The sequence below is a fragment of the Drosophila subobscura genome, chromosome E (genome assembly GCF_008121235.1).
Source record: "Drosophila subobscura isolate 14011-0131.10 chromosome E, UCBerk_Dsub_1.0, whole genome shotgun sequence".
Taxonomy (NCBI): domain Eukaryota; kingdom Metazoa; phylum Arthropoda; class Insecta; order Diptera; family Drosophilidae; genus Drosophila; species Drosophila subobscura.
In genome coordinates, this window is record NC_048531.1 from 15,757,648 (window position 1) to 16,001,440 (window position 243,793).

General features: G+C 47.6%; 44 protein-coding genes across 58 annotated transcripts; 28 read left to right on the forward strand and 16 right to left on the reverse strand.

Annotated features, from left to right (window-relative positions):
* Positions 1-15,765: 15,765 nt before the first annotated feature.
* On the reverse strand, positions 15,766-18,102 carry LOC117891206 (protein ORD). Its single transcript, XM_034796544.1, is given in 8 exon segments — positions 15,766-16,291; positions 16,356-16,616; positions 16,679-16,756; positions 16,821-16,997; positions 17,061-17,310; positions 17,376-17,943; positions 17,946-17,991; positions 18,046-18,102. Coding segments are annotated over 7 exon segments (1,401 nt in total). The 5' UTR covers positions 18,088-18,102; the 3' UTR covers positions 15,766-16,291; positions 16,356-16,376.
* Positions 18,103-27,027: 8,925 nt separating this feature from the next.
* LOC117891207 (transcriptional regulator of filamentous growth FLO8) lies at positions 27,028-28,502 on the reverse strand. The gene is made up of 4 exons (XM_034796546.1): positions 28,343-28,502; positions 27,450-28,246; positions 27,332-27,387; positions 27,028-27,243 (listed from the first exon to the last, which is right to left on the reverse strand). Exons 1-4 carry the CDS (start codon positions 28,400-28,402, stop codon positions 27,215-27,217), a joined length of 942 nt encoding a protein of 313 aa, XP_034652437.1. The 5' UTR covers positions 28,403-28,502; the 3' UTR covers positions 27,028-27,214.
* A 21,345-nt stretch (positions 28,503-49,847) lies between these two features.
* LOC117889799 (odorant receptor 65a-like) lies at positions 49,848-51,427 on the forward strand. The gene is made up of 6 exons (XM_034794275.1): positions 49,848-49,999; positions 50,055-50,226; positions 50,285-50,805; positions 50,873-51,236; positions 51,297-51,374; positions 51,408-51,427. The coding sequence occupies exons 1-5, from the start codon at positions 49,848-49,850 to the stop codon at positions 51,348-51,350; spliced, it is 1,263 nt and encodes a 420-aa protein (XP_034650166.1). The 3' UTR covers positions 51,351-51,374; positions 51,408-51,427.
* A 683-nt stretch (positions 51,428-52,110) lies between these two features.
* On the forward strand, positions 52,111-53,601 carry LOC117890837 (putative odorant receptor 65c). The gene is made up of 5 exons (XM_034795920.1): positions 52,111-52,262; positions 52,322-52,493; positions 52,551-53,071; positions 53,132-53,495; positions 53,548-53,601. Exons 1-5 carry the CDS (start codon positions 52,111-52,113, stop codon positions 53,599-53,601), a joined length of 1,263 nt encoding a protein of 420 aa, XP_034651811.1.
* Positions 53,602-54,020: 419 nt separating this feature from the next.
* LOC117890888 (putative odorant receptor 65c) lies at positions 54,021-55,566 on the forward strand. Its single transcript, XM_034795981.1, has 5 exons — positions 54,021-54,214; positions 54,276-54,447; positions 54,507-55,027; positions 55,085-55,448; positions 55,513-55,566. The coding sequence occupies exons 1-5, from the start codon at positions 54,063-54,065 to the stop codon at positions 55,564-55,566; spliced, it is 1,263 nt and encodes a 420-aa protein (XP_034651872.1). The 5' UTR covers positions 54,021-54,062.
* A 3,061-nt stretch (positions 55,567-58,627) lies between these two features.
* On the reverse strand, positions 58,628-59,713 carry LOC117890229 (proteasome subunit beta type-5). The gene is made up of 2 exons (XM_034794967.1): positions 59,536-59,713; positions 58,628-59,477 (listed from the first exon to the last, which is right to left on the reverse strand). Exons 1-2 carry the CDS (start codon positions 59,683-59,685, stop codon positions 58,668-58,670), a joined length of 960 nt encoding a protein of 319 aa, XP_034650858.1. The 5' UTR covers positions 59,686-59,713; the 3' UTR covers positions 58,628-58,667.
* An 8,300-nt stretch (positions 59,714-68,013) lies between these two features.
* LOC117890966 lies at positions 68,014-69,031 on the reverse strand. Its single transcript, XM_034796105.1, has one exon. It carries the CDS (start codon positions 68,951-68,953, stop codon positions 68,048-68,050), a length of 906 nt encoding a protein of 301 aa, XP_034651996.1. The 5' UTR covers positions 68,954-69,031; the 3' UTR covers positions 68,014-68,047.
* A 2,371-nt stretch (positions 69,032-71,402) lies between these two features.
* LOC117890965 lies at positions 71,403-73,823 on the reverse strand. The gene is made up of 3 exons (XM_034796104.1): positions 72,776-73,823; positions 72,287-72,616; positions 71,403-72,241 (listed from the first exon to the last, which is right to left on the reverse strand). Exons 1-3 carry the CDS (start codon positions 73,683-73,685, stop codon positions 71,511-71,513), a joined length of 1,971 nt encoding a protein of 656 aa, XP_034651995.1. The 5' UTR covers positions 73,686-73,823; the 3' UTR covers positions 71,403-71,510.
* Positions 73,824-73,940: 117 nt separating this feature from the next.
* LOC117890964 lies at positions 73,941-76,470 on the forward strand. Its single transcript, XM_034796103.1, has 2 exons — positions 73,941-76,167; positions 76,223-76,470. Exons 1-2 carry the CDS (start codon positions 73,999-74,001, stop codon positions 76,442-76,444), a joined length of 2,391 nt encoding a protein of 796 aa, XP_034651994.1. The 5' UTR covers positions 73,941-73,998; the 3' UTR covers positions 76,445-76,470.
* On the reverse strand, positions 76,456-77,347 carry LOC117889800 (bromodomain testis-specific protein). The gene has a single exon (XM_034794276.1). It carries the CDS (start codon positions 77,236-77,238, stop codon positions 76,456-76,458), a length of 783 nt encoding a protein of 260 aa, XP_034650167.1. The 5' UTR covers positions 77,239-77,347.
* An 86-nt stretch (positions 77,348-77,433) lies between these two features.
* LOC117889801 lies at positions 77,434-78,189 on the reverse strand. Its single transcript, XM_034794278.1, has one exon. It carries the CDS (start codon positions 78,187-78,189, stop codon positions 77,434-77,436), a length of 756 nt encoding a protein of 251 aa, XP_034650169.1.
* Positions 78,190-93,362: 15,173 nt separating this feature from the next.
* Positions 93,363-97,382, reverse strand: LOC117891176 (aminopeptidase N). The gene is made up of 6 exons (XM_034796500.1): positions 97,315-97,382; positions 95,904-96,374; positions 95,693-95,848; positions 94,228-95,638; positions 93,673-94,169; positions 93,363-93,614 (listed from the first exon to the last, which is right to left on the reverse strand). The coding sequence occupies exons 2-6, from the start codon at positions 96,365-96,367 to the stop codon at positions 93,398-93,400; spliced, it is 2,745 nt and encodes a 914-aa protein (XP_034652391.1). The 5' UTR covers positions 96,368-96,374; positions 97,315-97,382; the 3' UTR covers positions 93,363-93,397.
* On the forward strand, positions 96,561-97,167 carry LOC117889802. Its single transcript, XM_034794279.1, has 2 exons — positions 96,561-96,809; positions 96,880-97,167. The coding sequence occupies exons 1-2, from the start codon at positions 96,561-96,563 to the stop codon at positions 97,165-97,167; spliced, it is 537 nt and encodes a 178-aa protein (XP_034650170.1).
* A 3,264-nt stretch (positions 97,383-100,646) lies between the features above and the next one.
* On the forward strand, positions 100,647-101,189 carry LOC117891177. Its single transcript, XM_034796501.1, has 2 exons — positions 100,647-100,693; positions 100,753-101,189. The coding sequence occupies exons 1-2, from the start codon at positions 100,680-100,682 to the stop codon at positions 101,009-101,011; spliced, it is 273 nt and encodes a 90-aa protein (XP_034652392.1). The 5' UTR covers positions 100,647-100,679; the 3' UTR covers positions 101,012-101,189.
* A 2,158-nt stretch (positions 101,190-103,347) lies between these two features.
* LOC117892094 lies at positions 103,348-104,988 on the forward strand. 2 transcript variants are annotated; one of them, XM_034798090.1, is made up of 2 exons: positions 103,348-103,486; positions 103,543-104,988. In XM_034798090.1, the coding sequence occupies exon 2, from the start codon at positions 104,599-104,601 to the stop codon at positions 104,986-104,988; it is 390 nt and encodes a 129-aa protein (XP_034653981.1). In that variant the 5' UTR covers positions 103,348-103,486; positions 103,543-104,598. The 2 variants fall into 2 exon arrangements, with proteins under 2 accessions (XP_034653981.1, XP_034653980.1); XM_034798089.1 differs by having other exon boundaries at positions 103,543-104,593.
* LOC117892096 lies at positions 104,929-105,554 on the forward strand. The gene has a single exon (XM_034798092.1). It carries the CDS (start codon positions 105,048-105,050, stop codon positions 105,534-105,536), a length of 489 nt encoding a protein of 162 aa, XP_034653983.1. The 5' UTR covers positions 104,929-105,047; the 3' UTR covers positions 105,537-105,554.
* A 161-nt stretch (positions 105,555-105,715) lies between these two features.
* LOC117892093 (ribose-5-phosphate isomerase) lies at positions 105,716-115,498 on the forward strand. Of its 3 annotated transcripts, none has more exons than XM_034798087.1 (2): positions 105,716-106,087; positions 114,825-115,498. In XM_034798087.1, exons 1-2 carry the CDS (start codon positions 105,821-105,823, stop codon positions 115,398-115,400), a joined length of 843 nt encoding a protein of 280 aa, XP_034653978.1. In that variant the 5' UTR covers positions 105,716-105,820; the 3' UTR covers positions 115,401-115,498. The 3 variants fall into 3 exon arrangements, with proteins under 3 accessions (XP_034653978.1, XP_034653977.1, XP_034653976.1); XM_034798086.1 differs by lacking the exon at positions 105,716-106,087 and adding an exon at positions 110,088-110,459; XM_034798085.1 differs by lacking the exon at positions 105,716-106,087 and having other exon boundaries at positions 114,458-115,498.
* On the forward strand, positions 112,061-113,677 carry LOC117892088. The gene is made up of 2 exons (XM_034798079.1): positions 112,061-112,227; positions 112,284-113,677. The coding sequence occupies exon 2, from the start codon at positions 112,294-112,296 to the stop codon at positions 113,542-113,544; it is 1,251 nt and encodes a 416-aa protein (XP_034653970.1). The 5' UTR covers positions 112,061-112,227; positions 112,284-112,293; the 3' UTR covers positions 113,545-113,677.
* On the reverse strand, positions 115,478-116,436 carry LOC117892095 (protein TEX261). Its single transcript, XM_034798091.1, has 3 exons — positions 116,283-116,436; positions 115,915-116,216; positions 115,478-115,852 (listed from the first exon to the last, which is right to left on the reverse strand). Exons 1-3 carry the CDS (start codon positions 116,350-116,352, stop codon positions 115,631-115,633), a joined length of 594 nt encoding a protein of 197 aa, XP_034653982.1. The 5' UTR covers positions 116,353-116,436; the 3' UTR covers positions 115,478-115,630.
* Positions 116,437-116,585: 149 nt separating this feature from the next.
* LOC117892082 (protein mahjong) lies at positions 116,586-122,765 on the forward strand. Of its 2 annotated transcripts, XM_034798068.1 has the most exons (11): positions 116,587-117,118; positions 117,170-117,320; positions 117,385-118,197; positions 118,267-118,539; positions 118,605-120,731; positions 120,809-120,929; positions 120,992-121,089; positions 121,151-121,513; positions 121,971-122,031; positions 122,091-122,321; positions 122,382-122,765. In XM_034798068.1, the coding sequence occupies exons 1-11, from the start codon at positions 116,721-116,723 to the stop codon at positions 122,384-122,386; spliced, it is 4,641 nt and encodes a 1,546-aa protein (XP_034653959.1). In that variant the 5' UTR covers positions 116,587-116,720; the 3' UTR covers positions 122,387-122,765. The 2 variants fall into 2 exon arrangements, 1 of the variants encoding a protein (XP_034653959.1); XR_004648680.1 differs by lacking the exon at positions 122,382-122,765 and having other exon boundaries at positions 116,586-117,118; positions 121,151-122,031; positions 122,091-122,178.
* A 256-nt stretch (positions 122,766-123,021) lies between these two features.
* Positions 123,022-125,294, forward strand: LOC117892087. Its single transcript, XM_034798078.1, has 3 exons — positions 123,022-123,480; positions 123,845-124,189; positions 124,251-125,294. Exons 1-3 carry the CDS (start codon positions 123,292-123,294, stop codon positions 125,046-125,048), a joined length of 1,332 nt encoding a protein of 443 aa, XP_034653969.1. The 5' UTR covers positions 123,022-123,291; the 3' UTR covers positions 125,049-125,294.
* Positions 125,295-125,904: 610 nt separating this feature from the next.
* On the forward strand, positions 125,905-129,573 carry LOC117892085 (transcriptional repressor CTCF). 2 transcript variants are annotated; one of them, XM_034798075.1, is made up of 2 exons: positions 125,905-126,207; positions 126,712-129,573. In XM_034798075.1, the coding sequence occupies exon 2, from the start codon at positions 126,743-126,745 to the stop codon at positions 129,302-129,304; it is 2,562 nt and encodes an 853-aa protein (XP_034653966.1). In that variant the 5' UTR covers positions 125,905-126,207; positions 126,712-126,742; the 3' UTR covers positions 129,305-129,573. The 2 variants fall into 2 exon arrangements, with proteins under 2 accessions (XP_034653966.1, XP_034653967.1); XM_034798076.1 differs by lacking the exon at positions 125,905-126,207 and adding an exon at positions 126,624-126,648.
* A 7,822-nt stretch (positions 129,574-137,395) lies between these two features.
* On the forward strand, positions 137,396-148,037 carry LOC117892084. Of its 2 annotated transcripts, XM_034798073.1 has the most exons (8): positions 137,396-137,674; positions 140,934-141,714; positions 143,167-143,293; positions 145,598-145,730; positions 145,791-145,867; positions 145,928-146,309; positions 146,369-147,096; positions 147,162-148,037. In XM_034798073.1, the coding sequence occupies exons 2-8, from the start codon at positions 141,049-141,051 to the stop codon at positions 147,914-147,916; spliced, it is 2,868 nt and encodes a 955-aa protein (XP_034653964.1). In that variant the 5' UTR covers positions 137,396-137,674; positions 140,934-141,048; the 3' UTR covers positions 147,917-148,037. The 2 variants fall into 2 exon arrangements, with proteins under 2 accessions (XP_034653964.1, XP_034653965.1); XM_034798074.1 differs by lacking the exons at positions 137,396-137,674; positions 140,934-141,714; positions 143,167-143,293 and adding an exon at positions 144,611-144,866.
* LOC117892083 (maternal effect protein staufen) lies at positions 141,293-171,044 on the forward strand. 3 transcript variants are annotated; one of them, XM_034798071.1, is made up of 6 exons: positions 141,293-141,362; positions 157,643-157,646; positions 166,567-168,620; positions 168,694-168,906; positions 168,971-169,254; positions 169,313-171,044. In XM_034798071.1, the coding sequence occupies exons 3-6, from the start codon at positions 166,598-166,600 to the stop codon at positions 169,493-169,495; spliced, it is 2,703 nt and encodes a 900-aa protein (XP_034653962.1). In that variant the 5' UTR covers positions 141,293-141,362; positions 157,643-157,646; positions 166,567-166,597; the 3' UTR covers positions 169,496-171,044. The 3 variants fall into 3 exon arrangements, with proteins under 3 accessions (XP_034653962.1, XP_034653960.1, XP_034653961.1); XM_034798069.1 differs by lacking the exons at positions 141,293-141,362; positions 157,643-157,646 and adding exons at positions 163,700-163,995; positions 164,708-164,959 and having other exon boundaries at positions 166,456-168,620; XM_034798070.1 differs by lacking the exons at positions 141,293-141,362; positions 157,643-157,646 and adding exons at positions 163,700-163,954; positions 164,708-164,959 and having other exon boundaries at positions 166,456-168,620.
* Positions 141,756-142,744, reverse strand: LOC117892092 (protein Aster-B). The gene has a single exon (XM_034798084.1). The coding sequence runs from the start codon at positions 142,672-142,674 to the stop codon at positions 141,763-141,765; it is 912 nt and encodes a 303-aa protein (XP_034653975.1). The 5' UTR covers positions 142,675-142,744; the 3' UTR covers positions 141,756-141,762.
* Positions 148,999-149,686, forward strand: LOC117892099 (NADH dehydrogenase [ubiquinone] 1 beta subcomplex subunit 3). Of its 2 annotated transcripts, none has more exons than XM_034798098.1 (3): positions 148,999-149,016; positions 149,253-149,397; positions 149,467-149,686. In XM_034798098.1, exons 2-3 carry the CDS (start codon positions 149,270-149,272, stop codon positions 149,654-149,656), a joined length of 318 nt encoding a protein of 105 aa, XP_034653989.1. In that variant the 5' UTR covers positions 148,999-149,016; positions 149,253-149,269; the 3' UTR covers positions 149,657-149,686. The 2 variants fall into 2 exon arrangements, with proteins under 2 accessions (XP_034653989.1, XP_034653987.1); XM_034798096.1 differs by lacking the exon at positions 148,999-149,016 and adding an exon at positions 149,096-149,143.
* Positions 149,683-150,937, reverse strand: LOC117892090 (mRNA export factor). The gene is made up of 2 exons (XM_034798082.1): positions 150,448-150,937; positions 149,683-150,386 (listed from the first exon to the last, which is right to left on the reverse strand). Exons 1-2 carry the CDS (start codon positions 150,853-150,855, stop codon positions 149,754-149,756), a joined length of 1,041 nt encoding a protein of 346 aa, XP_034653973.1. The 5' UTR covers positions 150,856-150,937; the 3' UTR covers positions 149,683-149,753.
* Positions 151,048-151,729, forward strand: LOC117892098 (39S ribosomal protein L52, mitochondrial). Of its 2 annotated transcripts, none has more exons than XM_034798094.1 (3): positions 151,048-151,183; positions 151,245-151,399; positions 151,463-151,729. In XM_034798094.1, the coding sequence occupies exons 1-3, from the start codon at positions 151,135-151,137 to the stop codon at positions 151,649-151,651; spliced, it is 393 nt and encodes a 130-aa protein (XP_034653985.1). In that variant the 5' UTR covers positions 151,048-151,134; the 3' UTR covers positions 151,652-151,729. The 2 variants fall into 2 exon arrangements, with proteins under 2 accessions (XP_034653985.1, XP_034653986.1); XM_034798095.1 differs by having other exon boundaries at positions 151,070-151,183; positions 151,251-151,399.
* Positions 154,778-155,625, forward strand: LOC117892097. Its single transcript, XM_034798093.1, has 2 exons — positions 154,778-154,926; positions 155,015-155,625. The coding sequence occupies exons 1-2, from the start codon at positions 154,915-154,917 to the stop codon at positions 155,399-155,401; spliced, it is 399 nt and encodes a 132-aa protein (XP_034653984.1). The 5' UTR covers positions 154,778-154,914; the 3' UTR covers positions 155,402-155,625.
* On the forward strand, positions 157,559-159,358 carry LOC117892086 (dynactin subunit 4). Its single transcript, XM_034798077.1, has one exon. It carries the CDS (start codon positions 157,623-157,625, stop codon positions 159,180-159,182), a length of 1,560 nt encoding a protein of 519 aa, XP_034653968.1. The 5' UTR covers positions 157,559-157,622; the 3' UTR covers positions 159,183-159,358.
* On the reverse strand, positions 159,249-160,778 carry LOC117892091 (retinol dehydrogenase 13-like). Its single transcript, XM_034798083.1, has 5 exons — positions 160,573-160,778; positions 160,172-160,435; positions 159,959-160,115; positions 159,638-159,897; positions 159,249-159,581 (listed from the first exon to the last, which is right to left on the reverse strand). The coding sequence occupies exons 1-5, from the start codon at positions 160,650-160,652 to the stop codon at positions 159,359-159,361; spliced, it is 984 nt and encodes a 327-aa protein (XP_034653974.1). The 5' UTR covers positions 160,653-160,778; the 3' UTR covers positions 159,249-159,358.
* On the forward strand, positions 161,317-163,251 carry LOC117892089 (serine protease inhibitor 42Dd). Its single transcript, XM_034798081.1, has 3 exons — positions 161,317-161,574; positions 161,644-162,539; positions 162,906-163,251. The coding sequence occupies exons 2-3, from the start codon at positions 161,682-161,684 to the stop codon at positions 163,176-163,178; spliced, it is 1,131 nt and encodes a 376-aa protein (XP_034653972.1). The 5' UTR covers positions 161,317-161,574; positions 161,644-161,681; the 3' UTR covers positions 163,179-163,251.
* A 3,754-nt stretch (positions 171,045-174,798) lies between the features above and the next one.
* LOC117892100 lies at positions 174,799-175,122 on the reverse strand. The gene has a single exon (XM_034798099.1). The coding sequence runs from the start codon at positions 175,116-175,118 to the stop codon at positions 174,888-174,890; it is 231 nt and encodes a 76-aa protein (XP_034653990.1). The 5' UTR covers positions 175,119-175,122; the 3' UTR covers positions 174,799-174,887.
* Positions 175,123-176,447: 1,325 nt separating this feature from the next.
* On the forward strand, positions 176,448-183,833 carry LOC117892101 (mucin-4). Its single transcript, XM_034798100.1, has 6 exons — positions 176,448-176,667; positions 179,657-179,880; positions 179,948-180,231; positions 180,295-180,939; positions 181,163-182,765; positions 182,832-183,833. The coding sequence occupies exons 2-6, from the start codon at positions 179,658-179,660 to the stop codon at positions 183,803-183,805; spliced, it is 3,729 nt and encodes a 1,242-aa protein (XP_034653991.1). The 5' UTR covers positions 176,448-176,667; position 179,657; the 3' UTR covers positions 183,806-183,833.
* A 277-nt stretch (positions 183,834-184,110) lies between these two features.
* Positions 184,111-205,875, reverse strand: LOC117892581 (uncharacterized protein CG5098). Of its 5 annotated transcripts, XM_034798915.1 has the most exons (7): positions 205,862-205,875; positions 189,368-189,536; positions 189,141-189,296; positions 188,690-188,892; positions 188,231-188,634; positions 185,458-188,171; positions 184,111-185,397 (listed from the first exon to the last, which is right to left on the reverse strand). In XM_034798915.1, exons 2-7 carry the CDS (start codon positions 189,437-189,439, stop codon positions 184,855-184,857), a joined length of 4,092 nt encoding a protein of 1,363 aa, XP_034654806.1. In that variant the 5' UTR covers positions 189,440-189,536; positions 205,862-205,875; the 3' UTR covers positions 184,111-184,854. The 5 variants fall into 5 exon arrangements, with proteins under 5 accessions (XP_034654806.1, XP_034654805.1, XP_034654809.1 ...); XM_034798914.1 differs by lacking the exon at positions 205,862-205,875 and having other exon boundaries at positions 189,368-190,355; XM_034798916.1 differs by lacking the exon at positions 205,862-205,875 and having other exon boundaries at positions 184,112-185,397; positions 188,231-188,631; positions 189,368-190,354.
* On the forward strand, positions 190,654-191,584 carry LOC117892585 (thymidylate kinase). The gene is made up of 3 exons (XM_034798923.1): positions 190,654-190,804; positions 190,866-191,232; positions 191,291-191,584. The coding sequence occupies exons 1-3, from the start codon at positions 190,723-190,725 to the stop codon at positions 191,475-191,477; spliced, it is 636 nt and encodes a 211-aa protein (XP_034654814.1). The 5' UTR covers positions 190,654-190,722; the 3' UTR covers positions 191,478-191,584.
* Positions 191,810-216,576, reverse strand: LOC117892582. The gene is made up of 7 exons (XM_034798920.1): positions 216,300-216,576; positions 195,091-195,259; positions 194,812-195,054; positions 194,583-194,733; positions 192,700-192,958; positions 192,434-192,634; positions 191,810-192,370 (listed from the first exon to the last, which is right to left on the reverse strand). Exons 1-7 carry the CDS (start codon positions 216,315-216,317, stop codon positions 192,041-192,043), a joined length of 1,371 nt encoding a protein of 456 aa, XP_034654811.1. The 5' UTR covers positions 216,318-216,576; the 3' UTR covers positions 191,810-192,040.
* A 4,453-nt stretch (positions 216,577-221,029) lies between these two features.
* On the forward strand, positions 221,030-221,881 carry LOC117889803 (protein TsetseEP). The gene is made up of 3 exons (XM_034794280.1): positions 221,030-221,474; positions 221,535-221,781; positions 221,826-221,881. The coding sequence occupies exons 1-3, from the start codon at positions 221,085-221,087 to the stop codon at positions 221,879-221,881; spliced, it is 693 nt and encodes a 230-aa protein (XP_034650171.1). The 5' UTR covers positions 221,030-221,084.
* A 2,420-nt stretch (positions 221,882-224,301) lies between these two features.
* LOC117892583 (mucin-5AC) lies at positions 224,302-225,615 on the forward strand. Its single transcript, XM_034798921.1, has 2 exons — positions 224,302-224,749; positions 224,816-225,615. Exons 1-2 carry the CDS (start codon positions 224,378-224,380, stop codon positions 225,548-225,550), a joined length of 1,107 nt encoding a protein of 368 aa, XP_034654812.1. The 5' UTR covers positions 224,302-224,377; the 3' UTR covers positions 225,551-225,615.
* Positions 225,616-226,436: 821 nt separating this feature from the next.
* LOC117889808 (salivary glue protein Sgs-3) lies at positions 226,437-227,946 on the forward strand. Its single transcript, XM_034794287.1, has 2 exons — positions 226,437-226,873; positions 226,942-227,946. Exons 1-2 carry the CDS (start codon positions 226,475-226,477, stop codon positions 227,944-227,946), a joined length of 1,404 nt encoding a protein of 467 aa, XP_034650178.1. The 5' UTR covers positions 226,437-226,474.
* A 595-nt stretch (positions 227,947-228,541) lies between these two features.
* Positions 228,542-229,250, forward strand: LOC117892586. Its single transcript, XM_034798924.1, has 2 exons — positions 228,542-228,948; positions 229,006-229,250. Exons 1-2 carry the CDS (start codon positions 228,574-228,576, stop codon positions 229,207-229,209), a joined length of 579 nt encoding a protein of 192 aa, XP_034654815.1. The 5' UTR covers positions 228,542-228,573; the 3' UTR covers positions 229,210-229,250.
* Positions 229,224-235,313, reverse strand: LOC117892587. Its single transcript, XM_034798926.1, has 4 exons — positions 235,227-235,313; positions 229,870-230,061; positions 229,498-229,800; positions 229,224-229,439 (listed from the first exon to the last, which is right to left on the reverse strand). Exons 2-4 carry the CDS (start codon positions 229,927-229,929, stop codon positions 229,242-229,244), a joined length of 561 nt encoding a protein of 186 aa, XP_034654817.1. The 5' UTR covers positions 229,930-230,061; positions 235,227-235,313; the 3' UTR covers positions 229,224-229,241.
* On the forward strand, positions 230,660-231,685 carry LOC117892584 (cell wall integrity and stress response component 4). The gene is made up of 3 exons (XM_034798922.1): positions 230,660-230,810; positions 230,867-231,199; positions 231,265-231,685. Exons 1-3 carry the CDS (start codon positions 230,760-230,762, stop codon positions 231,646-231,648), a joined length of 768 nt encoding a protein of 255 aa, XP_034654813.1. The 5' UTR covers positions 230,660-230,759; the 3' UTR covers positions 231,649-231,685.
* LOC117892588 lies at positions 232,087-232,757 on the forward strand. Its single transcript, XM_034798927.1, has 2 exons — positions 232,087-232,243; positions 232,329-232,757. Exons 1-2 carry the CDS (start codon positions 232,127-232,129, stop codon positions 232,638-232,640), a joined length of 429 nt encoding a protein of 142 aa, XP_034654818.1. The 5' UTR covers positions 232,087-232,126; the 3' UTR covers positions 232,641-232,757.
* Positions 235,314-243,793: the final 8,480 nt, after the last annotated feature.

The following is a 243,793-nucleotide window of genomic DNA, read 5'->3' on the forward strand; positions in this document are numbered from 1 at the left end:
ACTCTCCATAGACCATCCTTTGCACTGCCAATGTGAACTTAGCGCTTCCTTCCTGTCACTGTCACGGCAACGCATCTGTCCAAAGGTCCATTCTGTTAAATCTGCTGTGCTAATATGACACACAGCAGCTTTTTGTCATTCTGCCCCTCTGCCGTGTGTCTCCGCCTCGCACTTTTCCACCTTCCCCTTCCTGTTGCGTTGCAGCTTTCCTGCCGTTACGTTCCGTTCCGATCCGCTCGCATGTTTTGGTTTTAATCTGCGACACAGCATTAACTTTCCAACACCTAAATTGCTTCAGAGTTCGTGCTGCTGCTGCTGCTGCTGCCACTGCAGACCCGAGGCCATGACGATGATGTTGCAACTAGGCGAGGTCCCTTCCTGACTGCCTGACTGCCGGACTGCCTGCCTGCCACTTTTCTCCTTTGAGCTCTGAGCTGGTAATGCCCACTGACAGGGGCTTAGGGTCCTAGTTCTCTGCCGATGTTCTGGGGGCTACATTTTATGAGCATTTTTTTTGTGCACATGTCTGCTGGCCATATTGAGGATTGGCAGAGGATGGGGCCAGATGCTACTTATGTGGCCATGTGGCAAAAGTTTAAACCCATTTTGGTGACAGAGCACAAAACTCTGTCCGAGCCCCTGCAACACTGTGCAACAGGACTGTGCATTAAAGGTGGCGCTATCGATGGATGTGCAGCCACAGACAGCTTCAATTTTGTTGCACAGTGTTTGCAATCTGCAAGTAAATTTGACTTTGTATGCCACACACATGCCCTGCCACACACACCAACAAAATAAACCAGAGCATGCGGACAGCAGTAAATGGCAGCAGCAGCAGCAGCCGAAGCAGCTTTTTAATGCCCCCAAAAATGGACTTTGGAGCTCTCATTTATTTCGGTACTTGCTAAACTTTCTGACTGGCAAAACACTGGTGGCACCTCAATAAAACAATTTAAAAGTCATCGTCGTCAACATTTGGCTGGAAACACCCCATGGATCCTTCTGGCTTCTGGCTGCCACACTGACTCGCTGCCCTTCTCCTGCTCTGGCCGAGTAAGCTGTCAGTCTGTCCATTTATTTTGTTGCACATTAACTGCAGATAGAGAGCTGAAGAGCTCTCCGCTCCAAGAGGTTCAGGTCCAGAGTGGCAGTCGGGATCCTGCAAGTGGCAGTCAGTGTGGGTGTCAGATTTGGTGGTCAAGCCCCAGACAGACAGACACATGTGGTCCCTCATCTTGCCGCATGACGTTTCATTTAAAAGCTATCTATGTTCAAATTTTGGGTCTTAGTTTTTGGCATTACGTTGGGCTACACATCTGGAGGCGTCACTACTCTGCTGGGAGGCAATTTGGCCCATCAAATAGTTGGCTAAAAGGTAAATTGATGAAGGCTGGAAGAAAATATGATGAAGAGAAGAGGCAGAAACAGAGAGGGAAGAGGGAAGAGTGAATGGTAGGGACAGGCCACCACTAAGTTTGATGTTTGTTTTGTTTGTGTTTTAATGTTCAATGAGATAATTTCTTCCTGGGAATCCTGCACACAAAAATGCAAAAATTCAATGATGTTTTTCGTTTTATGATTACAAAATGCTCTAAGAAATGTTTGCAAAAGAAACTGCAGCTGTCATGAATGGCTAATGAATGCACTCACTACTCACACACTCACTCACGCATTCACTCACCTAAGTGCCAGATGAAATGCCCCCCAAAAAAAAACAGAAAAAAACTTGCCATAGCTTGGAGCTGCCAGCAGCAGCAGAGCCAAACAGCAGCAGAGCCAAACAGCAGCCAGGGACCAGATTTCAGATATCAGCTTTGGGATTCCGTTTGCCAAAAGTCTGGGGCAATTAGAGGAGTACTCCAAGAGCGGCACTCGCTGACCCCACGCTAGAGTGGGGTTAGCAGTGAGTTGGTACCCACTCGGAGAGGCGCTAAAAAACACATTAAAATTAATTATGAGAAACACTCGACGCCATTTGCAACAGTTTTCTTTTCTCTCTTTTTTTTTTAGGTGAAAAACCATCCACCAGCCCCGCAAACCTTTTCTTTTTTGGTCTGTTTTGGCAGCAGGCGAAACTGAATCCATATGTGCAATGTTTTTTATGGCCCAAACCTCTTGCCCTGTCTCTTTCTACTACGTTCTCTCTCTCTTTTGCTCTCTTTTGCTCTCTTTATCACTTCAAAGTTAATTATGTTGACATAGTCAGTTTCCAGTAATTTCTTTCGCTTCTGCAACCCTTTTATTAAAATGAAGAAGGGTTCATGCCCTCCCGCGTTTGCCCGCTCTTCCTCCTGCTCCTCCTGCTCCTCCTCTCTCTTCTTTCCCATTTTTTTTGTGGGGGGCAGTTATTAAGAATTCATGCCACACCCAGAGTTCCACAAAGACGCCCAGAGGGGCGGACAGAAGCAGCAGCAGCAGCAGCGGCAGTAGCGGCAGGAGCAGATCGGACGACTGCCAAGTTACTCAAATTAATTAAGTTTCGCCTTTTGCCAACATCGAGCATACGCCCGATTGCGCGGCAGTACACCCACAGCCACCCTTTAACCACCCCTCCATATACCCCTCATGACTGCGGGGTATGCGGTGCTTTTAAAATTTCACAAGTGACATTCTGCCAGACGATATTGGTGGCTCCACACCGCCCTGTCCCGCCCTGCCCCGCCCTGCCATGTCTCATATTTTCTAACCGCAAATGCATTGAGGGGGTTGGGGCTGGGTGTATGTGGGTCTGTATGAAGCTCATTTTAAAATGTAAAATTAATTGCTTTGGCGCAATTTTAATTATTAAAAAAACTAACTATTGACGGTAACCCCTGAAGTTGAGTGAGGGACAAGCAATAGGGAGAGAAGCCACACAACAAAAAAAAAATCCCTCCAACACATTAACGTGGAGAGGAAAAAACTTTTCTACTTAGCTGTCGGTAAAGTGCAGCCACTGTACAGTGTGTACACACCCCTTTATGCACTCACCACACCCCCTTATTCTATCTATAGAAAGTTTTAATTTTAAAAAGTTTGCTTTCATCGATATTTTCAGCAGAGCCTTTGACTTTGATGCTGGCTGGTGGCTTTGTTGTGTGGCACGGCGGCACGTTCTGTCTGTCTCTGGCGTCAATTAGTGCGGGAAAATAAGAAGGAAATTTGGATAGAGGATGCCACATTTGGCCAAATTAGCCGCTAAACACAGCAAAAAAGGCCAACATCATCAAGTCAGTTAATTGCCGCAGCAGCCGGCCAAAACACCCAGGCCTAGGCTAGGCCGTAGGAACAACAAAACAGAGAGCCCTGTCCATATAAGTGGACGGCAATTATACATAGGTCAGGGTGGCAAAGGGGGGGATGTGGATAATGGTGCTCTGTGTGTGTGTTTGAGTGTGCTGCACGTGCGGCACCATGAGGCAGCGGAGGCAGCTGCAAATTTCAATTTTGGCTATGCACAACAAAAAAAATTAGCAGCAATTTCCACAAAATACATGAGGAGGGTGATAAGCAACAGGAGAGAAACGATGGTCTGGCTGATCGATGCATTGGATATCCTGGAAGAGTTTTCAAGAGAGATCTTAAGAGATAATTCGACACTTCAGTCGTTTAATTCTTGTAATTCAATTAATTTCTGGCCGTTCCCATTGGGGAGTTCTCGGGCTAAATGGTTCCCTCTATGGCTAGTGCACATCTCTGTTGAAACCCCGTTATACCTGCACTGCCATAGGGTAGCAGTGCGAACAAACCCAACCAAAAACGAGCACGCAATATAATTGAGTGGATGCATAAAGTGTGGTGGGGTTGCCAATTGCTGTAAGGGAGCTTCGTAGCGTGGCAGCAAGGAGTGCGGGAGGACCCACGAGTGGCAGCAAGCAACGGGCGTAGATACAACTCCGAGAAGTGTGTGGCAGATAGCAGGAGAGTGGAAGACAAAGACACCGAAAGGAGTGTGTGACGGCACGCGCTTTTGTATAGCCGAGGAAGCATGGGTCTCAGGCTTTGGTGGATTTGCCGCCACTTTGCTGGATTTCCAGCCTCTCAGCTTGGCTGTTCCTATGCCGTGTGGATGCTCTTTCGATTACATGTAAATGGTAAATGCAAATGATAAGTCTTAATATATCTAGATATGGCTTACGACAGCAACAGCCTTTCCGACTCGCATTCTGTAGCTGTAGGAGCTTTTCGATCTTCTTGACAGTCTCTAGAATGCTAAAACATGTTGTGCAGGGTATACCTTTGGTCGGTCTTCCACCATTCATTCACTCATTTGTTTATTTCGTTTGGTTCCATTCCATTGGCATGCAATTCATGCCATGAATTCAGTGCAAATTTCAATTTTTGTTGCGCTTTTGTTTTACATTTTGTTGTTGCTGCAATTTGGAACATTTGTTAACGAATTTGTTTGCTTGTTGAACATTTTGAGCGTTCGTTCCGTTTCGCTCTTTTGGCATTGTTCATTGTTTGTTTATGCTGCCCCGTGCCCGTTGCCCGTTGCCCATTGTTGCCAATGACGTGGCAGACCCCATGGCCAGCCGCCGCTTTGGTCTGGCACGCACATCACCCACTTGGCCCACTCTTTGCGCCACTTTTGTGCCGCCTTTCGGCCGCAGCATCGGCCGGCCCACTCGTTGCCCCAACACTGTGGCAGCAACCACGCCATACCCTGCCCCCTCTGTTGGCCAGCCTACGTGCCTCGTTGAATATGCGACGCGTTTAAAAAACAATCAATTTTAATTTCAATTTAAATTAGTTGCTGCCGCTGTTGTTGCCAACCACCCAGCACCACCAACCCCACCAACCCCGCTCTTGTGGCAAGCGGAGAGGGCTCTGTTCTGCGTTTGCAACTTAACGCCGCTGCAATGTTGCCATACAATTATTTTCGCAGGCCCTTTGCTGTAAATGCAATTTAGCTACCACTGCTGCAGCTGCTGTCCCACTCCACCCTTTCTCCCTCTCTCCCTCTCTCCCTCTCGCTCATTGTTGTGCCTTCTCTTTCGTTTAATTTCATTTAATGCAAAGTTACGGCAATTGTTATGAAAATCGCCATAAATTATACCTAAAAAAATTATGTGATATTTGTTGTGGCACAGTGCGTTTCAGCAGTGCAAGTCTTAGAAGAAAAAGAGTTGAAAGAAGTCTGAAAGGTTTTATCTTCTGTAGCGAAGGAAAACTCCTGAGAGAAAGTTCTTTCTATGCATTTGTCGTCTCAGCCCCAACTGCAGCTCTACACTACTGAAACGCACTGTTGTTTGGGTTAGCAATCTAGAAATTTGTGTGGACATTGTGTGCATTCGAAATTGGATTCCGATTTCGCTTCTAAATATTTTTCACCTTTCGAACTGTTTAACGCAAAAATACATTTGGAAAATAACTAAATATCCGATCAGGGAATTAAAATTGCAAAAGCCATTGTTTATTGTGTGTGTGAGTGTGTGTTTGTGTGTGCGTGTGTATTAACAATTAAAATTGGCAGCCATAGAAATGGTTGCAACAATGGAAACCGGCTGTGTGCGTGTGTGTGTGTGGAAAATAATGAAAGTGGAAATTTAATTCGAGGATTAAAAGGTTAAGCTCCGACTCCGGAATCAAATGCAATTTTCTTTTGTTGTGCAATAATTGTATTTGAAGGGGAAAGTTTTTGTGCGGGGGGGAAATGTATTGTGGGAATTTTTCAAACCTCCACCTTCTCCACCAACTTTTATCCTTTAGCTGAGTTCTTGGGCATATATAATTTAGTTTGTGGCTAAAATAAAATTGATTTGTACTTTTGGCCAATTGGGGGATCAAGTGTTGAGCTCTTGCGCTGTTCTGTAGCCTCTGGGGGTCTTAAGCCCAAGACCTAAATCAATCACGGCAGGCAGCATGCAAGGGGACACGCACACACGCACTTATGGGGGAGCAACTTGCAGATACATTTGTATCGGGTACTGCCCGCTGGCGCTAAACTACTTAGCCAGGCAACATTTTCATCGTAATTCACGTCTTAACCAACAGAACAGAGCAGAACAGATGGCATTCCGAGGCAGAGCTGGGTGTATCCCAGGGATATGCTGGGGATATCGCATCCAGCGGATACACACACAGCATTCTACCCGTTTGACATTCGGCCACAAACATGTGTTCGTTCCCTTACGTAGGAGACGGCAGCAGAACAACTTTTGGCCACGAAACAACTGGAGGCGGATACGGGTATAAATTATAGGGTGTGCCCCCCAGTTCCCCCCTGTCTGTCTCCCTTGAGTGTACCTCAAACACACACATACGCACGTCCCAACATTTGCGTATCTGCGGTCGGGCGTGGTATTTAGCTTGTAGCCGAATCAAAGCATTTAATGGCGCTTTTAATCTTGTTAATCGACCCTCACCCCACACTCCCTGCCACACTTCCACACTGCCGCACTGCCGCACTGAGATTCTCAGATAGTTTTCGACCGTTCCTGCCACTTGCCGCTGCTGCTGCTGCCGCTTCTGTTGTTTATGTATCCTGGGAGGGCGAAAGAAGCCTGTACCCGAATGGGCGTGGCCATGGCATAGAGTGGAGAGTGGATTGCCATGGATTTTGTATGCACAGATAAATGGTTAAGTGAATTGTTGCATACTTGGAGGCGTCTTTAAAGCAGCTTTAACCCCCATCCCAAAACAACTTCAGAGATAATTCCGCTTGGGAGATAAAACGGAATCATTTTTACCCACTTTAGCGTCCGTCAAGGACAATTTTGACATGTTCAAATCCCTTTTTCTCTCCCTCCACACACACACAGACAATGAATATTATTTCTTTATGCAAATTTGATGCCACAGAGTTTTCTCTGCCACTTGTTGGGCTCTGTTGTGGCAGCCACCAGCCACCAGTCTCCCTCTGCCTCTGCCTCTGTCGGTGCTCCTCTTGGCCACCATTTGCGTTATATTTTGTTGAGCAAGACAAATGATTTCCATTTAATTTATTTTCAGTGTTTCATCGCTCTCTCCCCTCCACTCCCACCAGCACCAAGTTTTCTTTCCTTTTCTTGTGGCTCATGGCGGCAAAAGGATTTAGCTGAATAAATTATAGCTCGAAATTGTTACATCTTTCGCGTAGCGTGGGGGGAGGGGAGCCACTATCTGTAGACAAGTGCAAATGGAATAAGAAGGGGCCCAACACAGCTGACAAATGTTGCCCCAAAGAGCTGCAGAACGAAAGATACGCAGACTCGTATCATTGCTATCTATTGCTATTTTATTGTGTCTAAAGATCTCTTTTTCTGTGGCATGCCTTGCAGGTGGGGTTCCTCTTTAATCCAGCAGAAGTTTCCCTCTGCCTCGCGCTTCACTCTTCACTCTTTGGGACTGCCTTAATTAGTTCCATTGCCCTTTTGGTTCATTGCTTTTGACCAGGCTCTCGTATTTGGGCAGCTTATGCAAACACGAAGCTGCTCCAGCTGCTCCTCCACACGTGTGTGTGATTACCCTTCCATTTCACTCACTCTCCCTCCCTCTCTCCCTCACCCTCTCTCTCTCTCTGTGCTTGTGCTCACTGAAATTTCACACTTTGTCGCTTTGCATATGGTGCGGGGCACGTAAGTGGCAGAGGAGCGGGCAACTGTAGCGATTACAAACGCGCCGACTTGCAAATGGTGGAGCTGCTGCTGCTGTCGGCACTGGTTCTGGCCTTCTGTCTATGGCTCCGACTCTCGGCCTGGCAGAAAAGAAACCACTCTGGCAGACTCTGGGTACCGTACCGCATGCCATCGCGTGCCATTTTCGCGATAATGAAACCGAAAGGCAATGTGCACCAAAGCCAGTCGGCAATCCATGAGCTTCCAGCTCCCTCGGCTGCCTGCCAGCAGTAGGTGCAGACACTAGTATTTGCGGGGCATTCTCGAAACCCGAAATCAAAGTGGAAATCACTTCGCTAACCAGATGTTTGACTATATTTAAGTTCCAATTAAAACTTATTTAGTTTCGAAATCAAGTCTGAGTTTAGGTTCAGTTTTTATCTAAAGAGTATATTTAACCAGTCTTCAAACCTTCGAAATACCCGAAAGCAAATGTATTTATGCCTTCATATGATTTAAAACTCCAAAATGAAAACCAAAGAGCACTGAAATAGAACCATAAGTGGAAACTAAACAGAATGGGAATGGCAATCGCAATCAGTTTTCCCTTTCAACCAAGCAACTAATCAGTGGCGAATCCTTGGGATGCTTGGGACGAAGTAAACTCCTTTTTGGCATGCTGCCTGGGTTGCCTCACTGCCAGAAGAAGCCACCGATGCGTGTAACTTTTTCAATTAATTTGGCTAAGCTCGAAAGAAGTTCTGAGTTGAGTTGAGTTCCCGATGCTGTTGCTCCACACTCCGCGCACTCCGTTCCACTCCACACTTCCGATCTCTGTCATACTCCCCGACACACTCCACTGTTTACGGCTGAGTTATTTCAAAAATGTTTTGCATATCAGATTGGGTCTGAAGCCTTGGCATGGAAGCTCCGGGGCGGCACTTAAACGCCTTCGTTTTTAATTTAATAAGAGCCTTGCTGCAACGCAGCAGCAGAGCGACTGCTCTGCATCCCAAATGAATGGAGAGGAGAGAATACAGAGAATACAGAGAATAAGAGACTAGAGACGCCGCGGAAAATGCTGCAAATGCACCTCCGACTGCTGTTGAATCCGCTGCATGTCAAATTTGAATTTAGCTGCATTTTTACAACTGTTGCAAAGAGTCTCCGCACTGCTCTCCGTATCTCTCGCTTGCTGCAGGCAACAGTGGCTGTGTGGCAGTGTGGCTGTGTTTGTCTGTTTGTCTGCTTCTCTGTGCGGCAGCAATCGCATGTGAGCCAAAGTCAGACAGTTGGCAATTTGCATAAATTTAGATTAGTGACATCTGACGTGAGTCTCTGATATGCACAGGCAAAGGCAAAGCTATAGCCAACGAATAGTGTGGGCTGAGTGGGAATGGGGGGCGGGGGCGGGGGCGGTATCAGTGGCATGCTGCAGAAGCAGCATTAAGTAGGCAACTATGCAACGATTGCCACCTCCTAATACTCGGAGAAGATTAGACTTCTGCGAAGTGCCGTGGCCCCCGTCTATGACAATGGAATATGATTTATGAAGCTCGCTCTCTCTCTCTCTTGAGACGAAGACTGGAGCTGCCTGAAGCCTGAAGCCTTTGGAGCTGTGTGAAAATCAACCGCTCATGTGGAAAATTAATCGCATGCAAGCTCATTATGTGTATTAGTCGACTGTTGGCTAATTGTTGTGGTTGTTCGCAGGAGGAACAGCAACAGGAACAGCACCCCAAACCAAAGCTGCATGCCAAATTGAGAGCCATATTTCAATCAGTCTTGTCGTGCCGCTTGCCTTAAGCTGAACGAAATGAGCTGCAGAGTTCTGTGTTTAGTTGAATGGAACAATAATTCAGATATGTACCCACTTTTATTTAAGGATATTCTGTGCTGTGTGATTGCCATGTTTCAGTCAATTCTTCACTCATAAATCCCTCTTCATTGTGTTCCAGCAGGAACGCAAGCAAATATCTGGCTTTTTCAGTGCATCCGCGTGTGCGTGCCCCTTGGCCCAGTCATGGCCCAACGCATAGGCGAATGTCTCTCCGTCGCCACTTGGTGATCGGCTGATCCTTTGAGGCGCTTGTGTATATCTTTTTGTGCTTCTGTTGCCCTCTCCGTTCCAGCTGACATCTAGCAGCGGGGCAGTCAGCTTCTGCTTACACTTGGGCGTTGCGTTTTCTCGTATCTTATTCAAATCCCAGATGCGGACAGTGTGATCCCAGCTGGCGGCACACAGACCATTTCAGGGCGCTCTCTTCGTACTGAACTCGAGGCCAGAAATCGAATCGCAAGGTGGATTGCCAGCTTTAAATATCATTTTCTGTCGATATAGGAGCACATATTATATCCAATAGTTTTAAATCTCTCACGATTTTAGTTGTGGACACTTGAGAGAACTTATAAGATTAGCAGAGCACAGCCTGCAGTTTGGAATAGAATTTGGGCACGTACAGTTCTGTGCAAATGTGCAATTATATTATATAAAAATTGTTCGCGAACAGCTTTAGTCCTTGACACCACATAGCGTTCAAAGGAACTGGAACAGAAACAGGAACGTAACCGAACTCATGGCTGCTGTTTTTTCGTGAACATAATTTTAGTACTTTTATGTGCAAAGTCTTCGTCTCCAGTCGGTTGCCAAGAGGAGGGACGAGTGCTAAGGCGAGGTTCTCGGGTGCTTAGTCACCCTTAAGACATACCCTGATACCCTGTACAATATCTCCATGTTTCCAGCTTAAATTTGAGCATTTTCTTTCATCTCACGCGTCGTCTCGTGTGCAATATTCCAAAATTTGTTTCCTTTGTAAGTAGTACATGAGGTGTAGTGCGCGTGTGTGTGTTTGTGTACTCCTCCTTATTCTGCCACACTCTTGGGCCAGAGTTTATTGGCTTTCGGAGCATACTTGGATATTTACCGAGTTTCTCGTGTAATGCCTCGCTATATTGAAATTAATTACAAACAAAGGATGCTCCAGCGACGTGCGCGCCGCCCCGGAGGAGCAAAAACACGCATACACATACATACATATATGCTCTCTGTCTCGCTCGCTATCTCTTTCTGTTAGCCGACGTCTATAGCTTTTCCCTCCCAACAAGACACACTTTTCCACTGACTATTTTTGGTGGAAGCTGCTGAAGTGAATATTTCTAATTTCTGATGTTTGTGTCTCGGCTTCAATGGGCAAAAAGAAAGCTACAAATAAAAAATGTTTAAGCTTAAGGACAAACCTTCTATTGGTCTTCCCTTGAGCGATCCCAAAGCGAAAATTACTGTGTAGTCAATGAAATTGTATATACTTAGGTACATAGCTGCTCATAGGTACACATTTAATACAAATGTGAATTTTTTCATATTTTACTTACAGTTTAATTATATTTATTTTATTTTATTATTTTTTGGCTTAAATACCCTTCCCTGTTACGAAGGTGTTGGAAGTTCAAAGGTTTCGACTGTTTTTTTTATTGTTTTTTATTTTCGCGTAGTTTACGCTAAACTTATTTAACTCATTTGGCTTTAATTGTTTTTTGTGGTTTTTAATGGCATTTTGCTCGAATTGTGCTCTGTTTTTTTATGCCATTTTGCTCATGTTTTTTCATGGGCTTTCAAAGGAAAAACAAATACCTCGATAATTAAATTCTCAAATGTACATAATAATAATTCAGTCCGATCTTATTTACACTTAATAAATATTATATGCAGAATTATGTTGTTATAAAAAAAAACAAAGGAAATGAAAAACATTTGCCAGCTAATGAGAATGCAAGTTGTAAAAATTAATGTGAACATTTAAGTATTTATGGAATTTAAATGTGTGAGAATGGGCGCTTTTGTTTAAAATTATTTTCTAAGTCGGAATTTCTATGTACCCTTTAAGTGGGCGGTGTGATTTCCAACAGGTTCATGCACATAAAAGATATTTGGGAAAAGATTGGTCGAATATCGAAAAGGCTTTTACGAACACGTAATATGTGAATTTTTATTTTATATTTTGTATTGTATGTGAGGAAAGAGTATCTATAGCTTCGATATACTCATATTTGCTGCCTACCTTAATCCCCATATTGACATAATCGTTGAAACTCTGAATATTTTGTTTCCCTTTTTGCAGAAAACATTTGGCATGGCAAAGACAATGCTTTTCCATTTACGAGTGTTCATGTATCCGTGTACTAATGAAATCAAAATATTTATTGACTTTCTGGTTGCTGTGTTGTTTACCTTTAAGAGAAAATCCCACAAAGTGCAGGGGAAAATCAATTACTTTCCAAACCGAAAAACTAATTAAAAATATATATTTCTAAGCAGAGAAACAAAACCAAACGAAATGAAATAAAAGAAACGAGAATTTGTTTATTTGTGCAAATAATTTTCGGGAAAATGTTCCCGTTTCTAACATAATTTTCTCTACATTTGTACTTTCTTTAACAGAAAGATAATTGCATAAGCGCAAATGAAATGCACGCGTTTGGCCCAACTTTGAAGAAGTTCAACAAGAAAACAAGTCTCAAGTCTCTAAGGGAGAAAAGTGTCCGTTTCCTATCCCACGATCCGAAAACCAACACAAAATGTTACGAATCAACAAGGAAAATGTGAGAAAAACAATTTGCGCGTATTTACACATCACAAATATGAGAGAAGACAAGACAATTACAATTTTCCGTCGAGTAAATTCAGAGAGGAATTTTCATTATATTTTTTGTTTCCTTTCAACTCAAACATGAGTCACGCCTCTTTTATTAGCAAACATTTAGCACAAAATTTGATTTTGGCTCAGACAGCAGAGGATGGTAGCGAAGGGATGCTCCATTCTGTATCCCTCTTCTTTTCGGCGCTTTTTGTTGGCCTCTCGTTGATGTCTAGCTCTTTGTTGGGTTCTCTACGATGTCTAGCCTGCGATGCTAATGAAATTTAAGCCGTTTATGGCACTGAAAATTGTCCTGCCGCAGGGATAAGAAGACGATCAGACAAGAAGACAGCAAGCAGGCGGTGACAAGCGATAACTGAAACACAACATGAGATTCAATTTAATGCTGCAACAACAAATGAAGAGGAGCAGTGGCTCCACAGACTGAAATCAATCGATTAGGGATGCGCTTGGTTTAGGCAGAGAAAAACTAAGAACGCTAAGAACCATTTTTAAGTAATTTTTGGACTAAAGTTGAAACAAAAGATTCTTCTCAAAATTGCATGAAAGAATAATTTCTCACCAATATGTACTAATATTTCGTTATTTTCTTTCTTATTTCAGGTGATGTTTTGTGTCTAATCTAAGCACAGATTCTACATTCAATAACTGTGAGTAAAATACTTGAATTTTTATGGGGAATACTTTGCAATTTGGAATTTTATTAGATTTTTCTTATTATTGGGTTAAATTTAAGCTTATTGCCTTAATCCCAATTTTCGATTGCAATCCATTTTATTCCAATCCTGTTGGCATAATTCTTTCGATTCGAACCATCACGCTGCCATCTCTAGGCACAAAATGCATTGGTGTCAAGCGGCGGCTGGCGAAGGGCGGAACTGCGGTTGAAATTAAAAAGGAATTTAAGCAAATTGCTATTGAAGCCGCGTGAAAAAGGGTGTGGGCGTGGGAGGCGGCTGGAGAGAGTAGAAGTGAAGCGTTTGCGTGGCTTTTGCTTTTGCGGTTTATTTGGGCAAAGTGCCAGACCACAGGCCAAAGAGCAGGCCAGAAACGGGACGCTGAACTGGACAAGGATACAGAGAGGGAGGGTGTAAGCGCGCTGGGCAAACAGTTACTTCCTCAATCAGTAGGCAAAATGGCGTTGGGATGAGAGAGAGAGAGACTGCGGCAGGGGGCAGGTGGGGAATCTCTCTTGTCGTCTGGTGTGGCCGGGCGACAGTTTAATTGGGTTAGCAACGTCAACGGCCTCTCTGTCCACTGCACTGCATCATTGGCACTGTGGTGGGCGTGAATCCGCCAATTCGTCAGACTCACACACACGCTCACCCCATCTCCCTCTGCCAGTACATGCGACTATAGGCTCCAATGAAATCGATTTCCATGTGCATTTCGCTCTACCCATAGCTTTGGAATATTTTCCATCTGTTCCAGCAATACTTTCCACCCACTCTAATCCTCCCTACCCGCTGTTCATCAAATTAAGTGGCTACTCCGCCTTCTCATCTGGTGGATATTGTTGTTTGTTCTGTGCTGTGGCCAGCATCGACTGTTGCCTCTCCTCTAATTAATGACACTTGAATGGATGATTTCACCTGTCTACCCCACCTAGCACAACGCCTACTATTTCGCCCACACCTATTCCCAATCCACATAGGAAATACTTTCAGATCGGCAATGTTTTTTGTTTACTTCATTTGGGAGTGTAATTGAATAAATTCATTGCGAAAGTCTTGAATTAATTAGAGAGGTTTTCTGTTGAAAGTCACAGATTAACGCTTTCAGTCTGCAAGATTCTGAAGTTTGAGTACCATCCTCTGCCATACAAAAAAAGTTTTTCTTTTAACATTTTAAATTTCCTGTCCACTTGTGGACTCCCACCCATCGAAACCTTGATTTTTCTCCGTAATTATTATGTTTTCAGACACGCAAATTGGTTGGGTGGCTGTTGGAAAAACATTTCGCTCAATTTAAGGGAGAACTTTGCCCCAGTACCTGCAGAACCCACGTGCACGGCTCGTCCTCGAGGGGACGGGTAAGTGCTATTATTTGTTATTTGGTAAATGCAACAAACGCAACACGAGCACACACATCCCCACCAGCAAGGGACTCTGCATGTGTGTGCGTCGTCCATAGACACCCGCAGAACCACAATGACAACAACAAATTGCAATAGCCAGCCAGGACGCAGGACACGGGACCCTGCAGGTTCAGGCGTGGCATCATAATTAATTCAAATTTAAATTTCCTTTTGGCGCATTTTTGCACGCGCCATTTTACATAAACAGAGAACGAAGTGTTGGCGGTGAGGGCTGTGCGGGGCATGCCACGCCCACATGTGTGTTTTCCCCTCGCTATCGTATTGGGTTGGGGTGGAGGTTCAGGGATAATAAACTGTTTAAATATTTAGTTGAAACGAGTTTTTAATATTCGTTTTTGCGCATTTAACAGCTGCCAGATCGGTCACCGCGAAGGGAAAGGGATTAAGGGGAGGCGACTAAAAGTCCCCAAAAAGATGGGGAAAAGTGTAGCGGGAGAGAGGAAACGAAACAACAAGGGACGCTTCTGGGAGTGAACTTTTGGATAATTACAGACGCTGATGGCGATCCCTTGCTGAGGCGAAAGGAGAAGGAGGTGTCCTAGACCGACTATTAATTTTTAATTATATCATAAAGCGGTTTATCCATTTTACTTGAGGAGAAAGTGTTTTTTGGATAGGAAAGTCATTAATTAATATGCAGTAAAACTATGGTGATTCACTTCAAATCATACAAATAACACGCCTATACATAGGTATACACATAATTCACATAATATCAGCATCTCATTTTCCGATATTTATTATCTATATTTTAAATTTCGTGTTCACTGTCTTCTGCTCTTGGTTTTGTATTTCGTGTTCACTTTCCAATTGCAGAAAAGAGGCCAAAAACTATAGGCACAACCAAAAAAACAAACGAAAATAGCCTTCGAATGTAAGATACCCCAGAGGAAAACATTCATTAGTTGGTAGATAATATCTTGGAGGACATGTACAAGTTCTACCTCCTACATCCACTTTTATTAGTAGCCTCTACTATTACAGGGTACACCAAGCCATAGTCAGAATTTACATGTTTTTCCTAGCGCAATTAATGTAGCGGTCAGTGGAGTTGGGGGTTTCTGGGGAGGCCTGCCTGTCATTTGGCTGAGTGCTGGGGCATGAAATCTCCTGCAGCATCCCATGCATGGACGAGGTGCGAAATGTGGCACGCATCGTGTGTCTGAAACCTGTCTAGACGTAGTCGCATTCGCAGTGCCCCGTAGCCTAATGCATTTTCTTTACATATTTATGATCTGCGTAGACGAACAGCTGCGTGTTTGACCCCGCGGCCACAATTTCCACTAATAAATTACAAATTGCATAAGCTGAGGAGCCGTAGGCCGAAGAGAAACTTATTTCTCTGTCCAAAGAGAGGTCCATCTACAAGTCTGTTTGATAGAAATGATTATTAAATGGATTTATCCATAGATTTATTTATATATTCTTTTCTATAAACTCAGTGTTGATATTTTTGAAATGATTGTGTCGAAGGCACTTAATTTCGATAGTTCTACGGCCCTCTGTTCGTTCGTCTTGGCCCTACCAATATTAATTATATTATGAAGATACATTCTAAAATCTAATATCTGGCGCCGAAAAGTTGCGCAAACAACCGCCAATCAGTCAAGTCAAGTCAGCCAGATAGTTGCTCCTTCCAGCAGCGTTCCAGCGTTCCTTGACATGCCAACCAGCTGTAACTCCCGGCCCTGGTCCTGGTCTTCTAACTGGGTCGAGAGCGGTTGTTGTTGTGCGTTGGGTTTTAGCTTAAAATGCTTTTAGGTTTACGTAGAATGCATTTCGCCAGCAAATGACGCGCGCCTTTGACTGACTGCCACTGTAGTTGTAGTTGTTGCGGCAGCCAGGATGCGGATGCCGAGGAGGATACGGATGAGAATGGTGATGGCGATGGCGATGGCTTGCTGGCTGTGCGGCAAACAGCCGACTGACAGCCCACAAAACCCTAATTGAAATTGTGCTGAAGAATGGAGTTGCAGGCAGTGTAATTACAAGACGGAGCAATGGAATACATATTTGGAAAGCTGAAATTGAATGAGCGTTTGATAAATGCCATCTCCTTAGACAGTCGTGCGTTGTGCGGCTCACCTATATGAGGGGAATCCTTGTCTAGGAACTGCTAATGTTCATGTTGATGGCCGCCTTTAAGGGTTCCAAGCAGGACTCGGATTTGTCGGCTTCCTCAACGCACACATTCCAGGACTCATCGTCCGCGCTCTTCTTGCACTTAATCACTTGGCGCTCATCGGAGAGCAGGCTAAGGAAGCTGGGATATTCAATAAGCACAATAGTGCCATGACACTGGGCGACTTCCACAATACGTTGCAAGTAGCGCATGCAGACCCATTTCTGCAAGAGTGAAGAGCATAAGTGGATCACATAGGTCGTGGATTAGTTGTACAGGGTCTTACGGAATCTGTGGGTTTACGTGCATAGATGTCGTTCATGTAGGAAGCAGTGACAAACTGCCAGCACACGAACTCGGCCAGCTATCAGGGATATACATATTTATTAGATAAACATAAATGGAATCTGGAATAACTCAATGCAAACCCTTTTCAAATGGCTGATAATCAGCACCGACTGTTTGGCCCTGTAGCTCAGCGCCAATTGGAAGGATATAATGAGCAAGTCCTGGATATTGTGATCGGATTGGCTCCAGTAAATGTTCCTGTCATCGCCAGCCATACGGATGGATGTGCGCACGTTACGCAAATCGAAGTCAAACTCCTGACAAAGGCAAGAATCAATGAAAATTGAAGTAAATACCTGCTAGAAAACTCTTTCGCGTACCCCATCTGGCAGAATTTGGTCTCCTTGGCGGCCTGGCACTAGGAACCACACCGTGTACTTATTCATGGTTATGTACTCGAATGTGCTGCGCACTTGGTTAAAGACTTGCAACACGAATTCACGCTCCGAACGTCGCACAGCCTCGGTTAGGGTCACACAGGATCGTGCCAATTGGCATATGACATTCCCTTCGTCCAGGACCTGGCGTTCGAAGAGCTTGGCAAAGGTCTCGAACGGATTGTCAGGGGTCCTAAAAAGGAATCGAAAATGCATTTGCTAATGAATGAAATGAATTCCGTGTGATTCGATACCCACTGGAAGTTTTGGTAGCTATTGGCGTCTGCCTGGATGATTTGCAGCCAATTTCCGGAACACTTGTGCTCCAAATCCCACAGATGGATGGTCGAGTACTGGGCCACCTCAAAGAACTGGCCGTGAAACTCTTCCAAACGGCATGTAAGACTCTTGCCGCTATTCACCGAATAGCTGACCCACTCCAGCGCTGTGGGCTTATCGAAGCGTCGCTTGACCTTCACTTCCGTCCCTTTCTTTTGCATTTTGTCCCTTTTGCGTGCCTCGCGGCGCAACTTTTGAGCCCCGAGCCGCCTGGCTGCCTCCGCTGAGGTGCATGGCGTCGTGTCCAAATCGCTTTCGGGGTCCTCCTCCTCCTCATCCACAATGCGCGACAGCTGGAAGCGCAGGGACACGCTGCCGCGTCCCACCTTCAGCAGCGGCAGCTCGCTTAAGGTCTTCTCGTCCGGAAAGGCCAGAGTGCACAATAGCTGTATGGCCTGGGCCACAGGTGTCTCGGCGACAGTTATGCCACCGGCCTGATCCGCATCTTCAGCACTGTACAGTATCACATGCACGTTGTTGGATTGGGGAACGACACGCTCACATCTTTGCAGCCCAGGCAGTCTTTGATGTGCAGCTTCGGGGAGGCAAAATTGTCAGCAAATATTTGCGTGGAAGTACTCCCACTTACCGATAGAAAGCGCAGCACATTATTGACGTTACCATTGTCCATGTTCTAACTCAGAAATCAAAGAACAATTGCAACAAAATAATATATCAAAGTGTTGAGTTAGCTTCAGTCCAAGGTGTTGGTAAACCGCCGTTGGATGCGTGACTTTGTGTATCGATAGTGCGTGCAGACTATCCATGGCCTTTCGATAGTTTCAACAATTGTTTTTAGTGTGGGAAAGCGTGGCCTGTAGAGTTTATTGCGCATGTGCGATCTTTATTTACTTTATGATCTTTCCCCTCCTACTGCTGCTTCCCTTTTTTTTTTCTTGTTCACATTCTCCGTTCTTTTGCTTGTGGTTGATTGTGGTTCCGCCACCAACCTAAAATTATGAATCAGATCAGCAAAAAGCTGCAAAGATTATGACAACGAACCAGTTGCAGGCGCTGAGAGGTGAACCATTAAATTGGCTTTTCGGACTAGTACATAAAATTAGGATTAACGGCATTCCAAGTGCCATCAAAATTGGTCTCCTCTCCCCTCTCCACAGGAACCCCTTTCCCATTACACCGAAAAAAAGCAACAATTAGTTCGAAAATTTGCCATAAAAGTGGAGGCAACTTTTTGTTGTTGTTGAGAATAAAAGCCAGAAAATTGTGATTTTTCTTATAAATTTTTACGACACTGTCCGCAGACTTTTTCGACCGACTTTTTTACGACTCTTCGAAAAGGGGAAGGGCGAGAAAAGAGGCAAGAAAAAGCAAAGGCGAACCGTTGAACATGAAGAGAATAAGTAATGGTGGAGAAGGAGGAGAAAAGGGGAAACGGAACATTTCTTATCGCTGCTTTTGATGATGTCCCTGCTGCTTGCCTCCGCCCATGCCTTTGCCGCATTTCTGGTACGTTTTCTCTTTTCTTTACTGATTTTATGCACTCTTTGCATTTTTTAATGATGATTGCCATTTTTTGTGGCTGTTGTAATGCATTTTAGTCGGTTCTTTCTGGGGGATTTATGATCTCTGATTCGTGGGACCACACGTCACGTCACATTGCGCATTTAATGGCGATTTAATAACCGAAATGATCGCCAAATATATTATGAATGATCAGTGCAGTGCGTAAGAGACAGTGTTTAAGCCTAATGTGGAATACATAGATGTGGAGATGTGGATGCCTGGCAGGCCAGAGATTCTCTGGCAGCTCGTAAAGCTAACGAAATTATGGCAATTTAACGGACGATTGCGATCCATCCGGCAATCCATGGTCCATGGAAATGGTCAGCAATTAGATGGCAGCGACAGAATGGCCTTGGGCCAGGGCAGGCAGCTGTGCAGAGGCAGAGCTCATCCACGTCCTGGGTCCGGTGCAGTAGTCGTTGAGACTTTTATCGCTTACATAAATTTCCACAGATAAAAGCGCGAAGAAATGCACTGAGCTCCATGCACCATGGCTGGTTACATGTCCACACAAACTACACACACACACACACACACACAGAGCGGCGGTAGAGCCTGGGGAATGTCCAGAAATTATAGCAATTTGCTTGTCAAATTGTTGCCGACTTGGCCAATAAATCGTGGGCTTTATGGGCCGCATTGGCGTCGACCGGTGATCGCGATAGAGTTGTTTTAGAAATAAATTCCCCAAAAGGTGTACTCCCTCCCTGAAGAGGGGCATCCTCTGGCTCTCACTCTGACTCTGATTCTCTTTAGTGGTTCGTAAACTTGTAAAATGTGCAATTTTGTCGGCCGGCTTTTACTTAAGTCGATCGCATTTGTTGTTCGCTTTATTTCTGTTGCTAATTTAATGGTCCTTTACCATCGAGCGGTTACCAATTGAATAGTTGAAAGGAGGTTCGTGTCTGTGGGGGATCTACGGATGGCAGCCACGATACAAACTGATTGAACTATAGTTATTGTGATTTATGATGCGATGGAAGGTAATTTGTTTAAGGTTTATCGATTGATGATGTTGGGAGGATGCTCTTGTGGCATTCCACCAAATCTAGAAACTACATGAAGACTTTCTTGCTCATTTAAGCTAGAAATTGTTTCTACTTGTGTAATTTAAAGCGAAATGCAGCAGAATGAGCCGATGCTCCATTAATGGAATGCTTGCCAATCCCAGCAAAGGATTCCCCTTCGATGCGTACCTCTAATTCCAGCAAAGGATGCAGTTGTGCAGCAAACATTATGCCAGCGATTTTGCTCCCTCCGCCACCCATTAGCATGCAACCCATCTAACCGTTGTCTACCGCTGCTTGCTGCCGTTAGGAGCCGTGCATTCGAACACGAATTCTGGCCATGCCTCGCATCTGCAATTACCAAACATTTTTATTGTCTCGCTGCTGTGGTGCCTTGGCCAGCACCTGCTGTACTGTTGTTGCTCCCACTGTTGCCCCTGCTTCCTGGATGGCCTCACCTCCTGCCAGAAGCTCTTCCAGCTCCTACGGCGGGGCATGTCAGTAGCTTCGCCAAGCTGCCGAATCTCTCTCTGGCTCGTAATTCGAAATGTTTACGGTACATTTAATTTCATTTGGATTATTACAATATGCTTTAGGAGGCGCCAGGCGCCTCGATTCGACTGCTTTGTTGGGACTGCCACTCTCTACGCTCCATTTGCCAAGCCAAACAATGAGCCATGAAAGGTGTGGGGGCGGGCTGCTATCGTGTGCCCGTGCCACCGCTTCGGGGCAGGTGTACCGTACAGCATGCGGACATATTTCATTGTTGTTGCCCAAAGTGTAATTGCGAATTCCAGACAAATGTGAAATTTGAATTTACAAGTTTAACTTTTCCTGTGGATCCATTTGTTTGGATGGTAACTCTCTCTACAGCCCCCCCTCTCTCTCTCCTCCTCTCGTTCTTCTACTCGTACGACTTGCTGTTGTTGCTGTGGCTGTAGCTGCTGTTCCCTTTGTGTGGCTCCTACGACTCAAGTGTGCAGTTGGCAATTCTCGACTTAGTTCATTTGTTCCATTTCAACGCTTGCCTACCAGGGGGTGTGTGTTTGGGCGGAGTATGCCTGCATCTTACATCTTGCTGGAGCACATAAACAAATGTACTCGTGTCGGTGGGGGCAACTCTCTCTCTCTCTCTCTCTCTCTCTCGCTTTCTCTCTGTCTCAATATCAATGTTACGTTCATTTCGTCGTAGCCAGCACACACAATGGCAACCGTTGCCATATTTCCGGCATTTGTATACCCAGGAACTTGCAGGAGCACAAAAGGGTAGCTCGGTATCTGGGGAAATTTACTTTTATTATATGCAGAAGCCTGCATTAAGCCAGAAAAATGATGTAAAAGCGCAACAAAATGCACCTTGTCTGACTAAACATTTCCTTAAAGCAGTACAGGATATCCCCAAGTCGAAATACTTTCAATCCCCGTACTTGTTTTGTGTATTGCCTACATCTCTTCTGCTGCTTTGTTATTGCAACATCACGGGGTCTTCAGCTGCTTTTGCTTTTGTGGGATGCGCGTGGCATCTTTGAGTCGGGTTTTGCAGGGATTTTGGCTCATAAGATTCCACATACTGCCAGCGAGCACTGTACCAGAACATTTGGGCTGAAGTTTGCCATCAAGTGAGTGCCCGTTCCCCATTTCTGTGGCTAGGATATACGAGATTCGTGGGTATTGCGTGGCTGGTGTAGCCTGTGTATCTTTTTTTGCACTCGTCGTTCGCCGCATTCTTGTTTGGCTTTTGTACACTGGCTTGGCTTTTTGTAAGCTCCGTGGGGAGGCTGTTCGGGTGCTCCTCTGGTGCTCCTTTTGTGCTCGAGCGTTGTGCCGAAAGTTGCATTTCACGTCTTGTTGGACATCGGACTGGCAATCGCAAATGCTCTGGGCTAGGGTCGGGTCGGAGTCGGGGTCCCGGGTCCTGTTTTGTGCTGTTCTGGGGCCTCAAGGAGTCTCTCAATTCTTCCGTTTTGCTTGGCTTCATCATATTTTCCACCAACTGCTCTTCAGCCGGCACAAGTGTGGACAAAGTGGTGCGTTCCGGTTTGCCGCATAAAACACAGTGCCACGCCCACGGCGCCTACACACACATACAGACGCACACGCACACGCACACAAATACAATTAGAGACTTGGTTTGTTGGTTCAACTTGTTTGCTTACATTCAACTTTATTTCACTTCTGCTGCGATAGTTCCTTTCTTCCAGCTCGGCCCCCCTTCATCCCCTGCCGCTCCTGCTCCACATTCAGATGTGTAAAGTTTTTGGCCAACTTCTCTGCTTCTCGCTGGAGTCATCGTCATTGTGTTTCTTGAGGGGGGGACATGTGGCATGCAATAGTCCTGGCTGAAGGCTGAAGGCTGACGGCGGAGGAGGAGGCGCCTTAACTTAATTCTGCTTGGATTTCTATGCATCTCTCCTTGCGATGGCACATTCAACCAGTGTTCGTATGTTTGCTTAAATGTTGTACAATTCACTGATTTCTCTGTGGTTTTATATCCATTGTTGAATTTTTGTTGATGCTGCAGCAGCTTCTGGTGGCTGTTGCATCTGCGAGTACTGCCACTGCTGCGGCAAGACTTGTGTGATTATGTTGTACTATATGAGGCATTGTTCATTTGGCAATCCTTTGCGGTAAGTCCTTGAGTGCAAGTCTTAAATTGAATAATTAGAGAGATTACAAATGAACAGAGCTGGGAGTTGGGCGTGGGAGAGAAAGTTTCGTAAAACAAATAAAACAAATAAAGGTAAAAGTTGTGTGGGCTGCCTGTGAGGCTAGTTCTAGCAGTGATGAATGAATATTAAGGGATTTGTGTATTATTGAAACGTTTTCTACATTCCAAAAAAACATTTATGCTCACTTAATCTTCATAGAATTACCATCTACAGATACTTGTGGCTCGAAGTAAAAGTCTTTTCTCGCCAAAGCTTTGTTTTACTTCCCTTTTCAAGGCATTTTGCTTTCCTTTCCAAGTTCAGTTCCCTCCAGAGATCCCCAATGGCTCAAGACTTCTCAGATCTGCTTCAGTTCTTTGGTAAATGGCAATAAAATAACCCAAAATACATTGCCCAAGCCCTCAAGATCCAGATCCCATTTTCCATGTTCCCGGAGCGAAATGTAAGGAAAAATCCATAAGGTACGGGGGAACATGGAATGAACATTGTAAATTGTTGTCCGAAAATTTATTGGCAGCACTTATCAGATTCACTCATAAATCTGCTGAAAAAAGCCCCGTCGCCGAAATCCATGCTCCCACTCTCTCCCTCTCCCTCTCGCTCTGTTCCTCTCTCGTTCACACTCGCTCTCGCGCTGGAAGGCAGGAAGGCCAATGGCCAAATGCGTGGGTGAACTGCTGTCTCTTTTTTGGATGGGTGGCATGTGCGAGACATTTATTTGCATGCTCTCGCTCTCCCTCTCGCTCTCTCCTTCTCTCTTCCTCTCTGCTTGTGCTGCTCCATTTCGGTCGCACAATCCACAAATGAACATGACATTTTTACAAGCCCAAACATGTGTACACATGGGCCCTGGATGTGAGCCCCAAACCACTCGAACCACTCGAAATTAATAGCCAGCAAAGCAGCAGGCAAATGTAAGCTCATTGAATGACCATACGGTCAGACAGGAGGGGGACACACGGACAGCCAACACACGAACGTACAGTTATGGACGTGGCCAAAAAAGTCAAACATTTGAACAGGTCCGACAGAGAGAGAGTGAGAGTGAGAGACGGGGGGCGAACAGTTTGGCATTTTATGCATCCATAAATTTAATTACTCAAAGGCTCAAAAATGTGCAAAACAAAAAGCCATTAGCCATGGCATCATCCGAGGGCCCCTACCTAGGCTCATCCTACCATACCCGTGCTCCATGTGGACACCAGGCGATTGTTGTGGGTGGGTGCTGTGAATGTTCGATAATCTGGGCCAAGTGATGTGCATACTCGAACGACAATCAAGTTGCAGCAGGTCCTTTTCATTGACAGCAGACGAGTCTATGAAGGCCCAAGGAGTAGAGGAAAAATCATGACAAAACATTTGCCCAACGAGTTTTCATTTTCTTTGTTTCCTTGTCGTCTCGTTTTTATTTTCTTGTTTTTTGGTTTGGTTTTGGTTTCGGTTCGGTTTTGGGTTCCACTTGAATGAGAATGACGAGAATGAGAATGTCATGACGATGATGAAGTTATCAGCAAAAACAAGCCCAAAGTTGGCACAGTTTCAAAAAGTTGGCCCACATTCAGAATAGAACAGAGCAGGACTCAGAGAGAGAGAGAGGGAGAGAGAGTGCGACAGACACACAGGATCACAGGGGCCACTATCGGGCGCCTAACAATCCAAAAAGCAGTCGGCAAATTCTAAAACAAGGCAAAAACTTGGTTCAAGAGACATTTCTAAATAGAGAAGGACTCTCGCCCTGTGTGTGGACCCACTGTCAATATTGGGGGTGGAGTGACAGTGCAAAAACAATTGACAAATGCAACAAACGACAAGTTAAAACTCATGTTCATTGTGCTAACTTGCCACACGAAGCGGGGCAGGGAGAAGCCTCATGAAGTAACGCAATGAGGAGATAAATGTAACTAGTATGTAGATGCCACAAGTTGGCCTTTTTTGAGGTTCCCAAACACAACATCTCTTGATGTCCAACACAGTAATTTAGGGAGAGGCATGTCCATGTGCATAAATCAATTTGAATTAACATTCGGTAACCTCAGCATGTGGAAATACACACAAAAGACACAAGAAAAGACATGAAAGTAATTGATAGATAATTTTGAAAAGGCTAAATGAATACTAAATACATCTAAATAGTCACTAAAAGGAGCTGAGCAAGTCAAAAACAAGTCAATATTAATATTGAATGAAAAATTGTATGGCAATACGTACTCGTATACTGATTACTTGTAAAAATGAAATGATAAAATATCATACAGTATCAAGTATTTTCCATTTTCCATCTAATTAAAATCCCAGACAGCTTTTAGCATATTTTACCGGTCGAATAGAGGCAGATGGAAAGTGTTTCTGGCACCTCCACCCGACTGAAGGACAGAGGACAGATGGAGTGACGGAGTGCATGAGTGAAGGCTTTCACTCGCTTTGCTCGTTTCCGGAATTGGACAATAATATGACGTATGCACGTTGAGGCCACAAAATAACAGAATAACTAAGAAATTGGTGCATATTGTAGAGAATATTTCCAAAAATGTGGAGCGACTGTCTGGGCGGCAGCGTGCAGCATGTTGGTGGCAGTGTGTTGGTGCAACCTTTCAAGCGTAAATTGCATATTTTGCAGAAAGTGTTCCCAAGGGAAAGGATTTACATATGGGTACGGTGGGGTTGGGTTAGGACAAGGATGGTATGTCGGAATGCCATGAAATGGGACGAGACTGGACGTGGTATGGCGTATAAAAGGAATTAGGAATGCAATTTGAGGTTATGTTGGCAATATGCACCCCGGTGGGGGGAGGGGGGGAGGATCGTACACCAAAACACTACCCAAACCCATGACCACATCTGCACGAGCATTTCCATGTGTTTGTGTCTGTGTGTGTGTGTGTGTGTGTGTGTCAGTTAGACCAGCAGACAGTTGGACTGACAGTTGGACAGTTGCTGGCGCTGGGCTCCTCCACATAGTCTCTGGAAGTTGGACCCGGCCAGGGACCCTGACAGTTGCTTTGGAGTTGGAGTCCGGGCCCAGGACCTGCGCCCTTACTCATCCATCCCCTTTTTGCCAAGATATTAATAGACGAAATTTGAGTATTGCTTCCGTCATGAATAAAATTTGTGCATTGGTATAACCCCCCCTCTGCCCCCAGCCGACCATCAAAACTTGCCCGGAAAACTTCTCGTCATCTCCCACCAGCCTGGCCTGGCCTGGCCTGGCCTGGCCTCATTGTCCTGTGCGCTGCTTCAGTCTTCAGTCTGCTTCTTCTTCGTTGTGCTGGGAAAACTTTTCAGAATGTCCGAATCGCCGAGCATTCAACGTCCATTCAACTGTCTGTCTGTTTTTGTGGCTTGGGTTTTTCTCTATTTGTTCATCTTTTAATTTTAATGATGCCTTCTGCAAAAATGTAAAATGCTTTCGCTTGCTGCAGACCAAAACAACATTTTGGGGCATGTGCATGGCTCTGAATGGTAGCCAGGAGGAATGCTCTGTAATGAGATTTATTCGAAAGGAAATGAAAGGATAGAAGAAACCACAGAAATACAATTCCGAAAAATGCTTTGCTTTGTAGACGGAAAATTCTAATCAAGAAAATCGAAATATTAATCGAAATTGAAATTTTAACGGAAGCTCAATCATTAGGGAAGCACCTCAACGAAGTACAGTTTGCCACATCAAAGGGAAACACTGATCAACACTGGAATTGCAATTTGCGCAAAATGAAACGAGGGCATCAGGGGCAGGGAAGGGGGAACGCAGTGAAACGGAACGAAACCACAAAACGAAATGCGGTAAAACGCAAAAACTTTTCCAGAATCAACTACTAAAAGATTTATGGTATCAAAATAGTGCCACATAAAATATTCACACCTTCGCCTCGACTGCCAGAATCTAACGACTTCAGCTCTTTGGCTTCATGGGTGTGGTGTGGCACCAGGGGGGGAATGGGGAAAGGAAAGCCAAGCCAGCACACTGCGGACTGTGGGGCGCAACCAACTGATGCCAGTGGCTCGATAAAGCCATTGTTTATACACGCAGCATGGGCAGACGGAACTGAGGCAGGGAATTGCATTTTGGGCCATAAGTTGGCAACATTTTTTTATTTTATGCGTTCATCATGCGGTCAGCATAAATTTTTTATCGTCTTTGGCGCTGATTCGTCGGTACCCTGCCCCTGTCCCGACTGTTTCAGTTGCCAATTTTGATGTCTGAATGCCATAAATCAATGCGCTTAAAGTCGCAAAATGAAAGCCCTCTCGCTAGGCCAAGAGGAAAAACCGGAATGAATGAAAACGTTGACTTGTTGATGATGAATCTTGCTTTGATCAAGACATATAAACCATTTATTCCAATGCATTGTTATCCTCTTGGTACATAGTACCATGTGTGTGTGTGGTTGGTTGTTGTTCCTTGTATTTGTTTAAGTGTGCTTGTTGTTTAAGTTATTGTTGTTAATGCTTGCGGAGGGGACTGTACAAGACAGGATGTGTGTACATTGCATCCACTGATGTTCCAATCATTCGAAATGTTACAAAAAAGTGTGGATTGGGGGATCAAAACAATGTTTCATCAACGCCAGACCTTATTCATTGATTTGCCTGCAAAGCAACCAGAAAGGTATGGGAATAGGATTAGAAAAGTAAGCTAGCAATTTGCCTTTGCTTTGGAGCTGTCACAAAAACTCACCAGAATTAAATGAATTGTTGCCCTTGGTATCCCGAAGTGAAAACATGTTTGGCGAGCTATGGAAAATATGTCAAAAAATGAATATCTTGAATTGTTTTTAGTTATTTTCTCAACTCACTTTAGGCCATTGCGCACATCCCGGTAGTTGTTGTTCATCATTTCGTATTGCGATTTCATGCGCTGATGATTCTGAGCCTGCTGCTGGGCCAGCTGTTGTTGCTGCACCTGCACCTGCTGTTGTTGTTGGGAGGGACACCCGCCATACTGCCACATATTGTTGCTCATCATGGGTTGACTGTTGCCATGGCTGCAGCTCCAATTTCCAGGGTTTTGGCTGCAATTGGAGGCTAAGCCACCCCCACCGCCGCCGCTGCCGCCCCCTGTGAGACGTCCTTGATGTTGCATTTGCGGCATTTGGGTAAACGGCTGCATCGGTGGCATCTGCGACAACTGAGGTATTTGGGACATCTGAGGCATGCCACCCATCTGCGACATGCCACCCATCTGGGGCATGGAGGACATCTGCTGCATACTCGACATGGGCTGAAGATCCGATATGACCGCGTTCACGCCCGGGGCATCGATGGTGCCCATCGAATTGCCCATCATCGGCACCATGGTCATGCTGTTCAGCGGCGTCACGGCGCCAATGGGCAGGTGCGAGGACATGGTGCCCAAGGGGGTCATGCCATTGCCCGGCGGCATCATGCCCAAGGGCAGAGACTGCATGCCGCTGCCCTGCATCGGATAGGACATCTGACCGGTGGACATGGGCGGCATCTGCATCGGGGGTAGGTTCATCTGGGGCTGGTTCATTGGCCCCATGGACATGGGCATGCCACCAGCCCCTTGGCCCTGGCCCTGGCCCTGACCACCATTCTGTTGCATGCCCATTTGAGCGGACATGTTCATCATCTGCAACGTAGAAGGCAGACGGTAAACAGCTTGCAACACACCCACACTTTCGGCTTTTAACTTTTAACACTTGCAACACGCGGTGGCAGCCCGTACCTTATTGGCTTCTGCATTCATGCCGAAATCAGCTTCGTAGGGAACCGAACAAAAATTCATTTCGAAATTTCTTTCACAATAATATCAAAATTATAAACTGAAATAACAATTTTCACAGGAAAAATTTAGAAAACAAAAATAAAAAAAATTACTTTTTTAAATAATTTTTGTTGTTTGAGAGAGAGAGATCTGAATCTAACGATGAACTGCCTACGACTGAGGATTTGATAATTTCTGGGTTGGCCCCAACGACAGTCCCAAACAAACGGCCTCCTATGATCGGGCGAAACTCTTGAAATTTGAGTGAATTTTCCATTTGAGTATTGCTTTCTGTGGGAATGGCAGTAGGCGATGATAGAATGCTCTCTTCCGTTCCCTGTCCCCGGGGGTGAAGCGTGATCAGGCCACGCCCACATGGTTGGCCTCCACTTGCACTTGGCTCCATGCCAGCCAGAGGCCGCCCCAGAACAATTAATTTTATCCCTGGCTTGTCATTTTATTGTTTGTGTATCTACATAAATACGGGAGGGACACGAAGGTGGATGGCTAGTGCCCATGCCCTCAGCTGTCGTGTCATTTATTCGCCCAGCTGCCAGCTAGGACACAGTCTGCCCTGCCATGCCATCCTGGGAGCTGTCTTTGGACATATCCTTTTGGCCATGGCGGTGTCGTGGCGGCGTCGCTGGTGCAGTTGCCACACCATTTATGCCATTAAGTCATTAGCTTTGTTTAACAAATAACAAACTGTCAATGAGTTGATTAACGATGTTTTTCGCATGAACTGCAATTAGCCGTCTCCAGCGCTGTGGCAACTCCAGCTCTTGGTCTCTTGGTCTCTCTCTACCGTCTGCTTGTTCCCCCCACTGATAAATGGGTGTGATTTGGGCTCCCAGCATGGCAGAGAGCCAGGGGTCTTGACTTGGCGTATTCCTAATGCGGCACTGAAGGGAGTGTGGAGTGTGGAGCACTCGTTATTGATGCGCCGCCAGTCCCCTGCTAAACTGCCGTCACTTGGCAATTATTGTGTATTGTGCTTCAAGTCAATGGCATTTGCAAATGCCAAAGCCACAGCCACAGCTACAGCTACAGCTCCAGCTATAGCCACGGGTTGGAACACTTCATCACACCCGTAGTCGTAGGAGCAGCATGAGACAGCGCCTGTGATGGCAGTGGAGAGTCATCGTTAACGCAATTACACCCGTTGACAAGTGTAATGTCAGCCAACTGTGGCCGACATTCACCCATTCCTCCCATTCTGTTCCCATTGGCAGCCCATCCGATATGGCCATGCCATCATCATCATCATCATCATCATCCTGCCAGTTGCCTGACGCTGACGCTGTCGACATGACGCGCTCCCATCACTCACGCGACACGGCTATGTTCCGTTTTCCCCCACTTGGTAACTCATTTTAGCCATTTGATGACGCCTCGTCGTGGCTCATTTTGATCTTTGCACCAGGAGCGCAGCATTTTGTGATAAGAATGTAGAAGGTTTAAGCATATCTGTGGCATCTAATACCATAACTATTGCTTAAGCTAAAGATTTACTGATATTTATTACTAGTTTTGCACTAGGAACACCTTGGCGTTGAGTCCGCTCCTGTTTTTAAATATTTACACTGCAATTATTATGCAAAATGCACTTTACTCCATTATTTACGATATGGTGGCACTTCGTGAGCAGCGTTCTGAATAAGTGCTTGGACCAGGGGCCGTGGGGAGGACATTAGAAGTACTAAATACTGTATATTCAAATGGAACCTCTATACATACTTATGTACACACTTATCTCCTAAGGGCACGCGGAGTATTTGTGTGTCCGCAAATTATAAATTAGTTTGTTTGTGTGTGCGGTCGCTAATTGGCTTTCCCAGAAGTTAATTACGATGAAAATGTTGAAAATTGGACTTGTCAAAAACATTTTTGACATTTCCCGCCAGACCCACTCCACTCCACACCACTCCCCACTCCCCACTCCGCAGCTTCCATCCACGCAATCATTCGCAGGAAATTAGTTTACAAACTTTTCCCGGTTTTTGCATTTCGCTAAAATTTGGAATTTATTTTTGACGCCTAACCCTCATTATTATTATTATTATTATTATTGCGAGTTTTGCGAGTACATAGTATTATTACTGCGAAAATAAATGAGGTAATGCCATTAATCAAGTGACATGAACTGCGTGGCTGTGGCATTTGTGTGACAATTACACGACCCAGCGGCCATTTTCCAAAACCAAATTAAGTGCCCAGAGTGTTAATGAATGTGTTGCAATTGCCAAAATAATTATTTAAAAGTTTTGCCATTGAAGTGAATCAAATAATTGCAAAATCCTCAATTTTGTTAGTTTTGTTCTGCAAATGATATTTGTGAAAGTATTTGATTTGATTATAGTTGATTGCAATTGATTTTTATTGCATAGCTAAGCTAGATTTATTCTATGCTGAAATTGGGTTAAAATTAAAAATGATCTAATAATTTTTTCCACGTAAAATATTCTTTGATTGGACTACATTTGGGCATAAACCTCTCGCGAGCCTCTCGCAGAAATGAGGTACAAGAAAGCAATCTTTTAACTTGTTAGAACTTTCCTGTAGCTGTACTCGTACCCTGCTTGAAGGAGGCGACGACTCCGTTGCTCATTAGGCATCCACGGAACCGGGGGCAGCCGGGGCAAAGTCTTTGATTTAACACCTAAAACAGAGCTGCAGAACAAAGGGGCCTCATTAATTAGGGATGTTAAGATGATGGAAACTAATCTGCTAAAAGCACTAGGTAGCAGCGTGCCTCTCTATCCAGCTTTGGCTTCCTTCGGGCAAGTAATTTGTCTGTCAGGATCAACGGCAAGCACTGTGCAGAGGCGGCGTTTTGGGGCGTGCCATTGTTTGGCACTGGTTCACATGCGCTTAATGCACTCGGCTTCACCTCCGACAATGTTGCACACACCGAAATGGCGAAGAGGGAGGGAGGAGGGGAGAACACGGTTGCAACAAAATAAACCAGGATGCTGAGAGAATAAGAGCCCAGAACAGACTAGCAGCTAGCTAGGTCCTGGCAAGGACTTCAAGCTGAAATCTGTGCAAATCAGAAAATTGGAAAAACTAGAGAGCAGGCAGCGGGGCGATGGCAAAAGGGGCAGAAGGTAGTAGATGTTGCAAGCAGACTGCTTGCTGGCAGCTAAATGCCCAGCGAAGTAGAAGCTGGAATCAGAATCGAGTCCTCCATTAGAGTCGGCCATAAAATAAGCATCGGTTGTATCGGTAGATGCAGCAATAGCAGCTCCCAATGGCCTGCCTGCTGACTGCCGAATGCTGCATGCCTCCTGCTAGCTGCCTTAAGCCCATGCATGACGCTTGGCTGAGTGCAAATTCAATTAACTTGTTACAACACAATCTCAGGATCAGCTTTGGCATCGGCTTCGGCCTCAGTCTCAGTCTCAGCCTCAGATCCAACATCAGCGTCTGCCCAGACGGGGATTGGGATTTGTCAGTGCATGAAGGATATGGAGTGTGTATGAGTGTGTGTGTGTGTGTGTGTGTGTGTCTGGGTGTGCATTGGAAACTGAATACTACTCGGAATGTTTATGCAACATTTCTTAGCTCCTGCATTGGTCCTTGGCCAACTTTTTGTTTATTTTATTTCGCATTTTAATTCCCAATCAAATTGGTTTTTGCGGTGAGCGCGAGAATACACACTCGTACACTCGTACATTTATTCGATTTAAGCCCGGTTAGTAAATGTATTTTTGCCTCATTCAATTAATAAAAGATTGCAAACGGCTTCAGGGCCTTTGGCAGCGATGGCAAACATCCATAACCAATTGACATTTACATTGGCCCAGATACACGGAGCGAACGAGTGTCTACTCGGGGATGCATGGCAGAGCATTCGATGGATAGACAGATGCACAGAAACGACTGAGGATGCGCATGGATGGTGCGGGGGTTGGGGATGCCTGGGTGAAAGTCATGCCATTGGACATGCATTTTCAAGCAGATTCGAATTGAAATTAATAATCAAATGTCAATTACTCGCTGGATTAGCATATGCACTAGCCAAAGCGTAAATAGACGAAGAGCTAACATCAGAGGCAGAAAGCTCCTGAAACAACTCTGGCAAATAGAAATGGGTGAAGGCTTAGCAGGCTTATAACAGACAGAATACTCATAAAATTCCTATCTTTAATACAAAATTCATGATAATCTCAGGTGAGAAATCGCCTGGCAACTTTCACTTCAAGTAACAACACCACCCACCCCCCCACAGCCACAGCAGAAGCCACACCCAACCTTTACCCTATTCTGCTGCTACTTTCTGGAGACAATTTTGCCCCCAAGGAAATTATTCAGTATGCTCCCGGACCGTTTCTTTTCGGTTTTTTTTGCAACTGAATCTTAAAAATACATCTACATTGCCCCTTGGTCCATAATTTTTGACCTGTTCCAGTGCCCGTTTCCATTATGAATTCATTAGCACCTGAGGGCTAACCCAAACAAAAAAAGAAAAAGAGAGAAATTCTCGGCTTGACGATGCGAATAAAGGCATTTAAAAAGACAGCAAGGGGAACAAAAAAAAAAGGGAAAGCGCCACAAAGGCAGAGTTCAGCGGGGGCCATTGTCAAAAGGTTTAAAATTAAAGCCAAAACGCCCACGCTCCCCCCGGACACTCCCTAGCGGGGCAAGCGTGGGTTGGGTGGGGTCAAAGGTCTTCAAATTAGTCTGACTTTTTGTGGGTTTCGCTGCCCCGTCGCTTGGCTCTTTAATGGGCACGGCACGATTCGGCACGGACTATCCTGGTGCTTGCCAGTCTCCCAGTTCTTTGCATATCACGGATTGTTATATCAAAGCCAACAGAGAGCGAAAAACGCTGCACAAACGATGCGATCCGTGTGGGACGTGGTGGGACGCTTCTGGCCACAAATCGATGGCGTAAGGCCACAGACCCCCACCCCAACCATTAGCCAATGCGCCTCACGTGCGCGCCGAGACTGCTGCAGTCTCAGCTGGCTGCATTTGCAATTAGTTTGGGGACTGGAGTGCAGGGCTTGCAGGACGCAGGCGGCCGGACTCGGGACTTGCGCTAGTCAAGGATTTGCAGTGATTTTGCGGCGCTAAGCAGCTAAATGGCCGTGACAGCTGCTGCCCAGCGGAGGGAAATCGAAGCCAGCCAAAAGACAGGGAGGGAGCAGCCGTCCAGTCAAAATCTTGCGACATTTTATGACATCCTTCTGTCTGCTGCAGCAGCCGCAGCAGCAGTCCTCGTCTGCTCGTCTACATCTTGTTTGCTTTATCCTTGGGAAATGTCACCTTTAAGGCGTTGCCAGCAAATCAACGTCACGTCCGACAATTCGTGAACAGAAACAAGAACAACAACCATAAAAATGTCGGACGAGCGAATGAAGCTCCTTCGCCGCACGACTTGACGAATAGTTTTGCTGACTATTTGCAAAAGTATCCCCAGCAGCCCCTCGTCTGCTCCTCCGATAGTTGCCTTCCGTAAACCAGAGCCCTGCTGTGGAGGGGTGTGTGTGTGTGTGTGAGTCTACGTGCCCTGATCTGCTTACAAGTTCAAAGTGGTTTGGCCATAGGCAAGGTCGAGGGGTTCCAGACAGAGGGATAGAGATTTGTCGCTACTGATAAATTGATACGAATTGAATGAGAAATGTGTGACCTGTAGGCGATAGAATGCAATGCAAATCTGTTAGAAGAGTCGATTAATGCAGAGACTACATACCTACGTACCTATTGTAATTTCTGAAAGAACATTTGCAGCTTGAAGCTTCTCTTTCATTTGTGCTCAACAGCACATCGATTTCCCTTCTGCACCTTTTGCCATTCACCCTTCGACGGTGTAAATGTCAAAAGTCCTCCCCGGCCGCCTGCATTTCCGTTTGAACTTTAAAGTTGGAACTAAACGCTGGGAAATGTAGATGCTGTTGGACCATTCAATAAGTCAGAGTTCGGCATTTGTCCTGTGTGTGTCTCTCTCCGTCTCTCTGTCTGCCTGTCTCTGTCCGTCTCTAATACAGATTCTGTGTCTGTTCACTTCCTGGGGCTTTGCTAATGTCGTTTCACATTTAAGTCCACGTGTTCATCGTGTGTATCCACATTTGCCAGTGCAGGAAAAGCCACTCTGTGCTTGGGCTACGAGTATGGTATGCTAGCTGCTTCCTCCCGCTGCCCAGGTCCCGGGGTCCATGCTTGTCGGTGTGTTTGTTGGTTTGTTTCCATTCAATCAGTTGTCGGTTGACTGCTTTCGTTAAGTGCCATCTTTGCATGTCTCTGCCGCCTACCGCCTGCCGCCTGCCTGTCACATGAGGATATCACGCAATGCAATCCACAACTCCTCGACTCTTACTCCTCCCATCCGCCCTGACTCGGACTCTGCCTCGGACACTGGTTCAGACTCGGACTCTGACATCGTTGCGTTCCTCTGGCCACATTGCAAATTATTTGGGTCTGTCACAGCCGTGATTTGGTCTTTTGATTACTTGATTACGTTTGCAATGCGTTTCCTCTCTGGCACTGGCACAGGCCCATTGGCCACTCGATGTTGCTTTCCGTTGCCATCTGTCCTCGTTTAGTCTGTGGCTCTTGGCCCTCTGGCTGTGGCTCCGACAAACGCCATCAATGGTCACGGCTGGACTGCTCTCGTCAATGATTTAAATGGAGGTCAAGTGAAGTTCTCTTTGATTGACACAGCAAATCGAACTGCTGCGACCCCTTCCTACGCCCTGCGTGCTTGAGTCAGTCTGCGTCAATCTTTTAGCCAAGATGTAATTTGCACATTGATTACACGAAGATAAAATGAGTTACGCTGCAATTTAGTGCCGCAAATGAAGTGAAACCGATCTCGGATATTTGTTGATGGGTTTTGTCAGCTGAGCAGGGATGGTGGCTGAGAATTGAATGATTGGAAAAGGTTGTGGGATTGTCAGGAATTTATTTAAGTTTAAGGAAAGTTAACCGTTGCCAAAGTTCTTTTATAGTTCCCGCTTTAGCCTGGCATGATTAAAACCTTTCCTAACATTAAATTGGCATATCAATAAACACCTTACTGCGCCAACGTGCCTCGTATTTGACATAAACCAACAGAAACTGGCTATTAGAGGCCTACTCACATGGCCCCGGGACAGGTGTTCAATCCTGCGGCAAGCCCATTATCATGTATAAATCAGTCAACACCCCGTCGCTCAATTTTCAACACTTGACTATTACAAAGTTTTGCGAATTTAGTGTGGCCAGGGCAGGCCGTTGGATGGTGCAGTGTCCAGTGGCAAGTGGCAAGTGGAAAGCCGACGATTGGACAGCCTCGAGGCGCCATGCGGGACCGGGACCCCTGCAAGTGGAGTTAATTGCTCTCGCTTCCATGTTGTTTATTCTTGGTATTTTAAAGAAAATAATTCATAAATTAATTTGGACAGCGAGTAATATTATATGGAGGTACAACCAGAAATGTGCGTTGAGTGCTGAGAAAACGTTTTTATGAAAAATCACCTCATAAATTTACAACTACGTGAACACACAGCAATTATGCTGAGCAGGAGAGGGGTCTGGAGGGAGGAAGGTAGAGAGAGATGGTTGTGTGGTAGCACCCGAGGGTGCTGGTGGCACTGTGGTGTGGGGGCATGTCGATTTTTATACGACGCTTACGTGACCAGGTCGAAGGACTGAATCAACATCAAGTTTTATTTACTCAACAATTTGGCAACCTTTTTGTTAACAACTTATCAAAAATTATGACAAAATTGCACCAGCAGCAGTAGCAGCAGCAGCAGCAGTGGAAACAGCGCAGAGCATGTGCAGCATGGGTTAAGGTTAACCCATGTCCTGGCCAGGGCGCCGCTGATTGGCATTCAAGCACTTCATTACAGCAATTGCCCCATTGAAGCCCGCTCCCTGTACGAGGAATTGAAATTTCACGCAACTTAAGCATAAAGGTAGTGGCAGGGGCAAGCGGGGCACTGCCACATGCAGCAAAGCAATTTAAATGTCGGCCATCGCCTGAGTGCGAAAAGGGTTCCCTTTTCCACATCCATTCAACGATGGATAGAGGGTATCGCATCGTATGGTATGGGTATGGGTAGGGGACATGCTCCCGTTTTATGCATTGTTGGTCGCTGAGTGATGCAGGTTGTGGCAGCCGACTTGCCCCACTCATCCTCTTACCCGTCCACGTCCACGTTCACTCCCTTTGGGCTTGTTTGAGCTCCTCGCGTTTTTCGCGCCGCGCAAGCCGATAATTTATTAAAGGCGATTATTATGGCCTGGTTCGAACGAGTTTGCACTCGTCTGGGACCTGGGACGCGGGACCCTGGGACTTGCCTCTCAGACTGTGCATGGGGCCTTGCGTGTTGTGGTAATTTACTACCAAGGGGAGGAGTACCAAGGAATAATGTAGGGGGAGAGCCACTCCATTGGGAACAGAACCCTACTTTTGTTGCTGTACTTTGAGGTATTTACATATGAAATGTGTTAAATTGAGCTCTTTTTTAGCGTAAGTTTGTTTTAGCGAACAAATTGCTGACCCCACCACACCCCCCCACACTCTTGGGTTTTGCATCACGGAATTATAGTTTCAGCATTCCAGCAACTCAGTTGAGGGGCCACCCCCCCCCCACCCGTCCATAATCGGCCGACGATTTGATTAAAAAATCGCACAATCATCGCAATGAGGCGGAGAGCCACAAAAAGGAAGGCAAAGCCCAAGGGGCACTCCACATGGACGTCGTAGTCGTTCGAGGAGGGGGTTGAGTAGAGTTTCTCCTTCAACTAATGAAAAATTTGAATATGCCCCACAGTGCCCCCTCCAACATGGATATCCTCTTACTTTTACTCATCGCAAAGCAGCGCAAAGTTGAAAGTTTAGTTGTTGTTTTTTTTTTGGATTTTTTTTGGCAGGGGGCGTGGCATCGTAAAGTGCATTCAACTGAGAGCTTTTTAACAGCACATTTGTTGCCGCCAGCTTGTGGTGGCAAATTCATGAGATTAGTCAGTGGAAAGGAATGGAAATGGACTGCAATGCAACAACAAAATGGAACATGCAAAATATGGTTTCCTGTTGCATTGCATTGAAGGAATAAAACAGAAGTGAGGAATGAGTGATAATGGGGTAAAATGTATGCATACTTTCACATCTCAATCAACTAATACTTTCACAACAAAAATCACCCAAAATATGGCATAAGTATCCATAGTTTCTGCAAGTCCCTAGCCACCCAACTAATGGATAGCAATGGAGATAATAGATAATGTCCTAGGCAAAATAGAATAAACTTTCTGCCATTAGGCACAGGGCCTAAGTAACACACTCAAATCAGGATTGACGGGGCAATCAACCCACCACGATCCTGTCCAGTGGTCCCTCAGCTCCTGCCGCCAGTTGATTTTGGCCGTTTTTATGGGCCGCAAAACTTTGCGCAAAGCTTCCGTTTCCATTTTGGTCTGCTTTTGTCCTTTTGGCCTCTCGCCGGTCGGTGTCGTCCCAAAGGAAATGTCCAATTTGACAGCCGAGACGCACAAATTGAAGACATGTGCTGAATTTTATGGCTTTTAAATAAGAAACCATAAAAGACAACAAAACGGAGAGCAAAAGGGAGCAAAAAAGACAACAAACAAGAGCAAAAAGGGAACCAAATAAAATAAGAAAGAGTCAACAAACCGGAAATTGTCAAAGGAATCAAACTAAACGCAAAACGAAAGCGAAAGCCAGGGCATTTCATAGCAGGATTTGTATTTAAAAATAGACTGACACAATTGTATGCGCATTTCTCGCACCGAAAAGGAAAGTGCTGCAGGGGGAAAGAGGATGCAGTGCAGAGGAAGATGGGGAGGGAGAACGGAAAGGCGAGTACTCCATAATGAATGAACAAAGTGCCGACGCCTCGCTGGTTGGTTCGCTGGTTGGTTGGTTAATATTACAATTCCCGCTGGGGGATTCCCTTACTTCGTTAACTTGGTCACAATCACCCACGGGTCACGGTTCGGGTCAGGTCGCTGCGGGTTCCTGGTTTCTGGTTCCGGGGTCAGCATGGGTGCGGATCGTACGGGTGCGGGTCATGGGTGCGAAAGGAAGGCCCTGGAAACGTGGGGGTACGAAAGTTCATGTAATGAAAGCAAACGAAACGCGACAAAAACGAAACGCACTGCAATGTCAAATTGTTTTCCTCTCCCTCCATTTCCCTCTCTCTGCATCTCTGTGTTGAAGGACCCCCGTCGAATCTCTGTCTTTCTCTGTGTTAAAGGGATAAAGGACCAAACGCCCGTAACCTCCATGGGGTACCCCCTGAGTGTCCGAGCAGCACATGCTATTTGCACAGCACAAAAAATACTCCCACAAAGAAAGAAACTAAACAAAAGGAGTATAGGAGTTGAAAACAGGAGAGAAATGAGTTGAAAAATGGTAAAAACGAAATAAAGAAGTGGAAAAAAGAAGATAAACGATGTAAAGCAGCTGAGTAAAAGCGAGTAAAGCTGTAAAGGTGCTGAAGAAAAGGGAGATAGGGCATCCATGGAGTCCAAACGAAGCGCTGGAGAAGTAAGGCGAAAATATTTCACGATTCTAGCAAGTTAAACGCGACAAGTCCAGTGATAATGACGAAGAGGGTCGGGTCGAAACTGGCAGGAGGGGCAAGGGTTTTGTGAAACTGCAAATTGGTGGTTCTGGGGGAGCCAGAAAACTGCTGAAACAGTAAAAAGCCAACAGTTGGAAGTAAAAGCATTTAGATTTCACTTAAAAGAAAAACTTAAAAATGCTAAACGAGCGCCAAAGTCCTCCCGAACACCCACTAGCCCCCGGTAAAGCGATGACGGAAGGAAATCAACTACCAAAGGTGCTACAAAAGGTAAAGAGAAGGAGAGACAGAGAGAGAGAGAGTGGGAGAGACACCACAGTACAGCAATGATTGGGGTTTGTGTTTTTGGAGAGGGGTGTTCAAGTGCTTGCGGCATATTTCCCCCCAGGAACGCAATGCCACAATGGAAAAGTGAAACTAAAAGCTTTGCAATCGTTGCTAATTGCTGCTGAGGAGGGGAACTGCAACTCCTCCTCATGGCATTTTAGTTTCTTTTTTATATGTAGCACCCCAATTAGGGGAAAAACTCGTTAATGACTTCGAACAATGAGGGAGTAAAAGTTAAATGATTTAAGTGCCAAGAAATGCCTTTATAAAAAGTCTGCTGGAAAACCAAAAGAATGACTGTGAAGTGAACTACGATTTAAGTTGCACATCAATCTCCCATTGATTTTGTACACATTCTAACTCTCTTTGTGTTCCATTTCTATCTTCAATTTGTGTGTCCCGTTGTGTTCTCTTCCTATCTCCATTCTGTGTTCCATTTCTATTAAATGCCTACGATATGTGAACCCTTATCAAAGCCGCTTATCCAACCCCAGCCGATTCCCCTGCTTATCCAACGATATAGCCGATAATAGTTAGGCATAAGCCGAGCACAAATCACTATCCTCATGGTGCTCCTCCAGCTGCTCTCTCGCCAGCTTGCTCGTTCTTCTGTTTCCATCTTTTTCTGGCACTCTTTTGTTTCTCTTTCGTTTTGTGTTTCATTTCTTTAGTTCCGTGGGGCATAGTGTGACAAAATCGCTTGAGCCGGGCTTAACGAGGCTTGTAATTGAATTATGCGATTTCATTGTGATTATTCTCAAAGCTCTCGCTGTCTCCCACTGTCTCAGTGCCTGACTGCCTCCCTCTTCATTCCGCCCAGAGTGGGTGCAGGGGCTGTATCAAGGGGGTGTCGGTGCCTTGTCACTTCTGAGTAATGAGATACATAAAAGTTATTTAAACTTTTAAATCCGCGTCGCTGCCTTTTACTTTCGCCTTTCCACCCATTTCTCCTCACAGCTCACCCTCTAGACAAAACCATTGGAAACGATACCCTTACTCTCGCCATTACATTCCACTCCGCGCCAGTCGTTTCCATCGTTTCAGCTTCAGCGCCTGTTCGTGTGCCATGGTTTTTGCTTCCTTTGGGGTAGGGTTGGGTAGGGTAGGGTGAGTCCTGCAGCAGGGGAATTGCAGGCTAGTTAAACGTTTGAAAAGTTTCCCAACTGAATCGTTGAAATGATTTGGAAAATTACAACAACTACATGAAAGCAAAACCAACCAAAAGGAGTCCTGAAAGAACTGCTAAGTGTATCGACGGTACTGATACCCATAATGCAGAACAGAGTAGAACATTCTTTAGAGTATCAGAAATACTCACTCGAAGTGGGTGTACCCTCTGCAAAAGGGTATGACATAATGACAGATCAGAGCAGAGAGTGAAAAGCAGCGCAGAGCGTAACAGATACAAATGAGTCGACATTTTACGGCCTTCGCACACCCGCAACCCTCACGCCCTGCAGAAGAACGCTGCTGTTGACAGTCGCTGCTCAAAGCCAAAGCTCCACTGCCCCTGCCCCTGCCACCGTAGCACTGTGTCGTGCATATTCCACATGCCACATGGCAAAGAAGGAAAGGGTTGATTGGCATTTCTCGCAGAGTAAGCAAAAGTTTTTCACCCATCCGCACTACCCCCAATCCACTCTGCTACCCTCAGTCTTCTCTTTGCACTTGTTCTTCTTTTTTGACTCTTCTTTGTTTCGGTGTGTGAGTGAGTGTGCCAACACCTACCAGCCACACACACACAAACACACACACACATAAGAAAGTGTTTCATTTTTTGGCTGATTGCGATGCTCCTCTCTCTCTGTCTCTCTGCGCTCTCAATCTTCACCTTGCACCCCCTCGCACTCATTGTCTTTTGTGGATGCTTATTTGAGGAGGATTGGTGGGGGGGTCTCTGGCGAGACGCCTCCGACAGAATGCCGAAAATTCATTTGTATTTCAAAATCCCTTTTTGATGAACTCAACGTTTCAGTGTCCATGCGCTCTCTCTCTCTCGCTCTGCCTCTCCCTCTGCTGTTTGTCTGCAGTTTTGTTTGGGTGGCACCCTTGGTACCCGAGGGGTACTCTAGTCTTGGCCCAAACATTACCCGTAGAAAGGAAGGGTATGGGCCAAGGTATTGCCTGCCAAGAAAAGGGTATTTGTGGCTTCTGCCTCATTGCTTTTGCTCCCTCTGCGAGGCCAGCATATCGTTGCTCTCGTTTTCTGTCTCTATTTCTCTGTGAGTGTGTCTGTGTCTGGGTCTGGATCCTGCTCCATCAAGTCGTTCCCTTGCGCCTGTCGTAATACGATTGCTAAATATATTTCACTTTACCGTGTACTTTTGGCTGCCGCCTGTCCCTGCCGTGCTCTGGCATTTGTGTATGTTCCGGAATTTGTGTTCCATTTGATTAGTTCTCTGGAAAAAGACTTCAAGTTCAAATGGGAATTATATCATTCACCAAGGGAATGCATGCACGTGGGGAGGGGTTCCTCCAGCGAGAGGCTCTGGCATGACCTTCCGCCCACAGACAGGACGCAGCCTGCAACTCCTTTCGCACACAGACATGGCACAGAAGCTCCACCGCCTGCAACTCCTTCTGTCATTGTGTAACCCCCGAATACTGGGCCATAAATTATCATTGTAATGTAGATTTGGGCGCCAGACGCCAGAAGGGTTCTGTGCTCTGCACTCCAAAAGCCATGGCCAAGACCAGCCTCAATTACCTTTTGTCATTGGTTTGGGGTTTCTGGGCTGCTGTGGGGTGTGGGGGGAAAAACCAAAGGGATATACTCGTTGAATCATAATTGCAGTTGCGGATGGCCCTTGAAAAGCTTTAATTGCTTCTTGTGGATGGTTGGGCTTGATGGGCTCCTCCGACCGCTCCTTAAACCGATTTATTTGATTTATGGGCTGTTGCCTGTAGGTGCTTAGTGTGTCCACCTCCCGCGCCATTGTGGAACATAAGTGTGGCAACTCCACCTGCCGCACAGAACATAACTGTAGTGTTTCCCCCCAATCGAATCAATAAAGGCTGCATATAGCCCATCAGAAGGCAGAGGCAGAAGCAGACAAAAAAATAAAAGGAAAACTTTTGTGATTATAATTTATTGTGTTTTCCCCGCCAACAGTTTTTCACTTGCAATTAATGTCAGACACACAGAAGGAGGGGAGTGGCGGAGGAGGAGTAGAGAGTGGAGTGGAGAGAACAGTGGAGAGTGAGTGCGAGCTGAAGAGGAGTAAAAAACAATAAAAGCGAATTACATTAAAATTACACAATCAGCAAAAAGCAGCAGGAGAACCAGCAGCAGCAGCAGCGGCAGTGGTAGCAGTCGCAGCAGGAAAAGGGGTGCGGGGGAGGGGAAATGTAGTAATGGAAACCTTGTTACGTTGCACGAAAGGATAAAAAAAAGCTTCTCAATGACGGCTGACGGTGAGTGGAGAGGGGAAAGATGGTGAATGGTGGATGAGAGGAGCGCGACAGACTGATTTCAGCAGGGAGTCTTGGCAACAAGTTCTTCAAGCACACCCCAACCCCAACCCCAACCCCAACCCGTCCCATCGAGCGCAATTGAAATTGTTGTTAAACGAGTTTTAATTAGATGGGGAAGTGGAGCGGTGGAAGCTGCGCAACAATGGATTAGAGTAGGGAGACTGGGAGGGTGAGTCCAGAGAGAAGCCAAGTAATCAGGTAATTCCAAAGAAAGAGAGCAGAGAGAGGGGAGGGGAGGGGACTCCAATGATATCCTAATTTGATGATAGTCCGTCGAGTCAATGCGAATGATGTGCAAAAAGTTCCACTCTCCACCACCCCCACAGAGTCGTGGCTAAAAGCGCATCAGAATCCAATTGGAAGTGCAGCCAAAAGAAGTTGGCTTAATTACGTTCTTTGGCAAATTAGCTGTACGGGAAATGCGGAGATGATGGCCGACAAGGGAAGAGAAAAGCGAGAGAGGGAGAGGGAGAGGGAGAGGCAAAGAGGAAACTCTAATCACTGCTGCAGGATGGAGACTGCTAATGGAGTGATTTGCCGAGAGCCATACCACCGACAAGACATCAAACTAAAGGCCTCAAGGACTTGCCTCTTAGGCCAAAGGCTGCACCAAGTATTCAAGTGTTTTGGCAGTTTTCTAGGAGTTCTCTTTAAATTAGTGGCAAACTTTTAGCTTCCTTTTCGCTCAACTTTAATAATCGCACGAAAAACGTCGGCACTTAATTAAAGCAAATGAAGTAATTATCATGAATAAATCATGGGCATGGGCTGCTAAATGAAATGAATGAAGCCATAAGCAATGCGACATTCAGGTGAACGCCAGACAATTCCCTCGCCAACGCCCTGTCCAGGTGGGGTCTGTGCTGTCCAGATGCTTCGCCTCCTCCTCCAGTGGCACACAAATGGTGACGGGAGACGGTCGACGGGAGACGGACATTTGTCGCTTGGCGAGATTGATTGAGCGTAACCTCGACGCGTTTCTCATTGTCGGGTGAATTGCTGAAATTTCTTGGCGTTTCGCTGTGTTAAATTGCTGAAATTGCTCTGACAAGAACTCTCAGAGAGCAGAGCAGAGCAGAGCCAACCACGGCCACAGCCAAAGCTGGCCACCGATGCATGCCCATCCATCTCATGACTGGGGCTTGGGTTTGTCCAGCAAAGTTGGGTTTTTTTTTGGTTTCTTTCCCCCTGCTGTCGACTGACAACGGAATTGATTTAATGCTTTTTTGTCTCGCTCAATGCAGCAGGCCACATCCAACATCCACTAGCCACCAGCCGCCAGCCGCCAGGCACTAGCCACAGGTGGAGTCGCGTCCCGTATGAGTCGATTCGAGTCTCTTAATTGGCCTCACTTTGACTCTTGGCGGTGCTTATTCATGCGTTGTGGTTCTACCACTTTTTGTGCCTCTTTTTTTGCTTGGCAGAAAACATTTTAATTATTGCCGAGTGATAGGCACAATCGTACCAAAGAGAGTGAGAGCAAGTGGAGCAAGAGCAAGAGACGGTGACAGGGACAGGAGAAGCATTGATAAGCGCATAATTGCCTTCAATTAAGTTGCCCCACGGCGGTTGCAGTGGCAAAAAGTGGACACCACGCCTTTTGGGGGGACGAGACACCTTGGGGCTTCACTTAATTGAGTTTGCTCCAGTTATCTGCTTGTTGGTTATAGTGGAAATCGACAAATGCCTGTTGGGAGTACTCCTTAAAGTGCTATTAATGGGGCCAGGCCAGTGGCATTTTTGTCTAACAATGGGGAAGTGGAAATTCCACAAGAGCGGTCTTTAAGGAAACCCATTACTAATACACAAGGAAGACCAACTATAAAGACTATAGTTACTGGTATTTACTTTTGTTTAGTCGTAAAAATATTAGTTTGAATCGAAAACCTACGAGTGACGCAGTCTGTTCTGCTATCTGCTTCTGCGTTTTAGTAACTCAAATGGCTGTCTGACAGATGCAACCCTCTGCCTGTCAGATATGTTTATTTATGTAGTATCTACCGGCATCTGTACAACTTTTTTATCGCTACAAAAGCAAAATTCCGGTGTCAGAATGCGCCCATTGAAGTGCTTTTCCATTCAGTGACAAGCACACAAATCTTTGGGCATTAATTATCTCAATCGCATTTATGTTTTAGCCCTAAGTGAACAGTGACATGACGTCCAAGTGCCCACCCTTAAATGGGAAATGCAATATGCTTCGCTTTACTGTGCAATTTTAAATTTCCCGAATAACAAAACAAAGCGAACCCGAGAAAAAAGCCCGAGATGGCACGAGACAAAAGGCATTTGCATTTTTCACGCATTTTAATACCCTGCAGAAGGGCATAGCTGATGGTGCACTATGCTGATTCGCCCAGCTTGAAGTTTCCTAGAGCATAATTTGTGTTCCCATTTTGTTGCTGAACACTGGAACTGCACCTGGAATCTACTCTACTCGCATCTCTCCTCAAGCGTATATAATCTTCGGCACTGGCTTATTTTGGAAATTGAATCATTTATCTATAAACAAGACCGTGGTGTACCGTGTCGAGGGGATCGCAGAAATCGATAAATGAAACGAGCAGAAAAAATGTGCAGCAGCAACAAAAAGGTCCCGAAACATCAGAACTGAAACGGCATTTCAATCAGCAAACAAAAGTGTTGCATTGAAAATGGAAACGTAGAATGGGGCTAGGGTTGGGGAACGAAATGAGTATTGGAATCGTGTACGGGTATAACAAGGGGAACTGTGTAGAATGGGAATGGAATGGTTTGGTTGCAAAGCCCTGGATTCTGGTTGTGCCTCTGGAATCGATTCGGCTTCGGATTCTGATTCTGGTTGAGCTTTTGTGGGTTTTGTTTCTGTTTTATTTCGAAATTTTATTCTTTCTTTTTTTTGGTAGTTGTTGCTGTTGGCCAACAAAATGTTTTCACACCAAGTTGGCCCGTTGAGGGGTTTTTTTCTGGGCATTTAGCTCTCTGTTTTGTGATTTATTCGATGCCTGATGTCGGTTGGCTGCCGGAGAGTGGAATTCACTTGATATTTGGGTTCTATTTGCTTTTTGTTTTAATTAAAAAACTCAACTTTAATCAATCGGCAGAGTCCGGTAACGGAAATTGACAAAATTCAACTCAATACTCGTAGTAGATGTTGGCCCTTTAAAAGATGGAAGGACGGAAGGGGGAAGGGGGTTGGGAGGATGGCAGAATGCATTTAAATGCATTTTAAGATGAACAACTGCATGGACATTCGATAGTCGTTGGTCGTCAATGGCCGATAGTTGGGTTGGGAGCTCGTGTCCACAATTGGTTTTCCATCAAACAAATTGAAACACTCACTCACTGGCCTGCCCTGGCCTGGCCTGGCCGTCTGGGCACCGTCTCTCTCCGGACTGCACTTAACTTAAAAACGTTTCATTTTATACGACCCCCCCAATACCCAATGCTCTCCCACCTCCTATATGGTTTTTGTTTCGTCCCCTTTGGGACTTTGGTCATGGGTTGCGGTTCTGGTGGTGGCTCTGGTGTTGGTGGTGTTTTCGGTGATGGCGGGGGGTGGCCAGCGTGGGTTGCGGATGGCTGGCCATAAAGTATGCAACTTCATTGATAACATTTATTTCAAATGCACTCAAAAACCACTCAATAGTATGAAATTTGTTGCAGTTTATGTACCTGGAGCACACACACACACGAGACACATGAGAGCTCCATTCAGTTATGGGCCCCATCCCTGGGGAGGTTTCGGGAGCGTGCTCGTATCGCATGTCGCCTCGCCAGCCCTGGCAAATGAGCATACACATGGATAGAGGTGTGTGGCAGGTGTGTGTTTGCTATGCATTCGTGCAACTGGAAGGAAACGAAGTGCGAACACCTCGTAGATTCAAGGATTTGAACTTATGGATACCAACTTTTAATCCAATAATCTCCAATTGGTAAGTGCAAATATTTCTATTTATTCTTCAAAATTACATATTATTCTATTTATGGGATCTTGTGGAATACTTTCTTCTCTCTTGCCTAAAACTTTTTTCCTTGATCTCTTGGGCTGTTGTGACAGCTGTGGATACCCCAGCAATCAATGGTCGTTAGTCGCTGTATAAATAGTTCTTTATTATATTTCCCATATGCTTTGCATGTCTGTCTGGCTGCCAGGTTGCCCTATCGATGGATGTCCTCTGTGCCCTCTCCCCACTTGTAAAGGATGTAACAATATATTCTGCTTTTGTGTTACATAAATTTCATTGAAGTGCTCCCATTCATGGCCCCATCGATGCGCCTGTGCGTGTGTGTGTGTGGGAGTGCATATAGAACTCTATAAATATTCCACAGGGGAGATCAGAGAGCGAGAGAGGCAGAGGCAAACGGAAGCAAGAGCAGACTCAAGGATGTATAGGATGTACGACGGGAGAGAAGCAGCAGCCGGCAGCCCAGCTGCCACGTGCCTACTCGGTTGACATTCAATTAAACTAAACCTGGTGCAAGTCCCAGGAGACTGCCACAAGCTCTGCACTAACCTTGGAGTCACTCCTCCAATGGTCTCTCCACCACATTTTAGCCTTCGCCTGCCTCTTGAAATTCTTTTCCCTGCTCACTTGTGTATCTCTTTGGCCACACAAATTCTACATTCTTGTTTAATTGCGAGCATTTGCCCTTACACACATATTTATGCTGCCTTTTTACTCTTGCCTCTGGCTCACTCTTTTCATTAATGGCGCTCTCTGGTATTTTATTGAAAAACGCTTCACAGAATGTTCTTTGTTCGATTATTTAATTGAAATATGCAAAACCTATAAGGGAATTGTTTCTTTCAATTACAGCATAAATGTGGCAATGAGATAACTTGATCTTAAGTCTTTAAACTGAAGGTTTGCTAATCTGATTTGATCTATTTTTGTTTTTAATTTGTTTTCATCATATAATACTCACGTTGATAATTTTCAATATCTCCTACTAATCTGAGCTATTCCCTGCCAGCACTGCCAATTAATGTTAGTTTTGTGCACTTTAAAGCTGATTATATTTTTAGCTTTTTGTTTGATTTTCCCAACCATATTACGCCGAAGCAGGATAATGCAGCCTGGCATTATTTGTATTATAAATTATTGTCTTTCTAATTGAATGAACCATTCCATGCCCTTGTGGGGTTGCCTGAAAGTCCTTGCCGCTGGCAAAAGTCTATTCATTAGCACACAATATGCCAGTTATTGCACATTGATATAGGGAATATATGTACATAAATTCGTAGCTATTTGGTATGAATAGTTATGTCGGCTGCTAGCCTGCCTTTGGCCATGTTTATGTGGCAATATTGTGTATTGTCTGGGCTGAATACCTAAAATATGGCCATTCCACCTTGACAGGGTCGAATTTTGCATAAATTAAAGGGCCTGAAGTGTGCTGAGGGAGGGGGTGGGAATTCTATGCACAAATGTTTTGCAAACTAAAATAAATGTATGTGTACTCGTCTGATTACCAGTCCAACAATAATAAAGATAGAGAAATGCTGAAAATCTGACCTACATTGGGCACAGATTGCGACACATGCAAAAGAGCAATTTCATTAAATATCCAAAAGCCAAAAACAGTGGGAGTGAGTGCACAGATAACAAATTACTTGCTATGAATAATAATAGAGTGCAATGTTCCCTTACAATACTGCCCCTCTTGCCGCTCTCCACCGCTCTCCACCGCTCTTAGTAATGCCCAATCTTCTTATGGCATAACTGTAATGAATATCAGATGATGATGGCAGAACGACGACTGAGGAGGAGGAGGTGGAGACGTTGACGTTGACGATGACAATGTTGACAAGCCGATGAGCATAAAAGATATTTATATTGCCATGGGTACTCGTATTCGTATCTCCGGGAAGGTCCGTTCTGGAAAGCTAATTCTTAAGACTCGTCTCAGATATACAAAACAGTTCTAGGATCTGTTCGTGGGACCGTAATATTTATATGGAAAAATCTCTCATTAATTTCCCAAGAATTGCCAAAGAAATCTGCACAGATTGTCAGTTCCAGAATCGTTTGCAAAAAATAAAAAAGGAAAGCTGAAAATAGCCAAAGCCAAACGGGGAAACAATGGGTAAAATTTCATTACCGGACGATGGGTGGATGTGGATCCACTCTCCGCTCTGCAGCTCCATTGCAAAGATGAGGACGCTGATGATTGGATAGACAGGAGAAGGAGGAGTTTCTGCAATCTTGACGGGAATTGAAATTGAAAAGAAAATGAATGAACTGCGCCACGGAGGGAGGCCATGGTACATGGACTACAGGAATTGGGAGTACGGCTTACTCGGCTCTGAGCTCAGTGCAGTCGTTGCACAGGACAGTCGTCCTTGTCGTCCTGGTCCCACTCATTGCCATGTTGGCTGTCAACGCGACTATCTTGTACCTCCACTCCCCCTGACTATCAAGGCCCCTCTCTCTCTCCCCCTCTCTGTCTTTTGTCGTCCCCTGGTTACATCCATTAAAAAATATTATTCATTGAAATCGCAAGGATTGGCACAAAAATGCCAGCGATGAGCTCTTGTAGCTACATGAAATGCAAGTGTCAAGAAAATCACTCAATGGGCTGAGAGACGTGGATGCAGAAAAGTAGGGGATGGGAGTCTCTTTGTGTCCAATGGGTTTAGAAATTAACTTCAAATCAAGTCATCCCTCTAAAGCAGAGACCAACTTTAAAGTTTTGTTTGATTGCGACAATTTCAAAAGTTCAAAAAGGCTTTGATTTAATGGAAATTAATGAGGAATAAATGATTTATCATCTTAAGTCCCCACGTATGTAAGAGTATATGCGTAAAAAACGCTGGACAGACCTTTGCCATTTAATGCCAGACCAGACTAGAATGAAAATTGGAATGGAAACGGTCCAAGGCAATGAAGGAAAAATTGCACATGGCACTGCAGCCGCGCTTGATAATCACTTCACGCATTTCTCCCAACCCCTAAGTGGAATATTCGCCAATAATTGCAATAATAGCAAATTCTTCGACCCTAAGCAGCCGAGCAGCTGTGAAATTCTCGCCAATCCAGTGGAAACATTACTGCCAGTCCTTATCCTATAAGACTTCCATACAATCCCTCCAAAGCTCATTCGTTCTGAACTGTTTGTATTGTAAGGTTTAGACGTACTTAGAAATGCTCGAACAGCCTAGCGTACGGGGTGGATTTGGCCTCATCGAGTCGTGGAACACTTTTATGAAGGGTATTCTCGAATTCCCGACGATTTATAGGTGTGAGGATGCCTGTCCTGAGCACACAGTGCCATACTTCAGTCGACAACAGCTAAAGTCAGTGTAAAATCGAATTGTGGCAGCATTAATAATTCCCATATTCGCTTTTTAGAGCCATGGGATACTACCCAAACTCGGAGGAAAGACGGAGTCCTGGTCTGAGAACCTGGCATCTGATTGTTGTGACTAGAGTGACGATATTTTTCTGTTCACTATGTTACGCTGTCTTCGAATCTTTGGAGGACATTGTGGAATTGGGTCGGGATCTCGCATTCATAATAGCGGTACGAATGGACAGTTTTCTAATAACATACACATCACCTCAACGGCATTCATTTTTAGACATTTTTTATACTCTTCAAGGTGATATATTTCCTCCTGTACGCCGATGAGGTGGACGAGGTAATCGATGGACTACAGGAGTGCTATCGTTGGGAGAGAAAGGGTCCAGCCGCTGCAGGAGTGAGATCTGTAAAGCGTTTGCATTACCTGCTTTTTATGGGATTGCAAATTGTTTGGATGGTTTTCATTGTCGTATTTATCATTCTTTTGATCTCGACACCTTTATGGACACAACAGAACTTGCCCTTCCATGCTTCGTTCCCGTTCCATTTGCACGATCCATCGAGGCATCCGACAACACACATTTTCATCTACTTATCACAATGCTTCGACATTATCTACTTCCTCATGTGGCTTATCTCTACAGAAGGCTTGTCCGTCGCCATTTACTCTCAGCTTACGATTGCTCTCAGTGTCTTGTGTGTTGAGTTTCGGCACCTCCAACAACTCTGCAATGGGGACGAGGATCTCCTACGCAGAGAGCTCCACAGTTTGGTCAGGTTTCATCAGAAAATAATCAGGTATGTGTGTGAATTAAGTGTGTGAAGAACTGAAGTTGTATTTTTTAATATTTGTTCAATATTTCAGTCTGGTTGATCGATGCAATGAGGTATTCCACGCACCCTTGATCATGCAAATGATTGTCAACTTCTTGCTCGTCTCCCTGTCGGTCTTTGAGGCAATGATGGCCAGGCATGACCCCAAAGTGGCAGGTCAGTTTATAGTTCTGATGATTCTGGCCTTGGGTCACCTTTCGATGTGGTCGAAATTCGGGGACATGATGTCGCAGCAGTCGCTTGAGGTGGCAGAGGCGGCCTACGCAGCGTATGACCCAAATGTTGGGTCCAAGGGAAGCCATAAGGATATCCGTCTTGTCATTCTGCGAGCTCAACAACCCCTAATTATGAGAGCAAGTTCCTTTCCTGCTTTCAACATGATCAACTACATGGCCGTGAGTTTGCTGGAACAACTGGATAGTTCCGCATAGTAAAAATGCTTAAATTTCTTTAAGATACTCAACCAGTGCTATGGAATACTCACGCTTTTGCTGAATACTATGGAATAGATTCAACCCAATCCGAAAGCTAATGTTATACTTAATAATCACATGAAATGTATTCAGATGCACTTTTAGAGACTTTGCACTTGGCTTCTAAACCGTTTTGAAATGCACTTGTACTTAATCGATTCCCATATTAAACATTCCCATCTCCGGCAATTTCTTATGATGCATTATTTGTCCTTGTACACCTTGAGAAAACTTAATTTCGGAAGTAAAGATTGAATAATATAACCTGGAAGGCCTTCTTTCAAATTACCCGATACTCAGTACTTATCCATGAAATGTGAAAGGTTTCTACATACATGCAGGAATATGTGTTGACTCTTTTAGACTAAGCCACACAAGAAGTGAGAGAGTGACACAAGAGACCATTAGAGGTGCTCTCGTATCCACACCATATCGAATTGTTCTGGCATTAAAAGTTTATGCAAATCAAGTCTCATGATTCAGGCTCCCGGTGGCGCAAAGCATGAAATTTTCTCCTCGTCTCAAGTCTCAACTCTTCTGTGATTTTCTTAGTAGAATTTTCTATTTGCCGCCTCCCACAGAGAAACACTCCGAAACCCATATCCGCTGTATATTGCTGTGCTATATTTTATAAATATGAAAGTGGCTTTAAGTGGCCTGTAAATGGCCTTATTACCTTATTGTGTATTCCTGTTCCCCAATAAACAGCTGGGAAATTCTCGCCAGCCAAATGCTTGTCCCTAAGAACTTTACAATCGCATTCGTTTGGCACATCTTGAACGCTACGGACTTGCAGATGGTCGAACAACCAAGCGAACGGGTCGGACTTGGCCTAAGCGAATTATGGAAGAATTTCATAGAGGTTTTTTTCGAATTCGCGATGATTTATAAGAGTGAGGATGAGTGTCCCAAGCACACAGTGCCGTACTTCAACCGACAACAGCTAAAGTCTGTATAAAATAGAATAGTGATTTAATTTGTGTATGACATCCATACTCGCTTTATAGAGCCATGGGATTCTACCCAAACTCGGAGGAAAGAAGGATGCCTGGCCGCAGAACATGGCATCAGGTTGCTTTGATTAAAGCGATGATATTTTTCTATTCAACTTGTTACGCCGTCTTCGAATCCTTGGACGACATTGTGGAATTAGGACGAGATCTTGCATTCATAATAGCGGTTCGAAAGGAGAGTTTTCTATTTACCTACACATCACCCAATCGTCCATCATTTCAGGCTTTTTTTATAATTTTCAAGTTAATTTATTTCCTCCTGTATGCCGATAAAGTGGACGAGGTAATCGATGGCCTTGAGGAGTGCTATCGTTGGGAGAGAAAGGGTCCAGCTGCTGCAGGAGTGAGATCCGAAAAACGTTTGCATTTTCTATATAATATCGGAATGCAATCAATTTGGGTGATTTTCATGGTCGTCTTTATCATTCTCTTGATTTCTACACCCTTATTGACACAGCAGGACCTGCCCTTCCATGCTTCCTACCCGTTCCACTTGCACGATCCATCGAGCCATCCGACAACACACATTCTTATCTACTTATCACAATGCTTCGACATTGTGTACTTCCTCGTGTGGCTAGTATCTACCGAGGGCATGTCCGTCGCCATTTATTCTCAGCTTACGGCTGCTCTCAGTGTCTTGTGTGTTGAGTTTCGGCACCTCCAACAAGTCTGCAATGGCGACGAGGATCTCCTACGCAGAGAGATCACCCGTCTGGTCAGGTTTCATCAGAAAATAATCAGGTACGGTTCTGTTAATCGTGTGAAGGACTGAAGTTTTTTAATATTTGTTCAATATTTCAGTCTGGTTGATCGATGCAATGAGGTATTCCACGCACCCTTGATCATGCAAATGATTGTCAACTTCTTGCTCGTCTCCCTGTCAGTCTTTGAGGCAATGATGGCCAGGCATGACCCCAAAGTGGCAGGTCAGTTTATAGTTCTGATGATTCTGGCCTTGGGTCACCTTTCGATGTGGTCGAAATTCGGGGATATGATGTCGCAAGAGTCACTGGAAGTGGCAGAGGCGGCCTACGCAGCGTATGACCCGAATGTTGGGTCCAAGGGAAGCCATAAGGATATCCGTCTTGTCATTCTGCGGTCTCAAGAGCCCCTAATTATGAGAGCAAGCCCCTTTCCTGCTTTCAACATGATCAATTACATGGCCGTGAGTTTGGTGGAACAACTGTACAAAACTACCTTAATTTATATTATTTTAGATACTCAACCAGTGCTATGGAATCCTCACGCTTTTGCTGAATACTATGGAATAGATTCAACACAATTCTAGAGCTGGGGTTATGTTAAGCACATGAAGTGTATCTAGATGCACTTTTAGAGACTTTGCACTTGGCTTTAAATCCATTTTTAATTCACTTGTAATGAACCGATTCCCATATTGAACAATCCCCTGGCCTGCTAATACACCTTTCCATCTACCAACACAAATATGGGTGTGAGTGTTTAGCACGTGGCTCATTATTTCAATCACCAAGGAGAAGCTAAGTAAAAAGTACGTTTTTCTTTACGCCAATAATTGTGTTTAAAGAACGTTTTTTCCCAGGCCCTTACAAACAGCTGGCCAATTCTCGCCAATCGGTTGCCAGAGGGAACTTTTTGAACAGCCCATTAGCATGCCTTGACGCATCTTGCCGTTTAAATACTCGACGAATCCCTTTTCTTGGCTCATTCATTCTGCACACCTAGTACTAGTGAGGCAGAAACGCACTCGAAGATGTTAGAACTGCCTAGTGAACGGGTCGGACTTGGTCTGGGAGAGAAGTGGAGGAGTTTCATGACACCGTATGTCAGATTCATGTATATTTATAAGCGTCCGGAGCAGTGTCCCGCGCACACAGTGCCATACCTAGACAGAGAACCGCTAAAGTCGGTATAAAATATAATTGCGGAGGTGGAAGTACACGTAATAACTAGATTCGGATTACAGAGCAATGGGATACTACCCAAACTCCAAGGAAAGCAGCATCAGTGGCCGCAGGACCTGGCATCTCTTTCTATTCATTAAGGGCACAATATTTTTCTGTTCAATATTGTACGCCGCATTCGAATCTTTGGACAATGCCGTAGAACTGGGTCGAGATCTCGCCTTTATAATAGCGGTTAGAGTGGATCGTTTTTCTGCCCTTATACGCAACCATTTATGGCTCTTTCTTTTCAGTCGTTTTTCATATATTTCAAGTTGATTTACTTCCTCCTTTGTGCTGATAAGGTGGACGAGGTAATCGATGGCCTGGAGGAGTGTTATCGTTGGGAGAGAACGGGTCCAGCTGCTGCGGGAGTGAGATCTGCTAAACGTTTGCACTACCTGATTATTATGGGAATGCAGATGATTTGGATGGTTTCAATGTTCGTCTTTATCGTGCTTTTGATGTCAACACCTTTATGGACACAGCAGGACCTGCCATTCCATGCTTCGTACCCGTTCCACTTGCAGGACCCATCGAGGCATCCGAGAACACACATTCTCATCTACTTATCACAATGTTTCGACATTTGTTACTTCCTCACGTGGCTCACCTGCACCGAATGCCTCTCCGTGTCCATTTATTCTGAGCTTACGGCTGCCCTGAGGGTCCTGTGTGTTGAGCTTCGGCACCTGCACCAGTTCTGCAATGGTGACGAGGATCTCCTCCGAAGTGAGTCCCATCGTCTGGTCAGGTTTCATCAGAAGATAATCCGGTACGAATATGTGCAACAACTGAAGTTTACTTTCCACTACAATGTTCAATATTTCAGGCTGGTTGATCGATGCAATGAGGTATTCCACGCACCCTTGATCATGCAAATGATTGTCAACTTCTTGCTCGTCTCCCTGTCGGTCTTTGAGGCAATGATGGCCAGGCATGATCCCAAAGTGGCTGCCGAGTTTATACTACTGATGTTTCTGGCCTTGGGTCACCTTTCGATGTGGACTAAATTCGGGGACATGATGTCGCAGCAGTCGATTGAGGTGGCAGAGGCAGCCTACGAGGCTTATAACCCAAGCGTTGGCACCAAGGAAATCTATTTTAATATTCGCTTCATAATTATGCGTGCACAGAAACCATTGATAATGAGAGCCATACCCTTTCCAACCTTCAATATGATCAACTATAAGGCAGTGAGTTTGAGCTAGTTTGACCATCTGAATGTTAGCACTTTCTGTCTCCTAACTATTCTTTCAGATACTCAACCAGTGCTATGGAATCCTCACGCTTTTGTTGAATACTTTGGATTAGATTGGACTCGATTTTATGACATTTTGATATATATAGCTGCACTTTTAGGTACCTGACAGCAGGACCTGACTTTAGATTCAAGTTGCAAATCCCTTATTAAACGCATCTCTCTCCCCACCCCTCAAATGCCTCGTTCTGGTGATTTCCACAGCTCTGACGGCACCGGTTGCCATACTGTAATTAACCAGCTTTTGTTAACCGATTGCCATAATTGCTTTCTGTTAGTCTTTTGCCGGCGCACACAAATTTCCGTATATTTGCGTCTAATGTGCAACAGCCGCCAAAGATGGGGCAATGAATGGGGGAACACACGGCGGCAGCTCATGTTGCTCATGTTGCAGGGAGTGGCTGAGGCCCAGAGCTGATAAATTGGAAGTGCATTTGACGCTGGAGCTCCACTGGCTGCCGCCTGCCGGAGAAGATGTTACTCGTGGCACGTTGGTGTTGCTGTTGGTGTTGCTGTTGCTCTTGCTCCTAATATGGCTTCTGCTGCTGATGTTTGCTGTTTGTGTCTGCTGCATTTGCATTTGTTTCTGCTGCAGCTTGTTGCAGTTGCCGTTGCCGTTGTCATCTTTCTGCTGCCACATTGCCGCGACTCTCTGTTAATGAAAATGCCAGAGCAGGCAATGCTGCTGCCACATCCGTTCGTTGTCTCATAAGCATGCCTCTCAATGGGCGGTGCCGTGGCCAAGTGTGTCCCTGGGCTTGCCTGCCCCTGCCCCTGCCCCTGCCACTGTCGTTTCTTCTGTCATGAGCGATGCCTTGGCCAAGTGTTGCTGCCGCACCGTGCCGGTGACAGCCGGAGAAGCAGCAGCAGCAGCAACATCATCATCATCATCTGCATCTATACTGTGACTCGTACATGCAACAACAGCAGTTGCATCTCCTTGACGCTCCCGCCGCAACAGTCACGCTTGCTTGTCAAACACTCTCTGCCAGACTCTTACGAACGTTGCACCTCTCTGGGCTGGGCTCCCTTGCCTCTTGCGCGTTCAATTCGCCTGGCAAAATCCATTTGCATATTTTCATCCTTATGCCTCGACAGTTAATGGCCCTGCCCCATGCCCCATGCCGCATGCCGCATGCATCGCGTACTCCTGTCTCCCTCCACCACTCTCTGGGCCTACCTTTGGCTGCAGCGGCGCGCTTTCAACGACAAAGTGTGAAATTTCATTGAATTTGAGCTCGTTGACAAAAGTGGAATGGCAACAGAAACACACGTAGAAACAGCGCCAACAATCGCTGGAGTGCACTGAAAGAAAGAAGGGGGATAATAGAGATACAAGAGATCATTAGATATTTATTTTTTAACATTTTTCTAACAATTTTTGTTTTCTCATTTGTGTCTTGAGCATTTCTTACCTTTTGTTTGGGCACTTTGGCTGTCAGATTTTTCTCTCTGTGCATCAATGTTGCAGGTGTTGTAATATCTTGTTGTTGTTGTTGTTGCACTTGTTGTTTTACAAATTAATTTAAATTATAGTTTTCTCCCTGTTTTGTTATCGCACATTAGCTGGTTAGGTGGAGGTTTTCTCATTTGAGCAGGGGGAAAGGCGGAGGTATCATGGTTCGATGGCTGGGCATATTACATGCATTTCTATTTAACTAGCTAATTTAGTAGAAACTGATAGCCGCAATTAATATGCCATTGATGTTGCCACGACAGGAGCGATGTTGATGCTGTTTTACATACATTTTATGCACATTGTTGTCGCATTATTTTATGCAAATATCTAGAGACTAATGGAGCAGGGAGAAATGAATGCCTTCAAATGGAATGAAAAATGTGGCACAGTGGGTTCATTTCCGCAGAGATATGGATACAAATTCACTGAATTATAGAGCATAGATTAGCATTATAGAATCTTATTTTCTAGCAGAAAGTACCCCAAAATTACATTATTTTAGGCACCTTTTGAGCCCCTGTAATCGGTGACTACCCTCTGCACCTTTTACCAATCCACTTGGCGAATGGCTCTAGAAATTCTCCGAGCATTCGCACAGTTCTCGGCATGCCGACTGCCGCTGCACGACTTTGGCTTCGGCTTTAAGTAATTTTCTAATGACACCACAGAGGAAAAATGACTGTCGGTGCCTTTGGGGTTACCTTACCCGCACTATACCACTCCCCCTGTCCCCTCTCTTCTGTCCCTGACTATTCTGCTGGCAACGTTCATTAGATTAAAAGCAATTTACAGTAAAACTTTTGCCCACAAAACGCCTTCTGTCCCGCCCGACTGTTGTTCCGCCTTCTGCGTATCCTCCTGCTCATCCTTTTGCATGTGGTGCCACTGCTCCTTCTGCTGCTCCACACACGCTCACACACACACACACACACACACACACGTGCTGCAGCAGTTGGTGACACTCACATGTTCCCCAAACGCCGTGCAAATGTTCCCATCCCCCGTCGTTCTCGCTGCTCCAACCAACCTCCTCTTTCGGAGTCATTTGGCGCCTCTTTGGTTTTATTTTTTGGAATTTCACAAATTTGCGGATTTGGTTTGTAATTTATTAAATTTATCGCATGCTGAGAGCGCCTTAACAGGCTTCCGTCCAAGGGGGGGCATGACCTAGCATTCCACTTCCACTTCCCCGAACCCAACCCCACCGCAGCGTCCCCTCATTCGCCTGCTAATGTCTGCGGTGTCGCCTCTGCCGGGTGGTAGAGTAGAGTCCTTCTGCTTTCAGCATCTGCAACATTTGTTGATGACAACCAAAAGACACAAAGTGCAACATTTCGTTCACTCTCTCACTCTCTCTCTCTCTCATCTGTGTGTGTTTGTGTGTGTGTGGAACGCCCATTTAGGGGAAGTCATTCGGAGCTTAGAAGTTATTATTTTGATTTATAGAAAAAGTTGGTTTAGCGAGCGAAAGTTTATCTTATATACAGCCAGAAAGACGGAGAGGATGAGGCGATAAAATTAGGAGAAAAATGGGCCAACAGAGGGACAGCATCCACATCCTGCCACGACACTCCGCTCCATGAAACGGAAAACGTTTCAAGAACAGAGCACATAGATCCGTGGAACCGACCATTTGTGGCACACACAATTCTAATCAAGCGCTCAAAAAGCTCTCAGACACGTGCAAATTTGGCATTAGTTTCCCTCCTGGGTGACGGCTGCCACCTGCGCAAGGACCTCATTCTCGGGCAGCGCCTTTGGCCGCTGTGAACCACTCGAACAGGGCAGTTCGTTGGGACAGCCACCCGAAGTGCCTGCACTGTCGCACGAGTTATCGTCCTTGCAGTAGACATCGTGGAGCTCCGAGCAGTCCGTGTTGGAGATGTTCCGCCAGCCCTCGGCATTGATGTGGTACAGCCGGACAATGCCACCCGAGTAGGCGTCCTTGCTGGTGGCATGGTAGATGGCGCGCCTGGCCAGATCGTAGGCCTCCTGGTCGGTCATCATAAAGCGGTGTCCCGTGTCGAGCACGCCCAGGGCATAGGGCGAGCCGCTGCCCACGGAGAAAACATTGCCGTGGCAGCGCACACCCTCCGAGTCCACGTAGATGAGCTTCGGTCCCTCATCGTCGTAGCCGGCCAGCATCATGCCCATGACCAGGCCCATGCCCTTGTACTCTGCGGATATGTTGACAATCATCCGCGCCGCTGCATCCACGGACATGCGACGCTTGAAGCGCAGCTCGTGCAGCCGGCAATCCCGCGCGAGCACTCGATCCCAGTAGACACAGTCGGCCGCCCCTCCCGCCAGTGTGCCCAGCATGTAGTCGTTCAGCTCGACGATCTTCCTCATCGTCTGCGAGCCGATGTACTGTCCCGAAGTGGCCCTCGAGTCCGCGCAGAGCACCACTCCGCCCTGGTACTTGAAACCCAAGGTGGTTGTGCCATGCGCGAAGTCCATTCGAATGCCACAATGGTCCACAATTTTGGATAGATTCAACGCTGGCTGGAGGGTTGTACATAAAGGGATAGCACATGTAGAACTTGCAGATGGGTGGGCTTACATTTTCGAAAGGTGGAGCCATCAGGGCGTAGGGATTCTCAAAGTTGCTGGTGCCATCGCGCAGCTGCTCCAGCTGCCACTCGGTCTGGACATGATCGAAGCGCCGCATGAAGGGCCAGCGACTGACGCCGCAAATACTTTCTAGTGCCATGGATAAGGAATACAAATGTAGACGAAAATTTGAGCAAACTGACTAAAAATCTGTGAAAATAAGTGTTTGAAATTATTTTAAAAGGATTTGACAGATTCCAAAGGTTTCTAGGAATTTTAGCTAGTTAGTGTCAAGGTCTATTCCGTTTTCAAACCAATCTTATGCACATCCTCATCTATGCCGAGGCCATTGAATGTTCCGCTCTAATGAGCAATCAGCAGTTGCAATTCCAATCATATTACCATTTCACACGGCGAAGCAGAGGCATTGGCATTGGACTGCCCAAGCGGTGTCCGGTTCAACTGCAGCGTGGCGCCACCACAGCGAGATACACGACATTTTAATTGGACTTTTACCAGAGTCCAGAGCTTCGTCTCCGCCCCCAGCATCAGAGCAACGGTAATGGCAAACGGCAACGGCATTGGCACCTGTGGAGGTGCACGCAAATCAACCCAAAAGCGGAATGAAGAAAGAAAGAGAAAGGTGCATGGGGGCAGGCAGGGACACGCCTACGCCATGGCTGTGGCAAGCGGATTAGCCGCTAATTAAACGCCAATTGGAAATGTTTGCTAAACTGTTTGAGTCCCCAGGTCGGTGGTTGGGGATCGACTGCGGGGGAGGGGAACTCCATCTCGATGGATACCTTTACAAAGTACTTGCAATGCTTTCTTTCTCTCCCTACTGCCGGCTCCCGGCTCCCTATTTCTATCTCTCGGCCGCTGCCATGTGTCACTGATCTAAATTTATGCAAATTGCCAGCTGCAAGTGGCCTTCGGGGTTGCCACAGCCCCATCGGTCGGTTGCCCCATGCCACTGCCATCGCAGCTCAGCCTCGCATTTGCACGCGCCTCCATTCGCGCCTGCACTTTTCTATTCTCTGCCCTTTTAATAACAGCAGCAAGAGAGAGATAGCGAAGGGAAGGGAAGAGAGAGCCAATCATTTGAGTAAAACACACCCAGAAGGGATACCCTTCCAATCAGCTGCATCAGCAGAGCAGAGCGAAGCTCAACCTTTGCTATGAGTTGTAGCCACATCCATGCCACACCTCATTGCAGTCATAGAAAGAGTATTCCGAATTTCAATGCTACCAAAAGTGACCTTCTTTTAGTATAGTTGCTGGTGCTGGGATAGTTTGTGCTTCCTGCGCTGATTATTAAATCACAAGGCAGGGCTCCAAACTGGAGCCGGGAGCAGCAATCTGATATGCAAAATCTCGTCTAGCTGAGACTCGTGGAATGGGAATGGGATGGGATGGGAATGCTCCTCCAGCAGCTGCTCTCTTCCATCATCTGTCCTGCGTTAATTACAGCCCAGTCTCAGTGCTGTGCTCTCTGGCAACAACTTGTTAAAAATGTCCGTTGCCAGTTTATTAGAGGGCAACTAAAGCAGCATCCACGCTCGCTTGGTCGCCCCTTCGCTGGCTGGTGGCTGGCTGGCTGGTGGCTGGCTCGCTGTCCTCCAGTGGAGTGGCGGGTAAAATTGCTTGAGAGCTTAGCGTGAACCTGTTTTAATGACTAAGATGACGCCCAGTCAAGGGCGGCGAGTAAGAGATTTTTGGGCACACTGCAGCGGCACCGTCACCGGCACCGGCACAAACTTGAGCTTGTTGATTGGGGGCTGGAGGTGATTAAATTTAATTTGGAGACATAATCAGGGGGTTCTGCTTGCAACGCGGTTACACAAAGGATGCTTAAAGTTGCGCCAGCAATGAAATAATAAACATAAAAACTAAACCATTTTGTAAACATGCTGTAGAATGGCAGGTACCCCCCTCTGGAAAAGTTTCCTAAGCTTCCATTTGAAGGAATACTGTATTCCGCTTGCGTTTTATTCACTTGTGCCGGCTCGGTATTATTGTTTTAAAATCCGTTTCAAATCCGTTGTTTTACTGCTTATTGTCTGCTCTCAACTTTTTCTGTTGCGAAGACAACTTTTAAGCTCTGCTTAAGGCGGCCCAAGGAGCAGCCCAAGACGGCCCATCCAACTCTCCCCAGCATTAGGGCAAACTTTTGTCATGCACCACGTCGTGGATCGAGCTTCATCGCAGTTCATCATCTGTCTGTCTCGAACCCGTCGCAGACCCCTCAAATCCGTACGCGGAATTTTGACGGGGCACCTAATTGACGGTGCCGTGTCTCCACGAAAACTGTTTTGACATTTGCGACCGCGCGCGCGCTCGCTGCATTTAATTAATTTTAATTGAAAAAGGCCCGCAAAACGGATTAGCTTGTCTTGCTGCCAGACAGGGGACACACCACTGGACCTCGACCTGGGCCCAAACAAAGTTCAAAGTTTAGGCTGCAGAACGAAAAACTGAGAAACTTTTTGCGCCCGACTTGCCTATGGGGTCAAGTTGTTGTTGCCGCTGACAGCCACTCCGCGGCGCTGGCAAATCCTCAAGAATCAAAGTCAAACACAAGCAGGGGGACGGGGGAGAGGCAATGGCAATGGCAACTCCAACTATTTTCACAGCCAACAAATTCTGATATTTTTACGATGATGATGCATTAGATAAAAAACTTTGTCCGTCAAAACACACACAAAGAGATATGGGGGCGGGCGGGGGAGGGATGCTGCCAATACATGAGAATGTGGGTCTAGTGTAATGGCTGCTTATTTATAGGCCAGATTAAAATTTCTTTAAATGGAAAGTAATTCCACTCCCCCCAAAGTACAGTCATAAAACAAAAGTTATCCATCTTCAGATTTAGGAGCAAACTTCTGCATCAGGAGCAACTTTTTTGTAGGATTTTAACGACTTTACTTTGCATTGCAAGCTGCGACTTTCTCGCAGGGAAGGACACCTCCACCCACTAGACATATAGCTACATGTAAGAGTCTAGTCCCCGATTCGGTTTTAATGGTTGACACAACATATTCGCTCGCATTCCATTGCCGACGGCACATCTCCCCACATACGGGTTTAGGTATTCCGGCTAATTGTTGCGCCTTCGATTTTATGGCACTTGGAAAGCCATTAATCCGTATTTGATATCCGTCTAATTAGTTTTCCCGCCTTCCTTCCGGCCGCCGCCCTTCTGCTCCGTCGAGCATTTTATGGCCAACACACTTTGGGGCCGGTTCTCGTAAATTTTGATGATCAATACACTCGTATCTGTGCGGCAAAAAAGAAGAAAGAGATATTGTCAGTTACAAGACGCTCGTAAAACAATGGCGAATAGTGGTTTTGACACATCGTTGCCGAGTGGGAGGAGAGCTCTGGCATAAGAATTCAATTTAGTGGCCAGTCCAACGGGTAGCTTCGACTGGACCACCGCCTGGTTAATTTCCTTGAACTTGCCGGGGAGCATAAATGGTCTTCCTTTGACCATGGAATTACCCAGACCCAAATCGAAGGTTCAGTGTGACAGGCAGGAAAAGTTGAGAGGATTAGCAGCTGAAACGGAACGTTGCGGGACGTGATGCCGCATTGGCATTGGACGGCAAACAATGGGAAATGTGCTTTGATTGTTGGCCAAACACGACAAGAGACGCACCAGGCACGCGCCCCAAACAAGAGACCCATGCAGAGTGAGGGCAGGGAGTGGCTGAGGGATGAGTAACATTGCAAACAACACAAAAAGTCGTAATGACCAGTGAAACTGCTAATGTGTCTGACTGCTGCCCCACTGCCGTACGCCCCAACCCGGCTGCTGGCTTCTGCTGTTGCAAGCGTAACGTGGCCGCTGCCGGCATTTTGTTGCCGCTTTGTGCACGCACTGCTTGGCCAAGGCTTTTTGCCAATTTGCTGCACAAAGCGCGGGTGAATTTGTTTCGGCCACATGGCCAGGGCCTTTGTGCATCGCTGATGAGCAGCGAGCGTCCGAGCCATGCGGCACTAATCAGAAGCTTCTAGCAGTCGTAGTAGTCGCCTCAATTACAGATGCCGCATTTCACCGCGTGATGTGAGAATCAACGAAAAGCATACTAGAGCGGGAAGTAGGAGTGCTGTGGGGTACTGTACTCATCCCAAGTGATGCGTGAAATATCACGTTGGTAAACATGTTTTGGCATTGCAGTGGTTATATTTTTTGTATCAATTACCACCAACTGTCGCACCTGCGGCCAATTACCTCGCAGAAACGTTGTGAGCAAACAAGCAAAGCGGAAAAAAGAAAACACACACACACACAGAGCGGGAAAAGACGGAAAAAACATTTTAATTAATTGAATTGTGTGTGTGCGCGGCCCTATAGGCAGCGCTACTGAAAAGCATCCCTGCACAAATATTCCAATTGCATTAATGAACCAAAAACGTTGCAATTAATTGACTTTTCCCTCCTTGAATTAATTGTGTTTTTTCTCTGAGAATGTTGCTATTAAATTACTCTGTGTTTTTGCCAAAGGATGCCAAGCATTTAACGCTCAAATTAGGTCGATGTTTATTGCTCTCATGTCTACCAATTAATCAAATTGTATTGCGGAATTTATTAAAACTCGCATGGCTGTGGTCGCCGATGCTTTCCCATTCACTTTGTGCACTCCAAAAATTGTGTGCCTTTAATTTGCCCCTAAAATGTTACAGAAAAGTTAGCACGGCGGGCATATTCTTTCCTGCCACCATTTTGCTTTATTGTCTGCGCTAAGGGAAGGGTCGAGGGGGATCGCACAGGGCCAGGCAGTGGTTGGACAGTTTCGCTTGGCCACGAAGTGTCGTGGAATTCTTTTTAATAATGCAAGTTTGCACATTTTTAATTGTAGCGCCGACAGCTGCAAGAGCCCGGCTGCTCACTTGACCCACAAAGGTGCGGCAAGCGTTTTTCTTAGTCGGAGAAAACAAACTACTCTTGGCACCTACGCTGCCACGCCCAGCCCCCTTCGCCAGCCCCCTACATACACATCCCACGCTCCATAAAGGGACGCGACAAGGACATTACGACTAAATGTAAACAGCTTAATTAAAAAATAAAACTCCGCTCGGCACGTACACGTACACGGTGCACACAAAAAAAAGGAGAAAAGGGAAAAAAATGCCACCGCATGCATGCTGTGCCCCCAGCTTTTCCACTATGCGAAGGTGTGCGTGCTCGTGTGTGTGTGCGTAGGTGTGTGTGTGTGCGTGTAGGTGTGTGTGTTCGCTCTCTTTATTTGCTTAAATGCACGAAAGTGTTTTTAATTTAATTTTTCGTCTTTTTGCACTCTTTTGCTAGCTCTTCCTCGTACTTTGCTCTTTGAGGCAGTTCCTAATTAAAATGAAAGTAATTTTTCATCAGCCACTGTGGGGAAAAGTAAAATAATTTTCTTCTCCGCTCCCCACCGCCGAAGTGCTCATTAAAAATTGTTTCAAAACGTTGCAGTTTTTGAAATGCACTCGCACTTCTTCTTCTTCTTCTAATAAAATATATAAAAACAAAAAAAAGCCACACACTGAAATGTTAGCAATGTTTTTAACGAGAAAATTGAAAATTATTTACCCCAGAGTCTGGCGCCAGTTCCTTGTCCTCGTCCCCGTCCTCGTCCTCGTCCTGCTCCTGTTACAGTTCCTGCTCCAGCTGTTCGAGTGTTTTTCCAAGTCGAAACTTTTCTTTTAAATATTTTCCATACTTATCCCAGAACGAAGAGCGGCAAAAGTTTTATGCATACGCATTGATGGGTGAGCGGGAGAGAGGAGTTGCGTGTGGGATTCCCTTATGGATGGTCCATTGCATAAAGAAGATGACGTCAGCGGGGTGTAATTATTAAGTTCCCACCGTGGGTGTAACTTTTCTTTTAAGAAATTGTCAATGGGGAGTGCCTAAGTCTCGATGGGAAACTCAAATAAATTGCCAGAAAATCTCCTGTGCTGTCCCCTCGCATAAATTTGCATATGTGATTGAAATGCTCTCTGGATGGAGCAACCCTCGCTCTAGATTCCACTCTCCCTTCTGCACTCGCACTCGCATGTTTTCCCCAATTTGCATCCCAAATTGTTTACTTCTGGCATTCAAATGCACTTTATCAATTCAAATTGAGTTGAGCTGCCTCGCATGATGACGACTTGGGAAATTAGTTTCCGGCAAAATTTCTAGCAAACAAGCAGCATGAAAAACGTGTGTGTGTGTGTTGCCCTACAGATAAGATATGCATACACCGAGTCTTGTGTGCAAGCGATGCCAGGGATAAGGTCTGGCAGTATCTCTCAACTATCTGGAGGGAGAGTGCAAAAGTTAACCTTCCTTTGGGAGAGTTATCCACCAGCCAAATGGCGCCACCAAAGCCAGCGAATGACTTTTTAATTGTGTCTGCAAGGATGTCGATGGTGTCTCTACGTTGCCCAGATGGCGGCAGCATCAAATGCACTGTTGCCGAGGGGGACACACGTTAACTGACACCGCAACCGCCCAGCCAACAGTCAATGCTGGAGTTGGAGTCGCGGAGTCGCGGAGTCGTGGAGTCGCGTAGTCACAGCTGGGGCAGAGTCTGCGGTGTGGTTGCCACACCTGCAATTTGAGAAGCCTCGCGGATGCAGGGGTCGCGGTGTGTGCACTGCGTGGGGGTGCCAGGCAGCCTGGCAGAGGGACTCAAATGAAGTCATAAAGTCTGATTTCGCCTGTTCATACTCATTATCACGTGACGTCGCCGTGTTATCGTGACGCCTGTGGCTGCCGCTGATGTTAATGATCATCATCAAGTGGCACTGCACTTTCTCTCTGTAAAGGAATCCTTTGCCCACCATCTATGTGGAGGAGCAGCTGGTGTGACGCTAGTAAAACTTTCTGACCAAAACTGACACTTTTGTGAAACAATTTAAAAAGTCATTGTCATCGGCATGCGAATCCTCCTTCCTTCTTCTATGTGGCAGTCCCATTTTTTCTCTCCTAGCAGCACCCATGAGTGTGTCCTGTCAATGGCGGCGTCATTTGTTTTGTTGCCCATTACAGCGGCGGTCAGTGTCCCGCAATGTCGGAGTCGAGAACAAAATTGTCATTGCAGCAAGTGCTTTGCTGTAGCTGAAGTGCGAGGTGCCAGAGGACAAGCCAAAGGAATCTCCTCCAACACACCAGACAACACCCTAGCCAGAATTTTGTGCTCCCCCTTCGGTTGTTCTCCTCGGAAAGTGTGTCTTAACTTCGTTGCCTCAGCCATCCTGCCTGCTCTCACATCCTTGTTGGTTGGGTTTTGTTTGTGTCATGAAACTTTTAACTATGGCTTACTGGCAGGAGCCAGGGAGGGGGCTACGGGTGGTGCCGCCTTTGTTTTCGCTGCTTACGTGACAGGGCAATTTCGAAAATATTTCCAAGTCTTCGAGCGAACACGCGCCGCAGTAATTGTTGTTGCATTCCAAACTAAAGGAAAACTATCACTCAAAGGGAAACGTTTTCCCGTAACACCATAAAAATAGACCATCGATAGGGAAATGCGAGGATCGATCAGCCAAGGTTTGTGCGTACTTTCCGAGCAAGAATCTCACAGAGGGAGAGCGAGTGAAAGCCCCATAAAAGACTCGGTAATTTATATTAAAAGTGAAAATGTTATGCTCCCTCAACGGGGGATTCATTTCACGATTATCAAAAGTCTTTGGAGGCGGCACCCACCCCCCAGCAGTCCCCGTGGCAGCGCCTTTTTGATTAAGGGACAATAACCTTGCAGCAAATGTTGCTGAAATTCATTATTGCATCGTAATGAGGGTAAGTGGTGGAAGGCAATGGGCAACGGGCAATGGGCAATGGCTCCCAACAGTGTAATTTGTGCAGGCGAAAGCCACAGGATTTTATTGAGCGGAAAATTAAAAGCATAAAGTTGCACGCTTTAAATTTAAATGCAAGGCGTCGGTGGCAGTGGCAGTGGCAGTGGCAGGGGTAACACAAGCACCCACAAAAGTTCACGTCCAAGATGGTCTGCAATCTGTAGACTTGGACTTGGACTCACGCGCATACTAAATTCAACTTATTGACAGGCTGCACATGGCGGAACGTGTTCCGATAAGCGGCACAGCGGCAGGGCATCGCTGGAGGCAACCAGTTGACAAATTGCGCCAGCAAGAGGAAACCAAGTTAATTGGTTGAATTATGATCACATTTTGAGTGAGAAATATTTCAATATCTGCGCACGGGGTTATCAGCATGCACAGCAGTTTTCCATTTTCCCCCAGACTGCCACTCGCATTAGATATTCATGAGTTGCAAACTAAGCAAAGAGAAGGAGCAGGAGCAGGAGCAGCAGCAGAAGCCCCCCCTAAGGACTGCACAGGAAGGAGTGCAAAAGGGAAACAACAGACCTCACTGCCCCTTGAACTCGACTGCATCCGCATAGGACCAGCCTCATTATCGTTGCAGATTATGACAGCGTCTTCATCAGAGCTGTGAAAGCGCAGCCAGGTGGAGGATTCAGGAGGACCCTTTTGAGCAACTTAAAGCCAAGCTTTTCTCGCAGCAAACAGTTTTATTGAGTGGCGAGATGAGTCTCTGGAATATTGAACTGCGAGTGTTGGTCGAGGAGATCGAACTGGAGAATCTTGTAGGTGGACACCAGCCACTGGCCCATGCAGCGACTGTTCTCCCGCACATTGCCCATGGGAGTGGGTCTGGTGGAATAGTCCCGCCGATAGCGGACAAATATCTCGGCAAAGATGAGTGGATGCTCCACAGTCACTGGCGAACTATTCCCATGCATCCGCATCAGACGCTGCACCTCGTCGACATCCTTGGGCGAAGTAAAGTCGTTGCTGCGACGTAGCGCCACGTAGACCACGTCTATGAAGGCAAACTTGTGGCCGTAGTGGCGCAGGAGTTGCACCTTCAGCGGGATGGCCCGATAGATGTGATGCCGCTCGAAGCGCATCATGTGCAGCCGCCAGTCGTGGGCGCCGTCTATGAGGTCGTGACAGATCTGCTTGTAGCCCATGGGCGTGGAACATCGCTCGACATTGCGGGACCGCTGGCGCCGTATGAAGTCGGTGATGATGAGTGCCGCCTGTTTCGAGTTATCCAGGAACTTCTCCTCCGAGAAGCCCCAGTCCCACAGCAGCTTGAGCTTGAGCAGGCTCAGCTTGCTGGTCAGCATGCTCCACGGACTGTGGAAGTAGATCATGGCCGGCAGCGACACCTCCCTCGGCCTGTCCACGCTGCGCGCAACCTCCACCTGTATATTGAGGCGACTCGTCTCCGTGCTGCCCTGCACAGCCGGCCTTGGAGGCAGCAAAGTGTGACGGGCACAAACCGGGGTCTGTGTCCACAGCAAACGGAGCATCGCTCTCCCCTCCCGGCCGTGATGCGGTGTCCGATTGCACCGAAATACCCGGGGGAGCATCAGTGGAAGGTCGAGTCTCATCTTCGGGCGGGCCCTCATGTTTCCATTGTTGAATTTGGATCAAACCTGCCTAGATGTTAGCCGAAACATATCACACACGAGTCTGAGTTCCATTTCCCAGATGACGCGTTAGTCAAAGGCTGCTCGGAATTCAAGGGGAAACCTCACCCACAGACACGACACGGCAACGTGGCGATGCAATTAGGTAACCCCCCCATGGATCTATTGTTTGTTTGCATTTCATAAACTTTGACAAATCAAATTTCGCACATTGACGGCAACAATGAGCTCTAATTGCGCAAACATGGAGGAGAATCGACTCCACGTGGGACCGGGGATCTGGCACACCGGCATCATCCGGTGGCATCCCGCAGGAGTTTTGCAGACATTGATGCACAACCAAACATCATCACTGATGTGTGCGGCACATCATGCAATTATCGGAGTGCATTAGCAAATGCGAAACGCGTCCAATCGCCCTGCCCCTGCACCCTGCCCTGCCCCGCCCTGCCCTGCCTTCTCTTCCTTTGTTTGTTTTGTCTTGCGAGTGAGTGGGTGTGCGTTTGGCCCTCATCTGAAGGGCACGCACACAGACAATAGGCAACCGTAGGAGACGACAACTCAACTCAAATATGCAGCATGCCAGCGAGCATTGGCAGGCGTGTCCCAAAACTTAATTGAAATCAATTTAATTGCTTGACAATTGTTTGCGGTTCACTGCAATTTGTGCAGAGATAATTGAAGGGATAATTTAATTCAAAAAGAATTCTCTGCCAAACGTTTACAAGTTTAAGAACTGGATGCCAAAGGGATACCAACCAAAGGTAGATTTTGCTTCATTTGAAAACCTTTCTGGTGCCCTGGAATGCAAATCCCCACAATGTAAAGCCTTCCAACCCGATGCCCACCAAAACTCTTTAACTATTCAGGGGAGGGGGTGGACAGACACGCACAAATCCTAAAACCATTCATGTTTCATGCTGGAGATTTATCAAACGAAATATGAAATGAAACGTAACGAAAAGGACAACAATCAAGCCAATGAATAAATGCACAAAAATGGTCGAGAACAAGTGGAAAAGCACCGAGGGATTGTGACTGCGAATCGAGTTGATGCCGAAATGGAAATGCGAGTCGAGTCGAGTCGTGTCGAGTGGACCATTCAGAGTGTACGAGTATTTGGGCACAGCACACAAAATCCCCATGTAATCCCACCGGCAAAAGCGGAGCGGACACCGAGCCCATCATCATCATCATCATACAGACAGAGAGAGCAAAGTATTTGCAATAAAATATGTTAAGTAAATACGGAAAGAGTGTGTGTGTGTGTGTGTGTGTGGCGGAGATGAAGGGGGGGAGGAGGAAAAACTAAACAATAAGCCAGAAAGTACGCTTGATTAAGTTTAACTTCCGGTCCGTTATAAATTGAGCATTTATGTGGGATTTGTTTGCGAAAAGCGTATCTACTTTGTGGAGCAAAACAAATGCTTGTGTCCTACTCCCCGCTCAGCTTCCAAAAATCAAACCAGCCATCCATCCATCCATCCAAACTCGTCTCTCGTTCGTCCACACACACACACCCTCTCGTATGTCTATTTCCGCCGGAAGTGGTGAATAAAACATGAAACGAAATAAAACGACTGCCGCCCCAAGGCACAGGCGGCAGTGGTAGGCAGAGCTTGAGGTAACAACCAAATAAAATAACAGAAAGAAAGAAAACTTTTAGTGGCCTAAAGTGAACATCCGTTGGCTTGGGTTGGCTCTAGATTTTGTGTTGTTTGCTTTGGCGCAAATGGCAAAATTATTCGCAACCCGGCCCAATCGAAGGGTCAACAAAAATTAAATGGCAAACATTTCGTTGATAAACTCTCAAGCACGGCAGCAATGGAATTCACAGACAGAGCTCTGGGGCAGGGGGACAGAAATGTAGCCAGAGAAGTTGGGCATTTAATATCCGTAAATAAAATATTCAATTTCCCCCCCCAAGCTGACACAGCTAGGAAATGGCCAAGAGACAGAATACGAGTGCATAAATATTTACCTGCTTGCAGAAATCAGAAATCAGATACGTTCGAGTATGGAAATAATACCTCTGCGATGGACTTCCCTTCAACAACTTCACTGACAACTTTGACTTGGAAATTATCAATGAATCCGCCTCAGATATTGGGGCCAGCATAATATTATAATTCTATTTGAAATGGTAATTATCATTATGGCCCTGGCCCGGGGCACTCAAGTGACCAATATATTGCATTTCGGAATGCCATAAGCTGCAGTTCAGAGCCAAATCTCATTTGGTAGAGTGCTGTGGCCGCCTGGTCAAGGACTTTGCTAATCGTCTGCATCATTAACGATCCTGTGGTTAGATTGGCCGCAAATTATTTTACCAGCATATCCACATGGCAAATGGAAAAGGAATAAACCCCAAAACTAAACATAAGCCAAAAGCCAAAGCCAAAGCCATTCGAAGGCACACATTTGTGTATTTTGTTGTTTGTTGGGCGGTATATTTATTGAGGGAACTAGCAGATGATTATATTAATATTATGTTGGGCTATTGAATGTATCGAATGTATTTAGCTAGAGGAGGTTCTTAGGGACAATAGGGACTCATGCAGCAGCCGTAGGAGTTCGAGTAGCAGGACGAATCACAGCAGCACCCACGGAAGCAGCAGCTGCAGCAGCAGTTGTAGTCACAGCAACGGACGCAGTCGTATCCTTTTTTCACCATATGTCGTATCAAATCGTCTGAAGGGTATTTGTTCTTGGTGTCAGTTCTTGGACGCTTAATCTTCTTTGGCTCTGGCGCTGGCTCTGGTTCTGGGGGTCTAATTCTAAACTCATCGGTTCTCACCTCAAGAACCTCGAGAGCCTTCTCTTTGCCCTCAGTGTCGGGTACTCTTTCTTCCGTCTCTGACCTTTGCACTGTCTTGATATGCAGCACGGACATACCACCCAAACTATCGTTGTCTGGGTCAGTACTTCCTCCAGGCCAATACGAATGTACGTCACTTCGGAGTAACTTGCCCGCAAAACCCGGAGTCACATTTCCTCCCGAGGGTACATTACTCTTGTGGCTACCTGCTTCCAAGGTTACATTACTCTGGTACTCCGATGGGTATAGCGTACTGAATTTAGAGATCTGTTCCGTTATGTCTGCATTTTGGACGACTTCCGACTCAATGGGTAAGTGTTGCACCGTCTCAACAGTCTCCTTGTACACAAGGACACTTGGCTCCGATTCGAAATATTGCCTACTGGAAATGGGTTCAGACGCGGAAATAGATCTCCCCAGTCGCATTCCCGATCGCATATTTTCAAGATCTTTGTTGAGCTTTTGTCCATCTTCCAATCTTCCATTTTTGGTATCTTCTCGGTTGCTGCTTTGTAGTCGGTTTGATCCAGTTGATTGTCCTTCACTTTGATGTCCTGGTGACTTTTTTCTGGGAACACTTGACGCTTGACTATCCTCCTGTTGCAGTCTTCTATCACCTGACTCTAGACGTTTCACGGACAAGTTTTTTTGATCATCTGAGGGTTTTGGTCCTATCGATCGTTGCCCCGATGATATCTGATCACTGTGAGCGTTCTTTGACTCAGGTCTTCGATCACCAGTCGCTATGAGATCCTTTTCCTCTTGCTTTCGTTCACTTTGAGGGTTCTTTGACTCGATTTTTCGTGACTCGTGTTTCCGATCACTTGATTCATTACTTTGATCAATTTTAGCGTCCTTTGACTCGTGCCGTAGCTCGCTTGCAGATACTTGACCCTTTGGCTCGTGTCCTCGAACACTCTGACGATCCTTTGACTCGTGTTTCTTATCACGTTGAGCGGCCTTCGATTCGTGTCTTGGATCACTTTTAGCGGCCTTCGATTCGTATCTTCCATCAATTTTGGCGTCCTTTGACACGTGTCGTAGCTCGCTTGACGATACTTGACCCTTTGGCTCGTGGCCTCGATCACCCCGACGATCCTTTGGCTCGTTTTTCTGTTCATTTTTAGCGCCCTTCGTTTCGTGTCTTAGAACACTTTGTGGGTCCTTTGGCTCGTGCCTAAGATCACTTTGAAAAGTGTGGGTAAACTGTTCGACAGTTTCTGTTACATCATTAAAATCGGTCACCGACTGCCGGGTCTCTGTGGCCTCTGCGGAAATATCACCAAACTGCGTAACGGACATCCGCTTGTTAATCTTCGTCGTTTCCACCATCGGCTTGGAGCCATCGTCTGGGAATTTGGTCACCGACTGACGAACGGTCAGCACGTACTCCGTTTCGCCTGTGCGGTGAGTCAGCTCCGCCTCCTCCTCAAAGACGTTAGTAACGGTCACGTACCCAGGCTCCTCCGCCTCCGCCTCCTCCTCCTGCTCGGTCTCGGCCTCGGCCTCGGGCGTTTGTGAGCACGAGTCCACGGAACCTAGGCAAGTGTCGTAGGAGATGTCTGTCTGGATGCAGCAGTCCTGACATTGGCAGCAATGACAGTTCCTTTGCCTATTCCTTCTTCGCCGGCACCTGCCCGTCTGACTGATCTCCTCGTTCTGCATCTCGAGTTCCCCCTGGCAGCCGCAAGCGCACACGCATGGAGGGTACTGCTGGGCATCCACAATCTCCCGATTGCACCGCAAACAGAAGACATTGAGACCGGGCACACACTCCTCGACTCGCTGGGCCATCTGCATAGCCTTCCACTGGGCAGCACACTGGCAGCGCCGGGAGTGGGAGGACTCATGGCAACTGCCTGCCGGGCATCCGTGGCAACAACGGCGATGCATCTTGGATGGGACGAGTCGCACGGAACACAGTTTTCAGAATGTTCTGGAAGCAGCGAGCACATTGAACACGAAATGTATGAAATTTTGGGCACCCAACAAACAGAATTTTACAACATTCAACACGCAGGATTCTAGTGAATGTGAATTCAATGGAGGATATTTACAAAGCTATACAATCAACCTTTCACACACGTACGTTTTGTTGATGTACCGATCGAGTATTCATCAGTTTTCAGTGGAAATATCCTTCATTATTCGTTAGATTTTCATTAGATTTAAATTGAATGTGTGAGAGAAATTTATTCGCGTAGAAATGAGCAACGATTTGGGCGATTTCTTCGAGAAGCTCGACCTGACCAAGTGGTACACTGGCATCTCCGACTATCAGCTAAAGGCCATTGCCGGCATATCCTCCGGACTGCTGGATGACTTTGAGCAGGGCACCAGCTTCCGTGTGGAGGAGTGCCTGAAAATGCTCGGCGTACATCCGCTGATTGGCAGGCGGAAGATCCACACCATGGTGCAGCTCAGTCGGGGCAACGATCTGGCCTTCCTCTTCTTCATCCTCGAGGGATACTACAAGACATGCCACAAGCATGGAGTGTACAGCATCAACGAGAAGCTGCTCATGATCGCCATAGCCAAGATCGATCTGCTGCCGACGCTGAAGGAGTTGGATCGGATCCTGCCAGCGCCGCAGCTGAGTCGCTGGGATGTCCAGCACAAGCATCCGGATAGAGAGCAGCCCAAGAGCAGCTGCGCCCCTGCACCAGCCACATCCCAGCCGCTGGCCGCCCAGAAATCAACCAGAAATCCGTACAAGCAGCGTCTGCGACGGCCTGTGGTCAAGCCCACGAACTTCCTCTGCAAGGGAGAAGCCAATTTTGTGGTTAACTTCCCCTTTTGGGCTAAGGATTGTGCGCCCAACTATGGAAAATCCCGCGATCCCCCGTGGTTTTCCCTCTACAAACTGGATCCGGTGAAGCGGATTGTGAAGCGCTCCCTGGATGAGGCCATCGACAAGTACTTTGAGCTGAAGGAGCTGAAGGGAGAGTCGGCCAAGCAGCAGAAGATGTTCAACGAGGAGCCAAACCTGTGCATGCACCATCAGGCGATGCTCGCCCAGGCACAGCAGCTGAAGGATGAGCTCACGGTGAAGGCGCGGGATCGCTGCCTGGAGATGCTGGACCCCAGCCAGCCGCACAGCGGAGTGCGGCGGAAGCGCATCATCGATCAGCTGGAGTACGACATCGAAGCTTCGCTGGAGCGGCTGCGCCAGGCCATGCACACCCATCAGGTGAAGGTGCTGGCCCTCAGGGATCACAGCTGTGTGGTCTGCCAGGAGGCGCTCGTGAAGATAAGCTGGCCCGAGCCTGGCCAGAAGATGGGCAGGGCACTGGTGGGCGAGCACTGCGGCCTGGCGCACACCTTCACCGCCAAGGAGGGATTCACGGGAAGAAGGTTGAGCGGCGGCGGACTCAACAGCGAGCCCGAAGAGCTGAAGGAGGCATCCTCCAGGCTGTTGGGCGGTGGCCTGCACATGGACAAAATCGACTTCAACATGGAGCCGGAGCAAAAGTCGCCGATGGAGCTGGACGAGTGCGAAGGTCACACGGAGACGCGCAAGTCCCGCATCACGTTCCTCTTGGATGGGAACGAGATCAAGGCCCAGGCCAAGCCCGTGAATTCTGCTGGCTGCGAGTACCACAGTGCCGTCAAGCACACCAGGAAGAGCTTCTTCCGGGCACCCGATGCCCACAGGCCGTACCATTTCCGGTACCATCGAGTGCTGCAGTCGGGCCAGCCAAAGCCCTACGACCTGGCCAAAATCGTGACAAAGTCGATTGTCAAGGCGCTCGAAAAGTCGCAGAACGATGAAGTAATTGGCGACTCGTGCCCATTGCTAGAGCCTCACAGAAAGCAGGTGCCAGAGCAAGCTCCCTTTGACTGTTCATCCGACACCACAGAATCCATGGACGAGTCGAGCAATCACAGCAGTCGCAGTCACGTGGATCACAAGGCGGACATCGTGAACGCTGTGGTGCGCTGTGCCAAGGTCGTTTGGACCAAGAAGGCGGCCATCAAGCGGGCCGAAATGGATCGCAACGAACGGCCGCCCTCCGAGCACTCGCTCAGACCCGAGGTGCTGCACTACGACATGGAATACTTTGATCCGGATGATAATGAGCTCATGGATCGCCTGCTGGCCGATGGCATGAAGGAGCTGCGCAAGAGCCATCGCTTTGTGTTGGCCACCCTGCCGGATGCCCACAAGATACCCGTGCTCCGGCAGTGGATCAAACGTCGCTACGGCAAGGCCTACTCGCAGCGGGAGCTGCAAGACAACCTCAAGGAATCGCTGAAGGTCTTCGAGACGGTGACAAAGCTGCAGAACGATCCACCCAATCCGGACAGGATGGGGCTGACGCATACTCCCGAATCGCAGCAGAATTATGCATACCACAAAGCGGCCATGGCAGAGGTAACAATGCGATGCGCAGCCACTAGACATTTACTCATCCTCATCCCACCTGCAGGCGGAACGAGTGAAGACCGCTTACTACACGCGACTGAATAATGCGTTCTTGGATCAGATGACCGCCTGCTGGTATGCCATGGGGAATTACCTCAGTCCGGGCGGACCGCCGCGGAAGACCTTCTACGCGTACATGGCCTCCAATCACCAGGATATCGTGCGGGCCAAAGTGTGGAACGGAGAGTACAAGGACCGCAGGCATTTGGCAAAAACAAACAAATAAATCTTAGTTATTTATTTTCCCCGGAACTTGTGACCCATTTCGTACAAGTAGCTGGCAATGGTCCGCTTCGTTACGCTCTGCAGCGTGGCCACATCGAAGTTCAGCTCACATTTGACGATCGGCAGCTTCTCCATGTATTTGATTATGTGCATAACCCGCAGCAAGGCTTCTCCCCTGAGTTTACGAAGCCTTTTGGCCAGTTTCTTATCAGCCTTTTCACTCCACGGACGCTCGTCATCCTCACTCTCCCACTCTGATTCGCTGGAAATCGTCAGACTAAGGGATTTATCCTCTTCCAGCTCCTCCTCCGGTGGTGTGAGTGTGTCAGGAATCGCTGCGCGCATTCCCTTCGCGCTCTCAGTGAACGGACTCATGGCAGCCTCGCTTGTGGTGTCGCTCCTTGGGGTGGCCGAAATCTCCGAAAACATTTTGTCAAAGATGCGCTCCAGTTTCTTGGCCATTTGGTGGCACACATGGTTGGGCGGCGTGTACAGATACGTGTTGTTGAATATCTGTCGCATGTCCCGCTCAAAGTCTCCAGCATTTGTATAGTTTCCCTTGTTGAGGCGATTCCTGATGAATTTCAGATGTATGGGCTCGTGGACAATTCTATGGTAGTCGTGCAGTCCCAAAAATTCAGCCTCTATCGGGTCGTAGAACACCCAAGCCAGTGGCTTGTATTCGCTGGAGAACAGCTTTCTGATGATGGCCTTGCAAACGTTGGCCCCCTGGAAGATCTCGGGATTGTGTTGGCGAAGGCGCCTGCGGTGGCGCTCGCGGTTGTACTCAGCCATTTTGCAATTGGCAATAAGAACTGAAATATTTAATTAAGCAAAACACACGTCACGCTTTTCACACGGAAATCGAATGAGTTGGCAGCGCTGCGGCGGTGGAATGAGTCGCAGGGTTGCTCTGACTGCCGAAACTAGTTCATAGTTCATAAGGTTCATTGGGCTAAAGTTTAATCGCAAATTAAAATATTATAAATATTATTGTCGTAGTGGCGGCGCTGTGAAAACGTGGAACTTGCAAATCTTGTACTTGGTGACGATCCAGCGGTTGGGTTCGTCGATTTGCTCCTCGGCGGACATCAATTGAGGCTGGGAATAGTTGCGGCGGAAGCGCAGAAAGAGCTCGATGAATACGTGCGGCATCGGGTGATCGGGTTTGTAGAGCTGCTCCTCGAAGCGTGAATCCATCTGGATCAGAGCCCGCTTCATGGACTCGAGATCCGACTGCGTCTCAGAGCTGGCGACGTCGCGCAGGCCCACCATGGCCACATCGACGACTGCATAGCGCAGCCCGTAAATGTTGTACATCTCCACATTGACGGGCAACGCCTGCTGTATGTCCTGGCGGCGGAAGCGCATCAGATCCGCACAGCACTCGTGGGGCAGCTTGGTGGCCTCGCTGGCCATCTGGAAGGTCACATTCGATGTGTAAAAGTCATCGGCCGTCTTGGCGTTGTCCCGCAGCTTCACAATGTCCGTCAGCTTGACCGCCAGCTCCTTGGTGTGCTCCAGAAAGGCGTCCTGCCGGAAGTCGCGGTCCCAGGTCCAGCGCAGCTTCCACAGCTGCAGCTTGCTCAGGTAGTACTTGAGGGGATTGTAGGAGAGTCTCAGATGCGGCACGAAAGTCTCCCTCACAATCGTTTTATTCGGATCCTTAAAGAGGTTCGGCATCATGCCAAAGTATTTCCCATTGAGGCAATGGGCCAACAATTGCTTCGTCTGCGGTTTGGCCATTGGACTCGAATTATTTATAACTTTATGCAACATCTCTCTCTGGGCTCGTAGGAATTATACTTGAACGAATTTTGTACTGTGAAATCTCAAATCTCTCAGCTACTGCGATGCCCAAGGCCACCCACATTTGAGGCTGTGCCAGCGGCCAACATATTCTTCGCATAGTTAATTATTCAAGTGCTTCCAAGTTGTCCACGAATGGTGGGCGCTGGTCTGGCACTGTCCCGTCCCTTTCTGCCGCCCAGAAGTTAATCCAATTCAGGGCCAATGTCAACAGTCCCTTTTCAGACTGAAGACAGGACCGCAAATATAAATGTATTGAAGCAAACACCGAAGGGAGGGGGAAGCGGCATGCCCGCCAGTTATCCCACAGAGATTGCGATTTTGGCCCCAAAAATTTCATCGGTCAACCGCTGACGTCAGTTATTTTAGGCTCTCTGTTAGTTTTGCGAGGCAGCAACAAATATACGCACATATACACTTATGTTTGCTATAGTTTGCACATTATTTTGTGTAGTTTATATTAATAACAACCTTTCAGTTGGTATTCTAGTTTTTTATAAAGATTTCAGCTAGCTTTTGCGATGGAACTTTATTCAAAAGTAACTTTTTTGCAGTTTTAGCGAGACAGGTTCTGGCAGGTTATAAGGTTATCATTTCGTCTTCCATTAGTCAAAAGACCCACTAAAACAGTCAACAAGTAAGCCTCTGTTGCCATAAAATCCCCTGTTAACATAATGCCTGAGCTGAGAGCCAGACGAATTTCCCATTCGACATAAATTCCCAACACAAGATGTCTTCCACAATGCGTTGCTTTCCCCTGCTGTTGGCTTGGATCCACAATGCTTTGCCCCTCCCCTACTGCTAACTTGACTTCCACATTCCACATCTGTTAGCTGGCAATCCACAAATGCAAACTTACTCTCTTCACCTGTAGACTTGCATGCCACAAAGAGCGCAACTGTTGGCTTACGTTCCGCATTGCTACGCCAAATACTCCCCCCAGTTCTTAGTCGTCATATCTTGTGGCAACACCTTTTCAGTCTTGGGGCATGGGGCAGATTCCTGCTTATCGTGTGGCAATTACACTCGAACTCTAACGACTGACCCACTTGCGGCTGAATGGGAGTTCCCCAGAGAACGGGCTGGGTCTGTGCCTTGTGCATGTGCCTGTGCATGGTGCTGCTGCTGCTGCTGCTGTTGCTGCTGCTGTTGCTGCTGCTGCTGACCTTTGGCACGCACTTAAATGCATCGCTCTGTAAGTTTAAGTGACGACAACGCACCCTAAAGAGGAGCCGCGATATGCAAAGCGGGTTTAAGGCGCGCGCAGCTCCAATTAAAATCGAGTTACCATTTCCTTTACGCTGCTGCTTCGACTCCTGTTTCTGTTTGCGCTCCTCCTTCTGTGCCACCAATTGAAAATTATGCATGCAGAGGCAATCCACAACATAACAGACAATTGGAGAGCATATAAAAACGACAGCGAGAGAGAGAGAGAGAGAGAGAACTCAAAGTGGAGGTTAAAAACGCCGGAATTACTTGTGCTCCAACATGGGATTCCTTTTAAACCTGTCGATTCATTGATAGCTGCTTGTCTGGGAGATGTCTGGAACCTGTTCTTGCCAGCGATCAAGATGATGCAATTTCCCTTTTCCTTTCTGCACTGTTCTCTGCCAGCATTGTCAGTGGTTTCTAGATAAAAACTCCCTGCCTAGCCCCGGAGGCAAATCGGCAAATCAGTTGACAGATGAAATTATACACCTCGAGCCTCTCGGGCAGGTGCTAAAAGGATCGCCACGGGGACAGACCCCGTCACACATAACACACCAACCGGCCAAAGGCGAAAAAAAAAAGGTGTGAGACTGTCAGAAAGAGGCCCCCATACACTACTGGTACCTGTGCCCGCATCTCATTGGAATCGGGCGATAGTCCATGCATAAGAAAGAGCAGGCAGGAGTTTGCACAAAAAGCGGCAATATGAAAGCACGGCACAAGGAAAAAATTGAAGAGACAGCAGTAGAAGGCGAAGGCTTCGCTCCGCACAGCACAGCACAGCACAGAAATGAGAAGATATGAGAAATGTACATTTGGACAGGCTACACACGGAGCACAGAGACAGCGAGTGAGGGAAAGAGAGAGCGAGAGAGTGAGAGAGGAGAGGTACAGATAGAAAGACAGACAGAGCGACAGTCACATGTCAAACATTCTTTTGACACTTTGTCATAGCATCTCCCAGTGACACTTGTCAGCAGTCGGATTTCGCATTTCGGTGGATTCTGCTGCGGATGTGCCGCAGTTGATTTATACCAATACATTTATACATTTACTTAACGCTTACATATGTACATATGTACATCTCCGTGTCCCTATGGCATTCACTTATGAATCGCTTTGAATTCAATTTTGCTAATGTATGACGAATGCCTGCGACACACCGCATCGTCAATCGTTGTACCTTTTTCGTGGGTACAAACTGAGAGCTGTCGCTGGCTTCTGGGAGTAGCTCTTTGGTGAGTTTTTAGCTAGCTGAGATATATGCAGAAGATTTGAAGAAGCCACCAAAGATCTAACGAAAGTAAATTTAAGAAGATATTCTTTTCGTTTATTTCAAGGCCCCAAGGCTGTGCCCATTTAGCGCTCATAAATTCTATAATAACATTTGTGTAGACCAAACAATATTTGCTTTAAGGTTAAAGTACAATTTAGCCTCTTAGAATGCCTTTTCCTTTCCAAAACTCAATTTGGTTGCCACATTCAACTTTTTTGCTTTTCCACTGGCCTGAACATTAAACTTTTCAAGCAGAAAATATGATAATCAGTCTTAAGAGCAACTTTCGTTCGTTCCCAGTCGTTCCGCGGTGGGGGGGTTGTTGTCCATTCTCGGTGCAGGGGTTGAACTAACCCAATTAGCCGCGGCCGCTGGGGCCTCTGGGCCGCCGAATTGAGTGAACGAACAGTTTTGCTATTTAACTAGCGATGAGATGAGATGAGATGAGATGGCGGCCATTTATCAGGGCATCTAATCTAATCCTTTCAGTGGTCAAATAAATTAAAATGGAAAGCCTTTTTCGCCAGCCACTAAATTACACCAAAGATAATTAACCAACCTGTGGGCGGTAGGTCTGTCTCCTGCTCCGACTCTGAGAGGGAGCCCCCACCCCCCCGGATGTGCCTTTATTAGGTCTACGGCCCGGCGCACTCGGCGGAAGTGGAAGTTGGTCGAGGCGAAGGAGGAGGAGGAGCTGTCGTGCTAGGAGCAAACTGAAATTATAAAATGGTGTAAAATTATAGAAGGACGCGGCCAGACGAGACAGCGACAGCGACAGCCATCGTCCTTGGTGTCCTCATTCGCGTTGTCCTCACTGGCTATTTCCGTTGGAAGCCTGAATTTTTCCCGAATGAAGTTTGCAAGTAATCAAGAAAAAGTTAATTTAATAACAGCAAAATCGAGAAACATGAAACTTATTTACGGCCTTAAATTGCCTGTGAACGAGGCACATGAAAAATCACCAACGCGGGAAAGTAGTCCCGGGTGGAGCTGGAATAATCCAGAATTCAGGGCGGGGTCGAGTTCGGTGCGGGTCAGGGCTGAAGCTTTGAAGTTCAAGGTTAAACACATTTCACGTTTCGAGGGGAACACTTTTGGGCATTTGGGGTCCAGCCAGCTGTAATAATAGACCCGCTCAAGAAGAAAGGATAAGCAGTCCAGTCCGAGCAAGCAGTTCGACATGTCCGGCAAGGCAGGACTGGCCCGACCTGAATGGACACAAGAATCGAGCAACTGCTGACACACAACGGGTGGGGTTGGGTTGGGGTTGCCCCTGCCACCACACTCGACCGCACGTATGACAAAACAATTTGGAAGCTTATTTATTCTACATATTTTTTGTATTTTTGCCCCCACACCACACCGCACACACACACACACTTCACCCTGAAACTGTGCTTGGCCTGTGTCCAAGCGCTGGAAATATGCTGCCACAAAATGTTGCAAGGCCAAGAGCTGCAGCAAATATTGCTAAAAATTCTAAAGGACAACATGTTAAAGTTTAAGCAAATATGTTTGGCCACTGAGCAGAGTCCGGTCGGGTCCTTTCATTTCGTTTTTGCTGGACATCCTTGCATTCCTCAGGGCTGCAGCATGACATTCTATCTCTCTCACTCTCTCTCTCTCTCTCTCTCTGTCTTACTCAGCCACTGTTGAAGATGCGAATCCAAATCAAAGTATTTAAGCAGGAATTTCCACATACTCGAGTGGGTATGTGGCGTTCGTTTCTGTCCTTTTGCATTATTTAAAAGTTGCTTTAATGCCATTTTACGTTTCGGCATGCCACACAGAAAAACTGGAGCAGCCATGGTCGTCCCCAGCTGCAGACGATGGCTATGGGGGAATGGGGAAAGTTTTCTTGCCTACGCAAATGAGACCCAATTTCGAGAGGAGCAACTTCGAGGAGTAGGTCACGCGAGCCATCAAGAAAAGAGGCGAAGCAGAAGCGGAGAAGCGAAGCGAAACGAAGCTTAAAGAGAGTGAACGCCGGCAGTTTATTTGGCCCAAGACTTGTTGGTAATTGAGTGCAAAATAGTTGCCAACAGCTGCTGCTGCTTATTGTCTTTAGTTGCATCGATAAATTCAAATAAATTCCCCACCGGCAACTACCTAAACTTTGAGCTCGAAGCAATTGACTGTCTTTTCTTTCCATTTGCATATGTTTTGATACAAATTTGATAGAAGTTAACACATAGCCCCGGGATATGTTTCCACAGCATTCGCAGCTGGTTAAGCCTCCATTTATGTGCTCCACTCACCCAAACCAGGCGGCGCATAATCTGAAACAGAAATGTTAAAATCCATTTTAATTTCTATTATGCAAATTTGCTCAAGAGCCATGTGTCGGGTAGCTGTCCGGGTGCCGTCACATTTAAGCCCACTCCAAAGGCCGTGGAGAGGTCTGTGCCAACCATCGCACACTCAGACACTGACACACATGCCTGGAGGATGCGGCGAGTGGCAGAGTCTAGTCGCCGGATTCGCCTTGCCCCGAATGCATAATAATATCATTATGTGGCAGAGACTTCCCCCCAATTTCGGGCTGGGGGGGTCAAGACTGGACACCACCACAAAAATAAATATATGTAATAAAAGAACGGTTGCTCTGGTTCTGGTTCTCAGTGCTAATCCTGGTCTCGAACACATTTCGCCATTTGCCATATGTGCAGAGAAACTTTTTGCCAAAAAGTAATTTTTGGACACAAAATTTGAATGCAGAAATTCCCGTGGCGTAGCTGCTGCTGCTGCTGCTGCTGATTCCGCTGCAGCCCTTCATTTTTGACATGGCCAATTCAATTTATGAAAATACTGCACAAGGCGACCAACAAAACAAGGCAAACTCCGCACTCCACACGCTCTGGCATGGCATGGCCATATGTAGGGCACGGAGAAGCCCAATTTAAATGCTTGCCGAGTGACACATGCCGGGAAGCCGGACGGGGTCGGGGTCTGGGACAGGAGATGGAGCTGCGACAGCAGAGGGAATCAGAAGAGGATTCAGCAGACGGTTCTGGGGACAGCAGTGGGATCAGGAGCAGCAGCAGCAGCAGCAGCAGGAGACAGGACAGGAGCAACATTGCTGACGACAAAGCAAAGTGGGTCAAAAATAGAGAAAAAATGCGAGGCATTTCTCGCGGGTGTCACACACAGACACAAACACACACAGAAACACATGCACACCTCTGTGTCTCCCCGTGCCACCCCCCCGCACATGTTAAACATCCTTGCGCCCCCACCACCACTCACGGTCACTCCCACTCTCACTTGCCACAAAGGCCCAGCGGTGTCAGCGGCGGCACTTTGACATTTTTGGAGCAATGTGCCCTGCGGCTGGAAGCAAGGCGAGTTGGGCGCAGGGCACTGGGTCTGGAGCAGGCGCTGAAGCTCTGACTGAGGCAGGGGCAGGGGCAGGGGACTAGGGCATGCTCTCCGTCTCTTGCCGCTTGGGTGAAAGGCAAATCATGTGCGGCACCAGTGGCAGAAGCAGCAGCAAGCACAGTAGCAACAAATGGAACAAACAACAAAAATTTAAGTTCTTTTTGATCCCCAACGAAGCTGGGATACTCTTGCATCGCTAGAAGATGGAAAAAAATAGATCTTCGAGCGAAAAGTAATATCTAAAGTGTGTCAGAAGAAAGTTCTCTCAAGTTGCTTAGCTCTTCCCACTACCTCCCTTCTCCTTTCTATCCATCCAGCGATAGCCCAGCTGGAAATTAGCTCTGTGGCAGACACGCAAAAGCAGCAAAGTGGCCCCGCTCCTGGGCAGAGTATAACAATGCAACATGCAAATAGAATAAATGGAGCAGGACCGGCGAAATGGGGAATTCTGAATGGGGGGAATGGCAGAAGTAAAGAAACAGAAATGTGGATGGGGTGCCAGGGGTTGGTTGGGGGATGAGTAAGCGAGGGAACCGCGACATTGATTTCGCATTTGGCATTCGGCATTCGGCATTGTGCTTGGGCTCGGGCTCGGGGGCTGCCCCCAGAGAGAGGCGCGAATCAGTTTACGTATGTCAATGGCGTTCGTTTCCTTTTGCAATAAAATTTTATGAGCCGCCGTCGCCTCGGCATTGTCAATTTTTATTGTTATTGTTTCGGCAACATAAACTTGAAATCGATTAGAGGGAGGGAGAGGCAGCATCGACTGCTGTAAGCAGAGCGCAAGAGACAGCAAGAGAGCGGAACCACAACTTTCGCAAGTCAAAAAGCTCAAGTGACAAAGTTTTCGCTTTTGATTTATGGCCCGGAATCAGGAGAATGCATAGAACGCGAGAAGGATCCAGCTGCTCCCAGCCAAAGTCAGTGACTTCCCAGAGTTAATCCTCCTCTCTCTCTCTCTCTGTGTGCCAAGAAATCAAAAGTCATCGTCGTCATTCGGCCAGATAAGTAAAAGCCAAAAAATAAAGGCAAGCAAAGTCAGAAAGTTGGCCCACAGGCTGAACAAATAAATCACACAAATTAAACACAGAGCCAGCGACCAATGCAATTGGATGTCGGAAAGTTGCAAACTTCTTCTTCTGCACGACTCCACTCGTCCTGCCTGGGTTCAAGGAGGGGTGTACGGCTCGCTGGAGTGGAGTCCGAGCCCGAGTCCGAGTCCCAGAACTGAAGACGAAGCAGATTGCGCTGGCCGCTTTTATGATGCGGCCAGCAAAAGTTCACTTCTAGCCGGGGCTTATTTGCGCCTCGGTTGACTCTGCAGCTCCTTTCGTCCTTTGTCTTTCCTTTTTTTATGCATTTTCCTTAATTGCATCATACTGAGGGGGCTGTGGTTTGTATTGTTTGGCTAGGGAATTGACCAACTAAATTGCTGTAGCGATATGATTTTATTGGCAGATTTTATAGAAAAAAGCAAACAAAGTCAGCTATTTGAGATTCAGCTAAATGCAATAAAAGCAATGAATAAGCGAAGATTATAAAGATCAGCTGAATGTGTCACTCTCCACTCTCCACACTCCACAACTTTAATAAATATTTCTTATAATTACACCACAGAAGTGTAAATACACTCAGAACACACACATACTTAATCAACAATCTTCCAATTGCAGGCCAATCGTCTCGTTTTATCAAACTCCCATTAACAATCGATAACTTCAGGACGAGCAGAACTCCTCGGCCGTTATCTTCGAGTTCCAATTGTCGCCGTCGCCACCCCGCAGCCACTCATGAGCTGATTGCTCGACGCATTCACACGTAAGTCGTTTGTAATTTAGTCGAGTTCATAATCGTAATAATTATGGGTATGGTTGGTTGGCATGGGCCAATTTGGGGGTAGCTTACGCCCGAGGAGAGTACTTCCATTCCAGCGAGTTCTTTGGGCTTTTATTTGCCTGCTTTTTTTTGTGCGGGATTCTTGTCCTGCCATTTGCGAGTGCGAGTGCGAGTGGGTCCATAACATGCGCAAATAACATAATTTCTGGCATTAAAATCAATTTTCATCTTTCCCCAGACGCCGTCAATTGTAACAGCTGCTCCTCGGCTTTGCTTTTCTCTCCCCCATTTACTTCTACCCTGCTGGAATCGCTTCCGTTCTATTTGCCATGAATTGGCCGTGGCATTGTCGTGAAAATAATGCAAATAGTAATTTCTGGAATTGCCTTTTGGCTGCCATGGAGCCACAGTCATGGCCATGGCAGAGACAGAGTTGGAGCCAAAGCCAGAGTCCGATTCAGATTCAGAGTCAGAGCCACAGATTTCTGGGCGAGAAGGCCTGCTACTCTAATGACAATGGCCATCATTTTCATTCCCATTCCCAATTTATACGCCATGTCGTGGCCGTTGTCTGCGCCCCAAATGGCGCCCAGCAACAATGTTCCCTAAAATTGTCGACCAGACAATATTTTCCACACGACAATCATACTCGTAATGGCAACGGACGGACAGGGACAGTGACAGGGACAGCATCTCCATGGGGAAATGGCCAGCAGCACTTTAATCTTTAAGTTTCGTCGCACGGGGAAAAAAACGAAGCGAAAGGAAAACCCACTTGGCGGAGAGTCAATTCCTTAAAGGCTTGAGCGAGAGTGTCAGGATGGGGAGGAGGAGACCCACAGAGTGTGCCCCAAGTGGGTTCTCCGAGTGAAATAAACATTGCAGAATAATATAAATGCGAAATATATGGGTTGCGTAGCCCTTGCCACCCAATGGGTGATGGCAAGGGGTGGCTCTGAATGTGTGAAAAATGAAGGGAAATGCCGCGACGCTGAGGCGGAAATGAAAAATGCACGAGTAAGAAGGAACGGAAATGCTACCAGCAGCGATAAGAATGCTTTACGCTACCAGAACAAGCAGAAAGCAAGGAGCAAATGAAGACGAAGACGAAGAAGTAAACAAACAATGAAAGAATGCTAAAAAAAAAGGAGTAATACACTTAAAAGTACACAAAAGCATTAAGAAACGAGCATATAAACGCGGCAGTAGTCGAGTGCTGCAGCAGGGAGTGACAGGAGAACAACAACGCCGGGGAACAGTTGAGAGTTTTAAGTCAAATATTGCATTAATGAATGAGTGCAAGAAATTATGCACCACAATAGCTGCTGCATTCAACAGTTTTAATTGGCGCAAACCCAACAGAGAGCAGGAGGCAACAGCCTCTCGAAATACATAAGGGAAAGTACACAGATTCTTGATCAGATTTGATCTCGACACTTTCCATTCATATCTGCTTAGCTTTGGACATTAGTCTCGCTGCTGTTGACTCCATTGCCAGAAATTGCGAACATGTGTCATTGAATTGCATGTTGAGTGCTAAATTGAGGGGCCCCAGGAGCACCATCGGGCATCGCATGATTTGCGCTAATTGCGAGTGCAAACGTCTGTGAATGTGTCGCATCGGAGCGCGTCGCGCGTCGCGTCGCGTCGAGTGGTGCACCGGAGTCCACTTCCACTTGCTCCATTCACACTACAAACTCCACGCTGCACTCAAAAGAAATCAGAACGTGCCATTTGGCCAGATACTCGTACTCGGCACACTCTCAGACTCTCAGACACACACACCCAGTCAGCCAGTCAGTCAGTCTCCTCTTTTGATTTTTTTCAGGGTTCCAAATAATTTGCTGCGTGTTTGTTTGGCTTTTCACACCAACAACTTGTCCGCTTCCGCGACGAGACGATGTCTGTGAGCGACACAAAAGGCTCTTCGAGGGCTTGGGCTGGGTCTTCAGACAAGAAATGAGTCATTAGGCAATAAACAAAGCCCTCGAAGGCAATAAGAACTGGCACGTTGAATGTTTGCAGGCGAAGTCGAAGCCTCAGATACTCTGCAGCTTGCCTTCATGCACCATTCATTATTGAAGTTTGATTCTATCTTGCTGGATCGATCGCTTCTGTGGAGTTTCACAACTTTTCCATTCCGACTTGCATCATTTTCTGCGCTTCATTCTCTTGGCTAATATCTTGATACCCTCTGAGAGGGTACCGCAAAAAGGGAAAGGCACGAAATTTGCACACGCGCTATCAATTTGAAGCTCAACAACGGGACACTTTAGCCCTTCTTTTCTGTTGTGTCGTCCTTTATTATTGTCAGAAGCGTGCCGGCAATCAAAAATAATAAACACCCCTAATTTTGAGAGACTAGAAAGAAAAATTGGTGGCGTTACCCTGTCTCAGATCCCTGCTCCCTGCTCCCTGCTCCTTGTCTGCCTGCTCTGTCTCCTCATTAAAACCAACACCCGACGCGTCGCATTCAACGATGATATTTCAGACTTCGTCATCGTCATTAATATTTGGCGCTTAGGCAAATGCAGCCGCATGAATTGTGACCAAAAACCTCCACTCCGCCACGCCACACTCCACGCTCCAACATCCTGTTCGTGTATGGAAAATGGAGTTGGGTATATGGACCACCCGTTGCGTTAAGCACAATGCCAGGATGACGCGTTGTTTTTTCCCAGTGGCAGTCGCAGTCCCAGTCCCATGTGCAGCAGCAGCAGCAGCAGCAGCAGCACTCGGAGAAGGTGCCAGCCAACAGAGATTTGTATCTTTTGGTCTATTGTTTGCAGCATCGAAATAATGCCGTTTCATGCATATGCATTCACGTATGGATTTTGCACTGAGTTTGGGGACTCTCTGCTAAAGTACGGGCGGGGCTGCTGGAAAGCCGTGTTGGATGGATGGCTGGTGTAGAGTGGAATGGGTCGAAGGGGGATGCGCTGTGCAGTGCAGACAATCAAATTTCATGTCAGAATGTGCCGGCGAATAAAAGCGCTCTGCTTAATATGCATATATGTACATACATATGTATGTATGTATGTATGTACGTACGAGTGTGTGTATGTATGCATTACGGTTTCAGTTTGCATGTTATTCAGTTCAGTTCTCTCCCCGGCTTCCAAAAACTGTTCGTCTATTCTCTGGCAGCCCGGCAACGCCTCTGCAACATCCATTTGGGGCCATCCATTTGCCAAAGCGCATCAAAATAATGAGCAGCCGCCCGTAAATATGCTTTAAAATTTTATGAGATGTCATCATGGATTAATGAATATGAGGGAAAAGTGCGGGCTCTGGTACAGGGTTTGAATAATTGCCACCGCACATGATGTGGCTTCCCGCTTAAATGCAGCAAAGAACAATTTGCTGGGAATTTGCTGTTTGTAGCTACTGACAGAGAGAGAGGAAACTTTTCAGTATTGAAGCTTGAGAGGAGCGAAATTCAACTGAAAGTTTATGCCACTCATTTATTGCAACGGATGAGAAATAGTCAAGAGAGCTCTTCATGAAATCTTAGCTGTTTCCTCTCGTTCCCAGGTTTAGCCAGAAATTAGCTGGAATGCTAAACTCTTTGGTGTTAGGTCAAGTCCAAGCTTGTCATTGAAGTGAAGTATTGCTCTATTGGTTTTCCTCCTCAATGCGTGCTAAAAGTGTTTTTCTTTTTGGGGCTTTTCTCCGCCAGTGCAAACACAATTAACAACAGCAGCAACAACTACAAGGAGCACTTCAAAGAAACACGAAGTAAGTGGTGGAAAACCCCAACAAGAAAATTGCCTGGCAGCGAACTGAATTTGCATTAGCATCAAGTGCTTGACACTCTCAATATTTATAGAGGTGTCGAGGAATGCCATTTTGATGATTGCTTATCGATTTAGTGGCTATCCAATGTAATTAACCACTCGATTGGATGAAAGTTATGCAGGGTGCTCTCTACTCTTTAAGATAAATCACAACAAGATCCTGTTGGAGGAGGGTCAATCAAATGCCCCAAAAACTTCAATCGATTTGGTGCCATTCACGCGTGTAAAAGCCTTCCACAATTTAACTTTAACAAGCGCCACGAAAACTATTTTAAATTCCACTTTTTTATCTGTGGAAAGTCTCTTTAAAACCCACACACGTACATGCCCACGCACACGCACACGCACACACTGCAATTGCAACTGTGCAGCTGGTGGTGGCTTGGGTTGGTGGTTGGGGTGGGGCACTGCCCACCCATATGTTGCCACACAAAATTTAAGGTCTACACGGAGAAATGCTGTTGCAACAATAAAATATTTGCAATTTAATTAAACGAAATTAAACAATCTTGCCAGCATTTGTGCAAACATGTGTGGCAATTGTGTTCGCTCGTAATCTAAATTTGTAAGTTGCCATCTCTCTGGGAAATCCAGGCAGAGCCCCCGCACCACCCGTTCACGCTGCAATTGCCGGACAAGTGGAAGTTTTAGGGTTTCTGGCTGCTCGGGCTCTTGTGTTGGTGTTGCAGCAGCAGCATCCACTTTTGTGGCTATTTCTGAGAAGTTTTCTTGAATGTCTCCCCCTGCCTGGCGGCAACCAGCAGCAGCAGCAGCAACAGCAGGAAAAGTGTAGACCAAGAAGTAGTTTTCACGTTCTATTTCGGTTTCATAAAATTCAAAGAAAAGGCAGGGGAGCTGCCTGTGAGGGAAGGAAGTAATAAATGTAAAGTATGGCAAAGTTTTCCCCTCTGATTATGACAAAGGATAGAAGGCCGCAGGACACTCGAGATACACTCATTTGGTCAGCAAAATGCACAAATCGATTCGATTCGATTCGGTTCGGTTCGGGATGAATATGTAGTCGTAACATGTGCAGCTATTGCAGAAATAACTCACACAAAACTTGTCTAAATGTTTGCACACGTAACCGCACATTCCCCATACGCAAACATCCAGCTGGAAAGTCAATAAAAGAGGATTTTTGCATTGGCCAAAAGTTTTTAATGAATTTATTCTCTCTTTTTGGCCGGCATTAAAACACTGAACAAAGAACATTTTCCTAGCCCTAATTTATGGCACAAACAAAATGTAATGCACAAGTTAGACAATAATAAAAAGCATCGACATCCAATCGAAGGGCAGAGAAGGGCAGAAAAACCACAGCAACAGGAGGCAGGAATGCCTGGAGCTCTGCTCGTAATTGAAATATATCGGAAGTCCCGGGAAAGTAATACAGAGGTACATAAAGCCGATGATGAGCAGAGGGCATAATATTCATGAAGATTTATGAATGCAGATGTGTTCAAGCAGATGTTTAAAGTTTGATCCTGGATATGTGTGATGGATACCATGGGGGGGGGTCTTCTAAGATGCAAAAGCAGCACAAAGTACGAGTGGGCCTTGCTTTGGTTTGCTCAAGCACTGACAGCATAATCGACAATCGTCGGAAGGAATTGATAATCTAAACACTGCAATTGAATTGCAATCGAAGCTACAGACAAATAATTGGCTCCACTTAAAGAGCGGGTGCGAGGGGGGGCAGACGACTAAGGACTACGGACTCAACATGTCGTATTCAATTACGGATAATTAGACCATTTTCCAATGGACTGCTGCTCCCCATGTTATGATGGTGAATGCATTTGTGCCACGTGCACAGAAAGCCAAGTCCGCCCACCCACATATGCAGATACAGATACACCCACACAGCTGCAGCTATCCACGAGGCACGCAGCTAGAAATTCAATTTTAATGCGGCTATTACATAATTTGATCCTTGTTCTTGCCCCGACACTGAATGCATATTAATTAAGCTACGAAATTTGATTGTGAGCCCAACTGCAGCAACAAACTGTTGTAGCAAGTGGCAAGTAGGATCAAAGGAGCTGCAAGTCTCCGCCTCTGTCCTATATTCCTTAGACAATGAAAAGGGCTAACCAAGCATAAAACTTTGCCCGCAAATCACTTACATGACCTGAGAAGGGGCAGGGAAGGGACTGTGACTGGAACTGGAACTGGAACTGGGACTGAGGCTAAGCAGGGCCAATGAAAATATATCGATTGTTAATGGAAGCTCTTTCTACTTCCAAAGGAGTTGTGTCCTGTGGCTTGCAGGTGACCTTTGGCCACTTTTCGATGACTTTTTCCATTACAATTTGCGTGGCTGTCTGTCTGTTGTCTGTGGCAACTAATTTGACAGGTGAACGTTCTTAAACTGCCACTCCCAGCGGCTCCAATTCAATTAATTTGTGATGAATAAATATGCAAAAAGTAGCCCTAAAAATGCCCAATGTTGAGCATACATATTTAAATCGTATTCGATATTTATTTCTTTGCAGTGTACACACACGCACACACACACACACACACACACACACCCAACTGACATCACATTTAATTAATTTAATAACCGCTTTTAACAAGCATTAATAGCATTAATTTATCTGACAGGACCACTTTTCATTTACATTTTTTTGTTCACTTATGTATAAAAGTGATGAACCAACTATGCATACATAATCGTACATACATATGTACATACATACATACATATGTATGTACATAGTAGAGTACCTGAATTTTTATTGGCTTTACATTTGCACAGCACATTCTCTTTGTGGTTTCAATTATGGATCATCATCGATGCATTTTTGCATGGCCCATGGACAGTGGATGACCCTTCCTACAGTCAGCCATCCCGTCCATCCTCTTGCTTCGTTTACTCGAGTGAATTACTCCAAATGGCAGCTAGTCGAAGTTGGATACAGGATTGCATGATGCCATCATAATAGTGGAAATGGACAGATACTTTTGTCTGCTTGATGCCTCGTATCCATCAATCCACTTATCCCTTTGGCACATCAATAACAAACGATTAATTTGACTAATTGGCAGCCGTCGTTGGGGCGAGAGATGACAGCCACTCGAAGCTTCAAGCTAAACAAAAGGGATAACTAAATGGCGGGGACATCTTTTCCATGCCCAATCGCCACATCAGTCTCCATCTACTGCCATTGCCACTACCATCACCATTTCGATTGCGATTTCCACCCAGGAGAGAGGAGAGGACAGGACAGGACATGTTATGACGTACCCGTGTAAACGTCAGATGCCAGAACGTCTGTTGTGTTTGTGTTCCGAGGGAGAGGCGATAAACAAAGGGTCTAGCTGCTGCTGTGGGTGAATGGATGGATGGATAGTGTCGGTGTGTGTCCCGTGTCAAGCAATTTACAAGTCAAAGCCATGCCATGTCAAGACCCGTTTCTGACAGCCCGTGAGGCCGTCTACTCCTCCTCCTCCTTTCAATGCTAGTTCCAAGATTTCATCACCATTGCCTTAATTAATACCAAGAACAACGGGGCTGACAGGGCCCCGTGCCTGATCCTGAGACTCAATTTGACTTGACGCGTGTCGCTATGCGGCATGGACTCTGTTCCTTCCCGTTATAACTTGACTTGAGAGAGGATTTTCCCGTTTATTGGACTATTTCTTAGATATACTTTGCCAGAGCCTGACTGAAATCAGCGGAGCAATCCCTTTGCCATTGTTGGTTCACCTTGACCAGCTCGAGCGCTTTCTGCAGTGGCTCCTCGAACTGCTTCAGGTCCTTCAATTGCTCCCTGAGTCTCTCCGAATCTTCTGGCTTGTGTAGACTTCCAGCCAGGGTCTGCAGCAGGCTCGTCAGCTGGCGTTTCTTGAACTTTTCGCTGCGAAAAAGTCATCAATTATTCGTTGGGAGTGGGAATTACTTTTGGGTCAACTTACTTGAGTCTCTTGGCATGGGAGAGGATGTGGTCGGCAGCCTCGACTACCAAATGCTCACGTGTCAGTGTGGTCTGCACCGCCAGCAAGTAGCAATCGCTGGTTTCCTTCTTCTCCGACTCGAGAGTGTAGTCCAGGAACTGCCTCAGCAGACTGATGTTGCGGCTGCAGCCGAGAGCCGAGGCCCACATACCCTGCTGTGAGGCGTGCGACGAGTTCCTGAAGAGCTGCCACACATGCTGGAACTCCACTTCGCCGCCCTGCTCGATGGTGGTGCAGTAGGCCACCTCCTGGAGGTCGGCGGGTAGCTCCAGGGTATTCAAGTGCCGCATAATGAGCAGCTTTGCCTGTTCGTTGCAGTCGTCCACGCGGTAGCGACAGGCCTGCGTGTAGGTCAACCGCGTTAGCGACATGTTCCTGGCGGTTGAGGACATGCTCGTGAGGGCGCCCAGCTTGGGCAGGCGTCTGTACAGCACAGTGAGGAGCTTTGCCATGTAAACCTAGATAATGAAGTTGGTGATGTAAAAGTGTCTTTTAGGGAATCATCACAGCACCCACCTTGAACTCTTTTGCCTGTTGCCCACTCAGCAGCATCCCAATGCGATTCAAGAGGCCCAAACTCCTGTCCCAGGGCAGGAAGTGCTCCTCCCGCTGCAGATACTCAAAGAGATCGAAGGCCCAGTCGTAGCTGCGAAGTTGTGCCCCACCCAAGGCCATCAGATCATCCATTAGCTGGACTCTGTTGAGCACGTGAATGCCCCCAAAGTTGGGATCATTCCTCAGGCTGTTGATGATCATCCGCCAGTTTTGCTCGTCATAATTCACCCGATAAAAGGCGCTGACCTGCGGATTCAGAATGAGCCACTCATCGCGAGAGGCTGCCCTGGGCAGTTCCACTGTCTGTCTGGGACACTCTAGCCAAAACTGGGGACGGGTTTGCTCAAAGTCGGGCTGCCTCTGGGAGACAAAACTCAGCGGCACCCACCAGCAGTGGTCGGCAGTGGCGGCGGCTTCCCTCAGGCCCTTCTCCAGGTAAAATCTCGTTTGATTGAGGCTCACCCTGCCCGTTTCGTAGTCTCGAACAGCGGTGACCAGTGGATAGCCACCCTGCAGGGTCCACGTGTCCATGGCTGGAGCAAGCTGGAAGTCAGCGGGCAGCACCTTCAGCTCCACGGCGGCCTGCTGCATGGACTGCCACAGATCCGCCTGCGCCACATTCCCAAAGGAGTGCTGAGCGAGATAGGAGCGAATGGCCAGGAAGAAGGCCTCCTCGCCGAGCAGCTTGTGCAGCATTCGCACCATCAGCGCTCCCTTCTCATAGACGTACTCGGAGAACTGCCCGAGGATCTGTGCAGGATCCTTCACCTCCCTGGAAATCGCTCGCACCGAGCCGGCCGAATCCTGGCGAAAGAAGCGCGCCAAATCCATGCCTACAAATCGCTCGCCCCGACCCCAAGCGGGCTGCAGGGCATCCAGTGCCAGGTAGGCAAAATACGTGGACGGACCCTCCTTCAGCCAGAGGTCGTTCCACCATTTCATGGTCACAATGTTGCCGAACCACTGGTGGGCGTACTCGTGGGCCAGTGTCCTGGCCTTGCTGTCCTCTGCCTCCTGCAGATCCACGCCCGGAATGTGCACGAATTTGTCCTCCTTGAAGGTGACCAAACCCCAGTTCTCCATGGCCGAGAACCTGTGCGTGGGCGCCGCAAACTGATCGATCTTGCGCAGCGGAAAGTCCAACTGGAAGAGATCCTCAAAGTAGCCGAGCACCTTGGGGGCCATTTCGATGGACACGTTGCCCTGATCCACCGCCTTGGGCTGCAGCCAGTTGCGGAAGATCACCCCGTGCTTGGTGTCGCTCGGCACGGTGGCCGCGTTGGTCAGATCGTGGACCGCAAAGGCCACCAGGTAGGTGGATGTCCGCAGGAGTTGTTCGTGCTCGCACCACACATAGTTGTGGAGGCTTTCGCTGCAACGATTGCAGCGATAAAGAGAGAGAACTGAGAGTTGATTGTGTACCTACTGCTTGTGGCAGCTGCGAGTGGGCATATTGCTGAGACCCGTGTAGCTTTTGTGGTAGCCGAGGGTCACGTTGAAGGTGGCCTTCCACGAGGGTTCATCGAAGCAGGGGAATGCCTGGCGGGCGAACGTAGGCGAGAACTGTGTGACTGCCATGTAACTAGCGAGAGGAAAGGGATAAAGGGGAGTCTGTCCAGGAGCCACAGGATACTCACTGTTTCTCTTGGGTCGCTGCATCCGTGTAGGAGCTGTTGTAGTAGCCCGATTCTGTTGCATTCAGCAATGACTCAAAGTGCAGCGTCAGCTGATAGATCTCACCCAACTCCAGCTCCCTGCGCAGATGCAGGATGTAGTAGTCGTAGAGCTCATTCAGCTCGATCTGAATCTCCTCTGTGGCCGTGATTGCATTACCAGTTAGGGAAATGCGAGACTCATTTATCCGTAGGTTCCGCGCATGCAATGTGATGTTCCGGGTTGATTGCAGCACACGCAGATCGATGCTCACCGCACCCTCGAAGCGCAGATCGGTGGCATTCAGATGGGTGAGGATGCGCAGATCATAGTGCAGTGGTTCCAGCGAGGTGGGCAGTCGATAGTGATCGTAGACAGCCAGACTGGCAGAAGGCAGCAGCAGCAGCAGCAACCAACTGAGGCAGCAAATGCCAGTAGATCCCAGCATGCTGTGGCTATGAAACAGAGCAAAAACACAACTCTACCCATTACAATTTCGATTCAATGTACTGCCAAACATGCTTCTAAATATTCTGCGGTCTCCCAACAAAATTATTCGTGCCGGTATGCAGCTGCCACATGGCAGCTGCCCCCCCTCTGCCCCACCGTGCTGCCGACAGCTCAGTCTCGAACCCACGCAAATGGTGAGCCAGCTGAGGAGCCAGCTTAAGGAGACGCGGATCTACCTGCAGGAGCGGTACTTCATGTGGAAGCTGCGCTACCTGCTGGGGCCGGACTTCAGCAAGGAGGAGTTCCTGGAGGGAACGTGTCAGGCCACCGCCGCGATGCTGGAGGCAGTGCGTCGCGTCGACTGGCGGAGCATTCGAAACTTTTGCACGGAGGAGTTCGCCCTGGCCATGTACAGCATTGCCCAGCGGGAGAGTGATGAGGTTACAGGCCGGCGACGTAGAAGTATCACAGCCCGTGACATTCAAGAGGAGCAAGGGCCTCAATGGTCAGAGTTTTGTGTACGTGGATCTGGGGATTGTGGGAATGCGCTTGGTGCGCGTCAAGCCGGATGAGCTGATGGAGATTTCGGGCATGCCGCTGACGGTGCCGTCCCACCAGCAGATTCTCTTGGGCACCTACAAAATCGCATTCCGCAAGGAGCTGTCCGGCCCAGACGGTAGCTGCCCCAAAGATGAGGCGTGGCTCTTCAACGCCTTCAAGCTGCGCGACATGTCACTGATGGGCTTCTGCCCCCAAAGTGGCGAATGCTGGTTCATTCGGGCCGTCAAACCGTATTAGACATTCGATTTGTGTCTCGGGTGTTACCGGTTTTCTTTTTGTTCTCGTTTTTGTTAAGCAAAACTGCAGTCACGTGCCGGTTCAACGATCGCCCGAACTGTCGACAACAACTTGGAAATAATCAACGTTAGCCGCTCGAAATTGTACCTGCAATCACGTAGGTTCTTAACTCTCAACTGAACTGAAACTGAGAGCTGACAGTGCTCAGTTCTGCGCTCTTCAATGATCACAAACGAACTAAACGCATTCCGGGGCAACGCGCTTCATTTATGGCATTCCGTGCGCAGCCAAAGAATATTTGTCTCAGGCGTAATCGGTAAACAGAAATGTTTCAAATTGTTGTACATTTCTACGTTACATTGTAAAGTGTAAAGAGAGTATACCAAAACCTTCCAAGATATGCAAGAGTCCGCCAATCCATATGATTAATGGCTGTACGATAGGGGAAATGTAAAGCAAAGTTTTCCTACCGAATACAAGCTGAAGTCAAACTTGCCTGCAAGTTTCAGTCTTTAATTGTCTAAAAGACTCAGCGAGCTAAACGAAATAAAGAATTTTAATTAAGGCTCTCTTTTGGTGTGACTTTTTGTCAAATTTGTCAAGCTCTCTCTCTCTCTCTCTTTCTCTTACTCTTACTCTTTACTATTGCCTTCAGCAAACGCACTCACGCACATTAACAATCCAGATTCTGTTGCACTTTGGTAAAGTAAAGCTCCCCCCTGCCTGGAATGGGTGGAATCACGGCATGTCGCTTTCGAATGGAACATAAAAAATTGAGGGCTTAATTAAAAAGCAAAAATGTGCTGCGATTTTCCGCTTTTTTAACGCCAACAGCAGCAGAAACTTCGCTACCTCCCAAAAAAAAAAGCAAAAGAAACCCTTGTTGATGGCCAGGGACGTGGCACACACACATACACACATACACACACACACACAGAAGCGTGCATGGGGGCACAAAAAGTGAAGAGAAACTACTTGGTGGCGACTTTTTGCGCACTCCTTGGCAGCCACTCCACTCCACTGCCCGCCACTGCCCGCCACTGCCATGCGAAATGGCGCTGCTGGTCGGTCGCTGGTCTCATGTGTCTTTTTATTTCATCTCTCTCCTTTGTTTCTCCGCTTTCCTTGTGCACAAATTAAGGTTTTTCCCATCAGGTTTAGCTCTCCTACTCTCCTTTTGTGCACCTCCCGGGGACCATGACTTTTGTTGTTAATTAAAGTTAGGCTAAAAACGGGCAGGACCTCTCGTTCTCTCTCTCTCTCTCTCGTGTGCTCATTAAAATTGAAATGTGACTGCAGTCAACAAATTGTGTTGTCCCACAGCATCCCCTGCCACCAGATGCAGAAAGTAGAACGGGGTTTTCCATGTGATTTTCTTTGAATCAATGCAGTTGCAGCTTTTCAATTCGATATTTGTTAGGTATAAACTCGAGTTCTTTTTTTTTGACAAGAAGTTTGCCGCAAAATGGAATTTGTATGCAGTTTGCCCTGGCCCAAACATTTCTTTCCAACTTCAATCAGTGTGGCAGTTTATGCAATTTCCGAACAATTTCAAATTTGAATTTGTAAAACAAACTAAAACTCTTTTTGCTGCCAATGTCATTTGTTGTCCTGCACAACAGGATCTGTTCGCTCGCCCCGAATCGGGGGCAATTGCAGTGTGCTTTAAAGTGCAACATGGCAGGCCACATAAATAAATGTTTGCACATTTACTTTACCGCCCGTTGGTGTTGCCCCCTGCAAGAGCTCGTGCCCATCGTCTTCGGAGGCAACCTCCTCGATGTTCCGAGTGTTTACGGTATACGCTTCGGTTCCGGCTCCCAGCACGTCCATAACTCAACTCTGGCGTGGGAGGTGCTACTGCTGTTTGCCCAGACGCTTTATTTACTTGCAATTTGAAACGGACTCCACTGCACAATCCCCACACAAATCCCGAATCCCGAGCAACTTCTTCGCTCTGATTCTGCAGTGTTCCGGCCGTGATTTCCGTCTCTGGAGAGACATTGCCATAACTTTGTATATTTTAATGGCAATGCAATTGGGTAAACTTTGGCAGCACAACAGTTCGATGAACTGCACACATCACCGGGGATGGAGAACACTTAGTGCACAGCATTGAGTGGCCCAAACAAGGGCAACAGACAAGAAAATTCTTAGTCAAATCCAATACTGAATCTCACCGCTGCTCGCATTAGCCTCTCTCGGCAGATCTTTTTCATTTAGCGCTAACAAAATGCATTGAAATAATCAATGCGATGCGACTGACAGACCGCTGTGTGTAGACGATACATTTGGCATCGCTGACGAGCAGCCGCAGTCGCAGCTGGAGAGGATTATGCCATGACAATGGACAAAGTACGGCAGCGGCTCCATTCTCTCCATTTTCGGGGCAGTTAGCAAAATGTCACGTAGCAAATGCGACAGCGTGGTCAACATAATGAATGGGGGCCTGCCACCCATAGCGATGAGTGCAGCAGCAGCCGGAGAGGCACAGAGAGCAGGTGCATGGGTCGAAGCCGTGGCCATGCCCATGCCCATGCCCGTGCCCGTGCCAGCACATGCAACCGGGGAGTTCATGTCTGGCGTCCATTGATTGCTTTGGCGGGGACTATTGCAATAACCTTTCTTCATGTCCGGGTTCAGCCCAAACTGGCGCTGTGCTCGACCAAATGTCACGACATCTCTGCACGGTCTCTGCTCGGTCTGGCCCGGCCGGCAATGCCAGTGGGCACAAAGGAACACAGGGAGACAGTAGTTGCCTCCAAAAAATGTGTCGATGCACGTGACATTTTCAGTTGCAATTTGCAATTTGATTTTGTTCCCCAAAACGGACTGCAATGCTGCCACCCCCCAGCAGCGGCGGCAGTGCTTGAAGCCAAGTTTCAGTTTGCTGGCTGCATAAGTTCAAGGATCAAATTGATTCCCTCGGCTGGCAGAAGGTGCTGCCGCCGGAGACCGAGTGTGGCCAGGCGAGGCGTCTTTACATTGTTACACTTGACCAATTCGGATTGCAATTACACACCTGACTGTCTCCTTCCCCCCTGCTCCTCATCCATTCCTATCCGAACCTGACTTTGACAGTGTCTCGGTGTAGCTGGATGCCCCAACGTTTTGTGTTGGCCTTTCGTCGTTTTCCAATTTTGTCCGTGTGTTCCTCACACTCGGGATTATTAGAGGGTGGTACTCTGGCTTTTGGCCACTTTGCAAAGGGAGTTGTGTGGCCGAATTTGGCTGGGAATATTTATTAGTATCTTTTCCATCTTCATTAACATCTGTGCTTTGGCTTGGACCTACATATATCTTACCTACTTATCCACTTATCCCCCATCCTGTAGCTGTTCCTCTTAATTAGCTCATTTGATGGACCACCACTAGAGTGTTAAATGCTGTCCGAGTGTCAATCCGGCACTTCACTTGGCTAAGCTGGCTTCCTTCAACCAGTCAATAGATCCCTTCAAGCAGCCTTAGATAAGCTTGTCTGAACAATTAGCCATTGAGTAAAAGTATTCAAGATGCCTGCTGATTTGTGAGTGCCTGATTGGGGGATTAGCCTTTATTAGCTGTCTAAATCCTCTTCCTGCACAGTCTGTCGCTGCTCAACAGCCGCGATTCGTCGCTGATCTCCTCAAACAATCCCATCATCAATGATCTGGTAAAGCCCATGAGCCTGGAGCTGAGCACCGCCGTGAAGTTGATCGCAAAGACACGACGCCAGCGCATGGAGGAGCTGTTCGCCCAGGAGCGCGAGTGGGAGAAGGAGGAACTGTCGCGCCTCGGGCTGAGCCGCATCGATGACTCCTACAAATGCTGCACACCCGATGGATTGCGCAAGGTCAAGCTATAGGCCAGCTATTTCTGCTCTTCCAAATTCCAAAATTTGTTCGTCTGATCTTGCTGCAGAATGAAATTTATTTTATTCGTCATACATGGATTCCCCTCCCGTAAGCCTTCCGCTTTTGTTTCACTTTCTCAGTTTTTGCTGCGGTCAACTGTCGGCCGTATAATAAATTGATTTCGTCGGCTTTGTTTGCGGCCATTAATCTATCTATGGTGGAGGCAGCGCCACGACCACGCCCCCCCAGCTCGGATTTGTTGTTCATTGTTTAATGAATGGCAGGCAAATTTCGCCGCTTTTGTGTCTGCCTCTGTGTCCTGTCCTGTGTCCGCTGTGTCTGTGGTCGGGTAAAAACCCTTTAGAACGGTGGAGATTTGTGAATGGTTTTTTTGCGCAGTTGCCTCAGTTATTTGTCTCTTGTTTTTCCCGGCATCCTCGTTCCGTTGGACAAAACACAACTGATAATCAGGAGCCTACAAGGCCTAGGCTCAATAAAAGAGCTCCTTGCCCGAATTAATTGAAAGCCAAAAGCGAGAGAACTTTTGGTCCTCCAGTCCTCTGGTCCTCTGGTCCTCCAGTCTTTTGGTCCTCTGCTCCATCATCATTTGTCATTGTCAGCCAACGGAGTGTGATGGCCCGCTCCATTTTGCATTGGGCCGCCCGCCTCTAAGTAGATGAGATAAGGACCGAGAACGGTGCCCGATTCTGATTTGGATTCTGTGCCGATTTCCGCTCTCATCTCTCGCCTCCATCTCCATCTCGCGCTGAGTGCACTCGGCTGCACTTCCCGTTTGACTTTTGAGCGCGATTCGACGCGACCATCCTCCTCCAGCCCTTCCCTCTCCTTCGTTTCTGTGTGCATTCAGCGATGCGCTAATCAAATTATAAATCGCACCCATTGGAAAGTCGTTCGGTGCAGTTCCCAACATTGTCATCATCAGCCGAGAGAATCATAATTCTCACAAAAGAAGCAGCGAGACCCTGTCCAGCCCTCTGGTCCTGCCTTCCATGTCTATGCTTTTTTTGTTCCCTATTTCCCTCCTCCCCATTTGAGTTGCTGTGGGGCTGCTCTAATGGATGTCAGTGTAGGGCTGCAACTGGGTCGCTGCAGGTCCATTTGCCCCTTTGCTTTTTGCCAAATTTTTTTGTCGTCGGCTCCGGCGAGGGTTGTGCCGTTCAGGTGTTGGCCCGGAACATGCCACATGGGGCGCATTAAACAATGCCATTTCTTTAATTAACAATTTGCATTTGCCGTTTTTCGCTCCTCCCCTGCCCCTGATATACATACGAGTAGTACGAGATTGTTTTGTATTCTCTTCTGTTTGCCCTCGGTCGGCCTTTTGTTTCGCTTAATTGCTGTTTACTTTGGGCAACTATTTCATGCTCACATGCCGAAACTAGAGCTGCATTTACTGCGGGAGAGGAATGATAGGCATTTGCAGATCTTTTGGGCTGGGAAACGTAATCAGCTCTGCTTTAAGCTCTGCCTCACGCCCAAGTGGGCTATTTCATTGGATTCCTTCCCAGCTACGGGCTGCTCCTTTGCTAATGAATCAAAATCCTATCCAATCATGCAAACTGCATGGAAATCTGTTTGCGGTGGTTCTTCCACTTGGCAGCCACTGGTTGGCTGGCTGGCTTCCTTCCTTCCTTCGGACCTGAGATAGTAATTTATTTCTTAAAAAGTGAAATCCATTAACACGAGTTTTCCCATCTTTCCCTCTATCTCACTCGCCTCCGTTCTGCTCCCACTTGGAAAGAGAGAAATTGCAATCACCTTTGTAATTGTGCTCTGCTGCTTTTCAGCTTTATCGCAATGGCAATGCCCAACAGCTTTGCTTTGTGCACTAAAAGTATTAAATTTCCTCAAATATTCCGGGCATACATACATACATAAGCCAGAACGCAACAACAGCGCCACCAACCTTTTGTGGGGATTCCCCTTTATGGCTTTCGTTTGGTCGCCTTCGTCGTCGTCGTAGTCGTCCTGCAGTAAGTCACAACTAAATGCTTTCCATTCCTTTTGCTGCCATTTTCTGGCTTTATCGTGGCCAGCGCTTAACTTTAAAAATAGTTCTGTATTGTTGCTATTCGCTTTGTTAATGCTTTTGGAAAATGAAATCGCACGAGTGCGCCCAAGAATCCATTTAGTGCTGTAAAGAGAATGTTAGCTACAGGAATGTGGGATAACAGGCCACGCAAAATGGAACGGATCCCGCAAATGTACTCATACATACATATGTAAGTTGAAGATATAACATACATATATAATATATAATGCGTACACATGAGCATACATACATACATATATTGTATATTTATGTATATCGATCGAGATCACAAAGCCTCTCTCTCCAGACTCATTCTTGTAGCGCAAAACTGAGCAGTGCGCTCTTTCGGTGGCATAAACATAAATTCGCTTCTCTGCTTTTATTTTCCTCGTTTTATAACATAAACATTTGCGACGGATGCCAATAAACTTGAGTAAGCTAGAGCCACAATAATCTGCTGAATTTCATTTAATTTATCTCCTTTCAAAGCGGTTACACGATGCGCCTCAAACTTTTTATGGTGTTTGCCACCATTCTATTGATCCCCTCCGCCCGCGGCGTAATTAACGAGGCCATGGAGGTTATAGAGATGATCAGAGTTGTGAACAGCGCGATATTGAAGACCTGGGATGTGGTAGAGTCCCTGCCGGCTAACGGCATCCATGACAAGCAGCAACAACTGATGAACCGCATCGAGGAGGTGGACGACCACATCCGTAGTTTGGAGCAAATGGAATCCCTTCGCGCTGCCCTGACCATCGAAACCCTGATTCGGGAGTTTCACCAGCAGTCTGCACTGCTGCACAAGCTGAACGTGGTCAAAGACCTAACCACAATCGTGAAAACCCGCTACACACAGTTGAGTGACTATGTCCAGCACAAGGGATGCTCTGGAGGCCGGCACGCTGCTGAAATTCGCCGAATGGAACGTGGACCCGGGCACCAGTTCATTGGCTTTCCAGCTGGACCTCCTGCATGTGAGTCTGTTTGGGGATGAGGAGCAGGCGGACAATAACAGCGACTCATCCAACACACTGCTGTCCCAACTGACGATCAACTACGAGGAGTCACCGGACCAGATGTGCGTGGCCAAACACTCGGCCCAGCAGTTCGCTTTTCAGCTCTTCACAAAGGCAGCGCTCACCGAACTCAAGGCGTACAGCATTATGGAGTTCTCCTGGATGACCCAAAGGGACCTCGGGCAAGGCAACTTCACACAGGAGATAGCTCTGATGCGCCAAAACTACCAACGGCGCATGAACGCCTCCGTGAGGGTTCTTAGTCAGGTGATGGCTGGCAGCGGACGTGTCTACTGGCGCTGTGATCCCGGCAAGAAAAAAGCACGTGTCCGGGGAGACCTACGATCGGGTTACGCGACTCCTCCAGGGCTACGTGGAGAACGAGGCCAACTTGGGCGAGGACCAGTCATGCTGGGGCACCTGTGGCGACTATCAGGAGACTCGCTCCAATGGCTGCTACAAGGGTGATGAGCAGCTCTGCGGCAAGCTGCCGAAGTGCAACGGAAAACTCTACAACTGCGGCGGCATGGACTCGGAGCTTCAGGTCTGCCCGTCCGGGGGGAACTCCTCGCGACGCTACGATTACATTCAGCCCGATGGCCCGATTCTCGGCCGGAAGAGCTCCAGCGGAAAGTGCGAGACGGCCACTGAAACGGCCTCTTCCTCGTCTCACTATCTCTTCTGGCGCTGCTCAAACTGCTTCTGCCTGTGCGACGAGCCGGGACCGCTCTCTGATCGCTTCTTTAACCTGCGCGACTCGCTGTCGGACTTCATGGCGAACAAGGTGGTAACAGGTGTGCGCTTCGTGAAGATTAATCGCGTCTTCCACTTGCAGCTGCAGCAGGGCGAGCTCATGCCCCGCGGGCCATCAACGTGTCCTCGCTGGAGTGGCTGGCAGTGGACGCGTACCACCTGACCGATGTGGATGTGCGCAACGACTACGACTATCACACTCTTACCATCGACAGCCGCGCCATGGACCTGGACGAGATAACTTCCGGCTCGAATCTGTCTCTTGTGGTGACCGGTGCCCGCTTCCGTGTCTGGGGCAAGCACCTCAACCTGGAGGTTCGGTTCAGCTATTTCGACTTGCCCACCGGACGCCTGGTGGAGCCGAAGCGCAACAGCGTCTGGCTGGACAACAGCAACACGGAGACAACCGGCGAGAAGCCACGACAAGCGCTTGACCTCACGGAGCCTGACGTATCCACTGCCTCGGAGCAGACCTCGATGCCACTGTCCACATCGAATCAATTTATGAAGTTCACCAGCTCCAGCAAGATGAAGGACGCAGCCCAGAGCACTGTACCATTCATTGATATGCAGGAGGTTGTGCCACATCCAGCAGTGCCCCTGGCCGGCCTGGGCATCTATCACAAGGGTCGTCCTGGTTTCGGTGGCTTCTTTGCCCCCAAGGTGGTTACCTATGACTACTCCCAGTATCTCAAGGAACTTCAAAACTAAGTGAAAGCCAATTAAAATTTGTATCCATATCTATGTAGTCATTCTTTTCTAGGTATGCCAAAAGTGAACAAATATATATTATCACATGTTCATAAATTCTTAACTTTCGCGAAAAATTTCAAATTGCGACAGCTAACAGTGCCGTACAGCGCATTAACAGACCTGCCGCTGTTAAGCAGAAATACCCTAACGCGTATTAAAATCCAGATCTGCTTTTGACTTGACATTGAAGTTTTTAAACTTTCAACCGGAGGGGACGCCAGTGTAACGACAAACACCACCACATGTTATTGGGCCTACTTCGTCGAGGTTTTTCGCGACCACATTTCAATCAGCATCATCTGAACGGGCAGCAGCTTTTCTTGGGTGCAGCTATACTCTGTGGACAGACAAGGAACATGGCCGACGAGATTTCATTGGACGAGGCCAAGAAGAAGGCCGCACGCACCGCCGTCGACGAGTGGGTGACAGAGGGCACCAAGATCCTGGGGATTGGCAGTGGCTCGACGGTGGTGTTCGCTGTGCAGCGCATTGCGGAGCGTGTGTGGAAGGAGGGCGATTCAGGGCATTCAGATCCAGGGATTGATTTGAACATCGAAAAACGCCGATCTTTTCAGATGAAACCCAATTTCCCCACCCAGTTGGCGAGCTTTCTTGAGTATTTAGGATCATTATCTTGTTGAAAGCTCCTTTTCAAAGGTTTTTTTCAACTGGAATATGAATGTAATGTATGAAAAAGCATGCTGGCCCACACAATTTTGTAAAATGCTCCAACTAGGAGGCTAGGAAGTACCACTTCATGTGGACTGGAGCTCATAAGGATCAGCCCAACATGCCCAATACCGTTTTTTTCAAGAATTTGAACACTAATCTGATGTCTGTGAACGCCAAACTTATTCTTTTTGTTATTTCTGACCATATTATTCAACTTTACACTCATCAGTCAAAAGTATTTTTTTGTCACTACGACACAGCTCAGCCACATGCGTTCTTGCGAACTTTAGCTGTATACCCCTATACTCTCAGAGACAAACGCGTAGCTTTCTGGGACTTCTTGCAATTAAATAATATGAAGTCATTCGTCAACGAGCTGTCATAACACTTACAGTGTGATATAAAATTGTTTTCATAATTTTTGAGGATATTGAAGACCTTGACCTTGCCTTCGACCATCTTCGACCATCTACTAAAAGACAATTTTTTTTTCGCATAAAAATCATTTTTCAAGGTGCTTTTTTTAGTTTCAACTATTAAATATAACAGTAAAAGCACATTCAAATTAGTTTTGAATTCCATTATACCTCCTGATTTTAGTTTTTAGTCTAATTCTAAAGTCTCCCATATTGGACCGTTCAATGATTACTTCTACGCTCCAAAAACAAAAGTAGCGCTATATTCAAACATTTCTTTCATCAAAATATTCAATATATAAACTAAGCTTACTGATGGTAACTCTTTTGAATTGATTTAATTTGTTTTTTAACTTTTTTTTAATACTTGCACCCAGCACTACTATTTTATTGAACAGCAGTTTTCATGGGTATTTTTATAAATTCATGTAAAACAAGAAGATGGAATACAAATGGAATAAGATTTCATCGGGTTTATAATGCTTACGTTCCAATCTTTTCAAAAAGGTATAAATTGTTTAATTTGAAAGACTGGAAGGGTCTCAAAAATAGTTGTGAAAGTGATGGGGTGCGGCACTACTATTTCATTGAACACAACTGTACATAAGCCAGAACGCAACAACAGCGCCACCAACCTTTTGTGGGGATTCCCCTTTATGGCTTTCGTTTGGTCGCCTTCGTCGTCGTCGTAGTCGTCCTGCAGTAAGTCACAACTAAATGCTTTCCATTCCTTTTGCTGCCATTTTCTGGCTTTATCGTGGCCAGCGCTTAACTTTAAAAATAGTTCTGTATTGTTGCTATTCGCTTTGTTAATGCTTTTGGAAAATGAAATCGCACGAGTGCGCCCAAGAATCCATTTAGTGCTGTAAAGAGAATGTTAGCTACAGGAATGTGGGATAACAGGCCACGCAAAATGGAACGGATCCCGCAAATGTACTCATACATACATATGTAAGTTGAAGATATAACATACATATGTATATAATATATAATGCGTACACATGAGCATACATACATACATATATTGTATATTTATATCGATCGAGATCACAAAGCCTCTCTCTCCAGACTCATTCTTGTAGCGCAAAACTGAGCAGTGCGCTCTTTCGGTGGCATAAACATAAATTCGCTTCTCTGCTTTTATTTTCCTCGTTTTATAACATAAACATTTGCGACGGATGCCAATAAACTTGAGTAAGCTAGAGCCACAATAATCTGCTGAATTTCATTTAATTTATCTCCTTTCAAAGCGGTTACACGATGCGCCTCAAAGTTTTATGGTGTTTGCCACCATTCTATTGATCCCCTCCGCCCGCGGCGTAATTAACGAGGCCATGGAGGTTATAGAGATGATCAGAGTTGTGACCAGCGCGATATTGAAGACCTGGGATGTGGTAGAGTCCCTGCCGGCTAACGGCATCCATGACAAGCAGCAACAACTGATGAACCGCATCGAGGAGGTGGATGACCACATCCGTAGTTTGGAGCAAATGGAATCCCTTCGCGCTGCCCTGACCATCGAAACCCTGATTCGGGAGTTTCACCAGCAGTCTGCACTGCTGCACAAGCTGAACGTGGTCAAAGACCTAACCACAATCGTGAAAACCCGCTACACACAGTTGAGTGACTATGTCCAGCACAAGGATGCTCTGGAGGCCGGCACGCTGCTGAAATTCGCCGAATGGAACGTGGACCCGGGCACCAGTTCATTGGCTTTCCAGCTGGACCTCCTGCATGTGAGTCTGTTTGGGGATGAGGAGCAGGCGGACAATAACAGCGACTCATCCAACACACTGCTGTCCCAACTGACGATCAACTACGAGGAGTCACCGGACCAGATGTGCGTGGCCAAACACTCGGCCCAGCAGTTCGCTTTTCAGCTCTTCACAAAGGCAGCGCTCACCGAACTCAAGGCGTACAGCATTATGGAGTTCTCCTGGATGACCCAAAGGGACCTCGGGCAAGGCAACTTCACACAGGAGATAGCTCTGATGCGCCAAAACTACCAACGGCGCATGAACGCCTCCGTGAGGGTTCTTAGTCAGGTGATGGCTGGCAGCGGACGTGTCTACTGGCGCTGTGATCCCGGCAAGAAAAAGCACGTGTCCGGGGAGACCTACGATCGGGTTACGCGACTCCTCCAGGGCTACGTGGAGAACGAGGCCAACTTGGGCGAGGACCAGTCATGCTGGGGCACCTGTGGCGACTATCAGGAGACTCGCTCCAATGGCTGCTACAAGGGTGATGAGCAGCTCTGCGGCAAGCTGCCGAAGTGCAACGGAAAACTCTACAACTGCGGCGGCATGGACTCGGAGCTTCAGGTCTGCCCGTCCGGGGGGAACTCCTCGCGACGCTACGATTACATTCAGCCCGATGGCCCGATTCTCGGCCGGAAGAGCTCCAGCGGAAAATGCGAGACGGCCACTGAAACGGCCTCTTCCTCGTCTCACTATCTCTTCTGGCGCTGCTCAAACTGCTTCTGCCTGTGCGACGAGCCGGGACCGCTCTCTGATCGCTTCTTTAACCTGCGCGACTCGCTGTCGGACTTCATGGCGAACAAGGTGGTAACAGGTGTGCGCTTCGTGAAGATTAATCGCGTCTTCCACTTGCAGCTGCAGCAGGGCGAGCTCATGCCCCGCGGGGCCATCAACGTGTCCTCGCTGGAGTGGCTGGCAGTGGACGCGTACCACCTGACCGATGTGGATGTGCGCAACGACTACGACTATCACACTCTTACCATCGACAGCCGCGCCATGGACCTGGACGAGATAACTTCCGGCTCGAATCTGTCTCTTGTGGTGACCGGTGCCCGCTTCCGTGTCTGGGGCAAGCACCTCAACCTGGAGGTTCGGTTCAGCTATTTCGACTTGCCCACCGGACGCCTGGTGGAGCCGAAGCGCAACAGCGTCTGGCTGGACAACAGCAACACGGAGACAACCGGCGAGAAGCCACGACAAGCGCTTGACCTCACGGAGCCTGACGTATCCACTGCCTCGGAGCAGACCTCGATGCCACTGTCCAAATCGAATCAATTTATGAAGTTCACCAGCTCCAGCAAGATGAAGGACGCAGCCCAGAGCACTGTACCATTCATTGATATGCAGGAGGTTGTGCCACATCCAGCTGTGCCTCTGGCCGGCCTGGGCATCTATCACAAGGGTCGCCCTGGTTTCGGTGGCTTCTTTGCCCCCAAGGTGGTTACCTATGACTACTCCCAGTATCTCAAGGAACTTCAAAACTAAGTGAAAGCCAATTAAAATTTGTATCCATATCTATGTACTCATTCTTTTCTAGGTATGCCAAAAGTGAACAAATATATATTAACACATGTTCATAAATTCTTAACTTTCGCGCAAAATTTCAAATTGCGACAGCTAACAGTGCCGTACAGCGCATTAACAGACCTGCCGCTGTTAAGCAGAAATACCCTAACGCGTATTAAAATCCAGATCTGCTTTTGACTTGACATTGAAGTTTTTAAACTTTCAACCGGAGGGGACGCCAGTGTAACGACAAACACCACCACATGTTATTGGGCCTACTTCGTCGAGGTTTTTCGCGACCACATTTCAATCAGCATCATCTGAACGGGCAGCAGCTTTTCTTGGGTGCAGCTATACTCTGTGGACAGACAAGGAACATGGCCGACGAGATTTCATTGGACGAGGCCAAGAAGAAGGCCGCACGCACCGCCGTCGACGAGTGGGTGACAGAGGGCACCAAGATCCTGGGGATTGGCAGTGGCTCGACGGTGGTGTTCGCTGTGCAGCGCATTGCGGAGCGTGTGTGGAAGGAAGGAGGGCGATTCAGGGCATTCAGATCCAGGGATTGATTTGAACATCGAAAAACGCCGATCTTTTCAGATGAAACCCAATTTCCCCACCCAGTTGGCGAGCTTTCTTGAGTATTTAGGATCATTATCTTGTTGAAAGCTCCTTTTCAAAGGTTTTTTTCAACTGGAATATGAATGTAATGTATGAAAAAAAAGCATGCTGGCCCACACAATTTTGTAAAATGCTCCAACTAGGAGGCTAGGAAGTACCACTTCATGTGGACTGGAGCTCATAAGGATCAGCCCAACATGCCCAATACCGTTTTTTTCAAGAATTTGAACACTAATCTGATGTCTGTGAACGCCAAACTTATTCTTTTTGTTATTTCTGACCATATTATTCAACTTTACACTCATCAGTCAAAAGTATTTTTTTGTCACTACGACACAGCTCAGCCACATGCGTTCTTGCGAACTTTAGCTGTATACCCCTATACTCTCAGAGACAAACGCGTAGCTTTCTGGGACTTCTTGCAATTAAATAATATGAAGTCATTCGTCAACGAGCTGTCATAACACTTACAGTGTGATATAAAATTGTTTTCATAATTTTTGAGGATATTGAAGACCTTGACCTTGCCTTCGACCATCTTCGACCATCTACTAAAAGACAATTTTTTCGCATAAAAAATCATTTTTCAAGGTGCTTTTTTTAGTTTCAACTATTAAATATAACAGTAAAAGCACATTCAAATTAGTTTTGAATTCCATTATACCTCCTGATTTTAGTTTTTAGTCTAATTCTAAAGTCTCCCATATTGGACCGTTCAATGATTACTTCTACGCTCCAAAAACAAAAGTAGCGCTATATTCAAACATTTCTTTCATCAAAATATTCAATATATAAACTAAGCTTACTGATGGTAACTCTTTTGAATTGATTTAATTTGTTTTTTAACTTTTTTTTAATACTTGCACCCAGCACTACTATTTTATTGAACAGCAGTTTTCATGGGTATTTTTATAAATTCATGTAAAACAAGAAGATGGAATACAAATGGAATAAGATTTCATCGGGTTTATAATGCTTACGTTCCAATCTTTTCAAAAAGGTATAAATTGTTTAATTTGAAAGACTGGAAGGGTCTCAAAAATAGTTGTGAAAGTGATGGGGTGCGGCACTACTATTTCATTGAACACAACTGTACATAAGCCAGAACGCAACAACAGCGCCACCAACCTTTTGTGGGGATTCCCCTTTATGGCTTTCGTTTGGTCGCCTTCGTCGTCGTCGTCCTGCAGTAAGTCACAACTAAATGCTTTCCATTCCTTTTGCTGCCATTTTCTGGCTTTATCGTGGCCAGCGCTTAACTTTAAAAATAGTTCTGTATTGTTGCTATTCGCTTTGTTAATGCTTTTGGAAAATGAAATCGCACGAGTGCGCCCAAGAATCCATTTAGTGCTGTAAAGAGAATGTTAGCTACAGGAATGTGGGATAACAGGCCACGCAAAATGGAACGGATCCCGCAAATGTACTCATACATACATATGTAAGTTGAAGATATAACATACATATATAATATATAATGCGTACACATGAGCATACATACATACATATATTGTATATTTATATCGATCGAGATCACAAAGCCTCTCTCTCCAGACTCATTCTTGTAGCGCAAAACTGAGCAGTGCGCTCTTTCGGTGGCATAAACATAAATTCGCTTCTCTGCTTTTATTTTCCTCGTTTTATAACATAAACATTTGCGACGGATGCCAATAAACTTGAGTAAGCTAGAGCCACAATAATCTGCTGAATTTCATTTAATTTATCTCCTTTCAAAGCGGTTACACGATGCGCCTCAAAGTTTTTATGGTGTTTGCCACCATTCTATTGATCCCCTCCGCCCGCGGCGTAATTAACGAGGCCATGGAGGTTATAGAGATGATCAGAGTTGTGACCAGCGCGATATTGAAGACCTGGGATGTGGTAGAGTCCCTGCCGGCTAACGGCATCCATGACAAGCAGCAACAACTGATGAACCGCATCGAGGAGGTGGATGACCACATCCGTAGTTTGGAGCAAATGGAATCCCTTCGCGCTGCCCTGACCATCGAAACCCTGATTCGGGAGTTTCACCAGCAGTCTGCACTGCTGCACAAGCTGAACGTGGTCAAAGACCTAACCACAATCGTGAAAACCCGCTACACACAGTTGAGTGACTATGTCCAGCACAAGGATGCTCTGGAGGCCGGCACGCTGCTGAAATTCGCCGAATGGAACGTGGACCCGGGCACCAGTTCATTGGCTTTCCAGCTGGACCTCCTGCATGTGAGTCTGTTTGGGGATGAGGAGCAGGCGGACAATAACAGCGACTCATCCAACACACTGCTGTCCCAACTGACGATCAACTACGAGGAGTCACCGGACCAGATGTGCGTGGCCAAACACTCGGCCCAGCAGTTCGCTTTTCAGCTCTTCACAAAGGCAGCGCTCACCGAACTCAAGGCGTACAGCATTATGGAGTTCTCCTGGATGACCCAAAGGGACCTCGGGCAAGGCAACTTCACACAGGAGATAGCTCTGATGCGCCAAAACTACCAACGGCGCATGAACGCCTCCGTGAGGGTTCTTAGTCAGGTGATGGCTGGCAGCGGACGTGTCTACTGGCGCTGTGATCCCGGCAAGAAAAAGCACGTGTCCGGGGAGACCTACGATCGGGTTACGCGACTCCTCCAGGGCTACGTGGAGAACGAGGCCAACTTGGGCGAGGACCAGTCATGCTGGGGCACCTGTGGCGACTATCAGGAGACTCGCTCAATGGCTGCTACAAGGGCGATGAGCAGCTCTGCGGCAAGCTGCCGAAGTGCAACGGAAAACTCTACAACTGCGGCGGCATGGACTCGGAGCTTCAGGTCTGCCCGTCCGGGGGGAACTCCTCGCGACGCTACGATTACATTCAGCCCGATGGCCCGATTCTCGGCCGGAAGAGCTCCAGCGGAAAGTGCGAGACGGCCACTGAAACGGCTCTTCCTCGTCTCACTATCTCTTCTGGCGCTGCTCAAACTGCTTCTGCCTGTGCGACGAGCCGGGACCGCTCTCTGATCGCTTCTTTAACCTGCGCGACTCGCTGTCGGACTTCATGGCGAACAAGGTGGTAACAGGTGTGCGCTTCGTGAAGATTAATCGCGTCTTCCACTTGCAGCTGCAGCAGGGCGAGCTCATGCGCCGCGGGGCCATCAACGTGTCCTCTCTGGAGTGGCTGGCAGTGGACGCGTACCACCTGACCGATGTGGATGTGCGCAACGACTACGACTATCACACTCTTACCATCGACAGCCGCGCCATGGACCTGGACGAGATAACTTCCGGCTCGAATCTGTCTCTTGTGGTGACCGGTGCCCGCTTCCGTGTCTGGGGCAAGCACCTCAACCTGGAGGTTCGGTTCAGCTATTTCGACTTGCCCACCGGACGCCTGGTGGAGCCGAAGCGCAACAGCGTCTGGCTGGACAACAGCAACACGGAGACAACCGGCGAGAAGCCACGACAAGCGCTTGACCTCACGGAGCCTGACGTATCCACTGCCTCGGAGCAGACCTCGATGCCACTGTCCAAATCGAATCAATTTATGAAGTTCACCAGCTCCAGCAAGATGAAGGACGCAGCCCAGAGCACTGTACCATTCATTGATATGCAGGAGGTTGTGCCACATCCAGCTGTGCCTCTGGCCGGCCTGGGCATCTATCACAAGGGTCGCCCTGGTTTCGGTGGCTTCTTTGCCCCAAGGTGGTTACCTATGACTACTCCCAGTATCTCAAGGAACTTCAAAACTAAGTGAAAGCCAATTAAAATTTGTATCCATATCTATGTACTCATTCTTTTCTAGGTATGCCAAAAGTGAACAAATATATATTAACACATGTTCATAAATTCTTAACTTTCGCGCAAAATTTCAAATTGCGACAGCTAACAGTGCCGTACAGCGCATTAACAGACCTGCCGCTGTTAAGCAGAAATACCCTAACGCGTATTAAAATCCAGATCTGCTTTTGACTTGACATTGAAGTTTTTAAACTTTCAACCGGAGGGGACGCCAGTGTAACGACAAACACCACCACATGTTATTGGGCCTACTTCGTCGAGGTTTTTCGCGACCACATTTCAATCAGCATCATCTGAACGGGCAGCAGCTTTTCTTGGGTGCAGCTATACTCTGTGGACAGACAAGGAACATGGCCGACGAGATTTCATTGGACGAGGCCAAGAAGAAGGCCGCACGCACCGCCGTCGACGAGTGGGTGACAGAGGGCACCAAGATCCTGGGGATTGGCAGTGGCTCGACGGTGGTGTTCGCTGTGCAGCGCATTGCGGAGCGTGTGTGGAAGGAGGGCGAGCTGACCGACCTGATCTGTGTGCCCTCGTCCTACCAGGCACAGCATCTCATACTGGACTACAATCTCAACTTGGGCTCGCTGGATCGTAATCCCAACATCGATGTGGCCATCGACGGAGCCGATGAGGTGGACGGCCACATGGTGTGCATCAAGGGCGGCGGTGGCTGCCTGCTGCAGGAGAAGGTAGTGGCGTCCTGTGCCAAAAAGTTCATTGTGGTGGCCGACTACACGAAGCAATCGACGCGCCTGGGCGAGCAGTGGTGCCGCGGTGTACCCATTGAAGTTGCGCCGATGGCCTATGTTCCCATCAAGCTGCAGATCGAGGCAATGTTTGGAGGCGAGGTGTCGCTGCGCATGGCCAAGGTGAAGGCTGGACCCATTATAACGGACAATGGCAACTTTCTGCTCGACTGGAAGTTCGTTGCCAAACGGGAATACAACTGGGATGAGGTGAATCGCGGCATCACCATGATCCCAGGCGTCCTGGAGACGGGCCTCTTCGTAAACATGGCCCACAAGTGCTATTTCGGCATGGCCGATGGCAATGTTAAGGCGCAGACCAAGTAAATCTCGCCCACTACTACTGTTCACAGGGATTAGATTAATATTAAGCAGAGTTGGCCATAAATAAAGCTATTTGCACCTTGCATTTATCTACACATGGATGTATACTTGTTTGTCTGTCTGGTTTCTACATAGGTACAAAAAATAAATAACCAAAGGAACTACGCTAGATTTTAGACCATTCCACACTCCACAATCTGCACACACATATATGTATGTATCCTATGTATATTCTAAAACGCCTTCTTGCTCCGCGCGGGCAGCAGCTGCTCCTTCATATAGTTGAAAAGGGAGAGCAGCCCCTGCTTCTTGTTGCGCGAGAAGTAATTGCTGACCACGTCCGGACTCCGCCGGCTCTGCTCATTCACCGTGGGCAGGACGCTGTCGTTGGCACTGAGCGAGACGAACAGTGCAAAGGGCACGATCCACATGCAAATGGTAAAGTAGGCAAGCACCTAAAACCGATATTAATAATGATTAGTGTTTCAATTCAAGCCAACGCCGAGACGGCACTCACCTGCGTGAAAGGCACATAAACGGTGGTAAAATACTGAAATGCTAGCAAGTGATTGACCACCAGCATGACTAGGGAGCCCAGGAAGGGCACCGACAGCAGCCGTATGAACGGGAAGCCACCCATTATCGATAGGTGGAAGCCCTGCGCCACGAAGCCGCACAGCAGCATGCTCCAGGGCAAGTCCTCAAACACCATCAGCATGATGTACACAAAGATGGTGAAGCTGATCATGAAAAGAATGCATCGCCGTGCCTGTGTCGTGTACTCTTCCGCTAGTTCCGCCAAGTAATAAAGTCCAGCCACTGGAAGAACATTGCAAACGTCAACATAAACGAACAATGGGCGTCACACCAGTTAGAGCAGCTCACCTATGGACAGGGTGAGGAACGTTATCTGTATGCCAAGGGATATCCATCCCAGTATGTACAGGAAACCCATTACATAAACAACACTATATAAATTGGTAAATAAATATAGTACCGATGGGACACCGCCAAAACAAAACAATAGGATTTGTTGATATTATATCGATTTGGATGACACAATACGATAGTATCGTTTAAAGGGACAGTTGACGGTCACTTTTCTATATATTTTGATGTCCAAATTCAGTGAAGGTATATTATTTCGGTATATTTTACAGTGTCACACGGTATATTTGTTCGATAAATTCGCGGCAACACTGGTTCGAGCGCGTGGTATGCCGCACGCTTTATTTTCGCAAGTAAACTAAATTGTAAATTTGCGAGTGCTGTGAATCTGTTGGTGCGCGTTGAACGTATTTTCACAACTTGTCCAGTTTGACTATGTCAGAGGGCGGTGAAAACGGTAACGAGGCGCTGCCTGGGGCGGCGCAAGAGGCCGTTGATGGGGAAGCCGAGACGGAGGCTGAGGCCGCTCTGATGGCCGAAGCTGTGGCAATTGCATACCAGAGCGAAGACGACGAAGATGAGGAGGCAGCAGCGGAAGGGGCAGATGCCGAGGAGGATGCCATGAGTGCAGGTGAGGCAGAAGCCGCAGATGAAAACGAAAACGAAAATGAAAGCGACAGCAACCCCGCCGCCGAAGATGCCTCTGCGAATCAAGAGGAAGACACAGCCGCCGATAGGCGATCGTCCACCAAGAAAGAGCTGACGCAAATCATCGACCGGTGGGAGCAGCAGCAGACACAAAGTGGCTACGATCCCGTGCCCACACTGAAGAGGTAAGCCAGTAAATAAACAAATCTCCATAAATATTAATGAACAAATTGCAGTCTGGCGGAGATATTTGAGCGCGAAAAGGACGCCTATATGCGCAAGGATCCGGATCCCTTGGACTCGAGGCACCCATATCGCGCCGATCCCAGCTGCCAGTATGGGCTGCTCCTCAAGCTGCTTTTTCGCAAAGATGTCTTCATGGGAAAGGTGAGAAAAGCAATTAATTAAAATTTGGCATTATATTTATATCCTTGTGCTATCTACAAATCAGTTGCTCAACGATTATCTGCGCGAGAACTACTTCAGTCGACAGACCATAAGTCGCAGCTCGCTGGAGCTTAACATCCTGGCGTGTCGGCTTATTCTGGAGATTATGCCAGGTCTGGAGACAACTGCAGTGTTCCAGACAGCCAACGACGATGGCACCATCAATCGCATCTACAGCTGGGCCGAGGACAGCATCGAACCGCTCCAGAGCTACGCCACCGGACTGCTGGCCGAGGCGATGGAGGTCAGCGACATTGCCATCAACTATCGCGATCAGAACATGCGCCTGGTACCCAAGATGATCAAGCGTCTGCACATGCTGCTTGCCATAAGCAAAAGCGCCACTGCGGACCATCCATCGGCGCTCAACTATTCTGCAGAGAGCAGCGCTTCCGGCGGATTGCTCTGCTGGATGGCCTGCGGCAACGGGGCCTCAGCTCCGCAGTCGCCGCAGCACAACGGAAGCGGCATTGCGAGCTCCAACCATGGGGATGCCTCCAACATGTCGATTCTGTTCGAGAACAGCCGCGATGCTTTCTCGCAGTCGCGCTACTACAAGCGGATGTACATACCGCTGCACCCACCAACGGCGGATGCCAGCCAAAAGCTGATCATGCGCTTCCTCACCAGCCTCGGCGAGTACCAGGAGTTCCTGGCCATGGCCTTCGAGAATAATGTGATGCAGCTGATATTTGGCTACCTGGAGAACCTGGATCGCCGCGACACCTGCCTCGCCTACGAGGTGCTCAAGTACTTGGCCTCCTTGCTGTGCCACAAGAAATTCGCTCTAGAGTTTATATCCCACGGCGGCCTGGAGGTAAGTGAATCTAGCCTGAGGCTCTTGGACAATATCTAATAGATATTTATCGATCTTTATACCATCTAGCTGCTGCTGAAAGTGCCACGTCCTAGCCTGGCCACCACGGGCGTTTCGATTGCCATTTACTATCTGGCGTATTGCGAGGATGCCATGGAGAGGATATGCAGCATGCAGCGGCCCCTCATCTCGGAGCTGGTACGTTACGCACTGTGGATATTGGGTCGCTGCCACGACTCCTCCAAGTGCCATGCCACCATGTTCTTCAGTCTGAGCTTCCAGTTCAAGGTGATACTGGACGAGTTCGATGCCCAGGATGGCCTGCGTAAGCTCTACAATGTTGTAAGTAGCTTTCAAATCTCTCTCATGGGGCATGCTGATTGACTGAGTCTCTTTTTATATTGCAGATATCCGTGCTGAAGATACTCGATCCCAGCCAGAATGACAGCGACAACGATTCGGATATCAACGATGATGTGGAGTGCGCCTCCCGCCAAATGGTGCGACATGTTTGTGTGGCCCTCAAGCGCTATATGGAGGCGCATTTCTTCTTCAAGTACAACAGCTTCCTGTCGCAGCACTATGCGACCTCCTCCTCGCCCTCGTCGTCGCACTACTTCAACCAGAATCCCACTGTGGCGGCCAAACTCACCTTTGACCAGTTGCACGAGCAGATTCGAACGCTGCAGGAGCACACATCGATCCGCGGACACTGGCAGCCCGTCGACCAGCTGATGAAGCTGGGCGGGATCTCAATGCTGCTGCGAATCATAGCCTTCAGCTACGACTGGGTGAACAGCGGTCGCTCGGAAACGGTTCGCTCCGCCTTGGATGCGCTCAGCGTGTGCTGTGTGATTCCCCGCGTCTATGTGGTGCTCTGTGAGCGCATACAGATGCTGGACAAGACGACCACCTCGGGATTCTGTTCGGTGCTGGGAGCGGCCGCTGGAGAAATCACCTCGGACGCCGAAGTGCTAAAGTCTGCTCTGGCCGTGCTCTGCCACTGCGTCTGCTCGCCAATAATACGCAAGGACAGCGGCAACAGCCTGATCAAGTTTGGCAACTCCTCCAGGAAGAACAAGGCCAACCACAAGTATGCCGAGGAGCTGATCGAGAAGGTGTGGGAGTCTGTGTGCTCCAACAATGGGATTGTGGTGCTGCTATCGCTGATGCAGACCAAGGGACCCATCACAGACGCCGATTGCATCCGAGGAATGGCCTGCCGAGCTCTGGCCGGTCTGGCCAGATCAGACCGTGTTAGGCAGATTGTCAGCAAGCTTCCCCTGTTCGCCGGCGGTCAGCTGCAGTGCCTGATGCGGGATCCCATTCTGCAGGAGAAGAGAGCCGAGCATGTGATCTTCCAGAAGTATGCCCTCGAGCTGCTCGAGCGGGTGTCGGGCAAGAACAAGGCGCTGAACAATCCGCTGGATCCGTCGCTCTCCAACATGCACAAGGCGAACGTTATTGCCCAGACCCGCATTCAGTACAACGAGCAGCAGCTCTACCAGCTGATCTTCGAGCACCTGGAGAGTAAGGGCCTCTCGCAGACGGCCCAGATGCTGCAGCGGGAGGTGGGACTGCCGCTGCAGACCCCCACCACGAGGAGCTTCCATCAGTCGCCGTTCGACTACAAAGCTCTCTCCAGCGGCAGCTCCATTTCCAGGAGTCGCCTGAGGAGCCGCATGCAGGACGTGAATGCTGCCATCATGTCAAACGGCGAGTTGAATCGAAGTTTCGGCGACGACTCGCCCTACGGCGGGGCCAGCACCTCCACCGCCAGCATACCCAACTTTAGTAGCCTCAACTCCGTTCAGACGCCAATCAAGATACGACGGACTGAACGCTCCATCAGCTCTGTGAGCCGATCCATACAGAAACAGATTGCCGAGCCCGGAGGTAGCGCTGTAGGTCTGCCGGAAGACTTTGCCTCCTCGGTGCCCCTATACCCGAAGCGGGTGACCCTCAACACGATCGTGACGGAGTATCTAACCAACCAGCATTCGCTGTGCAACAACCCGGTGACGACGTGTCCACAGTTCGATCTGTACGAGCCGCACAAGTGCCCCGATCCACGGCCCAGCCGCCTGCTCAGCTCCAACTACAATCTGACGAGTCGACACTTCCGCACCCAGGCAGGCTTCACCACGGGACGCTTCGATCGACGGTATGTGCACACGCACTTCTCCCCCTGGCGCACCATACGCTCGGCCGAGTACGAGGATCTGGAGTTCACCTGCTGCGACCTCGTGGGCAAGTACATCATTGTGGGCACCCAGCAGGGCGATGGTCGGGTCTTCAACATGAACGATGGCGTCGAGCAGTTCTACTCAAACTGTCACAACTTCAGCGTGGATGCGATAAAGGCGAATCGAGCTGGGGATTTGGTCATCACATCGAGCTTCTGGCGCACTCCCACCAGCATCCTGTGGTCCATTGCGGACAATGAGTTCAAGTCAAAGCTGACCCTATCCGATGTCACCTACTGCGAGTTCAGTCAGACGGCGCAGGATCGTCTCTTGGGTACTCAGAATGAGGTGAGTAAAGTCAAAGCCCCAACCCCCAACCCAAAACTAAATTAAAAACCAACTCTGACTCTCCTTTCTCTTTGCAGTGTGCCACGCTCTTCGATATCAATACGGGCTCTAAGCTGTCCACCTTCACCCCCACCATACCCAACCAGTATACCAAGAATCGAGCGACGCTTTGCCGCACCGACGAACTGGTTTTGTCGGGTGAGTGCTAGGAGAGCCCTTGCTTGAGTTCCAAATTCAATTGATTCGTCTTTCTGTTTCAGATGGTGTGCTCTGGGATGTGCGTTCCGGCAAGGAGATCCACAAGTTCGACAAATTCAATCAGTGCATATCTGGAGTGTTCCATCCAAACTGCCTGGAGGTAGCGTAACAAACCCACTCAACTCGCATTGATGCTCACGATATGATATTCGTTTCCACAGATTATATCCAACACTGAGGTGTGGGACCTGCGAACGTTCCATCTGCTGCAAACGGTGCCGGTGCTGGATCAGCGGAATTGCACGTTTTCGCCCATGCATGTGATTTATGGGGCCAGCCTGGGATCGGACAGGGACCACGACATGGAGACTACCACCTATGATACGAGCTTCAACGTGCTCGACGCCTACGACTACTCGAGCATAGCCACCGTAGACGTGAAGCGGAACATCAATGACCTGAGCGTCAGTGCGAACGGGAGCCTGATTGCCGTGGTCGAGGACTATAGCGGCTACGAGTCGAAGCAGGAGACTTATGTGAAGATCTATGCGGTTGGCGTGAAAAAGAACGAGCGGTCGGAAGAGGTGCGTGCGGTTAAGGATCTAGCCAACGAGGTGGGCGGACGCAACAGCGCCGAGGCGGAGGCACCAGCACATGCCCCACGTGCCCATGGCGATGCTGGCGAAGCTCTACTTCGTGTCTTTGATGATGTGTCGCGCCCACCTGCCGGTGGCGGTGGCGGTGCGCCAGAAAGTGCATTGCTTCGTGCCAACAACGAATTGGAGAACAACCCGCGGCCACACCGGGACAGTCCCGCCTCGAACGCAAGTCCGAATCTTTCTCGCCAGCATGCACCCAACAGCTCAATTGTTGGAGTGCGACGGCGAGCACGTACACTGGGTGGCAATAGCAATGGCAATGGCAATGGCAATGCCAACGGAGTTGGAGTTGGTGGTGGCGGCGTCAACGCTGCCATCGATCTCAGAGCTCTAATGCGGCGTATGGATGATATTGAATTAAATATTATGTCTATGCTTGCAGGAAGATGATGAGGAGGTGCCCGAATCTGATGAGGACGGCTCCGATACGGGCTCCGAAAACAGTGAGTTCTCTTTATAGATCTTGTTTTCGATACTACAAGTCTGTCTCTCACTCATTCAGCATTTGCTCTAGGTCCGAATTTTATGGAATTTCCGATGCTTCGCAATTTTAACTCTTCGAGCAACGATGAAGATGGGGATGATGGGGATAATGATGGATATGATATAGTCGATCTTTTCGACTCTGATGACGATGATGATGAGGACGATGATGGCGATGGTGATGGTGATGGCGATGACGATATCGATATGGAGCTCGGCGATAGCGTCTTCGACGATGGCAGCAGTGATGGTAATAACTCGTACTCTCTAGATTCTGTTCGTATAAGGCTTGTCTTTTCTCCATCCTTAGATTGAGTATAACCACCCAAGAACCTGCTCCTCCTCCCTCTGTCCCGTCTCGTCTCGTGTCGTGTGCCGTCGCTTCTTTCCCCAATCTTAACGCAGCGTGCACGAAATGAACAGGAATAGGAACATCCAAATCTTCAGTAGTCTTAATCCTAGTGTGTAGAATGTTAACTTTAAACTATGTTGTGTTTGAAAACTGTACAAAAAAGCATAAGAAAACGAGCGTTAAAGAAGCCCTCACTTTCAATTGTAATCGAAAATCTGCTTCACAAAACCGTCTGTGAGAAACAAATCTATAAATTGTAAGCAAACGAATATTGTTCAACAATTTCAACTGTACAAAGCTATAAATGATGTATAATTTTTCTATTAAACGCATTCGTGTGTAGTCTTCTAAGCTAGCATTAAGCATACCCCCAGTGAACCCCGCGCTGGAGCATAACCATACATAGAATGTGACAGCAACAGATACGCGTCCCCCTATCAGAGCTATCCACATATACTTGCATCGCGACGCGTTTATCTTATCGCCGATGGTGGGGCTCCAAGTTTGGGAAATGAACTCCCCTTCGGTCGGGCCGTGGCATGCCTTGCTCACTTTTCATTGGCATTGGTGTGACGCTAATCAACTGTGTTTCGTTCGACGTTTGCTGCGCGTTCAACTCTGGCACCACCAAAAATCGTAGTGAATCTCGGCCAAATCCTTCATCAGTAGATAAATATGGTTATATTCGGACGATCGGCTAGCCGTTTATCGTGGCTGCTGATGTTTTGCGGTCAAGTTGAATGTGTTGTGCTCGAATAGTCGTCCATCGCAAAGCTGTCAATTTAAAATTGCAAATTTAGTTACGATTTGCCAGCCATAGAGAGCGTTTCGATCGATTGCAAGAACTCTCGCCAACGGAACAGCGGAAATGTTTATTCAAACAATAATCGTTCTCTTGACCTCGCTGACGCTTTGCACGGCGTACGAGGAGCACCCCCATTTCTGCATAGAGACGCAGCCCTTGCTGCTCGCCGATATTGATCGCCATGTGGTCATACCCACCGAAAGGGATCTAAAGTGCCACATTAGGGCCACAACGTTGACGTCCAAAGAAAAGGTGAGCCATTTATCCATGGGAGTACCAATTGAACTAGAGGTTAAGGTTCAGATGTATAGTTGGGGTTCTGTGTGTAAGCTTCACACTTTTTCCCTGCCATAAATTGTGAATCCATCAAGCGATGATCGATGAATGATTGGTAGAAACGGGTTTGACTTTGCTACATCCTTAAATGACTATTTCAATGCCAATATGAGTAATAGATCATTCGTCGTGCGCCAACTTCAAGTACCGCGAGAGTCTGCCAAATTGAGTTAGCTCGACGATAAGAAGATAATGGCGAATAGGCTAGATAAGGGCAACTTATTGACGAACATTCATGTGTTGCCTCTTCACCACTTTATCTTTGCTTGCTAATCCGCAGGAGAGCTTCATCGATACCATGTGCACAGACCACGGCTCCACGACAGTGAAGAGGGACAATCATCACTTTTTCAAGCTGCACAATGGCGAGCTGAGCGGCCGTGGCGCCCAGGACGAAATATGCAGCAATGATGCCAGCTCCGTGCTCGCCTGGGTGCCTTACACCATGATGCTCAAGTTCTATGCCCCCGAACTGAATCCCAAGGAGCGTCTCACCTACATAGCCAAGGCTACGAATGTGGAGCGTGAGAAGACGGAGCTGTGCCACTTCCGACACACGGATCTGGTCAACGCCGTCTCCGATAATCTCTTCACCTGTGTCGTCATGATATTCGGCGATAACTTTGTAAGTGCCACCAGCAATCGTGCTCAATCCGCTTCTAAGCTGTTTCCTATGCATCTTGCAGTATGGCCTGGAGGACAACATCAACGTGCTGGTTGAGTTGGAGCCTCTGATGTACCAACTGAGGAACATTACCTACATGCCCTGGCGCAATATTACCAACAGCTACAAGATGCGTCTGGGCGACAGCGTGCTGAAGAATCCCAGTGGCGAGCGCAAGCCCATCTATGGGAGCATCAACTACGCCTTTGTGGAGAAGATCCACCTGAACACGAGCAGCATTTACCAGGATGAGCACCTCACGAAGCTCCCTCTGTTGTTCGAGCATCGTGGTTCCGTCCTGGAGCTTGATGCCGACGGTGTTGGCGGCCTGGACGTGGAGCAGAAGGCATACTTCGGCCGCAGCATGGATCCCAGGAGCGAAGTGAAGGTGCAGGTGATTGGTCAATGGGTGGATCAACACCGTGAGTTCAGTGCGGACATCTACGAGTACTATGGAAACGGTTTGCGGCGCTACCGACAGCCAATAAGCGGGGCTAGGCTCACCTTTGTGCGAATTGACAACACGGAGCCCGCCTTTGAGGCTCCCGAGTCGAACAATCTCGTGAAGGCTTCACTATTCCGGGACCAGCATCTGTCTAGACTCAGTCTGAATGAATCTGGAACCAATTTCACCGAATGGGACAACGCAACAGAGGACAACGAGGATGAGCCGAGCTTCTACAGCTGGTTTGTGGTCACCTGCCTTCTGCTGGCCGTGGCTGTGATCATCGCCGTGTACCTCATCGTTCGCACCCAAAGCAGAAAGAACAAAAAGAGGCAGAAGTACGATCTGGCCAACACAAGCCCGCCACCAGCCTGAACTAATTAATTGTAATGTAAGCTCATTTCCACAGGTTTTCCCGAAATTTATTTTCAATGTCAATTGAAACAAACGAGCTGGCAACCCCAGCAGCCATATCCTTGGCACTGCTCTATATTCCTTCCCAATCATTATTTAATTGTATTTGTATTTGTGCTGCTGTTAGTGAGAGAGGTGAGGTGCTTTACATGGTCCGCGCTGTGCTCTGGTTCGACGAAAGAATGAATAAAACACGAATATAAATTGTTCAGAGGTGCATTGGGCTGAAAGTGCAAGAAAAGGTAAGTGGACTTATTTAACAAGATAGGTTCAATCAAGTCTGAAAAATCCAACTATTTTAGCAAATGTAGTTGTAGTGTAGTTAGCATGTAAGAAAAACCTTGACCTTTCATGCTTAAATTGTATTTTCTAAAAAGTCCAGCAAAAGGGAGTCCTTTAAGTCAGCACATCTTCTATAAAATTGATTCTTCTGTATGATTAAACTGCATGTTCAGTGCTGAGAGTTCCAGGCAGCTATTAATGTTAAGCCGAAGATCAAAATGGAGAATTATGATTTTCGGACATGGCCAGAGAATGATTAACCCATTCTCGACCATCAGTAAATACCCATTCAAAGGCGCTCGAGTTTTCAGGTGAAAGATATCGTGGTCATTTGTTTTTGCAAGCAAGGGGGAAGGATATATCTACAATAAGAACTTACAGGCCGAATTCTTTTCTGCGGTTTTAGTCAAGGTGTGTTCACCTGTTTAAATACAGGGGGCTAAGTGGGTTAGTGCGTTTCTAACTTGGTATGTTTACGGTATTTTCTGAACATGAGACGGTATACTTCGGTATTTTTCTGCGAGTGCCTATCGTCTCACTCACACACAGAGAAAGACAGAGACATTTAGGTTGGGTAGTAAGAAATAGGAAATTCATTCATTAAATTTGTATTAAATCCATACCCCGCCTGGATATACAGTTATTTGATTAACTTTCCCTAGAATAATCCTGTGGTGTGGCAATATTTTGATACGGTGTGCTGTGAGTGCAAAACAGAAAAACTAAACTAAACAGCAATGTGTGAACTATATGCAGAAATTGTGTGACGCGGCCATATTTGAGGAATTGTTAGATTGAATGTCGTGCGAGCCACGAAAATTATATAAATAAAACGCTGGTAAGTGCATCAAAACAACAATTTACGCGTGTGTAAATCTCCAGTGGAGTGTGCATCGTGTACGGGAGCAGGTGAATGAAAGCGCTGCTTAGATATTTCTTGAATTTGGGCCCCAAAACCAAAGATTATGTATTTGTTTCGCTTTTGTGCCTGAAAATAGGATTTTTCGCTCACACCAACACCAAGATGGTAAATTGTGTATAACAGTATGGCTGTCTCTGTCTCGCTCCAGTTGCGGCCGCAGGGCTACCAGACCACTAATAAACGGCACTTAACAGTGCTGTTGTTTCCTAACAGCTGCCCAACAGTGGCAGGAATTCGCAGCTGATCATTGATTACATTTTTAATTAATGAAATTTGGCGCGAAAAGTGATACACAGACGGCAATAGCAATGACCAGGGACAATATAAAACAGATTGGGCTGCCCACACCCGTACTCGGTGCCACTTTCAAATGATTCACACAGTTTGTAGGCGTTTTTTCACATCTATCTCTTCTTGCAGAATCCCTCTGTAGACTCAATTGCTTTAATCAATGATGGACCGCAAGAAAGCCCTGGAGTTGGACAAAATATGTCGCCTGTGCATTTCTGAGCGAAAGGAAATGCGGCCACTGTTCAGCGAGAAGGTGCCAGAGATGCTGATGGACTGCACCAGCGTGCGGATAGTGCCCACGGAGGGCTGGCCCGACAAGATCTGTGTGCAGTGCGTCCACTCTGTGAGCCGGAACCACGCCTTCAAGACGCTCGTCGAGCGCAGCGACAAGGAGCTGCGTGAATACATCACAGGCCTCACAGTGCGCATGGCGATGGAGGAGCAGTCGGCGGCCAATGCGAAGCACCAGCAGCAGCAAGAGCGCAAGCAGCAGAAGCTCTTGCAGAAGCAGCTGAAGCAGCAGCAGAATCTAGACGATCACTTCCAGCAGCAAATGGCCCAGCAACAGCAGCAGCCCCAGCAACAACAGCACCAGCACATCCAAAGCAAGCCCAAGCTGAAGCCATTGCTGAAGAAAGGCTCGCGACAGATCAAGCTGCGGCACCTGGAGGCAGCCACAGCGTCACCTCCTGCCCAGGTGCAGCTCATGCCAGAGCCAGCACCAATCCAGCCACAGCAACCCACGCTGCAGCAGCAACTTCAGCAAATCCAACTGCCAACACTCCAGCAAGCCCCCACCCACAACCTCATTTCGACCACATCCGGCGGGGCGATGCCCCAGCAGATCCTGCTGCCCAACGGCCAGTTCATCACAACTGCACAGATCGTGGCCCCCCAGCTGGCGCAGATCATCAGCACTGCGCCGCACGGAGCGGCCAATGGAAATGGGGGCCCCCAGCAAGCACAGTTCCTGCCACATCTCCTCCAGGCGCCCAACGGACAGACCCTGCAGATAGTCCAGCAGCCGAACGGCACGCAAACGCTGCAGCTAGTCCAGCTGGTGCCGCAGAGGAGTATGGCGCCGACGGGCGTGACAACAGTGACCACAACCACATCCCCGGTGAACATGGGCAACGGACCCGGCTCGCTGCAAGATGCCGATGTGCATCTCCTGGAGGACGGCTGCGATGTGGAAGACGAGGAATTCGAGGAGGTCTATGAGAGCATGGATGGCAAGGGTCAATCGTTCGAGACGATCGTCCTGGATGAGGACCAGCATCAGGAATTCCTGAAGGACCACCAGCATCAGGTACTAATGGACGACGACCTGACCCAAAGTGAGGGCCAGGAGCCCGAATACTTCGATGAGCTGGACCAGCAGCAGCTAGAGGACAGCGACTTGAAGACCGAGGAGGATGAGGACAGATTCATCATAGAGGAAATCCAGCTGGAAGAGGAGGACCTGATGGAGGAGGCCGACGAGACCATAACGCCCGACTGTGAGTACATCACAGACGAAGCGGACCAGCATAATCTGAGCGGGGATATGGACGATGAGCTGCACTACGCCATCATGGAGCCACCAGACGGCGATGCCAGTGGGGACCTCGAGCAGGCGTTCCTGGAACCAACAGATGGCGAGGGCAGTGCGGACATGGAGCAAGCCTTCATGGATGCGGATGACGTAGAGCTGCACCAGCACCACCAGGACGACATGGAGGGGATGGAGCTGCAAAGCATATCCCTGGAGAACGCAGTGGTCGAGTTCAGTCAGGCGACGACAGACGACAATATGGGGACGCCCACCCTGAGCGTCAGCTCCCCGAGTCCCACGCCCAAGCGGGCCAAGCGAGGCAACCAGTCCACGTCCACATCGGCATCCGGCGTCACGCTGGAGGTGTGCAATCATCAGAGCAGTCCGCCTGCCATCAGCAGCAAGCTGGCGGCCGCCAATTCCCGACAGCTGGTACAGACAGCCAGCGTCATAGCCGCTGCCGGAGCGGACGACAACTACGAGATCGATGCCAATCTGGTGACGGAGTTTATCAAGCAGCACACCTCCCCGCTGGGCTCGGGGCGGTATGTCTGCCACCTGTGCAGCACGGAGTTCCGGCAGTTCAAGGGACTGCAGAACCACATGCATTCGCACACCAACTGGATTCGGGCCAACTGCAAGAAGCAGCCGCAGTGCCAGATCTGTTTGAAGAGCTTCAAGGGTCCCGGCATGCTGCGCATGCACATGAAGACCCACGACGCCGAGACCAACACCCCCGTCTGCACCATCTGCAATCGCACGTTCAAGTCGAAGGCCATCCTCTACCGGCACCGGCAGACGCACCAGCAGCGAGCCTACTGCTGCGGCGTCTCCAACTGCCGCAAGAACTTCTCGTCGGCCGCTAACCTGCGCTGGCACGTGGAGCGCAAGCATCCCGACGTGATCGATCCCTTCTACAAGTGTGGGGAGTGCTCCACCCTCTACGACAGCATCGACGGGCTCCAGCAGCACGTGGAGAACACAGACCACAGCGAGGCGCAGATCAGCGACACCACCAGCAATAGCAACGCTGCCTTCAGTGGCGCGGTCAGCATCGTTAGCAATGGCACCGACATGTCCAACATGATTGCCGCTGCCCCCGGGGGCCTCGGCACCGGCGCCCCCGGGGACACACATGCTGTTGTTGTCGGCTCCTCCGGCGAGGTTTATTTCGTGACGCAGGCGTAGCCCGCGGAGTATGCCGCAGTAGGCATGTCCGAATGCCTGCTCGGCCTCTAGACCATATAGATTATGCATATACCTATACATATATATATTTTTGTACTATCCACATTAGTTGTCGTACTAGTATATAGCACTCCACACCCAGCCCCTGCCCCTGCCCCCACACATATTGCAATCCTAGATTTCTATGGTAGAACTTGTTTACATCGTAGCCCTTAAGCACAACTCGAATTTTGTAAGCGAAAACAAAACAAAACAAAAGTTTAGGTAAGCAGAACAGAAAGATCCCACAGCCCACACATATCCAAGCATCCCATCCCACGTCCCTTCTTTTCCATAATGCCGTATGGAAACTACTTGGATGTAAAGGTCACTTATCGTAGGCAAATTCTCTTCTCTATCTATCAAAGCAAACTGAATGTACATACACATATGTACAAGGCAGATCCTGAATGAATTTTAAAGGCAAAATATGGTCCACATCCGGATGAAAGCTTACTCTACCTGTAGGTCCTCCCCTCCGATCCCACTAATTCCAAACTCCTGCACGAAAGCTAACTGAATGTAAAGGTCAATTTTGGGACTGTGTCAGTTGATTTGTTTTTAATCTTATTTGTATTATTATTATTTTGTTTTCCCGGGAATATCAGACTGGCATTTTAGGCTAGAACTTTGTCGGCTATTGGTTTTAATTGTTGGGCATTAATCGAACACGGATAAGAGAAAGTGGTTTTAACAAACCCCATAACAAATAAATTAACAACTTGTGTAAAAAAGAAACGTTTTTACTATTCTATCTCTTTTGAAATCGTAACGCGTTAATGTAAGAGTTATTTTTGTTTAAATTTGTAATCCTCTTGTTGGTGTATTGAGTCTTGTTTTGCTCGTTTGCTATGCCATTCCCGGAAAAAACAGACTCAGTAGCAAAACAAAACAAAACCGATCAAAAGAGAATCACAATCAAGTCAAGGTCCATGGTATATTGATTCCAAAGTGCCACGTGCCACGTGCGAGTGTCTGGTAGGGCTGTAGATTGTATCGGCAATTAGCACAACATATCAGGCAGAGCTATGCAAACCGATGAGACGCAATTGAAGCCGAAACCAGGTCGGAGACTGGAGCTGCAGAAACCCAAACCGAGTCGCAAATTGGGGGTTCAGGTTTCCCTTTTGTGCGTCATCTAATGCGCAGTACTCGGCGCTTCCGGAGCTCTAGTCGAAACTTCAGAGGCAGTATGGATTTTCTCGACTAATTGGTTATCCCAGTGCAATCTCAAGTCTCTGGCTGTCATATAAAATTGATATTTAATTAGCAAATAAGCTCGCAAGTGTCATAAATCGGTATAGCAGCCGGACAGTGAAAATCGCCTTCCAGGCAATTCATTTTATTCATTCAGATTACTTATGGCAGCCCCGCCGCCGAGTGTCGAGTGATAAGATAGCCTCTACTGCTCAGCTGCTACATGATTCGATTTTTCCACTGGCGGAAAATCCCTGCCCCCCCTGCCGCACACTTTGGCACGTAGTAATTATGGCGAGAGAGTAAATATTGATTTTTCGTAATAATTTAAATTTAAACTCATGCCACAGTTTTAGATCTATGTATGCAAATGGGATTTTATTTCCCCCAAAACTACTTCCTACATTATTTGGTTGTTGTGTGACTTGAGCAGCTGCTGCCATCCTCGACTGGAGGCGTCCTTGAACTTTGAAGCGTCTCTGGCAGAGGGAAAACTTGGCCACGGACCAAAAAACGAACAGGGGGAATTGTATGGATTCTGTCGGGTAGAGCATTCTCGTCAGCACTAGAGTGGGGTACATAGAAACACAAGTATTTTGAATATAAATTATTTTGCAACCACAAAATAAACAGTTGCCAAATGATATCAAATTTAATTGATTTGACTCTTTCTCTCGCTCTCTCTAGGGGTATTTGAAATAATTGCATAGAATGTTGAATATACACACATTTTTGTCCTATAAATAATTCATAAATACAGGGGCGACACGAACCATTCTGGGTGCCAGAGCTCCCACGACGTCACGTCACCTGCGACATTAGTCACGCTACGGCTGAGTTTTTAACAGAAAATTAATTTCATTTTTACTGATGTGATATTTACGGGAATCGTAACCTCTGGGAATTATTGCTCTTTCCAATCCTTTTGCCGTGGGGCGCTCGAAATTAGAACGCAATTAGGCAAATTCTGTAAAGCCAGCGGGCAATGAGTGCCTGGGAGAAAATTCCACAATTATTCGATTGAATTATGGTTCTCAGCAGCGTTGGCTGTTTATAATGCTCGGAATATTCCCGCTGATTTGCCAGAATTCAACCCATGCTGAAGGCTAGGACTGCCATGGATCCACTTCAAAGAACATTCCCTCTGCACGCTCCGAACTTGGTTTCCCCGTTTACAATTCTCAGTTTGTGTCATTAAACCGACTTGGAGTAAACAAACAACAGAGAGGTAAATACATCAGAAATAATACGTATTCAGCGTTCGTCTGCCGGAAGAAACCGAAAGCGAAAAACGTCTGACTTGACGGGGAAACGCTTCTGACCGTACAGTTTTTGTTTACCGATCCGATCGTAGATTATGATCGATGCAATTTGTTGCCCCAAGTGCTGGCACGGCCCAGACATTAGACCGGACAACGACCACACAGTTATGGGCAGACAGAGCGCCAGACGGGCGGACAGGGCCAAGTAAGGCAGGCAAACACTTGTTGTCGACACCCCGCACCTGGCCGGCCCATTGACGCAATTGAAAAGAATAACAATATTGTTTATTTTTTGTTGTCTGACTCTCTGCAAATAATGCCCATATCTAGCTACCTTAACTCGCGAATTTCGAGTCAAATACTCTTTTTCAAAGGGTAGATATGCTATAACTTTCTTCATTTCTATCGATTCCTATCTATTTCCTAACAGTTTGAATTTGTTCAGTTTTTATTAATGGTGCTTCCCCCTACAATCTGGTTACGAGTATCTCCAGTGATTCATTTTATCATACTTTCATTTTTTCAGGCTTTAATCAATATTGTGACTTGTTTACATGGAAAGGGACTCCCCAGACCACCCGATATTCCGCTCTCATTAGTAGGGCATGCCGAATTCTGCTATTCCCAGTCCCAGTCGTTGTCATTCCATTTGTTTGGCTTTGGAAACATCATGAATCTGCAATTCACACGTCGCGCAACGCATTTTGTATTTATTTCTCGACACATTTGTGCAAAGAGTTTGATTGAACTTTGGGGGGTACATGCCCTATAGTAACCCGCTTGTGGAATTCATGTAGTTGTGGATCATCTGCAGGTTAGGGAATTCCCACTTCGTCATTTCTGGTCCATTGTATTTCTGTAAGCGCTTTCGCTTATCTTTGGCATTAAATTAAACTTGATCTACATATCCCCCAGCGACAAATGCTAGTATGTACATATTTACATGCATTTGTACATATGTATTTACATATATGTACACAGCCGGCGGGAGGCGGAGGCACACACATAAATCCGTGCAAATGCTAATGCTATTCAAATATTTATATAATTCGTACAATTATAGATTGGCTACGGACCGAGGCAATATTTATAGCAGGAGACCGAATTTCTTTTTCTGCTTGCGGCGCAATTTCATTTAATTTCCGATACCAAGGCTCGAAAAAAGAGAATTTCATTTAAAAAAAAAGCCATCTATATACTATATACAGACTGTATGTATTTACAATGTATGTATATACTTTAATTTGGGGCACACGATCTCTGAGTGGATTCTGCCACTTCTTCGACTGCAGTCTTCAGCATCTGCCACATTGACATTGGACAAGCCGTTCGCCTGGTCATGACTTTCTCTGGCGCGTGCTGGCTGAACGAACGGTTACAAGGATGTCCAATAAACTGGGTTAAGGATAGAATAATGGATTACCCTTGCTACATGTTGCACACTTGATGGGCTAAACCGATGAGTAAACGGGCAATTCCCAAAGGGTCTTCACTCTTTCCGCCGGGGCAGGCATGAAGGCAGCGATGGCATTTTTCATTTTGCCGGCATTTTTGATTTGGCAACGGCCCAAAATATTTGAACCCACCCACAGCCCACATCCCACATCCCCGCTAGATGGCAACAGCTGGGAATCGGGGCACACATTTTGGCGTGGTCAGTGCTGGCCGCAGACCCGTTTGGAACACTGACGGCATGTGGGTACGTGGTCAGTGGCCACTTCGATTGCCCCTGAAAAGTTCCCAGCAAACTTTTGTCTTTGTCAGGGGCAAACATTCCTTGGCTCGCCTTGACGACCGATTAAATCCGCCCAGACCCACCCACCGATGCGGAAACGTATTTTTAGATTCGGTCATCAGAGCGCCAGCTCTGATCACGGCGAGGGCTCGTGGCCATTGTTCCGGTAACCGGTAACCGGTGACGTCTCGTCTTCCCCACAAAAAAAGAGAAGAGCGCACCCGTAAATACTCAAAGCATCTCGAATCTAGATAAATCGGATAAATTGGAATCCCGCCGAGTGGCGCATGCCTGGCATAGTCCGAGTACTACGAAAAAGTAAAATTTATAGCATTGGGGGAATTCGCTGCTAGAGCAACAAATGCAATACTTTTTGTTGGCTTTCTATATGCGGACTTCAATGTCAGGGTCGTGTAGCTCGTGCTCGCTTAAGAATTACAAGCTGCATCTCGCACCTTCTCTCACACGTAGGCAATGCCCCAAAATATTGTAGGCATGTCTACTTATTCCTTTGATGATGCATGTCAACGGCTTAATGCTAAAAATACATATAAATGTTTGATTTCAGAAAAGAAATTAAATAAATTCACTTTTTTGGCATGGCAGAAAATTCAGATAATTCTTTTGGCATGCCTTCGGTTGTATAATGTACTAGAATGATGTTGAATGAATTTCAGCTTTTATATTCTGTGTTCTTATGAAGGAGAACAAGTGGAAATGCTCCCAGACAGTCATTATTGCATCATTATCTTTTATCGATCCATTCGCATATCAAAAGGTATCCTGAGATTGCTTCATTCATCTTTAATCGAAACATGTTTGAGTCCACTATTTGCCATAGGCATCTCCATCTACAATTTAGTTCAATTATTTGGATTTCTGACTAATGAAAATCAGCTGATAAACTCTGTTTGTTCATCATAGGTAACTGGGGGAAAATGATGAATAACTTATTTGATTGTTATTGTACATTTTCAATTGCCTAACTGCTGTTGCCTCAGCCGTTCTCTTTGAGTCTTTTCAATTAAGCTGGAATCACACGAGCGGCAGGCGCGTGTTTTCAATAATAGTTATCAATAATGCAGCAGACAACCAGGCTCAGACTGGAACTACTATACAAATAACTACTTAGACATAGGTACGAAAATATCTGCATACGAATACCGAATGAGAATTGAGTGGAGGTGAGCTGGTGACTAGAAAACTGTCTCCTTGCACGCATAGCTTTTCGCTTCACCCTCTCTTGTTGTGGCTCCGCAGGAGTGGGCTAATTTTCTAATGCAAGCTCAATGGCAGAGACACAGAGACAGAACAACTACCATGTCCTTGTGCAGGAAAATCGATAATGATACAAGTTTTAGGTGCAGCGCATGTCCATGGCAAAGCGGATGCGAATGCGACAGCCTCCCGCTCAAGGTCGTCTCTCATCCATCACTATTCGAGGATACTTACATACATATCTACTTCCGTTTTGATTGTCGGCTTGCCAATTATTCATAATCTGATTAAACATCTAGCAGTTCCTGTAAATGATTGACGACATCATCATCACACATGGGGCTGAGTGACAGCTTCCCTTGCTGGCTTCTTGCTGCTGTCAGCCCAATTGGCCCACTAGAAGCCTCTGCCTGGTGAGTAATCCCTCATCATCGGGCACCATCTGACTTGTGTTTACCCCGCCTGACAGCGGAACAGGCCCCAAAAACCCACACACACATAAAATGTGGAATAGTCATACATATTTGCCGAGTAGCCAAAAACATTTGCTGAGAACATAATCGTACGTATTTATATTTATTTAAGAGCGTTCCACAGTCAATTAAATATTCGAATATTATAATTCAGGAGGCTGTAAGGGGATCACATTAGTCAGATTTCCGGCCAGGCATGAGTGAGGCACGTGCAGAAGGTAAACTTAATCTGGGACTACGCTGTAAGCTATTGTAAAGCCCGTTCTGACCTGCATTCTGGATGCCCCATGGAAGGAACATTAAAATCTGCATTTATACATATGTACATATATGAACTCAACAAAGGAAAGGACGGGCCAGGGCTCGCTCGACTGCAGTCAAAGTCAATGTCAAGGATGGCAGCTCGACGAACAATGGAAGCGTCAAGCGGTGTGGCGCCCACTTACTGCCCCAGAGCCTTGACAATGAATGGCCTTGCCTCCTCCCATACTCATCCTCGTCCTCTTCCAGCTGGGCAGAGCTTAAAGCGCTTTGAATAAATTATTTATGGGACGCCTCAGGGTCTCTGGGCTGGCACCACTCCGAGCCGAGTTAGAACAATGGATGGGAATGGGTTCTAGGCCGTTCTCAGTGGATGGGGGACAGAACAGCTCTTATCGGTTATGAGTGGGGCACGACACAGCTGACGAGTATCTCGACATGGCTGCCCTTTCTGTTGCTATCTATTTTGCTTGTGTTTGGTGTAAAAATATCCGGGTGTTGCGTCACTTTTGCCATTTTCCAAGCTGAATGAAACCTTTTGAGTTTTATTTTCGGATGTGCCAAATGGAGACGCCGCCACGGAATCTCACGCGATGATTTTCATTTCATTTGCTGCTGTGTGCTGTGTGTTCTCTATTCTACAGAACCCGTACCCGTAAACACTTTCGATAATAGCCTTAGGCAATTGCAATTCCCGTACGTGGTACGGCTACGGTGTAAATATACGAGAATTTCCCGACATTTTGACAGGCGATGGCAAGGGGTTAGGTTCCGTACTCAAATTGATGAAGGATTATATGGAAATAATTGATAGCCGCTGTCATCGCTCAACTTTTAAATGGTATCGTGCGATCCAGCGATCGATCGCTCCACTTGAATGGCTGAAATCCCCATGATCCACAGCTGATTCTTTGTCAAGTGTTTCCAGGCAATGAGTATCAATATATCATCCGTCGCGCTCCTCACCTGCCGATCGTGCCATAGATTGCCGATGCCTAATGGAATATTCTGCGATAAGATGTGAACGATAATGGCAAATGTCGAGTCGTTTGTCAACAAAAGAGCAGCTGTTCCCGTCGTGTTTTTGGTCCCCGTAATTTAATTAGGGCGCGTAAGACCCATCCGGAAACCAGGGAGGTGCCATAGAGGTGCTGCCCGCCCGGCTCTTGGCCCCCAGTGGCTTCCGTCAACAAATATTTGCGGTGGAATTTTTATTGGACAAACAATGGCCCGGAGATTAACGGAAAAAACAGTTTGCCAAAGAGATTTCCCATTGTTTATTGTTTTTTGTCACAATTAGTCCGAAATAGAATTTATTTCTGCGAATCTTGGTCAGCGCTCTGGGTGGCTGGAAAGATTAGATCTGGATTGGCAATCCTCTGGCAAATGTTGACCCACTAATTGGCCATTCCTGCAAGGGATCTGGTGCGTGCCCCTGGATGATTTGTCAAAGGAGTCACTCACGTGGCCATAGAGCGTGTTGGATATTCTCCATGGAAATCTGGTTTTACCTGGATATGACAGGTGATGGGTTGAAGAGGAGAAACCAATGTACTATGGGGCATTTGACCAGTTTTAGTGGCAAAAATGTATAACTTCCAAACGACACAATATTTTTTGATTTAGTTTTTTGATTTTAGTTCCTAATAGTGAGAGGAATAAACTATGAAAAAATGGGCGTGTCACCGCCTTTTCTTTTATACTATAATTTTTGTTAACTCAGGGACCTAATTTGTACGCAGTTATGAGCGCTCACCCGAAATAGGAGAGAATTGCCCAGACCGTTGACACACAGTAGAGAATTTCCCCGACCGTTTACACACAAGAGAGAATTTCCCCAACAATTTCCCCGACAGAAATATCCCATCCGCCGCGCGCAGCAAAATCCAAAATAACATATTTAACCTTTTTTAATATAAATTTTAGCAGTTGGACCAGTCGGACGTGTGTGCGCGCTTAAAAGTATCGTGGTGGAAAAAGTGTGTGTGATAAAGTGCAAAATAAGCTAAAACGCGCATGTGAGAAATCAAATTTAATTGAGAAGCATAAAACCGTATACATACAAGTGCTTGTGCGTGTGTTTGTGAGATTTTCACTGTGGAAAATGCAAACTGAATGAAAATTAAGCCTACAAATTGGAAAAATTAACAACCAATTGGGGACAACCGTAGTTGTCTCGAAAAAGGTAAATTGGTTTAAACGAAACGGAGCCAAGAAAACGATTAGCAATTTTAGCCCCGAGTTGGGTGTGTGTGAGTGTGTTTGTGAGATTCGTACATATGTGTGCGTGTGTATTTTACTTAACTTTTTTTTTCGTGTATACTGTAAAAATAGCTAGAGAGACTCTTGCCTGCTCTCCCTCTCTCTCTCTCTCTCTCTCTCTGCCTGTTCGCGACGTCATCGTTTTTTTGTTGAAGTGGCGTTTCTTTCTTTTCTTCTTGCTTCCTTGCTTCTTCTTTGGCTATCTCTTTTGTGTTAATCTTTTGTTTTGAAAACGTTTTATCTCTACGCCTGCTTTGGTGTGAATGTGTGTGTGCGTGTGTGCTAGCGAGATGGCGTAGTGTCCGCCTCTTTCCTCCCGTCATCGTATATTTGGCACGTAATTCGCTTAGATATCGACTTCACAGCTGCTTTTTGTTTTGATATGTGAAATATTGTAATCAACCTGCCCCAAAAACTGGTATAATCAAAAAATACTCGTATGCCCATAAGTATATAAAATCCCCGTGCAAAACTGGTAAAGTTTTCCATTGAAACTGCTAGTGCCTCCTGTGGTTCATACGTGCATGACTAATTGCCGTTTAAATTGCACAAAATCTCCATTGTACTTGTCCAGTTTGAAGTGCTCTTTGCCGTTTGTATTTATCGCCTTTGCTTGTCGCAAGATTTGGCTTTCGTTTTGCCGACGAACGGTCACAAAGATAACTGTTGTTGCTGTTCCCTCTCGCTGTCCCAGCTCTCGTTTTGTCATAGTCCCTTTCAGCGCTAATCGCAGGGCTTTCTTTTTGAATTGCTTTTCATTTAATGCTCTTTTGTTGTTGCTAAGTGTTCGCCAAATTCCGTTTAATCTGCCTTTCGTTATCAGTACAGTGGGCCATAGTTCGGGTCCACAGCGATTGTAGAGGAAGGGGGCTACAGGTCTGGCCAGGCAGGCCTCCTTTTTTTCATTTGCATGCGGGTCAGGTTTACGAATTCGATTCGTTTTGCAGTTACTATTCCATTTACAAAATATCAGGTGCTCCGCTTCTCCCTACCTGGTCTTTGTTTTGTTGCCAATAAATACAGAACATACTCGAACTTCCCTAGAATGTTTTGTATTTCATTTAATCAACACTGTATGCCTGGTGTGTCTATCAAAGTCTGAAATTTCAATAAACACATGCATACATACATATGTGCATATGCATGTGTGTGTGTGAGAATGTTTTCAAATTGATATCAATACGTGTTTGTTTAGCTTTCAATTTGCACTTTTCATTTGTTTTCTGGTGTCGCAGACAATGCCACGCCACATTCATCGAATCAGTGCCCAGACCTTTTCGAATACTCTAACTTTAGTCGCATTACGTAGCCAGAATGTTGCGGAAATTCCGAAAGCTAATCTATTCGTAAATGGGGGAATGATTGTATTGTTTCGCTTTGTTGTCATGGCTATCGTCGACATCGGCTCCATTCTGCTTCCTTCTCTGATTTGCTAATTAAATTTGCTTTCGGGGGAGCAATATCTTCCAATAGAGCGCTCCTCGGAAATATGTTTGCCTGGCTGGCGGCTGGCCTCCGCGTCGCAATTGCAGCTGTTTTGGGTCTCGCTGTTACAGCGGCGGTCTCTCTGTCTGCGTTGACCCACTTTCAGGCACCTTTACATACATATGTATGTGTGTATGTATGTACATACACTCAGAATGTGGAGCATACCCTGGGGACTGACTGAGGGAGTTCCATGCATAGTTTTTACGTCGCAATATACACACATATCAATTGTTTGTATGTATGGATTTCCTCCTCCTTTTCCTTTGTTTATTTCGGTCTCTGTTTGATTGCCATTTTTCCATTCCATTTCATTCCCCAACAGATTCCACATTTTTTTCCACTGTCTGATAAGGTCAGATTTTGCTGAATCAGCTTGATCTTTATAGCGCTGCCTCAACTTGATCTTCAATCTTCGATCTTTAATCGCATGCAATTAATTGGCCGCCCGATTAGCCAGCCATACTCGTATAATAGCTAAATATGTGAGAGAGCGAGCGAAGTGTGTCTGTGTGCTGGCTTCCGTGCTGCAATCAATTTTCTTGTCTTTAGCCTGACATTTTCCCTCGAAACTTTGTGGATAATGACAAAAAAAAAGCAAGTAAATATATGCGTTATTTTAAGGCTTTCGTTAAAAATAACTTCTTGTGCGAATAGCCTTAGCTCTTAGCGATAATATTTCTCCGTATTGTTTTCGCGTAGACAAGACAATGCCCGCCGGGCAGCGGTGGCGGCGGCGGCATGAATCACTCAAGTTAATGAACCTCATCATCGCCACTTGAACCTAACAGCGCAGCGTCGTAGTCGTAGCTGTTTTTAATCGCTTTGAGGTTCCTAGAAGTCAGGCTACGGTTCGTTCCGCACAGTAGTTACTATCTGATCTGTGGCCTTATCTAAGTTTCCCTTTATCGCTAAGGTCTGGGGCCCTACAAACCAGGTAAACAAGAGCCAGGTACTAATTGCAAGCAAATGTGCACTGGAATACGCATCTGGGGAGATTCTGTTATCTTTATGACGTCTGCAGTTCCATATTTGCATTTCCGATTAGAATTCGAATTGGAACTGGAACTGGAGACTGGTGGAACCTGTCTGCAACGCAATTTCGCCTCCGAACCTATTCGTGATCTATAGACGCACGTGCCACACGCTTGACTCAGTCCAATCTCAGTCCTCGTCCGCGTCTCCGTTCCCCTCCCAATTGTGTTCCATTATAAGTACGCTTCATTAAGCGATTTAATTGCTATTGTCGGAGAGATAGTAGAGAGGGATCGAACGATTCAGTCACCCACAGAGCGAATGTTCTCAGCTGACTTGCAATTCGATCTGTGGTGAGGTGTTCATGATTATTACATCTGGGTTAGTGATCTTCCCTATGCTTATCCAGTAGATCTCCCCGCCTAAACCGGAACAGAACCGCCGATCGCATGTAGCATGAATCGAAACCGTATAAGTACATGTACGTGTCCGCAGTGTGCGTGTTCCGTGGCGGAAATGACATTGAACCCGGCTTGTCGCCTGCACTTGTTCCGATCACACCGGAGATCCCGAGGTACCTGGGGGCAGGGCAGTGTCGGAACCGGTTCAGTGGACGATCAAAACGATTAACCGATCAGGAGGGTCACATTGTGGGGGATTCCATGGGGAATTACGGTGAACATGGCCCATTTAGTAATGGAATTTATGATCTATCTTTGCAGACAGAAGAACAAAGCCGCATCAGAGTGAACGCCGAGCGTCGAGCGGTAAAAGCAGCAACAGAAGCCACAAGGAGAAGATCCACAGAGCTCGTTACACTGATTCGCGCGGCAGGGAATGGTATATTTCTTGGGGGATTGGGGCATGGGAGATTCTGACTTGTCGTCATATCAGCAGCATGTTCCAAATATACAGCAGCAACAGCGCATTCATGGACGTGATCTACATCAGCAGCAGCAGGCGCAGCAGCAGCAACAGCAGCAACAACAGCAACAGCAGCAGCAACAGCAGCAGCAGGAACTGGTTGCCCAAATCTCCACCAGCCTAAGCCAGTTGCAGTCTCAGCTGCAGTTTGCCAGCGGCTCCAGCTTCCTCCAGCAGCCAGGCTCCCCGGCAACGTCAGTCTCTCCCTCAACACCCCATCACCATCAGCACCATGTTGCTGGCTCAAGGAGCAGTTGCACCAGCACAAGCAGCAGCCTGGTAACCGCCAATCTCCAGCAACTGTCGGTGAGCAACAGCCACCCCAGCAGTTCCAGCAGCACTGGCAGTGGCACCAACAACAACATCAACATCAACAGACAGCAACAGCAGCCATTGCTGGACGCAGCTGCTGCTCCAGACGTAGCATCTGGCATATCCAGTGGTGCCAAGGGCCATCCGGCGTGGCTAAGGCAGTGCTCGGAGGCGTCAGTCGACGGCAGGTCAAAGACCCCCTCTCTGCTGGGCAAGGATCTCCTGGACAACGAAGATGAAGTGGCACTGCATCCGCTCTCCAATCAGGTTAGTACCTCCCCCCAAAGCAAACTCAACGAAATGCAACTGTCCGCTCTAATAAGTGGAACCGCTGGCAGGCAACATTGTGGTCCTCCTCTGATCCTTGACCAGTGCACTGTAGAGGGACTGAAAGAACTCCTCGACTCCGGCAAATGTGTTCTTTTCGATGAACGACTGGACCACGGCCCACACTGGCTTGATTATCTTGACTTGGGCCATGACCAGGACTTTGGTGTGACCCTCGGGGGTGCCGCGCAGGCACAGGTGCATGTCGACCAGGAAGGAGTCCGCATAGGGAATCTCCGCATTGACGCTGGTCGCGTCGATGGAGTACATCTGGCCGGGGTGTGTGCAGGCGCGCAGTGTCTGGGTCTCGGTGACTTTCGATACCTTGGGCCCGACGTTGCCCTTCAGGGCGACAGTGACCGTGATGACGCGCTCGTTCTGACCTGCGGCATTCTTCCGCCACGCGCCCAACTTCAGATCCGTCGACTTGCGCATCTCGTGGAATTTTTGGAAGAAGGGCGACGTGGCGGAGAACAGCATATGAAACAGAGCATCCACATGGACGCGCAGTTTCTCCTGAAGCACCTTGCGGCCCTCGTGTGGCGCATCACAGTTGTATTTGCCTTCAAGCGAGTCCCTAATTGGCACGATCAGCTCCACCACGGTCATGCCTCGTTTCGTGATGGTGGGCTCCACGGTCGACATCCTTGCGCTGGATGCCCTCGACGCTCTTTTCTTTGCCTTGCCACCAGTCACCGTGTACTTATTGTGGTCGAAGGCCACGGCTTTGGTGTGTCTGGTGGTACGCCGCCTGGACATCGAAACTGTCGACGCGGTCGTATGTCGAGAGATGGACCTGCTGCTGATCGTGGTGGTGGACCTGCCGTCCGCTTTCGACGCCCCGGGTCGGGGTCTCTTGGTGCCCGCCCACTTCCCAAACTGTTTCCGCAGTGCATCCATGGCGGCCAGTCTCTAGCAAATCCTGTCGTCGGGCATTGCCCACTACAGAGACACATATAATTTTGCTGTCAATGAATTGAAACAAATGGCATTTGAAAACGAATGACTGATTGCTGAGTCGTTTCCCCCTTATCTGGAGACAGTGTCTCGACGGTGATATGAATGTGTGTTTGCCCAGCGCAGTAATATTTGTTCCTTTCTTTTTTATGTTTCCCCGACTTCTCGATAAGCTGTGGCATTCGCTCGGAGCTTCAATGTACTTTTCGCACTTTCGCTGTCCAAGCACTTGAGCTTCCACAGATTAAAACCAAGAAATGACGTAGGAGGCGATAAGATGTCTTTGGTTGTGGTTTTGGCCACGCGTCAGAGCGTTAGAATAGCTCAAAAATTACCCCAATTCGCATGATAAAGATTATTATAATATCAGGCAGTGGATGTTTACCATTTATTGATGGAATTTACGCTAACTATGTTCTACTTTTGTACTTACAGGTCGGAGGACACACTCGCCTGTTGCTGCTCAACCAGTCGACGGTGATTAAGCCCCTGAACTTGCGGGAATTGGACTTTTACCAGAACATTCCGCAGGACATACTGAAGTTTGTGCCCAAATACAAAGGTAAGATACCGGCCTTTATTGCCACCACACCACACCCTTCAAATATCAGATCACAGCGATCTCACACGTTCAAGAACATTAACTTGTCGATTCAATCGAAGCGCTTCATTTGATCTTTCGTTTCGAAACAACTAATCGTTCTACTCTATATAAACAAATATTAATAAATGAATCAGAAAATGAATGAATGAAGAGCGAATCTGAATACAGCTTAAAGTTGCCATCTTTCTATAAACATACATATAAACACATTTACCAACAAACATGCATATATCGTAGAATGTATCGAACTTTTGTTTGCTGTACTAACTCGCAACAACAAAACAAAGAACCAATGATGAAATCAACAAACAAACAAACAAACAAAATGCGTTTGCTCCTCTTGTATCGTCCTTAGATAAAGCCAAAGTCGCATTCGAATATCATTTATTATTTTAAGTATTTATTTTCTCTAACAAATAAACATCTCAAATATGTGATATCTATTTATCTGTAGTCTGTAAGTTTTTTATTGAAATGGAATTACAATAAAACAGAGCACAAAAAAGAAAACTAAAAAATAAAAACAAAAAACAAAAAAACAATAAAGAAAAAAAAGAAAAGAAAAACTGACGAAAAGACTGAACCATTTACATACATTTAAATATGTTGCTAAAATTATAGCTTTAACGATTTGTAATACGAAAAGTGAGATACGAAAATAAAAGAGAAAACAAAAAATTTGTATCTGCCACAACCAGAGCCAGAACCATCCCAGAACCAGGGAACATTATGATCGATAAACAAATATCAAAACCTTTTAGTTAGTAACCGAACAAAACAGACAGCATCGGGTAAGTCGCAAAATAATAAAAAATAAACAAACAGCCAAACAGAAACTCCAAGAGAAATCACCACTCCAAAGTAGAGTAAAAGTAAAGTAAACCTACAAACTGTGAATCCTCCCTACTTACTGAGGTTGTACAATTTTTGATTGCAAAAATTCTACAATCATTGAAATTGAACGGCCAGGACACAACCTCGATTCCGGCACTCTACGGAGGCCTGGATCGGGGGACGTGGATCGGCCCCCTGCCACTACATATACGCTCTATGCTCGTATTATCCAAAGGTTCGAGGTGCCTGACTGACAGAACCGCTCTTGAGATCTGCCGCTGGCTGCCCCAAGCAATATCCAAGCAGAACCAAACCGAACCGAACTGATCCGAACCGGAGAGAGAGTAACACACCATAAAATATCTTTAAATCAAAAACCAAAAACAAATTGCAATTTTTCCAATTTATTTTCCGAAATGCAACAAACAAAATCGAGTTTTATTTTATGTGTTTGTTCAGAACGCACATCGTGCTCGTGCTCGTGCTGCCCCCCTCAAACGTTGTTGTTGTCGCCGTCGTCTCCGTCTTCGTATCCGGTCTCCCTAACGATCCCAACCGAACCGATCGGCTCGGATCTCTGCTCTGTCTGTCTCCTGACCTCCACGTCTCGAAGACTCTCACAGCCGATTAGAAATGCAAGCGAGCCAAGCCAAGCCAAGCCAAAGGCAATGCCAAAGCAAGACAATGGCCGAAAAGGGTTTGTATGAATAAAACTCTCTATCTACTATCTATTTTACATACTACCTACATATACTATGTTAATTACCAATCTACAATCTACAATCTGCAATACAATTACAATTACAATACGATTATGTTAGCTAAGATGTTCCATTTCCTTTAAGTTAAAGTTACACTTAAGCTTAGGGCACCCAAAAACCATCACCCACCGAAGATCAATTTGAATGAAATTCATTTTTGTAAACCAAAACTCCTCCTCCTGTATCTCCTACTCCTACTCCTGCACCTGTTCTTGTTCTTGCGTCGGCTCGTTAAGTCTCTCACTGATTGCACCCACTTGGACTTAGATATTAGGTCTACAATTGGATACTATTTTTTTTGTTTTTGTTATATTAATACTACGATACATAACCATACGAATGTCTGTGGGAACCCCTCTGATTCCGTCTGATTTTTCATACAGATCATTCCACCAATGTTGGAATTATCCGTCGGAAATGCTTGTTGTCTGTCCCGCGATTCACTCTATCGATCTGTCTGCTAACTATCGTGCATAAGTAAGGGACCGCTGCCTCCGCATCCATTTAACACATTTGACCGCCTAAACGTAACCCCTAACCCCGACCCCAAATTGTCGTGTCGATTCGATGCTAAACTACATACAACTACAAGATCAAGATCAAGAGACAGAAAATCAGAAACAATCCACTAATCTCTGTACCGGTCCCGACTCTATTTCTATTCCAGGCGTCATGCAAGCCACCAGCATGGGAGGCGTCAAGCTGGACAAGCGATATTCGCCCAGTTTCCGGGACGATGCTGCCGCCGTGCCCGTCCGCAAGATGAGCGCCTCCAAGAGGAAGCGGGACGAAGTGCTGAGGTAAGTGAACCCGTCAAACAGCCAAGAATGAGAACCAGCTATACGTGTATACATTTTCAGAATGAAGGTCCACAAGAATGGCAACGCAGCCGATGTCATCAAGAGCATCTCCCAACTTGACAACTCCAATAAGCAATGTGAGTAATCCATTCCAAGTAATCCATACCCCAACCTAACCATAACCCTTGCCCTTGCAGACTTCCTTATGCTCGAGAACATCACATCGCAGTTCCGCAATCCTTGCATTCTCGATCTGAAGATGGGCACCCGCCAGCATGGGGACGATGCCTCGGCGGAGAAGCGCTCCAAGCAGATGGCCAAGTGCGCAGCCAGCACCTCGGGCTCGCTTGGCGTGCGCCTCTGTGGCATGCAGACCTACCAGGCCGATCTCGAGCAGTATGCCAAGCGCGACAAGTACTGGGGCCGCGAGCTCAACGAGGACGGCTTCAAGAAGGCCCTACATGACTTCTTCTACAACGGCTTCCGGCTGAGGATCCGCGTGATTCGCAAGATCCTGCAGCGACTGCTTCAGATGCGCAGAGTGATTGAGAAGCAGTCCAGCTACAGATTCTACTCCTGGTAATATCGAGGAACTCCTGAGATCCTGACTTGCGACTTACTTTCCATGTCTCCATCAGCTCCCTGCTCATTGTCTACGAGGGCTTCGAGGAGAATCCGATGGCCTACCCACCATCGATTAGCGTAGATGAGTGGCCGGAGGCCCCCAAGTCGGCAACCATGTCGACAACAGCCTTCGACTATCATCCGGAGAACAGCATAGACGACGACGACATCGAAGACGAGGACGAGGCGGGCCATGAGGCTGGCGACGAGCTGGAGCCCCATGACACGGACGATGACCTGCACTTGGTGGCTGCTGACAGCGGCAATGCCTCGGCCACCAATAGCAGCACGGGCGGAGAGGGCTGCAACTACGATGCGGATGCATCGAATGATTCCAGCTCGCTGCTGAATCTGGCCACGCGTCGACACCTGCACAAGCGAGGCTTTGGGGAGGCAGCGGCACGCGGAGTCAAGCATTCGTCGGCCAGCATCACCACCACCGACGAGGAAGAGGATGAGGATCAGGCGCACCCGGCCGCCATGCCACCGCCACGCAGCTGTGGCGTCACGGCTGCCAAATCGGCGGGCGCTAAGGGCCAGAGCGGCAGTGCACAGCCCGCACCCGCATTCATTCCAATTTCCGAAGAGACAGTATTCCTGGATCCAGAGCCAGCTTTGCCCAACGTGGCGACCTCATCGCCACATTCCGGTGACTCCTGGATGAACTACAGCAGCAACAGCAGCGACGACTTCTCCGGCCTGTCCGAGCAGATCAAGGCCGTTGCCAGCGGTCGACAGACATGTAAGAATGCGACAATATTCCGATCTTGTGTTCCGATCTCAATCAGTTAATTTCTTTTTTAACAGGCAATAACAGCTCCGACGATGCCAGTTCCGACTTCGAGGGCAGCGTAATTGGACCCACAGAGGCCATGTTCAAGCGCTACAAATCGTTCGATGCGGCATCCCCAGGTACAGGGACTGAGCCAACCTCTCCTCCACACACTGCCGGCAACTCGAGTGTCTCCAACAGCGGCACCGTCAAGTCTCTGGTTTCACCCCCCTCCTCCAGCGCCTCGTCCCTCAAATCGGTCAAGGGTGCTGTCAAGCGTCTGCGCTGCAAAGACGACGACGAACACTATGCTGCCCACGATGACTGCGACTCGAGGGAGGCCAAAAAGTCTACAATCATCTCGACACCCGTCTCCACCGTCTCATCGCCCGCAAAGACAGCTCCGCAGCGCAGCTGCGAGAACATAGCCAACTCCATGCTGGCAGGCATACTCCTGGACTCGCTGGAGCGTCGCTCCAGTGCCAGTACCAGTGCTGAGGGGGAGAACAACAACAGCGGTGGCATTGAGCCGCAGCAGCGTAACTCTGCACTGCTGCAGCATGGCTCCAAGTCGCTGGACATGTCAGCGCCACCCACAGACGACTCACAGTGCTTTGTGGACGTGCGTCTCATTGACTTTGCACACACGGCCTTTGTGCCACGCAATGGCAGCATGCTGCCCACTCCGCCCGTGGCTCCTGTTCACCATGGACCCGACGGCGGCTTTCTGACCGGCCTGGACAGCCTCAATCGACTGCTCAACGAGATCCTGGCCGAGGACAGGATCTAGACAGAGACAGGGAAAAGAAACAGGGAGTGGAAACTAGAGCGGAGAAAGGAACACAAGTTAAAAGTACAATTTGATTTCAAAATACCTAAATTGTTGTAGCAACATGTGTTAAATTATGAAACAAAATCAACTAATCTTTAGAAATTCGAAATGTGATTCAACAGAAACCTATTTAACCCAGATATAGCCCCAACCCCCAACCTTACAGCCACTAAATGAATGGAAACCTTTTAACTTTTAACCAAGCGTAACCTTAAGTGCAGAGCAGAGAATGAAGAAGCTGGTCCCGTCCCTTGATTGTCTCGAAGCATTTGCAAGCAGAGAACCCAAACACACAAAACACAGAAATATTGTAAAATTTAGTTGAGAAAAAGTCGCTTCCAAGAGTAGATGAAATGTTTATAGATTAATGGATTGATTGAATGAATGTACGTGCTTTCCGCATTTCCAGATCAGAAATAAGCTTAAAAGTGGGTTCGATGGAACTGAATATGATTTAACCGATTGTGAGAATTCTTTATGAATATACACCTATATATGTATTGTATTTTAAGAGTGAGGGGCATGCGGAACATGCGTTTTTGTAACTAGCTTTTACAATACAATGCAAAATGACAAAACCATCAAGAGTGTAAGGAAGGAACAGTATTTTGTTATACGAGTATAAATGTATCTATTGTATGCTTTAAAACGATTTCCTTTTTCCAATTGTAGTGACAGTGTTTTAGAGTGAAGAAGTTCATATATTAATATAACCACAAACACACAATATATAAGTTAATTAAAAAAGTATCGCTATTAATATATATAAAATCCTGCAAATATTACTATTACTTATTGTGTAACTAGTGTAATTCTAATGGAAAGTAATTCATGTATATTTTCACTTAAGCACGTTTACAAATTACAAATGTTCTACGGATTTACGTTTAAATAATAAAGAAATATTCAAAAATTAAGATTGGCAAATGTTCATTTGAAATGTCGATAGACGCTTTCGTGTGCACACTCCCTTTGGCATTTTTTAGGCCCTTTACCCGATATATCGATAAATCAGCTGGTAAAACTTATCGTCCATTGATCATCTCCAGCTCTCAACAGTGTGTATTTTATTAATTTTAGCTTTCAATATTTTTTGTGTAATTTACATAAACGAAGCGTGTTGCCACAGTTGCAATAGCATTCAGAGCATATTCTACTTAATTGCTAGTAATTTTAGTTGGCCCAGTAGGCCGGAAAAACTTTCAAAACATAAACATTCTTATGTAATTGTTCAGCGATAGGTTAAACATTGCAAATAACACAGAGAACCTAATTGATTTGTTTAATATTGCAGCAAAGGAATAGCACACAATGGGCGGACATCACGGAGAACCCTACAAGGTGCCACATCCTTCGATCTACAAGGTGGAAAATGTGCCACAGCTGTTGGAAGTGAAAGAAGCTCTGGGCCGCCAGGGATTGAGTGATCCGTGGCTAAGGTAATTGTATTCAATTGCTAAGTACATACTTTCCATTCTGTTTGAATACCATTGTTCGCATTCTTCCAGGAATGAAGCCTGGCGCTACGAGAAGAAGGCCTTCGGCACCCACAGATCTCGTCTGAACACCTTCATGTTCCGCGGTCTCGGCGTTGGCTTCTGCGCCTTTCTTGCGACCATTGCCGTCGAGTACGGACTGGGTATTGGCAAGGGCCAGGGTGACCATGGACACGGTCACGACGACAAGGGCCACCATTAGTGAAATTGATTAAAAATCTATAAACATTCAGAGTGTTGATTTAATTTTATTCGCAGTTCATACTGTCGATTAACTCCAAACTGAAGCAAGCCTCCAATCAGTTGATCCGAGGCTTTAATTCCTCGTAGCACGAGCGCAAGAAAATTTGAGGCTTCTTTCCTGGATTGAAGTATTCATGGCCCTTCGACCAATCGTATCCGACCGCGTATGCGAATATTTGGCCATTCGAATTGAATCCGCACTTGGTTATAGACTGGTCCATGGCATCGCTAGACTTGAGCTTAGTACGAGCGTCCTTGTCCCAGAAGCTGAATGTGCCATCAGAGCCGACAGTGACCAAAGTGCCGTGCACCGGATGGAATGCGATGTCGTTAACGGCGTAAATGTCCTGAAAGCCAGAGCTGCCCGTGGAGCGATGACACTTGAACGTAAAATTATCTTTGGGATTAGCAGGGTTCACATATTGGATGGCCACGCGGCCCTCAATACTGCCCAGAGCGTATCCAGTGGGCTCTTTTTTCTTATCCCTAAAAATCGATATGGTGCGATGCTGATATTTCAATGGGCTCTCCTGCCGCTTGTACTCGCTGGGAGTGTTCTGCAGAGAGTATATGATAAGTCCCCGTGAAGCAGTGCCCACAACGGCCATGGGATACTCCACATCCGCACAGTAGCAGCGTTCTGGCAGATTAATTGCCATCATTGGGTTGGGTGAGCGGGTATCCCAAAACTATTTAACAAAGAAATGTGGAGTCAGTTAATTGGAGCTGATAAAATTGCCAGGGGCTCACCTTTAATGTTTTGTCCCATGATCCTGTCATCAAACACGTGTAGTTCGGCCCCTTCACCATGTGACATGTTTTTACCGGCCCATCGTGAGCCGCCACTTGCATCACTTGGTCCGAGCCCAAGTCCCAGAGTTTCACTTGCTTGTCGCAGGATGCCATAAACACTTTTGTCCCATCGTCAGACCAGCACACATCGAGCACTGGGCCGCCCATTGATTTGATGGATTTTGGTACTGTTGCTCCATTTTGTTCCACCTCCCAACAACGTACGCTGCTGTCCCAGCTGCCGGCAATCAGGAAGTTCTTCTGCAATGTGTTTGGGCTGAACTCCAAGGCCGAAACAGAATCGTCAGGCGGCGATGCCACCTCGAAATCGTTCATGCGATTCGATGATTGTGTGGCCCCAAACATGATTTTATTCTTGAAATGTCGCAAAATTTTTGGTTTTGTTTTTGTTGTCGCGCGAATGTGTTGTGTATTGCTTAGAGATGACAGTTGTGTTAAATAGTTATTGATTAATCAATATATTCGTAGGCAATTAAAATTAAACCATTTCTATCGATATATCTGTGGGATAAATACAACTGTCTTGTCAGTCGGTATATTTTTTCGATAAATTCGCGGTGGGTCACACTGTTGGTTATGTCAAAATTGCGTTTTTTTTAGCCGCTGATAACCCACAATCAAATAATGCTACAAATCACCAAGCTGTGCCTTGCCACCTCAAGTGGAGTCACTGGTGAGTACCGTACCGGAAAACCTTCTTCTGTTCCATAATAATTCAACAACTGTGTTTCCAGGGATAGCCCAGCGGCATTTCGCTACCACCGCCGCTCGTGCCATTGACCAGAAGTGGCGAGCGGACAAGGGGCTCCCAGAGAATCCAAATGCATTTGGGCCACTCACCAATTTGCCCGACTACACGTTCCTTGATGGCAGACCGACGCCACTGGGTGTATGTACCATATATTATGCACTTCCACAACCGAATTGCTAACTAATGTGATTGTTGTTTCAGTCCAACCAGAAAAAGCGCCTGCTGAAGCAACAAGAGATCGCCACCAAAATCGTGGAGCTAAGCGGCGAGCTGGAGTTTGCGAAGCAGCGGTACGAACGCAACAAAGTGGCAGCCGCCACGGAGAAGCAGCGAATCATCGAGAACAAATTGAAGCCCAAGGGTCATCTGCTGCTGCAGCAGAAAAAGTAGCATCAAAATATTTTGTTTCCGCATTTTACTTGTTTTAAGCTATACTAAGTTGATTAGTGAATGGAGCAGTCAAAACTATACGATTGGTCTTGTGATGTGGGAACACATGTTTGCCGAAAACACGTTTATAAAACGTTCCTCAAACTGTATTAAGCGTGGCGCAGTCGTCAGTTCATTAGACACACTGCTAATCGGGATTTAATTGCAACTAATAGCAGAGACGCATCTCGGCGCTGAGGAATACGTTGGCTTGATGGGAATATCTCGATAATGAAGTGTTAAACCGCCAGTGACGCACTTGAGCCAACGTGTCCTGACATTTAGTTGAGATGAAAGAGTCGCTGGCTTTTCCGACTGGCATGCTGCTCATACAAGCGTGGCCCAACCCTTGCGCCGAGAATAGTCTTGACTGTGCGTGAGGGCATGCTTAATCGGAAGCGATTCACACATAAGCCGCTAATAAATGGCTTACGCCATCACATTTGTACCGCTCCTCAAACTATTTTTGTCAACAAGGAAGTAAATCCGTTGATTTGTAAGCTCTTCTCGAAGGTCGTTTACAAGGTAGCAACGAATGCTTCGATCACACTTCCGACGTAAGCCACCTGGAGCTCTCAATAGATCGTGCTCCAAGAGTTAACCGGGCATAACAAAAACATTATTCTCATAAATAAACATAAATATGTGTGGATCTACATGCGTATGCTTAAGCGATTACCAGCTTAATATTTGCAGAGCTCTGCCAGAGGCTCCCTTGTTTTCGTGGCTGTTTGACTAATCGGTTAGGATATCAGGAATTTTGCACTCCCTGGCAATGTGTTTGCCTTGGTTGCGGTCAAGAACGACTTACACAGAAACGTGCTCCACTTAACTTGCGCTGCTGCAGCAGACGTTCCATGAGGGTTAGGAAAAGTAATAGCTTCAAATGATATTACTCTTGGCATCCAGCAGTCAGCTTTGATATATTTCCATGACAGAGAGATGCTTACTTCCTAGTTGCAAACACTGAGTTGATTTAGCGTAGGTCAAAACGCCGAGATCCATTGATCCCTCAGGTGGCAGACATGAAACTTTCCATAGTTCATTGTAATTCAAATTCACACCAGTCGTAAGGCGGTAAAAGCAGCAGTTGAATAGGCGAAAATCGTGCGAAAGTAAATATTATATTACTGGAAGGCGGCAAATTTAGATATTTACCTTCCCACATGAACTCAACAAATTAAATCCAACCAAGAAGTCAAGTCCGAGGAAACTTACCGAGCAGCTGGAGTGCAAATGATCGGGGACTGGCTGCAAAATGATTGTCGTACGTCGTGCATAAATTAGCCAAGGCGTCTGATATTTTGCACCAACCTCCAAGAATCTGTGGGGGTGTGACACAAAAGCGTGCTGAAAGAAACGTGCTCCCCTGGCAGACCGCTTCGGTCTGAGTGCAGGCAGCCAATCGTGCGTATACGTAATGCAAGCTGAACTCGATTCAGTTGCTTATGTTTTCCTTTTGCTCTGGCGACTTTTCGCACCTTTCTGCTGTTGTCGATGCTGTTGGAGTTGGCAATAATATTTACTCAGTGGAGCGGGCTTTTGTGTGGAAAAGATGAGATGTTGTGGAAAACAACGAACATGTTGTTATGACTGGGCGGGGAAGGGACAGGACGGGACTTACGCTGGGGAATTATATTTATATCAATTGCTTATAAATTTATTGAATTAGCAGGTTTATATTTACCGTCTCGAGCTAAATCTTCTAAACATCTGAGGATAATTAAGTGCGAATTCGTTTATGTCCAAGCCCGAGTCTCTTTCGGGATTAATTCCATCTGCTTAACGATGGTTTACAGAAGACTAATCAAATTAATTGCAGCTCTCTTCGAAATTCCTCGCCGTTCGTGATTCATTTATGACTTCCGTCCCCCCAGTTATGAAGTCATGCCCCTTTTTTGGCAGCTGCGACTCAGACCCAGAGCCAGACCCAAGCCCAGGCCCCTTCCACAGATTAAACAAATTTGCTAATTTTTTAGAGTCTGCCATCATCATACGATATGTTTGTATTTTTCCAGAAAATTGTGGATTTCTCACTTCCTGAGTCAGCCACATTTTCACGCCGAAGCGGCATGTACCATTGCGGTTGGATATTTTTAAGTTCGTGGATTATTTTCGGCAGGCGCCAACTCTATTTGCGTCTCCGTGCTGATTTATAATAAAAAAAAGCCCCGAGCCTCTCGACATTACAACGCTATGGGAGTCCGTATTTAGATTTAGCGAGTGACCACACAGAAATTACCACTCCCGACCGCAGAGCCTGGTACACACATTCCTCAGACGCCACTTGCCACGAACCACCCAATGCTCTGCCAGCTGAAACTACATAATTAATTTCGTCTGAGCCTCGTTCATCCTAGACATTAACTTGATGGAAAAGTAGGTGGCCAAACAAACAATAAATTAATTAAATCATGTCAAGAAATATTGGAATTATTGCTGATTGTATCTTTCCGCACGGTCTTTCGCTCACGCCTTTGCTTTGACGTCACTTTACTTTGACAAACAACAAATTATTAATATAACTCATTAATATAATATATTAAGAAACTCCGTCAGGTGTCCGTATCTTTCCGAACTCGACTCGATAGACATTTGGAAAGCATTTAATTAATATGTTTGTTTGAACAGCAGAGCCAGACAGTGGGGGAATTTTGGGCTTCGCTTCGTATCTTTCCGCATTGTAAAAAGTTTTCCGAATCAAACTGGACCCATTGCCTGCTAACCGAAACATTGCAACCGGCAATTAGAGCCTTTCGTTCAAATGAATCACATAGTGATAGGACAACAGCCCACCACCACCACCGCCACACACCACACCACAACGATCCCAACGACTCGTATCGAATTGAAGTCACTGCCGCGGCGCATGCGCAAATGCCAGAAGACGGATGGCGTCAATGGAAGAGAGTTGAGATGTCGGGAGTCGGCGGGTGTCGGTTTGCTGATTGTCGATTGTCGATTTGTCGCAGCCGCCAAGCGTTTCCTCCGGACTTGCGTCATAGCTGGAGCATCGGCTCTGCCCGAGGGCAAAATTTTCACATTTGGGTGCGAACAGGGCAGCATATTCGTATATAAAGGAAGCGTTCTTCACAGCCAAGCACACAGAACTCGACAGACGTTCAGAGCACTCACAGCAAAAGCCACCAGCAACCCCAAACACCCAAAGGATAACACTCAATTTTGGATTGCTAAAGATAATCAATACCAGATCAAACCACAAAATGGATCTAAAGGTAAGCATCCGCTACCCCGCCACGGCTATACCCCGTCAGCCCAACTAACTCCCAACTTTTCCCCTCTTCTCTTTCTCTCTCTCTATAGCAACTGTACACATGGGCCTGTCTCCTGCTGAGCATCATTGCCTGCAAACTGTCGCAGTGCAGCGCCAAGCCCACATACTATGATCTGGATAGCTACGAGAACTATGACACCGATCGCTATGACCGGGACAGCGGCAACTCGTACGCCTTTACCTACGGCAAGCCTCTGACGGAGAACCGCCTGAAGAAGCTCAACCCGGGCTACTACTACGTGGATGATGGCTACATTGCGCCCGTCTCCACCGGCACCAGAACCAACACCCGTCGCCAAGACGCCAGCCTACAGGACGCCCCTCTGCCCTCTAATGTGAAGTTCACTCCACTCGTTCGCGTTAGAGAGACCCGCACCAAGCGCAAGAAGCTCTTCGTGCCCAACTTCTTTGGCTAGACGGTGATGCTCCTAACCGGATGTGAGAGTACAGACTGACGATGATCGTTATGCATTAGAATAGGGAATAATTAGAATTGCATTAGTCGAGTGGCAAGCCAAAAAGTACCTTATACTGTTAAATATTTTATACGTGTCTAAATATATACCCCCCATAAATTATATTTATATCTGAAATACCCCCAAATCTCCATCAATAAATGGTTCACCAAATTGATTATAAATAATGTCGCCACACTAAATATCGAGCACACGAAGTGGAATCGTGAAACCTCAATTAAAATTCATTTATTTATAGAAAGGAAGTTGAGACACGGTCACCTGGCATGTAATTTACAGCTCGACCATAAATAATGTTTTAAAAAAATGGAGAGCCGCCTAAGTATATTTATTGGATGATCGAAATATTTCAAGTAGTTGCTAGGTAAGTTTAATGCTCAGGTATTTACACATGTTTTTCATAAGAGGAAATGATTTTGATGATTGACTGCCCTACACTTTCTATTGAAATAATTCTATGATCCATCAAATGTTTAGCGAATGTGGCAGTCTGGTGCTAATTGACCACTTAGGAGGCGCCTCAATAAATCTACATTAATGAATTATCAATTTATTACAAAGATCAGTGGATGACATAAATATTTAAGTAATGTAGTGCATACATATGTATGTACATACATACAAAAATAAACAAACGAGAAGTGCCGTGTGAGACATCTACATCTACAACGCTTCTCACACGCTCCTTTAAAAATATTGAACCTTGAAGTATGCTACATCATATTTTTACGACAAAAATATTAAACCTTGAAGTAGGCTTCAAAAATGTTCTAAATTTCACCAAAAATTCTGTTGCATACTTCAAGGTTCAATAATTTTAAGAAAAACAATTGAACCTTGAAGTAGGCTTCAAAATTTTTCAGAAAATTATGTTGCATACTTCAAGGCTCAACGAGAAGGGACGTGTGAGACGCTTCTTACAACTTTTATACCCGGCACACTACTCACGCCAACACGCTCCTTTAGCTCGCCACCCTCCCCTAGAAACACACGCTGCAGAGTCAGGGCAGAGTCGCGGCAGAGGCAGCGGCAGAGCCAGCGGCAGACGGCCAGTGTGCGGCCACTGCGCGAAGCAGAGTGTGAATGAGAGAACTTTCAAAAAACCAATATAAGCTGCGGGACGGGGTGGGTTTAGCCACTGAAAATTTCTTCATTGTGGCTATAATAATGATCCAATCGGATCCCAATTTGGTTATCTGATAGATATGGTCATTCCCTACGGAATGGCGTTTTTAGTTTTCTGTTATCTTCAAAATTGTAGATTTGGGAGGTTTTCGCCCTTTTGCGGAGGCGGAAGGGGGCGGGGCTCATTTTTGAAATACACTGGTTTCAGTGTGAGCATACAGCAGTCTGGTGCCAAAATTTGGTGGCTCTAGCTCTTATTGTCTCTGAGAGCTAGCCGAAAAACAAGACGGACGGACGGACGGACGGACAGACGGACAGACAGACATGGCTCAATCGACTCGGCTATTGATGCTGATCAAGAATATAATATACTTTATGGGATCGGAAACGTTTCCTTCTGTGCGTTACATACAACCGTTATCCGCACAAATACAATATACCCTATTTACTCTTCGAGTACCGGGTATAAATATTTTTGACTAACGATTTTGTTGCAACACTTTAAAATCAAGGGTGTAGAACTTCCAGGAACATCCTATTATAGTGAAAAAAATAACTTACAAGTTCTAATTTAAATCAGCGCCAAATCTAAATTCACTTCAGTAGTTCGATTGCACAAGTACAATTTACTATTTCAATCATCGATAGCTCTATCCACCTCATCTACGTAATTGTATGTAATTGACATGTAGCAAAATAGTAGTTCAGTTCATGTATAGTTTATGCAAATTTTGTTGGTGGATATTTTCAACTTGATTCTTATTTTGTAAGCAATACAATAAAAAAAGTGTCACGAAAACTAACGTATCTTTTGGAGAATTGATTAATAAATCGGATAAAATAATAGTTTTAGCGCGGAGTCTCCTAACTAGCTGGTAATTTCAAATAGAACATCAAAGTCCAGGAAAATTATTTAAGATTACGGTATATTTACAGTATATTCTGTAAATTTTTCGGTATATTTTATCGATAATTCGTCATTCGTGGAAGAAGATTGCAAAATTTATAAATAAAGAAACAAATATTAGCGAAGAAAATGAGTTTCATGCAACCGAGTCCCGTAAAGTACGCGTGCTCCTGCGGCATACTGAACCCCATCAACAAGTTGTTTTTCTGCCGGCACTGCCCAAAGTTGAGATGCGGATATTGCGTGTGCACTGAAATCGAGTCGCACTTCTGCTCCAATTGCCTGGAGAATATCCCTTCCTCGGAGGCGCGACACAAGAAGAACTGCTGTGCCAACTGCTTCGACTGTCCATGCTGCCAGCACACGCTCTCCGCCCGTGCCGCCACCGTTCCAGTGGTGCGCAAGTCGGAGGAGACCAAGGAGGGTGAAAGTAAGGAGTCACCAGCGGCAGCAGCCACACCCCCAGCTACCACTAGCAGCAAGCCGTCAGCCATACCCACAACCAAGAAGATATACTATTTGTCATGTCTCTCATGCCGCTGGACAACGCGAGACGTCGGCATACCAGATCAGGGTGTGGCTTCCGGCACCTGGCCCGAGAACGAGTGCCTGTACCAGGCTCGCTTCAACACACTCGTAGACTACTACCAGTCGATAGTGCTGCAGGAGAAGCAGGAAAAACTGGAGTTCATGCGCCGCAAAGCGCCTAAACAGCACAAGTTCCCAAGCCTGACCGATCGCACTGGCCTCACTGTGTCCCTGATTCGCCGACAGATCGGGTGGCACGAAAAAAGCATTCCCAAGGCAAAGGCAATCAGCATTCCGCCGGCCGAGGCCACTGCAGATGTGGGTGGCCTTCCAGACGACATCTTTACGGAGCCTCTGAATCTACGAAACATAACAACGATTGCTCAGCGCCACGGCCAGCCGGGGGATCAGCCGACTGCTGTCAGCAACCTTTATCCGCAGCGACGCTCGCTCTGGATCAAGCGTTCTCTGCGCTGCCGCCAGTGCGAGCATAATTTGATTAAGCCCGAGTATCATCCGACATCGATCAAGTATCGCATTCAGCTGTTCGCCAGCTATCATGTTCCCGAGGTGCTGATGGTGCGCTGCGAACAGCCGTTGCAGCCGGGCAAGGCCAATGCCATACTCTTGAAGCTCTCGAATCCAACCATGTACGACATGACCATACGGATTTTGAGTGCACTTCCACCGGAGGAGGCGCTTATTTCTCCTGAGGCCTTCCAGCAGGCCTGCAAGATTAAGGAGGAGGTGGTCACATCATCTCCGCTGGTGCGGGGCATCGGACTAACCCTGTCGAGGCAAAATTCGACCCGTGAAGTGAAGCGTGAAGTGGAAGACGTGAGTAATGCTGTGATTGTGCCGCTCGAGAGCGAGTTTGTGCTCAGCCAACGCGACGATTCCAAGGAGTTCGATGAGGACGTGCAGCTGCCGACCGAAGAGCCCAAGTTTATTGTTTGGCGCAAGGGCAACAAGGTCCTCATTAGACTGCAGTTCACACCAGCAGATGAGCTGCCACCAAGCACTGACGTCATGCTTGGCTTCTTTATGCAGTACACGTACGTGAACACAGTGTCTAATGCGTCCGACAAGAAGGAGCCCACAACTCACGCCCTTCACTCCCGCATATTCATTAATGCGGGCGCCATTGAAAAGGCAAACTGAAATTAATTACAATATGTGTATCTATATATAGTTATCGAACTTATCTGCACTAACACGCGTTAAGAATGCTGAGCAAATCCGTATTTATTGAACTAATATAATCTTTGGAAGTGCAACTAGTATTACAGTTTGCAAATACTGTGCGTGAACCGTGAAATAAACCGCTTCTTCAAATCTTACTTGGTCGACACTAGACCCGTCCATTTCTCGCTCTCTTCCCACAGGAATTTTCCAGTCTTGTCGTCCTTGGCAGCAGGGGCCACATCCTTAAGCTTACAGTCGCTAAAGTACATGCCTGTAACTCCATCCAAGTCACGGTCCAATGCTGCATAAATGGAAGTCTGCGCTCCACTCTTGGGAGTCTTCAGGACTGGCCAAAGTATATGCTTCAGGAAGTACCTAAAGTTGCATTGTGATTAATATCAGCCTTGTTGATTAGTTCTAGTATCGCTTACTTTACAAAATTGGTCTGAAAGAAGGCCCAATTCCTAGCCAGCTCGGTGTCCACAACACCAGGATGCAGGGCATTCACTGTGACTCGAGTTCCCTCTAAACGTTTGGCCAGCTCGCGGGTGAAAAGGATGTTGGCCAATTTGCTCTGGCTATAGGCGTCGGCTTCACTGTAAGACCTTTCGCTATTCAAGTCGTCTACGTTAATGGCACCACGCGTGTGTGCCAAGCTAGAAACGACAACAATACGACTAGGGGCGGATTTCTAGAACAATCAAAATGGTCAAAAATTAGCTAAGAGAAATCAAATTGAACAGTCAATATACCTTCAGTACGTCCAGCAGCAAATTTGTGAGCAGAAAGTGGCCCATGTGATTCACGCCTAGCTGCTGTTCAAAGCCATCCTTCGTCAATGTTTTGGGACAGCGCATGACCCCAGCATTGTTGATGAGGACATGGAGTTTGTCCTGCTCCTTCTTGAATCTAATGGGGAGGAGAGTTATTAGAAGAGGCTTTTATATGCTTTCAAGTGATCTCACCCAGCTACAAATTCCCGGATGGAGTCCAGCGAACTCAAATCCAAGACTCGGGAGAAAATGTTTTTATTGTTGGTCTCTGCAACGATTTCCAGACGGGCCCGTTCACACCGGTTCATGTCCCGACATGCCATGTAAACTGTTCCCCCGCGTTTAGCTATCTCACGAACCGTCTCCTTGCCGATGCCGGTGTTGGCTCCAGTCACAATGAATACCTTGCCCGTCTCATCGGTGTCCTTTTGGAATTGGCCACCCTGCATATAATTCCTAAAGGTCAAACATTATCATTATCAGTCCCAGACACATGTTATGCTATCAACAAGTGGCAGCCCACAATCGCGGGTGTTAGTCATAAAAAATTTTATAATATCAATCTTTTTGGAAATGATATTTGACACACTTACTTTAGGAAATAGATAGCCCCGCCGATAATAGCCGCCCACAGTACACTTGGGCACAACAAAGAGCATAAGCAACAACTCATTTTGATTTAATTATGAATTTTCTGGCTTTCGTTTGGAGCTGCTTTCAGAAGTGAACTTATGAATGGAATGCGAGCAAAGCGGGAGGAGCATTTGTATATATACTGTCGGCCAATATTCAATATACAGGTGATAAAACGCTTACTAATGATGAGAGTGTTACGAATGTGCGAGAACAACAGAATGCAATCTAAAATGGAAGAAAACATATAAAGGCCAGCGCCCTATTTGACATACCCTTACATTTCTATGACGGTCCATCTCTTGCATACAGAATTGTTGGGATGCCGCGATCACACTTCACTCCAGCCAACATCCAAATTCTCTACTCTACAGTTACTTGCTGTATTATATGGTAAACTGATCTGGCAAATGATCTACGAATTTGTTTTGTGCGTAACATAAACCTGCGCAATGTTGATGTACTCTCTGAAAGGGTAGACAGAAAGGCGTGCCGCGAGAAAGAGAGAGAGTAAGAACCAGTGGTGGAACCAGGGTAAATCGAACTGTAAAAATTAAAAATTAAATTAAGTTCATAAGTAGAAGAAGAAATGAAATTCAAAATACGCGCGTTCACACTGCTATCCCTAGATTTTAACTCACGACGAAGCAGCTGTTTATTTATTATTTTTACGATTTTACCTTTTTTTGTTTCTATAATGTGATGGAATGCATCTAAATCCCCACGCCAATGCCGGTTCTGGGGTTTCCTAGATCTTCTGGGCCTTACTTTTAGTTGGCATTACTAAGGGCATCCGGGGAAAAAACCGCTAGAAGAAAACTGATCAACTAGTGGCAGGTGACGCCGCTTCTTCAGTTATGATGGTGACTCACCCGCGCCGTATAGGCATAGCCGGATAGCTGTTTGTTTTCACTTTTGTTGTGGCCCCGAATAGCTTTAAAGGCATTCCAGTGTAGACAGCGGTAAGTGTTGGACGCAAACGTTGAAAGAGAAAACAACAAGTACAAACAATCTATTTTGTGATTACGCAGCCGGTACACCCACAAATAGCCAGCAATCATCAGACAATATGTTCGACTTTAATTTGGAATTTGCGCGTGGCGGTGCCCGATTCACCAATGAGCTGTTCCAACTGCTGGCCGTAGGTGGCGTCAAGGAGAACATCGTTTTCTCGCCCTTCTCCATCCAAGCCTGCATTGCTCTCGCCTTTGCTGGTGCCCAGGGCGAGACTGCCGATGAGATCGCCAACGCCTTGCACTTCGTTTCCAACTTCCCTCCGGAGGTGGCGCAGACCTTCCAGTTTGTGCTGGAGCAGTACAAGAACAGTAGCCTCCTCAGCGTCGCCAATAAGTTGTACGTGCAACAGGGCAAGCAGCTGAAGCAGTCCTATGAGGCGTCCATCAAGGAGCAGTACCACGCCGAGGCGGAGTCCATCAACTTTGCTCTCAGCGATGCAGCTGCTCAGGCCATCAACAGCTGGGTGAACGCCAAGACCGAGGGCAAGATAACTGATCTGGTTAGCGCCGACAGCTTCACGGACAACACGCGTCTTGTCCTTCTGAACGCGCTCCACTTCAAGGGCAGCTGGACCCACAAATTCAACGAGCAAGGCACCGCGGAGGACGATTTCTATGTGGGCGAAGAGGAGGCCGTTAAAGTTAATTACATGAATCAGAAGGCTAAATTCGGCTACGGCTTCTTTGAGGACTTGGGCTGCACGGCCCTGGATATGCCGTACAAGGACTCCGATTTGTCCATGTTTGTGCTGTTGCCACAGGAACGCACCGGCCTGAAGGCCTTGGCCGAAAAACTGAAGTCAGTGAACTTGGTCGATTTGGCCTCAAAACTGGACGTCGAGGAGGTGCAAGTAAAGTTTCCCAAATTCAAAGTGGACTACTCCATCGACCTGGGCGACAAGCTGAAAGAGGTGAGTGTAGAGGAAGTAACCTAAATTTAGTCTGCTTTATGACACGTTGCCAACTACCGTTGCATACCGCCCCAATCAATGGAATACTTTTGAAGTATTGTATTTATGGGAGTCTTATCTCGCGAGAATATTTTTAGTAGCTTATTGGCTTAATAACGTCTCAGATAACCTTCGATATTGTGATGATCAATACGAATTGACGCAGCCTGCGGCTCGTGTTTAAGATCATGTATCACCACACGATTCCATAAAATTATATAATAACTGCTGCAGTCGCAGGTGGACACACCTAGTCTATCTTATCGATCGCGTACCCTTTGTCGTGCGATGACCTCATTTTCATGCATACCTCTCTGTACATTTCAGCTTGGCATCAAGAAAATGTTTACGGAGAGCGCAGAGTTTAACAATTTGCTGGAATCCCCCGAAGGCGTGTTTGTGTCAAAGGTATTGCACAAGGCCACAATTGAAGTCAATGAGGAGGGCACGGAGGCTGCTGCAGCCACAGGAATGGTCATGATGACTCGCATGATGACATTCCCGTTGCAGTTCCAAGCGGATCGCCCGTTCCTGTACGTCATCTGGAACAAGAAGAACATCCTCTTCGCCGGTGCCTTTGTAAATGCACCAACTTCTTAGAATTTTAGCTCTCATCATTAGTTTATGTTTTTATATGAAAAGTATTTTTGAAATAAACGACTCGCACAACGAAGATTTCGTTTGGTATTTATTTAGTAATGGAATTTTCGTTTATCGGTCCAAAAAATATCATCGACATAACAAGATACCCTTGTGGAAAACAATGCTCTTTGATGAGATATTCTTGGTATTTAAATAGGTAAAAAGTAAAGAGCAGATAAATATAATTAAATAAATCTTTTCTGAAATTATTTAAAATAAAGTGCCCATTAATCCCGCCCATCGCACAAGAGTAACGATAGTTTCTGCAAGCTACCCTGTTCATTGGTAAATATAATTATTAGTAGCTATTTGCTCTCAAAGCGTAAAACGACACAAAATATATATACATCCGATCCGTTCTGATTTCTGAAAAGAAAAGTAGTTCTGATGATGATATCATATTAAACAGATTAATGTTTTAGGGAGTCCAAAAAGATATCGATACACGGATATATCGCATTTAACATCCCTAATGGCCATTGTTTTTCGAGTTTCATCCGCAGCCACAGTGCAAAATAGGTTTATCAATTTAATTTAAGTGTTAAAGTAGTTGTAAAGAGTTTTTTAAAGTTCTGAATGAAAACGGCGTCACAGGGGCCAGTAGCAACCGTAATTAGTGTCGCAAAGCTTATTAGTTCACCCAATAATTCTCTCCAAATCGATTGGAGGAGTGTTTGTTCCCAATAAAGTGCGTTCGTGTTTGGTTACTGCAGAAGAGGAGAGGAGCGAGTAAAGTACAAAAATACATTGCATTCATTGCCCACGGCGACAGAAGGTATGTTGTTGTTGTTGTTGTTGTTGTTTTTGTTGTAGTAGAACTCTGCGCGCAGAAAGCGAATGCAAACTGTTATGCCATATGATCAGCGGCGTCTGCATTCAATCAGCAGAGGGGTTCCGTTTGTTCTGAGTGTCTGTCGTTCCTCCGATTCCGATTCCGACTTCGAAATGAACGGTTCAATGCACGTTGAGAACGCAGTGGTCCTGCCTGGAACCTGATTTCGAAACCGATTCCAAAATGCAGCTGCATTTTATCCAATTTCAGCAGCAACAGAACTACCACAGAACTAGAAAAGTGCAACACAGTCTGCAGTCTGCAAGATAGCTACACGTACATCGATCAATGGGCAGGGCATGCCAGGCAGGCGGGCAGCTATGAATGTTCTTATGTTTAAGAAAAGGTGGTTGCTTGACAGCGCCTCAACCACTGCCGCTACCACCATCTCCACCCCTAGCCCGACCCATGGCCCTAGCTGTAGCCTGTCACAATTTGATTTAGGCGCATCGCCGCCGTCTTCGTTGGTGCCGTGGCTGTCGCTGCATTTGCATGCATGCAGTGTCGATGCAGCTACAGGCGGCACGTTGTTTTCCATTCTTGCTGAAAGTCTGCACAATTGCCAAACAAAGAGACACCTCTGTCCCCTATGAAAACATTGCTTTGTCTCTGCTTCTGTGTGTGTATCTCATGGAAAATGTTACCTCTATTGCAGCTGCACTCGCTCATCCCGCTAGAATCGCTCTCCAAGGAGCCGAAGAAAGCCCAGCCCCAACATGCAGCATAATGTGCACGCGGCCAGACCAGCGCCCCACTTACGCGCACATCACCACACGCACGGCCACACTCACATGCAGATGCATCCCAGCCTGGAGCAGCATCTGGCCGCCGCGGCATCAATGGCCGGTGCTCCCCAGATGCAGCCACAACAGCAGCCGACTCCACACCGCGATCATCATCATCCACGGTAAACATTGGCAGGAATAGAAGAATAGCTAGAGCTGAGCTAGAGTTCAAGTTGGAACTATCTGAGACGAGACCCAACCCTTGACTGGCCCCAGCATCGTGGCTGCTAGCCTTGCCTTGCCTTGCCTTGCCAGCGTGTCTAGGCTTTATGCGATGCGGCAATTATGTTAATTCCTGTCACTGACAATCGGTGTGAGACTCATCATCCCATTTTCTCAACTCATAAATTATAATTTCAGTGGCTCTTTGTTCTTTCGCGCTCAGCATGACTTCCGCTTGATAACGGGTTTGATCAGGAGCAGGAGCAGCAGCAATGGCAACGACTGGGCTGCAATTATCCTTGACGTTCGTGAGGATCGTTCGGATTTCTTGGATCGCTTTCTGGTCTCCCTTCGTCTCTCGATTCTTTTGCGATCATATGTTTTGCCTCAACTTCCAATGAACTTTTCTTCGGCCTGTCTTCAGTTGCGTTTTGCCTGGCACTCGGATCGCTCATGAATTTACGGGAAACAACGCGTTAGCGCTCACAGTTCTTAGCGTACATTTCAGTACGTCATGAAATACGCAAGTCCATTTCGAGTAAGAGGTGAAAACAAGAGATGTTTAAGTAATAGAAAAGAGCGCTGTTCAGTGGAAATTTCGTTTAAAGAAAAATGCATAGTCCAATGCAACAGTTGGTTGTGGTTTCGATTCTGTAAACGGTTTATGGAATACATTTTAAAGTCTCGATTTAATTTGTGAGTGATTCAAAAGGATTCCAGATGAATACTATCTAAGGGTCATCTTCTGCATCCCGGTGGAGCTGATTTCTATCTCTAATTGTCCATATCAATGTTAATTTGAAGGCTTTTTTCTCTCCCAACTGATTTGGCGATTAAAAATTGCCGAAATTTGTACGTGTCTTGTGAAACTGATCAGCATAGTGTCTGTGTCTGTATGTGTGTGGCAGTTAGGTCTCTGATTTGTGATGCTGAGACTGAGAGCGAGAGCGAGAGTGAGAGTGAGGCAAGGCCGTCCCTGGTGGCCCCTCAAATGCCCAATTGCGAAAGGATGTCAGGGTGTCGCGGTAGGTGCGTCTCAATTGAAACTGACAGTTGGCGAAAAATGACACGATGCGTAAGAGAATGCGGCTTTTGTGCTTTGTTAGGATTTTGCCCATTGTTCTGCCTCACCGCTGTTGTCTGTTGTCCTCTGTAGCAGCATCAGCAACAGCAACAACAGTGGAAAAGGGGCAGGGGTTGAACTGGGGTGCGGAGGCAGCGATCAGAAAAGGACGTTGGGTCGGTCTGCGTGTTGGTGTTTTTGTTTTTCCCAGATGTCAGTTGATGTACTTTTGTCCATCAGCATTCCTCATTGCCTCTCTAATCCTTTTGCCAAGCATTGTTTGCTGACTTAACCGCAAAGCCATCGCGCTCCATGCCCTCCAGGGCTCCAGGGCCAGCTTCCTTCCTCCCATCCGATCGATTAACCGAGCTGCACTTTCTCTCTCGTTCGCAGCCTGAACCATCACCATCTGCACGCACAGCAGCAGCAGCAGCAGACGCCGTCAAATCCTGCCGCCGTTGCCGTGGCGGCTGGACCTGCCTATCACCACAACAGCAACATCAGCAGCAGCAGCAGCAGCAACAACAACAACCAAATGCAAAAGATCCGACAGCAGCATCAGCATCTCAGCAGCAGCAACGGACACGTGGGTAAATGCCAGCAGCCTCCGCCGCAGGCCTACAACCCTCTGGCTGGCAATCCGGCCGCTCTCTCGTATAATCCGCTGCCGCCTCCACCGCCGCCGCACCACATGGCCGCCCACATCGGCGGCTATGCAGCCCACCCGCCACACTACTACCAAATGAGCCAGCCCAAGCCGCCCTCCAAGTACAACAACAACAACAACCCTGGCGGCCACTACATCGCCAACAGCGGCACCAGCAACGGCTATGGCTCCAAGGCCATCCTCCAGCCAACATATCGAAGTGCCAAAGTCGGGCCAGTCCTGGCGCCAGCCATGACCCCGGAGGCAGTGGCAGCATCAGCCACCGCAGCATCATCTGCAGCAGCAGCGGAGCATCCAGAGTGTGTGAGCAGCAGCAACCTGCCGGGAGCCACGGAACCCGCAGGTCTAGAGGAGCTGCCACCATCGGATCAGGAGCCAAGCGCAACGGAGACGGCGGCGACAGCAGTGAATGAAGGCTGCAGCACGGAGCAAATCGATGCGTCGGGCACGCTGTCCAACGAGGACGGCAGCTCGGGACGCAGTGGCAAGGACAAGACGCCCATGTGCCTGGTCAACGAGCTGGCCAGGTACAACAAGATCACGCACCAGTACCGGCTGACGGGTGAGCGGGGACCGGCCCATTGCAAGACTTTCACGGTCACCTTGAAGCTGGGCGACGAGGAGTACTCGGCGGACGGGTTCAAGATAAAGAAGGCCCAGCACATGGCCGCCTCCAGGGCCATCGAGGAGACCAAGTACAAGCATCCACCACCGAAGATACGCCGCAGCGAAGAAGCCAGCACCACACGCACCCACATCACACCCACCGTGGAGCTGAATGCGCTGGCCATGAAGCTGGGACAGCGAACCTACTACCTGTTGGACCCCACACAGATGCAGCCCACCGACCCGCTGCTGTCGTCGGAGTACGGTGGCGGCTCCCTGCTGCCCACACCGCCGCCAGGAATGCCCCAGCCTATGCCTCAGCCACTGCCGCCTCCCTTTGCGCTGCGTCCTGCACGACATGGACACAGTTTTGTGCCCATTCAATCCCCGCCCATGCATCCACATGGCTTTTATGGCGGGCCCCAGCGGGCCTATGGCCCTAAATATGCATCCAGATATACGATGGTGCCGCCGCTAGGCCCTCACATGATCCACGGTCCCAATATGCCCTACGCCCCGATTCCGCCCACGCCCAGCAAGATCACCCTGTACGTGGGAAAGCAGAAGTTCGTGGGCATCGGGCGCACGCTGCAGCAGGCCAAGCACGATGCTGCGGCCAGGGCTCTGCAAGTGCTCAAGACGCAGGCCAGCTCGGCGTCAGAGGAGGCACTCGACGACTCCATGGATGAGGGCGACAAAAAGTCGCCCATCTCCCAGGTGCATGAGATCGGCATCAAGCGCAACATGACTGTGCACTTCAAGGTGCTGCGCGAGGATGGACCGGCCCACATGAAGAACTTCATCACGGCCTGTGTCGTTGGCAGCATTGTCACCGAGGGCGAGGGCAACGGCAAGAAGGTGTCGAAGAAGCGGTCGGCCGAGAAGATGCTCACAGAACTGCAGAAGCTGCCGCCCCTTACGCCCACGAAGCAGACGCCAGTGAGGCGCATCAAGGTGAAAACTCCAGGCAAAAATGGATCAGTGAATGGCTCTGGCACAACGCTGTCGCTATCGGATGTGGTATCCATGGCAAAGCCGGAGCGGCGAAAGCGTCTCAATGTCGCCATCAGACCTGTGGAGCTGGACGATGCCGAGAATCCCATAACGAAGCTCATCCAGCTGCAGCAGACGCGCAAGGAGAAGGAGCCCATTTTCGAACTGATAGCCAAGAACGGCAACGAAGCCTCCAGGCGGCGCGAGTTCGTCATGGAGGTGTCGGCCAACGGAACCACAGCCCGCGGTACGGGCAGCAGCAAGAAGCTGGCCAAGCGCAGTGCAGCGCAGGGTAAGTTCATAGTTGCTTCCTTTTACCACCTTTTACCTCTCAAATTAACTGACTGTCGCTGTTGTCTCTGCAGCCCTGTTGGAATTACTGGAATCGGATGAGCACAGCAGGAGCGTAGGAGTCCAGGAGTCGCAGGATTCCACGGATGGCAATGCAACTGAAATAGCAACTGCCACAGCGACATCAGCGCCAGTAATCGAAAGCACTGTAGACCCGGATATTCCCATGGTCTCAACGCCAGTGGGTCCCATGCCTGGCATCCTCATTCTGCGCCAGCACAAGAGACGTGAGTGTGCAATCTTTTATTTCCGCTGGAAGCATAGATCCAATATTCTTTTCTTGCCCAACAGCGCCTAAACGGAAGGTAGATCCCATGATTATTGTCAAGGACAGCGAAGAAGCCAAGGAGGAGGAGGAAGCCAACAAGGAGACATCGACCACAACGACGGATGACAACAGCGGAGAGCCACAGCCGATGGAGACAGCCCCAGAGAGTACGCTGAATACATCGACGGGCAGCAACACGAGTGGCGTGAGCAGCAATAGCAGCAATGCCGCTGCCAGCAGCAGTGCAGCCGCAGCCGTACACATGAAGGAGCAGCTCCTGTACCTAAGCAAATTGTTTGAATTTGAGGTATGAATAACCCAACTCGGACAAACGTTAGACAAATGTTAATTCAATCATTTTGCAGGTGAACTTCTCGGACTATCCCAAGGGAAACCACAACGAGTTCCTCACCATTGTGACACTCTCAACGAACCCGCCGCAGATCTGCCATGGCGTTGGCAAGAGCTCCGACGAGTCGCAGAACGATGCTGCGCGCAATGCCTTAAAAATCCTCAGCGAACTGGGCCTCAACAATGCCAAGAAGTAACTCTAATCAATTTAAATTCATTTTTAACTGCAATTTTTGTTGTTGCTGCACATTTGCAAGGAGAGAAGCAAAAGCAAGAGCAAAACAAAAACGAAAAGAAATACCCGTCCACAAAGCAAACCTAAAACAAAATCCAAAAACCAAGCTGTGTGCAAATTCAAAAAAACACAAAAAAAAAAGAGGAAAAAGAGAAAAAATGAGGAAAACGAGAAACAATGCAAAAGAAAGCCAACCTTCTGAAATAGCAAATTATTAGTTAATACCTATTTATTTATTTATGTGCAACTTGTGCAAGCCAACTGGTGTTATTATTTTATTTATTTGTTGTTGAGAATTGATGAACGAAGCAAAGAACTGAATGTAACGAAATGTAACGAACAGAAACACTGAGCAGCCCAGAACGGATAGTCGTCCCCTATCGTCTATCCTCCGAGTTGAGAATTGAACAATAACTAGCCTTAAAGAGACCCGACCCCCCACTAAGTACTGTACGCACTTGCATGTGCTTACAGTATGTAAACTTAAGATTAAAGCTGATGTTGAAGCCCACTTTACCACTTGAATTGAATTGATGAACAACGGATTATAGATACCCGTGTACCCGTTCGCTGCATGCGGCAGACGCTTTCAAAAATAAATTCAAAATGAGAAAACTGTTAGAGGATTTCCGCGGAGAGTGCCAGAGATTTCCCGCGGAAATGAGGTAGAGAAGTTTTGATTTATTTTTCGAAGCACACCATCTACGTGCCGCTTGTGGTCACATATGCTTGATGAAACTCGTCGAATAATGAATCTATTATACATTAATATATATCATAGTTAAGTAATAGTTCTCTAAGCATCGATAAATGGAGCGTCACATCCCCCATGCATGATGTCAACAAAGTTAACAAATTTCAAGCGAACAATTCAACTTGCCAAATGCCAAGTCAATTTCGCAACTTGAATGTTAGATTGCTGGAATTTGTGGCTGGCAGCGCATGAGATGGACAGGATGGGCGTTTGCGTTCAATCTTATCAAATAAAATACAATTTACATAATCGTTATAATTATAATTCTAAATGTTTAAATGGCCATTTTTGTAAATGTTCAGTTTTTGCTGCAACTGCCAGTGCAAGTGTGCGAGAGCCAAAAGCTGAACATCGTTATGAATAATGAATAGTGTTTGCGTTAGCCTCTTATATGTTTTTGTCCCCCATTATTCTTTGCTCATCTTTGTATCCGTTTTTACATAGCTATACCATACCTTCTCTTTACACAAACGCCCCACCCCATACATACATTGATGGAAATTCTGATAACTATAGTTTTAAATGCTATCGTCCGTTGTGTCCCTGTCCCGTATCCTTGTAACGTAAACAACAGCACCGGATTATTAAGCGTTAAGTTGCATTATGTAAAATGTATTTTGTCTAAGCAACCGCGAACCTAACACAAGCGTAAGCGAACTGTAACCGTGTGAAAGGTAGCGTCGAACCCAGTATTAAATGTATAGATAAACGATCAGCACACACTATTAGACCAGCAAGAGACATTGTGCTTCTCCATTAATAAAACACACACACGACACACAAATTGTTCATTTTGTTGGAAGACTTTGCAAATAAAAAGGAACACATCACACATGACAATTATCATTGGAATGGTGGAATATGCTTTGCAAAGTCTTCACAAAATCGATTAGAATTATTAACTTTAAAGTGCGGTGTATGTAACACTAACACTAACAACAACGAGCATAGATCTGTTCATCAACACCAAATAAAGTAATCGCATGCGAAAATGGAGAGGAGAGAACACACATTTATTAGCCTTAAGCCTTTCCCCTCCCCTGCAAAACACTCCGACAGAGCAAATTGTTAGTCTTGTCTTAATATTTGTAACGTGAGCGTACTTCTACATACAACCATGTTATATCATACAAACAACAATGAAACTATGTAAATGTAATTTCTTTAATAAACATTGAAATAAAGGTGGAACATGCTGTTTGATGGTGCAATGGGCCAAAACTTATTAACACTCGCCGATATTCGAATAGGGCGTTCTCTCTGGCTGACATTTGATGAGACTTCGTGTTCAACATCCAAACGGCAGTCGAAGCTCGCAGCGGGCCCGCAAATTTGACATTAATCATCGTCCAAATCAAAACTTAGATTTATGTGATTATAGGCATCGTAAAGAAGAAATTTATGGGCCCCGCCTCAGGCCCGTCTCTGCCCTGCCCTGGACGGCCCTACGCTGAAGCTATTTGTTGGAAGAGGTGGTATAATATGCCAAAACAGCGTCGCCAGAAAACCCAAATGGGCATCTTATGTAAAAACTCATAAAAATTAGTGACAAATATACGATATATTTTCTAAATTCACAACCAAAATGATGGCGAGAGCATGGACATGTGAAATATATTTATAAACGATTGTTAATTTGGCAAAAAACGGAAGACCATTTCGCAATCCCGAATCAAAAACTGTAAACGATTTAAATACCCAAATCAAATCAGATTATAATACGCCGACAGCTGGAGCTCTGACTAATCGGTGACGGATACTTATGCAAAATTTGGGTAAATAGCGGAAAACTAAATGGAGGGGGCGTGGAAGCTGCAAGAGGGAATTCTGCATTGGGAGATACTGAATTAAAGTGCGAGTGTTGTGGGCTGTGGGTTGGGTTGGGTTGGGTGCGTCTGCAGGCCTCTTCCCACTTTCTCCGCTGGCATTTCGGCTAGTTTGAGGCAATCGTGCGATTAAAACAAAAAGGAAAACACAAAATGCATAATAAATACATAAAATTAAATTAATGCCTCGCTTGCACACAACCTGCCTCAAGTTGCCACAAGTTCAGCTCCCTGCCCGGTAAAATCAAAGGGTTTCAGTCCAGGCCCATTCCCAATCCCATTGCCATTCCCATTTGCATATGCATTTCTTGCGGGATGGGAGATTCGAGATGATGCGCGACCTGTGCTGCTCCATGCTCCGTGCCTCTGATTAATTTATGGCGCTGATAATAGTCCGGCATCGGTAGTGGTAGCAGCAGCAGCACCGTGTGATTATGAAATCTCGCTTGCCAAAAGAAATCAATAATATGAGCAGCGTAGAAAGAAATGGAAGGGAATGGGGAATGGGGTATGGGGTATCCAAAGGGGAAGATGACCCACCAAAGATGAGTGGAAATTAACATGTGTTTGTCGGACGCCGGTGCCCCGGCATCTCCGAATCTTCGAATCTGCATACACTCGAACGAGCATGTTGATGTGATGTAATAGGCGTTTGATTTGAATTTCGAGTTTGATTTTTTCGGAATTTTCTGGCGGCTACGGAAATGGAACTCCGCCTGGTTCACAGAGATATTTTGGGCTCTGGTAATTAAGCGAATCAATGGAAGTAATTTGATTTAGAAATTAGGCATTTGCCTGCACCTAATCAAGCATTTACTTACATAATTTTCAACAAATTTATATATGTATAAATCGGGGAATTTCAAGGGGGGAATTTCGCTGTCGAATGAAAGTGAAACCCGGCATTTCTTCAGCTTCTTATGTTCGCGGCGCTTGATTATAACATTTCCAGGTGGAGTATCTCGGAGTGTGTTAATTTTGATTTATTCAAATACTCTCCAACAACATTTTGAGTAATGTGATGCTTGACATGCATTTAGAAGCAGACGCCCATCCGTCTTTGAGCACGGAGCATGGCGCTGCCTGTTTGCCTCTGTGGGAATTTGTTGGCTAATTTGTATGTTAAGCTCAGTGTTTAAGCGGGAAACAAATGATTGAAACCAACTAATGATGATTACCGCTTCAATGTTCCACTGTTCCGTTGCGTGCACCCATGAATTGAACATTTATATAGGCGATATATGAAGATGTTTCCCAAGTCGTAATCAAATTAAAGTCTCGCTTTGATCATCACTGATGGATGGATGAACAGATGGTTGAGTGAATGCATAGATGGATATGATTAAACTCTTCCTATGAGTATTTGCTATGGGATTTGCATTCAATTAAAGTCGGATTAGGGGGAAATTCTAGTGTTACTCTGGCACGTGAGTAAGCAGTTTCCCCAGTCAGAGATCTCCCCGAAGTATATCACGTTCTTTGGGCCCTGAGTTGGCAAATTTGGTTTTAATAATAGTTTGCTGGCACATCTTTTCTTGACATGCACGATAGCCGACAATTAAGGCCGAAGCCCGAACGATGATACGCGGCGACTCGATAATTTATTCTGCGACACGTGCAGGAAGTAAATATTGGCGATATTTGGCGCTTCTACGAATGCGGAGGGGCAGAGCCCGCATGGGCCGCAGGTGAAATAGCCAAAATCTGAATAGATTTCATATTTATATAAAAAAAACACTGATGATAGATTGTGTGGTATAGTGGAGCATGATGAACGGCTCCAACAATTGGATTACTTAATTTATGGAGGAAAAACACTTGATCGACCGAGCGGCACAAAGGAAACACTTGGGAGCGAGCCGCAGACAAATTGTTTGCTTCATTTATTATGCCAAAATAATTGAAAGAATTTGGCTAGATGATTATTTCGATTGTCTCCCCCGCCAGCAGTTATCATCCATTGATTCAATCAATTGCTTTGCCCGGACAAGTGCCTGACTGCTTATTGGCTTTTCGAATCTTCGACTTGCATAATGATGATTATTTTCGTAGGAGTTGTTTTGCACAAGATCAAATGGGGATTGGGGATTGCGAGTTGCGAATTGCGAATGTGAATGGGAGTCTATAAATATGATTAGTCAAATTGATGGATGCCCGACAATGCCGAATGGCAGGCAGGCTTCTACTTTATCTATCGATTTATTAACTTTTTGTCTTTGCCTCAGCGGATTTGTCAAGAAATAACTAATTTGCCAATGAAAGAAACATATGAAGTGTCATGTTCGTAGATAACACACAGCCAACGGGCAAAACAAACAAAAATATAAACCCATTCGTATGCAAAGAACTGACTGACACCGAGTAGCCAAATACTCTTGTCGTGAGATCTTTTGATCTTCTTTCCTGAATTGTTAAGAAGCTTTGGGCTTAGCAACCATTCATTCAAATATGCCTTTGTCTTTTGTCCATGCCATTTATAGACTGAAAGACAGTCGGACAGTAAGATTCTTCACTTAATAGAGAGTGAAATTTAATAAATATTTGACAAAAATCTAGAAAAATCAGCCATGCCCTTTACGAGGGTGTGGGCCAATGGCAGATGTGGTGGTAATGATGGGTGATTTGGCCAAAAGGGAGATGTGCATAAATTAAAACCTTGCCTCTAGCCCCCACACCTTCTCTTTCTGTTTCTGGTTGTATTTATTGATGCAGCCATGCGACACTTATGCAACATCTGCACAGAAAGAAAGGAAAACACGATAGAGGCGTCTCGCCTATCTGTAATACGAGTCCCGTTTCATGTTCAGCTGCTCCCTAAAGCCCTCGGGGGCCCAGACACCAAAGAGGGCCTCGCCCACGTCGAGGAACGCCTTGAATAGCGCTGGGTAGTCAATGTGGGGTCTGTCCACGGTGTCGTCCTCCAGGGGACTGGCGCAAGAGGGCTGCGGTAGCAGCAGGGCAGCACTGAGAGCCGCCGCAAGTGCAACAAGTGTCCAGGGAATCATTTCTGCTCGCAATCAACTGGTGATGCAATCATTCGCGTTGCACTTTTATATAGGCTTGTGGCAGTGGCACTGCCACTGAAAGCTGGCCTGACCCCATTCCGTTGTTGCCACAGTTGTTGCTGGCCAGGCCCGAATCGGCTGCGCTTGTAAACACGGTCGAGTCGCAGCCATGGCAAATATTTGGCCACTTGTTCGACACGTTTAGCGCAGAGAAAAAAAAGAATGCAAACTAAAGCGGATCAGGGGCAGATGCCACAGCGAACAATATTTCAGCATGTCCGTCCGCTTGTTGGATGGCGCTCAAAATCCAATTTGTAGAAGGCACAGCCGCACATTTGATATGCGTGGATCTGCACGGATCCGATGATCCACGCTCACATGACAACGCCAACGCTGCCTCCATCCATCAATCATTTGGACAAGAAGCGCTTCAAGTGCAGCTGCTTAGCGCAGCGCTTAATGTTAATTGATCGAGCTTTTGTTTAATTAAAATTTCAGATTTGGGTCACACGATACTCAAACTTGGACTTGGCTCCAAATGCGGAAGTCCCAGCACCCCCTGCTCCCGCCAGTTCTTAGCCACTGCCAAGATTACTCAATAAATTATGCGGCATTCATATGACAGGAATCTGGGGGGAGTTTGAACCCGATCTGCCGCATTTTTCTGCCGCTTTAGCCGTGTGAAAATCCAAACTGAACCCGAAACCGAAATTAAATGAAAACGAAAGCCATTTTTGGGTACAGTGAAAACACTTCAAAGGCGGACTACTGCCACTTCTTTGTTCATAAAGGGAAGCCACTCCAATCCTTTCCCCCATAGAATCTCTTTCACAGCAGACTTAGCCCTAAATCTTCCCTTCTGTCGAGTGTTCACTGTGCTTTAATTTTCCATTCACACACACGCCCCTAAGGGAGACAGTTGACAGTGGGTTGGTGCCTTTCTTTTGTTGCTTTTTTGAGCGTTTTTTATGAATTCCAACTGTTACTGTTATGTAGGCTGGCCGAAGCATCATCATCATCATCATCATCATTGGCCGCAACAGCAGGTTGTCACCGGTTTCCCGGTTGGTACCGCAGCAACATCATACGCAATCGATCGGATCGGATCGGGTCTCTGCCTTTGTATCTGTGTATCTTCTTCAGCGTGTATTTCGGGGTATCTGACACTGACTGGCCGAGTCTGAATGTCTGGGTCTGGGTCTGCCACTGCCACTCTTCGAACTCTTTTGTGGCCAAAACATTTCGATTATGTTTGAATGTTTGGGTTCAGTTCAAGATCGCGCCTCGAACGGTTCAGTTTAACCTGGCTCCGCTCCGCTCAGTAGCCGGCTCCTTAGGCCCCAACCCACTTCGAGTAAAGGACATAGTGCCAATCGACCGACAGGATAATGCTTTAGCCTGACTTCAGTTTTGTGTTTTGTGAAGTTTTATATACTACAAGTTATATTTCTGTGCCTCAAATAAACGAAATCATCCCACAGTTGTGCCAAATTACGAATAATAAATAAAAGTTTGTCCCTTTTGAAACGTTTGCTCGGAAATAATCAAGGTAAAAATGTGACGCCATGGAGAGTACCGTACCCCGAATAGTCATCCAACGAATGGCGATTAATAATACCCAAATTCCATGCCGACACCCCCACACAATCCTACGAGCAGATGATGCACTCCACTCCGCTCAAGTGGGACTGATTTGGTAGATATTTAGAACAACAAATAGAGCTGTTTATGGAGATACTTATATGAAGATTAGAGCGCTAAGATATGGCAAAGAATATGTGATTAATTTTCGTAATTAGTTATGGGATTTGAATGATTTTGGGATGAGTAATGCGGGAAGTCTTCTGGGAATACAGAATGCAGTTCAGAGTAACAAGCATACGTGGCTCTATGGGAATATTAAATATTACCTACAATTTGAAAATTGAGAAGATTAGCAACTTTGAAATTGAACAGCCAATTTGGCAAACATTTCCGCAACACACTTTAAAGTTTAAACATCTTGAGATAGGAATAAATATTGTAAATCAGCAACTGATATGTTTACACAGCAAACAGCAAAAGCCCTCCTCCAAACGGAATATCTAAGCGGATCTAAGAATGGAAGAGTTCACGGATCTCCCCAGAACGTTGAGCACTTGAAGCCACTTGAAGTGGCTCACTCTCAGCTCGTGTTACGCACTCCGTTTGCGTCATCTGACCATAAGTAGAACCCAGAGACTCAGACTCAGACACAGACTCAGCGCGAATTCCAATTCCGTAGATGCGGGCACTTCAGATGAGTGAGTGACAGAGCAGTCGCGGTGGGGGTCAGCAGATCCTTCTACCTATTCCAAGCCCATTCCGACTCCAGCCATCAATTCAGCTGGATGACACTCGAGAGTCAGGGGCTTGTCGGCGCCAAATAGCCAGCGATTTGCTATAATTAAATATCCGACTAGCGGGGGTAACCCATTCTCGTGATATCTGGCAAAGATTTATGGTTCGGCACCACAAAACGTGCTGCCAATTAATTTGCAGCCGCAGCAGCAGCTCATAATAAAATATAAATACAAATATAATGAGCCACGCACTTGAATTACAGCGAAAATGTGTATTCCATCTCATTGAAAATGCCTCTGATGAGTTTTATGTTTATGTTTATGTTTATCCATTCTCTTTTTGTTGTGGTCTTTTGCTTTTCAATGCAAAGTCTGTTATCTAAAGTTTTTCTTCCCTACTGCGAAGTGTGGCTCCTCATCATCTTGTGCTCATCATTTGTCTGGCATTTTTTAATTTTTTCTTTGATGGATCATTGAAAACAATGAGAAGTAAAACATTTTCTGATGATGCTTCCTCGTTGTCGGTGGCTGTCTGTCTGTTGTTTTTTCGGTTTTCGGGTTTTGGTTTTTGGTTTTCGGTTTTGATTTTCAGTTTTGCGTTGCTCTTGATAATGACCCTGAAGCTGTCGAATTGTAAATGGTTTTTGTAACTTGAAAGTGGAAGTGGAAGCAGCTCGGGGCTGTCCGAAGATGAGTGTAGCACTCACCCAAGTCCCTGCCCCAAATGCATTCGATATTTGCATATTGGAGGAGTCGCCGAGTGGCGAACTGCGTTCCGCGCTTCTTCTGGCTTCTGTCTGTGGATCATTAAAATTCAATTAGATGTCGCTTAGATAGTCATTATGATGCCGTATTTGGGAACCGAAGAGCTTACAGTTTGTTGACTCGCGGGAAGGTCATTGACTGTCCACCGACCACCAAGCTGCAATTATCCAAGCCATAATTATGATTTTCTAATTGTTACATCATTCATCTTGGATGTTATGTAAACGCAATCGTTTGATTGAGTTATCAATTCAAATTGATAGACAATTAAGTGCCGACTTGTGTGTCAGTCGAACACAAAGGTCCAACTTTGGTTCGCTCTCTAAAACCTGAAGAGTTTTTTCGCTTTGGTTTTCGCTCTCCATTGATTGCCTTCTGCACTTTATGGCATGGCATGGGGCCTAGCGAAATCAATCATTGAGTGGCTGCTCAAGTGTTTTGTTGCTTCCTTGCACAACAATACATCGGATAATTAAGGGTAATATTTCAGGGTAAAAACAACTGAGGAGCAAGTGCGCTCGCTTGGACAAGTTCGTTGTCCAAGTCTTTCGTTTGAGCAGGCTTCAATTTGCATGAACAGCAACATGTCCCTAGATATGTGGATGTAGAGTACTTATCTGTATCTGTTGCTGTATCTGCTGTCAGCACATTTCACATTGGGGCAAAACGTAATGGCATCAAATGACCTCAGCGGCTGTCCGATGCCAACCCATTGAGAATTGATTGCTCAAATGCTTAACTGGAAGCGATTCGAATATTTGTTTGGGTGCTCAGTTTTGATTAGCGTTTGGTAATTCGAAATTAGTCACATTCTAATGCCGGGCCGAGTGTGATTGATAATGCTTGCTCATCCAGGTGATTGATGGAGCTGCTGGATTACCAGAGTGAAATGACCAACACTCGCACCCAAAAGCCAAAACCGACTCCAAATCGATCACAAATGGTTGCCCATCATTATCTCGCGGGAGATCGAAAGTGATGCCAAACCGATCATAAATATTCAAAGTATTTCGAGAGGCATAGCATCTAGATCGATCGGAAATCCACACACATTTCAGGGTCAGTTCTTAGAGATCGTGATTCCTTTTATTGTTTTAGTTTATTTATCGTGCTTAAGTGTCATTTGATGCCGAATATGTACCGTTGATGGACCCACGCTACAGCTCCACACACAAGTCGCTGCACAGCTGGAAAAGGCATTTGTTTGGGGCAGCGAGTCGCTCGTTTTGGTTACGTGAGAGCGCGGACACGCCTCGACCCAATCCGTATGCTAATTCGATTGGTCGGCGGCTCGTGGTGGTCACTTACGTGGCCCCGGCCCGCTCTCATTCGTATGCAAATTGGACAGACATTTTAATCAATGAGTTTGCCCCGATTCATGGTTTATCAATCAGCCTAATGAATAACGTTTAAGGTGTCGCAAGCGCCGGCTAATCCGAGTTCCACTTTCAGCATGCCGAGCTCCTGTCCATGGACGGTGCTTCTCCTCCTGCTGCTGGCATCTTCCTCGGTCCTGGGCCAGAGCGGAGAGCACTTCGAGGACGCGGACAAGTCCAGCGAGTACACGGACCAGCAGTTCGATCTGCGGCACACGATACCCGGCGAACCCGGCCTGGACTATCCCATCTTGAGTGCACCGCCCAAGACGAGTTTCGTGTGCAAGGGCCGCCACGAAGGCAAGTCCTATCTTCAGCAATCTCTCTGGATTGCCTTAGATTTATTGGTTTCGGTTTCATTTTGCAGGCTACTATGCTGACGTGGAGAGCCGCTGCCAGGCGTTCCGCATCTGCGCCCACACCGCGCGAACCCCTCAGGGCTTTGGCTTCCTCTGTCCCAATGGAACGCTCTTCAGCCAGAAGAACTTTGTGTGCGACTGGTACCGCAACGTGAACTGCGACGAGTCGGAGCGGTACTACGACATGAACGTGGACCACAGCGTTGGCAGCACACACCAAATGATGGAGCGCGTTCGCCACATGATGGAGTACCCCATGAAGACGATAACGAAGGCACTGCAACAGGCACAGGCACAGGCACAGGCACATCCGCAGCAGACTCACTCCCAGCAGCAGCAGCAGCAACAGCCACAGTCACAGCACCATCATCAGCACCAGAGCCTCAGCAAAGATCTGAGCAGCGCCAGTGGAGTACTCACCCACCCGGAGGAGCCACAAATTGCAGTTGTAAGGGGAGAGGCTATCAAGAGTGAGCCTCTCAATGCTGCAGGACTGCAGGACATTGCTCCCTCCGCCTCCGCTGACGACGATGGTGAGGGCATCTATGTGAACAGTCTGGGAGAGCTCTCCTCGGATCCGGGCATCCAGTTTGATCACACCAATGCCCACATCGTGGCGGAGTACCCGCGGGAGTATCACTACCAGAAGCAGAAGAACTTTGCGGAGCGGGTGAATGCGGGACTGGAGCTCCAGGCCGACACAGAGTCCACCTCGAGCGAGGCTCTGGCCCCGGACTACATGAAGCACATAAGGAGCAACAAGGACGAGGCCACGCAAGTGGATCTGGTGTCCAATATTAACAACCTGCTGGACGAGGTCTCCTCCGATGTGGATCCCGCCGTCTCTGGCTATCAGTCAATGGCTCCGACCAAGATCAAGCAGCCCTTTAGGTTCCTCAGTCGCGGTTTCGCCATGCATGGAGATGGCTCCAAGGGCAGCTCCTCCTCAGCCTATGTGTACAGCAAACCCAAACAGACGCCGGGCACAGTGAGATTTACGGTAAGCTGCAGATTAAGTCAGGGAACTATCTGGCAATCTTCTTCGCTATTTCTTCTATCTTCTTATTTCATTTCTATCTCTTACAATCTCTCTTTCTCTCTCTCTCTATCTATCTATCTTTATTTATATTGTTACTCTATCAACTATCGCCTTCAACAATGCCTCATCCACATCCACATACACCACACAAACCCCCACAATCCACACAAATAACACCCAAAAGCCCAATGAGATACCCACCGAAGATCTCAAATCCACTGAGCACAAACATAAATTTGACAAAACCACCAGCAGCAGCACTCCAGCGACAACGGAGGAGACTCCTGCTCTGCTGATAGCTCCCACTCTGCCCACAGCGGAGGAGGCAGAAGGACCAGAGGAAGCTGAGACCACCACAGCGACGACAGAAGCCGCATCCATCTCCACTTCCACCACCATCACTGCGCCACTTGCCCTGCTGGAACCGCCACTGCTGGCTCCTGCTTTTGCCATTGAGTCCCTCGGTCAAGCAGCCGCCCTGACCGCCAACCTGCCCCTCAGTGATGACGTGGCCCAAGTGGAGGAGAGTCCCGAAGCAGCCGAGAAGACGAGCGTGCATCAGGAGGCCGCCAAGCTGCTGCTGGCTGGAGTGCAGCTGACTTCCCACGACGAGGAGACGCAGGTCCTCAGCACAAATGAGTTGGCAGAGAGCAGCAGCACCTCCACCACTCCCGCAATGGTTACCTCCACAGAAACTGTCACAGAGATCAGCAGCACCCAGGAGCGGATTCGTGGCTATCGGCGCTACGCTCAGAATCGCGGCAATTCCACGTTGAGACGCGCCAACGTTCGTCCGCTGCCGGTGGTGCGCAGTACGACGAGCACCACCACACAACGAACCACCACGCCCACCCGCAGCTACCTGGAACGCCTGGCAGCCAGTCGCCAGCGCTTGTCCCGTCTCTCGCTGGCCACCAGGAGCACAACCAAGGCACCGACGACCACAACCGCGGCCACCACAGAGGCAGCCACCAGAACCACAGCCTCCTCGCTCTCGTATGTGCGCGGTGGTGCCGAGCAGGGACCGAGCAAGAAGCTTTCGGCGCGCCACATTGATCGCGAGACGAAGGTCGAGACGGGAAAGGCCAGCTGGGAGAGTGTCCACAGCAGTCTGCAGAGGTTCCAAGTGCAGCGCGGGAATCGCATCTACACGCCGGCAATAAGAGCGACAGGAAGCAGCAACGGCAGCAGCACCACCACCAGTACCAGCGCACCATCCACATCCACGACGAGCAGCTTTACCCGACCCACGGCAGCAGCAGGATCGGTGAATCGTGGCAAGAATCGCTATTCGAACTACAAGACGCAGGCGCCGGTCACGCGTACTCGGGGAACAACCACCGCGCGAGTGTACACCACGACACCATCCAGAACTACCTCTTCCCCGGCTTTGTCCACGCTGTCGCAGCAAATCTCCGCGCTGGCCTCGGGCTACAGCTACGCCCAGCCAGCAGGCAACTCACCGCAGACCCAAAAACACACCCAAACACCACACACACTCGCATACGCCACACAAACAGTCAGCGACATTGCACCACACTCCTCTCAATCCATCACCTCGAGCCTCTCTCCCGCCTCTGGGTTCCTTTCCTTCGATAAGCTAACGCGCGCCATTGTTGACGACTCCGTCTTACAGAACTTCAAGAGTGTCCAGTCGAAGGCAGCACCTCCAGCCCAGTCACAGTCCCAGTCCCAGCAGTATCGTCCACTGACCAAGTCCAACTCTGTGGGCAGCAGGGGTAGCAGCAGGAACAGCATTTCCTACAACAAACCCGCCACAGCACCAGGTGAGGATTACTCAAGGTGAGGCTATGGCTACGGTTTAATTTCCTCTTGCTCTTTCCGCTCCACAGCCATCTCCAGTCTGACTGTGCCGCAACGGCCTCCGCAGCTGCCACAGCCAGCGTTGCCCACTCCTCCCGGCATAGTGATTGTCCGCGCTGAGGGACAGCGGATTGCTCCGAACTCTGCCGGCAACATCATCGCCTCTCTGGCCACCCAGGCGCCAGCCAAGGCCACACAGGGCAGCTCCTACGTCTCGCTGAACGACTTCTTCAGCAGCAAGTTTGGACAGGGCAACGCAAACAGTGTTGCGACGTTGCAACAGCAACAACAGCAGCAGTCACAGGTGCAGAGGCAGCCAGCACAGCAGCAACATCAAGTGCAACAGCAGCAGCAGCGGCAGCAACATGTGCAACAAGTGCAGCAGCAGTTGCAGCGTCAGCAGCAGCCTCAACAGCAATTAAACTACATCACGCAGCAGTACCAACAGCCACAGCAAACGATTTACCAACCAAACATCTACCAGCAGCAGCAGCAGCAGGCACAGTTCCATCAGCAGCAGCAGCAGCAGCAACAGCAAAATCCCTTCCTTAAACAGCATCAGCAGCAGTTCCAGCAGCAGTCTCGTCCGTCTATACAAAGCAATCAGCAGCCTTACCTCACGCCCAACATATTCGTGCCGTACCAACAGCAGCAGCAGCAGCTGCCACAGTTTCCCCCCCTGGCACCGCCAGCACCAGTGAGCGCCACTGGCTCAGTGCAGGGTTCCTTTATAGGTGGACGCCATGTGGATCATCTGAATGTGCAGCTGCCAGCGCTGACCAATGGCTTGATTCCGGGACTGCAGCTGGCCCAGAAGCGCAGCGACGTGTCGGCCCATCAGCTGCAGTTGACGGACAGGCATCCAGCCAGGTCGGGCTCGGGCAAGAGCAGGGAGCGTTCCTTCTATTCCGGACGCACCTCCTACCAGGTGCCACAGAGCAGTGTGGGTCGGCTGCCCAACGACATAACGCAGCAGCTGCGCGGACGCCTGCGACGCTACTAAAGGAGATTCCCCGCCACTAGCACTACTTCTTAGCATAACTAAATTAATGAACTATTTATGCCTAAGCTAAGTTAACTACTTAATCTAATGTCAGATCATTTGCTCAGTTCCATATTCTATCCTCTACGTATATTGTATATTTTTGCATATTTATTGAGAAATAAAAACGAAAAATTCATTAAAATCAAAAATTCAAATGGGAGGGAGCTGCATCCAAAATGGAGCATTGGAAACTAGTCAGTTGTGGAGAACTAACTAACATTTTGTGACTCTTCGGGGTCGGAAGTTTCAAACGTTGCTGGTGAGATTAAGTGTTTATTGTTTATACTTTGTTTTAGAATTAAAAATTATCATCAATATACGTACAGTTCTTAGCATGTATGAATACAATACAAGGTTCTATTTATACTTTTCACTTATCGTTGCTAGAATTATTAATATTATTTATACTTTATACTTTATACTTATATATTGTTTTACAATGTTTTCCATTTAGAATAGGGCATCGAATGTTCTCTCATTGCTGCCACCTCAACTCCAGTGGAATTTCCCCCATTTTCTGCGTCCAGTTGGCTGTCGGATGGAGTATGGCAGGGAGTGTGTTCGTTGAATCAAATTATCAATTGGCTTGCGTGATGATGTGAGAGGGCAGGGGCGCTAAATTAATTTAAACTAAAAGGTACTAATGCAAGGGGGGTGCACAGGGCTGGACTGGCGCGTCTGTGAATATCGAAATAATAATTTAGGTATAGAAAACTAAGGACTTGTGAAAGGAATCTAACTAGAGGAGAGCATAGATACATGGAGCATAGACTGATGTCATCTGTGCTGTGCGTCAAAGCTTGTCGAATGTACAGCGGATTTGTACAAAACACTTCACACGCGACTACGAAACAGCCCACGGATCGGGCAACTTATTTACAAAGCCTACGTAAAGGCTGCGGTGGACATGGGCGTACAAGCGGATTCGGGGTGGGGCCAGCGGCAGAGGCTGCGCTTAACGCTCAACGCTTGGCGATCAGGAGGCAGTCCCGGACGCGAACTCGTACTCAGGGAAGCGAACTGACATCGAACCTGGGTGGTGGGACAGTTGCTGGCGGAGCTGCAGCCACAGGCTCAGCTTTGAAGACTTCCGGCGGCGGCTGTAACAGCGTCTGCGACTGTGACTGGGACTGTGACTGCCCATGCATCTGGCAGAAGACCTTGCGCTCCTGCTCGTCCAGAGTCCAGTTGGAGGAGCGTGCACAGGGCACATGGGCAGTCGCCTTGCAGCACCGCTCGAAGCAGCACACACTGGCACCCGTCTGGCAGCAGACGACACACTGATAGCGCGTGCTGTCCCACACAGCGGCATCCAGTCCGTTTACATGTGCGCCAATCAGCTGAATGTCGTTGGTCCAGACGGCGCAGTCCTCATGCAGCCAGACCTCGTACCCGTGCTCCGAGGTCTTGCACATGCCGCGAAACGTCTCGACGAACTTCGTCTCATGGCCGCAGTCGAGCGGTTCCTGCGATGACTGTGACTGCGACTCGTTCAGATCATCGCTGCAGGAGTACACGCTGTCGTGGGTGTGCTTGCGCTTTCGCTTGTGCTGCAACAAATTTGCAAATTCAATTAATTAATTCTTCAAATGGCTAACATTCCGGCTTACCATGCTGATCTTCGGTGCCTGCATGATGTGTGCCAGTGTGGCTGGCACCACGGGCAGGTTGCGTCGATGCTGGACCATATCCTCTCGCCTGCGCTTGCTTACAAAGACTCCATCAAAGTCCTGGCTGCCGGGCGTCTGCAGAGCCGCCCGATACTCGTCGCAGTCGTTGGACACCAGGTAGGGTCCGAAGAGGTCGCCCAGTCCCATCTTGTGGGGTCCCCGCTTGCAGAACACACATATCCACGTGGAGTCGGTGGTGTCGGCATCGTAGCGATTGCTCAGCGTGGAGCTGTGCATCCCGCGCAGACTCTTCCTCTCGTGGGGCGCCTTCTTGGCCTTGGTCTGCTTCTCGTTGACGTCCTCGGCGCTGTGTGTGTTCTTGATGCTCACGCTGCCGTCTGGCTTGATCAGAATGAAGGGCGACTTGAACCGCAGATCAACACCTCCTCCTCCGTTCGTGGGCGCCTGGGTGCTGTCCTCGTCGGTGGTCGGCGGCTTGCGGCCTGCTGCACTTGACTTCTTTCCGTTCTGCTTGGCCTTGCTCTTCCCCGCTGCCCCCTTCTTGCCCTTTCCGCCGGCCGCGTTCTTCTTCTTGGTCGCTGTGGCCTTGGGGATCGCTGCTTTGGCGGCAGCCACCTCGTTCTGCTGTCGCACTGCCAACGCCGCGGCTGCCGCTGCCGAGGTACTGGGCTTGTCATCATCCTCGCTGTCTAGCTCTGGCTCGGGAGCAGACCGCTTTCTGCCACGGCCACCGGCTTTCTTGGCCTTGCCTGTCGGCTCATCGATCATAAAACGCAGCAGGGAGGCATCCATGCCCATGGAGAGCCTTCGTGGTGGCGGCCGGCGGGACGACGCGCCCTTGGGAGGAGTCAGGATGCTGGGAGATTTTACGTCCTCGTTGGCAGTCAAAGGCGTTGAAGTGGAGCGAGTTTCTGGCGTGGGGCTGTGCACAGGACTGGGCAGGGTCGACTTCTTCGCTGCCTTGGTGGCCACCGGACGCACTTCGGGGATGACGAGTGGAAGAGCAGTTGCAGGTGAGCCTGATGCTGGTGTTCCCGCTGCCGCTGGCTCATTCTCTACCTTGGCGCTGTCCAGAGCCAGCTGAGCACTCAAATCGTGCGCCACTGGATCGTCTCCGGCTGGGTGGGCAGGCTTCTCCGGTGTGCCATTCTGTTCGGGCTCCTCCTCGATGCCAGCAAACATCTCCTCCAGCTTATCCTCTACCTCTCCGAACGCACAGTGCTCAGAGTTGGCCGCAGGTGGGGTTTCCTTAGTGGGTGGCGGTGCTGCTGCTGCTGCTGTGATTGTTTCGGGGACTTCCAGGGGCAAAGCAGGAACTGGCGCTGGTTGAGGTGACTCCGGCTCCTTGGTGGCACCGCCCACTGGCTCCTCTTCTTCGTCGCACTCGTGCACACTCACCGCTGGCCTGGCATCAATGTTTCCCTGCTCGACGAGAGCGGGAGACGCGGGCGTGTCCGTTGTGGCATTGTTTTCATCGTTCTCGGGCTTCTCTGGACGCCGGACATCGTTGCTGGTGGCATGACTGCTATGGCTGCTGTGCGTGTTGCCGCTGGAGCTGCTCGAACTGCTGCTGCTGCTGTTGCTCTGTGGACTCGGTGGTGGCAGGGTCGGCGGAGTGTGCTTCAGCGGCGGTTCGTCCTCTTGCTGGATGCGCTGCTGCTCCGTGAGGTTTCTTTGGAGCAGGGCCTGCCGCTGCTTCTTCGTCTTGGGATTCTCATCGTTGTAGAGCGTGGAGCTGTTGCTGTTCTCCGTAGGCGTTGGCGACGATCCCCGGCCGTTCTCCTGCTTCGTCTTGTCATTCTGGGACTCGGACTGCATGCCAAACGGTTGAAAGTCGGAGCCCGCGATCTTGGGCGACTGCTTTGGACTGCAGGTGTTGCTGTGATGGCTGGGCGTGTGTCCAGGCTGCTGCTGCTGCTGCGGCTGCTGCTTGGCTGCTACTGCTCCCTCGGGCGCATTTTCATTGGGTGTGACCCGCATGACGAGGCTGGACTTCCGCTTGCGCCGTTTGCGGCTGTTACTGCTGTTGCTATTCGACTCCAGCGACTCCTCGTTGGATGTGGTCAGGTAGGGTGATTCGGGGGCATCTGTAACGGGTGGTTTCTCCACCTCTCCCGCCGGAGCGGGTGGCAGTGAAGGCGCCGCATTCCGATAGGATAGATCCGTGATAACTGTTTGATTCTCCGCCTCAGGCTGCGTCTTTTGCTTGGCCATCGACTCGAGATTCGTCAGTTGCGAGCTGCGGGAATGATGTGTCGTATGTTGCTGCGTTGATGGCGCCTGCTGCTGCTGCTGTTGCTGCTGATGCTGCGGCTGGGCTGTGCTCTGTTGTTGGGCGTGGAACTGAGAGCTAATTAAATGGGGCGGTGGCGGATGTAGAGGGGAAGCGACCGAAACAGGCTGATTGCCTCCCACATGCTGATTATGATAGTGCAAGTGCTGTGGCTGCTCCTGCTGCATGTGCTGGTAGCCGCCTCCCCCGTGGCTGCCACTATTCAGCTGGTGGTGCAGATGCAGCTGATTGTAGTCCATTGTGGGAGAGTGCATCTGGTGCGGTGGCCCGGCCAGCGGCGACTGCGGAGTTGGTGGCGTTTGGGGACCATTGTATTTTGGAGTTAGGTTGTACGGAGGCGGTTGCTGCTGCTGCTGTTGCTGCTGCTGCTGCTGATGATGATAATTGCGCAAGGGTGAGGCTGTGCAGGAGTTGGGAAAGGATTAGCTGACATTTAAATGGAGCAAAGGGGGAACTCACGTTTCTTATTCGCATGCTGCTGGGTCTGCTGCTGCTGATGCTGGAGATTGTGCGGCGACTGTTTGTCCTTCTGCATGCTCTTCGACGACAGCACCTCCTGCTCGAAGCTGCGCTTTAGCTGCGACAATTTAAAGTTCTCGTCGCGATTCTGCATATAGTGCGGGCTGGGGACATTGTTGTTGCTGCCGGTATGATTGCTGCTGCTGCTGCCGGGTGGTTGATTAGCTGTGGGCGGCGGCCGCGGTAGCAGCGATTCGCAATCGCTGCCATTGGACAGGACCAAGGAGGAGGCTGCATTCTGGTTGCTCGACTGCAGCATGACCGCCGCCATGGCTGCAAGGTGTCCCTGCTGCTGCTGCAGCTGTGCGCTCGTTGGCGTTGCATTTGACGCTAGGTTTTGGCTGCTTGAAATGGAAACAGATGGAGATTAGCTGGAAAAATATTGCCCATGGCTCTTACATAGTCGGATAGTTGGGGGCATGCATGAGGGACTGCTGCTGCTGCTGCTGCTGCTGCGACTGCTGCTGGGATTGCTGGGGCTGCTTGGCCAGCGGCTGGGCCGCGCTGCGTGCGGACTGCAACGAGAGGTCCATGGAGTCGAATGGCAAGGTTCCAGTGTATGGCGGCGCCAGCAAGGGATTCATTTGATGATGATGATCCAGCTGCGAAGAGTGAGAGCGTGTGAGCACATTTGACACTATTCGGAAGGACTTTCGCGAAGACTATCACAAGGTATACAATGCGGGATGGCAGCGGGCGAGACACACACAGAAGAAAGCAAATAATGAATACAACACAGATATAAAACTGCTAAGGAAGGAATCTATTCTACTGGCTAGGCGGGCGGGCAGGAGATTGGAGCATGCGTGTCTACTTTGATTTCTGATTCTGCTTTCGGTTTCCTAATTACGTTTTTATGATTGGCCGACATAAAATTGTAAAGGGCGTCTGGCGGCGGCGGTGGCTGGGCGGACACGGAGGCATGCCAGGCCAGGGGCGAGCGCACCATGGGCCGCTCGTTCGACATATGCGCCAGCTGCGGCTGCCGTGGAATGTACGATGGTATCTGGAGATTGAGATTTTTCAGTCAGCAGGATTCCAGCGACTTCTAGACGGCCGTGTGGCGTCACTACTTACTTGCAGCGGGTTCCATGATGGGTTCTGGGCCGCCTGGCTGAGGTGGCCGTGCGGATGATTGTTGTTGGCCATTGTGCTATTGCTCTCTATCACTGCAGTCCTCCTTTGGGCTAACTTGAGTCGCACGGGAGGGAAGACCTGAGATCATGGGCAGTACCTGTACCTGTACCTATCTAGCAGTCCAGCCGTCGGCTCGGAATGTGCCTGATAACTGATAACTTTCGCGTTGCAAGGGGGGAGGGGGATGCACAGCCTCTTCTCTACACAAGCATACGGCATGGGATGTCCTGTCACATTGTCTATGCAGCCACCAGGCAAACCATCGAGCGAAATAATCCGATAATAGTTAGTGCTGGGCGCTGCTGGTGCCCTTTTTCTTAGCCTATAAACAATTCCGCACGCACTTTTTTCACACCACCCACCCACTGGCGAACGGTTTTCGGCGAGCGAGCGGCAGGCGCTCTCGTGGTCCTTGCGCGATAACAGGGCCACAAACAAGGCAGCCGATAAAGTTATCGACAGATGACAGCGTTGTTTTGCACGCTACGCCAAAAACACGCGGTGTTTGTAACAAATGAATGTTCTCAACTGGCTTGGGCTCAGAAATGCCATTTTGAGTTATATGCGGCGTTGGGGTTTGTTCGGTTAGCACAATGATTGGATGTGGCGGCACGGTTAGTGGCTTTGCTGGTGATATCATATGCTGTGTGCATACCTCAATTCTCAATTGCAGCGCATTGCAACTTCGTTGTGGCGGTTCGCGAATTTTTCTTGTTTTGGGTCGTGGACGGACCTATGGAAGCAAAATCGCCTTTCCGAAAGCACTTTTGCCTTCAACACATGGCGGTGGCAGTACGGCGAGAGGTGTGGCCTATTTTTTAAAAAGCCGCATTGATTTTCTATCGTGTTTACGCGTATTTTCAATAACAATTTAAATTGTTAACAAAATGTAATTTATCTACGCTTCAGTGTGACCGAATTAATATGTTTTTGCAGTTTGCTCGATTTTTTGCCGTCTCTAGGTCACACACCTTGCGCCTTTCATAGATACTAAAATAAAATACTAAAAGTGAAACGCGCCTTTAGCTGGGCTACAGTGTGGCCGATTTTAAATACCACATGCAAATAAATACAGCAGCATGCCAAAAAATACCAGGTGCAGCCAATAATTAAATGGTTTTCATTATTAAATTCATTAACAAACAATTGAAACAGAGTTTTTAAATTACCAAGTTATATTCCGGAAAAAAACTCAAAAACATTAAAAGAAAATTGGCGCCAAAATACGTTCACACTACTGTGCAGCCCTGGCAAATCGCAAACAAATACAAAAATATTGCAATTTATTTTACAAAATGAGCGCGGGTAAACGTGGAGCGTTTTTCGTTTTCGAAGGCTGCGACCGCAGCGGCAAGACGACGCAGAGCCGACTTCTGGGTAAGTTATGCCTTTACGCCTCAAAGAAAACCTTAAAAACTTCAAAGCTTTGCGTTTGCAGCTGAGTTTTTTAAGTCAAAAGGCATTCCAACGCTGTCCATGATCTTCCCGGAGCGGGAGTCCAGTACTGGCCAGGTGATAAACTCGTATCTGACCAACAGCCAGGACCTGCCGGACGAGGTGATACATTTGATGTTTGCGGCGAACCGCTGGGAGTACATGAACAAAATCCGGAAGGAACTTTTGGCCGGCACCACGCTGATTGTCGATCGATATTCCTACTCTGGTGTGGCCTATACCGTGGCCAAGGGACTGGACTTTGACTGGTGCTACGCACCGGAACGGGGACTCATCAAGCCCGACGCGGTGTTTTACCTGAAAACAGCGCCCGAAAACCTTTCGAGTCGCGGGAAGTACGGAGAAGAGCGGTAGGTTCTCATCTGGAATGAGCTGCAGTTGCATAAATCTCTTATCTTGCCATTGCAGCTATGAGAAACTAGAGTTCCAGCACAAGGTGGCCGAGGTGTACAATCGAATTTGCGAGCGGGAATCCAGCTACTGGAACGAAATTGATGCCAGCCAGCCCGTGGCGGAGTTACACACAAGGATTTCAGGCATTGCCGAGAAGCTGCAGCAGCAGGTGGAAGGGAAGCCGCTGGATAAGCTAACATAGCACAAAGCCCAGGCCCAGGCTCGGGCTCGGGGCCAACAACGAGGGGATTTATTGTACATTGATTTATGGTTGGGAAACGCATTTGATATAAATGTAAATATTGGCAATTGTTTTGTTGTCGGCGCTTAATTTTTAATTTACGATGAGAGGCAAGCTATAAATCGCCCGACTCCGATTCGCGATGGCCGTGAACAGGCGTCGTTAGGTGTCGAGCACATGCAAACCGGATTGGAGATTGGATTAATCGGTAAGCCCGCTTGGCAAGCGCACTTTTATGTCCTTAATCCCATTGTGATTTGTGTGCGCGCAGAGCACAATCAGAATCCGCGAGGATTAGCTCGCTCCATTGTTGCTCCATTGTAGTTGTTTATTAATATTTCATTACAATTATCTGAACTACCAAGGGCTCTTCTCATTACGGCTAAACTAAAGCGAAAATAATTTATGCGGCTCCAACTTGGTTGCTAATCTGCCGCCACAAATCCAGTTGGGTATCCTCTGCATGTGCTTGGCACACCCTCCCACTCCCTGCTCCTTGCACCGGCTGGCACTGCCTTGCGCCACTAATAATCGTAGCTCTCGTAGCCAAAATCATCGCGTCGACTGCGTGGCCCGGCTTTGGGACTCCGGGCTCGCACCGTCAGCTGGCGATAGCCCACGCCTGGCTTGTAGTCAAGGTTGGGAGCGACACGTCCGCGTACACCCCCGCGTCCCCGCTTCTGCGTCTGGTGGTAGAAGCCAATGTCGCCGTAGCTGTGCTTGGGCCACATGCACTCACAGCCGGAGGGCACCGTTCGGGTCTCGGACTCCCAGCAGCCGGAGGCATCGTTTAACCGAATCAGGTGGATGGTGCGGTTGAGCTGGATGCAAGCGAAGCCTATCGCCGAGCATATCTGCAATGAATTCGGTACTGGATTCAGGTGCTGTTCATGTGCGAAGATTAGATTGGCACCCACCTCACGCTTCTCGCCCCGCTCCGCGAGCAGGGCCCGCAGCAGATCGTTGCCCCTGTAGACGTAGTCATAGTTGTGGACCCGAGGCGGCTGCGGGGCGTAGTTGTGGGCACAGGTGACCTCCACGTAATGATTGGGACGGTACTCGCCGCTGTCCAGCTTGACGGTGACTCGATTGGTGGGGCACAGCGACTGATAGGTTACCTGTGGGGCAGAGATGGTCATGCGGATTATGGCAGCACACAGCTGGTGGGGATTTGTGGGCTCACCTCGTCACTGTTGGGGCCAGGAGCCAGCAGCTGTTGGGCGGGCGGCATAACGCTGCGAACGCGACGCTTGCGCACATTCTGAATGCCGTAGGGCAGCTGTTCACTCAGCTCATCCGCGTCCTCGTCCACGTCCTGGCCCTCGGCCGCCACGGCATAGTCCTCTTCGCCCTCAACGTCGACATGGGCATCGGGGGCACCAGCTTCAACAGCTGCTGCATATTCGTTGTCATAAAGCTGCTGCTGACCCGCCTCTGGCTGCCTGCAATTGCATATGCATAGAAATTTTTTAGCTTTGGCAATGAATTAACGCCGCTCGCGTCTCCTGCCACTGAAGCTGCGAACGTTGCCACGGACGCCGCATGCGGCGCGGAAATGACTGCGACGGAGTGGAAAAACGACGGTTTTTAGATGGTTACTCTGTGTGTGTGTGTGTGTGTGTGTGGGTGTGTGGCGACTGCAACTAAAAATGAATTCGTTTCTGACGTTTGTTATTTGCATGGCGTTGGAGGATATTCTCTATCTGCAACCTCCATCCTTCATAGTCCCTTTTTCCAGCTGGCCAACAAAAGCGCATCATTTTGCATTCAACTGAGGCAAATGCCAATGAATTTTTTAGCTTTCGTTTCGCGTTTGCCAGGCTTTGTCTGGGATTGGGACCAGCGCCGGAGATGCTGCTACCGATGGCGTTGTTCTGGGCACGAAGCGGCACAAAGCTCCTCCGTTACGCGGCTGTCGTTGCCTGCCAGCGGATTTCCTCTTTCGTTGCCGATGCTTCACTGCCTCGCACCACCCACCCCTCCAGCCCCACTGACCAACCACAGTGGCATTTTTGAAGCGTTTTTTGTATTTTTTTTTGTATGAGGGCAACACAGGCTTTGATAGTTTTGTCGCAAAGCTTGCGAAAATGTTTAGAAATGAATGCTTGCTGGCATACTCGTACTTGAGGTGAGTTCGCGTTCGAAATTAGTACAGCGAAAAAAAACAACATGCAAAATGGAATAAAGTCAAAGCCGTCTGTGGGGCAGTGAAAACGGGAAATGAATGTGGGATTTTGTTGCGGTAAAGTGAAAGGGATTTTATTTTGAGTTCGAACTGGGGATAGACATCGAAGAGTGAAGAGTGTTCAAAAGGGTTTCTTTGGTTTCCCTTTCTTCTCCTATTTTATAGTGCTGTTATCAGTCTTCCAGCCAAGGATGTCGCAATTGTCTTCGTTTGCCTTTTTGCCTTTTTGCCGCTTTGTGCATGCATTCGAGAGATTACCTAATCCCTGGCACAGACATCACATGATCCGGACTAAGCCTGATCGCGCGTAGTTGGTCCCAACAAAAGGAGCAAAGCAAAGCAAAGCACACACGAAAAAACAAACGAAAAACGAAAAACCAACAAAAAGCCGAAAAGTCAAAGAGGAAGAGCTGAAAAGTAACGAATCAGCTTAGGCGCTTACGTTTACGCTTACGTCAAGCATAACGGCATTGCATTGCCATTTAGCCGAAATGCAAACAGAGGGAGAGAGAGAGAGAGAGAGAGAGAACACAAAGGCAGCAGCAGATTTGTCAATGCTTCAATCATTTCGTTGGCTCCCAATCATATTCGGTGACACTGCAGAGACAAAATCGTACAAACAAATGTAGATACATATGTACATATGTATGTACATACATACTAAGTGTTCCCCATCCTCCCCCCGTACTCTGAGCATTCCAATCATACTCACTTTGTCCAGTTCACTCGCTTCTACACATGCACAGCTACAAATTGACTAACCCACACCCACTCCCACACACACACACACACACACACACACACACATCCAGGTGAACTCGTGCTAATTCTCGTTTTGCGATTTGCAGGCACCAACTGGACTCTCCCTCTGCCACTCTTACCTGCGACTGATGCGACTCCGTCGCTCCAGCAACAATTCCTCTTGTTGCGGCTGGCTGCTGCTGTCGCCATTGTTTTTGCTGCTGCTGTTGTCGCTGTCCTGTTCCTGGTCCTGCTCCGGGTTTTGGTGCTCGACAACCAACCTGCCCACACCTTGAAAGGCCGCATTTAAATCGGACAATTGCAGACGGAAGTCATTGCCAGTATTCTCTGGATCAACATCAAACTCACGCCGCTGTTGTTGCTGTTGCTGTTGTTGCTGTTGCTGCGGCTGTGGCTGGCTTCGACTGAAGTCGTATATGCTGTGAATGGGATTTCCGTAGAGCTTCTGTTGCTGTAGGAGCGCCGCCTGGTGCTGCCATTTGGCCGCTGCTTTGTTGTAGTGGTAGTTGTAGTTATAGTTGTCATTGTTCTGCTCGTTGTCGTTGCTATCCGCAATGCCATCAACGTCGCCAAACGCGTAGTTGTAGTTGTAATCGTTGTGGTTGCTGTTGTAGTTGTTGTTGTTGTTGTTTTTACTGCTATATCTATTGTTTTCGAGCGCGACGATAGCTTCAGCCCCGTTCACGTCTGGGTCCTCCACTTCTGTGACATCCACCTCCTCGCAGGCCAATGCAAGCGTCCGCCTGGAAGAGTCGCTGCCAAAGCAGCGCATAGCCAGCATGGCGGCCAGGAGCAGCTGTAACAAAAACAAAAGAGATAAGGAGTGATACGTAAGGGGGGAGGAGGGGAAATGGAAAAGCAAATGGAAACGTTAAGCAATTGTTGGTGCAGCCAATAAACAGAAAAGTGTCAACAGTTGCGGCCGCTGTTGGATAGATTCATAATACAGGAAGGATTCCACACACCCTCGATGTGGGATTTACATTCATACAAATGTATGTATTGTATTGCCATTTGAATGGAATCGAATGGAGGCTATGCAACAATGCGAGAGATTAATATTGGCATTGTGTGGCTAAGGGTTTCCTCCGAATGGGATTATTCTTGTTATGTATTTCTGTGGATTTTTCAATTATTTATATAGGCCACATTATGCCACTTTACCCAACGAACAGAGCCCACTTCCCACTTAAAGTGTCACGTGTGTGGCGCGCAGTGTGTTCCACTAACCAAAAAGCGACCACTAATCCCACTCTGAGAACTCTACAGAATTTCGATTCAGACAGCCGAAACTTAAACAGCCGAGGAGTTCCAAGTGAACGGAACAGCTCCCCAAATCCTCCGGCCTGTCGAGAAAGTTCAATTCCCTTTTGGACGCTGACAATCAATGCGCGTTGAGAGTAATTTCAAAACCAAAACCGAACCCAAACAAGTTTGAAAAGTTTCTGAGCGGCCACCCAGAACTGTCCTCCTTCCCTCTATGGGAGAATGTGAAAGTTTTCGGGCAAGACTTTAGACATGTCTGTGTCGGTAGGTGCTGATGCAGATGTGGATGGTGGATGGGCGATGGCTCTGATTATCTTTGTGGCCTAGTCTGGCCATAACAGTGCCCCAAGTTGAATAGTTCGAGCTTGCCGTGCGACCTTTAGCGATAATATGCGGCACGCGCAACCAAACATATGTACATACTTACATATTTATATATGTAGCAGTACATATCGCATTCATTAGAGGCACACACTACGTGACCAAATAGTTGGCGCCGGAAATTCTCGAAATTAAGATATGAAAACTCTGCGAGTGGCAATACTCATACATGGAAGGATAAGAGCGTAGTAAGTGTATTCCTGTTCCTGTTCCTGCGCCACTCACTGTCTGCTGCTCCACAAGTTCTTTTGTCTCAATCTAGTTTTTACACACTACTGCTCGTATGTATATGTGTGTGCTTACATGGCCATAGATGTATATGTACATGTAATATCTGGCATGTATGCAAGTGTTGTTGCCGCTCTGGATTTATAAGATTTCTTTTATGCTCTCTCGTACGCTCCAGAAGCGACCTCGACCCGGCCTACCGCAAAACTTCTTTCATTTGTGAGCCGCGCCTCTCCAGGAGCCCCTGCCCTCTGCCCCTCCATCGCGCGAGAGAGGCGATGGGACCTCAGTTGCCAAGTTTCTGTTTCGGGAAAAGCCAAGTAAGTTTGTCAAACTATTTGTGTGGAATTCACAATTTGTGTTGATGAAGTTTCCGTCAAGTCTCTGGGCCGGGGCTTACCGAGGCGACCGCGTGATCTGCGTGAACTGTGTGAACAAGTGTTTATGGAATTGAATTATTTTCTTTATTCCTTGTGCCCTGCTTTTTTTATTTTTGTTGTTGTCCCCACTTACAGGTCGATAGGCTGCTAGGCCGCTAGGCCAGTAGTCGGTGTGTTATCTGTTTTTGGGGCTTACAGGTGGCTTTGTCTTAGTCGGCGTGGCCCCTGCCTTGTGATTTAAAGTTGCCGCCAATAAGCCGCTTTCCCGGGGTCAAGATAAGGCTAAGAGCAAAGTAAATTTCTTTGGGTGTCGGCTTAATGTTTGCCGGAGAAGGCTCGCCCACGTCTGCATAAATATTTTCATGCTAGCTATTTATAGTGAAATTTCAGCTAAAAATAAAGCAAATTAAATTGATAAGAAAGGAGATTATGGAGCTTTGAGTTAAAGACAATCTATCTTAAAGTGATTTCACTCAAATATAATTTATAAACCTTTGGATATCACTTTGCCTGTGATGACTATCTTGGATAAGCCCTTTCATTTGCTTAAACAGTTCCGTGCACATTTTTGCTGAGATCATTATTGTTTTCGCTGCTTTGTAGCTTCATTTATGTACTTTTTTGATCCCCTTCATTCCATATTTATTTGACTACACGTAAATCTTTATTTTTACAGATTCTTCAGTGTTATTTGTGCATAAATATTTCCAACAAATTCCCAAAATAACTCACAGCGACAGCAAGAACAACAAAAGTCGGGCAATTGAAAATGTAATTTCATAATTTATGGCGAAATGTTTTCGAATAGCTGGCACCAGTTCGGGGTTTATGCAAATCATTTGTTTTCGTTTATTATTTAATGCATTTATTACCCTATTTTTTGGAGCGGGATTTGTGTGTTCATCCTCCGCTGCTAAACCCCGCGGACTCACTGGGCAAGGGCCGGGCCGGGCAGGGCCCCTATGCTGCCATTCAATTATATTTTTGCAATCAAACAGCAGTGTGTCCGTGTCCAGCGTTCGCTCACCTGGCGACAGTGCATGCACAGACATGTCTGCCTCCCCCCACCCCGTGTGTGTGGGGGCCTCATGCATGTTGCATAAATTTGTTACATTGCCAGTTTTCAATTCAATTTCACTGCACGGCGGCAATTGTTCGAAATAAAACTTTACCCTTGTAGGGCTACACAAATAGACACAAAAAACCAGGAGCACGGCTAAACGGCAGCGAGGGAGCAGGAACATCACGAGTGCACCAATTTGCATGCTTGTAGTGGTGTGTATCTGTGTTTGCGAGTTTGTACACTCTTTACTTGTGGGGTTCATGGCTGTGACAGACTTTACTTGGCACCCAAGTTGAGTTTTCTGTTAATCTTCCACATTTGAATGCCTACAAATATGCGAATGCATGTTTTAGGGTATCCCACAGTCGATTCCTTGACTCCAGATTACTCCTGCAGAGCAGCAGCAGCGACAAAAAGCATCGAACACCAGCCAGCAACATCGTCGTTCAAACAGCACTTTTCTCTCTCCTTTTCTCTTCTCGATTTGTTTTAATTGGTGCTCTCTCTCTCGCTTTCCGCTGGTTGTCGATGCTGTTGTTGCAGCTGCTGCAGCTGCTGCAGCTGCTGGTGTTGCTGTTGCATGCCCCCTCGGCCACAGGCAATTTGCTGCAGCGGATACATGCTGCTGTTGCTGCTGTTGCTGTTGCTGCTGTTGCTGTCTGGCGATTATTGCCAATTGTCAAATATTAGTTTTTTCGTTATTGTTTCATCAATGCCATGAAGCGATTTTAATTAAACGTAAAACTTTGCCAATATCCAAGTTATCCCCCGCCGCAAATTGGCTTGCTGCTGGTTCTGGCCATGTTTTGTTGCATGTTCCATGTTGCAACCGCGAGCATTTAACACAATTTCCCGTTAATATTTTTTTTAAATTAAAGGCCATGACAGGACCTTGGCGTCGCCTCAATGTTACGCACTGCCACACACACTTGCAACGACCTGAACAGCCTGTTAATCGCCTCTCTATCAGGGGCGAGACGGCTCTCCATGTTGCTCGCCTTTTGCCACTTTGGCCAGGCCACAGCAAAGCTGCCGCTTAAAGTCGCACCAAGCGCCCCACTAACAGGCGCTGTAACGAAGCATTTGGTGGTACAAGATAGAAGAGGGTGGCATAGAAAGGTAAGCAGAGGTAGGATATGGAGCCCCGGTGAATATGCCCCTCAGTCTGCAATTTGAGACTTTGATCCTGCAGCTTTGGATGTTGCTTCGAGGCTGCTGCTGCTGCTGCTGCTGCCGCGACCATCGTACACTGGTAGCCAAGGGGAGCTTTAATGTGGCAATTAGTGGCTGACTTTGGCCACTGGCTTATTTGCTGGCTCGTTTTTGTGGCGCTGTGATTGCCGGGGAAGTGCATTACGAGCTCCCAGGCAACAATGGACCCGAACAATTGCCTCTCAATCCTGTAATGCACCGATGGAGCTCCATGGAGCTCATTCAAATGGAATACCAATCGGCAATATTGGCTCAAATACTATCTGTTCGTATTTGTGGCTGGTTTACCCGATTGCCCAAGGTCTCTCTGCGTAGTCGAATGGTCAGTTTGCCTTTGTCTGCCTGAGGCGCTTTCTGGCAGTGAATTTCGGGTTCAAATTTCAAAATTAAACTGATTCAGACACCGCATAATAGACGTCAGATACACTACCAAGAGACTAGAGACAGCCCAAAGTCTAGAATATCTTTCAATAAGTGTAAATTATTTAATTTTATATGAATTCGGAATAAGAAAAGTAAAGATTCTCTACAGAATTGATGCCATTGTTGTATATTCTTACTATTCTTTGGTTCTTCAAGCGTTTCAAGCACAAATGGAACACAACAGCAGACGGACACGAGACTGCCATGAGCAAGAGTGAAATTCGGACTATTCTGCAGTGAAATGTGAGCTCTGCAACCATGAGCCTATGGAACTTTGATTTACATTCGTACAACAGAAAGCAAGAAAGAATTAACATGCAAGTATGTTCAATGAATGGAAAACTGCATTAAGCACACATGAACTTTCAAGCAGTTCAAGAAAAACTGCAAAAAAACTGGCAGAAAAATGATATGCAAGAGTTACTTGGCCTCCAGCTCCTGCGTTAATCCATTGTGGCTTTTCTTGTTGCTTTGCTCTGTGGCCTTTCATTGGCTCTGCTTGCCATAAATTCCATAACTTGCTTTATATTTTCAGGGTATTTCGCTGCCGCTTACAAACCCATAATTAAACCACAAGAGCAGCTGACTGACTGGCATTCTTGTTTGTTTGGTATGCTTTGGTTTCCATATTGATTAATGCACCAGCAAAAGGAACTTCGCAGGGGGTTGGGAGGGCTGGGGGTTGTGTGGTTGCCTGCGCGGCATGCAACAAGTGCAACAATGCCATCAACGTATTGCTGCACATTTAAATGTGGCCCCCGAGCATGTGTTTGTGGCAGCGTGCGGAATTTCAGCTACTTTATCGTGGCGCCTATCGTGTAGTGGTGATGCCCTGCAGGGAGCAGGAGCTCTGGAGCAGCAGCAGGAGCATATTGAAATTGTTGCCATAGCGGGCGTCGTAATCCCTGCCATCGATGAGGGGGTTAAAGCTTGAAAAGGACCCTCAACCCCATGACAGCTCCGAGGCGAACGAAAAAAAAAAATGTAATAAACGCCAAGCAAAATATTTGTCAAATCAATTTGGCTCACACTCTGTGACTGGGGCTGCCGACGGGGGCGCGCGGGGTTGCGTTGATAGAGGAAAATATGCAAAGAGTTTGTCCGCCCCACGGGCACACGACCAGCACACACACACACACACACACACACACACACACACGCATAGAGAGCCGAGCTTCACACATAGTTACAACAATTTGATGTTGAGCGAAAGTGGAGGAAAAGTTTCGTCCCTGGGAGATAAATGACACTTGAAGCTGGTAATTCCCTGTCAGGGTTGGGGTATGCTGCGCTGGTGGAACCACATCGTGGGAATTGGTCACGCTGCAGTTTTTATGCTCATCCCTAATGATTTTCAATTAGAACCTTTTATTCAAGTTAAAGTTCACATTTATTTTGAAAGGGTATTCCAGCGTCTGCCCGGTCCAAGTTCTGGCAACTCTTGTATGCGCTTGTATGGCGCTTTTATTTTTTATTTTATTTGATTTTATTCCTTGCTTATTTGCCATTTTGCCCCTTTGCGCCGGCAACTGCCTAACGGGAATATAACATGACAGCGACCCAAGTCTTTTCTCTCTCTGTGTCTGCTGCTTGGCATTCCCACGTGTGTGTGTGTGTGTGGGTGTCGGTGTGTGTACAAAATTATTGAAGACACTGTTGATAGAAGGAAACATGGCCATTCCCTCTGCCGCTGCTGCTGTCTCGAGTGTGTGCCACATGCTTTGATTGAGGTATGCCGCACCAGCGCCATGCCATGCCAGGCCAGGCCATGCCATTTCGAGAGTGCGAGTTGTAGCTCCACTTATTTATTACATTCACTGCGCTGTCTGTCGCCTGGGAGACGGCGCCACTAACTTGCACAACAGACAGCGGGACAGGGCACACACCCCAGGGAGCGGCCAGGATGAGGGCCACGAAAAAAGGGCTCCAAATTAAAGTTGACCAACTGTCAGAGGCCGCCAGGCTCAAGTTGCTCGGTGTAAATTCGCATTAAAATATGTCAAAATGGCAAAAGCCTTCACCTATTCCAGGGGGAGCTTTTCATAATTTCCACAGCAATACAATGGAGACGGGATGGGCCCTTGATTGCTTTTGCCTTTGCTCTCGTCCCCAATCCTTTGATCCGTTGCCGTCGTCTTCAGGACAAATTGATGCTTTGGCATTGTTCGAGCAAAAGTTTAATCTCTCTCAATGATGGAGTTAAGTCGCTTTGAGTGTACAAATATTTGCAGCTGTCTGCCATCGAATCTCTTTTGGAATTGCTCGGGTACTTCTGGGACTTTTGGGGCAACAAATTATCACCCCAAGTGAACCACTGGGAAAAAGATGGCAAGAATGAAAGAAGAGGCCAGAATAAGCATTTCAATCAGCAGAGGAAATGGAGACAAACTTCCTGCACTTTGCTGCAGCTGCAAGTAACCTAAATAAAATCAGAAACGAAATGATTCTGCAATTACAGTTTTGCAGTCCGAAGTGTCTCTGGTGTCAGGCCGGCCTGCCACCGAAGTTTGTCCGTAATGAATGTCACGTGAGGAGCGTTTCCGTAGACACAAGTCCTTTGTCTGGGCCTACGTAATGATGTGCTAGCCCGAGAACCCACAATTGTAATTGAAATTGCCATTGCCATTCTCCGTATATTTGTGGAGTTATTGCAGGAAACTTTGTTGCCAACTTTATCAAGTATTGTGCCTTCTGTGATTGTGGCACGGACCTGCTCTCCGCCGCCGACTAATAAATGCTCAAAGTTGTCCCACATGCAACTATATTTAGAGCTGGAAACACATCTCTATATTGTGTGTTGGTTGCAGCTATGCCGAAAGCCCGGAATGCATTCCAGCCATATGCACAAATCTTTCTTCTGGCCATGACTCAACTGGGGAATGCGGCCGAAATAAATCCTGAGCATTGCTCCGCTTTACTTTTCGCTTTGTGCCGAGCATTCTAATTTTGCTCAGAGGCATTTTGCCATTTCGAAATTATGCCTGTGACATGGACAAAGTAGGATCGATTGAGTTCTGTATAATGAAAGATATTTCTGTTTAAATTCTAGCCACAAATGAAATTGCAAATATCGAAAGATGTTAGTGACTTTCTTAGGTTATGTATTAATTCATAACATGGAAACATTTCCATCTCCTTCGGGCAGAAGGAAACATTTGATGACGCACGCTACCGAATCTGATTTCAGCTCTGACCTTTCCGTCTACCAGAAATATATTTACTTCACATTGATTGAGGACAAAGATGTTGTTGTGTGCATCTCAATCGAATAATATCTGCGGAGTGGATAAACTTGAGCTCAACTCGAGTTTGTGCCAGAGATTTGCGGATTTTATTCCATCTGCTTTTGTAGTCCAGCCCCCAGACCCCAAAACCCCTTTTCACAATTTGGCAAAAGATTGCGTTATTCAAGTTGAGAAAGATTGCCAGTTAAGCAGCTCCCAAGTAGTTGCAGCTACCTTTGTGTATATTGTGCTGGCTGGCTGGCTGGGGGGGTGCAGGAATATTTAGATGTGTGGCATGCTCGGATACAGTTGCGAGTGGAGTGAAACAGATGCCAAGTCGCAAAAGATGGAAAGATGCAAAAGATACTTGCACAGAGATACGTACGTACGCATGTATGTGTAGCCATTCGAGTGGCAATTTGTGCGTGCAGCGAACCGAAAGCGAAGCCACTCGAGTCAACTCGAGCCACTGGGCCACATGTGTAGCTGCCACAGCCAAAACTACGAGTATGAATGGAGCCAGCTGAATGTAGAGCCATCCAAGAGGTTTATTATACTGTCATCTCTCTGGCGAATCTAAATCGGCTGACATGCAGCTCCTCCCAGCTGTCTCCTCCCGCCTCTCGCCTCCTACTGCTATAGCTTCAAGGCTATCCAATCCCGGGCGCAGCTCAATAAAATAATCATGAGCTTGCGTTGGCCGGAAACAAATGTGCATTTAACGTTCATGCTGAAGGCACACTGAAGGAGCCAAAAATCAAATGCACACATGCAATCCCAGCAAGGACTTAATCCCTGTCCAGCACAATCTTTGGCACAGCCCCGCATCCCCCCCTTTGGCCACACAGTTCCACGGAGTTATGTAAAACCAACCACAAAGTCATTTCACTGAGCGGATGTTTGCGGCCAAATGAAAGGACACGCAGCGCGCTTCGGACGTAGCGAGGAGTGTGGCAGAAGGGGGAAGGAGGGATGGGGGCATGGGGTGGCAGGTCCTGTGTCTGGGCCACGTTTAGCACGCGAGTGCTCGTAAATTGTGCTGGTCCGCAGCCCTTCGGACAGTTTAATTTCGATTTCCCCTTTATCCAACGGCTGCGAAAATGGCGCGTGCACTTCTCCGGGAAATGCGAAAGAAAAATGGCAAAAACTGATGCCGGACGCCGGGCAATGGGGCGGATGGTGAATGGCGGATGACCGGCGGGAGGCAGCGAGGAGCGGGGAGGAGCGACAACTGCCAGAGATTCCAAGTAATTCGTAATGCATAAATAAACGCAATGAAAGGGGACATTAAGGAGAGATGTTCGAGCCGCCTCGTTTCCCTTTCGCTCTGGCAACAGCTGCAGCACAGAAGAGCTCTTTAAGAGCGACTACAAAGGATATATACCAGAAGGATATACAGATTCTGCTGCATAGTCGCCAGCTCCAGCTGTCAGCGCTGCTCCACCCGTCGTGACATTTAAATTAAGTTCGTGATTTGGCAACATTTATTTTGATTTATACACATTTGCATTTTGCGTACATGAAAGTGTGAAAAATCTAGTTTTAGCCAAAAGGGAAACACTTTCACTGGCGAACAACAGCAACAACGAACAGAACAACAACAACAACGAAAACAACAACAAAAGCCAACAACAGCCAGCGGCAGGGACATACAATTAATTGCCTTGTCATGGCTGAAAAATTAATTTCCATTTTTGAATGGCGTCGAGTTGAAATGCTGACACCGCGTTGATTGCATCCCCCAACCACCACCTCCCCCCCGGCCAACAGAAAACAATTCAACGAACATTGCGCATACGCAGAGGCGGTGCAAAAAAAACTCCTAGAATTCGGAAACACTCGCACATATATTTCCGAGATTAGCTCCAAGTCAATGAGGGTGAAACCAAGCTGTGAAAAGTAAACCTTCTGCTCCATTAAATATTTCATGGCTCACATGGAGATTTTCTTCTATTGTTTTGGAGGTTTCTAAAAAAGCAATTGATCGATGGATCGCAGTCAAAGTGCTATCAAAATTGGCATTTTGCCCCATAGACCAGTTCCAGTTCATGTTCCGATAACCAGACACACACAGCAGAGGGAAAAGAGAAATGTTTCGGTTCTCAATATGCCGGAAATAACTCTGCCCCTCGCCACTCAGTGTATTGGGGCATCAAACGCATTTTATGTTGTGTTTTTACACAGGGGAACCAACAATTGAATGGAAAAGGTCAAGTGGTGCTGGTTTGTGTGTATTTTTGGCGTTGGCATAAAAGTTTATATTGCACATTCGAAGCGCATGCAGAGCAGAGCGGAGCGGAGCGAGCTACTTAGTCATAAATGCACGACAGTACAGCGCACACGAGCATGGACAATACATGCACACGTATGTGGGATGTATGTGTGTGTGTGTGTGTATCTTTCAATATAAATTTATTCTCTTTAGCCCTTTGGTTATCACTGAAACGTGTGCCCTCTCTCCATGCTGAAACTGTCCGACAAATATTTTATTGGCTTGCTTTCCCTTTTTGCATGGGGCAGCGAGAGTCGCATTAAAAACAAATCAAAGGCAAAGGCACATACATATGCATGCACATAAGTAAATTTACGAGTTGAAAGGTTTCGTTTCATCGAGAGTTGCGCCGAAATTCAAGACTGTTTGGCAGTTTTCTGCTGTCACACATCGCTCTATATAATATGTTGCCATATTTTCTCACGTTTCTATACAAATTATTTCAATTGATCGACAAAATAATTACAATTTGGGGTCGCATTCATCTTGCTGCCACATTTACCACACAATTATGTTTAAATGAACCAAAAATACAAATGCGACCGAGTAAATTTCAACTGGATTTAAAGCCTGCCCATTTTCCCCATCAAATTTTATGTTGAAACCATGGAAATAAAGCATCAACACTCGGAGCGTTGGGGTAGCAGCAGGAAAGGAGCACCGCGGCACATAAATTTTGGGTTTGTCCGATTGGTTATTGGGGGAAATTCAATCATCATAAACTGCCCAGATATATATGAATCGTGTCGTATTGGGTCGCGGCTGCCGTGTTTCCATTATTTTTAATCAACTTTGCTGTTCATTAATTAGCAATTTCCTGCTCTATGGCCGTGAATCGGGTTTTCTCGCAGTCAAATAAAATAAATAAACGCATAATTGATGTCCGCTAATTAACTTGAATATTATTGTACATGGAATTGTTGTGCGCTGTGTACCTGTGTCCCTGTACCTGTACCTGTACCTGTACTGTGTGCACGTACTGGTAATCGGTGCGGAGTGCTTGTTAATCAGCTTCATTGGTATCTTCTCTTCATTATTGTGTGCATAAAAACTGCCTGTGTCTGGCCCTTAACACACTTTTCTTTAAACATTTAAGCTGCTGGTGTAATTAGTCAAAAAGCAGATGCCTAAATGCCTGCGGCCTTGGCTAGTCTTCCCGCTCCTCCCCGTTGAGAGTTTTTTGTGTGTTGTGAAAGGCATTTTTGCAAACATTCCCGGAATGATTTGGCAAAAGTTTTTCGATTAACCTGGCCACTTGTAAGTGGGCGTGGCAAGCAGAACTATTAGCCAAGATCTGGGCTGGAAAAACTCATTCGTTTTTGGGCCATTTTTATGTGCGAAGTTTAAATGATTTACGAGTTAAAGTGCCGCTGAGGGTTGAGGGTTGAGGGGCAGGCTGGAACATTTTTGAGCCTGGCAATTAAATCTCATCCTGGCAACACTCGCATGTTTCTCGTTGTTCCTCTCCAGTCCCCCCGCCCAGGGTTAAGGAGTGAATGAGTGGGATTTTGGCTGGGATTGAGGATTGAGTGTTCTATTGATTGAAATTTACGATTTGCCATGGCGGCGGCGGCGGCTCAGCAAACGGAAATGTTGTCATCGGCAATTCGGGGGCGCCATTTTGCCTCTTGGCCACGCGGCGCGTCACTTTTATGGCAAACGGAAGTCCTTGTGTTATTTATGTGCTGCTGTGGGTGGGAGGTGGTGCACCGAAGGAGGTGCAGAGAGGTGGGACACTCTCGCGTTAGGCGTTATTTAATAGCTTATTAGGCAACGAACGGCAGAGCCCCGACGACGACACCAATGAAGAAAAGACCATGTGAAAATCCAATTAAATGTGACATCTGCCGGCCCCAGCGAATAGGACCTTGGCGTGATTTTGATATATGGCCACGAGTAGGAATGGGGGGGAGTGTGTGTAGCCATAGCCAATAATCAATTGATGAAACTTTCATTCGATCGGATGAGGCATTAATTTATGATTCAAGCAGCGAGTGAGAAAGAGACGCCGTCTGCCCGTCTGCCCGCCTGCCCGTCCGTCCGTCTGTCCGTCTGTCCGTGTGCAATGATAATTGACTTTTCCGAATGACGGACTGTGTGGGCCAGGCCCACAATTAGTTCAACATAATGATATATCATTATCGTTCGTAATTCATCAGGCATGCCACTGCCCCTGTGGCACAGTTCCCTCTGCCATAAATCACAGAAAAGCCAGCCACAGGCTCCCCGTGACCGTGCCCTCTCTGTGTATGAGAAATTTGATAAATATTCAAGACAAATATGCCAACGAAGCGGCGGGACTCTTGTGCACTTGGCGCACAAAAGGCGTTATGGAAGTCTAAAATAAAGTTAGATAAAAACTAGAGAAAACGCCCAACAATATTTTCCCCAGTGCACATTCCGCGCCATTCGGTGACGGTGGGGACTGGGGAGGGAGCTGCGCTACCTAGCCGGAGAGCATTATTTAATCCCATTCCCCTGGCTGATTGCCCCATTTTATCTGGCCGGAGACACGCTAATAAGTCTGCAACGTGACACTTGCTGCGGCACAGCGTTTTTCGTGGGGAAGTGGCACAAAGTTCTGGTCTCTCGGACAGCCGCTGGCTGCAAATGAAGAAGATGACTTTATCGGGCAGCAACATCATCGTGAAGCGGCAGAAAAGGAAGAACAAAAAATTGTTGCCACTGCCGCGAATGTAAATAGCAAGCGTGGGAGGGGACTGTGGACTGAGGACTGAGGACAGTAGGATCGGTGTCAGGTCGGAGCTAAAAGTGACAATAAATGCCGGCGGTTATGTATAAATTGCTAAAGTGTGCGGAAAGATTTACGGGTTCCCCACAAATGGACCAAAGTGCTGCAAGAATGCTTCGCTCCCGCTCCCGCTCCCGCTCCCCCAAAGCCCCGCCCCGTGTGCGTGCTCTCTCCTTTGGCCTTTTTTGCCCACCACTGTCGTGGGCCGTGGCAAACAAATAAGCAAAGCTTAGGGCCCGGGACCCAGGATCAGAATGAGGACTTGGCCAGGTGCTTTTAGTCTGATTGCCAGGCAGGACCTGGCCAGAAGGCAGCCAAAGAGGCAGTCAACGCGCTCCGCCCACTCACAATGACAGTTTGGCCAACACTCAACAAGAGGCCGCCGCTTGTCGCTTTCAAGAGACGAACACAGAGACGGGGAACAGAGAGAGAGAGAGAGAGCTCTGAGAGATGAGTGGGACGAGGGTGAGTGAGGGAGTGAGAGTGAGATTTCGACCTGTGTTGAGGTTGTCATCAAGTGGCCAAGAATCTGTTGTGGTCGCACTTATGCCGCCTGCTGCCTGCTGCCACTCATCCTGATGCTGCCTAGTGCCTGCTGTTGCTCCTTTTGACCTGGCCTAATCATCTGCATGAGGGTCAGTCGATTGGCTGGCAAATTGATTTCAATTAGCCTGACTTTCGCTGCCCCTTGCTCTTCCCCTTGGACTTCAGTTATTAAAAATTGTTGAGGGGGGGAGCGTGGAGAACAGGCGCGACATGCGGCGCACATCATTCACACGTTTTCGCATAATTTGGCTATGAAGAGTCAGGGCCAAACATCATTACTCCTCCTTCGCCACTTTCCCAACTCTCTCTCTCTCTTCTTTGTTCGCTCAGCTCCCAAGTCGCTTAATGAACTGGGGGGAGAGCAGCACGCTCTCTGAGTGCACCCTTGGAACCATTTATCGCCATATTTATTTTAATGGTTGCTCAATTTAATCACTTCGACAGGCAGCACATGCCGACGGGATGTACTCATTGGCGGGGAGGGGAAGCCAGCAGAAAGCAAAGAAAGAGAGTGTAACAGCGAGGACCCCTCCCTCTCCTCCTCCTTGGCCCAAGGATCCTTTTATTTTTGTGGTCGGAAAATGTAGCCAGATTTCATTTTATGCGACATTTAATTAAGCGAGCGAACTTTTTTTAAGTTTTAATGGAAAGACGTCGCAACGAACGGCGGAGCACACGAAGCACACAAAAGATACAATACATACGCATATGCAAATATGTACCCCCACACACACACACACACACACACACACACACAGACATTACGCAACACTTTACACACACTTGACATGCCACTTGAATACCCTTACGCCGGGGCATGGCATGGCACTTGTTCGCTTGCAAATTTTAATTTTTAATTGGGAAACGTCTTTAAAGCGCGTCTCCCTGAGCAGAGAGGCAACTGACTTGGGCATGCAATACACAATTTCGTATAGATAATGCACTCAAGACTCGTTCCGCCTACAGCATATTCCCCAGTCGTTGTCAGCACAATTTTCCACCATTTTTTTGCCCTGCACTTTGTTCGACAGTTTATTAAATTGACTTTCAGCCGCGGATGCTGGGAAATATTTTGCGAATAAATATTTGAAAATTTATTAAATCAACCCGGCAATGCATCATATTTCCCGCCCGACGCCTCGCTGGGGGAGGGATGGGGGACGGGAGACATGCAGTCTGGGGGCTGACTGCATTTTGTTGCTTGGCCAAGTGAAATGAGCTGCATCCGGTCTCTTCTCGTATAGCAGCTGCAGGCGTTGCATTCTTAACGCCCGAGCACGCTCTCCGGCCCGTACACACATGTCCTGTCCGCCTGCCTGCCAGGCTACCACGGACCACCGCTACATCCTGTGCGATTGTGTGTGTGTGTGTGTGTGGCATGTGTGTCTGTGGGTATCCTACGCGGCGTACTTTATTCCTTTTCCTGTGCGCTAGCGCATTTCCGTTGAGCAGACACAGATACGGCCAGTGGGTAAGGAGCCCAGCGAATTTTGATGCATTTCCGGGGAAGCATTTCCTTCCCCCCCGTTGCACCCACAATGTGTGCCACATTTGATGGTAGAGCGCGCATGAGAAGAATTTATGTTCAATCTTAGAAAAATAATGATTATCTTATATTTTATGGTTGAGCGAACGACAGCAATGAGAGGTCCAACGTTCAACGTCCAAAGTCCTTTGTCCTCTGTCCTCTGTCCTCCGTCCTCTGGCATATGCTCGCTTGATCGCTTGAGCTCAAACTGCAGGCGGAACAATAACTCTCATATTTCCAGAGGATTGAATACCCGCTTTACGGTACAATTATAGAGCAAATCAAGTGGCAATTGCTCCCTGGCTCGCGACAATTGAGTGGAGACCATTCATTAAGGGGCACACCCCCAAAACAATTTAAACGTCCATGGAGACTGACGGAGGGGTCTCACCCAGTTGGGGCGGGGATGGTTGAGTGTTGTTTATGCCATAGATCGATGGAGCACACCGACAGCTTGCGTAAGCGAGAGAGTTAAGTAGATGCTGACGAGGAGGAGCTGCTGCTGCTTCCACACTGAAGGCCTTTCACACGCCTGACAGCAATTATTCAAGTTTGCGTTTGCCTCGTCATGATTATGAAGTGAACACGAGGCAGAGTACCAGCCAGCCAGCCACATCCTTGGTACGCGCCGACAGGAAACTGGAGACCCAGCCATCACTTTGTGGAGGAACTTTCCACGGATAACGTCACTCAAGGCGAGATGTATTCAAGCCGCACAAATGCTGTTACGCGCTCCGCTCAAAAGAGCGTAGAAGCCAGCCAGGATGCGATGAGGAAGGGTCTTGAAAGGCTCACACTTCAAGTACTCCCAGTGTTGGTTGGTGCGGGTATAGGGTATAGGGGTGTAGAGTAAGGAATCGACTCTCCCATATCTACTTTTGGAATCTACCATCTATTGTTGGGCTTTCGCCCAGTGCAAAAATGGCAACCGAAAAAGGCCTGATGCATAATGTCCAGCCATAAATTCCAATTAAACGTTTTGCATTGCGCCCTCAACCTGCTCCTAACCATCCCCAACTGGGCAACGTTCCATTTTCGTGGTAGGCTGCTGCTGCTGCGGCTGCTGCTGCTGGCGGGGCACAGGCTATGCTTTTGATTAAGTATACGCCCCGTGGCATCGGCAGGAAGCCGCATGTGGCATTGCATTCAAATGCGAGTGCGGTGCGGCATTTTCGATTACCATTTCGATTGCAGCGTGGGCAGACTGTGGTCCTCTGGGGCGTGGCAGGTCGACTGGCAGAGTCAAGTTTTTATTTTTTCGTTGGCCCATGTTGACTTGGCGCTTAATTGTTTTATTATCCACGAGTGCTGGCCACTAGACAGAGAGAGAGAGAGATAGAGAGAGAGCCGGAGGCACGGTCCCAGCCACAGCCACACTTGAAGTCGGGTCCTGCGGGTTTTGGCAGCTCCATTGCAGTCGTTGACCTGGTTGAGCACCGGGCATGGGCATGGGCACGGGCACGGGCAGGAGCACATATTTTTCCGACTAGCCCATTCAGTTTGCTGAGTTGTCGAAGCCAGAGAAGGGGCGAGATAGAGAGACAGAGAGAGAGAGGCTGCTGCTGTCTGATATACGAGCTTCTGGCTGCTCAACAAATTACAGCAAGTGCAAACCACTTGAGGCAGTTGGCCAGGATTCAGGCACTTCGCCGTCGCCGTCGCAGCCTCAGAATCAGTCTCGTCCTCGCCCTCGTCCTCATCCTCGCTGTTCGCTTTAATTAAGGCTGTGTGAAAAATCTCATTACTTCGCGTGCGTGTTATTTTCGGCCGAATCACTGAATGCAAATGAGTCCATTCAGCCACGGATGCAGTCCAATCTTTATTAACATGCGGCTTCGAATGTGTGCACAAGCAATTCCCCAACAATTCCCCTACAGTTGGAGTTTGCTCTCTACTCTAAGCTGGCCCTAACAAGACATTAAGCTGGCACATGCACATAATAAAATGTTGCAAGCTGGCTGGCTCTGTGTTTGTCTCTGTTTGTGTTTGTCCTGCGGTCTGAGACTCAACAAAAATATTTGGACAGTGCAGCGCGTGCAACAGGAGAGGAGAACCTCAGCCGAAATACCCAAGGCAAACAATACTCGTACTCGTAAGAGAATTACTTTAATGGCCAGTCGTTGGTTCGTTGCTTCGTTGCCTCGGTGCTTGTCCTTGGGCCAAGGTAAGCAATTGGAAAGGACTCTGCGTGCCGGCAATCCATAAGTTTTCCGGCTTCTTGGCTCTTGGCAATCTGGTCACATAGCCGGGGACCCACGTCAGCCTCAGCCACTTCCAAATGCATACACAGTTGACTTGTCAGCCTGTTAATTTGCTAAATAATTTTCGAATTTCGTAGCAATCCGTAACGAAGGCACGCCCAGCGAGAGGCAGGGCAGGGCAGGGCAAAGGGGCAGTGGGGCAGTGGGAATGTGCGTGTAAGCAAAATCCAGTTTAGCCTAATGCGGAAGGGATACATTCTGACGGGAGCTGCAAACTATTTATGATTTCCCAACACGAACGACTACCCACCACCCACCCTCCAGACACGCGTCCACACCTTTTGGCACTCTCCGCTCTACGGAATATTTGTTTGCCGTTTTGCTGACTGCTACGTGAGATTGTTTTACGTTTCAAATACACAAAAAAAACAAAACAAAAACACAAGTTAGAACAATGTTTGGATTATCGACATTTGGAATGGAAGATATCCAGTGTTTGGGGGAATATTTTGAGCACAAAAGTGGGAAAATACCGAGTGGTTGCTGCTAAAATAATGCACCTAAAATATACTTTTGAAGATGGAAAAGTGCTTTCTGTAAGGAGCAGAATGTGCCGCCACTACAGCTGGAATGAAGGGTATGAAAAAATGGGGCACATACGTGAATGTGTGTACATAGGCATGAGTGTAGACCCACGTGGAAACACGTTCATCAATTAGCGCCGAAGATTTAATTGTGGCACGTGTGAACTTAATTAAACGGCATTAGTTTGTGTAATTGCAGCCCCCATGCGAGGTCCTCCTGCACCCAGCCGCCTCACGTTGATTGTGTGTTGGTGCTGCGCAATTAAATATTGCAACACTTTTTCCTCAGCTGCATTTTCATTTGCATTCCAATTAATTTTAGAGCACGCATGCAATATGTAATATTTTCGGGGGGCAAGTTGTGCTCCCACTCGACTGCCTATTATTTTATGGCTGCTCGCCACAAAGTGCGGGGGGCTAACCGCAGCGGAAGACGTGGGGGCGGGCCAGCTGCACCTATGTTTCATTTAATTAGCATTATTGTCATGGAAACCGCAAAATAAAACTATTTGCGGTGCGAATTAACTTGCCAGCCGGGCAGGATGGAGGCTGCAGCGATATGAATATACTTTTAATTATATTATGCACAGGAACTTAATAAGCAAACTGCAATGTTGGGAACGGGATGATAGCATTATCGTAGGAGTATAGATCCAGAGTCGGCACAGCTGTGTGGCTGCTAAGCAAAAGCTGAAACCCTAAGCCAAATCACAAAAGTACTTAAAATAGAATAAACTCTTTGTGCACGACAAATGGCTGCCCAAGCGGTGACTCTTTTCATCCATCTATTTATTTCTTATGCCTTCAATAATTCTCTTTTAAATGCACTTTACTTGCTGGCAGGAACAGTGTTCGAATCTCAGTAAATTTCTTGTACACGGATTTTCTTTTAGTACTTAGATGTGTGCCAGGCACAAATGAAAATGTAAAACTCATTTTAAGGCTGACTTTTGGCCTATTGACTGTCGCTCTGTCCCACAACGCAAAAGAGGAAATACTGCAGTGTGCCCGGTGTCGAATCAGAGCAAAACATTGGGGCATTATTGTAACTCGATGTTTGCGGTGTGTGCCGGGGTAGAATTAATGATTTTCTGCTAAAACTAATGCAAGCAGCGGGTAGCCTAAACCAAACTATGATGTGCACACCCAGACAAAACATTGGCTGCACCCCGAGGAGCCCACAACAGTCACGAGCCCGAAATAACAAATAATGAAAATGCTGCCCCTAATTTTCTGGTCAGGCTTGGAAATTACCTGAAACGACAAACAAATTTCTGAGCAAACGAGAGGCTTATTTAATTCTGTGTGAAAACAAGCGTGAATTGGGGTCAACCTGTGTGTGTGTGTGTGTGTGTGTGTGTGTAGTTGGATGCTTTTGTTGCATCTCTGGCTATGACTATGCCTATGCCGACGGGCTGGATTTTAGATGCAAATTTTTGCCACTGCACTTAAATAATGTAAATATAATTTGGCTGTTTGCCCGACTGCAATTTTGCAAACATTTTATGCGCGCTCATGTTCCATTAGACAAGGGCCAGAGTCCTGTTTTTGTTTTCTGCTTCCCCTGCCCCTCCACCATCCGCCCGCAATCAGGTGACAGGGCCACTAATTAGAGTCAATAATGTGGACGGGAGACTGTGCCTGTTACTGCGATGCGATGCGATGCGAGTCGGTTCTGTCCCATTGTCGCGGTGCTAAATAAATCAGAAAGTAATTAAAACAACATGAAGAGTTTCAGTTTCAGCTACAGCTTCCCTGCTCCAGCGCCAGCGCCAGCTTCAGTTTCTATTTCTATTTCAGTTCCAGCGGAAGCGGCACTTGGCCTCCCTCATGCCCCATGCCCCATGCCCCCTGCCTGAAACAGCAGTGTTTCCTGCTTATTTAGCAAACGAAATGAAATAAAAACAAATACAATAAAATGGCAAACAGCTGAGGCGAGTCGAGACATTGAACACTCTTGGAAAATCTCCATCCGATTTAATCTCAATCGGAATTACAAAAATTTAGCTACTAATTGTGAAGATTGCTTGGATTATTGTACGAGGATTTTCGGATACTGATGTCCCAGAAGATGCTTCGAAGTTTAAATTGTTGTTGTTGTTATTACTATTAGTTGCATCCAAATGCTTGTGCCTCGTCATTCCCTTTGAATCACCCGGTAAGGGTGTGCAAAACTGTACAAAAGGACAGCAAGGGATGTCGCTTGGTCGGTAGTCGGAAGCGCAGCCACAACACAACTGTCTGCTGTTCGGTTGTGGGGAATGTTAGGGACTGCAGGAGAGGAGGAGTGTGCAGGAGCCAGCGGGGGAAAATGTAGAAAAAGAATGCAAAATAAACTTAATTTACGTTTATTTACGATGACAAATGTTTTCGAAGGAGTGCAACTTTTAATTGCGAAATTTATTTAATTTACCAGCGCCAGCGAGTGTGTTGCGTCGAAGGTGCTTTCCGGTTGGATTCCCCGACTTTAAATTGCTTGAAACAGAGTTGGTTAACAATCTTGATCAAGTCACTCAGTGGACAGAAAGTGTATTCTACTGCAGAGACTGCATTATGAGAGATGTCACGGAGGTATAAAGGCAAAAAGATCGATTTTCATGTCTGAAATTGATGGAATACTTGAAGCTGTTTGGTGTCACAGTTTCTTCGATAATCCCTCACCCAATTCAGCTATAGAAACAGTATGGAAAACTTCTGGATGGACAAGGCATGCAAAAGTGGACCAAGAAGAGCAAGAAATGTACATTAGTTGGGTGGGGAGGGGGGATAATCCTTTGCATCCTTTTGCATGTCTTTTTGTTCTGGTGCCGCAAGCGGAATTTTCATTAAGGCATTTTTGATGTCTAATTTGCATATTTTTGCAGCTGGCCGAGATGCCAGGCAAGTGACACGTTAAGCATTCTCAACAAACAAAAAAAAATGGTGCAGGGTGGCACTGGCACCATGCTGCACTTGAAAGAAAAGTGCAAGCGGGTTTTTCCCTTGTTGCCTGTCCCTAGTCCCTCCTCTGGGGTACTGTGATGGCTGCTTGTCAGTTTCCAGTTGTCCGACGGCCGGCCGACATCCTTTCAGCCCAGATTTCGGGGCCTGGACAAAGTGTCGAGTGGCAACACTAATTCGCTTGCAGCATGCCACAGCAGCACGAGCCGCTACGAGTGGGGGACACACATGCACAGTGATTCAGTTGTCCTATTATACCCTAACCAGGAATGCATTATGAGTTTGATGAACAGCTGCTGACCATTCATTCGCTTGGAGAGGGAAACTTCGAACTTGTAGGCCTCAGCGGATCCCCCATTATCGTCTCACTACATCCCAAACATACAGTGAATGTTGCAGGGTACAAAATACCTTTGCTACCCGAAAACTGCCTTTCTATGCAGCACTTTTTATTAGATTTTCAGCTTTTTGCGCTTGGTTTTTGTTAATTTCCAATTTGGCAACCATATCCCCCCCATCCTCTCTGCATGGGCGTGGCAGCATGTGCACAGCTGTGAATATGGTCAGCATTTCGCTTGGGCTCTGGCATTAATTCAATTGCCAGAGCGAGTGGAGCGGAGCTGCATCTCATGATACAACACACCAACGCACCATTGTGCAACTTTGTGGGGGGGAATTCCCCCTTTCAGGACTGCCGCCAATAATCAAAAATGTCCCAAACAAAGAGAAGGACATTCTCTTGCTGGGAATTTGTTGCCAGCATGTCACATAATTTTTGTTTGCCGAATTTTGATTGCTTGTCTGTGCAGAGAGCATTTCGGAAATATTCTACTCACCAAAGCCTTGGAGCACATGTATTCAGCGTATTTGGGGTCTCGCTTTGTATGGCTTGAGCTACCGTTTCGATTGTTAATCTCTGTGTGCACTCAATAAGGATTCTCTGCGACAGAATTGCGATTCATTTGTCAAACAAAATTCACTTGTACACGGAAGGAGCGAGCACTTTGATGCGATCGGAACTGGTGCTGGGTGCTGGCTGCTGGCTGCTGGCTGCTGGGTACGCGTCGTGTTTCGAGGTTCGTTGCAGCGAATGAGGCGCGAACGGGTTCAGGCTGTGCCATTTATATGGCAGGGTCTATTTATATAGAAATCGCAGTGCCCGAAAGTAGGCAGCCAACAGTTTATATACAATATACAATAGCAAGTGGCCAGCAGCAGCAGCGGCTGCTGCGGTGGCTGTTTCTAGATATGCGCTAACCTGGGCTAAAAACCGCACAGGAGGTGATAATTGCGACGTGCAGATACCCATAGATGCACTCAAATATAATCAATGTTCGAACCAAAGAGTTTATAGTGCTAAATGTTCCTTCTGCAGTCTGCAAGTTCTTCCTGCACAGCATATACCCTCGTCCTGTGGCTGTTCCCAGGGTATGGGCGAGCGACTGACATTGGCGGGACACTCACAGTAATTATTCCCGCAAAGTACCCGACTAACGGTTGCCCTTATCAACAGCCCCTCGACACGGCTACACGGCTACACAGCTACATAGAGCTGGAGGGGGGATATGGACTGCAGTCAACTTAGAGGGGCGAAAGCTACACATACATCAACGTCATTGCTGTTATATAGCGAACGAAGGGTTTCGCTTGGGTAGAGTATATATCTAGGAATAAATATATGGTGAGGAGCAGAGGTTGCAGAGGCAGGAGCTTATCTCTAATGTTCGGGCCCACACACACACACCCAGAGCGAGGTGTGTCGGGCAGGAGTCGGGAGTTGGATGGGGTGCTGGCTGGCTGGCTGGACTAACCCAGAGTGCAAGGGGAATATCCCAGTGTATTGATAACATTTGAATTTTGGTGCTTGATTTATGAGCATAACACGAAACTACTCGGCATATCGGAGCAACCATAAAAAGAACAACCGTGTAGCAATTTCAACGTTGACGCAGTTGAGCGTAAATTGAATTGAATCATATTTTGCCCCCACATATCTGTACGTATTGGTATATTCATGCACTAAATTATGACATTCAACGCACTGGCTGAATCCGGTTACCACAGGAGCATACACACGTTTAATGATTGTGAATTATGGTAGTATGTGGGCCATTTCCATGCCACATGCCACGGGCAAGACAAAACATGACTCGCACTCGGGCTCGAACTCGAACTCGATTGCAACTGCAAAAAGAAATCGGATTTTTCTCCCCATTGATTTGCCGAATCTCCATATTCTCTGCTGCTCGCTGCAGGCTTCGTCTTTCAGGTTAGCCAAAATACACACAAATTGATGGCCAGCTTTTTGTTTCTTTTGTTTACATGTGAGTTATTCGGACAGGACAGGCTCTCCGGTATCAATGCACTGCCAAGGGGCATCGATGGCTGGATAACTGAATGTTGTATACAATGAATATCCACAAAAGTGTATTAGCTAACTCCCCGTCGTTGCCCCTTTTCAATTTTTCCTTGCCGCTTCTCGCATATTTGCAAAGCGTTTGCTTTCGGGTTAAGCGAAGCTTTTATTGCATTCTGCAGATGCCAATATGAATGCTGTCTTTTCTCTGTTATTGGCCCTGTCCGCCCACTCTCTCTCTCTGTCTCTCTCTCTCTCTCTCCATTTCCGCAGCCGCAGCCCACTCACCATTTGCGATCTAATAAACTTTACATTTGTTGGTCTTCTTTTTGTCCAAGCAAAGAAAAAACATTGCTGCTGGGCGGTGCTTTGATATTGTTCAGCTCGGGTCCGGGCACAAGTTTTCAGGGCACTTGAGGCTTTCATTTTGTATGTAGACCAAGTGGAGTCCATGTCCACGTCCACGTTCTCGTCTGCAGCTGGCCGTTCAGTTCATTGTTGACTTCATTTTAATGTTCTTGCTTTTTGCGGCTTTTCGACTTTGGACAGTTTGCCCACCCCTCCCCCACGATCCTACTCTCTCTCTCGCTCTCTCTCTCTCTTTTTCGCTCTGTCCACTTGTATTTAAAATTTCCTTTGTGTCTCAACATCTTAAAGTTTGGCAAATACATTTGGCGGACTTCATTTATTTTTATTTTTTGCGGTTACGTTTCGTGGTTTTTGCTCATTTATTTATGTTGATTTATGTTTCGGCCATAAATTTGCATTTGTTTTGCACAGAGTGCATAAAGGATTTGCTGCAGTTGGTTCTGCATTGTTGCCAAACTTTCATTCAAGCGATTAGAAAGTATTTGCCTGTGGGGGCAAGCACAGCTTTGATGGCACAGTGGCCGGGAGGAAGCTTAATTAATTTCCAAGCTGCAGTTTGTCAGGAATGTGAATTACCCTGCATACGCAGGAGATAAGACCTGTTTCATAATCAGCGTGTAATCTTTATGGATCGTGACGCACATGCCACATCCAATCAAACGCCCACTGGCATGCGGTGCAGCACATTGGCGGCACATAAATCACACAAAACTATTCCCTTTTCCGGCATTTACATGGCGTCTCCCCCCACCCCATTCCACGCTGATTCCAAATGCCACTGTGGCATTTGCCACTGTCAATGCCATTGCCACTGCCACTGCCACTGCCGACTGCCGACTGCCCTTCAATTTTATGCAATATATCGCCGCTTTTATGGCCTGGCCATGGCAGTGTCTCTATCTCTCTTTCGATTATTGTCACTAATATTGAGCATGCGTTTTAATTGAATTTCACGCGCTTCCCATAAAATGACAGCGTGTCCGACTCGGCTCCCTTTATGGCTATTCTGGCTGGCTGGCTGGCTGGCTGTAGCTTTATGTATCCTACTCCTCGTGATATTACTCGCTCCTCCATCTCCTTTGATTGCTCTCGCTCTTCCTCTCGCTTCTTGTTATAACCAATCGTAAATTCCTGCTCTGTTATTGGCTTGTTCATAGTTTATAATAATATTGATAATTGGCAGTGACATCAGTGCCACGAAGTGCCACTCCGTGTGGTTGTAAAAATAATCACATAACGCAGTACTCGCAGCAGTACCGGGAATCGTTCATTAGATTTCCGTAAACACTCATTTAATGCCCTGCCTGGCCCTGCCCTGCCCTTTCCTTTCCTTCACCCAATTGTTTTCTCCACTGCAGGCCGTAATAATTTTCGTTTTTTAATTACCAACTGATAATTGCCATCGGACATGCTTATCAGCCTTATTTGGCCGCGCTAAGGTTGGGTAGTTATCACATGTATTGTAGAGTCTGTGTGTGTGTATGTAGTGACGTTTAATGGTTGTTCCGGTGATAAGCGGAATCGGAATTGTTGTCGTCGGTGGTCCGCGTTGAGCTTGGAAAAGTTTTGACCTATTACAACGGACGGGAATCTTGGGAGATTCAAGGAGAAAGAGTGCCATTTATCAGCTGATTTGAATCTATTAGCTGCAGCAGAATTCATGGCTATGCGGGAGATTTCAATAGGGTCAAATCTGCTTTATAACTTTAAAAATCTGCTTCCGTTTCCTGTACGAATAATGCCCCAACATTCCTTGCAAATCAGGCAAGCACAGCTATAGCCAGATAAGTTATATTTCGAGGTATATTTATGGCTGGCAATTGTTAATTGTTACTCACTTGGCAAAGGTTTTTTTGCGGCTGGTTTATCTTTGTAGAAACTCATTTGGCTGGCAGTTTGAAATGCGCATAAGTGGGGCTCGTAAATTAAATTATAGAAAATTCTCTAGGTGATTTTTCTTCGAGCTGTTGACTCACTCACGAAGCGAGTCAAGGAGGCGAGCGAGTGTACGGGTGAGTGAGTGACAGGCAGACAGACATTGAGCAGCCATTGAAAAGTGTTTGCTGGCTGTGCCATTTACAAAACAATTACACTTATTTTGTGAGCCATTTAACAGCGCCACCCAAGTGGCCTGATGGCTGACAATCCATCAGGGGATGCTGCCACGCGCTCCGTACACCAGACGCCACCCCGAGACAGCTCGCTGATGCGCGAACCTTGGGGCAGATACAGCCAGCAGCAGCAGGATGGACGGCCTGCTTAGTATGCAGCTCAGCTACGAGCAGGACGAGTACTATCAGCAGAGAGAGACAGAACTGCACGCGGCTAGGTGAGTAATATTAATCATACGCCGTGTGGTGCAGCATTCCGCACCTTGGAAACCTTTTCGGGTGTAATTGAGTGATTACCGTTTGCCTTTTGTTTGGGCGATAAGCTGAAAGACAGGCACGAACTCGGGCCGTTTCTCGGAAATCGGGTCTTCCAAATTAAAAATAAAAGCAAATTCCGCAACTTCCTGCGAGTGCGCTTCACCCACCCCCATGTCTAAAAATAAAATGTATTTTGTTTTGCTTTTTAATTGGGGGGTTCCTTGACCCAAAGCTAGAGTCCCAAGGGATTTAATAATAATAAATTCAGCTATAAAGCTAAAAGTGGCGCAAGGGAAAGTCCCCTGCTAGTTGTAGTCGATGCCTGACAGCCCGAAAAGTGCCTAATCTTGGCGGAGACAGGAGCTACACTAGGTTTTGTGATTCCACTTATTGATTGTCTTTATCAGTGCCAAGATAGGAGGCCAGCGCAGAGATAGCCGCTATTCCCTCGTTTTTTGGGGTGCCATAAAAGCCTTGACCACCAGCCGTTTTTGACCAAGTTACGAACGAACACTCAAACCATCAACATGCAGCAAGGAATTCTCGTTGTCGCAGTGCTGCTGGCCTGCCTGGCGGCCAGCTGCAGCTCCACTGCCCCTCCCATGTCCCCGATGACCGGCCACTCCCGGATGCTTCAACTGATGAGCGCCACCTCGCAGCAGCAGAAGGACAACCCGACCCTTTCCATTGCCTGCTTCCAGTACTACAGCGGGGAGTTCGACAAGCATCTGAAGCAGTACGAGTACGAGTACGACCAGTGCCAGCAGCAGGCCAGCGAGCAGAACGCCGACCTCTTTGAGAAGTACAATTATATTGTCACCAGAATCAACAACGAAACGCTCGACAGCTGCAAGGCTCTCACGGACTGCACCTACCAAGCGACCCCTCTGGCGTCCCTCGACTGCTACTCCGCACAGGTATGCACGCACTCGGACACGTAATCGAGCGACTCCAACTAAGTGTAATCCATTTTTCAGGGCTCTGAGGCTGCGAGGAGTTCGTACAACCTTTCCTCCACCGCTTCGCAGTACTCTGCTAGCCTCAAGCAGGATATGCAGGCGGTGACGTTCCGCCAGGAGGCCTGCTCGAACAGCTCACAGCGTCGCTACGAGGCCAGGTTCGAGCAGACCTACATCGATCTGCAGAACTGCCTGTCGGGTGCTATCCCAGTGCCAGAACCAACCACAACACCCGCTCCGACAACAACTACAACCGCCGCGCCGACTACAACCGAAGCTCCAACCACAACCACAACCACAACCCCGCAGTCAACTCCGGACGATATTATTGTGAGTACTTGGAGCGACGATGTGGCACCATCTAGCACCGGCAAGAAGCATGGACTGGCATCGAAAATCGGCGGACTTATCCATCATATTGTCTAAGTAGTTAATAAACGAAAGAAATGCATTTGAAAACCATCCACTTAAAGCTATCTCTGACAGTTGGGATCGATGGTGAATGATGTGGAGATTTACGGCCAGAGCAGCCACTTTTTATTGGCTAGCTTTCTGCTTCGACTGTGAGCCAGTGACGAACACAAACAAGAAACTAAAACCTATGGCAACTTACTTAATTAACGGCGACCGAGATCTTTGTGTGTGTGTGTGTGTGTGTGTGTGTGTGTTTGTGTAGGTGGTAGGCAACCCGATGCGATGCAAATAAAACTTTCTGCATTTGCCGTCAGTCCAAGTTTATCAAAGATCCAGCGGCTTCGAAGGGACCGAAGGTAGACTGAGTGCAAAGAAAACATGTAAATCAGCTGGGGAAAAACTTAACCAGCCCAGAAGGACAAACAAAAATGCAAAAGTAGGAAAGAGAAGTCAGACTACGGAGGCTCATGATGGCTTAGATACCCTCTCGCAGGTGCAATGAAAGGCATTTCCGAGTGGGATATGATATGATGTATATTAAGAAGAGTTTGGTCCATGACAGAGGGTCGAAAGTACTCCTTGTGGCACAGGGTGCGCAACCAGAAGGATAACTTTAAGGCAAACCGGTGACAGTTCAGTAAACAGTGGAAGGAAGCATTTACCTTGCGGTGCTTTTCGTTCAAATTTAATTGCATTTGTTGTTGCTGTTGCTGTTGTTGCTGTTGTTGCTGTTGTTGCTGTTGTTGTTTGTTGTTGTTGCCTGGCGCCGCCTGTGGCGTTGTTGTCACTGCAATTAAAACAAATTAGAAACGTTATAAACACTCACACACGGGCAGCGAGAAGGGAATGCTGCCATATGGCAGATATTTCTCTTTGCCAAAATCAAGCCAATAACTTGGCTGCCTGCCTCTTGCACCCGGATTTACTCTGCCACCACATTGCATGCGCTTTTGCGTGTGCCATGCAATGCACTTCGGCAAGCAACAAGCTCACAGAGATGCACACACACACACACACACACAGAGACACATGCCAAGACGCACGCACACAAAGAACGTAATTAAGATATGCAAATGAGAAGTCGGTGTCTTGTCCCTGCCGCTCCTGCTGCTGCTGATGTCTCACGGTGCGATTTTCAGTGAATTTGATAATTATGCAGAGGCATGCCACGATGGAACAGCCCCGAGCAGGAGCGTGCAGCATGTACGAAGAACATATGTATGCAGCATAAAGCCTGAATGGTCAAATATGTATCCGAACAGCTGTTGTTTGTGTTTTGCAATAATAACCACAACCCAAACGAGCGATATTTTGTGATAAGTGAGTCATTGACGGGGCGTACGTATTTTTCAGCATTTAGATGTCATTGTTGTAAGTGACCCTCCAACAAAAACCCACCAACCAACCGACAAGTGTCTGCGATAAGGCTCAAGGGGGACATTGATTGGTGGGGATTCATTGAGCAAACACAATTACTGCAATCGAAAAATGGGGAAACTTTTTATTCCCCGAATCAATGAGAATTCCGTTTAAATTTCATTAAACGTATGACACTCAAGTGTCCAATCTGTCGCCTATCTAATGCAAATCTGCGAACAATACAAATCTCTTATTGGTTGTCCACTTTGCGCTCCGTAAATCAATGCCAGACGACAGGCAGAGGCTGTCTCTTGTTTTGTCTACCAGTTGGAGATCGAGTGTCCACCGACTACTGGCCTAATCACTTGTTTTTGTTTTCTTGCCACTCTCGCAGCCATTATCTATCCAAGTGAATCACTGGACGATGGGGGCTACTGGCGGCTCTAGCAGATATTCTTAGAATTTGCTGGAATTTCAAAGGTTTGCTGATATTGAGAAGAGCAAACTGGCCAGGGAGAAAACCACAGAGAAAACGGGGCACGTGTGTCCTCAAGGGTCTTCAATCACTTGTGGCAGATTGTATTGGAGTGCAGATCTTCGATCTTGGATTTTTTGTGGAACCTAAGATTCCCAATTCTAGGAAGCGCTGACATTTGATCAAGTGTGGAACGCAAAAGATTCCAAGCACAACCAAGAAGCGAATGTGCGTAAGAGGGATAATGGTTTGGAGGAGCGCCGAGAATTGCTTTAATCGAAATAACTTTGAAGGGGTCTCCATGAGTGGCAGTTATAAACCGATAAGAATGATAATGCCGGCTGAGTCTTCGAGATAGCCGGCAGCGATAGGCCAAAAACTGAGCCAATAACATGGGCAATAACACGGCGTTTGTTTTGTTGTTGTTTTGCTTTAACCAGAAATTAAACGAAGCGTCGCAAAATGGGTTAATGGTCCTACTCCTCAGATATTGGGCACTTGAGCGGCGTTGCCTATAAATACTGAAGCCGATTGCGCCATCCAGCCAAGTACGAATCGAACGCTCGAAGTGAGCGAATACCCAAGAAACGAAACTCGAAGTAAAATCCAAAAAATGTACGCCAAAGTGTGTGTTCTCCTGCTGGCCGTTGGCCTCAGCCAGGCCTTCGTGCAGGAGCCCGTGGTGTTGCCGCAGGAGCATTTAATGCGTCTCGTGATGCAGTCTCGTGACCTTGGCAGCGACTCTTCCCACACCATGGACTGCCTCGCCTACTATGTGCCCGCGATGAATGCGGTGTCAGAGCAATTCGATACGGACACTAAGCTGTGCCTCAGCGAGGCTCAGGCCAAGGCTGAAGCCATCAAAGATGCCACACAGCCCAACCGTACCGCCATCGAGGACTCTGGCACCAGTTCCTGCTCAGCCCTGAATGCGTGCAGCAACATCCAAGACGCCGAATCCTACTTTAAATGCACCGCCGCAGCTGTAAGTCGATCGTCAGCCACCACTGACACTAGAGAGCTAATCACATGGTTTCATTTCTTTTTGCAGGGTTCCGACAATGCCAAGTCCATGTTCACCATCTCCGCCAACTCCAACGAGTTGGTGTCCCAGATCCAGGAGACCACCCGCCAGATTACTGTGTGGCAATATGACTGCACCAACCAGACGGCGCGCGAATATGCCGAGAACTCTGCCGTCGTCTACGAGTCGATGAACGCTTGCCTGGCCGGTGCTGATGTGCCAACGACTGGAGCCACCCCGGATCCGACCACCGCATCCACACCCGCACCTACCACGGAGTCCACCGCTGAGCCATCCACCGAGTCCACTGCAGCTCCATCCACGGAGTCCACTGCTGAGCCATCCACCGAGTCTTCTGCAGCTCCATCCACCGAGTCCACCGCAGCTCCGTCCACGGAGTCTACCGCAGCGCCTTCCACGGAGTCCACCGCAGCTCCATCCACGGAGTCTACCGCAGCGCCTTCCACTGAGTCCACCGCAGCTCCGTCCACGGAGTCCACCGCAGCTCCGTCCACGGAGTCCACCGCAGCTCCATCCACAGAGCCTACCGCAGCTCCGTCCACCGAGTCCACCGCAGCTCCGTCCACAGAGTCCACCGCAGCGCCCTCCACGGAGGCGTCTACAACCGAGAATTCGGAAGACAACAAGGAGTCGGCACCGGAAGAGGATTTGAGTCATTTGATCACCAGCATCGAGACCAAGGGCAATGCTGATGTGCAACAGATTCTGAAGAACATTCAGCAGTGGCTGAAGCGTTTTTAGGAGCACCTGGAGCAACCTCCGAACTTTCGGCATAGAAGCCAACAATAAAAGAGCATCAAAGTATTTGCATCTGAAACTATTTATTGAAAAACCAAAATATATAAGAACAAAAAAAGAGCTGAGTGTCTGAAGTATATTTTGGGGGGGCTCCAGAATTTCTTATGTAATGAAAAGTCACTCTTGAAATCGTTTATATTGGGGTTCCATTCAAAATGAAGTAATAACCAAAGGTCACCACCTGGGTGTGGTGATTCATTGCACAGCTCTTGCGATAGTGATGATGATAAACAAAAGACAGAAGTAATCGAGTATTGGGAATGCTATCTGGCGAGTGCTCGATAAAGTAGTACACTCTAGTCTGGGCCACTCGTGCTCAATCATGGCTGGTCACTATGAGACGAGGCAATTAAAAATGGCCTAAAGATAAGCAGACCGCATGTCAAACACTGCAAGAATGGGGTGAAACCGCGAAGGAATTCTCGGAAAAACGCCGCATTTTCATTTCTTCTAGAAGTAACAATAAAACACAGGCCAGGATTATCGCAATGCTCCGATTAGATTGTTCGCAAGACACGCATTATTCGAGATTTGGGGGGCTTCTTGGAACTCTGGATTTTCCCGCAGTGCAGGAACTACGCGTGGAACTCCCGTGACCATGAGACAATCGATAATTTCGGCGCTGTTTAGTCAGAATTTAGAAGTTATTAAAAAGCAAATCGGAAGGAATCTCAGCATTGGAGATGGCGAGTACAAGATAATAAATTAATTTGCTTTTAATCAGGCTCATTCGAGCACTATTTCTGGCTGGCCACCAAATCTGATTAATCGCGGGGCTATAAAAATCACAACCACAACCGTAGGGCTTCCAGTAATAATCTTCGCGCTAGCCGTAACTCCCAAAGGATCTCGCGATTTTCTCCCGACATGAAGTTTGCTCTCGCCTTTGCCGTGTGCCTGCTGCTGGCCGCCAGCTGCAGCGCTCTGCTGCCCAAGAAGCCAGTGGATCTCGCCTCCATGCTGTCCCATCAGCAGTTTGCCATGCGCCGCATGATCTCCACCTTCGATGCACGCGCCGATGAGTCCACGCTGGTCAACGACTGCTTCGGCCACTACCTGGATGACCAGCGGGATGTCATTGTCAACTACAATGTGCAGTACAACGGCTGCATGAACACCGCCCAGATCTCCAGGGACATCCTGACCGCCGAGAGTGCCTCGGAGCGACAGAGCCTCCTCGACCGCACCAACGCCATGTGCTCGAGCCTCACCAGCTGCGACGAGCAAGTCGACGGATTGAAGTTCTTCGAGTGCTACCGCGACTCTGTACGTACAGGCTAGGATGCAGTTCTCCCCCCCACCACGAATCCCCTTTTAATCTGCGCTCATTTCAGTCCGCCAACAGCTACAAGACCATGTTCACCCTCAACAGTGACTCCAACCTGGACTTTAACCGCATCAGCGCCAGTTACAGCGTCATCGAGACCGACCTGACCGACTGCGTGGACACTGCCCGCAACGACTACGCCCACGATATGGATACGTGCGATGAGAGCCTCACCGTCTGCTTGGCCGGAGGAGTGGTCACTGATGCACCTTCGACTGCAGCTCCCGTGACTGATGGTCCCACGACTGCTGCTCCAGTCACTGATGCTCCCTCGACTGCCGCTCCAGTTACGGACGCTCCTTCCACTGCTGCACCGGTTACGGATGCTCCTTCGACTGCCGCTCCAGTCACTGAAGCTCCCTCAACCGCTGCACCGGTTACTGAAGCTCCCTCCACCGCTGCTCCGATCACCGAAGCTCCCTCAACCGCTGCTCCAGTCACCGAAGCTCCCTCAACGGCCGCTCCAGTCACCGATGCTCCCTCAACCGATGCTCCCTCAACCGCTGCACCGGTTACCGATGCTCCTTCGACTGCTGCTCCGATCACCGAAGCTCCCTCCACCGCTGCTCCAGTGACTGATGCTCCCTCCACTGCTGCACCGGTTACGGATGCTCCTTCGACTGCCGCTCCAGTCACTGAAGCTCCCTCAACCGCTGCACCGGTTACTGAAGCTCCCTCCACCGCCGCTCCAGTCACTGAAGCTCCCTCAACGGCCGCTCCAGTCACCGATGCTCCTTCCACTGCAGCTCCGATCACCGAAGCTCCTTCGACCGCTGCTCCAGTAACCGAAGCTCCCTCAACCGCTGCTCCGATCACCGAAGCTCCCTCGACTGCCGCGCCCGTAACCGAAGGTCCCACGACTGCTGCTCCAATCAACACCGAAGCTCCCACTAACGCTCCCACCAATGCTCCCGTAACCGAAGAGTCCCCGAACGCACCCGAGGAGGATCTCGGCAGGGTCTTGCCCAAGGCACACAGGGGAAACTGGCGCCTGTTCAGGCGCTTCTTCTAAGGTTGTGATCTGCCAGTGCAGCGATTCCTAAAACTTATTTATTGTGGCCAGGGGAAAACTGTAAGCAGACACACACAGACGAGGCTTCAACTCAATAAAGCAATTGCTAAAATGTAGAATACTTTTGAGTTCACTTCGAAATTGTGGGTGAATCATTAGCAACTCATTAATCGAAGTAGATAAGGGGATAAGGGGCACTCGAACATAGGACTACTGGCTACCAGTACACATGGGAGATCGGATTAGCTTCGGCACAACACTTTCGATCAATGGGTAACGCCAGCAGGGAGATAAAGAAACACCTGAAAATGTCAAATGCTGATACAAATATTGTGCAAGAATGTGGTACAGTCCAACCTGCAGCGGAAGAACACTGGCAACATTATTATTTTCCTGTGAATTTATAAAGTAATTCTGCTCGAAGGTTGAGCACTTTTCAAGTTGCCACTTAAGCAAGTTGGACTGTAGATAAATCTGCTGGCCTTCGGCGGGGACAATAAAAATAATGACGGTATTACCAGGAACTGATCAATTGGAAACTTCCCTGCGATAAAAGATACTCGATTGAGTGCGACGTTCAGACAGCAGCGCCGTCGAGGTTCAGCGACATTCGAGATCTGCGACCAAATGAATTCAGTACGGGAGCACGAACGACTGGGCGAGACGATATGTCGCCATCTGCGGCTGGCTCTGTTTGTGTTGGGCCTTTGGTCGGTGCGGACGCAGGTCGTGGGCCTCGACTGGCTAACCCCCATGCCAGATGGCACGATCGATGACTGCCACAACGAGTATCTGCAGGCCTGTGCCAAAGCCTCGCTGGCCTTCTCCGATGCCTTTGATCTGTGCGAGCAGCAGGCCAACGAGACTGAGCTGGATCTCTCCATCGATGTGGCGGTGGAGCGACTACAAATCGAGCTGGCTGCCAGCGAAGTGTGTGGCAATCTGCACATTTGCGACACCTTGGAGAATGATCTGGAGTACTTCAAGTGCATCAGCGATAATGTAAGTTCGAAGCCTGTAACCCAGATCCTTCTCTCTATCGTATATTCATCACTTCAGGGCAGTCGCAATTTGCTAATTCTCAGCGAAATCACGTACAACTCCACCAGTGCACAGGCGCGTCTGAGGCAGGACTACGATGCGGTGTATCGCACTTATCTACTCTGCACCCTGGACGCCCAAAAGAGCTACATGGAAGATCTGCGACAGGCCTACAGGGAACTCAGTCACTGCCGAATCGAAGCGAACGATTATGTAGATTAAAGAGCAGAAAGATCTGCGTAGCAGTCCAAGCTTTAATGTTCCTCATTTTGCTGCAGGCACTGGTCGAGGTCTCGAAAGACTCGGTCCGTGCCCTCCACATAGGTGTGCTCGGTGCGGTTCGTGCAGAGATAGTGCTGCACCTCGATGGTGCCCAGCTGCTGGCTCAGGCTGAGTGCATCCTCCGAGGCGTTGTACGAAATGGTGTACACGGTGGCCAACTGCTGCTTGGACTGTGGACAGTTGGTGGTAGTGAAAGTACAGATTGTTCCTTGCTTACTGTCCACTCACCATTTTGGCAAAGCAATTGAAAAAGTCCAAGGCATCGACAATGCCCAGACAGTCGTCGATAAATGCACCAATGGCCATGGCCGCTTCCCGTATTTGATTCTGTGCCGCGGCAACATTCGTGACCACAGACTGGCGCTCGGTGGTGGCTATCTCCAGGCAGCTGCTGTAACTCTTCGACCAGGTGGCCCCCTCGTTCTCCAACTGCGGCAAGTAGCGGGCAAAGCATTCCTTGGTTGTGGATTCATTCGTTTCCAGGTAGGAGAGCAGCGTCTCCACCGTCCTTGGCTGCTCATCCACATGGGACTGTCGCAAATAGAAATTCCTCTGGTTAGTTGGCAAACGCAAAGTGGCAAGGACATGTCTTCAGCCTACCCCCAGGCACATCCCTGGCACCAGCAGCAGCAGCGTGATAATATTGGTAGCAATTTCCATGTCTCTCTGCCAACGCCCGACTGACAAAAAAGTAGCCAAAATTTCCACGTAAAGTCACCGCAAAAGTTGGCCGTGTAATCTGACATTGATGTATGGTTTGTTTATATGCTCGCTTATCGCTGCGGGGACCGTCTGCAAATCACGATTCAGTGGCTCCAAAACTGTGCAAACGATTGACGAAAGTGTAGCATACTTTTGTGGGGCAAGCACGAAACATTTGATGCCCTGCGAAGGGAGTATTATGCGACTGGGGAGAGGTTTGTAATGCACAGAATAAGTTGAAGGAAAGGGAAGGATATAAAGGGTGCAAATACTAATGCAACAGGGAAAAGCTTCGAATGTTTTTTTTGGCAGTTGGAAACTTTTGTAAACTGGAATAAAGCCAGAATAGACATTGTATTCGACTCTGCAAAGCCCCGAAAGCTGCCATAAACCATTGAACAATTAAAAGGTGATCGACATTTTGTTGTAAGCGCTATCTATCAGTCGGTTATCAGTCGTTAACGCCTAACCGATTTGACCCTGACGACACGTGAATGGCATCCAGCAGTCGTCGTTCGATTGGAATGCAATTTCACATGCAAAGCAATTTGGGACTCTGGGGCATTACGCATACAACTTAATTCCTTCCTAATTGATCGCCGAACGTCCGTACGCCCGGCCGCCCGCCAGACTAATTGCAGAGACAGAGCAGAAGCAAAATTCACAAAAAATTCATCGAGGCAAACGGATCAATCATTCGCCTCTGGCCGCGACTCTGCCACCAGGTATATAAAGCTTTGGAGCTTCCTGGCCGACAGCGACAGTAAAATCAGAACCACCCAACCAACATGAAGCTTCTCTGCAGTGTGCTAATCCTCGCCAGCGTGCTGGCCGCTCAAGTAATTGGCCCAAAATCAGCTCCGAGGGCAGTAATGAGTTTCCAATCGATTCGCAGGCCATGCCGAGCGCCGTGCAGCCGCAAGTGCAGAGCGCCCTGGACCAGTACCTGGTGCACGCACGGGACTTTGATGCCACCCCCATCTCAGCGGATGTGACCACGCAGTGCTTCAACCTCTATCTGCCGATGCTGAACGAGGTGGCCGCCACCTTCTCCAGCTCGTACCGCTCCTGTGTGACCACCGCCAGCGCCGAGGCTGCCAATCTGACCGCTGAGGCTGCCAAGCAGCAGACGATCTACAAGCAGGAGGTCACCTCCCTCTGCAGCGCCTTCACCACCTGCGACAGCGACAATGACACCAGCACCTTCTTCAGCTGCTACGCCACAGCGGTGAGTACTGAGCAAGAGCTTCCCTCGTCCAACTACGACTCCGAGCTGATTGCATGCACCCGCAGGCCACCAGCGATGTCTCCGTCATCTATGACATTGCCACCAATGCCGCCACCTCGGCCAGCAGCCTCAGCGAGGGCTTGAAGGCCATCCAGGACACGGAGTACCAGTGCACCAACACCACCGAGAGCAACTATGTCCGCGACACGGCTGCCACATACGATCTGCTCGACAGTTGCCTCAAGTACGGCGTGCCGACGGTGTCCACTGCCGCGCCCGTCCCCTCTACCAACAGCCCCCTGGCTAGCTCGAGCGGGGCTCCTACCACTGCTGTCAGCACTGTGGCTCCAACATCGAACGTTCCGGACAGCAGCAGCGCCGCCGCACCAGTGAGCACCGCTGCCCCCGGCACCCCAGCCGCTGTGACGACTCCCGCTGCCGCGGCCTAGGTCTCTCAGCACCAATAAATGAGCATTCAAAAAGTAACCAAATTATCATTAAACCATAATACAGGGTGTGTCTTCAAGTCCAGAGAATTTGAAGGATCGAAAGAGTATTATTTCAGACTTGAATCTAAAATCTTCGGTCTGCTGTCGGGCGCGGGCGCGGGTCTTCCTGGGCAGTAAGAGAATTAGCAGGTGAAGGATCTTCTTTGGGTGCACTCGCTGTGTCCACCCCACTGTGTGGTGAGTGTAAAAAAGCGCGTAAATATTCAATTTGTAAGCCGTCTTATCGGGCAACCGAGAGCCAGCCGCCTGCCCGCTCATCGGCAATGCTCGTACATTCAATTACGAGCAACTGGCCGTGTCCGTGTATCTGTGGATGTGTCTCAGTGTATGTGTGTAGCCGTTAACGGGAGAACGCTTTAAAGTGTGCGCACACACACTAGATTGTAGTCAGTCGAAGTTTGTTCTCGAACCATTAAGCATGAAAGGCCAACACCAGCAACGTAGTTCCACCACCGCTCAGCCTGGGACGCTGCCAGTTGTCGTCGTCGTGGTTGCCGTGGCCATTGCCGGGCTGTGCGTGCTGTCAGGACTGAATGTAATGAAAATAGAGTAGAACAACAACCTGCACCCCTCTCTGACAATGGGAAACTACAATCCTGTAAACGTTTATCCTTTATCAGGCAGCGCCTCTCGACGTGCAATGCAATTGTGGGAACGGCGGAACGCAGCACTCGGCCGACGGCCTTCAGACCCAGACCCAGACCGGTCCCGGCTGCCAGACGCAAACCTCCGGGAATGGCACACAGAGCCAGAGCCAGAGTGGCACTGGTAGTGGCAATTCTACCCAGTCGCAGACCCAATGCTCTGGCTCCGACTGTGCACCGTTCACGCCCTTCCCGCCGCTCTTCACCATGAAGCCAATGGAGCCCCTCACGTGGAAGCCGTTGGAATGGAGGTCAATGCAGCCCATTGCCCCGCTGAATGGACAGTAGTGGCAGCATCAGCAGCAGCAGCAGCCAGTTCGATGTAGTTTAAGCTCTTCAAATGATTGTCCGATTCAATAAAGGATTGGGATGGAGAGAGTTGAGATGAAGCCCCAGCGTGTGGTCCATTTTGGGGTCCAACTTTCTGACATTTCCAGTAAATCGAATTCTCTATTTCGAATGCATCCAAAAATGCCGAATAGGCAGCTCTAATTTCCTTCTCAGGTGGTTGTCGATGGTCAGCCACTGGCTGGAGGGTTTCGCTCCACTCGGTGGAAAGCGCAGAGTTCTAATTGGTTTTACTCACGTGAGCTGAAATCCCATCTCGAGTGTCCACTGTAAATCAGTGCTGACAATTGGGAGCTGCCAGTAAAGCCACCAACCAGTGAGAGATTATAGATAGCAGAAGAACACCTGCTGATATGGAAAATACACACAAGTATTTGCTGATACCATTCTTTTGATTGGAACTATCTCAAAGAGGAATACGCTGACTGCTGGCAAGAATGTTCAGAAATTGTTGGGGTATAATGAGTCGAAGCCACAATCTACATTGCTTTAAATTAGTTCCTTTATGATACAATCCTGACTAGTAAACAAGTTCTATCATATAAATGATCACTTCCTTACTTAACCCATTCAACGATCAAGAAAACTTCCCATCAACTTTGCTTAAAGTTCCTGACTGGCATTTTGATTTCATCAACTACCAAAAACTGCTTTAGTAACTTTTTGATTGAGAGTACAGCTGATGGATTTTATTTATACCGAATTGCATCGCTGATTTTGCAGCAATTTCGCGAACTTTTGCTCACCGTTTACCCCATGAGATTGACAGTTGGTGGGGCCTGCAGCAGGGTTCAGGGGGGCTCTGTGGGGACCATGATGAATTCACGCCGAAATGCCGTCTGTGGTTAATGCAGTTTTTTGTTTTCTTGCCAGATAAAACTTTTGCGTATAATGTGCGCCTCCAACTTTTACAGACTGTGGCAAGCCCCATTGTGGCACCTCAGAGAGAGAGAGAGAGAGAAGCGACGCGGCCGTGGGCGACGCGTGTGCAAGTAATTGTGGCAAAGAGGCGCCACAATAATCCACGGCTGCCGTGGCAATCCTTGGTAGGATATCGTCAAAGGTTGATGTGGGGAGTTGCTCCTGCCTGCAGCTGACTCTGGCTTTTAACTCATTTTCTGATTAAAATCTTGGCCATTAAGCGTGCAAGCTCGAATCGGGCTAAACTTTTTTAATGGCACTGACAATAGTTGCTCCAGCTACAGCCACATGTACCCCCTCAAAACCCCAAACCTTCAATCCCCAATCCGTGCCACAATCTGCAGTGCGGCCGCAAAAAGGACGCGCGAAAATTGGCGCCTGCAACGAACGACGACGACGACGACGACGGTCACGACATGGCGCAGAATTCGGTGTAAAATTAAATTAAAACTGCCAGCGCGGCAGCAGATGGGGAAGAGGCTGTGGGGAGCGGACTGCAAAAATATTTGCGAGCCTTTAAGGAGAATGCCAGATGGGCGGCTGATAGTGAGGAAAAAGAGCAAACGGCGGAGGAGGAGCAGGAGCCGGAGCAGGAGACTGCCATCCTGGCTAAGGAGGAGCGAGAGAACTCTCAGCGCCAGCTGTCAGCGGCTGCCAGGCCAACGATGTCAATTAGTTTTTGAAGCGATGCTGACCTCCTAGCCAAGTCCAGCCACCCACCAGCCACCAGCCATCACCCTTGTCCATTTTCCCCACTCAAGTTGGCTTTAAGTTAATTGCACAAGATTTCACTTTGCACTTGCCGTTGTTACATCCGTTTCCGCCACCGCCTCCGCCTCCGCCTCTGCCGCCATCGCTGCCATTTTTAATCAAGTTAAAAGTTATTTTTAAATGGAGTGAGAGCGAAATATGCGAGTGCAGTGCACACATCACAAAGGTGCCGTATCTGCATCTGCATCTGTGTATCTGCAACTGCAACAGCAGCATGCAAAATATTTATCTGCTAATTATTTCGTGTGGCATTCATGACCGACTCCGGTTGCACAGTTCCGCCATTCCAGTGGCCTCTGCATCATTAATGTTGAAGCAAACACAAAATATGCCTGCTCTTAATGACTGTGGGGCTTATTATTATTTTTAACTGTTTTCGTTAGGCTTTTACATTCAATGAAATGCTGTTGGATTTTTTGTTTGCGAGTTAATTTAATTAATTACACACCGTGGGCTGATGGCGGCATTTCGCACCAACTCTTGCGGTGGAAGTCATACAAACAGTTGGAGACACAGCTGACGCTATGGGAATGGCATTTGATTCCAACTTCAATTAGATTTGGTAGCCTAAAAGCGACTAAAGTTACCTCCGTTCAGCATTGCATAATTTGTTTTTCACTTCAACTTTTGCTCCTCTGCATGAATATTATTCACGCGGCTGTTCCCCTTTGCTCTTACTCTCCCTTTCACTTTCTCCTGCCAGGCTGTCGCAGTTCATTTGTCATTTTGTTGGCTTCTTTTTTATACATATACTTTTAGCAAATTATCTGTGGCACACACACACACACACCTACACATTGCTGGAGCCGCTCACACCATTGCTGAAGCACTCACCTACGATGACGTCGTTGCTATTTTGGGTGCTTTACACCTGCAAAGCCTTTGATTGATGATACGCGCCATTGATAGGGGGTGGCTCTAAGCAGCTCACGACTACCTCAGCAACAACACCCGCACCCACACACCGCCCCCTCTCTGCACAGCTAATTGGCGCCCAAGTACCTGCCGTTTAAAAATATTTTAGCAAAATATTTTGGTGTATATTTTTGTTGGGGGGTATTTTTTTAAGCATTTGGCTAATTATGCGCCCAGAGTGAGGCAAAGTGAAGCGGAGAAGCGTGTGGCAGGCGGACAGTGTGCTCCGCTGCAGGCTGTTCGGGTCTCCGGTAGGGTCTGGATCGGTCTCGTCTCGTCTGAGCTAATTAGAGCAGCGAACGTTAATTGCAATTTGCAGTGACTCCTCCTGCGGGGCAGGGGCGTAGGGTGGCCAGTGGGTAGAGAGTGGATATGCGGCCCTTTACAGTTTACATAGACGTCGCATCAACTCCTTCAGCTGTTGCTGCTGCTGTCGCTGCTGCCGTCGCTGGCGTTGTCACGTTTTTGGTGGCTGCTTTCGCGTATGACTCCATTGCCACAGATGTTGCACTTGCCACACGATTTGCAGTTACGTGCAGGCAGACAGAGAGACAGAGAACGAGCTGGAAGAGCAAGCGAATCTTGTCAGAACCGAAAATCTTCTAATTTTCTACTGCAGTGATTTCGCATGCATAGAGAGAGAGTGCAAGCGGCATGGGGCAGGGTCTCGGGTCTCGGGTCTCGGAATCTCTCCCTGATTTATGCGCATCAATAAGTTTGCCGAGTTGCCGATACTTGTGCGAAATGTGCCGCAATGAGACGTGGATCCAAGCGGGGGCACGTTCGCCCTGCAGTGCCAGCAACGGATACTCCCGGCAGCCCAGCTGCTAAAATAATGATTTGCATTTCGATTTGGGCTTTGAATTTCGATCTGAACGTAACACAGTTTCTCTGTCCTAATGAGAATAAACCGCACCACGGGCAGCACTGCTTATCGTTTCGGCTGGGAATAATTCATTTTCGCTGCTTTGTTTGTGGGCCACGTTTATGGCCAGCGCTTATCTTAATGGGTCAAAGGTTATGGCCAGCCTTGAGCTCAGAATCGGACTGTCCGACAAGCATCCGTTGCCCACGAGAAACCACAACGGAACCCCCCCATAGTCTTGACTTTTGCATTCAAACAGCGCACTGCGGGCGGTCCAAGGAGCAGCCACCCCAGTCCTAGTCCCAGTCCCATTCCCACTCCCAGCCAGAGATTAGGCGTGTTTATAAATAGATTTATGGATCGTCGGTGGTGGAGAAGCTTTTAACCCCAGCAGTAAACGCGTTGTGGAGCCACTGCAACTAAATGAGCGGCATTTAATGAAGAAATCTGTAGGGAAACCAAAGGAAAAAGAGTCCTAGCGGTAGTAATTATGGAAATGTAATGGAATTGACATCGTAATGGCATCTTGAAGCTCTTCCCAAACACTCTACGACTACCGCATAACGAATATAATTACTTTATTTCTGACTTTCGGCTCACTTGAGTCGTGCACTCAGAGGCCACACACACTCACATGCAACACATAAAGGCGGCTCGACTCCACTTGACTCGACTCGACTCGACTCAACTCATTTGCTAAATCAAGCATGCGCCACTTAAATTTTCATTAGACTGTTTTTCCCCTTATGCTCTGCCACCTGCCACCTGCATGTGGCCTCTGCAGCTGGCTGCTGGCTGCTGGCTCGTGGCTTCTGTTTGTGCTCTTTGCTCCTCCTAAGTCGAAACAGAACCGCAGCAGCCTGTGTGCGCACTTTGTCTTAATGATGTTCAAGTGAATTTAAACTTACGTGATTTTTACGTGAGCGGCAGTAATTGGCGCTGCACTCGGGCAGGTGGAGACAATGCACTTTTGGGCTGCACTGAGAGAAAACTACAAAGTGCAGCCACAACATGCAGAAAGCAGAAAGGCAGAGCTTCTGAGAGTGTAAGGCATGTGGGTGGGCCCTTCCCCCGCACTCCACTGAACTCTGAGTCATATCTCTGATGTGGTGTCATCATTCAGCGAGTGTCGGAGATTTCTGTTGAGCTGCTCGCTCCGACGCTCCGACGCTCCTGTGGCACATGTGCGCACGTATTGGCCATAAATATTAGGGTTAAAGGGCGGAGCATGGGCAGGGGCATCGCATATTGGCAATGCCAGAGCGAAATCAAACCATAAATTTAACACGTTTCAGCATTTGCAGGCGGCCAGTGACAAAGACACCGACACACAGGAGGGATGAGGCGTAAGGGATAGCCGAGACAGCCGCAGAGTGCAGGGCACACACACACACACACACACACACACACATATACATTACATTACGTATACGCAACGATGTCTGTCGCGGCGTTAACTGCCAGCCCACGTCGCGGATAAAGCCACGTGCCAGCTGATGCCGCGGCTGCTGGAGAGGCATTTAATTTGCTGAAACATCCTGCGAGGCAGCCACTCCCAGCCCTCCCTCCTGGCTGCTATTTAGCCAGGTTATCCAGAGCGTAACGCTGACCAAATGGAAGCGCGATTTCCCATTCGGTTAAGCCGCAGAACCAGCATCCAGCATCCAACATCCATTGGCGGCCTGTCAGTGCTTGGCTGCTGCTGTGGATGATGCAGGCTCGCGATTCCGTCAAGGATACGCAGCCTCCGGGGCTCTCTCCGGACTGCCACATGCCTGACTGCCTCTGCTTCCTGTTGCTCCGAAGGGCTTCGATGGCAGCTAATGCGTTTCGTTGCCATGCGACGGGATAGATGTGGGGTGTGTGGATGTGGGTTAATTCCGTCTCACTTGGGTTAAACACACACACTTAGCGTGTAAACCACGAGAGAGAGAGAGAGAGAGAGAGAGAGAGAGAGGGAGAGAGGGGGGGAGAGCGACTGCGTTTAATCATGGCATCGCACACTTCGAAAGGGCTTTTGCAGCTTAAAATCGAATTTTGCACGCCCAGTTTGCGACGCCCAACCAAGCTTATCGAATTGTTCTCATTATCGTTCAGATTTTAGTGGGCCAAGGAAATTAATTTTCGTGAGTGTAAGCCGCCTATGTGGATGCACCCACCTGACATGTAATTACTGAGCCACCACCGCTTAGGATTGTGGCTTCATCCATAATCATCATCAAGGAACACCCAGCCTGCCCACACACAGCCCTTGAAGTACTCTCATGTGCGCTCCTTGAAGAGTTTTAGGTGTTGTTTGATGGTTGAACAGCAGCTTTGCTGCCATTGCCACTGACTTGACATTTTCCACCAAACAAACCAAAAGCAATCTCGTTAATTTCGTCATCTCGGAATCTGTCGCAAATCCCCAACAGCCGTTTGCAGTTCATACATTTATATGTACATATATTGAGCCATCCATTATGATTGTTTCATTTCGTTGAGTCGATAAAATCTGCTCTGACAACAGGCGGACTCACGAAACACACACGCTTCTTGGGGGTCCTTGGTCCTTTGTCCTTTTGCTAGTTACTCTAACCAAATATTGCCATTATTCTAACGAGTATTGGGACATTGGCAGCTGGCTTCGGGTATGTCTTTCGTGGAACAAAATCAAAACAAATTACCACGATCAACAACAATTGTCATTCGTTATCCTATTAAGGCTGATGCCACAGCCCACTCTCATGGCCCCGATTCTTGCCACATTCCCGGAATCTCAGCAATGAATTATGGACAAAGGCCAATGGCAGCACTGCCTGCCCGCCGTACATTAATGCCTGCTAGAATTTCCAAGTAATAAAGCAATAAATGCCAAAGTCGAGCCTCGAGTCGACGAAAAACTTTCGACCACAAAATGTACTTCCCAAATAGCTGCTCGCTCCCGCTCCCGCTCCACCTCACGGCTTTGAATGTGATAAATTCCTGACAAATTGATATAAGTAGAAATTATGTACAAGCAGCGGCAGATAATGGTCTGTGGTTGTGAGAAATCTCTCGATAATCGGCCACCGAATGCCGCAACGGCTGTGCATACAGATTATTCAGGGAACTGTTGGTTAGGTTGCATACTCCGCATGTTGCACTGTTGCCAGTTTTTTGGTGGTACAGGAAAGTACTTGATGGAGATTAGATTTAAATTCAATTAATTCTTAATTGGTTTGCCGGAAATACACTGCAACAGTGAAGAGAAATGTTAAATAATGCAAATCCAAATGAGTTAAACAGAATTTCCTTTTGTTTACAGACTCATTGCTGATACACATTCTGGACTTAAACTGCATTTTGGAGTAGATATTTAATGCTTCACTTGTTTGCACTTGGCTAACCGCAAGGACTGTTGCCACAGGGATTGTTGCTGCTGTGGCACTGGTTATGGGTCATCTTTTGTGTGGATTTAGCCATTAACATTTTAATGGACTCCGCGCGGTGCAGTGCCAGAAGACAGAGAGAGAGCAAACATTAGGGACTAGCCACCTGCCTAGGCAAATGTCGCACCGAAATCATAAAAGTAAATAGTCTGATTAACAAATAATGCCAACAATGATAAGGCAGGGGGACAACGACAACGACACATATGGGGACGACACGGAAACCGAACGGATATGCAAATATGCCAAACGGAAGTATTATCCTTGGAGCTTCCGCAGCCAGGGAAGGGTGAAGAGAGAGGGGAAACAACAAAAGAGGTGGCCACAACAGCAGGATGTGCATAAACGGATGGGACTGGTAATGGGATTGGGATTGCGATTGCGATTGAGAGTGAGAGAGAGAAAGTGAAACTACTCAGCGCACAAAATGGCAACAAAAGAGGGAAAAGAGAGGAAGGAGAGTGAGCGAGCGAGAGACCGATACAGACACTCGCACATAATGTCTAATGCGAATGAATATTACGGATTATTCACATTGAAGTGGACCTATAATTGCGGCTCAATGGCACTCCAATGGCAATCGCTTGGATCAAAGATGATTAGAGCAAAGGAGAGAGCGTCCTAGAGAGAGAGAGACGGACTGAAAGATGTGTGTTAGATGATGCATGAATATTTGAAGAACTTTTGCCAGGTCACTTGAGCACTCAAGTCATCGGCATTCGAGTCCACTCCATGTGCGAGTGTTTGATTGATTGTGTGAGCTACAACTAAGTCCTGGCCCATGTCCTGCCAATGTATTCATTTGCGCCCACTCCACGAACGCGGATTGCTGCATCTTGATTTATATCGTCTAGACTAGATTTCGAGTCACGAATTTATTTATAATTCCTTCTTTGTTTTGCCCTTTGCCAATGAATAAATGCATATTTACATGTCGCTTTGGTCAGCCCAAAAGGCAGGAGAACTTGTCAACGAACTCGAACTGAACTCCGGTCCGGCTCCAGCGAACCATTCAGTCATCATCCCCTCAGACTAAGGCTGGACCAACCACCAGTCGAAGTATTTTAATTGGGAACAACTTTTTGCAGCCATTTCCATCAGCTTGGGAAAAGGGTCAAGCATTTCCAAATAGACAAGCTGCTAATTTACTTTAGCGGACAGGAGCGGGGACAAGTCAAACAAACATACACACAGAAGCTGAAGCTGAAGCTGAAGCCGAACTACCTGAAGTTATTTACCGACTGGCCGTTGGCTATTTTCCGCTGATCCTTGCCCCAGCCAGAGGGCCAGGCAACAGCTCTGCCAGCTCCCAGCTCTGTGGGTCCTCTGGCTGAGAGCGAGGTGCTAACCCTTGGCAATTTATGTGTTTCATTATTAAACTTTGCCACCTGCCGCATATTTAGCAACAACAATGGAGCAGCCGGGCAACGGCCAACGGCCAACGGCTCCACACACACACTTGGCGCAATTTATTGGCCAAACACCTCGGCCGGGCCACTCTACAAATGACTGCCGGAGGCAGGAGGGGAGTGCCCCATCAACAGGCAGCCAGAGAGGAGACTATCTACGGGCTCTGATACCCTTTGCCGATCGAATGTTCCACGAAAAGAAATACAAAATGAAACGAATTCGGTTTGAGGCAAGCTTAAGGCATACAACTATACAAATTTGTGGATTTTTTAACACGAAATCAATAGCTGAACAGCTGGCAAAGAGTGTTTTCTGCAGTGCCAGGAGCTGCCTCCAAGTCGTTGGACTCTCGGCGAGTGCACCACAAGTGGCAGTCGAAGGCGAAACTGAAAACCAATTGAATTGTAGATGCGGGTTAAACACGAAAGCAAACATGGCACAAAACGGGTCGTCCAGGCCCGGGCACCAAGTAAATAAAAACATCGTAAAGTCAGAGTCAGAGTCCGAGTGCGACCGGACTCCGGGCTGGAGCCGCCTTTTTACACACACGATTGAATGCGCAATTTATGCGGCGTAATTTATGAAAACAAAAACCGGAAACAATATTTCTGTGCGGCTCCCCTTCCGGCAGTACAGTACAGGACAGGACCGGACCGGACCATTATCTCCTGTACATACGAGTTATAAGATCCTAAGGCCAAGTTCTAGTTATTTATGCGAGTGCAGCCACAGTCTCAGTGCCAGTCTCAGCCCGTAGTTTCAGCACAAACAGGATAAAAGCATTCCGGTAGCCTGGTGGCTGGCAAGAGGCAAAAATTAAGCGCTTCTGGCTGAGGTTAGGCCACGAGGCGTTTGAGGTTCCACATGAAGAATGGGAAGGAGTTGTGGCTGTGCTTTAATTGCGGCATCTATTGCATTCGCATTTGCATTGCTGATTGCAACACCATCCAGAGCAGAGCAGAGCAGGGCAGAGCACTCCATGCCCCTGCCCCTGCCACTGCCCCTGCCCATTCCCAATTCCGAATCCCTGCCCAAGCAACGAGCATAAACAATTTCCACAAATGGCGGCTAACAAAGTGACGCTTTAGGCCATGGCTATTGTGTGTGTGGCTGCCGCTTGCTGCCGAGTCGCCTTCCGTTTTCCGTTCGTTCGTGACTATTGCCTGAGCCTGAGCCGACCCCTTCCTGTCCTTGCCTGCCTGCCTCTCTTTCTTTTTATATTATTTTGCAGCCCTTTTAGGGCAGAGACGCATAAAAATCACGCACTCACAAACAAATAAAATGCTGACAGCATATATTTCCGTTTCCGGCTACAGTTTTCAGTTAAACAAATGCCCCGCATATGTGGTCCTTACGCTGCCAACCCTCGATGCCTCGAGCGGATGTATTACAATTTGGAAATGCCTGAGGAAACGCACATTTATGACAAAAGGGATAACCCATCCACACAGCCCTCAGCCGTGTCCCCTCTGCCTTGTCCCCTCTGCCCGCTTTGGCTATTTGTTTAACAGAGTTCGCATTTTTATTTTAATGCTAATTCAGTGGGTGGCTCTGGGTGCCCGGGCTCTGGTCTCTGGTCTCTGGGCTGCACTAAATTAGCAGCCCCGGCTCGTAAAATCGAGAGGCAAACTAAGTCCCACTTCCGCCGGAAGTCCACTTCCCAACAAAGTCCTTGGCAGAGCTTTGCCTTTCTTTGCGCTCTTTCTCCTTTTTACCACAGCTTTACGCTTCGATTTGATTGACGCAAAGTTGTAGGATAAACCAATCAAATTGCACACCCCACCCTACCCTTCCCCCACACACACCCATGCATGCTGTATAATAGTTTCGGGCCGGCCATACAGCGCTCGGCCTGGCTCTGGGTAAATAAAGTTAATTAAATTTAAATATTTGTATTGTGCTGCCTCGGCCTCTACGGAATTTCCATTTTTCTCGCCCCGCAAAGTGAGCAAACCACAACGCCTCCTCCCCTCACCCCTCCCACTATGCGAAGTCAATGCGGCGTTAAATTATATTATTGTGTGCCGCTGTGTGCCGGCGCTGCAGTCTCCGCCAGTTTTGGTGTCCCTGGCCACAGCGTGTTGTCCCTGCCATAAACGCAAACGCAAACGCATACGCAAAAAAGGAGTTTTTCGAGAATGTATCACGAAATAATTCATAAAAACTCATGCGACGCAACGGAGCATTGTCGAGCGGGCGGACACCCAGCGGATGCGGCGACCAACCAGGTGGACACTCCGCAGCAGCAGCAGCAGCAGCGGCAGTCACACATGTGTCTGCTGTGGACAGTCAGGGACTGTCAAACGTTGCCACGCCGCCTGTGGCACAAACAAAAGAACCGAAGAACACACACGGCACAACGCCTCTGGGGCAGTCCGACGAAAAGATACCTCATTAAGCGGGTTGAAAGTGGCAAAAACCTTTGCCTGAAGTCAATTATTCAAGTGCGATTCGGTTATTGATTCAGTTAGAGAAAATCTACTATTAATGTCGCCTCATAGATACATCCATAATTCAATATACCCTTTCTGCCAGCTAGAGTGCCGCGAAAAAATTGTTAAATTTATATTTATTTTTATGGCTTGGCTTTGTTTCAGCCTCAGCCCCCAGACCCCAGACCCCGGGCTGGCACTGGCACTGCCACTGCCATTGCCACAGTTTCAGGGCACTCGTTTGTGTGGCACGGCAGGGCAGGGCTGGGCCTCTTTTATTTTCATCATTCAACATTTTTAGTGAGTTGGCAGCCTCTCAGTTTCGATTCAGTTGCCCCCTGCCCTCGCTCCCGTTTCTCGCGTAAATGT

What these genes read in the sequence shown, in the direction of transcription:
- LOC117889801 (XM_034794278.1), bottom strand. Translation starts at nt 78,189, where the DNA reads ATGGCCAAACCGCAGACGAAGCAATTGTTGGCCCATTGCCTCAATGGG.
- LOC117892581 (XM_034798915.1), bottom strand. Translation starts at nt 189,439, where the DNA reads ATGGCCAACAACAATCATCCGCACGGCCACCTCAGCCAGGCGGCCCAG. An exon ending in CATCATGGAACCCGCTGCAA is followed by an intron (nt 189,297 to 189,367) that starts GTAAGTAGTGAC and finishes CTCAATCTCCAG; the next exon opens with ATACCATCGTACATTCCACG. An exon ending in AGGCACCGAAGATCAGCATG is followed by an intron (nt 185,398 to 185,457) that starts GTAAGCCGGAAT and finishes AATTTGTTGCAG; the next exon opens with CACAAGCGAAAGCGCAAGCA.
- LOC117892587 (XM_034798926.1), bottom strand. Translation starts at nt 229,929, where the DNA reads ATGGAAATTGCTACCAATATTATCACGCTGCTGCTGCTGGTGCCAGGG. An exon ending in TGCCAGGGATGTGCCTGGGG is followed by an intron (nt 229,801 to 229,869) that starts GTAGGCTGAAGA and finishes TATTTGCGACAG; the next exon opens with TCCCATGTGGATGAGCAGCC. An exon ending in TCAATTGCTTTGCCAAAATG is followed by an intron (nt 229,440 to 229,497) that starts GTGAGTGGACAG and finishes AACTGTCCACAG; the next exon opens with TCCAAGCAGCAGTTGGCCAC.
- LOC117890965 (XM_034796104.1), bottom strand. Translation starts at nt 73,685, where the DNA reads ATGCATCGCCGTTGTTGCCACGGATGCCCGGCAGGCAGTTGCCATGAG. An exon ending in CGAATCGAAGGCCGCTAAAA is followed by an intron (nt 72,617 to 72,775) that starts GTGATCCAAGAC and finishes GTAATGAATCAA; the next exon opens with GTGATCGGAAACACGAGTCA. An exon ending in ACAAAGCAGCAACCGAGAAG is followed by an intron (nt 72,242 to 72,286) that starts ATACCAAAAATG and finishes AGCTCAACAAAG; the next exon opens with ATCTTGAAAATATGCGATCG.
- LOC117892090 (XM_034798082.1), bottom strand. Translation starts at nt 150,855, where the DNA reads ATGTTTGGGGCCACACAATCATCGAATCGCATGAACGATTTCGAGGTG. An exon ending in CATGGGACAAAACATTAAAG is followed by an intron (nt 150,387 to 150,447) that starts GTGAGCCCCTGG and finishes TTTGTTAAATAG; the next exon opens with TTTTGGGATACCCGCTCACC.
- LOC117892091 (XM_034798083.1), bottom strand. Translation starts at nt 160,652, where the DNA reads ATGAGTTGTTGCTTATGCTCTTTGTTGTGCCCAAGTGTACTGTGGGCG. An exon ending in GGGGCTATCTATTTCCTAAA is followed by an intron (nt 160,436 to 160,572) that starts GTAAGTGTGTCA and finishes TTTGACCTTTAG; the next exon opens with GAATTATATGCAGGGTGGCC. An exon ending in TGCTGCTGGACGTACTGAAG is followed by an intron (nt 159,898 to 159,958) that starts GTATATTGACTG and finishes TGATTGTTCTAG; the next exon opens with AAATCCGCCCCTAGTCGTAT.
- LOC117889800 (XM_034794276.1), bottom strand. Translation starts at nt 77,238, where the DNA reads ATGGCTGAGTACAACCGCGAGCGCCACCGCAGGCGCCTTCGCCAACAC.
- LOC117892100 (XM_034798099.1), bottom strand. Translation starts at nt 175,118, where the DNA reads ATGATTCCCTGGACACTTGTTGCACTTGCGGCGGCTCTCAGTGCTGCC.
- LOC117892584 (XM_034798922.1), top strand. Translation starts at nt 230,760, where the DNA reads ATGAAGCTTCTCTGCAGTGTGCTAATCCTCGCCAGCGTGCTGGCCGCT. An exon ending in CCAGCGTGCTGGCCGCTCAA is followed by an intron (nt 230,811 to 230,866) that starts GTAATTGGCCCA and finishes ATCGATTCGCAG; the next exon opens with GCCATGCCGAGCGCCGTGCA. An exon ending in TCAGCTGCTACGCCACAGCG is followed by an intron (nt 231,200 to 231,264) that starts GTGAGTACTGAG and finishes ATGCACCCGCAG; the next exon opens with GCCACCAGCGATGTCTCCGT.
- LOC117890888 (XM_034795981.1), top strand. Translation starts at nt 54,063, where the DNA reads ATGTTAGAACTGCCTAGTGAACGGGTCGGACTTGGTCTGGGAGAGAAG. An exon ending in ATCTCGCCTTTATAATAGCG is followed by an intron (nt 54,448 to 54,506) that starts GTTAGAGTGGAT and finishes CTTTCTTTTCAG; the next exon opens with TCGTTTTTCATATATTTCAA. An exon ending in TTTCATCAGAAGATAATCCG is followed by an intron (nt 55,028 to 55,084) that starts GTACGAATATGT and finishes TCAATATTTCAG; the next exon opens with GCTGGTTGATCGATGCAATG.
- LOC117892099 (XM_034798098.1), top strand. Translation starts at nt 149,270, where the DNA reads ATGGGCGGACATCACGGAGAACCCTACAAGGTGCCACATCCTTCGATC. An exon ending in TTGAGTGATCCGTGGCTAAG is followed by an intron (nt 149,398 to 149,466) that starts GTAATTGTATTC and finishes GCATTCTTCCAG; the next exon opens with GAATGAAGCCTGGCGCTACG.
- LOC117890964 (XM_034796103.1), top strand. Translation starts at nt 73,999, where the DNA reads ATGAGCAACGATTTGGGCGATTTCTTCGAGAAGCTCGACCTGACCAAG. An exon ending in ACAAAGCGGCCATGGCAGAG is followed by an intron (nt 76,168 to 76,222) that starts GTAACAATGCGA and finishes TCCCACCTGCAG; the next exon opens with GCGGAACGAGTGAAGACCGC.
- LOC117892582 (XM_034798920.1), bottom strand. An exon ending in GCAACAGCAACAACAGCGGC is followed by an intron (nt 194,734 to 194,811) that starts GTGAGTTTGATG and finishes CGGCCTTTCAAG; the next exon opens with GTGTGGGCAGGTTGGTTGTC. An exon ending in CGGAGTCGCATCAGTCGCAG is followed by an intron (nt 192,959 to 194,582) that starts GTAAGAGTGGCA and finishes ATGCAATTGCAG; the next exon opens with GCAGCCAGAGGCGGGTCAGC.
- LOC117892086 (XM_034798077.1), top strand. Translation starts at nt 157,623, where the DNA reads ATGAGTTTCATGCAACCGAGTCCCGTAAAGTACGCGTGCTCCTGCGGC.
- LOC117891176 (XM_034796500.1), bottom strand. Translation starts at nt 96,367, where the DNA reads ATGCTGGGATCTACTGGCATTTGCTGCCTCAGTTGGTTGCTGCTGCTG. An exon ending in ACTCGCAGCTGCCACAAGCA is followed by an intron (nt 95,639 to 95,692) that starts GTAGGTACACAA and finishes CAATCGTTGCAG; the next exon opens with CGAAAGCCTCCACAACTATG. An exon ending in TCCCATGCCAAGAGACTCAA is followed by an intron (nt 93,615 to 93,672) that starts GTAAGTTGACCC and finishes ACTTTTTCGCAG; the next exon opens with CGAAAAGTTCAAGAAACGCC.
- LOC117892085 (XM_034798075.1), top strand. Translation starts at nt 126,743, where the DNA reads ATGATGGACCGCAAGAAAGCCCTGGAGTTGGACAAAATATGTCGCCTG.
- LOC117892586 (XM_034798924.1), top strand. Translation starts at nt 228,574, where the DNA reads ATGAATTCAGTACGGGAGCACGAACGACTGGGCGAGACGATATGTCGC. An exon ending in TCAAGTGCATCAGCGATAAT is followed by an intron (nt 228,949 to 229,005) that starts GTAAGTTCGAAG and finishes TCATCACTTCAG; the next exon opens with GGCAGTCGCAATTTGCTAAT.
- LOC117892092 (XM_034798084.1), bottom strand. Translation starts at nt 142,674, where the DNA reads ATGGATGCACTGCGGAAACAGTTTGGGAAGTGGGCGGGCACCAAGAGA.
- LOC117892087 (XM_034798078.1), top strand. Translation starts at nt 123,292, where the DNA reads ATGTTTATTCAAACAATAATCGTTCTCTTGACCTCGCTGACGCTTTGC. An exon ending in CGTTGACGTCCAAAGAAAAG is followed by an intron (nt 123,481 to 123,844) that starts GTGAGCCATTTA and finishes GCTAATCCGCAG; the next exon opens with GAGAGCTTCATCGATACCAT. An exon ending in TGATATTCGGCGATAACTTT is followed by an intron (nt 124,190 to 124,250) that starts GTAAGTGCCACC and finishes TGCATCTTGCAG; the next exon opens with TATGGCCTGGAGGACAACAT.
- LOC117889803 (XM_034794280.1), top strand. Translation starts at nt 221,085, where the DNA reads ATGCAGCAAGGAATTCTCGTTGTCGCAGTGCTGCTGGCCTGCCTGGCG. An exon ending in TCGACTGCTACTCCGCACAG is followed by an intron (nt 221,475 to 221,534) that starts GTATGCACGCAC and finishes TCCATTTTTCAG; the next exon opens with GGCTCTGAGGCTGCGAGGAG. An exon ending in AACTACAACCGCCGCGCCGA is followed by an intron (nt 221,782 to 221,825) that starts CTACAACCGAAG and finishes ACAACCCCGCAG; the next exon opens with TCAACTCCGGACGATATTAT.
- LOC117889802 (XM_034794279.1), top strand. Translation starts at nt 96,561, where the DNA reads ATGGTGAGCCAGCTGAGGAGCCAGCTTAAGGAGACGCGGATCTACCTG. An exon ending in CCCAGCGGGAGAGTGATGAG is followed by an intron (nt 96,810 to 96,879) that starts GTTACAGGCCGG and finishes CTCAATGGTCAG; the next exon opens with AGTTTTGTGTACGTGGATCT.
- LOC117889808 (XM_034794287.1), top strand. Translation starts at nt 226,475, where the DNA reads ATGAAGTTTGCTCTCGCCTTTGCCGTGTGCCTGCTGCTGGCCGCCAGC. An exon ending in TCGAGTGCTACCGCGACTCT is followed by an intron (nt 226,874 to 226,941) that starts GTACGTACAGGC and finishes CGCTCATTTCAG; the next exon opens with TCCGCCAACAGCTACAAGAC.
- LOC117890837 (XM_034795920.1), top strand. Translation starts at nt 52,111, where the DNA reads ATGGTCGAACAACCAAGCGAACGGGTCGGACTTGGCCTAAGCGAATTA. An exon ending in TTCAACCGACAACAGCTAAA is followed by an intron (nt 52,263 to 52,321) that starts GTCTGTATAAAA and finishes CTCGCTTTATAG; the next exon opens with AGCCATGGGATTCTACCCAA. An exon ending in ATCTTGCATTCATAATAGCG is followed by an intron (nt 52,494 to 52,550) that starts GTTCGAAAGGAG and finishes CCATCATTTCAG; the next exon opens with GCTTTTTTTATAATTTTCAA.
- LOC117892089 (XM_034798081.1), top strand. Translation starts at nt 161,682, where the DNA reads ATGTTCGACTTTAATTTGGAATTTGCGCGTGGCGGTGCCCGATTCACC. An exon ending in TGGGCGACAAGCTGAAAGAG is followed by an intron (nt 162,540 to 162,905) that starts GTGAGTGTAGAG and finishes TGTACATTTCAG; the next exon opens with CTTGGCATCAAGAAAATGTT.
- LOC117892094 (XM_034798089.1), top strand. Translation starts at nt 103,923, where the DNA reads ATGTCCAGCACAAGGGATGCTCTGGAGGCCGGCACGCTGCTGAAATTC.
- LOC117892083 (XM_034798069.1), top strand. Translation starts at nt 164,769, where the DNA reads ATGCAGCATAATGTGCACGCGGCCAGACCAGCGCCCCACTTACGCGCA. An exon ending in CGCGATCATCATCATCCACG is followed by an intron (nt 164,960 to 166,455) that starts GTAAACATTGGC and finishes TCTCGTTCGCAG; the next exon opens with CCTGAACCATCACCATCTGC. An exon ending in GCAAATTGTTTGAATTTGAG is followed by an intron (nt 169,255 to 169,312) that starts GTATGAATAACC and finishes ATCATTTTGCAG; the next exon opens with GTGAACTTCTCGGACTATCC.
- LOC117891207 (XM_034796546.1), bottom strand. Translation starts at nt 28,402, where the DNA reads ATGAATTTTTGTTCGGTTCCCTACGAAGCTGATTTCGGCATGAATGCA. An exon ending in TGAATGCAGAAGCCAATAAG is followed by an intron (nt 28,247 to 28,342) that starts GTACGGGCTGCC and finishes TCTACGTTGCAG; the next exon opens with ATGATGAACATGTCCGCTCA. An exon ending in CAACAATTCATTTAATTCTG is followed by an intron (nt 27,244 to 27,331) that starts GTGAGTTTTTGT and finishes GTTGCTTTGCAG; the next exon opens with GCAAATCAATGAATAAGGTC.
- LOC117892098 (XM_034798094.1), top strand. Translation starts at nt 151,135, where the DNA reads ATGCTACAAATCACCAAGCTGTGCCTTGCCACCTCAAGTGGAGTCACT. An exon ending in CACCTCAAGTGGAGTCACTG is followed by an intron (nt 151,184 to 151,244) that starts GTGAGTACCGTA and finishes CTGTGTTTCCAG; the next exon opens with GGATAGCCCAGCGGCATTTC. An exon ending in GCAGACCGACGCCACTGGGT is followed by an intron (nt 151,400 to 151,462) that starts GTATGTACCATA and finishes TTGTTGTTTCAG; the next exon opens with TCCAACCAGAAAAAGCGCCT.
- LOC117890229 (XM_034794967.1), bottom strand. Translation starts at nt 59,685, where the DNA reads ATGGCACTAGAAAGTATTTGCGGCGTCAGTCGCTGGCCCTTCATGCGG. An exon ending in TGGCTCCACCTTTCGAAAAT is followed by an intron (nt 59,478 to 59,535) that starts GTAAGCCCACCC and finishes ACAACCCTCCAG; the next exon opens with CCAGCGTTGAATCTATCCAA.
- LOC117892588 (XM_034798927.1), top strand. Translation starts at nt 232,127, where the DNA reads ATGAAAGGCCAACACCAGCAACGTAGTTCCACCACCGCTCAGCCTGGG. An exon ending in GCGTGCTGTCAGGACTGAAT is followed by an intron (nt 232,244 to 232,328) that starts GTAATGAAAATA and finishes ATCCTTTATCAG; the next exon opens with GCAGCGCCTCTCGACGTGCA.
- LOC117892585 (XM_034798923.1), top strand. Translation starts at nt 190,723, where the DNA reads ATGAGCGCGGGTAAACGTGGAGCGTTTTTCGTTTTCGAAGGCTGCGAC. An exon ending in GACGCAGAGCCGACTTCTGG is followed by an intron (nt 190,805 to 190,865) that starts GTAAGTTATGCC and finishes TTGCGTTTGCAG; the next exon opens with CTGAGTTTTTTAAGTCAAAA. An exon ending in GGGAAGTACGGAGAAGAGCG is followed by an intron (nt 191,233 to 191,290) that starts GTAGGTTCTCAT and finishes TTGCCATTGCAG; the next exon opens with CTATGAGAAACTAGAGTTCC.
- LOC117890966 (XM_034796105.1), bottom strand. Translation starts at nt 68,953, where the DNA reads ATGAGGGCCCGCCCGAAGATGAGACTCGACCTTCCACTGATGCTCCCC.
- LOC117892084 (XM_034798073.1), top strand. Translation starts at nt 141,049, where the DNA reads ATGGTATATTTCTTGGGGGATTGGGGCATGGGAGATTCTGACTTGTCG. An exon ending in TGACAACTCCAATAAGCAAT is followed by an intron (nt 145,868 to 145,927) that starts GTGAGTAATCCA and finishes TTGCCCTTGCAG; the next exon opens with ACTTCCTTATGCTCGAGAAC. An exon ending in AGCTACAGATTCTACTCCTG is followed by an intron (nt 146,310 to 146,368) that starts GTAATATCGAGG and finishes TGTCTCCATCAG; the next exon opens with CTCCCTGCTCATTGTCTACG.
- LOC117892096 (XM_034798092.1), top strand. Translation starts at nt 105,048, where the DNA reads ATGGACCTGGACGAGATAACTTCCGGCTCGAATCTGTCTCTTGTGGTG.
- LOC117889799 (XM_034794275.1), top strand. Translation starts at nt 49,848, where the DNA reads ATGCTCGAACAGCCTAGCGTACGGGGTGGATTTGGCCTCATCGAGTCG. An exon ending in TTCAGTCGACAACAGCTAAA is followed by an intron (nt 50,000 to 50,054) that starts GTCAGTGTAAAA and finishes TTCGCTTTTTAG; the next exon opens with AGCCATGGGATACTACCCAA. An exon ending in ATCTCGCATTCATAATAGCG is followed by an intron (nt 50,227 to 50,284) that starts GTACGAATGGAC and finishes ATTCATTTTTAG; the next exon opens with ACATTTTTTATACTCTTCAA.
- LOC117892082 (XM_034798068.1), top strand. Translation starts at nt 116,721, where the DNA reads ATGTCAGAGGGCGGTGAAAACGGTAACGAGGCGCTGCCTGGGGCGGCG. An exon ending in CGACGAACTGGTTTTGTCGG is followed by an intron (nt 120,930 to 120,991) that starts GTGAGTGCTAGG and finishes TTTCTGTTTCAG; the next exon opens with ATGGTGTGCTCTGGGATGTG. An exon ending in TCCATCCAAACTGCCTGGAG is followed by an intron (nt 121,090 to 121,150) that starts GTAGCGTAACAA and finishes TCGTTTCCACAG; the next exon opens with ATTATATCCAACACTGAGGT.
- LOC117892101 (XM_034798100.1), top strand. Translation starts at nt 179,658, where the DNA reads ATGCCGAGCTCCTGTCCATGGACGGTGCTTCTCCTCCTGCTGCTGGCA. An exon ending in AGGCACTGCAACAGGCACAG is followed by an intron (nt 180,232 to 180,294) that starts GCACAGGCACAG and finishes CAACAGCCACAG; the next exon opens with TCACAGCACCATCATCAGCA. An exon ending in CAAACCCGCCACAGCACCAG is followed by an intron (nt 182,766 to 182,831) that starts GTGAGGATTACT and finishes TCCGCTCCACAG; the next exon opens with CCATCTCCAGTCTGACTGTG.
- LOC117892093 (XM_034798087.1), top strand. Translation starts at nt 105,821, where the DNA reads ATGTTATTGGGCCTACTTCGTCGAGGTTTTTCGCGACCACATTTCAAT. An exon ending in TTGCGGAGCGTGTGTGGAAG is followed by an intron (nt 106,088 to 114,824) that starts GAGGGCGATTCA and finishes CGTGTGTGGAAG; the next exon opens with GAGGGCGAGCTGACCGACCT.
- LOC117892583 (XM_034798921.1), top strand. Translation starts at nt 224,378, where the DNA reads ATGTACGCCAAAGTGTGTGTTCTCCTGCTGGCCGTTGGCCTCAGCCAG. An exon ending in TTAAATGCACCGCCGCAGCT is followed by an intron (nt 224,750 to 224,815) that starts GTAAGTCGATCG and finishes TTCTTTTTGCAG; the next exon opens with GGTTCCGACAATGCCAAGTC.
- LOC117892088 (XM_034798079.1), top strand. Translation starts at nt 112,294, where the DNA reads ATGCGCCTCAAAGTTTTTATGGTGTTTGCCACCATTCTATTGATCCCC.
- LOC117892095 (XM_034798091.1), bottom strand. Translation starts at nt 116,352, where the DNA reads ATGGGTTTCCTGTACATACTGGGATGGATATCCCTTGGCATACAGATA. An exon ending in GTTCCTCACCCTGTCCATAG is followed by an intron (nt 116,217 to 116,282) that starts GTGAGCTGCTCT and finishes ATGTTCTTCCAG; the next exon opens with TGGCTGGACTTTATTACTTG. An exon ending in TTTATGTGCCTTTCACGCAG is followed by an intron (nt 115,853 to 115,914) that starts GTGAGTGCCGTC and finishes TATCGGTTTTAG; the next exon opens with GTGCTTGCCTACTTTACCAT.